Raw genomic sequence first — 218,049 nt, 5'->3', positions numbered from 1 at the left:
AGAAAAGTTTCCAGTGCTGTACGCAAGTAATGCGTCTGTATGACTTCTGTGTTTGTGTCAACTCTGACTGCGATACGTAATGTACATTAAAATAACTTTTAAATCGCACTTGCGACGAAGTGTGTTTTTTTGTTGTTGTATGATCTTTCGGACAAATGATTTCTGCATTAATTATGAATACTGTACGGCCTTTCGTACGCAAAGATACTTACAAGCTACGTGATTGGAACGCCACCACAAGTAGCCTAACGATATGCTACTTATATAAACATGAATATCTTCGCTTGGGAACAAATTTAACATTCAAATCATGTTCGGACGTCTTTTTTGTCTAACGAGAACTGTCTAGTAGATGCAAATGTAACTCGCTTAGCGTACAACTGAGCTCAAACCCGTAGTCGTCGAAACGTGTACGAACACTAGCAAAATAGTATGGCGGATAAAAAACTCACGTTGCTGGCAAGTTTCTCCGTATACGAATGGTCTTAGGCTATCTGAAACGTTGTCTCTAGAAAAATATGGCTTAAGGCGATGCACTACGTAGTAATGCAAAATCATGTGTTTTTGGTTTGAAAATTTGGTCGCCTAGAAATGTTTCAGATGCTTTAATTAAATACTGCGAGTAGAATACATCTTGGCCTTTGAAATAATCGAGTATTTTTTAAGAGAAGTCTTTTTATAAGCCCAGAAAAAAATAATGTAAAGACCTAAGAAAACTGCTTTAAAGTTCAAAATCTCCTACTTACAAACCCATTTTCGGTTATGGTTTTATTGTATAATGTGGCAAATTAAGTTATTTATAAAATGATCGAAAAAATTTTAAATATTTATGCCTGAACATCCACAAAATAAAATGAAAGGCACTTTTTGGCCATGTTTTTTTCTTGCATAAATCAAAACAGGCGGATGGTGTTAAGCGGGAATTTACAACCTTATCGCCATCTACGTAAGGGTTGTTATTGATAGCGGCTCAATTTAAAATATTACACGACGTAGTGCATCGCCTTAACGTATTCGCTACCAAGATCTCTCGTTACCATTAAAATTACATACGTTTGGTTCGCCCACGAGACATTGGCATTGAACCGGTTAATCTGTCGAAGTGTGGTTTTTACCGATTTATGTCGTTCGGTGTCTTTTTGGAGAAATTAATTAAAGAATGTTCAGGGAAGGAAATAGGTATGAGGGGTGGCTAGGATTCCAGGAGTGATGTTTGAATCCATCCCTCCTTCTGCGTAGAGTCGAAAGAGTTCGGCTACCGAGGTTAAGGGGCAGACAAGACCCTTGTTAAGCTTGCCTCGCTTGTATTGTCTGTCGAGGAATCGAAAGCCAACGCAGCAAGTATCTTCCAATTATGTATTATAGATCACACTTTATCGGATAATATATTTCAAACATTTTGATTTCTAGTTGTTAGTTTTCTGGGACATTCTGTCATAGTTTAGTACTCTAATTGTATGTCCATAGTAGTTAGTTAACTCATTGTATTGTGTGTCTTAAGGGGGTATTTCACTATCTCTGATTATGTTCTGACTAAGCACTAATCCGCGGATTAGTCATTTTTTCGTTTTCACTATATCTGAATAACGCTAACGCTCGGGTTAAAGTTTGATTTGACTAATCAGTGCTCGAACTTCACGTTAGGCGCTATTCCTCGAATCAAAGATGGCGTCAAAACATTCCGAGTTTGACAGCTGAGAAGTGAGTCGAATTTTGTTGAATGAATTTGAATGCTTGTATGATCCATCCTGAATTATTTGATTGTGTTCAAAATAAGAAACAATGTATTAATTCGACACGAATCTATCTAAAATGACCTGATAATCAACATAACATAACCAAAAAAATGCACACTTTGCGGTGTGCGGACTGTGACGCATGACAGCCGTGGCAGTAGATGGAGTACCTGAAAACATTTTGCGATGTTGCCAGACTATTTCGAGTGTTATCTATCCGGAAGCTCGAAACAATGGTGAAACGGTCGCCGTTGAATAACGAAGTTATTCTGATCTTTAAAGTCAGCCAACGGATAGCTAGTCAGATATTTAGCCCGACATAGTGAAATACCCCCTTAATCTTACTTTTGATATTGCAATAATAATTATAAACGTATATATAAGTTGAGATGAACATTTGTTACCGTGCGATTAGGTGCTAGGAGGTGGCAACAGTTTTAAATAAAATTAATATTAAAAATACCAGCAAATGTCAATGTTGTCAGTGTTAGCTATAATAAAGCCTTGAGTATTCCTATGCAAAATATTTACATGTGATTTTAGTAAAATGAAAGAATCGTTTAACGCATTTAAGATTTATGTTAAAAAACTAGTGTCTTTTTCGAGCGTCTCCGACTTTTTCCACCATTCACAACTGTATACCACAGTGTTACTGTTAAAAAACTACATTACATCGACTTTAATTCGATTTTCTATCTCAATCCGGTGGTGAGATATTTTGTTAAGTATTCCTCGGGCGTCCCCGATTTCTCCTACCATTCAAACTGCTCTCAAAACACTCCTGACACTAATAAGAACAAACTTTAAAATTTTCAGCAATATCGGTCGTCTGCTTTTCGAGTTTTGCAAGCGCAAATGTACGCAGATTTAAACTGTCTGACAAAAACGGGCTTTCTAAGTTAAATAATGGTGTAGTACTGTTGGATGCGTGAATTTCGGCTTGATTTCCACAATTATTACACTTTATAGTTTTAGAATGGTCTTGTGAATGTTGTCCACGAGACTAAAGCCAGTATAGATCCAAAATCGGAAGACGGATTTATGACGACAAAATTAGCAAGCGGATTCGCCGGTTCCCCGTCAAAAGAGTTCCTCTCAATGCGCTGCTCTGGGCAGTTGAATAAGTAATGGTTCCTGGTTCATTGCCCGATTTCAACTCTCGGGTTTTGTGATTGGATCGCAAGTTTGGCAATCCAGAATCTAAATTCCAGGGTCGCAATGCAATGGTCAATGCATAATTGCTGGAGACGCCACACACCGAAACCATAGATATAAAATACATATAAGAATCCACACACCTTGCTACAAATCCTTTATGTAACATATCTTAAACTGTGTAATAATATTGTAACTCAAATTTGCATAAATGTGGACATACAATAAGTGTATTTTAAACGAATCGAATTGCTTTATGTTGGATTATGTTCACGAAAAAAAGGTTGCTTTATATTTAAGGCGATGCACTACGTCGTGTAATATTTTAAATTGAGCCGATATCAATAACACCCCTTACGTAGATGGCGATAAGATTTAAATTCCCGCTTAACACCATCCGCCTGTTTTGATTTATACAAGAAAAAAACATGGCCAAAAAGTGCCTTTTATTTTATTTTGTGGATGTTCAGGCATAAATATTAAATTTTTTTTCAATCATTTTATAAATAACTTAATTTGCCACATAATACAATAAAATCATAACCGAAAATGGGTTCATAAGTAGGAGATTTTGAACGTTAAAGGGTCAATCCGCACCAAATCATCCAGGCCATGTCACCCACCATCTCAGATTTTGATGAAACTTTAAATTTTTAATCCTTCCATATAGATAAGAAAATATACCAAATTTTACCTTCCTACCTCAACTCGTTTTTTTTTTATGGGCAGTTGAAGTTTGGGCAAAATAAGCGTTTTTACATATTCCGAGCACTCCGGAAGAGCTTGTACCTTCAATTAAAAAAAATTGTATCTTTGTCATTTATAGTGCAAATGCAATGAAAATTTTCAATATTATCAAGAAAACTATGCTGATTGCAGAAAAAAATAAATAAACCCTTTACATTTATCTACTTGACTTTAAAAAATTACCAAAAGTAATTTTTTAAGTAATTTTTGGGACGGAAAAGGTACTTTACAAAAAAGCAATATCTCGGGAAGGTACAGTGTTAATGAAGTAATTTTTTTATTTATTCATATCTACAAATAGCATAGAATCACATACAAAAATAAAATTCATGGCATTTTACTTGCTTCAATAAATAAAATCCATTTTAAACTTTTTTCAAACTTTTTGTAATTTTTTTTTTATTCTTATCTACAATAAACATAGTACAACCTAAAAAAATAAAACTCCTGGTATTTTGTGTGCTTCACAGTGTAGAAACGTTTTTAAAATGAGAAATCTTTATCATACAGAATTGTTCTAGGTTTTTTAAAATCTAGATACTGTATTTGCAAATAAAATTTGGGATGGTATTGCATGTAGTTTAAATGGAGATTCTCCAATGTCAGTTAAAGAAGTGTTGATTTCTTGTAAAAAAATTTCTTTGTTTAAAACATTTTCAACTTCACTTATGTCTTCTTGAAAAGTGTTAAGCTCTTCAATTTCATTGTTAAGGTTTTGGCTCTTACTAATTTTTGCTCTGCATGCATTACAAATTTTTTGTCCAGGGATTGCTTTATTAGTTACTTTTAGAATGGTATTAATGTTCTCTGAAAATTCCAAGGATACTGTTCTTAAAGTTTTTGTAATTTTCCTTTTGTGGCTTTGGAACGGGTCAAAACAAGCTTTTTGAAATGTTTCATATTTATTTAAGTTAAATATTCTGTGGTGCTCACAAATGTTGAAAACCAAGTCTGTAGATACAAAACTTCTTTGTTGAATAAGCTTTTTTTCAAATTCACTTAACAAATCCACACTCGTTAATTTCTCTGACTTAGTATAACTTTTTTTGTGACATTCAGTACCATTATGTTGTCCCACACTACATTTAACTAAACTTGTTTCGATTAGAGACATTTTAACAATGTACACCATAACATGAAACAACTACTGTATTTATATAGATGATCACTGCTTTGAAGCTGAATCAGAACTAAGCATGTCAGAGGAAACAAAGCATGTAGTATCCTGCAAACTTAGTGATGAGGCAGATAGTAATTTTCATGTTCTGTCTTGTTCTTGTTGCAGATACATTATTTCCATGTAGTGACTTGTCTCTAGGACTGTTTCTTTGATATTAGTCCATTCATTCAACCTATATTACTAGCTATATACCTAAACTATAACTTGCCCAATTACAAACTAAAAATAGATATAAAAAAAATCACAAAAAGTTTGAAAAAAGTTTAAAATGGATTTTATTTATTTTTGTATCTAGATTTAAAAAAACCTAGAACAATTCTGTATGATAAAGATTTCTTATTTTAAAAACGTTTCTACACTGTGAAGCACACAAAATACCAGGAGTTTTATTTTTTTAGGTTGTACTATGTTTATTGTAGATAAGAATAAAAAAAAAATTACAAAAAGTTTGAAAAAAGTTTAAAATGGATTTTATTTATTGAAGCAAGTAAAATGCCATGAATTTTATTTTTGTATGTGATTCTATGCTGTTTGTAGATATGAATAAAAAAAAAAATTACTTCATTAACACTGTACCTTCCCGAGATATTGCTTTTTTGTAAAGTACCTTTTCCGTCCCAAAAATTACTTAAAAAATTACTTTTGGTAATTTTTTAAAGTCAAGTAGATAAATGTAAAGGGTTTATTTATTTTTTTCTGCAATCAGCATAGTTTTCTTGATAATATTGAAAATTTTCATTGCATTTGCACTATAAATGACAAAGATACAATTTTTTTTCATTGAAGGTACAAGCTCTTCCGGAGTGCTCGGAATATGTAAAAACGCTTATTTTGCCCAAACTTCAACTGCCCATAAAAAAAAAACGAGTTGAGGTAGGAAGGTAAAATTTGGTATATTTTCTTATCTATATGGAAGGATTAAAAATTTAAAGTTTCATCAAAATCTGAGATGGTGGGTGACAAATCCAAAATTTTCTGGATGATTTGGTGCGGATTGACCCTAAAGCAGTTTTCATAGGCCTTATACATTATTTTTTTCTTGGCTTATAAAAAGACTTATCTAAAAAATACTCGATTATTTCAAAGGCCAAGATGTATTCTATTCGCAGTATTTAATTAAAGCATCTGAAACATTTCTAGGCGACCAAATTTTTTAAACCAAAAACACATGATTTTGAATTACTACGTAGTGCATCGCCTTAACATTTTCTTCTCTCCGTAGGCTGAGATTAGTTGAGATAGTTGCTAGCGTTTGATGACTAGATCTGATAGCCAGGAACTCCTTCAGCATCACACAGTGGCGGTTTTCTCTAAAGTGCGTTTGTGCGGCGAACCCCCATTAAAAAGATGAGAAAATAAAACAAACTTGTTTTATAATAATATAAGCACATTATAGATAGCACGCTATTAAAATTTCGCCTTCAAAACCCGCGCCACCGAAAAATACGATACATATTCCAACTTTGTGCGAGTTGAAATCCGCGCCAAACTCTTCATACAAAATAATTTTAGCCGGTACATACCCTATGACGGTGACATATACAAAATTTGGTCTTTCTTTGCAAAAGTAAGACAAATTGTGTGCGCCGAACACGCGTTATGTTATCACGTGACCTCCGAACATTGACGAATGTAACCGAAGAAACCCGAGAACTTCGCGGTCGACGTTTGACCTTTACGGAAGCAAGTGTTATTTTTTATGTTATATTATGGTATTTAACTTTGTAGTCATTTTTGTACATATTTTTGTTTTCTTGTTTCTGCATTTCTCCAACCGTTTGCTTATGGCATTTGCAAATCTACTACCTATTGAAGTAGACTTAGTAAATTTATTTCGTGCCACCTTTATTTGTTTTTTTTTTAATGTTTTAAATATCTATTATATATTCTACGAAATTATTCTTCTCGAAAAAACAATAATAATTAGCAACATACATTGAGTGCTATAAAAACATTAAACAATTTAATTCCTATAAAACTTTTCTCATTATCTAATATTTGTGTCTAGTGAAGTGATTTAAAAACAATAATATGTAGGTACCCCTCCCACTAACTTTATTTAAGTTGTGTGACTGCTGCCGTATTCGACTATTTGACGAAGGACAACAGTAAGTAAATTTTAATTAGATATGTTTATCTTCTCTTGAATTTCTGAACCCCCTGTTAAAAAGACCACGAACCGCCACTGGCATCACAACATAACCCAATTGAGGATGCCATACTCCCAGTGTCTTTCATTGGAACAGTGAGACCTCTTGTGCAATATTCACATTTAAAAAAAACATGCCCATTATTGAAGTATTCTTAGTGCAGATTGTTTCGAAGAATTTGAACAATTCATCAAATTACAGCATTCATTTTCAAGATCTGTTTTAATTTCAGTTCTGTCAAGAAACTAGCCTATAATGATATAATAACAGAACTTGAATAGGAATTTCACAGAACCCGAAAATTAACGTTGAAATTTGATGAATTGTTCTAATTCTCCAAAACAACCCGTCCTTAATGTGATTAATTTTTGGGTTGTTATGACATTTTGTGCTTCTGACATCTTTAGCCAACATTTCGGACAGCTTTACACTGTTCATCATCAGGGCAGATGAGTAGTAGGTGGTGATGAAGTGTGTTTATAATAATAATTGGATAATTTAGACAATTAGGCTGTAGAATTTAATTTAGTCTTTATCTAATTTTAGTATTTACAAACAGATACAGAAAAACATACTTACCCGGCAGGTTACTTTTACAAAGTTTACGACATTAGTAAAAACACTAGACATTGATTTTAAATTTGCTTTTTTACATTTCTTTTAAAACACTGGAGAATTTTTATGAAATGACCTTAACTCTTGACAGGTCAAGATGCCAAACAAAACTTCTGTAACCAAGTGTAAATATCTTAAATCCTAATTATTAATGGTAACTATGTATTTGCGCAGAAATACGTAAAATACTAAAATGAAATGTCAAGTATTGAAGCTAATGTAAGGAGAATAGTAATTTTGGGTACTACCATAGACATGAATATTAGTAGACCTGCCCTAAGTGATTAAAAGCGTATTATTCCCCACTCCCCATACCGGTTCCATTGGAGCCGGCTGTGCTCGCGTATGGCTTCCCGTGAAATTTGAAAATGTGACGTCATCATTCTTGTGCGAACTATGGTCGAGGCATCATCGGTTCATTTTACGAAATAACACGGCAAAATGTTGACTTGTACTATGAAAACTTGTAAAAATAGATGTGAAAAAGAGAATAAACCCAATTGTCATATTACATTCCATATATAAGCATTATTTTACTTTATTTTAAGCATATTCACATCATATAATATGGATCAGTTGTAGAAACATATACTATCACATCGAGATACGTCTGAACACAAAGCTGGTTGGTTGCTGGGAAGTAAATTATGAACATTTATAAAAGTGTCTTAACTAAATACGTAAACGAAATATTCGACTCTGAAAATAGAAGAAATTTATTTTGCCGAATTTGGCCTTCGCAAATTTGTTCATAACGTGGCGAGTAATTTGCGCTCCCATGTAAAAATGTCTATTCATTCAAAAGCAGATTTTACTTTTAAGAACTAAATGGTGATATTAAAATGCGAGATGCCTATATACTGTCAGATTGATTTATTGACGAATCACAGTCAGCTTTACCCCCTTCGTTCTTCAACAGTTGATTTTACCCCTCATCTTTAATTTCTAGTCTATATATTCATATGTCTGTGGGTACTACCTACTCCCCCACTTGGCTTACAAATTTTTTACACATTTAGTTGTTTACAATGTCGCCGCAGACTGTGAAGTTGAAATGTTTTTGACTTTATGAATATGACTGTCTTAAAAGGTGAGTTTTATGTTTAGCTCTGAATACTGTCGAGTCTGTGATCATTCTCAAATCGTGGGGCAGTCCATTCCAGGCTTTAGATCCTACACTTCGAAAGCATGCTCACCGCTTGTGCTTTGGTTCTTTCAACCTTCTGATAGATATTTCTGAATTGGAATACACATTTCCAATAGGTATGCCGAAGCCATTACGCTAAGTGACTTTAAAACCGCGCAGCGGAGATTAAACTGAATTTTTTCAGGACGTTTGAACCAGAGAAGATTTTTGAGATGCCGATGATTCATAACACAATCTACATCTGAGGATGGACACTGTGACGTTGTCCGAAACGCTCGCTAACGAGGGAGAAAGCGCAACATGGCAAAATATCCCAAAAATTAATCACGATAATATATTTTTCATCATTTTTTTTGTTTGTTTTAATTCTTTTAACGTAGTTTATCGATGAAAATATTTCTGTTCTGAAATTTTGTCTCAAACAATCTTCACTATTGTCTGTGTGAATGAATGAAAACTTGACACAGTTAACTTTGCAGGGCATCACTAGTGTAGATTTAGTTTTTCTTTTATCAACTACGTAGTTAACTGTGTCATTGTTATTCATATGTTTTTTTAACACAATTATATACTTGTAGACTGTTTTGGGAGGTTATTTAAAAAAACTTAAGAATTTTTGAAAATTGGCCATTCACCTGTTGACTGTGGTGATGTTCGTGACCTTGAGAAAAAATGGCATGCCAAAATGTCGTAGATAATTTATTTAAAGCCGTCGGAGAAATTGCATACATCAAATAAAAAGTAATTTTTAAATCAATGTTTAGTGCAAGCGATTTTGTACATAAAGGTTAAAATCGCTTGCAATTATTATATTATTTTTGTATGGGGGACACCGGTGTACCATCCACAGTCGACAGGTTCAAAGGTAGTACGTTGAAGTTTGATTTTTTTAAATGTAAATACATTACAATTAAAGATATATGCAATAGAAGTGTCGTTTAAAGTATTCCCAGAGAGAAGTTGTATGAAAACTAATAAAGATACTAGAATGATGATGCCATGTACGACCTCCCTCTGGGACTACCATATGAGCGTGTCTATACAGGGTGTATCGGCAATAACCCGACAAACTTTAACCAGCTATTCCTTAGCACATTTGGAGTAAAAAATGTTATGGGCACTTTGCTGTCCGGTAGCATTTTTTTTTCAATTAAAAACAAAAACAAAAAAATTTCCACACTACATCACTGTCATTGGCATTGATTTTCGTGTTCAACAGCCGTTATTAGCAAGTATGTCGAAAAGCGTCTTCGCTCTTTCGCACACACTAAATAAAAATGAGACGAATGGTGCCGTGCCATTTCGTTGTGATTGTAAAAGTGCACCAATATAGGTACACACGTGCATTATTCAACGGAATTCGAATAAAATATTGCCAGATGGGTTTTCAAACTTTGACAAAGGATAAAACAGTGGTGACATGTGGTGAAAATATGAATAATAATTTTTTTATTAAAAAAAAACGTTACCGGACAGCAAAGTGCCCATAACATTTTTTACTCAAAATGTGCTAAGGAATAGCTGGTTAAAGTTTGTCGGGTACGTGCCGATACACCCTGTATATAATTATAATATATTTTATCTTATATAACTTAATATAATTTATCTCAGCTTTTCTTTGGACATAGAATCCAATTTAATTTGTCTGAAAATTTTGTATATAAATTGGCAAAATCAGATTTAAATCGATCTTTCGACTCCTAGGCCCCAGATAGGTCAACAAAATTCATTTTCTACTACCGCACTGACAGCCTCCGCCGTTGGGCTACCAATTTAGAGGTTGTGGGTTCAAATCCCGGCGTCCGCAACAAAATTTTAATTTGTATATTTGCTGCACGTTTCAGAGTGATAGATACTTACAGTATCGCCCTGGTGAAGAAACGCCATTCCGAATCAAAACACGGCTTGAAATGTGAATTTAGCCGTGTCTAATGACCAGATATGAATGGTCGCCTTTCTCTTCACGCCCCCACTAATAAGATACCCCAGTTGGGAATGCCATAGTCTCTCTGGCTGACTGTCGGTTGGGACTCTTGCTCAGATTCTTATTTAAGACACAAAGACATGCCCACAAGTCACTTATATAAGTGACTTATGCAGTGGTTGATGGTTTGCAAAGGATTACAATTGGAGAAATGATACGAAGAACTGACTGTGTGGAATGGATGGGTGGTGTAAATAAAAAAAAAAGATTTAGAGTGTCTATAACTGTGTTAACATTAAATTTTATTATTATTATTATTATTAAATTAAGTATTGGAAATAGTATGAAGAGATGAGAGAGGAGAGGTTTGTTTATAAATTCTAGTAAATAAAATAAAAACACTTGATATACATCTTAGTTGAGTTTTGATTGAAAACCATTACTTCCACGTTCCTTACACATATGGTCTCATAGAAATCGTTGTCTGCCTTACTGTCATATACTGAGAAATATGATTTAAACGGTGTGAGAAAGAGAAAACACCATGCTTTATGTTCAAATCTAGAAGTTAACCAAAGAACAATAATGTACATCTTTATAAAACCATTATAGAGCCATTTAAAAAAATATATACACACAAATTCTGACTTGTGATTTTAGCTGTAGTAAGGTATTTATTAATGGTGGGTCACGAAAGGGCTAAATATAAGAAGGAAAAACTGTGCCTTTTTAAGCTATCATACCAACTAACTAACTATCACGCCGTTTCTCCGCAGGGGTAGGCAGAGAGGACGGACCGCCAAACAACTCGGTCACACCACACGCTTCTTGCCTCCTTAACAATCATACATCGTCTCATACATACTCTTCTATTATTCTGACTCTCGACATGGCCCGACTCGAGTATCTGATTCACTTGGTCGTGCCATGTCTTCCTCGACTTCTGCTACCATTCACATTTGATCTCCACATTCCTCACACGATCAAACATGGTTTTACAACACGTACGCCTCAGGGATTTCATTTCAACAGCATTCAGTCTACTTCCATCCTTTCTCTGCCAGTTCCATACATCAGGGTAGGTACCAGCACTCCATTGTGGACTGCCAGCTTGGCTTCTTTGGACAATGTTTAGTTAGCGCCAACTGCGTTCAGTCCTCCATGAATGGAGTTACCTGCATTTCCCCTTGTTTCAATATCTCTGTCAGCCTTTCCATCTCTCGTAAACATTTGTTAAATTAAATGTACCATTCTTGAGAGAAAGTCCAATTATATCCAATTATGTCCTAAATCCTGTATCTAAATTTCGCTAATAAACAATTAGTTAATGTTAATTAAGTGTTAATCTCGAGTGACCTACCAGGTAAGTATTGTACTGTATATTATCTCCATATATAGTTAGTAATAACATAGATGATTGCAGAAATGTATTATATATTTGTACAGCGCCCTTGAGGTGATTTTGCACAAAAATGGCGCTATACTAATCATCCAAATATTATTATTTAGTTAATTCCACATGCAAACTAACTTAACTCGTGTACAGGGGATCAACGCTGCAAGCTACTTCGAGCAGGCTGCATTGAAATCCCCATAGAACAGTCTCAGCATTGCACCTGTGCATTAGATGGCAATCGGCCTCCTTTTCACAGAATCAGGTTTATCTGTCAGTCCCGGTCTTGGAAACCAGATTTATTCCGACTTCTAAGGAATTGGGAACAATGCAGAATGCATAATTTTATCAACGGACGCAACGTAAACTTTTGTGCGTAGCTCTTTATGTGTAAAACTTACAAAAGTAATATTTACACAGCAGATAAAGAAGGATTTCATTCTTGTTTTCATGTAAGAATGAACACAAATCTTGCAGGTGGAAATGAAACCACTTCACGACATCTGATCGAGATCAAACTCATTATTATCAACAAATGCATTCTTTCAACTTTTGGTGGCAATCACGCAGACATGTACGCATTTATTAGAAATGATTGGAGATTAAACCAGTTAATAACCGAAATAAATGTCAGTCCTACCCAATCGGGATTTGACAGAGCTGTCAGCGTTGACTCCACTGTGGAGGATGGTTCAGTCCTCAGGTCAAAAATTGAAAATGGATGTATTGTAGTAAAAAAAGTTTATTTTAAAAAGTGTACAATCAAGGGTAATGGTGTTCCTCAAGGATCTCATTTAAGACCAGTTTTGTTTATACTTTCATCAATGATTGAATATAATTGTAAAGCTGCTCATCTCGGCACAGGCGGAGGAAAAAAAATAATAATAATAAGTGACTAAGGCTGCAGTGTTTGCCTTCACACCAAAAAGGCAATGGAAGCAAAACCAGTTGTACGTTGTTATTTTTTTTTTTTTTTTTTTTTTTTTTTTATTTTAGCGACTATATAAAATAAATGTTACATACAAAATATAATGGAGAAATTAAGTATAAAATATTGTATTTCTTAGTCCTCCTCACTAGGGGGTCCTGTGCCGAGGCGGACTAAAGTTATTTAAATATGGTTTATTTGTCTTCTATGTCGTTTTTAGTGTCTTCTATGTCGTTTTTAGTGTCTTCTATATCGTTTTTAGTGTTTTCATTAGGGTTTTTTCATTGACCTCTTTCAGCCATATTTTTATTAATGATTTGTATTCATTAGGATTTTTTATTAGTTTTATGTCTTGGGGAAGGATGTTATGGAGTTTTGTTGCAAAGTATGTATAGTTTCTTTGTCCGAATGTGGTTTTATATCTTGGAATATTTTTTATATCATTTTTGTTCGATCTAGTGTTATGCATACACAGTCTAGTAGAGGATTTGTTATTTTTGAAGAGCTTCAATAATATATTTTTGGCATATATTTGCTGTACATTTGGTACGTCAAAGGAATTGAATATTTCAATTGAAGGCGTTCTAATTGGTACTTTCAATATGGTCTTTATGATTCCTTTTTGAATCGTATTCAGGTTGTGTAGGTACGTATGTGTAGCAGATCCCCATCCTATGATTCCATATTCAATTCGAGAATGACATAATGCGTAGTAGACCTTTTTCATATCCTTTTTATTTAATACGTTTCTTAGATTTTTAAAGAAATATATAAGGCTTGTGAGTTTTTCCGTAATACCTTTGATGTGTAGGTCCCATCTAAGATTTTCGTCGATTATTACTCCGAGATATTTTATGTTTTGTGTTTTTTCGATGACGGGGCAGTAACATTGTATATTATTTCCATGGCATTCGTGTAGTTTTAGTTCTAGCGATTTTATTGGTTGGCTCCTTGCGTTTATTGAAAATGTTATATATTTTGTTTTGCTTATATTAACGGTAAGCGAGTTGATTTTAAGCCAATTTTGAAGTGCACTAAGCCCCTTTTCAGCCTCATTAAATGTATCCGTCCAATTTTCTTCTTGAAATAATAAAACAGTATCATCAGCAAAACTGATTATATTTCCTTTAATGGTAAGGTTAGTTAAATCGTTGATATAGATAATGAATAGGATCGGTCCCAGTACACTTCCTTGAGGGACGCCATAGTTTAAAGATAGTGGTTTGCTCTTTTGTTTGCCAATTTGTACTTGTTGTTCTCGCCCTGTTATATATGACTTTAATAAGTTCATTGTTGTTTCGGCCATTCCTATTTTTTTTAGCTTAGTTAGTAATATTTTATGGTCTATTGTGTCAAAAGCTTTTTGAAGATCTATGAATAAAGCCAAACACTTTTTCCCTTCATCTATGTTTTTTATGGCTATGCTTGTTAGATTTTCTATGGCATCATTGGTGCTTAGATTTTCCCTAAAGCCATATTGGGATGGTGATAATAATTTGTTTTGTTCAAGAAAATGAACAATAGGCCTCTTGCATCCCATTTTTTTATTTTATTTTCCGGTTTAGGCAAATATTCTAAGACATTCTGTATTTTTTTTTTTTTTTTAATCGTATTTTTGAAACCATGGCGATTTTTTGAAAATTTTAATCCGAAAAATCGGACCATTTTTTCATAAACCGGAAAGACGGAACATAATTTATGGGTGCGAAAACAAAATAATTACATAGCCCAAAAACATTTAAAAAAAAAACGACGCATTTCACACGAATGGCAGAGGAGAATAACGAGGCATACCAAAAATATTACATCTCATAAATATTTTTTTCCTTGAACCTTCTTATTGATCATTAATCCTTATTAATTTATTTAAAGTTTTATTCCAGCAGTACTGGGAGGATATTGCAATCTCAGTCTGCCATATTAAATGAGATGACATATAATATAAATATACTTATACACAATATTATAGGATTGATGAATATATACGATTATAATGTTCAGTCACTTAATCCAAATATTTTACAATAAAACCTAATGTACATAAAATTAAATGAATTAAAGGGGAAGGTTTATCAACAATATGAAATATATAAACAAGTATAAAGAAGGTTCTCATAAAATATATTTAGTTGGTCGAAGTACCTATACAGGGTGTATCGGCACTAACCCGACAAACTTTAACCAGCTATTCCTTAGCACATTTGGAGTAAAAAATGTTATGGGCACTTTGCTGTCCGGTAGCATTTTTTTTTCAATTAAAAACAAAAAAAAATAAAATTTCCACACTACATCACTGTCATTGGCATTGCGTTTCGTGTTAAACAACTGTTATAAGCAAGTATGTCAAAAAGCGTCTTCGCTCTTTCGCACACACTAAATAATAATAGTTAAAAATGAGACGAATGGTGCCGTGCTATTTCGTTGTGACTGTAAACGTGCGCCAATATAGGTACACACGTGCATTATTCAACGGAATTCGAATAAAATATTTGCCAGATGGGTTTTCAAACTTTGTCAAAGGATAAAACAGTGGTGACATGTGGTGAAAATATGAATAATAAAATTTTTATTAAAAAAAAACGTTACCGGACAGCAAAGTGCACATAAGATTTTTTACTCCAAATATGCTAAGGAATAGCTGGTTAAAGTTTGTCGGGTACGTGCCGATACACCCTGTATATTCTATATGTACCAAGGTTGGTTTTTGTTTTTGCAATGAGACTATTTTTAACAGCTGCACATTCTAGTTATATAACATATAACTTGATATTGTACCTCTTGTTTGATACTATCCAAATGTTGCGATTTAAATTATTCTTGTACTCATAAACTCATAATAATATATTATTAAATTTGATTTTGTTAAAATCAGGACCATCACCATTATACTTCTAAGACAGCCGCCACGGAAGGATAATCTGTACGATTTTCACATCATAACATCTGTCACTTCTGAATAATATCTGTCATGTCAAAACGAAGTACTTCCAATTCTAACGCTGCGTTTTGTTACTGTTTTGTTATTTAATTAAACATGGATTCGTGTAGTAACCGTAGGATCCGAGATCGTAAAAATAATTATAAATATTGTATGGTTCCTTTGTGCCCAAATACTTCGGCGACTACTAAGGAAAAAAGATTTTTCGTTGTACCGCGAATTTCAGCAATTAGAAAACAATGGTGTATTGCAATTCATAGGTCCAGTCAATTGGGTGAACTGTCAAATAAAACCGTACGATATGTCTGTGAAGATCATTTTAATGTAAGTATATTTTTTACAATATTATTGTTTGAACACAATATTTAAAAAATACATATTTTTCTTTGTTGCATGCTTCACGAATAGTTTGCTGTACAGTACAGTAGGTTGAGTAGGTGGGTCTATTACCTAGTGACAACAAGCCTACACACATTACAATATTGTTACACTTTTGCAGGCTATTCTCAAATGAAGATACTTATTATATTTGCATTGTTAAGTTTGTATTGAATAAATACAATGTCTCTTGATAAGTTGTATTTTTATTTTCAGTTAAGCGTGGATGCTCGGAAATGGCCCCAACATCTAAGTAAAAGGGTGCTTTTAAAAAAAGGAACCATTCCTCATAAATTTGAATGTCAAATTGGAGCTGATGGGCGAGATCTACTCAATGTGGTGGATCAGCATCCAAGCTCATCTAAAGGCGGTGAAGTGTTTGTTGCAAGTCTCGAGCCAATGTCTCCTTGCCTGTCTGATGTGGATGAGTCTGTGCCACAACAGATCATCAATCAACCTCAAGACTACGTTGAACTGGAAGTGTCGTTTCCTCTCGAGAAGCCTCAATGCTCTGGACTCCAAATACTTCAACAACATGTGGATGGACCACAAGATACATCAAGCTCCGAAGAAAACTTTCACATGTTGATAGTTGAGAACGCAACTGATTCGAAAGCCATTCAATGCAATTTGAAAAAGAAATTCAAAAGTAAATTGACAAATACAGGAAAAGAACACAGTAGGGGTCCAATCGAGTGTTTAACTACTCGTGACGTAAGTACTTCTCCTGTGAAGCATAATAAAAATACCAAGAATGTACAACTAAAGCATGTCACTCTTCAGCCAGACAGTTCTGCCTCGGAATCGGCATCTGGTTCAGAATACTCCCAACAAGCTACGTCAGATTCGTACGTTGATAGTAGTTCAAATAGTGATTTCAAAAGTCTGTCATTGAAATTAACTCTGCAGCATATTGAAAACAAACCAAAGCTGTATTTAGGAATCCTTAAAGATTTTTATTGGATTGTTAAAACCCTAGCACTCCTTGAAAATATAAACATTTTAAATGTTTTAATCGTTTTAAAAAAAATTAAATTAAACTCTAGTTTCAGCATTTTAGGTGATGAATTTGGCCTTTCTGAGGCTCAAGCTTCAAGAATCTTTAAGCAAAGTTTACCGAAGTTATCTCGTCATCTTGCAGAACTGGTATTTTGGCCTAAGTCAGAAGCAATAGAAGCCTTACTACCAATTCCATTCAGAGCAAGATACAAACATGTCGTATCAATCATAGACTGTTTTGAAATTCAGATAGAGAAGCCATCAAATCCACTGCAGCAGGCACTAACTTGGTCAGAATATAAAAAATGCAATACACTCAAGTACCTAATATCAATCACTCCTGATGGCTTTATTAACTTCATTTCAAAGGGCTTTGGTGGACGTACTACAGATATGATGATTGTGGAAAAGTGCGGCTTCTTGGACAACTTGTCTGAAGGCATGTCGGTAATGGCAGATAGAGGTTTTAAGCAACTAGCTACTATTTTAGAAGGCAAACATTGTCAACTTGTGCGTCCACCAAGTGTTGTTACAGGTGTAAATAGCACTAAAAGAGAGGTGAAGTTATCCAAGCAAATAGCAGCCCTGCGTATACACGTTGAACGTGTAATAAGCCGGCTCAGAGAGTATAATATTCTAAAGCCACATTCTTGTATAGACTTCCATTTGACTCAACAAGTTGACCATATTGTTATGATTGCATGTGGACTCATAAATCTACAAAAACCAATAATTTGATCATATTAGTCTTATTAATATTATTAGTCTTTTAGTGTTTTGTGCTCTACGCTAATGTTTAGTTTAAAATGTTATGTGCGCTTCATTATCATATAAACTTTAACTTGAATATAAATATTCATAATATGTACCAGTGTAATTTTGTTTATCCTTCATGTAATGTATATAGAATAAGTCTAAAGTGTATAATATTATGTAATTATAGCGCCAGTATGTGTTTTTTATAAAAACATATGTTGGAGCTTTTACTTAGAGTTTATAGGCAATGAAGCCACCAAAAGGGATAATATCAAATACTGTAGAATAATTTATGTATAACACCTTCAACTTCTTACATTTACCATACATTCTGATTATGCTATACTAGCGCCTCCTAGCCCCGTGACTTCTGTGGGTTGGTTTTTTTTAATGCATGTTATTTGAAATGTTTTCTTTATTTTACGTTAATAAATTATATAAGTCGAAAATAAAATATTTAGTAACCTACATACGACCTTACTGTTCTTATGCTCACACGTAAAAAGAATAGTCCCGAAGAAATGCAACATGCTACACTAGCGCCATCTAGCGGCCAGCGTTACCAGTCAGTGCAAGTACTGACTATAATAATGCTTCCAATATTTTACTGAGAGTGGATTGATTGCTATTCATTCATTACGCCTTACTTTTACATCAAGTTTATATAAATACAGTTGTGTTGTAGCAAAGTGATCATGTTCCACTTTTTAATACATTTCTATTTGTGTTAGAATTTCCACTTTGTAATCATTTTCTTACTTCCAATAATAAATACAAAAAAAATCTATGCGATAATACAATAACATGTGTACGTATTATCAAATAAATACTAGGTATAAATGTAAAAATATGTCTTATGTAAACTTTTTGTTTTTGTTTTTCTGTCACTTTATACAAATACATATTATACTATGGTGGATGGGATGAAAATAATATGATGCTATTGTACATAATCAATATAATCATGTATTATTATGAATAAAGAAGCGAGTGTAGTGCAGTAAATACGTGATTTATTTCAAATAATGTATACCTATACATTTTTTTTAAGTACAGGAAATATAGCTCTGGACCAAAACAGCATGGCTTTATTAATAGCTTCGACACAGAATTCTTCATCGTAATCGATGTGGAAAACATTTATTTTGCCAGATGATTCAAAGTTGGGTTCAGCAACACAAAACACTCCCTTGAATTTGTTCAGTACAAACATTTGTATTTGCATTTGTGCATAATACTTTCTGGCAACAACACCCTCAAAAAAGTAATTTTTCATTGTACTATGTTTGACTGGACACTTGACCTCAACAATATAATCATCAGTGACTGCATCCGGGGAGCCACCGATAATTGGTAATTTGCAACTGATTTTGAAACCACATTCTTTATATTTGTGTCCCAGTTGGTTTGCTAGTACCTTTAACACCAAAGGTTCTAAAAGCCGACCTCGTTGCATAGCCTTTGTGTCTGGAATCTTGGCTGCCCCTAAGATGACTTCAGTCAATGTTCCATCCAATGTTTTGCAGTTAGCTGCCTCGTATAGTTTGGATGCAGTAATTCTGCCATATCGCATTTCGTACCATAACGGGCAGTTAGCCTGCTTTCTTGTTAATGAAAAAACTTCCTCGAAGATATTTGGAGGAATATTTAGATCACATGTAATAAAATTGATGAAATCTGTAGCACTTGTATTGTGCAGGTTTCGTGTTTTCTTAAAAGCAGAAATCATCCTGTGCATGGACAAACAGTCAGTGGGCTTCGGATCCATGTAAAGTTGAGTCAGTTGGCATCGAAGCCCCTCCTTAAGACTCCTTTGGAGTACTGCTGCCAGGAAATCTCCATTACCTTTTTCCACGCTTTTTACTGCGTTCTTGCCAACTTGGGATGCCAGAATGAACTTTTGGGAGGTTCCGACACACGATAACTTTGATTTTCTCCAATAACAGTCGACAGATGTCGACGCTGGTTCTTCACTTCTCCTATGGAGCCATGTTAGAAATGCCAGTGCATGTTTACAGCCACCTGAAAGCAAAATGTTCCAAATATAAATTATTTGTCAACAGGTAGCTGGCAGAGACCCTCGCAATGATTCTGTGTTTGTTACATCACACAAGAGTTTGCTCTTCCCCACATCTCCATAGGGTAGAAGAGTGTAGAGGTTAGAGGAGAGAAACATATTTTACAATATAGCGACATACAGTTCAACTAACCTCTAGAAGCTGCACAGTCTTGACATTCTAAGACTTGTATTTCATCTTCCATCTCATCACACAAAAGTACAACAGAGTATGCTTTTTGGCGGACACGGTGCTCGGGGGTTATTTTTGCTTTCACTGTGCAGATAGGACCTTCTCTTTTTACCTGCACATACCCGATAGCATTATCACCATAACTTTCACGTGCAGACCTTTAAAATATATAATAATAACACGTTGAAAACAAAAGACAGTTGCATATAACTGAATGTTAACAATTGTCTTAATAATAATAATTGATGGAAACATAATATATAAGTACATATTAAATGTTGTCAAAATATATAACATAATATTCGTATATTAGAAGATACAGAAAAAATACTAACCTTTTTGTTTTGACATTTCTAATTTCGCTTCCAATGAAATTCATATTATTACTTAGAAAAGTAGCCATCATAAATGAATCTATGTTCGGCAAATTGTCAGACTGACCCTGAACAAAACCTACTTCAATCATTTCCAAATAATATATGCTTAATTTCTCAACAAAGTTAGCGGACTACAATACAAACAGCCAAACCCCAAACAAGTGTCAATATTCAAATTCACAAGTCGCCGGAAATCAAGGTGTTGCCATATAAAAAAAATAATCAGTGTGGAATTTTACAAAAATTAATTCAATAATATTGGAGACGGAACATTTTCAAGTGGTGACGTCACAAGCCAAAAATAACAGATTTATTTATTTTATTTAAAAAAAACTATACATTTCAAAATTTTTTGAGTAACATTTTCGTAATCTTAGTAGAGAAATCTATCCACTCATTTTTTTCCAAGTCATTAGAAAATCCTTGCAAGTGGCCTATTTGCTTCTTCATTACACTTTCCAAGATTTTTGAAAAGGAGCTTAAGAGACTTATGGGTCGGTAGTTATATATATCCTTTTTGTTACCACTTTTATGTATAGGTATAACTGTTGCTTTTTTAAGGCATGAGGGGAATACATTTGTAGATATAGACAGATTGACCAAGTATGTCAAAGGGAAGGTCAGTTCATTTTGGAGTTGTTTTATTGTTTTATTTGAGATTATATCATTTCCCGATGATTTATTAGCATTGAGGGATACAATTGCGTTTCTGATATCAGTATTGGTTACATTAATTAACTTTAATTTATCTATCTGGTTCATACTTTCCTTTTCTTCTGGTAAAATGCTAGTTTTTGGATGTCTGATTTGCTTTGCCAATTTTGACCCTATATTTGTAAAAAATTCGTTTACGTATTTGAGAATTTTGTCCGGATGCTTTTCGAAAGAGATTTGGGTATTTTCAATTGTTAGTTCATCTATGCTTTTGTTATGGGATGATTTTGCACTTGTAATTTCATTAATGATCTTCCATAATTTGCGTGGGTCATTGTTACATTCGTCTATTTTTTTCTTATAATAATTTTCTTTGACATTGCGTACAACATTTTTGCAAATATTTCTGTATCTTTTATAATATCGTTGTATAAAAATATCACAAGGATTTAATCTAACTTTCCTGTGTAGTTCATCTCTTTTTCTAATGCAATTTATAACGCTTTGGGTTATCCATGGTTTAAGATGTTGATTTTTATGTGAAATCTTTTTTTCTATTGATTTGGTATTTGACATGATGGTATGAGTTATATATTCAATGAATTTACTCCAGGCACTATTTGTATCAAGGTTCTCCAGTAGGTTTATCCAGTTTGTATTTAGTAATTGTTGTTTTACTTCATTCCATATGGTTTCTGTCTTCTGCACGATAATTGGGTAGGGCTGCGATCTTTGTATTTTCTTTTTTGTAATAGATAAAATTGTTGTATAGTGGTCGGTTATAGTAGAGGTGAATATGATAGAGTTGGTTGGTTTAACAGTCTTACTGAATATGTGGTCGATGCAAGATTTGCTGTCATTTGTAACACGCGTAGGTTTATTTATCAAACTTTCAAGTCCGTGGGCGGCCAGTGTTTGCAGATAATCAGTTCTATTTGGATGACCGTTTTCTAGTATGTCAATATTTATATCTCCGATGAGGAAGACATTTTTTTTGTTTTTTAGAAGATTGAGTTCATTAGAAAGCGTTTCAAGAAATTGATTAATATTAGTTGTAGCTGGTGATCGATACAGAGCTAATATAGTGGTTTCATCACCCACTTTGATTTTCAAACAGTTTGCATTTGGGAATTTTATTTCATTGACTTCAGTTTTAGTGTCATCTTTAATGTACACTATCACACCATCATTTTTTGTGTAATTCAAATTGGTTGCATATGAGGTGTAATTATTAATATGCAAGGGTGAATATTTATCCTTTATCCAGCACTCAGTGAGGATAATTATATCAAGATTAATTTTTAGATTCTTAATTAGTATTTGAAGTTCATCGAAGTTTTTGTTGATACTTCGTATATTTTTATTTAATATATTAAAATTGTTTTATTGTGTTATTGTGTTATTAAAATTATTGCATTCGGCTCCTCAATTACATAATGGAATGGGAGTAACCAATAAAAAGCATTAATTCTCCGAAGCCGGTGGTCACCACCAATTTTATTTCTCTTCTTCATCACAAAATAATAATATAATATAGTCCATCCTTATTCACACGTCAACTTCACCGCCGCACAACAGACAACGCGCCAGTCAGTCGGCTGGCGACCGCCTCATCGCCGGCGAATCAAGCAGAATCAATCTACTTCTTGGGTGTGGCAGCCTTGGGCTTGGCGGCTGCTGGCTTGGCAGCTGCTGGCTTGGCGGCTGCGGGCTTGGCTGCTGGCTTGGCTCCGGCTACCTTGGCTGGCTTCGCTACCTTGGCGGGCTTGGCTGCCTTGGCAACCTTGGCTACCTTGGGCTTCTTGACCTTGGTGGCGCGGTGTTTCTTGATGGCGGCTGCGCGACGTTCTCGCAGTTTCTTGGCGCGGACGGCAATGTGGTTTTCAGGGAGCTTGACCTGAGAAAAAATGACAATATTCATTAGTATATTTATACGAAGATAAGTGTTTATTTTGAGGTTATGATTATTTTGTGTGGTGAATCTACCCCCTCCTAGTACTTAACGAGGACGGATCAACTGTCTCCACAGATATAATCTGGCACCGTGTTACTAAACACTGCCCCCCGGACATAATGGTCCGGTGACCAGCCTTTTAGTGCCGTTAACCTGTTGAATGTCGAAGTAGGAAAAGGACATGATTGAATACTCACTCCGTCCTTCTCTGCCTGTCGGATCTGCTTGTCGGCCAGGGTGCGGAGACGCAGAAGGTGCTGGCGACGCTTCAGGACTCCGGCGTACGGGTTGAGGCGGAGCAGGGCGCGCTTGTTGGTGAGCGGGTTGAGCTTGCGAGAGCGTCGCACCACGGCCTTGCGGGGCGCGCGCAGCACGCGGCGGATCTCCTCCGACTTGAGCAGGCGGGACAGGTCAGTGCACGCCATCTTGGGCTGTGGCAGGTTGAATCCCTTCTTCTCCAGGGATGGGGCCTTCCAGGTGCCGAATAGCTTGTCTGTAACATACATCACAACAGTCAGTCAATATCGTCCAATGTGGAGAATTGTTGTAATAAGGGATAAAATGGTTAAAACAAGAGATAATGAGTGGAACATGACTGATAATGCATGAAACAAGATAGAGAACAGTTAAAACAAGACTAGGAATGATTAAAACAAGAGCGGGAATGAATAGAACATGAATGTCAATGAGGATAAACATGAGAGATGGTAATGTGCGGCAGCACGGCCCCGCGCAGATATGATAATCGAGAAGGGAACGCCCTGTGCCGCCGCTGGGGTTTACTCTGGCGCCATTATCAACACTCGACGGACATGTTGTCACTACGTCGCTTGGATAGTTGACGCACTGTTACACTTTATCAACATACACAACAAGAATTAAGAGGCCTGATTTGGCAATTGATGCGGGTCTGTTTGAAAGACTCACCTAGCCTCTTGAAAGCGGACTCGGTCCAGATGATGAAACGGCCGACGTGGCCTCCGGGCGCCAGCTTCATGAGGTTCAGTTTCTCCACGGAGATCAGCTCCATGCCGGGGATGTTGCGGAACGCCTTCACCAAACCCTAATAACAATCACACAAGGATTAGCACAATTGCAGTCTGAGTGCGCTATTATAAACAAACCATATCGGAGCCAGTTGGAGCCAACCAAATGTTGGGAGGTGGAGAGCTTATTATTTAGTGATCAGATCAGAACAGCCGGGTTTTACTAATCTGCCTCTATCCCCACTGTGTTCATTTCGCATAATTTCCTAATATTTTAGTATGTTTATAGCAGTACTCTGCGACAAGATGGCAAAGTGCCAGCGAGACCAAGTGAACAGGGAGTGAAGCGTACGTCAGACAGTGTCAATGTGTGTGAGTAATCAGCGACCTCGGTCTCATAACCCAATGCTCTGTTAGAGAATATCATCATTTGAACACTTCACTCCCAAATAATACCACTCTGAATAAATAATTGCTAATCTAAATTGATGACCTTTCTAATTCCTGACACTTCAATGAAATAATTTCAATATTTGAAAATGTTTTCAATAAATTTCAGCAAGTAAGGAAAAATTGCGCTTACTTTGAGTGCACAAACGCACAAAACACTTCTACTGTTTTATTTATCCAGCACCGCGTTGATTAGTGTATTTATGATCAATATCAATTGTCCAAAATAACTTCAATTTAAGTCATTGATACTGATTATTGCTAATCGATGGTTTACCGAGGCAATTGAGATATCCCATTGACGGGACGAATGATGGGTATTTTAGATTGCGTGCACAGACCCCATACGCAAACATCGTTGAAGCTGCGGAATGACAATCGTTAGTTCAATTGCTCATCTATCAAGCCTTTTGGAGTTTAGTTTCAACGATGAACTTGATTTGTTTTTACATAAAATTGCATTATATCGCGATTATCTGAAGTAAAAACAGAAGCTCTTTAACCGCAGGGGTGGGCAGAGGACGGACCGCCAAACAAACGGTCACACCACACGCTCCTTGCCTCATTCACATTCATACATAGTCTTCAATTAATCTTGACTCTTGATCGTGCTATGTCTTTCTCGGGCGTACTCTACATTTCTGCTACCCAAACCATCAGAGCGTCCCTTTCTTAATCTTACGTTAGCCTTAAATCTCCACATTTCTCACACAATTATACATGGTTTTACCACATGTACGCCTCAGGAATCTCACTCAGTTTACTTTCATCCTTCCTCTGCCAAATCCATGCCTCACTGCCGTACATCAGGGTAGGTACCAGCACTCCATTGTGTACTGCTAGCTTCACTTCTTTGGACAGTTTTTTGTTAGCGCCGACCGCGTCCTGTTTGCACGCTTAAGGTACTGGGTAAGCGGCAAAAATATTGACGGGTCGATTGAAGTTGAGTCAATACGCATTGTCAATAATTGACACAAGAGTCCAGGGACCCAATTTTCATTTCAGTAGATAACTGCTCTCATGCGATAATTATCTACGTTGTCTATGGTTTTTCTATCATCGAGTAATTATCTACTAATTTTCGATAGAAAGCGTATTTTGGAATTTCTAATAGATAATTATCTATTACAAAGCAGTAGATAATTGGACTATTGGTTTTAGTAGTAGTTCAACTGTCAAAAAGTGTTACTTGTACGGTTTGCGTGTGTTGTATTTTTGTTAATTATTATAAAAATGGTGAGTTTTGAAGATTTGACGCACATACAAGCGACCGAAGACATGGAACAGGCCGAATATTTAACTGAAAGGCCACCAAGAAATGATGCATTTAGTCTGAGTAAAAAATAAAAAAATTTCGACTTTCTAAAAAATTGGTGCTCAAGTTAATTGATCTATTGTCGTCTACTTCTTCAACAAACAACAAAGTAAATTGAAAATTGACAATCGTAAACAGATGTATATAGAACAATGTATCAAATCTATGGAGTTAAATACACGGGTAACCATATAAAAAAAATAAAATTGGTACATTTTTATGTTGGTATTAATATCGGTTGTTTTACATTATCTACGACGGTCGAAAATACGCATTTATCGAAACAGTAGATAATTTATCATGCGCGATCCTCGCATGCGAGCAATTGTCTACTGAAATGAAAATTGGGTCCCAGACGCCATTTTGAGTGGGATAAAAGATGTGTAAGCGTCATTGACCGTGTGTGCGGTGGTTTGTTTGGTGCGACTAACCTGGTTGCGATGGTAGACCACGAGGGGGCCCTTGCGCTGGACGCGCCTGCGATTGCGCATCTTTCCCTTACCGGCGCGGAGACGGCGAGACTTGTAGACCTGAATACAAAATACATTATTAATTTTACATATTATTGTTTACACAAAATAGATCCCATACGGTCTCGGAGAAATCGTTCTAGAAAAACAACTTTGTATTCAATCTAGAAGAACTAAAATTTACAACTCTGTGAAATCAAATTTCCCGAATGAAATTTGGAAAAAAAAATATTATAAATAAAAAATGTTCATTTATAAACGTAAACGACAAAAAATGAAATGTGATTTAACATTTTCACGGCCAAAAGTATTTTTGTTATTTGTTTTTGGGGTGTTATGCCGTGTCGCGATAACTCCTTCTTTAGCCAACGTTTCGGACAACATTGGGTAAAGAAGGAGTTAGCGCGCAACACGGCATAACACCCCAAAAACAAATAACAAAAAAAAAAAGACAAAAAAAGAAATTGAAGATAAGAAGTTTATAATAGATTTTCTAACAAAAATGCATTTAAAAAAAAAAAAAATTATGAGCAATTTTAGTTGCGTTTAGAAAATAAAACAAAAAAAATAGGTGGACCATTTGCATTATCTAGGTAGGTAGTACCCAAAATTACTATCCTCCTTAAATTAGCTTAAATACTTGACATATCATTTTAGTATTTTACGTATTTGTGCGCAAATACATTAGTTACCATTAATAATTGGGATTTCTATAGTTTAAAAGCCCATTAGACAGAAAAATGCATGGGGTCATCGGAAGACCCATTCGGTTACAGACGTTTTGTTTGGCATATTGGCCTGGCAAGAGTTAAAAAAAATTATATGTTTATTTCTGTGTATTTACATTCAGAAATAATCATTTTTTTGATTTTATTGCAAAGCTTGAAATACACACAGAATATGAGAGATTATATTATCTGTAGTAGAATAAAAATGAAGTTATAATTATTGTAAGCGAGTGTTTAACCGGTACCGCCAAAGTGGCGATAGCGAACAAAACACCGGCGGTTCAATCTGGCACAGAGCGTTACTCCAGGCACCGCAAGGAGCGCCAGGAGTGGACATTACTTCGTGCGGAGAGCGAAAGCGGGTGGTAAGGGGCGTACCTTTTGGACATCTCCCCAGGCGCGGATGCGGCGGAGGAAGCTGACGGCCTGCTTGGTCTTGGTCAGCTCTTGGACCTTGTCGGAGACCACCAGCGGCAGCTCGGGGATCTGGTCGATAACGTGACCTGGACATGACAAACAAGACAGTCAGTATACAATTTAAGGTTGCCGCAAAAAGTTTGCAAAATAGGCCAAAGGGAACCAGTTTTTAAATGACAATTTTTTAAGATAATATCTATAAATAGTATAAATTGTGCGCTTAGTTCTTCTAAACTACGCAAAAAAATTTGATAGGGTTTTTCACTATCATTTAGAGAATTTCTTCCGGAAAGTTTATGTATATAAAACAGTCATATTATATTCATAGAAATTAGAGAAAAGTCAATGTTTTGTAATCAAGTCGGAAAAAAAATATTTTCGGGAGCTTGCATTACTAAAGCTGGCTAAACCTTATGAGATACATCAAAATAATGTACTAAGGAATTGTATATCTTAAAAAGGCCTACAGAAAAGTCCTTAATGGTATATGTCTATCTCTCAAAGATAGCCCCCAGAAAGGCCGGGTATATGTCAGTTAGTTTTTAAATAAGCTATTAAAGTTTGGGTGATTTATCTCATTTGCAGACAAATCGATTCTCTGTCCGAGTTAAAGGCCAATTCTTGACCAGTTTCAACTGATCACAACTCGATCTAAAGCTTATAAAATGGGCCAAGAATTAGCACTTAACTGGAACCGTTCGGACACCGAAAACATCCCCAACTTAAGATATATACAGAGCAAACCTTTTCACTAAATATAAATGTTCTTGAAAGGGGAGCAAGTTGAGTTTAAAATTAAATTAGTTTTACTGCGAGTAGAGATTATTTATTTGATTGTTATCTAGGGCAGAATATATATATTTATTTCTTTCAAAAACATTACAAAATTACTATTTTTAGGCATTTTTAAAGATATGTGGTATTGCTTATTTTTTATTATTTTTCTTCTGACCAGAAGATGGTTCATTCGGAGCATAACCAAGAGATAGTCGGTAGTAACTTGTGCGAGCTCCAATATTGTTTTGACGTTTGCAATTAACAAGGGAGTGAAGCGTACGTCAGACAGTGTCAATGTGTGTGAGTAATCAGCGACCTCTGCCTCATAACCCAATGCTCTGTTAGAGAATATCATCACATGAACACTTCACTCCCCGCTTGGGTTAGGTAGGGTTGTGCGAGACTGTTAGGCAGTGTTTACCCTTGGCCTGCACGAGAGCGGGCACGCCGGAAGCGGCGAGTGCGGCGGCGAGGGCCCCGCGCCTCTGCTTCAGGTTGATGCGGCGATACCAGCGACGCCACGGCTTGGTGGGGGCGAACATGCGACCACCTCTGCACATGTTACCGAAAGCTCCCTGTCCGGACCTACAAAACAACACATTCTCTCATTAATATTAACAAACAAATCTTTACTTTTTCTTTACAAGGGAACTATCGCGCTTTTACAGAGGGAATTGACAATGTATGCTAGTGTAACATAATACATGGATAATAGCATAACCATATACAAAAAAATAAAAATCAAATCCAAATAACAACACCTGGTATTGTAAATAATGCAAAGTTTCAAATATAAAGTAAGTTTGTACATTCTTATATGCATACAATTATTCATGTTTGTTGCAAACAAGTAACACTGAGAACAGGAAAATAATTTAAACTTGGTGTACATTATGAAAACCAAAAAATATGCTTAAATTGAAGGTTTTCCTATCGTTTCGCTTGAGTAGAATACAAATAAAAAAATAAATTACTCAATAAAAAAATATAAATCCAAACTACTAAAAAAAATTTTTTTTCAGCAGCTGTACAGACTGCGCTTACGATGTGAGAACCCAACATGAGTATCAAAAACTTGCATATCTTTGTTGAAAGGGCTATTGAACAAGATTAAACGTGGATTTATAATAAAAACTGCACTTGCGTCACTTATACGCCTTATTAATTAATATCAGTCCATCCAGAATGCAAAACTTGCATAAAATACTGTGTACCTACTAGCATACTAATACTGCGCATGTAGTGTACAAAGTTCTGCCATTTTCACCAGATGTGACTTTCGATAACATAATATTTGCGAGAACGCATCGGGAGGCTGATAATAATTGTGTGGTGAATCTACCCCCTCCTAGTACTTAACGAGGACGGATCAACTGTCTCCACAGATATAATCTGGCACCGTGTTAATAAACACCGCCCCCCGGACATAATGATCCGGCGACCAGCCTTTTAGTGCCGTTAAACCTAACAATACACACATCATCACATCATTCAACCCTTAAGCGTTCATATTTCGCAGGGTACCATTTCAATGGTAGTGGAGTTCCTCAGGGATCTCAGTTAAGACCATATTATTTATATTTTCACCGATAACTGAGGCGGCATCAGATTAAATTAATAAAGACTATCTTAAACAACCAACGTAAATTATGTAAAAAGTCCGTTCTAAGATTTTGGACACTTTAAAAATTCCCATTGTGGTATTTCATTTCTTTCACAGGAGATGTGTGATAATAATTTTTCATTTTTCCTTTAACCGCTTCTGTGCCAAGAGCGAGTTAACTCGCATTCTTGGCCTGCTGTGCACAGCTACACTTCTACCTACTGGCATTTAAAAGGTTAAGGGAAGCAGACATACGTACATTGTTTGTATAACTATTATTTAGTGTATAAGAGCTGCAGCATTATTGTGATAAAGAATGTATGTTTTATACTTTTTATGCTGTTGTCGTAGGAACTTTAAAAACATGCAAACAATGAAAGTCAACTAAATTTATATGTAATAAAATATTTTGACTTTTCAACTAAACATTCAATGTTTTTTAATCAATTATTTAACATCTGTTTCCGTAAAATCACTTTAATTGGTGATTGATTAGACTAAACTTTTTCAGTAAACCAGCACAATTATTCATCACACAAAAATATTCCAGGCGACTTGACTTGACCATTGTACAGATAAAGAGAGCGCTACCGGTTATTACTCTAGGCATTATGCTAATTGAAGTTTTCATTTACTGTTATAATAGCGATAAAGTGAATTGTACTGACCTGTGGGTACCACCTCCGCGAACCCTGGGAATACGGGCCACAGCGCGACCAGTTCCCCAAGACTCGGCACTGGTCTGGTGACCTGGAATAAAATACACACATTATTACTTATCAACAGAACAATTAACATTTTGTTATAGAGTATTTCATCCGCTCTTTATGTTCTAATCTTAGATACCAGCTTAGAATCTGTAACGAATTAGACCCTAGAAGAGCCAGACAACTATTCAATAAGGACGGTACACTCGCTGAGGGAACTGGTAGGACTACCAACGGGACACTACCACCTCAGGAGACACATGCAGCTGTTGGGAGTAGAAAACACTAATAGATGCAGGAAATATGAAGAGACTTCAATTCCATCATGTTGCCGATGTCGAGAACCCTGATGGAAAAACAAGGTTCAGAGCTACCTGGGGTGGAACCAGGAGACCAGGTGATCTTTATCAAAGGGACCGAGTTACTCCTGGGTGGGTGCTCACGGGAACGATCCATAAACCGTCTCCGCTTCATTAAAATCATAATAGTATCTGAACTTAAATTGGGTTTAATCAGTCTTTCGATAGCTAATCTAAGAGCAAGAGAGAATCGTAATAATAATTTATAGTGTAAGTAATAGAATAATGGATTGAAGTGTGCGTTTACATCAGCATCAGACAGTGTCAATGTGTGTGAGTAATCAGCGACCTCGGCCTCATAACCCAATGCTCTGTTAGAGAATATCATCATAAACTGATGTCCACGCACACATCTAATCCTCAAACTTGTCCAATTATAACAAACAAAGGTGGCTCTCTGATCATTTTTGGAACCACAAGTTCATTCCTGCCGATCTCCCGTTGTATTCCTCCAATTCATTATGTCCGAGGACCACTAACATCCAAAAAGATAGACTTGACACCAAGAGGGTTTGAGAGTTCTTTGAATTAACTTTGAATAGAAGAGCGCACATTGAAATAACCAAACCCTGCACAGAAAAGTAAGGCAACATTGTGGGTTTTATCTGCGCAAAAACGAATGTTCATTTTTAACTGAATCCTAACGTAGCGATGCTAAAAATGAGTGAGGTGGGTAAATCGCATGTGTAGGTCACAATCCTCAGCAATGGGGAAATACACAAGAATGAGTCAAAGACACAAGACTGAGTCGAAGACAGAAGAGTGAGTCAAAGACACAAGAATGAGTTGAAGAAACAACCTGTTCTCATGAAGCCAACATCAACGGTAAACGGATCTTTGGTTATAGGTTTTATGGGTGTTTGAACGTACCGGCCTCCTTGCTGACGCTGTAAGGGTGACGCCTGTTCTTGCCCATGGAGACGTGGACCTGGTTGACGAGGTCTGGCCGGATGGGGGCGCGGAACACGGCGGGCAATAGTACGCCGCCTTCTCCCGCTTCATTCTTCTCATTGTACACCGACACCAATGGTCGGGCTACGGATAAACTCTGAAATCAAAACAGACAGACAGCCATTGAAATAAAATTACAATAATATCACCTTGACTAATTTACGAAATAGGTCAATTCAATTCTTGACAACTCGACACGCTGGTAAATCAATACACCTTTGAAAAGTGATATATAGTCTTTAAAAGCGATGGAAAAAAACCCAGCGTAATGCCTCGTTCAGACGTTTCAGTTTTGATTGATTAACTCTCTACTTTAAAGCATATTGACAAGTGTGAACCATCTTTCGACAAAGTTTTTAGTTAGAAACCTTGTTGAATTTTCACCATTCACAATTTGATAAACTGAAACGTCAGAATGCGGGATTGCCTGTTTAACCTCATTTGTTTTTCATCACTTTTGAAAAGTGTGTCGATTTGTCAATGTTAAGTAGATCAATTGCCAAACTAAAAACAAATTAACAGGTGTCGCACAGAGGGTGAAACGATAGGAAATTAGGGAATAATATGCAATAATTATTTAAACAAACAATTTGTATCATTTTAATAGGAATAACACTATATCAGTTTGTGAAGAAACAAAATAATACATTTTAATTATATTTTGACAAGTTATTCGCGTTCACTTTGAGGCCATCGATGTGACATTTGACAAGTGGCATTATAGATTAAAAAAATAATTTAATAACACCCTAACATAGAATATATTTTATACATTATAGGTTAGGGTTTTGATATATTAGATTCTTAATTTGGGTACAAACTATCCTAACAACGTTTTTGTATTATTTTAAATAATTTGTATGCATTGGGAAGTCTACATTAATTTTTTCTTTTGATATTATTACATTAGAAACGATAAACTTGCGCCTGTAATTAACTGAGATCAGAGGGATTTGAAATAACAGAAGCTACTAAAAACGTGAGCCATCTTCATCAATAATGGGGTTAAATTCACATGCCATATTTGACGGATGCAAGTGAAAGTTTTAGGTTAGGTTTTCAAAACTTTTGTTTAATTTACTAAACGAGGTTAAATAAATGTACGATTGCACCGCCCCACACAAATTATTATTAAATCAGGGGGGAACGCCTAGTGCTATCGCTGGGATTTAATCTAGCGGCATAATCAACACACAAAAGACAAATGTCATTAAATCGTGTGGATAGTTGACGCATGAAATGCAATCGAGATAGAAGTAATCGGGCTTTAAAACGTATGTTAAATCACGCATGCACTGTTTAACTAGGTGTTAGGAAAATAATTTATTAGATTTAGTGTAAATATTTCGTAGAAAACAAAGAAAAGACAAACATATCACTGAAAAACACGTGGATCGAGAAGCCGACATGCTTCCATTTGACACTCACAATATTCCCAAATTAGCTTCGGAAACTGGAGAAAATAAACGTCGCACAATGCACAAATCACTGGCGAAACAATTCAAGTCGTTCAGACTTACCATTTTCGCGATGTGGCGAACTTATATCACATAAAAACACTATTCTCGGCGGAATAGACCATCCGCCATGCCACGGAGAACTAAAAAGGACGGAAGCGGATGGAAGTGAAAACACTGCCAGAACTAAAAAATAAAATATTCAGAGTTCCTAACCATAGCCAACAAAATAAACACAGCATGTCGAGTAGGTACTTTTTTTCTTTCCTGGGGACAATAGTAAGCCACATTATTTTATTAATTTATTGTTATATATACAACATTTTCATTTTGTTATCACTTATACACTAGCTGTAACCCGCCACGCGTTGCTGTTGCTCAGTATGTCTGTGCAACAAAATAAAGAAACAAAAGCGCGTAAAAATTTCAACAGATGGCGCTGATTTTTTTTTTTTAAACACGTTTTTACCTGTCACAGGTGATATAAATAGATGATAGAAAATATTTTATAATAATAAGGATTACATACCTTATTTTATTTTATAATAGTGTATTGGGGAAACAAACAGTTTACAATTTTATATAAATAATTACATTTTACATGTTGCATTAATCAGTGAAGTTTCCACGTAAAATTCGTATGACATACAGGAAAAAAAACATAAAAACATTTTAATGAAAATAACTGAGATATCTTACACACTTTAATGTAAACAACAAACAAACAGAGAACATGATATAGAATATACGAGTGTATAGTGGTAGAATTGTTTTATTTTTAAAACTGCCACCAGTATGCTAGTTTGCAACCATGGACCTAAAAATCCCTGGACAGAGTATTTGTGCGATTTTTTATGAATGGCATTGAAGCCAAATCCAAGTTATGAGTAAATTGCCTGGCAGCCATCTTGTATGACTTCTTTCGAACTTTGTTCACAATGTGGTGCATAATTAATTTTCTTATTAAATATTGTTAATGCAGTTATAACGGCTTATTATTTTTGGGGTATTTGATGAGACTAGGAATGGGACACATCATTTAAAAATTTAAATCTGTAAAATAATGCCCGAATCATAGTCCTTTTTAAAAGTTACGTCCGTTTAGGTCTGAACAACCTTGATGTTGCCATTAAAAATATAATCTATAGAATTGCAGCGCTTTCTTTTATGCTCATTATTTTGGTCAATGGTTATTTTGCTCATTATTTTGGTCAGTGCGCAGATTTAAAACTAAGCCAAATTTAAAAACGGTACTGGTTTTTATTATGCTAGTTGGAATAATGAACTGTTTCTCTTTCATTTTTTTTCGATGAGTAATAATTCAATTTAATTTCTCTTTGTCATGCTGAGTAATCATATAACTACGTCATTAATGAACAGTTAAAGCTCAGGTATGAGCAATAGGGTATTTGCACGAAACGTTTAATGACATAATAAATATTTAAAGTTAACTAACGAACTATCACGCCGTCTCCTGTACAGACCGCCTAACAATTCAGTCTCGGCACACACTCCTTGCCTCATTCACATTCATCTTGACATGGCCCGACTCAAGTATCTGATTAATTTGATCGTGCCATGTCTTTCTCTGACGTCCCCGACTTCTGCTACCATTCACATTTGCGTCAATATTTAAAGTTTATTTCAGTCGTAGGTACGAAAATAGTGTCTATTTTAAACATTTTAATTTCTATTTACTATGTTTTTTACAGGCCATAATTGAAAGGGTCGTGATTGGTTGACGGTGTGTACGGTATTTCGTATTCATACAGGGTAAGCTCTGAGACAAACCTCAAGTGCGCTGTGTTAGGTATTATCGGCATCTTGGCTCTTTAGCTCCTTGTCGCCCTGGCAAGTCAGCGCTGGGAGCTGACAGTGCCAGGGGGGTATAACTCCAATCGAAAATTGGAACCGAAATATTGTGACGTCATATGATTGCCTAACTATATCCACCAATGAAAAACTCTCAAAGTCTATGGAATAAACTTTCAGAGTTTTTCATTGGTGTATAATATAAGAAGTAGACTCCGAATGAGAATTTTTCTGTCCATATATTGGAATATCTATGGTTTTTTAGGACCAATTTGTTTCATGCAAAAAACCCGAAGTTATAATAATAATAATGATTGGATTATTTATATATCGCCGTTTTCGTGAGAAAATCACCTCAAGGGCGCTTAACAACTTAATTTATGCATTGATCACTTAGACTTATTTACTTTTGGTTTATAACTAAGTTTCATAGATAGAGAGAGAAAGCTATAGATAGTGAGTGGTTTATTTATGCCGACTGCTCCAATTGTGCCTGCACAGGGCCGGCCCTGTAGTTTTAGGAAATAAGCAAAATTTTCATCGTCATTGTAAAGACATTGAAAGAGATATATCTTTAAAAATGGACAATTCACAGGCAAAAACAACCCGTACAAATTTCAACAGGCGTAGTGGCATCAGAGCACATTCAGCGCAGCAATTTTGTTCCGGCGGTAATTTGAAATACGGTTTAAGACATTAAAAAATGACTAATTATAAAAAAAACCGCTGCTAAAAAGGTTTCTCTTTCAATAATAAAAAAATTCTTATGATACCTTGTTGGGTAGGAAATGAAAATTATTTCCTCTGTGCATTACAAAAACTCATTCTCTTAAGTTTTTAATCTATTTGTATTCCCTCCGCACAGAATTTCCAAATTTGACGTAACCCGCGAGGGAAGGGTTTCTAAGAGGAGTTTAAAAAAATTAAAATTGCGACTTCTACCCTTCCATGACATCCATAAATTTTATCGGTATATTAAATGATTAGTACATCTAGAATAAAAACATTTATTTTAAAATATCTCTGTTACTTAAGGCCCCGTCGTAAGCGTTCAAAGATGGTTTGAAAAGGCGATATGTAAATACGAATGTTAGAGGAATGACAATTGGCCAGATCTGAAGAGCGGGGTAATTTCTCAACCTTCCCCATTATCATCTTCACCTCCCCATTCTTTTCAGTCATATAATATAACGAGTTTCCGATTAAATATTCTATGGAGGCCAGTATATTTACGCCCGTCAAGTTGCTCTCTGGTAGAAGCCCTGCCATTACCATTACAAACAAATTGTAATTGCATCATTTGACTTATCTTACCAGGGCTCCTAAGAACAACTTAGCGGATGTAAATATCTCACAAACCCAGCTTAAAAATCAATTTCAAATAAAGACATAATACACCGTCGCTGTTTCAGAGTGCCAAAATTTTACCTGTTAAGGCTATTCTATGGCAAAAAAATCATAATTCAGTATATATTTACCCCGCAGCATAAAGAAAAATTAGAACATACATACAGCACTAGATTCACGCGCAATGACGGGTTAATAGTTCCGAAATTTAATAATAAACTAATAAGCAATGTAAGTCTATGAATAAGGTTAAATATATGGTGAAAAATTGGCTATCGGAAAAAAATATTTACTTTAATATGTACGAAAAAATATTGAATCTTTAGATATAAGATGTAAATTATAACTTCTAAAATGTATATGTAACTAAACTTTAAGCACCCGTTGACAAGCCAATTCAATTGGCTTAGCAGGACTTGTTTGTTGATATGTATTAACTATTCATTCAATAAAATAAATAATTAAAAAATTTAAAAAATTGAGTACCGGCCCAAAGTCTGACTGGTTTCGAAGAGTTGGAAGTTTTGCGGTATTTTTGTAGTATTCACAAAAAAATGTACTTACGGAGCGGACACTTTGTTAAAAAAAATTAGCAATGGAGATTTTCTAAGAAATATCTATGGAGGTAAAAATAGAGTTGACAAAAAAATTTTCCACGAATGTTTGAAGACGACCGTGATTATGAATTCAATGTGATTGGGTTATTGTACCCGACCAGTTGTGTGTAATTTTAGCTATTTACATCATCACACCCACTCTGCACTTGCGTTCCTTGGCAAAGATATTATATTTTACAGCGAGCTGGTCGACTCATTACAGCATAATTATACAATGTTTTCATTCTTTCAGCCCCTTGAAAATGACGTACTTATCGAAATGTTACTCAAAATTATTTCATTGAAGACCCTCAGTTGACTTCTCAGTTTTTTTTCCACATAAACGTACTTCATCCACCTCTCTGTATTATTTTTTAATTGCAGCGATATAAATATTCATAACCTAATCAAAGAAATATTACGTAGGTACCTAATAAAATTGTTTTTTAAAGGGAAGATTAAAAAAAAATCACGCTTAAAAATTCATAATAATAACATTTCGAAATACTACGCAAATTAAGGTTAATTTTAACTTAAAAACAGTAAATAATTTACTAATATAATATAAATCTTACAATAAAGGGTAGAATGTAAAAAATGTACTGTTGATCGATTGTTTATTCAAATATATTATTTGAATACTACTTTTACTACATTCAAAACAATGGTTATTTGAATGATTACTTTTAAAGGTTAAGCCACGTTTGTCGTCCTTTCAAAGACACGAAAGTATAGATCTTCTAAACGGTTGATTATTTATAAAAAAAACATCAATCGCTTTGCATTATGAATTGTTTAATATTTTTATTTAATATAAACGCAACAAGTTATAAATTATATTTGTTTATGAATGATTTATTATATGAGTTAATCCTTATTCATTTTACAAATGATTATCATAAAGTAAACATTTTTTGGCACGATAAACAATTTAATCGCACTTCGATTGATAGATTATAGTTTCTTATTTATTACGCATGTCAAAATAATGATAAAGTGCCTACCCCGCAAAAATTATTAAATAATCTACCATTATTTTTATTTATCGACGTAAACAACAGCTTTTCTGTGTTAAAAACCAGGAGATTCGAGACAAACAAATTAGAATAAATAGATTTTTTGTCGAATTGCATAATTTCAGTATCTTTATCAAACTTCCTTTTCCTGAAAAAGTTTCGATTTGTCAAATCGGCAAAAAATGTGGCAAGAGTGTCACAAGGAGATGAGGTGCCGATACTATGGATAAAGTAGCACGCAGCTCTCGCGATTTCTATACAATTTTCAAGGAAACATTTTTGTGGTCACTGTTTTGCTAAACCATAGACAATAATTTAGATTTTTTTTTATTTATTTGTTACCGAAAACATTTTTTGAAAAAAAATTGTGTCCAACAATGAAGGATTCATAGTATATAAGTAATAAGTTACAAATCAATGGACAATATACATCATAATATGCATTTTTAGTTGTAATTTGCAAACTTTCCCCAATAATTAATCTATAAATCTTAGTAATGTTATATACCACTAATTAAAAATCTTTGTGAAAATGGGAAATAGAGATTCTTTAAGTATTATGGTATCATCAGCGAAGTTGTAGGTTGGATAGATTTGTTTGTAAAACGGAACTATTTTTTTTTTTTTATTTTTTTTATTGTGTTTATTTCTTGCTAGAGCAATCCCGATGAGTAACAGAACTCATTTTAGGACAGGAGGAACTTACAATTCATATGTAGGAGGTAGTAGGAACAATTTTACAACGGTATTTTGATATCAAATATAAGTTTCACATTCAATACAGCATAAAAATTAAAAATTAAAATAATGACACGTTAAGTAGAACAAACAACAATAGAAAACAAGTACAGAAAGAAAAAAAAAACATGGATAAGATACAACAAGAAATGACAACACAGTTACATATTTTCATTTTTAAATGTAGTTAAAAAATATTCTTTTAAAGCATTGCTTTGCAATTTTTTATTATGGTGGATGTGTTTGTACATATCTGGAAGTGAATTATATAGTGTATAGGCAATATAGTTCAGTGATTTTAACCCATATTTTGTAGTGTGTGTTTGAGGAATGCGGATTTTATTGTTATTTCGAGTATTGTGGTTGTGGATGTCTTGATTGTAAAGTGGCTTGATGTTGGTGTGAGTTGATTTTTGGGTAATTTGTAGGATGGTGCTTGTGATTTCATATTTAGGAAGGATTGTAATTGGAAGGATACCAGAAACTGAATAGATGTCCCTAACATGAATGTCCCATGGAAGTTCAAACACATTTCTGAGAGCTCGGTTTTGAACCACCTGCAGGTCAGCTATCAATTTCTTTGAGGCAAAACCCCAGATACAGCAGAGATAGGAAAGGTGTGAATGTACCATGGCATAGTATACTGAAGTTAGTAAAGGAATGGGTAGTAATCCTTGAAGCCTATATAGTACACCAGTTATAGGGGTAATTTTCTCTTTTATATGATTTATATGGAGATCCCACGAGAGTTGGGAATCTACGATAAGACCCAAATATTTTGTGTTCATTTTCTTTTCGAGGCAGTTGTCTCCAATTTTAATATCGAGGCTGAAATTTTTCTTGTTACCGAAAAGTATATAATGGGTTTTTTTTACGTTAAGAGTTAGTTTGTTTATTCTCAACCAGTTTGTGAGATGGGAAATATCAGCATTCATCTCCGTTTCAAGCTCCGCTAGGTTGAGTTTATTGTAAAAAATTACCGTATCGTCAGCATAAAGTTGTATAGTTCCTTTAATACCCCACTTTGTTATGTCATTCACGTAGATTAGGAATAGCAACGGTCCAAGAATTGATCCCTGTGGTACTCCACATGTTATTTTACCTAATTCACTCATTTCTCCTCCAAATTCTACTGCCGAAAAGCGATTTGATAAATAAGATCGGAAAAGCTCCAGAGGTGTACCAACAATACCCAAATGCTTCAGTTTTTCGATCAATACTTTATGATCCACCGTGTCAAACGCCTTCTTTAGATCAATAAATATTGCCGCCGTAAAATCACCGTCATCTATATGTTTCTGCAGATTTGATATAAAATCGAAGGCTGCACATTTAGTGTTAGATCGTCGTCTGAAACCATATTGTTTTGACGTGAGAATTTTGTTGTGTTCGAGATATTTCAATAGTCTTTCTTTAATGACACATTCAAAAATTTTAGAGATAGCTGGAAGTATAGAGATTGGACGATAATTTTGGACATTTTTTTTACATTCATCTTTATATACAGGAATAATTTTTGCAATTTTTAGTTTATCTGGAAATATACCCTTTGATAGAGAGAGATTTATTAAGTAAACGAGGTCATCCACCAGTTCACCCTTGCAGTTTTTGAGAAGGAGAGAGGTTACACCATCGGAACCAGCTGCTGCTTTAGACTTAAGGTTAGATATGATCCGTAAGATTTCCTTTTTATTTGTCCTGATCATGTTAAAAGATTGTTTTGCTTGAGGTTCCGTGTAGATCGTATTTACATCAGTTTTTGAGGTTTTTATGACTGATGCTAAACTTTCCCCAACTGAGAGAAAAAATGTGTTAAATGCAGTTGCAATCTCTTTTGGTCCCTTTACTTCTATAGGAATACAATGTTATTATTACTGTCGGATTCAGTGCCCACATTTAAAAGGAGTATCTTGTCAGTAAAATTATCACAGGTGAACTGTTTTTCACGGTAACCAATGTACTAATATATATTTAAAAATAATAATGCCATTGGAAAGTGATTTTAGTTCTAATATATGACTGTAGAGGCGCTAATAAAAATAATGCATGTTTTAGATTGTAGTTTCTATGACAGTTTATCTATAGTACTCGGAGGACTGGTGCAGTGCCTTCTGTATCTTTCGTGGAAAAATCCATTTTTCGGCGTCGACCACATGTGTACTGTTATGCATAATCCCGACTGAGATCGTCTAAAAATGCATTTAAACATCGCACCCGGCGCGAATGTCTCGTGGAAAAACGATGCGCGCATTCCTCGCTAATCAAATCTCCGCCGGAATCTTGCCGCTCCCTCAGACGGCCTTTAAATCCATGTAAATATTGGCGCATGCTCTCGCTGCTCAAAAGTTCCAAGCTGAAACTGAAAACAGAACTGAACCCTGAGAACGACAGTTATTAAACGTGTTTGTGACTATTTACAAGTGATACCAGTTAGTTCTGCGTGTTGTGATACAAGAAATCAACTGCCACTTATGTCAAGCTGGTCAACCATGCTTCCTTGATTCCAATATGGAAGTACGTCGAGCTGATCGCTGAATCGAATCGAATCAATCGATAAATCAATAAATAGACCTTTGATTTAGTAAAGCAGACTCCTCAGATGCCGTTGTCCTAGGACTATGGCCACTGTTGTGTCGGATCAACCAGGTCCTAGTTACGCCAGCGCGGTTCTGAACGCCTCCACCATGGAGACTGTCTCCAGCAACAAGGAGAACTTGCTGGACTGCATCAGCAACAAGGAGAACAAGGCTGAGGAAGAAGAAGCCGAAGGGTTTGTGCCGGTGGTGGCTCACGGGCGCAAGGAGCGCAGGACGGAGAGGAAGAGGTCTCGGTCCAAAGAGCCCAGGGTCAACGGCAGAGCGGAGCGTGAGCAAGTTCACTCCGCTCACGACAGAGAGAAGGGAGCTCCGCAAGTCGCTCCGGAAGAACCCAAGAAGTTTGTCGAAGCGCCTTTACCCAAGGTTAACCCTTGGCAGGTACGTTAACCACCAATTATTATTTATTTTTTAACGTGCACAACTTGCCGTTAGCAATAAGACTGTGGCATTTCTATGTAGGGTTATCTTGTGATGAATTAGATATTTCAAATCTGAATGATCTTTCACCACGGCTTTTCTGAGAGTATCCAACAATCTAGAGCGAGCTGCCAATATACTATCTCTAATATTAATTCATTCAAATTTATTTGTGCGTGCTGAGATTTGAACAATGAAGGTTGTCGAATCAATTCAACACAATCTTTATTTATTTTGAATCAGAGTGTGAACACCGCTTAAGTTTACCAAGTCTTCACAGCAAGTGGGACCATCGCATCTTCGCTTAGGACATGTAGCGAGGCTGAATGGATCGGGGAGGGGAAGGATATGTGGAAAAAGCATTTTAATTCCGTTCTGAGTTCCGTTAAATCGTCGGTTAACGTCTGTTGTAATTTAGAGTTATTATTTTTATGTGACATTCGAGTGAATGATGAAAGAAGTTGTACGTATATAGTTGTTGATACGTATGAAAATTTATGAAGTAAGAAATGTGTGGAGATTCCTTCTCTCTGCCCGCCCTCGTGGAGAAATGTTTAGATTTCAATTTATTTGAATATTGTACAGCAGTTGCAACTGACCGAAGCTGGAAGAACTATGGCATTCTCAATTTGGAGGATGTTGTGAGGCTTTAGGAAGTGGAGAGACGCGAAAGATGAAGGTTTGGATATACCAGGCTATTCAGATCTTGTCACTAAACCCCGTTATCTCTATGAATGGGCTATACTGAGAGTCTATCTACCACTCTGTAACGTGCCACAAATATCCTATGTTTTATTTCAGGAGTCAGGAGATAGACTTGGCACTAACCTCAATCAATTTAGTTTCTTATAATTCATTGACGCCGATGTTGAAATAACCTAGCAGTCCACAATGGGGTGCTGATACCAACTCTGATGTATGGCTGTGAGGCGTAAAACTGGCAGAGGAATGACAAAATTAGACTAAATGCCGTATATATGAGATCTCTGAAAAATGATTAAGATTAAGAAAGGTTCACTTGTTTAGATGTGCGAACCGGATTAACGATGAAAACAGCGTAAGGAGATTAATATAAGTATAATAATACAGCCATCGTATAATCGTCCCCACTATTAAATTCCATGTACCGACTAGGAGCACAAGACAAAATGTAACATTCTTTTGCTATACATACACAAGCAATTATCAGACGCACTCACTAAGCAATGCGATGCATGATCTGGTCAACAAGTTTGAGGGTACTATTGATATATTCACTGTCACCATTTGTAGAATTACGCGTAATCTATACCAGCACTTTGTTGAATCCTACAAATTCTAGTAGCGTTGGTAATGTAGTTTTAGTGATTTGTCTTATATGTAGTATTGTTCTAGTTTCTATATTATTTTATGTTACTGTTACATGTTTTACTTAAATTGTTTTATATTCAGTTTGCTGTTATATTATTATTAATAACAATAGGTTATGTTTGAGACAGTCTACGAATGCAGCAGAGTGTGTTGTAAAGCAGTCTATCAACTCTGCCTACCCCTGTAGGGAAATTGTATGTTTGTTAGTTGGTAATGCATTGATTGTTATATAAAATTGCATAATTTTTCAGTTTCTTACACAACCAAAATATAACAGATCTCTATGGAAAATGTTGACATGTGTCACTCACTATTTGGCTAAAAATGGATCCTACAAAATTCAAACAGATTTTAATTTACAAACACCTTTTTATTAATAATTACAACTTGTTTATTATAAAATTGAAGCTGATTCTATCTTAGTAATTGTAATATTGATGCATTTTTAACCTTGCATCAAGAGAAAATTCAATGTAATGTGAATTACTATACAAGCCAACCAATTAAATGGTTTTAGTTAATTAACCGTCGTGCAACTTCTCTGCAGGGGTAGGCAGAGAGGATAGAACAGCACAAAACTGTCTCAACACACACTTCATTTCTTCATTCAAATTCATAGACCGTTTCATACATACTTGCTTGGCGTAACACTTAATGACCAGTTCAGGTGCGCGGGCTCCGTCGAAGCCAGAATCAAGTTGGCCTCTCGGAAGCTGGGCGTACTATACAGCATCCGCAGGTACAGCAGTTAGTACAAAACTGCTGACTGTATATATTGTAAGATATAATATCTAAATAAGTAAGTTAAATTATGATAAAATTGATGTGATAACTTAGTTTTGCATCCAAACTGTGTATATTTATATACATATCTTTCTCTACCACCTTTCTAGGCTGTCTCCGACTTTTTCTATTATTCACTTTCGTGTTATATTTTCCTGGCGCTCCTTTCTTCCAATTTACATGTCCAATCTATCTAAGCGTCCCTTTCTCTATCTTACTCATCAGTCTTTCCAGAACTTCACATTCAACGGAAGCAATCTTCCGAACAGGCCTTCCATTGATATGCTTGGTGTAACTATAAGTGACCAGCTCAGGTACGGGGGCTCCATCGAAGCCAGAGTAAAGTTGGCCTCTCAGAAGCTGGGCGTACTGTACAGGGCCCGCAGATACTTTAATAGTACACAACTGCTGACCCTGTACAAATCGCAAGTGCGCCCTACTGTCGAATTTGGCAGCCATCTCTGGTCCGGAGCCCCTAAATACCTGAAAAAAACCCTTGAATCTGTGCAAAAACGGGCGGTCCGTTTGATAGATTCCCCAATCTTAACAAACGGACTGCAATCTTTAGAGCACAGGCGTCAGGTAGGTATGCTGTTCTTGTTCTATCGGTATTACAATGGAAGATGCTCTGAGGAACTAGCGTCATTGATCCCTTCGGCACCGGTGCGTAGTCGGGATACACACCATACGCGCGCCCAACATTTGTACACGGTTGACATTTGTCACATGAGAACGGGTCGCTTCTACGATTCGTTCTTAAGTTCAACAGCTCGGCTGTGGAACGAACTGCCGGCCTCTGTGTTTCCTCCCTCCTACAACATGAGACTCTTCAAGACCCATGTTCACTCCTTCCTCTCCACAAAAGGACCCTCCACACAGCATCCCCAAAGATGACATAGGGCCTGAGGGAAATTATTTTCTTCAGGGCCTCCTGTGTGGAGTTAATATAAAAAATAAAAAAAAATACAAACAGCGTATTCAGTCTACTTTAATATTTCCTTTTTGGCCGTGTTTGGTGACCAGGTCTGAATAGCCAGGTATTTCCCCACCATCCTCTTTCCTGTCTCCTTTCACTCCCTACTACCTTCAAACGCACAACATACCGCGATTGGGGTTGCCATAGTCAAAAAATCATCGTTTATCTACAACTAGTGCTACGTTACTGCTAATGTCTTTTTCGGGCATCTCAGACTTCTTCCACCATGCACTGTTGCGCGCCACAATGTCACTGTTAAAAAACTACATTACATCGACTTTAATTCGACTCGGTATCTCATCGCAGTGCTGAGATAATGCGTTATGTATTTCTCGGGCGTCCCCGACTCCTTCTACCTTTCAAACCGCTCTCTAGACACTCCTGGCACTAATAAGAACAAATTTTGAAATTTTCAGCGATATCGTTCGACTACTTTTCGAGTTTTGCGAGTGCAAACATACGAAGGATGTATTTTCATATCGCTCAAGAATTACAGCGATGGGACTTAAATATGGGTAGCCATCGTTAGATGATGTAAGAATGTAAATTAAGCGAGACAGAGTTGTGTGGCAGTCTATCCTATCTGCCTACCCCTGCGGTGAATTTGTGTGACTGTTAGTCAGTCATTTATACATTGTATTACAATACTAGAATTTTGACTTAATTGCATTGATTGATTGTGTGAAATTGCAAAACTGCATCGATGACTGACATTGGAATTTTTCAATCAACACATATTTCGAAGCTGATGTATTAGCGATGCATTAATGATTTTCCTTGTGTGGTAACTGAAACTAGCTTGCAATCATCACATTTCTAAATAACTGACTAATTTTCTCACGAGGTCAAGTGCTAACATAGAAATAATGAATCTGTCAGCAAAATTCGTTGCATAATTATCATTATCAAGTGTTAATTCAAGTTCAAACAATTTTTAAACAGTTGTAAATTTTCTCAATATAATATTGATTTGTTTTCGGTGTAATTATGCCGGGTTGCGCTAACTCCTTCTTTAGCCAACGTTTCGGACAGCATTGCAGTGTCCGTCGTCAGGGCAGATGTGTAATCTAAGGTTGCTGATAAAGTGTGCGCTTATGTATGAAGATGTGATAAGAGCTGACATTTGCGTATAATTTTAAAGTGGTTTTCTGCGTTTATTTCTGGTGTAGCCGTCAATTACCGGACACCAAGCTTAGCTCCATCGTCTCTATTAATATTTACGGGATTTTTGTGACTTTCGATTGCCTCCGTAATCAGCCGTTTTGGGTCTACCCAGGACGAAGTAATGCCCGGTTTCAATCAAATGCTCGGCAATTGCCGATTTGTCAGGGTGGCCGAGTTTACAAGCTCTGAAGTGTTCAGATATCCTTTTGGAGATTGTCCGTTCTGTCTGACCTACATAAACCTTGTCACATCCGGAACAGTAAACTCAATCTGTTTCCAGAGGAAACTTAGTTTCTCTCAATATAGCTTTGGTGAAAATTTACCGTTGATGCGTTGCTTCAAATGGCTTTTGACATGTTTGCTGACTAGTTCTGAATAGCCAGTCTTTCTCTTTCGCTTCTGCTTTCACTCGTCACTTTTTACAACCTGGCAATATTCCCCAAATCGGAGATGCCTTAGTCCCAATGGCTGTGGCAGAAAAGACTTTTGCCGTCGATGAGGGTATTGCAAAAAATCATCATTTGATATATTGGCAGTCCACAACGAAGTTCTGATACCTACCCTAATGTAGGTAAGGCACGGAACTTGCAGAGGAAGTATTAAAGTAGACTGTATGCTGTAGGACAGAGATATCTGAGATGTAATGCAAGCGCAGTGAATAATATTGAGAAAGGTAGTAGGTTTGATGGTTTGGAGTTTGGACTTGTGCAGAGATAAATAATATATATAGTACATTTGTGGCACGTTCCAGAATACCCTGGTGAAAACGTCTTGTGACCCACATCTCCTGGCTTTGGAAAGTTGGAACTCTTGTAATTTATTTCATATTTAATAACTTTGTTCATTCCTCCATTGATGGAGTTCCCTGCATTTCCCCTTGTTTCAATATCTCTGTCAGCCTTCCCATCTCTCTAGAATTCTTCCCAATTACACAATGAATGAAGAATGAAGTGTAAGGAGAATGTATGATGCAAATGTGCATGGTAGCAGAAGTCGGGGACGCCCAACGAAGATATGGCACGATGAATTGAATCAAATGCTTGTATCGGGCCATGTCAGTAGTCAGAAAATGATTATCATTGCCATCTGTTGACAATCTTGCTAAGCGTTGCCCTTTTAAAAAAGGTTTGAGTCTACACTAATAATGAATGCATTATTTTTGTGATGTATGTAGATATTATGGTGAATTCATATTCATTGTTTTCTTATTGTGTATGATGTACATGTGGATGGAACAGGAAGTCTAGGATGCTTTCCGACTAGTAGTAACTACACAGACTTATCCCGGGTTTTAACTTTATTGTAAGTAAGTCTAAAGTCACGGTGTTTGAAAGAGAGAGTGCGAAAACAGTGTGCAATATAGTTGTTGCTGAGGAATACTTGGAGCAGGTGGATGAGTTTGTGTATTTAGGAAGTATGTTCTAGAGAGATGGGAAGGCTGACAGAGATATTGAAACAAGGGGAAATGCAGGGAACTCCATTCATGGAGGACTGAACGCAGTTGGCGCTAACTAAACATTGTCCAAAGAAGCCAAGCTAGCAGTCCACAATGGAGTGCTGGTACCTACCCTGATGTATGGAACTGGCAGAGAAAGGATTAAAGTAGACTGAATGCTGTTGAAATGTGATCCCTGAGGCATATGTGACGTTGATGTGAGCTTAATGAGTAAGATTAAGAAAGAGACGCTTAGATGGTTTGGGCGTGTAGAGCGGATGAACGAAGAAAGGAGAATATATTATGTGGTCAATTTTTTTTTGTTTCTTGTTTGTGACTGAACTAATTGTGTCTAATGGTTTTTTTTTGTTTGTTTGTTGTTATCAGCTTCGCAATAGCAGCGGAGGACCTGCCCCCAGCGCCCCCGCTCCGCAGCACGCACAGCCCCGCGCCCCCCTGCAGCCCCAGCAGCAGGGCAGGGCCAACGGTCAGTACCAACCACCGCAACAAACACCATATGTATTATTGTAACGCAGTCATGTTCTAGTAGCTTTTCACGGCATAAAGTAGTGTTTTAATAAGAGAGATTTAATAATTATTTTTCGAGCCATTCGCAAGCAAACCTAAAGGTTTTAGCTCTGACAGAAGTTCAGAGTATTTCTGCTTTGCAATAAAGTCCAAATAAACGTTTCTAGACGTATCTTCTAGATTTGAATATAAAGCATGGTGAGACAGAACTATTTCTATGAGACCTCTTCTCAAAAGCAACAAATTAGTCTGAGTTAATTCAACTTTACGTTTGATTCAACTTTACGTTTGATTCAACTTTACTTTTGATTCAACTTTACGTTTGATTCAACTTTAGGATTGATTCAATTTTACGTTTGATTTAATTTATGTTTTATTAAAATTTTATAATGCCACATTTTAAATCTTTAGATCGTTAGAAAATTTATCCGTCAACATAAAAATAGAATCATTGTAATTTTTTTCGACAGTAAAAAAACGATGAAAATACATAACCTATTATTGTACACGTTTTACCCAAGTTTAAATATAATTCATTTTTCTCAAAAAAAGGAGACCTCATTCAAAATAATAAAAAAATATTTAAATTATCGACTTTGAGGTATTTTTATAATATCGAAGAATATTCCTAGATGTATTGTACTCACTGCTTATTGTACCCTTATCCTTGCCGTTCTTTTACGACCACTTCTTAATGTGAGTTTCCTTTTGCAGAAGCCAACCAGACCGCTGTGGTCCACCACCGTCCCCCCGTGGAGCCTGTGGTCCACCAGGCGCCCGCCCCCGCGCAGCCCGCTCCCCCCCAGGCCCCTCCCGCGCAGCAGACACAGCCCCCCGCGCAGCAGGCGCACCCCCCTGCGCTCCACCACCAGGGCCACCACCACCTGCACGGGCCCAACAGGCCCACCGTGGTGAGGGCCACCAAACCCAGGATTAATCATAAGGTAGGAAAATAATATACAGTTAATGGAACGATCATTTGGCATTTCATCAAGGATTTCAGTTCACGATATCTACCGGCCTGAAGAAAGTTTATGCATCATGTCAGGATGCGATTGTCGTAGGTCGGTTCTGTCTCCGACTTTGTTTTTGTTGCACATCAATGACCTTTTGACATGTGCACCGATTCATTGTTACGCAGATGACAGTACAGTTCATGATAGCTTTTTGTTTGACAAGCCCCCAAAGGGCACACAAACTCCAACGGCTCGGAGGGCTTTGAAGCAGAGAATGGACGGTTATCTCGAGAGTATTTCCTCCTGGGGTAAAAATAATCTCAAGACCCAATCCTGTCTGATTACGTCTAAAAGGGATCCAAATGATAATCTAGTCTCCTTCAACGGAAGCAATCTTCCGAACAGGCCTTCCATTGATATGCTTGGTGTAACTATAAGTGACCAGCTCAGGTACGGGGGCTCCATCGAAGCCAGAGTAAAGCTGGCCTCTCAGAAGCTGGGCGTACTGTACAGGGCCCGCAGATACTTTAATAGTACACAACTGCTGACCCTGTACAAATCGCAAGTGCGCCCTATTGTCGAATTTGGTAGCCATCTCTGGTCCGGAGCCCCTAAATACCTGAAAAAAACCCTCGACTCTGTGCAGAAACAGGCGGTCCGTTTGATAGATTCCCCAATCTTAACAAGCGGACTGCAATCTTTAGAGCACAGGCGTCGGGTAGGTATGCTGTCCTTGTTCTATCGGTATTGCGATGGAAGATGCTCTGAGGAACTAGCGTCATTGATCCCTTCGGCACCGTGATACACACCCAGCAGTGATGTAGTGGTCAGCCAGTGGCGAAGATCATAGATCTTCCAATGTTCTTCAAGTGAGATGCTCGACACTGGGTGGTGGAGATGAATAGTGGCGAATTCCCTAGGCTGATGATCGGGAGATGAACGGTACGAATTCCTCAAGCCGATGCTTGATACTGTGGCTGGTGGAGATGAACGATGACGAATTCTCCCGGACCAATGTTCGACACCGTGAGTGGTGGAGATTAACAGTGGTAAATTCTCAAGTATGGTTGTGGTACGCGTGGTCTGAGACATATATGTCGGTCTCAAACGGCGGCGCGATGTAGTCCAGTTCGATTGTCGCCAGTCGCAGTTGTAGTTGATTGCGGGTGCTGGACTGTGAGAGGCGCTGCAATTATACAAGCGCACGCCTTGTTCAGCCGCCCGGACAGTTCTAAAAGCTGCGTTCTTGTTGCAAAATCTTGCAGTTTCTAAGCTGCGCTCGTTGCATTGCATGTATCGTGATGCAGCAAAATGATTATTTGAGGAAAGCTCGATCAAAATTTCACTGTAATTCAACAACATTTCGATTATTATTACATCAGGACCCAGTAGGAATATGAGATCTCCACTTGAGGTAAGAGATTTAAAGCTGAATTCAATGTGTGAATTTTGTTATTTCATCTCTTTAATAGATGATTCTTGATCAACATTATAAATGATGTCTGCGTTTGGACAAATTCTTATTTCAACACTTCAAATAGTTTTTATTTTTAGTTTTTTGGCTTGTACAGGTGAATTTGAACAAACATTTTCAAGTCCGACACATATTCACATGTTACGTAGAAACGCACGCAACTGCAAAAAATAAGTGGATAATGTATGCATTGACAATATTAATTTATTATTAATGTATAAAAGAAGAAAAATACATAATTTAAAAGCTTTATAAAAACCATCTTTGAGGAGTTCAATAATAATAATTATTAAATTTTGAACAATCATTAATGTAGGTTAAATGGTTTTTTATCAGTTGTGTAAAATTTAAAACATGTTTTATTAGTAAAATCAAGTGAAAATAAGAGATTGTAGAAATTCTGTACAGTTCTGTAGGCTATCGCTAAATATGTCCAGAATGTTGCGACTTGCAACTGCATTGGATGTTATATAGTAGACATTCGCACAAGAAGTTAGGAGAAGGTTAAATTGGTTCTTTGAAAAGGATAATGGAAAGTTTCGGGATTTCTTGGTCGACGTTAATATTATTATTTTTTAACAAGTTAAAAATATTTTACCAATTAATGAAGATATAATATGTCTCAACGCCATCTAGTGAGAAATTTAGCACTTACAAAGCGTTTCCTACAAAAATAAAGTAGGTGAAAAAATATAATAAGCAGTAATTGTTGATTGAGGTACTTGTACATATTGAATCATTTGGCGGGTTGGAAATAGGCCGACATAGCTCAGTGGTTACAGAGCACCTGACCGGACAACAGAAGGCGCGGGTTCAATTCTTGTAGGCGACATTTATTTTTACTTGGGAGATATTTTCAATTTGTATTAGTATTTCAGGCGACTGATTATTGCTTATAATTATTTGACGTTAATATTGATTTTGATTGTGGCCGGGCGGGAAGATTCGACATGGTTATTTATATTTTTTTTAATTGGGGTGCCGTAGACCGACTGCCTCTGGCAGCTAATTTTGGTTGTCGGTGCATATGTGATGCATATTGAAAAGAATAAATTATATCAGACAAGCAATAAAGCAGGTACAAAAATCATTTTATTAATTAACTAGGTGACATATACCCGGCGTTACTGGGGGTTTTCCTTAGGAGATAGACATATACCATCTAGGACTTTTCTGTAGGCCTTTTTAAGATATACAATTTCATAGTACATATGAGGCCCCTAGAAACAAAGACGGAAGTGTCCACCAAACGTCAAAAATGAGTTGAATATGCAGTTTTATAGAGAAAGGTTCATTCTATCTCGAGAATATATCTGTTTTTAATATAATTGTCATTAAACCATAGTATTTTGGCTTTAAAGTTTTGTTGTTGTAACAAATACGGCAGTGTCCACCTCCTTCCGAAACAAAAGCGGTAGTTTTTCAAATAGCCAATCAGGATCCTTTATTCATAATGGCGGCCGTACTTGAATTCATACAAACTCGTGCGGAAGCGTCAGTGAATCGTGTAGTGAAAAGTTGTTATTTTTTGTGGAAATAACCATTTATTGTTAGTGGACGTCAAATATTCCAAGAATGGAAACTTTCCCCGATATATTGCCACAGGAATCAGTGAGAAAACGTGTCAAACAACCGCATAAATGGAAGGCAAACATCGCCAAGAAAAAAAGGTAAACAGCCATCAAGTTGTAGGCAAATGTCAAAATATGACATTTTTAGATTTATCTGAATTTGTTCACAATTTTTTTTGAAAGGAACTGGATTGAATCGGCTAGGCCAGGGGTTCCAGGTGAATAAAACGACTATTCTTTTAAAAGGAGAAACAAATAATAGATGTGACCTATCAACTTTCCATAATGTCTGCAAGAGGAATTCAACTGCAAATATGATAAATCCCAGTTTAATTGAGGCTAATCAAATTTCGGTTAATCATTTAATATTACGAGATGTTGCAAAACTGCTAAATATCCACTTTGGCGGTGACTGGAGAAATATTCCCGAATTGAATTTCTACTCGAAATTATGTCCAACTACTTCGCTTGTACCTCAAGAAGAAGAAGATGATTATGTTCACATAGAATGTAATGAGGAATCGGCAGAAATCGTGTCAGACTTATTAATGATTTAGTTAATTTTTGTATTATTTTATAATTTAGTTATTTTTTCTTTAAATCTATTTTTACCTTTTATTAAATCTATTTTACCTTTTTTTAAATATATTTTCTGTTATCCAGAATTTATGAAAATTTCTAAGATAGAAGTGACCTATCAACTTTCAATAATATCTTCAAGAGGAACTCAACTGCAACTTTTTCAATAAAAAAATCTTCCTAAAAATATTGTTTTCTTACATTGACTGCAACATCTTTGAAATTGTCATTTACATCAAAACCGGCAGTTTCCAACTGTTTGTGAAACAAAACAGCAAGTGTCCAAGATGGTCAAAATGATTGAAACAAAAACGGAAGTGTCCATCAAAAAAATTATTTTTTTATAGAAACTGGGGCATTTAGATACATAGATGAATTAAAATAGTATTCTTAAACCAGTTTACTATCATATTATTAAAATTTCCTTGCATATTGATGAATAACGGACTGATTAAACGTTTTTTTTAGATTGCCAACAATTTAACAAAGTGGACACTTCCGTTTTTGTTTCTAGGGGCCTCATATGTATCTCATAAGATGTATGATTGGTAATAGTATGGAAGATCTACAGTCTCTCGTGTCTAGGATGAACCAAGTATGTATGAAGAATGAGTTAATGATGAATGTAAGTAAGTCTAAAGTCACGGTGTTTGAAAGAGAGAGTACGGAAACAGTGTGCAATATAGTTGTTGCTGAGGAATACTTGGAGCAGGTGGATGAGTTTGTGTATTTAGGAAGTATGTTCTAGAGAGATGGGAAGGCTGACAGAGATATTGAAACAAGGGGAAATGCAGGGAACTCCATTCATGGTGGACTGAACGCAGTTGGCGCTAACTAAACATTGTCCAAAGAAGCCAAGCTAGCAGTCCACAATGGAGTGCTGGTACCTACCCTGATGTATGGAACTGGCAGAGAAAGGATTAAAGTAGATGTAAGCTTAATGAGTAAGATTAAGAAAGGGACGCTTAGATGGTTTGGGCATGTACAGTGAATGAGCAAAGGAAGTAGTATAAGGAGAATATATGATGCGAATGGTAGCAGAAGTCGGCATGATCAAGTGAATCAGATACTCGAGTCGGGCCATGTCAAGAGTCATAGAGATAATAGAAGAGTATGTATGAGACAATGTATGAATGTGAATGAGGCAAGAAGTGTGTGCCAAGATGGAGTTGTTTGACAGTCCGTCCTCTCTGCCTACCCTTCATTGGTTAGGTATTTATCTCATAAGGTTTAGCCAGCAATTAAAGCAATGTAAGCGCCAAAATTATATTTTTTTTACGACTTGATTACAAAACATGGACTTTTCTCTAATATCTATAAATATAATATGCATGTATTATATATGCAAACCTTCCGGAAGAAATTCTCTAAATGATAGTGAAAACCTTATCAAAATCCGTTGCATAGTTTAGAAGAACTAAGCGCACAAACAGACAGATGCAGATAGCGACTTTATTTTATACTATTTATGCCTTTCAAAAACTAATATTGTCAATTTACTTAGGGCGATGCACTACGTCGTGTAATATTTTAAATTGAGCCGCTATCAATAACACCCCTGACGTAGATGGCGATAAGGTTTAAATTCCCGCTTAACACCATCCGCCTGTTTTGATTTATGCAAGAAAAAAACATGGCCCAAAAGTGCCTTTTATTTTATTTTGTGGATGTTCAGGCATAAATGTTTAATTTTTTTTCGATCATTTTATAAATAACTTAATTTGCCACATTATACAATAAAATCATAACCGAAAATGGGTTCGTAAGTAGGAGATTTTGAACTTTAAAGCAGTTTTCATAGGCCTTATACATTATTTTTTTCTGGGCTTATAAAAAGACTTATCTAAAAAATTCTCGATTATTTCAAAGGCCAAGATGTATTCTACTCGCAGTATTTAATTAAAGCATCTGAAACATTTCTAGGCGACCAAATTTTCAAACCAAAAACACATGATTTTGCATTACTACGTATGGCATCGCCTTAATCTATTAATTGAATTCTAGCAGGGCTTTTACAGACATGATACATTTCGAAATTTTACTCACTAACTAAATAACTAACTTGTAAAATTGTATACGTCTATTTCCTAAGGATAACCCCCTAGCAAGGCCGGGTGCACGTCAGCCAGTCAAAAATAATTTAATAATATCCTGTGATTTTTCAAGGGCCTGCGCCAGTGTTATAGAATAATTTCCAAGCAGATCTAAGTACGATTTGTAGCATTACATAAAATGGCCTTCGAAATTTCATTATAAAAAAATGACATATTTTTTTTATATATTATGTTTAAAAATGAGAAATAATTTTCCACCATTGTGTTATTGTCACAAAGCAACGGATGTCATATCATCAAAATGGTACTCCACTATTCTGTCGCAACATATAATTCCCTCTGATCCGGCCAGTAGCCGATTGGTCCAAGGCTGTAGTATCAATCCATTGATAGACAAGTCCTCCAGCATTGGAAATGGATTTAGTCGCGTTTCGTGACCAGATCTGAATGGCCAGATACTTCCCCACCTTCCTCTACCCCATCTCCTTTCCCTCCCCACTACATTTAGCCTCATAATTGAGGATGCCATGTAACTGGCAATTTGATTGAAATGGCTTTAGTCGTGTTTGGTGACCAGATCTGAATGGTCAGATACTTCCCAACCTTCCTCTACCCCATCTCCTTTCCCTCCCCACTACATTTAGCCTCATAATTGAGGATGCCATGTAACTGGCAATTTGATTGAAATGGCTTTAGCCGTGTTTGGTGACCAGATCTGAATGGTCAGATACTTCCCAACCTTCCTCTACCCCATCTCCTTTCCCTCCCCACTACATTTAGCCTCATAATTGAGGATGCCATGTAACTGGCAATTTGATTGAAATGGCTTTAGTCGTGTTTGGTGACCAGATCTGAATGGCCAGATACTTCCCCACCTTCCTCTACCCCATCTCCTTTCCCTTCCCACTACATTTAGACTCGTAATTGGTTTCACTGGCTCCAGATGGATGGGATTCTTTTGCGTTGTTCACATAAAAATACATTTTTAAAAGTGAAGAGGATGAAGGTAGACTGAATGCTGTATAAATGAGATTTCTAAGACGTGTGTGTGGTAAAGCGTAATGGTTAATGTTAAGAAATCCCTGGACGGAGCATTAATGCGATTTTGTATGAACGCATTGAAGCCAAATCTAATGTGAGGGGAAGTTGCCTGGCAGCCATCTTGTATGACACACTTTTGAAATGATTTGTATTCAAAGTGGTGCATAGTGAACTATTATAATTTAATTTTCGTTTTAATGATGCAGTTATAAACGCTTATGATTTTTTTTTGGGTATTTGATGGGACTAGGAATGGATGTTATTTAAAAATTTAAGTAAGTTTTGGCATTTTTCATACATCTTCCCACTCACCCTGTAGCTTCACATTGTTCTCCTTGAATAGGAGCTGTTTAGGTTCATGTAAGAAAAGGACGCTTAGGATGGTTTGGGCATGTAGAACGTAGAAAGGAGTGTAAGGGGATGCGAAAGTTAAGGATAGAAGAATTTGAAGACGCCTGAGGAAGATTTGCTTCGGTGAACAAAATACTTGAGTCGGATCATGTTAAGAGTCAGATCACCTCAAGTGTCAGATCATGTAAAGATTTAGGTCATGTCAAGAGTCAGATTTTGTCAAAAGTGTGATCATTTCAAGAGTCAGATCAGGTCAGAAATCAAAATATGTCAAGAGTCAGATCATGTCAAGAGTCGGATCATGTCAAGAATCAGAACATGTCAAGAGTAAGATCTTGATAAGAATCAGATCTTGCCAAGAGGCAGATCATGTCGAGAGTCGGATCATGATAAGAGTCAGATCAGGTCAGAAATCAGATCATGTCAAGGGTCAGATCATACCAAGTGTCAGATCATGTCAAGAATCAGATCATGTCAAGGGTCAGATCATACCAAGTGTCAGATCATGTCAAGAATCAGATCATGTCAAGAATCAGATCATACCAAGTGTCAGATCATGTCAAGAATCAGATCATGTCAAGAATCAGATCATGTCAAGGGTCAGATCATACCAAGTGTCAGATCATGTCAAGAATCAGATCATGTCAATAGTCAGATCTTGTCAAGAGTCAGATCATGTCAAGATTCAGATCTTGTCAAGAGTCAGATCATGTCAAGAATCAGATCATGTCGAAAGTCATGTGTCAATAGTCAGATCATGTTAAGAGTCGGATCATGTCAACAGTCAGATCATGTCAAGAATGATATCATGTTAAGAGTCAGATCAGCTCAGAAATCAGATCATGTCAAGAGTCAGAATAGCACAACAGTATGTATTAGAAGATGTATAAATGTGAATGCGGCAAGTTTATAATAATGCCTAGACCGACTAGTTTAGCGGTGCACCCTCTGCCTATCCCCGCGGTGAAACAACGTGACGTGAAGGTTAAATTTGTTGATTTGACAGCAGTTCAAAACAGTTAGGCTTTAACCCTTTTACGACAAAAAATAGTTAAAACTTAAGGTTAGGTTAAGCATAATAATACATTGTTAATTTATTGATAGTTGTGATTGAATAGACTCTGAACGCTGATATTGCAATGTCATGGCGATACTGATAGCAAATTCCACTGGAACAGAATAAATAATTTAGTTAGACACACATCTCATATATGTACATGATCGGATTATTATTACCTTTGCTAATCCGCTAATTAATAATAATAATTACAGTGATGTATCTGTCAGATAATTCCTATACAAGTGTCATCTACGAGTATGTCGATTTTAAACAAATCGATAGTTGTTTAATTAAGCCATTTTTGTCATTAATGTTTGGTTGTCATTAATGCATATTTGAGCCTTTTTGTCTATCGTGCGTATTTAAGCCCTTTTGGTCCATAGTGCATATTTGAGCCTAAAAGTTCGTTAGTACATATTTGAGCCCGTTTAGGCTTTCGTGCATATTTAAGCCCCTTAGGTCCATGGTTAATGGTCGTTATTGCATATTTTATCCTCATTGGTCGTTGGTGTATATTAAATATGAGCCTATTTTGGTCGTTAGTGCATATTTAATCCATAGTTAAGGCGAAGCTTAATGCCAAATCACTGTTTTGATTAATCTTTATAAAGAATTGGTGTACATTATGAGTACCAAAAAATATGCTTTAGATAAATTGAAGGTTTTCCTATCGCTTCGCTTGAGTAGAATACAAATAAAAAAAATAATTGAACGCGTAGAATGAAATGTATGAACGCGTAAAGGAAACAACTTTAAAAAAATACAGTATTACAGCTAATATTATCCGTGACAGTTTCACTTGATTAACTTTTTTGCTTTCTTATAAAATTTTGCTTTAAATCGAACGTTTCTAGAATCGATTTTTTAAGCGATTTGAATGCCTATTGCCTACAATATAAGGTATACCAAGAATATACACATTTTTGGCTTGTAGCTTTCTTTTAATGGTCGTTGGTGCAGATTTTATCCCCTTTGATGTATATTAAATTTGAGACACACACCACCCCTGGCAGTTTTATCTGTTCAGTGCCTTATCGGCTTTCAAATACGTAAATAATAATATCTGTTGCCAGGGAGATTTATTCGTTGCGGAGCTTTATCTCAGCGGCTGATTAAATATTGTTATTATTTATTTATTACGTATATGTACGTACGTATTTTGTTCCGCTAGCTAGATTTTATGTGAGATTCGCATTATTTGAACAACCGAATCGCTTTAAATTAGTAATGCTGAAGTTTCCCCAGCAGCTGCTGGGGAAAAAAAAGGTTGAGGCGATGCCATACGTAGTAATGCAAAATCATGTGTTTTTGGTTTGAAAATTTGGTCGCCTAGAAATGTTTCAGATGCTTTAATTAAATACTGCGAGTAAAATACATCTTGGCCTTTGGAATAATCGAGTATTTTTTTAGATAAGTCTTTTTATAAGCACAGAAAAAAATAATGGAAAGGCCTATGAAAACTGATTTAAAGTTCAAAATCTCCTACTTACGAACCCATTTTCGGTTATGATTTTATTGTATAATGTGGCAAATTAAGTTATTTATAAAATGATCGAAAGAAATATAAATATTTATGCCTGAACATCACAAAATAAAATAAAAGGCACTTTTTGGCCATGTTTTTTTCTTGCATAAATCACAACAGGCGCATGGTGTTAAGCGGGAATTTACCTTATCTCCATCTACGTAAGGGTTGTTATTGATAGCGGCTCAATTTAAAATATTACACGACGTATTGCATCGCCTTAAGAGGAAGCTACAAGCCAGAAATGTGTATATTCTTGGTATACCTTATATTGTAGGTAATAGGCATTTAAATCGTGTCTAGAAACGTTCGATTTCAAGCACAAAGCTGGTTTTTATTTATTTTTTAAATAATTTTATAAGAAAGCAAAAAAGTTAATCAAGTGAAACTGTCACAGATAATCTTAGCTATAATACTGTATTTTTTAAAAGTTGTTTCCTTTACGCGTTCATACATTTCCATTGAAAAATATTGTTTTTAGTAGTTTACATTTATATTTTTTATTGAGTAATTTATTATTTTATTTGTATTCTACTGAAGCGAAACGATAGGAAAACCTTCAATTTATCTAAAGCATATTTTTTGGTTTTCATAATGTACACCAATTCGTTAAGACTAATCAAAAAAGTGATTTAGCATTAAGCTTCGCTTTCAAGTCGTAAAAATATATTTTCTGTCACTAGTAAAAGATAATTTGGAGTACAAAAGGTTAAAATAATGGTATTGATTGAACAGCTGTTGGTATTTTTATCAAGTCTTTTTTACATGGACTGGTATTGGTATATCGTTCGGTTACTGGCGCGTGTAAAACGGTCGCGGCGAGCTGTCATGTGGCAACGGTGTAATTATTCTGACAGTTCTGTAGTCATCACCGAAGATATGAACTGATGGAAGTGCATCCTGGGCGTGTTGGTGTTCCCGGAGTAATCTCAAATTATACTGCTTCAAAATTAACAGATACAATTTTTTTCTGGATATTAGTTTTCATGCAAATCGGTATACATCACATTTCATCTGTTCAGCTTATTTTTTTGCACGAGAACAGGTCGTTTTTACTACTCGTTCTCTGTTCAACATTTGTTTGCGATTGTAATATCATTGATATTAGTATTTATGTCTGTAAATAGTATAAAACATAGTCACTATCCGCGTCTGTCTGTTTGTGCGCTTAGTTCTTCTTAATTATGCAACGGAGTTTGATAGGATTTTCACTGTCATTTAGAGAATTTCTTCCGCAAGGTTTATATGTATGCTAATCTAATCTGTGCATCTAATGCACTGACGCAATGTGGGCATGCTGAGTCTGTTCTGCAAGTATTTTAATGGAGCCTGCTCCTAGGAGTTAGCATCATTGATTCCCGTTGCGACGTGCGCGAAACACGACGGACACGAGCGGCACACCCGTACACAGTACATGTTGGCTTCGTGAAAACTGGCCGCTTCTTCGACTCTTTCGTATGTGGAACCAGCTACCGGCATCTGTTTTTCCTCCTTCGTATAATCCGGGCCTCTTCACGACTCGCATTATTAAATCCCTCACTACAGCCCCTACCTTAACCATCCTCACAACGCTGCCCAACTGGGTGGCGAGATAGCTCCCCTGTCATTACACTGTACAGAAAGGAACACTCTTGTGAGGTGTCACAAAAAAAAATGAGCTCACCCATAGACGGCACTAGATTAGTCTATAAGTTACCCATAGATAGGCAACGATTAGTTTATAATACCTTAGTGTTTATTTATAAGCTAAAAAATAAAATGTTACCTGACTATATGTCAAAGAATGTTAAAATTAATAGTGCAGTTCATTTATATCCTACGAGAAACTGCAACGATTTTAGGCTTCCTAAAACACACTTATCAGAAACACAAAACAATATTTATTATAAAGGTTTTAAAATGTTCAATGAACTCCCGGTAATTGTTAAGGAAGCTAAAAGTCTTGCAGTTTTTCGTGGATTATGTCTCAATGTTGTTAAATCTAAATTTTAGTATGTAAGAAGTAAATAATATTGTAGTAGTCATAGAAAATAATATATTAGGTATAAGATGTAAACTCTTATAACTAAATAAAATATACATAAAAAAAAAAAAAAAAAATAGATGGCAAAAGATTAGTCTATAAGTTACCCACCCATAGATGGCAAAAGATTAGTCTATAAGTTACCCACCCATAGATGGCAAAAGATTAGTCTATAAGTTACCCACCCATAGATGGCAAAAGATTAGTCTATAAGTTACCCACCCATAGATGGCAAAAGATTAGTCTATAAGTTATCCATAGATTGCACTAGATTCGTCTATAAGTTACATATAGATGGCACTAGATTAGTTTATGAGTTACCCATAGATGCCACTAGATTAGTCTAAAGTTACCCATAGATGGCACTCATACATGGCACAGGATTAGTCTAAAGTTACCCATATATGGCACTAGATTAGTCTAAGTTACCCATATATGGCACAGGATTAGTCTGTAAGTTACCCATATATGGCACTAAATTAGTTTATAAGTTACCCATAGATTAGTCTATAAGGTATCCATAGATGGCGTTTAGCTGTCGAGAATAATACGATAGTAAATAACATATGAATAAGAATGAGTTGAATCCGCGACTTTTTGGCCTGTGGCCAAGTACCATTCCGTTCCGCCATTTTGACTATTGTTTTTTTAAATTGCAAATATTTTTTCCCGTCTCACGTGACGGGCCGCACTTTTCCTCCCGCGCACGAGGCCTATTTTTAGTGGGGGGCCATTTTATCATAGGCGAGTTCTGGCCGTTCTACTGTGAACGAATAGATTCAACGATAACTCAACAAACACAATTATTTTTTATTATTTATTTGTTGCTAGAGCAATCCCGATGAGTTACAAAGCTCATTGTAGGACGAGAGGAACTTAAAATACATAGGTTGGAGTTAATAGGTACAATTTAAATTGGTATTTTTATATCAACATTATAATTTTCACATACAAAACAGTACACAAATAGAAAAGGGGAGGTAAAGTAGAACAAACAAGAAGAAACATAAAAGGAAAAAGACAGGGATATACGCATAAGCACAGAGTCAAGGTAGAAATTTAGAAGAAGGTACTTACCCACTAAAACGTTGGTAAAAATAGATTATGCTCGATTACAAATACATGTGATGGAAAAGGAGAGAGAAAGAAACACAACAAAATGTTTAAAAAAATTATTCTTCTAAAGCCTTACTTTGAATTTTTTAATTTTGCTGGCTGTTTTTATACATATCTGGAAGAGTGTTATAGAGTGTGTAGGCAATATAAGTAAGCGATTTTATTCTATATTTCGTAGTGTTTGTTAGAGGAATGCGGATTTTATTGTTATTCCGAGTATTATTGTTGTGGATGTCTTGATTGTAAAATAGCTTGATGTTAGTGTCGGTTGATTGATAATTAAACAGTTTTAAAAAGTGATTTATAGTCATTTAAAGCAATGAAAAAAACTAACATAAACTATCTTATGTTACCTAGTTTTTGTTTAATCACTTTTTAAACGTGTGTTGAATTATCATTTTGATGAGTTGTCACCGAAATTATATATGTATCAAAATGAATGTCTACATCTAACTAACTAACCATCACGCCGTTACCCGCAGGGGTAGGCAGAGAGGACGGACCGCCAAACAACTCGGTCACACCACACTCTCCTTGCCTCATTCACATTCATACATCGTCTCATACATACTCTCATATTATTCTTACATGGCCCGACTCGGGTATCTGATTCACTTGATCGTGTCATGTTTTCCTCGGGCGTACTGCATCTACATCTGATTTTGAAAATAAATCCCGGACAATGTCGGGGATTATCCAGTATGATTTTTATTTATTAAGAAAATTACAAACAAAACTGATAATACGAATAATTATTAAAAAAATAATAAACATTTGAACATTTGAAACATAAATCACAATCAGTTCCGATTTTGAAAATGGAAATTAAAAAATATATCGTTTTTCTGAATACTCGAAAAAAAAACACCCAATATCTTGACAAAGACACTTACATTCAAAAGCAAAAGTTGTAGAGTTCATTTAACCGGTGTTACAGACAGACGGAATCACAACCGAAATTTTACAATAATATTTGCGGCAGGTTCAAACCCCCAATTGGGGATGCCGTAGTCTCACTTGCTCCAGACGGTTGATATATACGCCGGGATTCCGGATTCGTAGTCGACAACCTTTACCCCCTCGACCACAAACAGCTGGTATCCGTATTCAATGTGTTCGCTTTTCGGAACAACTCGTAAAGTTAGGACGGGTTGTTTCGGAGAATCTGAAAAATTCATCAAATTTCAACGTTCATTTTCAAGTTCTGTGAAAGATTTTTTCAAGTTCTGTTTTTATTTCAATTTTGTCAAGCAACTAGCCTACAATGATATAAAAACAGAACTTGACTAAGTCTTTCACAGAACCCGAAAATGAACGTTGAAATTTGATGAATTGTTCAAATTCTCCGAAACAACCCTTCCTTAGAAATATGAACTAAACGGTGTTAGAGAGAGACAACACCAAGCTTTATATTCAAATATAGAAGTTAGTTACATAATAATTCATGTATACCTCTATGAAACCAAAGCCATTTTTAAATGTTTTTAATGTGTGTATTCAAAATTTCAAAAATGATGTGTTTATCTCTAAAAATAGTATACAACAGTCTGTTTGTGCGCTTAGTTCTTCTAAACTACGCAACGGATTTTGATAGGGTTTTCACTATCATTTAGAGAATTTCTTCCGGAAAGTTTATATATATAAAACATGCATTTAATATTTATAGAAAGTAGAGAAAAGTCAATGTTTTGTAATCAATTCGTAAAAAGTAATATTTTCGGGAGCTTGCTTATATTGCAAACGCTGGCTAAACCTTATGAGATACATCAAAATAATGTACTACGGAATTGTATATATTAAAAAGGCTTACAGAAAAGTCTGCGATGATATGTCTATCTCTTAAGGATAATCCCCCAGAAACGCCACCCTCAACATCACATCAGCTAGTTTCTAATAAATAAATTTCATAAAGTGTTTTGTTTTTAAATATTGAAGACAATATTAGTGATTTTTAATAAACGAAAATCTGAAACAGAAAAATCAGAAAAGGAAACGGTCACATCTGGGACACGAACCCAGGACCCTTGTCTTTCCGGGACAATGCTCTACCAACTGCGCTAATGTGACCCTATCCTACTCGGTCACTTTTAACTGTATCATACTTCGAATAAGAACTACCAACATTGTCTTCATTTTCTTCACCGCACATTTTTATTGGCAACTATCTTTATGTATGATCGCAAGATTCAACCCGAACTAAATGCAATCCTAGACAGCGTCTTTTAGATAAACCTATCTTATTGTTTTTATTTTTAATGTGCGACATCTATTGACTTTTTCTACAAGTCTAGAAAATGAATTATTATTTTTCGGAATAACTTTTATTGAGTAAATCCTCAAATTGTAATATTTAAATATTGAAGACAATATTAGTGATTTTTAATAAACGAAAATCTGAAACAGAAAAATCAGAAAAGGAAACGGTCACATCTGTTTTGTTTTTGTTTTCGTATACGTTCAGAAATCTTCCATCAATTTGGATTTTATTGAGGGTTTAATATATGTATTTAAAATGATTTTCCTATCGTGAGAACTCAACAATAGGCAACGTACATGTTATAATAGCAGTCAGCTGGTAATCATATATCTGATCGGGCCCAGTCATTTCAGTTTCGTGGCGTGAACTTAGTTATTATAACATCCAAGTTATTATTCCAGTTCTCGTATTGAGTCGTGTTGTGTTGTGTTTTGATCCCGGTGTTGTGATGTGATAAACATTCGCGCATTGTGTAGAGTTATCTGTTTATGATAATTTTAGCTTGCGACAACCGTGCAGTCGGTATTGCAATATTCGACCGCTGTTTGTTTTGTGTATTGTTGTTTGTAAAAATACTTACATATTTAAAAAAAATAGATGTGTCGTAGGATGTGGTACTTTGTGATCCCAAATCCTGTGGCTAATCGGATCAACAAACACGGCTAAAGCCATTTGAAGCAACGTAAGCACGTAGTCATTTGGGGTATTTATAAAGGTTCTCCCTACTCCCCAAAATGACAATTCAACACACATTTAAAAGGTGATATTAATCAAAAGTGATGAAAGAAAAACTAGGTTAAATAGTTACATATGTAACCTATTAAACCTAGCCTAGTTTTTGTTTCATGACTTTTCATAACTTTATAACACTTTTTTTACACGTGTGTTGAATTGTCATTCGGTCACAATTTTCAAATACGTCTATTTGAATTAATGGATATCTTGGATGTGGAAATTAAGGCATTTCGCGACGTCCGGTCTCGCAGAAACTCGTCATATAGACTTATTTGTCGATGACAATGCATTCTATAAATTTTTGGTGGCAATCACCCACGCACATGCGGACTTATACTCATTTCTTTGAAATTTGATGACATTACGCAGTTACTCAATCGGAATTTGGTTAGAATGTCAGCGCTGTTGACTGCGGTCTCTAAATTAATAAAAATATACTTATTAGAATAAAAAAACACTTAATTTCTTTATATTTAAATTATTTTACGACATTATTGATGATTAATTTACAGAAACCCAATTTTTATTTTATCATTTTGGAATATTTTAAGGTTATTTAGAGAGTTATTATATATATCGACTGTTTCGGAAATGTTATTCAATAGAACCATTCCTCTTGTTTATGCTGTGCTGTGCTAGTACATGTATTCTGCCGTGTGGTATCTTGAATAGGTCGATGTTATTACTGCGGCTGAAGTTTTCTCCGAGAGCAATAATGGGATATAGAATTATACACTATATTAAAATTAAGTTGAAGAAATGAAGAGGATGGTGGGGAAGTATTACCTGGCTATTCAGACCTATCACTAAACACGGTTAAATCCCTTTCAAGCAGCTGTCTCTGTCTATTTTGTTGGAATCTGTCTTCTCAATAACTAACTAACCATCACGCCGTTTCCCCGCAGGGGTAGGCAGACTCGGTCTTGGCACACACTTCTTGCCTCATTCACATTCATACATCGTCTCATACATACTCTTCTATTATTCTGACTCTTGACATGGCCCCACTCGAGTATCTGATTCACTTGATCGTGCCATGTCTTCTTCGGGCGTCCCCGACTTCTGCTACCATTCACATTTACATCATATATCCTCCTTATACTCCTATCTTCACTCATTCACTGTACATGCCCAAATCATCTAAGTGTCCCTTTCTTAATCTTCTGTCTTCTCAATTCTGTGGGTGAATGTAGTTGTGGTCGGTTTGTTGGAATTGTTTCGCCAAATCAAAAATCAACACATTTATTTTCGACTAGGTTCAAAAAATAAACCGAAAAACATGTTTTGTATCAGATTGTATTTTTAGTTTGTTTTGACAATTTGCCAAATGCATAAATGATTGTTATATGTATATGAGCGTATATATAACCAACCCGTTACAAGAGGCCCGTCTAGCGTTTGTGTTTGCATTTTATACAGGTTGTCCGGGGGTAAAGTGCGCTAACTTCTACTTCTAGGTGATTCGATTCTATATGATTTTAGAAGTTTCATAACTTTAAACGAATTTTCAATTTTTAAATGTAGTTTTTAGGTTTAAAAAGAATTGAATTGTTTGTATGGGAAAAATATATAATACTTCTATTTAGTATTTGAAAATAAACATTGGAATTTAGTTATTATTTAAAAAGACCTAACATAACATAACCTAACCTGATCTATGTTAACCGAACTTAACCTAACCTAGCTCAACATAATCTAAACTGAACCTATCCTAACATAATCTAACCTGAACCTATCCTAACCAACTTTTCTTTTAATTGCAGCAGATTTTTGACTTTGTACATTTCGTTTTTTTTCGTTTAAGGCGATGCACTACGTCGTGTAATATTTTAAATTGAGCCGCTATCAATAACAACCCTTACGTAGATGGCGATAAGGTTTAAATTCCCGCTTAACACCATTCGCCTGTTTTGATTTATGCAACAAAAAAACATGGCCAAAAAGTGACTTTTATTTTAATTTGTGGATGTTCAGGCATAAATATTTAATTTTTTTCCGATCATTTTATAAATAACTTAATTTGCCACATTATGCAATAAAATCATAACCGAAAATGGGTTCGTAAGTAGGAGATTTTGAACTTTACAGCAGTTTTCATAGGCCTTTACATTATTTTTTTCTGGGCTTATAAAAAGACTTATCTAAAAAATACTCGATTATTTCAAAGGCCAAGATGTATTCTACTCGCAGTATTTAATTAAAGCATCTGAAACATTTGTAGGCGACCAAATTTTTAAACCAAAAACACATGATTTTGCATTACTACGATAGCATCGCCTTAACAAGTAGGTGTGTGTACTTTAACAGTATGACTTCCAAGCTTTTCTCTGGGCAAACAGGGTGTTGGTGTCACTACCTGCAAACTCTACTTAATGCACCATTTCAATAATATCTTTAAAAGTACGTACCTGTGAATTAGTATCTTTGGTGCTAGCATGATTTAGATAGGATCTGGCTAATATTGATCTAAAAATTCCGGTTTTTCGTTTTGTGAAAAGTAATATATTTTTGTTACACGGGAGGCATAATAATTTCGCCGTTTTTCATGGATTTCATTAGGTTAGGTTGAGTCACACGGTCAATTATTTCGTCTGCTCTTGCTCGGATCTACCTTCGTCTGCTTGTCACTCGCCGTCATAACATAACGAGTCGTCCAGCGGTATCCGCGGGGTTAAGCGGTGAAGAGTGTGTGTGTGACGTGCCATGCTGCAATATGAACAACAACCGACCTTGAACAGATAACCGGCCGATTCTACTTCAATATGAATTATTGTATAAATGTAAAACGTAACTGGACAAATCCAATGTACAGACGACGCGACGTTACGTTAAATAAATAATCTGCTTTTCGCGCGATAAAAACTACAAAGACTTTGAGTTGTATCTTTTTATAATACATATTTTTTTAAATCGCTTCATTATTTTCGCGACGTGAAATAAAATGTGTTTTTTCTTCGAGATTGAAAATTCGATTATAAATGATTTTCGTGATTGAAATTTCGTATATTATAGACGATTTTAGTGATTGAAATTACGCATATTATAGTCGACATTCGTGATATTAATTCCGTAGACTATAACAGATGATTTTCGTATATTATAGACGATTTTCGTGATATTAATTCCGTAGACTATAACGATATTAATTCCGTAGACTATAACAGATGATTTTCATTGTTGAAATTTCGTATATTATACTTGATTCGACTTGTCACTTTATTTTATTATATTATATCTGCCTTATGTCTTTGCTTTCATGTACCTTTTTCTACTCCTGTATTTTTCATTTTACTTTATTCGTGTTATTATTTTGTAATTTTGACGATGTCCGTTAATAAATAAATAAATATTATAGACGATTTTCATGATACTAATTCCGTAGACTATATCAGATTATTTTCCTGATTGAAATTTCGTATATTATAGACGATTTTCGTGATACGAATTCCCTAGACTATAACAGATGATTTTCGTGATTGAAATTTCCTATATTATAGACGATTTTCGTCTTATTAATTCCGTAGACTATAACAGATGAGTTTTGTGATTGAAATTTCGTATATTATAGACAATTTTCGTTATATTAATTCCGTAGAATACATATGATTTTAGTCGATTTTGTAGAAAATGAAACATTATTGTGATTGAAATTTTGTGGAAAATAGACGATTTTTGTGATTTTAATTCCGTAGACTATAACAAACGATTTTCCTGATTCAAATTTTGTAGAATATAGAATATTTTCGTGATTGAAATTTTGTAGTATTATACGATTATCGTGATTTTAATTCCGTAGAGTGCAACAGACGATTTACTTAATTGTAATTTCATATTTTGTTTGTTTATTTATTTATTTTCAATGTTCCTTACTCGACAGTGTTCGCTAAATCATTCATTTTTGGATAGGTTATATTTTTAGGAAATCAAAAATATTGTTTTACGAAATTTGTTATTTTTAATGCAATTAATTATTTCATATTTTTTCTACTTGAGGTATTGTTAAATTAATTAAGCGGAATTGACAAAATTCGGAATCAGTTGAACAGCGAATACAATTTCAGGCAGTGTAATAATAGAGACAGTTGATTGGCTGTATAGATCTAATAGTAAGTACGCCGCGATATTGGTTTCCACTCAAATCTACGTGTCTATTTGAAGGTGTGTGTATTATGTACGCAGCGACGTTTGTGACGCAATAATACGCCAGCTGTTATTAGAAATGTCAGATAGAAACACGTGCTTTGCCGATAGCAAACCTAACCTCACTTTGCCTTGTAGATTTTAACTAACTAACCTAACAATCACGCCGTTTCCGTGCAGGGGTATGCAGAGAGGATAGAACGTCACACGACACTCGTCTAGGCACACCACCCTTGCTTCATTCACATTCATACATGTTTTATTCTACTATTCTAAATCTCCACATCGAATTTATACAGGGTGTATCGGCACGTACCCGACAAACTTTAACCAGCTATTCCTTGGCACATTTGGAGTAAAAAATGTTATGGGCACTTTGCTGTCCGGTAACATTTTTTTTTAATAAAAAATTTATTATTCATATTTTCACCACATGTCACAAATGTTTTATCCTTTGTCAAAGTTTGAAAACCCATCTGGCAATATTTTGTTCGAGTTTCGTTGAATAATGTACGTACGTACCTACGTTGGCGCGCTTTTACAATCACAACGAAATGGCACGGCACCATTCGTCTCATTTTTAACTATTATTATTTAGTGTGTACGAAAGAGCGAGGACACTTTTTGACACACTTGCTAATAACAGCTGTTGAACACGAGAAACAATGCCAATGACAGTGACAGAGTGTGGATTTTTTATTTATTTTTTGTTTTTAATGGAAAAAAAATGTTACCGGAGAGCAAAGTGCCCATAACATTTTTTACTCCAAATGTGCTAAGGAATATCTGGTTAAAGTTTGTCGGGTACGTGCCGATACACCCTGTATAGCGCCGTTTTCGTGAAAAATATCCATAATGATTGATAAATAAAAGAATCTGTAAAAATTTGTTTTATTTTTGTATAGCACAAAAATTGTTTGGCCAAGGAGTCAATCGCGCTACCGACCTTGCCAGATGCTGATCGTATAAAACTGGCATTTATTTCGTATATTGACTGCTGTAATGTAGTCTTGATTTCAGAGAAATGCGCGTATGTCCGCGTGTGTTCACGTGATTGACACCAAAAGTTGATACAATGCATTGTCATCGACAACGAGTATATCTGCCGAGTTTCAGCTCGATCGTATGTCGGGAAGTGGGTTAATTTGCACTTCAAAGCTTTCACTTCATTCATCCAATCGAGAAAACAAAATAGAATAGTCAGCTATGTGAATGATGTTAAATTTCAAGTTACTTTCTTAGTAAAACCTGATTTGGACGAGTTGTTTCGACATATAGAAAGTCAAAGTGATTATTGATTAAATATTGTATAATTTAAATAAACTAATTAAATGAGGATTACATCATTTTAACCTGTCTTGGTACATACTTCTTGCTTCATTCATTCAGTAAAAAATAAACGCCGCCGACAGGAATTGAACCCGCACCTTCTGATGTCTGCTCAGGAGCTCTGGACCACTGAGCTACGTCGGCTTGATTGGCATTGTTGATTGAAGTACAGTGGTACCTTGACATACGAGTTTAATTCGTTCCGCAACCTTGCTTGTATCTTGAATTACTCGTATATCGATGCAGATTTCCCCATACAAAACTATTAGACTACCATTAATCCATTCCAACCCCCAAAATGTCACACCAGTTATTTTTGCTACGTGGTTTTGAATAATAAAATCGTTTTTTTTTTGTTTTTTTTTTCTCCACACAGGAGGCCCTGAAGAAAATAATTTCCCTCAGGGCCTATGTCATCTTTGGGGATGCTGTGTGGAGGGTCTTTTTGTGGAGAGGAAGGAGTGAACATGGGTCTTGAAGAGTCCCATGTTGTAGGAGGGAGGAAACACAGAGGCCGGCAGTTCGTTCCACAGCCGAGCTGTTGAACTTAAGAACGAATCGTAGAAGCGACCCGTTCTCATGTGACAAATGTCAACCGTGTACAAATGTTGGGCGCGCGTTTGGCGTGTATCCCGACTACGCACCGGTGCCGAAGGGATCAATGACGCTAGTTCCTCAGAGCATCTCCCATTGTAATACCGATAGAACAAGGACAGCATACCTACCTGACGCCTGTGCTCTAAAGATTGCAGTCCGTTTGTTAAGATTGGGGAATCTATCAAACGGACCGCCCGTTTTTGCACAGAGTCAAGGGTTTTTTTCAGGTATTTAGGGGCTCCGGATCAGAGATGGCTGCCAAATTCGACAGTAGGGCGCACTTGCGATTTGTACAGGGTCAGCAGTTGTGTACTATTAAAGTATCTGCGGGCCCTGTACAGTACGCCCAGCTTCTGAGAGGCCAGCTTTACTCTGGCTTCGATGGAGCCCCCGTACCTGAGCTGGTCACTTATAGTTACACCAAGCATATTAATGGAAGGCCTGTTCGGAAGATTGCTTCCGTTGAGGGAGGTATTTATAAATGACAAATATTTATTAATGCCTCGTCGATGGAAGTCTGCGGGGTTTGCTTCAGCAAATCTCCGTGGATCGCTCTTGACTTCTCGCAAATGACGACTGCGTCAAGCTATCTCCTTGGAGCTGCTTCTCTGTCACCCACACCATCAGCAGTTTCTCCATATTTTCATGAAGGGAGGTTAGCTTGGAAATTATCGTAAGGCCCTTAGCCGGCGTTACACCCTTTATCGGCTCCTTCTGTTTAAGCACAGTACATATCATGGACGTACTACGCCCATACTGCCTCGACAAGTCAACAACTCCAACACCTTGCTCATGTTTTTTTATAATTTCACGTTTTAATTCAATACTCATCATGGCCGACCTGCTAAACTTAACTCGTATCTCGAATTTCGCTCGTAACTCCAAGCGAAAAATCACTCGCTCGTATCTCGAAAAAACTCGTATGTTGGGGCACTCGTATGTCGAGGTACCACTATACTACTAATTATTTTTTTGGTAAACTAATGTTTAAGAAAAGATTTTTTATGCATTACACAAAGGGTAACAATTATTTTTATAAGCAATAATTATTAGCCTGAAACACTAGCCAAATTGAAAAATCTCCTGATAAAAGATACATGACGCCAACGGGACCGTTCACGTCCCGTTGGCGTCATGTATCTTTTATCAGGAGATTTTTTCAATGTGGATGAGTGTTTCAGGCTAATAATTATTGCTTATAAAAATAACTATACCAGTACATATTGAATTATTTGGCATGTTGGAAATAAGCCGACGTAGCTCGGTGACCAGACATCGGAAGGCGCTGGTTCTCATGGTGAGAGAAGAAAGGATTAACATATCTTTAAATTTAAAACAACTCAATTATTCATTATGAAATCAGACACGAGTGTGTCAGCAAAATGCTGTTATCTTATTAAATAGTAAAAATTTCCCATCTCAAATATCTGATTCACTCGGTCATGCAACGTTTTCTTCCTTGTGCATCGCCGATTTATTCCATTTGCTTTCGTGATATATATTCTCCTTTTACAGTTATGAATATGTTTGATATGTCGAGAGCCAGTGAAACTATGGTATCCAATTTGGGGTATGTTTGAGGTTGAAGGAATCATCCTTCCATTGATACGCTCGGTGTAACTCTAAGTGACCGGTTCAGTGCATGGACTCCATCCATGCCAGAGCCGACTTGGCCTTTTAGAAGCTGGACGTACTCTGCAGGGTCTGCAGTTACTGTAGATGGTATATAGCTGCTAACCATGTGAATACTATAATTTCTATAACCGCTATATCCGATTTTTTGACAAAATGATCTGAGTATGACATCTTGTTCACATTTTTGCGAGCAACAAGAGAAGCCTAAAATTGAGTTTCAAAACCCTCCTTATCACGACCAAAAACCATGTTAAAACTGCGAGTGAGAAACCAAATCCGCTATATCATACAGAAAGTTACTATCAAAATCCGCTATATCGGATTCAACCAATCACAAGCAGTTATTTTGCCAAAATACAATATGGCCGCCGCTCTGACGCCACGCTCGTGTGTCAAAATGATCTACGCGTGTGTTTCTAAACCCGCCATGTCGGCTCAGTTGACTTTCAAAAGCCTCTATATCACGAAGTGAGTATCGAAATCCGCTTTATCCATTTTATTTATTGACATTACTTAATTATTGCTAGACATATATAGAAAAATAAATGCTTTTCGCAATTTTATTACTCCAATTCATTATATAAAAAATTGTAATGCAATTACTTATGTACGCTAGAGATGTGACAGTTTTTTGCGGTTTTCTCCAAATCAATGAACGTTGATATAGCGGGTATAGAAATTACACGACTCGTGTGTAAATTGCAATTGCGCCCCATCGTTCAATTTGGCAGTCGTCTTTGGTCTGGAGTCCCAAAATAATTGAAAAAAACCCTCGATTCTGTGCAGAAACGGTCGGTCCGTTTACCAGATTCCCTTATCTTAACAAATTGATTGCGATATTTAGAGTACAGGCGTTCGGTGGGAATGCTTTCCTTGTTCTACCGGTATGTCAATGTAGATCAGAGGTTCCCAAACTTTTTTGCCCCGTAGACCACTTGCCAAATATTTTTTTATCCGTAGACCCCCTGCCTGCCGACTATTGAATTTTCCTAAAACTATTAACGTCTCATGTGATATCATTTATTTTTTTCATAAAACGATTCCCTTTCCTTGCTTGTCCAACAACGGGGTGGCGGTATAGTTGCTCTGTCTTTACATTGTGCAGACAGGGGCGCCCTTGTGAGGTATTACACCAAATGAAAATGAAGCAGGATAAGCAACGGGAATTTCTTTCTGTAGCTGGCCCTACAGAACTGCCCCTTAAGTTCTTTGTCAGTGTTTATTCCAGTCAGTTCTTCTTGTCGCATGATATCCGATTCTTCAACGTTCCATTTCCATAGTCAAAATGTCCTCAAACTTAGTTTTGAAGTCTATGTGAAGTGCTCTTAAATGTTGAACGTCATTATTACCCTGTACGTTTTTCAAACACAAGTTACTAAGAAAATTCGCGGCTTCCAATGTGCAATGCTTTGCTTTGAATATATTAATTCTGACGAGAAAAGGAACGTAGACTCTATTTATATACCTCAATTAACAACTTTACGAAATATAAAAATATCAAATAAGTAATTTCTCAGTCTATTATATTTGTGTTAGGTCTATTGTGTCATTTACGGAACTCCTAAATGTTGACTTGAGGTAAATGGGGGTCCCCTCGTATGTACCCCCAAATTTTTTTTTTCGCTGACATAGACCCCCAGCATGCCGATATCGACCCCTGGGGGTTGATATAGACCACTTTGGGAACCTCTGATATAGATACTTCGAGGAACTAGCCTCATTGATTCCTTCGGCACTGGCGCACAGTCGAAAAACGTGAAATAAATGGTTTGGAACTTCCACCTCTGCATCCGGAGTTAAGATTAGCGCTCTACTGTTAATATTTTTTATTGTTATTGTAGATAAAACAGCAATAACTCTGTTTAGTACCTTCGTATATAATAAATAACATAATAAAACATTTCAGTGACGTAAAATAAGTCGTATAAATCAATGACATGGTGTGAAAGTGCAAAATGTTTGACTGTATCGCGTGCAGTTGGTGAAACAGTGCAGTTATCGTTGTTGTGGTCTAAAATGTTCTCTGCCTGACCTGGAGGATAACCGCCGAGAGGTCTCCGGTCCTGTGGCCATGGTAACTAAACGTCTATAATTATTTTTGATGATTTATCTTTTCCGTTTATCGCCAATTCTTTTCCGAGTCTGCCCACACAACCGGGGCATTCTACGACCGAGCCGTAAGTTATTGTAGAGGTACGATGCGCCCGTTTCCTTTCCTTTCCCGTAACTCGTGGCTCGGTCATAACGTGACTCCATTATGTGTTTAAGGCGGCGCGAAGCTTTGGGGGAACGCAAATTAAGCAAAAAAGGTGAAAATATTTAATAAAACACAACTCGTTTGAAATAAAGCAAAAATTTCTTGATAAATTCTTCAGTTGCATTGTGATTTTTTTTCATGCCTATAACATATTAAATAATAAACCAAAATGAGTTTTTAATAATTTTCATAGTGTGCGTTGCAATTTTTTTTTATCAAGGTAATTTCATATAATTAACGTTTCGGCATAACAAATGTATAGATATTATCTTCAAAAATAATGTATATATTTTTTTGGAACTTAAAAACTTTTCAACTTGTTATAAATTGGTAGAAATTGGGAATGCGGGGACAAAGGTTGGTTATCAGTTGTGTAGGGTTTAAAACACGTTTATTAGTAAGGCCCAAATTCTTACTTTATATTGTTTACCTTTTATTCAAACTAAGGAATTTTTTTTTTTTTTTTTAATACTTTTTTTATTGTTCTCTGTATGCACTATATTATGTTATATCATAAGGGAGCATTGATAATGAAAAAAATATGACAATTCCTTACTAAATTCATAATTTGACACGCTGCGCCCACAGTTTATTTGAATTTAACATGTTGAAATGTGAGGTTTATTTGAATTAAACATGTCGAAATGTGAGGTTTATTTAAATTTAACACGTCGAAATGTGAGGTTTATTTGAATTTAACATGTCGAAATGTGAGGTTTATTTGAATTTAACATGTCGAAATGTGAGGTTTATTTGAATTTGACATGTCGAAATGTGAGGTTTATTTGAATTTAACATGTTGAAATGTGAGGTTTATTTGAATTTAACGTGTCGAAATGTGAGGTTTATTTGAATTTAACGTGTCGAAATGTGAGGTTTATTTGAATTTAACATGTCGAAATGTGAGGTTTATTTGAATTTAACGTGTCGAAATGTGAGGTTTATTTGAATTTAACATGTCGAAATGTGAGGTTTATTTGAATTTAACATGTTGAAATGTGAGGTTTATTTGAATTAAACATGTCGAAATAAGAAGTTTATTTGAATTTAACATGTCGAAATATGATGTTTATTTGAATTAAATATTTCGAAATGTGAAGTTTATTTTAAAATGTATAGAAATGTGAGTTTTACTTAAATTAAACATCTTGAATTGTGAAGTTTATTTAATTTTGATATGTCGAGTAAAGTTTATTTTAATTTGACATGTCGAAATGTGAGTTTTATTTGAATTTGACATGTCGAAATGTGAGCATTATTTGAATTTAACACATCGAAATGTTAGGTTGAGTTGTGATGGTCGTGTCAAATTGTGAGGTTGATTTGAAGTTAAGTTTGACATGTTAAATTAGAACTAACATCATTAATTAACTGAACCCAATCTCGCAATTAGACATAAAATTAAATTGATGTTTTCCTATCCTGAAATGATTACGAAAACTAACAGAATTGTATGTCTTGTGATTGCAGGCATCAGACTTCACAGACATAGGTGACTGGCCGCAGTTGGGCGGCGCTTCTGGGACTGCGGCGGGACCTCCCGCGCCGGCCTCAGAGGGCCCCCTCGCCCCCGTGGCCCCCGTCCCCGCAGTGCAGGAGAAGCCCCCGGCGCATAGCGGAAGTAACAAGGTAACTACTACACTCATATCAGCATTTTGTCAAGTCATTTTGAAGTATCTTAGTGTTACGAACAACACATTCTTTTGTACATTGGCGCACAAATTCCTCGCCGTCCCCAGCCGTAACTAAAAACACCAGATCTCGTGAAAAGGATTGTACTTGATATGAGATTTTCACGGCCATGTATATAGACGTGATACCGCGTTGTCAACTCCAATCCTCTAAGAGCTGGTATTGCAGTATATTTTAACATGGTTTTCTGCGTTTAGTTTTGGTGTAGCCAAGAACTATTGAGTAAAGCCCGTCGTCTTTATTAATATTATTGGAATATTTATGAATTTCAACCGCCTCAGTAACTAGATGTGCTCTATATGTTTTGGGTCTTCCCAGGAACAAATCCAAAGTAATGTGGTCGGTTTCAATTAAATGCTCGACAATTGCCGATTTGTCAGGGTAGCCGAGTTTACATGCTCGAAAGTCTTATGATATTCTTTTAAGATCGTCCCTTCTAAAAACATATCACTATAACGGGTTGTCACATAAATATTTTGTGACAAGTGTAGTTCTTGCTTAATTGGGGTTATTTTGTCTATGGGTTTTTTTTGAACTTTGGCAATATTTTTTGAGGAAGGAAGGACAGTTTTGTTTATGGTCACTTCCTCCCCGACCTGCTTGGCCCGCGGTTCGGTGATCCAGTCACTCGCCATTTAAGGTGTTTTAATCTGAGTTAATCATGTGAATAGAAGTTATTCTTTTCTATTAAAAAGGGCGCGGGGTGTTTTTCCTTTCACGAATAGTTCGTGTTGGTTATTATTTTTGTGGTGATTATGGAATCCTGCTTTTTATCCAGTGTTGGCCGGTATTATTTATTATACATATTTGTAGTACTCGTGTTTCGGTTGTGAAACCGCAAATGGATTGGTCCTAGCTGTGGCTAGAAGTTGATGGCTGAGTATCCCCGCTTCGCGAAGGAACGGATTGCTGTTCCCGAAGTCTGTAAGACGAGTCTGGTTGGTTACCACGTGCTGCAGACCTGATGTTCCTGCAGGCGCTCGTTGAAGGAGTTGCGCCCTCCTGTTTCCACTAAGAGAAGGATGTCCTGGCTCCGTAAGACGAGTCTGGTTGCCTGCCACGTGCTGCGGACTTGATGATCCCACAAGGCGCGCGTTGAAGGACTTGCGCCATCCCGTCTCCATTAAGTGAAGGATGTCCTGGCATCCGTCACTGGTCCGTTCCCCGTTACCGGAGACAAGTTTTCGTTCGCCACCCGTTGTTATTCCTTCGTTTCTCGACCAAGTAAAGTTAGTTTAGTTTGGTTCAGGAGTCCATCTGGTATGTGCTTGCTTTTATTCCTATTGTTACATGGTTATTATTTGTACTCCTTTGTTGTAACTTTTGATGGTTTCAATATAATTTCTATTAAGTATTTACTCTTATTATTTCTGATTTCCCTCCTTACTTGACAGAGAATTAACCCCACAATCATGAGATTGAGATCTTTGCTCTACCGTTTTTGTAAACATTGGAATGTTCCTACTTTACTTATTCATACCTTACAGGGTTGTACGTATTTACAAAAAAGCGTGATGAAATACGCTTCTAAATTATTTTATTAGTACATATTAAACATAATTTTGGTAAAATTAAAATTTTCAAATCGAACATATTTTTTTTTTTTTTGAAATGGGTCACATAATTACTGATAATGAAAAAAAACACATTTTATTAGACTAATGTTTTATAAACATTAATGTCACCTCATTTTTTGTCATAAAAAACTTGTTGCGGAGGTTGAAAAATTTACTGGGATGAACTAGCTGTGAATAAATTTTAACAATTTTATATGTACCACACAAGTAATTAATCACAACAGAAGCAGTAAAAATTATTCAAGTGATTGCGGCGCGAAATGATTAAGTTATCTTGATTAGTGCGTTTAAAATGTGTAAGAAGTAGACTGACTGTGACATGCGCGTCGCTGTCTTTTATATGGTTCCCCGTTACGCCGAATTTTCTAGCCGTCGCCCAGTACCTGCAGGAACAGTGTGGTAGTTTCTAGTACCGTTCGACTTGACCAGTGAGTAGTAAAGTTCCTTAGCGATCAGTACCTCTCGGCAACGGCCGAAGTGTCCAGTAGGTTTTAGGACGGCCTAGATACTGTAGCACCTTAGCGCTTGGTACTATTTTTTATTTAGCAAATTCACTAACATATCTAATCAGGAAAACCTTCCTTGACCTAGCACCGGACATGATGTTAAAAATATATAAAACATATGTGCGACCTCTCCTGGAATATGCTTTCCAAATATGGAGTCCTTACTTCGCAAAGGATATAAATCTGTTAGAGAGAGTACAGAGACAAAATACCAAGAGCTCTGAAAGATCTACGATACGAAGATAGACTCAAGGAACTAAGATTACCAACCTTACAAGAAAGAAGAGAAAGGGGTGACTTGATCGAGACTTTATCTGGACATTACAGTTGCCTTAGCATCCAACAAATCTAATCGTAGAAAACACTTCCTTGCAAATAGAGTAGTGGATGCTTGGAACAAACTCCCACAACATGTCATTGATGCAACAAATATAAATCAATTCAAAGCTCTATTGGATTCACATTTGGAGAGAAGAAAGGACTTAGTTCAAACTTAAAACAACTCAATTACTGGCAAACTTGTTGTCAAATCAGATATGAGCGCATCAGCAGAATGCTGCCTGCTCTGCACATAATAATAATTTATAGTGCGGAGACGGTTTATCTCCCATTTTACCTCATTCCTTTAACAGTTACCCGGTCCCTTGTTCACCAGGGTTGTCATTGGATATGTGGCTATGTCTTCTGGTTCTACAATGTGTCTTCCCAGGTATCTGAGCCTTGTTCCCAACAGAGCGGAACATTGGCACCAAAGGTGAATTGGAGTCTCTTCATCCTCTTCACATTTCCTGCATCTGTTGGTGTTTTCCACTCCCAACATCTCCATGTGTCTCCTGAGATGGCAGGATCCTGTTAGTAGTCCTACCAGTTCCCTCAGTAGTTGTTGGGTTCGCCTTGGGTCTGGTCCGTTTATGAGTACTTTGGATTGCCTCATTCCGAGTGCCCTTTCCCATTCCTTATGTACTATTTTCATTTCCATGTACTAAATTAGTACCCGGCACCGTCCGATTAGAGTAATGACGTGCATTACAAATTAATTAAAAGAATTTCTAAAATATTTGGTTTCACAGAGGTGGATATTTTGAATTCTTCTGTGGTTAATGTCATTATTCATGAATTGACTAATAATTCTGTGGTAATGTTATTATTCATGAATTGACTAATAATTCTGTGGTAATGTTATTATTCTTCTTTTAATGTATCCACTCTTTGTTCCCCAGGAGAACAGCGTGTCGGCTGGCAATGCCAGACCGCGCCAGCGTTCCCAGGAGAAGCGGGAACGCGTCCGAGAGGAGGGGGGCAAGTCCCGCCACCGCTGGCTGCCGCTGGACATCGACACGGCCGTCAAGCCCCGCGCGCCCAAGCGGGGAGGGGACAGGTCGCCCCCGCCACACCACTCTGGTGAGTACCTTGTTAGCTTACTTACCTTACTGACCATAAGCATCTCTAAAGCAAAGTACTCGTTTCTCTAAAGATTTAACTCGTCAAACATAAATGTTATCCCCACAATTGAACTCCAATCTAATCTTAAAATTGAACTTGTTTCATTGACTTAATTCAAATCAACTTACAATTTAGCTTATCTAACTGAACCTAACCATCTGTACTTGTATTTGAAAGAATGAATTCAAAGTGTCTTAATTTTGAACATTGTAAACTGGAAGCAATCTCACAACTCAATATGTCAGTTCAGCCTAATCCCACAATTTAACATGTCCAATTCAAAGAAAGCTTACAATTTAACATGTGTTGAATTCAAAGCAACCTTAAAATTTAACATGATGAATTCAAAGCAACCTTACAATTTAACATGATGAATTCAAAGCAACCTTACAATTTAACATGTCGAATTCAAAGCAACCTTACAATTTAACATTAAAATCAAAATCTCAGTTTTTCATCTCTAATTCAACTCAATCTCATTATTTCACAAGTCAAAACGAACGCAACAACTGTGCTTTGATTTGAGAGGTAGATATCAACCAATTTAACGATTTGACATGTCAAGTTCAAAGCAACCTCAAGATTTGACATGTCAAATTCAAAGCAACCTAATGGTTTGACATACAAAATTCGTGGCCAAACATTTTGTCATGCGAAATTCAAACTACTTTAAGATTTAACTTGTCAAATAAAGAGGCACTCTGTTTAATATGAAAATAATATGTTCTCATGAGAAGAGAATCGCCTTAAGAGCGCTTTACAACTATCTTTATCTAGCCTACAATTTATCACTTATATCTTATAATTATTAGTGACTTATTAATGAAACTTATAACAAGTGACTTACTGGTAATTAATGTTGATGATCTGACCCGATTATCTCGCCTGTTTCAGATTCTCAGTCCCTAAATGGCGACGATTGGCGCTCGCGAGAGGGCAGCAGCCGCGGCAGCAGATTTCCCCGACAAGGTGAGCCCGTTTTGCATTGCACCGCACTCTCATCACGAGCTACGTACCTCTTAAACATCCATTAAGATCTGGCTCCGTAATATTATTGCTGTTTCTTATCTCAATTTGTTTGCTGGTTTGTCGGCAGGTCGAGGCGGACGTTTCTCGTTCCGCGGAGGCCGCGGCGGAGGTCACCACCACGCGCCGCGCCCCGCCTCTTCGCTGGCCGGCGCGCCGCAGCTGCATCGCCACGATTTCGCCAACCAGGTAAACAAACGCTCAACCTGAATCGCCAGATGCATCTTGTAAAGCAAACAGTGTCTTTCTTATGCTTTTCTAAATTGCCAAAGATAGAAAAAAAAATTTGAAGATTCAAATCAATAAGTGTCAATAGATCCATGGAAAAATAATTATAACTCTGTTTCCCAATGTTTCGACAGTAAATATACAGGGTGTATCGGCACGTACCCGACAAACTTTAACCAGCTATTCCTTAGCATATTTGGAGTAAAAAATCTTATGTGCACTTTGGTGTCCGGTAACGTTTTTTTTTAATAAAAAATTTACTATTCATATTTTCACCACATGTCACCACTGTTTTATCCTTTGTCAAAGTTTGAAAACCCATCTGGCAATATTTTATTCGAATTTCGTTGAATAATGCACGTGTGTAATAATAATAATAATAATAATACTTGGATAACTTGTATAGCGCCGTTTTTGTGCAAAAACACCTCAAGGGCGCTGTACAAAATGATAATACATTTGTACAGTGGTCTATGTTATTACTTAACTATTTATGGAGAAAATATACAGTACAATACTTACCTGGTAGGTCACTTGAGATTAACACTTAATTAATATTATCTAATTGTTTATTGGCGAAATTTAGATACAGGATTTAGGACTTAATTGAAAAATTGAATATAACTGGACTTTCTCTTAGGATTGGTATATTTAATTTAAGGATACGACAGCTTAAAAAGGTAAGTTTTTAATTTAGACCTGAATTCTGTTGGACTTGTTATGGATCTTAGTTCCGGAGGGAGTTTATTCCAAGCCTTCGGCCCAGATACTCCGAAAGCGCGATCACCAAACTTAGTATTTGGCTTGCGCATAGGTTCTATCAGTCTGCCTACAGCTGCTGATGTTGCTGATCTAAGCGTTGACTGCCTCAGACCAGTGTTTTCCGGGAAGCATAGTTCAGAGATGTAGGGTGGGGCCATTTCATTGATGGATTTAAACACCATCCAGCACAGTTTGTTCTGGATTCTTTCAGGGCACTTGAGCCAGTGAAGGTTACGAAGGTGTTCTGAAATGTGCGAATATTTTGGAACCCCGGTTATGAGCCGTGCTGCTGCATTAAACACTGATTGAAGTTTGTCAATTTGATATTTTGGAAGGCTGGCATAAATGCCGTTGCAGTAATCGAGACGTGAGACTATACCTATATTGGCGCACTTTTACAATCACAACGAAATGGCACGGCACCATTCGTCTCATTTTTAACTATTATTATTTAGTGTGTGCAAAAGAGCGAAGACGCTTTTCGACATACTTGCTTATAACAGCTGTTGAACACGAAAAGCAATGCCAATGACAGTGATGTAGTGTGGAAATTTTTAATTTTTTTGTTTTTAATTGAAAAAAAAAATGCTACCGGACAGCAAAGTGCACATAAAACACACTTATCAGAAACACAAAACAATATTTATTATAAAGGTTTTAAAATGTTCAATGAACTCCCGGTAATTGTTAAGGAAGCTAAAAGTCTTGCAGTTTTTCGTGGATTATGTCTCAATGTTGTTAAATCTAAATTTTAGTATGTAAGAAGTAAATAATATTGTAGTAGTCATAGAAAATAATATATTAGGTATAAGATGTAAACTCTTATAACTAAATAAAATATACATAAAAAAAAAAAAAAAAAAAACATAACATTTTTTACTCCAAATGTGCTGAGGAATAGCTGGTTAAAGTTTGTCGGCTTATTGCCGATACACCCTGTATATATTTTTTTTACATTAGTTCCACTAAAATGATTTCGGACGTATGAATACATCCCTCCCGCTGCGGTGCAAGGCATTGGGTTGATAGTTCAGCTGGAGTGGTCAAAGGGTCTCCTTCAACCGGTGGGCAAACGCATCCGTCGTCTAGTCCTGGACGAACCTCACAGGCCGTATTTTACCATCTGAGGTGACCTACGGCTGAGGCGTCGGTTATCCAATGAATGGAGCAATACCCGTCCCCGCCTCACAAATTGAGATTTTTACGATTTAGCACAATAACTGCTCAAGTCGCAATACTGTCCGATTTGTCTGCTATTGTTTTGGATCGTTTTTGTACCTCGCAATGATAAAATTATTGTAAATCCCAATTGAAAAGAACTTCCGTTTTATCCTCAATCTGTATTATTTTTATCGCTGTACGACAATATTCATCTTATTTCATGCCGCTAACATCATTGGTGATCATTTCACCGGTTCAATGCCAAAATGTCATTTCAAGTATACTGCCATATCCACATAGCATCCCCAAAGATGACATGATCTACTGTGTGTAGATCATGTCACTCCAATTGATATTACATACATAATACCGATTTGAAATTAAACTGATGTTGTCTGTTTACGTACAAGATTTTTAGAACGAGTTGTTTCAAATGTAGCATTGTCGTCAAATGGCCATTTCGTTTTTTTGACAGTTGAAAGGTCCCCGTTTAATGCTGTTTCAGCTCTTGAACAAATCGCGATCAACAGAAGGGGAAAACTATGGTTTAGTCAAGTGTCAGCTTATTACAATTTGATAAAAAGCTGAAACACACCTAGAATCCGCGTTAAACCGGAACCCATGTCAAAAAGACAAAATGGCTGTTTGATTGCAATGTTACAAATTCAATGTTAATTTTTGTGTGCTTGTCTGGGGCCTAGGAGTCCGAAAGTTGTTATGTAAATTGGTGTCATCAGTTTTTCTTTCAAATCGGTATAGATTTGACTTTTGAACGATCAAGTTTTGGCATTGTTTCTGTGGATAACTGTTGCTTAGTATTATTATAATAACATGTGGGATGGTTTATCTGGTGGAGGATTCAGTCTAACATAGTTTTACACGATGCTTATTTTTCCACACTGATCAGGTTGTTAAAAGCTGAAACAGGCCAGAAACGGTGTTTATCCAAACCCCGTTTTGAATTTTTTATATTTAAAAGGTTCCCGTTTCTGCGTTTGATCAAATCTTGATCAGTTTTCAAACATAACAGATATATTTTTACGGTGGTTGTAATTGGTCGATCACATTTTGATCAATAGCTGAAACAGACCGAGAATTGGTGTTTACCCTAAACCCTTTTGAATTTTTTCATTTAAAAGGTCCCCGTCAAACGCCGATTCTATTCCTGTTTCAGCGTTTGAATTTGATCAAATCTTGATCAGTTTTCAAGCACAACGGATATATTGTTACGGTGGTTTAATTGGTTGATCACAATTTGATCAAAATCTGAAACAGGCTTAGAATTGGTGTTTTTCCTAAACCCTTTTTTGAATTTTTTACATTTAAAAGGTGCCTGTCAAACGCCGATTCTCTTCCTGTTTCAGCGTTTGATCAAATCTCTATCAGTTTTAAAGCATAACGAATATATTATGGTTGTTATTGGGGTTGATCAAAAGCTGGAACAGGCTTTTTGAATTTTTTTCATTTAAAAAGTCCCTGTTAAATGATGATTCTCTTCCCGTTTCAGCGTTTGATCACATCTTGATCGGTTTTCAAGCATAACGGGTATATTGTTAAGGTGGTTGTTATTGGTCGATCACAATTTGATTAAAAGCTGAAACAGGTCAAGAATCGGTGTTTATCCTAAACCCTTTTTGAATTCTTTTTCCATTTCAGCGTTTGATCAAATCTTGAAAAGTTTTCCAGCATAACAGATATATATTTTCACGGTGGTTGTTATTGGTTGATCACAATTTGATCAAAAGCTGGGACCATCAAAATTTTCGATCATTGCGATTTTGAATTTTTCACATTTAAATGGCCTCTGAAAAACATGGATTTTCGAACTGTCGAGCGTAACAGTCATCAGCTGATCAAATTTTGATCAAAAGCTGAAACGCACCGAGAATCGGCATCAAATGTGACTTGACCTAAAAGCGTCATCTCATTTATGGCTCTGCAAATAAAGATAAATTTTCAACAAATTCTTTAAGAACCTTACTAATAAAATTTAAAAACACGTTTATTAGTAATTCCCTAAGTATTTAAAATATCACTAAGTTAGTACTATGAATTTAATTAATGATTTCAATTCTCTTTTTGTCTTTCCCCCGACCTTCCCTAAAATATAATAAAATATTCCTTACTTAAATAATAATTTTTATTTATGTAATGTAATTTTAATATGATTTTTTTTAACTGTTTTTAATTTGTCGTTTTTTTTTTTATACCATATTTATATTTTTATGTATTTATTACTGTTTTTTTTTTTTTTTTTTTAACAAATTAATTTCCTAAAATTCTCTCATTTCTCAAATTTCTCCATACGAATCAATTTATTTTCTAAAATTCTCTCTTTGAATTAATTTATTCCACTAATTTCTACATGCAAATCAATTTATTTCCTAAAACTCTCTCATTGAATAAAAATCTGTATTTGAATCAATTTATTTCCTAAAATTCTCTCCACTCATCAATTTATTTCCCACGTTGCTCTTTATGAATCAATTTATTTATATATTTCCTCTAAATGAATCAATTTATTTCTTAAAATTCTTCCTGCAAATCAATTTCTTTCCTCATGTGAACAAAATCACATGTAACGCGGCCATGCAAAATCTTGAAAATTTTCTTATCAAAATAAATAAAATTGTCGTCACTTCCGCAACAAATTGTGCGAATTTTTTTGAATTTTATTGCTATTCAACTAATTTCACAACTTCATTACCAATACTATTCAATTTCATGTTTGGCTTCGCGTCTAACCTAACCTAACCCATTTCATTTGATGGCTTGTTTCTTGTCCTGCTTTGTCTAACTTGTCATACCTAACCTTCATTTACATTTTGAATGTGCACACTGTAACCTAACCTAACTAATTATTATGCTTTTTTTTTAATATATATTGTATGTTCATTATAACACATTTTTAATGTCACAACACTCAATATAACGCATTAACTAACAACCTCCCATTCTAACATACACTCTAACTGTTCCCCGTGATCCTTTCCTAATCCCCGTCCAGCCCCCCGCCCGCTGGGACGGGTCCGGTCACCTTCCGCACCCGCACCAGCGCCTAAACGCACCCGCCCCCCCCCCGCAGGCTCGCTACGCCGGTGCCGCCGTGCCGCCCGCCGCGCTGGCCGCCGCGATGACGGCTGCCGGGCCGCCCTTCATGGGCGCCTTCTACTACGGCGCTGCCGCTGCGCCCTACCTCAACCTGGACGCGCACACTCTAAGGGACTACATTAAGAAACAGATGTGAGTGCAAACCGATTTAACTTGATAGAATACATTATGTCGTTCACGTTAACTGTGACCAGCGATGTGCAAAATGGGTACCCAAAACCATTTGAAATGCAAAATGGAAATGGGTCAAAACTTTTCCATTTGAAAATGCAAAATGGTTTTTAGAAAAGCATTTCAAATGCAAAATACATTGAAAATGAAAAATGGTTTCTCAGGTTAAACAATTAAAATAATTATAGAATTTTTAAACAATTTTGTCATTTAATAATGGACATCAATGTAGAACAAACATATTACACGATGGTAAATAGTTGCGCGTGAGGTTTAAAATTGAATAGCCTTAAAATGTGTACCCTTCACCCCCCTTTGCCCCTTGTCCCCTTTCCTTGACCCAGGCCCAAAGACAAGGAGTATTGTTATCGTTGCATTCTTACCGCGAACATTCGTGTCATCTTGAAAAACCCGCATATGTTTGAACTCGGTTGTGACTTTTTCGGAGCACACATCGTCCAGTGAAACGTTTTACCCGCAGCAGTGAATGTCACTGTCTTTTTTGTTTTGTGTTAAGTGAGCGAATGTTAATTGTATGCAAACTGATAAGTGAAAAGAACCAGCGGCTTATGGAGGACGAGACCAGGGTAAGTCTTTGGCCTTTCCCAATCATTTCCTCTTGCAAACACTAAGGCAATTCAATTCGTTTTTTGTTTGTCTTAGTCTATATCGCACCATCGCATCCGCAACCCCCCCGCACAATTGCGAACGGAGGATTTGCGCACAACCATCAAATCCAAAAACACCACGACTACAGATTATGAAACCACAAAAAATTTGCGCGGGACTAATGTTGCCAACGTAAAAACATAGAAACTGCTATCTAACATTTAATATTACAGCGTCATGGCCCCATGTTCAGTATTTGAATCAGTATTTGTTGTAATGGTATCACTCAATTGCCAGGGCTCCTACCAGGGAGCAACTTGACAAATGTAAATTATCTCTCTTAGCGAGGTTGAGGACCGACTGATATTTGGGGCTTATGAAAACAAGATGAGTGGAGATAGTAGGAAGAATGTTGCAAAAAAGCATTTAAAATGGAAAATTCATTGAGAAAAGCATTTAAAATGCAAAATGGTTTTTAGAAAAGCATTTAAAATGCAAAATGGAAAATACCCATTTTGCATTTCCATTTGAAATGGATTTATTTGAAATAAAGCACATCTCTGACTAATAGTTTGCATAATATCGTTCACTCTTGACCTATTTTATTCGTTAGACGCCAGTATTGTGGAAACAATAGGCACGTAGCCAGAAAATGATTTCACTGTCGTTTAAATCTTACACCGTGTGCTGCAGATCAATCGAACTTGTCAGAATGTATCTTGGTGACTACATCGCACATCTTTGTTGCATAAAGGATTTGTAACGAGATGTGTGGATCCTTCTACTTATTTTATATCTATGGTTCAACTCCAGTATTTACGCATTAACCACTGTGCATTGCCACTCCTGCGATTGTATCACTAAAACCTGAGGAGTTCAAATCGCGGCAGAAATTATTCCTTGTTCAGAGCAGTGGAAATCCTGTTGGCTGATGGCCGACGGATCCGTTTCATTTCGTCATCATTAAACTAACTGGAGGCTTATGGGGTATTTCACTATGTCGGGCTAAATATCTGACTAGCTAGCCGTTGGCTGGCTTTAAAGATCAGAATAACTTCGTTATTCAACGGCGACCGTTTCACCATTGTTGCCGAGCTTCCGGATAGATAACACTCGAAATATTCTGGCAACATCGCAAAATGTTTGCAGTTACCCCATCTACTGCCACGCCTGTCATGTTTTGCCGCAATGTCTATGGAATGCTAGCGTCAACGCCAATTGATCTGTGGTCAACGCCGTCATCCAGTTTCCCGCCACAGTCCGCACACCGCAAAGTGTGCATTTTTTTGGTTATGTTATGTTGATTATCAGGTCATTTTAGATAGATTCGTGTCGAATTAATACATTGTTTCTTATTTTGAACACAATCAAATAATTCAGGATGGATCATACAAGCATTCAAATTCATTCGAGCTCTTAAAACTCGCGGCCTTCGCATCGCCGCCCTTTCACCTGCTTCTGTAAATCAAAAACCTCGGTATCCATAATAATTCTCAACAAAATTCGACTCACTTCTCCGCTGTCAAACTCAGAATGTTTTGACGCCATCTTTGATTCGAGGAATAGCGCCTAACGTGAAGTTCGAGCACTGATTAGTCAAATTGAACTTTAACCCGAGCGTTAGCGTTATTCAGATATAGTGAAAATGAAAAAATGACTAATCCGCGGATTAGTGCTTAGTCAGAACATAATCAGAGATAGTGAAATACCCCCTAAATCCGTGTACGAGAAGCAATCGATGAGAATTTTCCAATCCTACACTATGTCTTGGGAACAAGATTGACAAGGCGATTCTAGAATTGATTATTTGTTGCATTTCAAGCCGGTATGAGTTGCTGCCAGCAGCTGTCCTCAACCACGCTGCCATCAGTATCAAATCAGTATTGTAGCGCCCTTCGTGGCAGCAGGACGCGTCCTAACGCTTCCTCCAACCGCTTTGTGTTTTTTTAGTATTTTCAAGGGAAATGAGGCAACATCCCTTTGAAATTATTTTTAAAATCAATCCATCAACATTTGAACTTAAATAAAAATAAACTTAATAATTATTAGAACTTTATAATATGTGATTTGAGTGCAGTGTTTTAAAGTGAATATTCTGAAATTTGCTCAAAAATATCGGACTTTCGAAACGAACGGCGACCGGTAAATGCACTCCAGATGTTTTCAACAAAATTCTCGGAAACTGGGCAAGCTTGGACACTGGCAAGTTTTTTACTAAGCCCAAGGCAATTTATTACCCAACCGTCGCTTTTTATTGCGGACAGAATGCACCACTTCAACAATTACCAGGAACAGGATTACATGGAGATAAATGATGGACTTGCCAAACGTCACAGCGGTGCTGCCAGGGTCTCTTATCTATGTGAGGTGTCAGCGCTTTATTAGCAGCAGACACATACCTGGACGCTGTTGTTGGACGCGGTGGACTCTCTTACTGCAGCAGCTGGTTCAGTTCCTTCACCACTTAGGATTCTTGCTGCAGAGTCTCCATCTTCTATCTTCGTAGAACGTCACAGCGGTGCTGCCAAGGTCTGGTATCTGTGAGAGGATAGTGTGTCAGCGCTTTATTAGCAGCAGACACATACCTGGACGGATGACGAACCTCGTGCTGGCACTGTTGGTGGACGCGGTGGACTCTTTCGCTGCAGCAGCTGGACCAGTTTCTTCACCACCTGGGATTCTTGCTGCAAAGTCTCCATCTTCTATCTTCGTGTCACCTGTTCCTTTACTTCATTTTACTTAACTTAATTAACTTCACTCTATTTTTGTAATATTTATATTTTCTGTAATACCTGCATCAACTGTAAAGCGCCCCTGAGGTGATATCTCACAAAAGCGGCGCTATACAAATTATCCAATAATAAATAAATAAATAAATAAATAAAATTCCATACTTAAGAAAGCCGTCATTTTGTCAACTAGTCTGCGATGCCATTCGACACGTCTTCAAGTCAAAAAACAAAATGTCATAATGCTTGTACGCAATGCTGGTAACTATGATTGATGGCGACACAGATCCCATGATTTTAATAGCTGCTTTGTTTTGACAACCGAGTACACAACATGAGTATCGAACACTTTACCGGTTGTGTAGATTTCGAAACCATATTGACTGAGAAAAAAAATAATTTTTTAACTGCATTACTAATGGTTTTGTTTTGTAAATTCCAGCGAGTACTACTTCTCCGTAGAGAACCTGATGCGTGACTTTTTCTTGCGTCGCAAGATGGACGCTGACGGCACCATACCGGTGACGCTGATCGCCTCGTTCCACCGCGTGCGCGCGCTCACCGCGGACTTGCCGCTGGTGCTGGAGGCTATTCGCGCCTCCGACAAGATAGAACTTATCGGCGGATTCAAGGTATGCAAGATATTGGTGTTTAATTTTACTTTCTCTGTCAGGAATCAGCGGAATTATGCTACTATGAAAAAAAAAAGCAATTGTCTACCAGTCTATTAAAATCTTCGTTATCTCTTTTAACCTGTGGTGTACCAGGAAATTCCTAGCTTAATTTCCAAAAGCTCAAATTCCAAAATCAAACGTCAAGTGTCCACTTAAATTTTTTTTGTGTCGCATTATATAAGTATATGATAACAATTCTTCCAGATTTCGGTAGTTTATACAACTGTTGTTACTAATAATATTATTTTGTACAAGAAACCTGTAAATAAATAATGCTAAAAATTAATTATTCATTATGACGTAAAAATTTTGACATTTCTTACGAAGTTAATTTTCATCACTTTTCTTGGGTGAAATATTATAAAAATTACATCAAAATAATGTAGATGAAACTATCTTTCTGATGACCTCAAATCTATTATTTCCTCAATCAATTTATATCAAAAATAATGAAAGAAGACGCTTTGACACTAAAAACGCGGCAAATATTTCGTTGGCATTCCACAGAAAAATTCTTTGTAAAGAATCTGAAAAGCTAGAAGTCATTCCGGTATTTGCTGCGTAAAGAACGAGAATAGCCCAAGCGATTGTGACCTTGTTTTTCATACAAATTCTTTATACATAAGGGTCAAAATCGCACATAATTTTTTTTTTTTTTTTTAATTCGTAGATAATGTGCTGCACTCACATATGCGGTTCCGGGATACGACGGGTTAATACATTTAATGTTAACCACTCGGAACATTAGAACGTCAAAAGACGTAAATATGATAATAGCGGTCAAGACATTAGTACGTCTTTTCACGTAAACGCGCGAGATTTTACAAAAATCGATTTATTTCCATCACTAGTATACGGATTGCCATGATTTAAAAAACAGAGTATCGATAATGAATAACGCTACGCGTCTGCATTCGAGAATATCTATGGAATTTCGAGGTGCATTATCTAAGTCGATTGGACTTGTCATCTTGTTCGTTCATAATTTATTGCGTTTTTAAATAATTTATTAAAAATATTTTAGTTTGGACGGTTAATATTTTGAGGTGACTAATAGTTTTTAATTATATTTCTTCAATATATAAAGTGTTATTTCTTTATGATACTCAGAAAATAGTACATTTTTCACAGCTTTGAAATAATGGTCAGCGATTTTTACATATTTTTGACGTTTTCAGAAAATGTATATTTAGAAACGCAAATATTTACGTATAACAAAACAATACGATAGTGAATTTCATAATCTTTCCAAAACATTTTTTAGAATGAGGCTACGTTTCCCAAAACGTGAGTTATGAAGCTTTTAACAAAACTCGTGAATAACACAAAAATTTTCGCGTTTTGACAGTTCGCAAAGGAACACAAAGTAAATAAAAGTCCTTTTCTGAGAGGTTAAATCAATATTTTAGGTAATACTAAAATACATATTTATGCATCCATAAAAAATATTTTAAAAATTGTGACGTTTGTACAGAATGGAAAAAATGATTTTTTTTTAGTTTGCTACTAGAATTTCTTTAGGACAGACAAAAAATGCAATACATCACTTGATTCTAACTTCGTTAACCTACGTTCAACATGACATGGTGTACATGGTACATTTACACGTTTAGTGTTAGCTAACATATGTATTATTTTATTAAAAATTATTATTTCTTACCCATAAGTATCATTGAATAGTTGACAGCTATTACAAGTACAATTAATTTTGTGGGTAACAATAAACTCACTACTGAATATTATCATAGACACCTCGTGCTTCCACTTATGACTGGTCTTATACAAGCCTAGTATAAAGTAGTTCTACTCTTGTTACACTGGTATATATTTCTTTTGAATTGTGCATTGTCTTACAGCACTTATATTAATAACTGCATCACTTGCAATAGTGTTTTTGAGTACCTACACATTAATTGTTCTTTAACCTCTCAGACATAGAATTTTATTTATTATGTGTCCCTTTGAGAACTGTCAGAACGATAATTTTTGTGTTATTTACGAGTTTTACTAAAAGCTTCATAACTCACGTTTTGGGAAACGTAGCCTCATTCTAAAAAATGTTTTGGAAAGATTATGAAATCCACTATCGCATTGTGTTGTTATACGTAAATATTTGCGTTTCTAAATATACATTTTATGAAAACGTTAAAAATATGTAAAAATCACTTACCATTATTTCAAAGCCTTGAAAAATGTACTTTTTTCTGAGTAGCATAAAGAAATAACACTTTATATATTGAAGAAATATATTTAAAAACTATTAGTCACCTCAAAATATTAACCGTCCAAACTAAAATATTTTTAATAAATTATTTAGAAACGCATTAAATTATTAACGAACAAGATGACAGTTTCAATCGGCTTAGATAATGCACCTCTACGTTCCATAGATATACTTGAATACAGACGCGTAGCGTTATTCATTATCGATACTCTGTTTTTTAAATCATGGGAATCCGTATACTAGTGATGGAAATAAATCAATTTTTGTAAAATCTCACGCGTTTACGTGAAAAGACGTTCTAATGTCTTGACCGCTATTATCATATTTACGTCTTTTGACGTTCTAATGTTCTGAGTGGTTAATTCATTGCTATTATTATCCTGTTTATCATTGTACGCTTGTAATTTCATTATCACTGTATTGTAAAAGCCATTTTATGGCGTTTGAATAAATAAATAAATCAGGATTGATTACATACATTACATTGAAACGCTTGCAGGTTGGAGTAATTTATTTATTTATTCATTGTATCTTTTTTTACGTTAGAATTTTTATCCTCACTCGGACAAGCCTGTGTGTTGAGGTTAATTGCAAAGCATTATTTCGTACATGTGACATTATTAAACCATAAGAACTAACTTTGTTACAAAATGTCGGGCCCCATGTGAGTCAAAGATAGACTCACAAAATATAATAAAAACTAGAAACACGATGTCCAGTAACATCAAGCTAGCTAACTCATGACCATATCATCTAGAGATTCACCCATCAATCCTCCAAGTAGACCGCTTTCGTCGGCTTTCCGCTGAGATCTAACTCGCACGTTCTCCGCAGGTAGTGCTGTTCCGTTCTGAGCCAAAACGAGCGGCTATACACCCGAAAGAGCTAGGCGATTATTAAGTCAACTCAAGTTGCTACTTACTGATCGAGTCAACATTCGATTCCTGGGGTAGCAATTATAACTGTTGCATCTCTTTGGGAAGTACCGCATGTCTAGCTTTGGACAGCTCGTACAACTAAAGTACCCATATCAAGTTAACTCTTCAAGATAATTTGTTCAGTTTTGTGAACCAACAGTTATCACCCATAGGTAGAGATGGCAAAATTTAGCATTAATTTTCAGATTTTTTAGCATTAAAAATTGGAAATTTTGCGTTTTATAGCATTTTGAGGCATAATTTAGCGTTTTGTAGCAAATTAGAAAAAAATGTATTTCCTGAATGTTTTTAGCGCATATTTTAAGTATTTTTGGTAAAATATATGTTTAACCTTCATTTGCAAGTATTTCCATGTGAAAGATTATAAATAATTAATTTTAATATTAAATTAATAAGGAAGGAAACTCTAAGTACGGGTCGAACACAAACACAACAATTGCAGGTTGCGATTAACATCAATAGGCGTCATTTATTTCGCACAATTTGTGTAATGTCAAAAAGCAATTTTAGCATACAGTACAAAAATATTAAATATTTACACATAAAATAGTAACAAAATTATAAAAAATCGATTTATCGAGATGTAAATATCGATTTTTTGAAATTCTCACATATTATTTTAATACCCGGTATTTTCGAGAAATTCGCGCCTATTTCGCTAAATAGAATAATTTAGCTGAAATACGGCCAAAATCACGTTTTTCGCTTTAATTCGCGAAATAGAAATCACTGGAAACACATTCAAATGCCTTGAAACGCAAAGAAAACTTATAAATGCCCTATTTTCGAAACATAAATATTTTTTCGCGTTTTTAGTTAAAACGAAATTTTGCCATCTCTACCCATAAGGTCAATTTGTTCACTTTTGGAATCGCATAGAAATTGTTGTATCCCCCTTACTGTCATGGTTAAACAATGATCTAAACCAGAGGTTCCCAAACTTATTTGCACCGTAGACCACTTGCCAAATATTGTTTTTTCCGTAGGACCCCCTGCCTGCCGAATATTGAATTTTCCTAAAACTATTAACGTCCCATGTGATAATTATTTCTCTTTTTCGTAAGAAGATTCCCTTCCCTTGCCTGTCCAACAACCGGGTGGCGGTATAGTTGCTCTGTCTTTACATTGTGCAAACAGGGGCGCCCTTGTGAGGTATTACACCAAATGATAATGAAGCAGGATAAGCAACGGGAATTTCTTGCTGCCCTTTTAGTTCTTTGTCAGTGCTTATTCCGATCAGTTCTTCTTGTCACATGATATCCGATTCTTCAACATTGTATTTTCATAATCAAAATGTCCTCAAACTTAGTTTTGAAGTCTGTGTGAAGTGCATTTAAATGTTGAACGTCATTATTACCCTGGTTTTTCAAAAACAAGTTGGGGAACTAGGAAAAATCGCGGCTTCCAATGTGCAATGTTTTGCCTTAATATATTAATTCTGACGAGAAAAGAAACGTAGAATCTATTTATATACCCAATTAACGAAATATAAAAATACAAATATCAAATAAGTAATTTCTCAGTCTATTATATTTGTGTTAGGTCTATTGTGTCATTTAAGGAACTCCTAAATGTTGACTTGAGGTAAATGGAGGTCCGCTTGTATGTACCCCCATTTGAATCTCGTGGACCCCCAAATTTTTTTCTCGCTGACACGGACCCCCAGCAAGCCGATATCGACCCCTGGGGGTCCATATAGACCACTTTGGGAACCTCTGGTCCAAATGATAAATATGTAATTAGGTTCAAATGAACGAGCGGCTAGAGGCGTTGTCCCGGTAATGCAAAGATCCTGTGTTACCTTTGAATTATTCTGTGTCTTGTTCTGTTTCATGTTTAGATTTAATAGTATTAAATTCTTCATTCAAATATTTATTTATTTATTATTTTATTAATTTCTGACTGCAATTTGATAAAAAAAAATTATATGAAAGGACAGAAAGTGGGATGGCTGTAATGTTGTTGTTGTCGTTCCATATTACATGTTTATTATATGTTCAGGTCCGCACCCTCTTCGAGCCGACCAAATGGCCGATCGTGGACACGGGCGATATGCCCCCGGTTGGCGAGGGCCAGCACGCCGGCGAGGAGGGCCCGGCCGTCCCCGCCTCCTCCCAGCCCGCCCCGCCCTCCTCCCCACCGCAGCAGTCCCAGCCGACCCGGGCTGAGGACAGTGTCGCCCCTGTTGCCGCCGTCGCTACCGCTGAGGGAGAGAAGTCCGTCCCTGCCGCGGCGGCTGTTCCCGTAGAAGCGGCATTGCCAGAAGCGCCGCGGATGATGATGCCCATGCAGCCAGTACAAAGGTGTGTAGACTGGTTGATCTAAGTATCGCCGTCTCAGCGTCCCTTTCTTAATCTTACTCATTACGTTTACATCAGCCTTTCTCATACGATCTTACATGGTTTTACCACACATACGCCTCAAGGATTTCATTTCTACAGCATTCAGTCTACTTTAATCCTTTCTCTGCCAGTTCCATACATCAGGGTAGGTACCAGCACTCCATTGCGGACTGCTAGCTTCGCTTCATTGGACAATGTTTAGTTAGCGCCAACTGCGTTCAGTCCTCCATGAATGGAGTTCCCTGCATTTCCCCTTGTTTCAATATCTCTGTCAGCCTTCCCATCTCTCTAGAACATACTTCCTAAATACACAAACTCATCCACCTGCTCCAAGTATTCCTCAGCAACAACTATATTGCACACTGTTTCCGTACTCTCTCTTTCAAACACCATTACTAACAACCTGTCTAAAGTTCCACCAGGGACCTAAAAAACCAAAATTTTGAATTAAAAAATTAATTTCACAGCTGGCCCGTCCAATCCAGGTAGGTATTATTCCCGTGTATATCTGTATGTGAAAAGTTTTTGAGTTATCAGTATTTTGGTACTAAATCACACTGTTTTGTATGAAAAAAGGGCGTTCAGCTGTTCCTCTTAAAATGGACATTAATGTTATTAAAAGTAATATAAATTAAATTGAATTGTAAGTGACCTATTTGTCTGTCTGTTGCAGAGTGATATTGGAGGGAGGCGCTGCACCCCCCGGTGGCCGAGGGGCCCTGCTGGGACTGTTCCCCGTGGCCGTGCGTGCGCTCGGGGGAGCCCCGCCCCCGCTGGCCCCGTTGTCGGGGCCCATGGTGGCCATTCCGCCGCCCCCGCTACCCAGGTAAAGTTTGAAATTAAATAACAATGTGAAACATCTTCCCCGATCATGCACACTGTCAAGTGTCCGAAACGTTGGCTAAAGATGGAGAATGTTCAACACGGCGTAGTAACCCAAAAATTCATCACGAACATGAAATGTTGATTAATATTATTTCATTGATTAATCGTCCCCTCATTTGGGACAATGTTCAAAATGTCTTTTTCAATGCAAAACCATTTCTATAATCAAAATAACTTTCATAGCCATATTCTAAAATCTGTTAATGAAAAAATAAGAAAATACGCAGATTTAGGAAATGAGATAAAAAGAATTTTGCATTCTCAGACTATAAAAATATTACCATTTGTTATTTCGGCTACTGGCATATTATACCTAGCTCTCTCATTCAAAATTTAGGCGTATTAGATCTGTCAAAGAATTTATATATAAAAATGCAAAACTCGGTAATTTTGAATACATGTAGGATAACGAAAGATTTTTTAAATATTTATATTGAGGGGTCAGTAGGATTTATAGGCCCTGTTAGAAGTTCTACCAAGCCGAACCCTCTGATATGAAAATATCTGGAGTCGATGAATTATTTTCCCATTTGATCTCTGGTGAGTTGACGTGTTGTTCTTGTATTGTTTTGTATTTATTATGCTTATATAATGCACTTGCATAATGTTGATTGACTAGATGATCATTTGTGGAAAAGTGTGTGGGCAAACTTAAAAACGGTAATTTAGTATTAGTGGTCATGTTCTTAAAATTATTCCTACAGTGTGCCTTACCCAATACAGATCTAATATTATAACACTAAATACACTGTTTATACAAAGTGATGACAAAACTTAGAATAACAATAACAGCAGGACAGGACAAAACAAGATGATTACAACACAATATAAAACAGGAGGCAGTTTGTGTTCAGAAATGAGAATCTTCTGGGCAGACATTTTAAAAGGTACAATAAGGAGACAACCAAAACCAAACAATTACCGGAAGTTTTAGAAAATGGCTTAAATTATAAAATATTGCAAAGAGTTAATATTTATGAATGGTAAGATTTTTAGCCATCTGTGTTGTACATTTTTACAATCATCTACTAACTTTATATGGAGATAATATATAGTACAATACTTACCTGGTAGGTCACTTGAGATTAACACTTAATTAACATTAACTAATTGTTTATTAGCGAAATTTAGATACGGGATTTAGGACATAATTAGATATAAGTGGACTTTCTCTCAGGAATGGTATATTTAATTTAAGGGTATGACAGCTTAAAGAGGTAAGTTTTTAGTTTAGACCTGAATTCTGTTGGACTTGTTATGGATCTTAGTTCCGGAGGGAGTTTATTCCAAGCCTTCACCAAACTTAGTATTTGTCTTGCGCTTAGGTTCCATCAGTCTGCCTACAGCTGATGATGTTGCTGATCTAAGAGTTGACTGCCTCAGACCAGTGTTTTCCGGGACGCATAGTTCAGAGATGTAGTATAATCTCTAACAAGTTGATCTTTTTTACGAGGCTCAGTATAGTTCGTCACTAACTAAACTAACTTCGCATTACCATGTTCTCAGGTGTCAAAGTTTGCAAAGACCATTTCTCTAATCTATTACTTTTTTTTTGATTTTGTGGTTCAATCTTGTGTTAAGCATTTTAGTGTAACATGTTTTAAAAGAACTATTTAAATAAAACGTCACTCTATCTTGGAATGGAATTATGGAAATGTAGTTGGAACCTTATGCAATGGATTATTATGCCCTAACTGGTTGCATGTGGTTTTATCTGCATGTTTAGGTATGTTGTAAAATGGTATATGTCCTGTTTAAATATGTGTGGGACTACTTTATTTCATCCCACATGTGGCAACACTAACTTAAATTAATCCGCCGCTAGACGCAAGCGGGCACCAGAAGAGAAATCTTCATTCCGGTTTCAACCTTCGATTCTACCGCCACTATCTCTACTTTGTCTACCACAGTCTCCGCGTTCTGTAAAATTGTAAATTCATCCTCACGAATAAATTTAATTAATATTGCAGACACTCATTTTTTAATCTCCCATCTCCTGAACACGATTTACGGTTCCGGCAGCCACCGTAAATTACAAATACACACACAAACACATTACTGCCACATATGTTTAGCTAAAATACTACATACAAGATTCAATCTCAAAATGGGTAAATAAATAGATAATGAGAAATGGTCTTTACTAACTTTGACACTTGCGTTAATAAATAAATAAATAATGTATGTTGGTGTTTCAGGAGGTTCCGCACAGTGGTAAAAGCACCAGTGGACGATCACCTCAATCCCGACGTCCCAGAGTTCGTTCCCACCACGACCGCTGCCACTCCTGACAGCCATTCCGGTAAGCACACTACTTATCACGCCGTTTCTCTGCAAGGGTGTTATGGATATGTGGCCATGTGTTCTGGTTCCAACAGCTGCCGAGGTGGCAGTGTCCTGTTAGTAGTCCTACCAGTTCCCTCAGTGAGTGTAGAGTGTAGTCCATATTGAGCAGTTGCCTGGTTCGCCTAGGATCTGGTCATTCCTCCCAGTGCCGGGATTCGACCCACCTTTCATTCTGTTAGTAGTGCTTCCGGCCTTTCCTTGCTGGTCCATCAGTCCGCTCGTTGCCCTCAATTCCTTCATGTCCTGGTACCCAGATCAGGGTTATTTTATTGATTACATTCCATCACAGCTCTGGAGTCACATCGGTTCCAGTGTCATTACCCTCGGTCTTGGCCTTTAGGGACACTGCTCAAACTTCAGTAGTAGATTCTACATGTTCACTGCACCGGTTTTCTTAACAGACTAAGGTTTCACTTTATTTATTACTGAAGTGTGACAAATAAAAGGTTTTGACATATTTTCCACGGTGAGCTCATTGACTCTAGACCCAAAGGAAGTGCTTTCGAAAACCAGCGTTTACAAATGAAACTTTATTTCAATTACAATACCTGTTTTATGTACAGTAAAACCCCTATTTTACGTTTTTTAAGGGACTGAAAAAAAAATACCTAAACGGAGGGAAAATGTAAATGGGGGTATTGAATTTTTTCGATAGATTCCCGATTTTTAATGATTGTAGCCAACGTAGTTATGGGTATACCCAAATCACGAGCCAGCGAAACACGTGAACCAACGTGTTTATTAACATTTTCAAGAATGTTCCTTTTCTCTCGCACTGACAACGTTTTTCTTTGTTGAGACATAATAATAATATACTTAATGCACTTTAGATTGTAATAAACTTAACGAAAACAAAACAAGAAACGTAAAAACTATGAGATGATCGCGAATAATAAATGTCAGAAAGAAGCGTCACAAATCGAGTTGAAAACCGAATGACAGATGCGTAAATAAACCGAACAAATGATGCTACAGTATTTTACACATGGCTAAAATTCAAAAATGTCGGCCAATCACAGCGTTATGCACCGTACCCCGACCAATCACGGCACGGCCGGCTAAAATTGAAATATGTCGGCCAATCACCGCGTTGCGCGCCGTAAGCCGACCAATTACTGCGAGGCCGTGTCAAGCCCGCGAAACTAACATTTTTGAATATTTTCGACGTAAAAAAAAACGTAAAAAGCGAGTATCAAATGTATTAAAATATATCGGGACTGAAATAATTACGCGTAATTGGCGAGAAAACGTTAAATCTGGGGACGTAAAATTCGGGTTTCACTGTACCATAATCGTCACTTTTACCAATTGGACACATGCCTGGTTTTTGGGCTGGCGGATTATTGGGAGAGTCCTGTAATCTGATTCCTTTTGATAAGCGCCTATAAATGAATACCTTATCTCCATCATCGAGGATTTGTCTCAAGGATCTGTTACATATAAATTATGCAACCATGTAGGGGTTACCTACATGCACGACCTTTGTATTATGGATTGATGATTATCCAATCATTTCGGGTAGAATTTACCTCGCCAGGCTATAAAATACTCGATAAGATTATTTCGGATTATGTTTGTTCTTCCAAAATTACATCTCGTACTGGATTGATCCATCAGCAACACACAAGCCGGCTCGCTTCAGGTCTTGTCTTGTCAAAGAATGACGTTTCGTTTATCTTTCTCACTAACATCTCCATAGATAAACTGGTGATACCAGTTCATAAAAACACAAAGACAATTTACTGCCTGTGCATGTAGGTACCCACCCCTACTTGGTTGCATTATTTATGTTTAACATTTCCCCGCTCGCCACAAGAAAATGAAGCCATAAATTTTCTTAATATCATTGTGTTTTTTTGGTTTACAGACCAGAACGGCCCCGTGCCCGAGGGCGCCGGAGTAACGCGGATGGAAGTGGACGGAGAGAACAAGGAACAACAACAGCTCACAGACATCTGGACCAAGGTATCTAGTCTGGTAACACAATACATGATAACACGAGGCATTAATTACATCTACCAATATTAAACTGCTAGAATTCCACCTTTTTATGATAAACCAATGTTTGTAAGACATTTTTTTTTTTTTTTTTTTTTTTATAGTCGGAGGCGGTTTACTTACGTTCCCCGCGAGCACTTAGGCCATAGGCCCATTGTACTATCTCCCATTTTACCTCATTCCCTTGCCAGTAACCCGGTCCCTTTTATGAAGTTCACCAGGGCTGTCATTGGATATGTGGCGATGTCTTCTGGTTCCACACTGTGTCTTCCCAGGTATCTGAGCCTTATTCCCAGCAGAGCGGGGCATTGGCACCATAGGTGAATTGGAGTCTCTTCCTCCTCTTCACATTTCCTACAGATGTTGGTGTTTTCCACTCCCAACAGTTGCATGTGTCTCCTGAGATGGCAGTGTCCCGTTAATAGTCCTACCAGTTCCCTCAGTGAGTTTCTGTCCATATCGAGTAGTTGCCTGGTTCGGTTAGGGTCCAGTCCGTTTATGAGTACTTTAGATTGCCTCATTCCGGGTGCCTTCTTCCATTCCTTCCAGTGTTGGGATTTGATCCACTTCTTGATATGTAGTTTGGTGTGGCAAGCTGCTACTCCTACGGCCGGCTCAGATCCCACAAGTGGTGCTTTCGCCCCTTTCCTTGCTAGTTCGTCAGCCCGCTCGTTGCCCTCAATACCTTTATGTCCCGGTACCCAGAGCAGGGTTACTTTATTGATGGTCGCCAGTTCTATTAGGATAGTCCTGCATTCCATCACCAGTCTGGAGTCGCATCGGTTACTTTCCAGTGCCATTAAGGCCGCCTGGCTATCAGAACATATGTTTATGTTCTTATTTCTGTACCCGATACTCATATTCTCCTGTGCGCAGACTAAGATGGCTTTCATCTCAGCTTGAAACACAGTGCAGTGCATTCCTAGAGGTATACTGAGTTCCCTCTTAGATCCCTGTAGACAGACCCCGGCCCCTGTTCCTTCCTCCATCTTGGACCCGTCTGTGAACCAGATTAGTTCCTGTTTGGAGTTTGGACCTGGGACCGTGTCCCATTCCTCCCTTGTGGGGTACGTCACTTTAAACAGCTGTCCGAAGAAGTATTCGGCTTGTTTGCCGTCCTGCTTCATCCCAGCCGTCGGACTAATTGCCCTCAGTCTTATTCCTATCTCCGTGTGACTGTTTCTGGGCAACTCTCCTCTCCATTGGCCATTGCAATGTAACCTGTAGGCTGCCACCATCGCCGCCCCCTCTATTTCTATGTTTAGTGGGGGTAGGTTCAGCAGCACTCCCATGGCTAGTATTGGAGTGGTTCTCATGGCTCCTGTGATGCTTCTGCATGCAAGTCCCTGTATGTGATTGAGTGTGACCATCACTGTTTTCAGTGTTGTTCTCCTCCACCAGACCAGGGCTGCGTGCATGATCCTTGGTTTTACAACGGCTGTGTAAAGCCATTGCATCATTTTAGGTTTGAGACCCCACGTTCTGCCGCAGATTCGCCTAGTTGCCCACATCAGAGCACAGGCCTTTCTGCCTACAGTTTCCACCTGGTTTTTCCAGCTCAGTTTGGCATCTATGATGACTCCGAGGTACTTAACCGTGTCAGAGGGTTCTAATTCCTTTCCATAGAAGGTTGGATTGCTCCATCCTTCTAGTTTCCTTTTACGCGTAAAGATTACTAGTTCTGTCTTGTCTGGGTTGACTGACAGTCCTGTTTCTTCACACCATTCTTCCACTGTTGCCAGTGTTGACTGTATAAGGCCTCGGGTTGTGTCTGCATCCCAACACCTTATTATGGTTGCAATGTCATCCGCGTACCCTTGCGTATATAGGCCCCTGTTGTTGAGTTTCCGGATGAGGTTGTCCACCACCAGGCTCCACAGCAAGGGTGATAAGACCCCTCCCTGTGGACACCCTCGTGTCACCAGCACTTTGATGCTTACCTCACCCCTTGTCACCGTAAGTATCCGGCCTGAGAGCATGTTCCTCAGCCACCTTCTGGTGGTTTTGTCGAGTCCATGTCTTTCTGCCGCTTCATCAATGGATTTAATAGTGGTGCAGTTAAATGCTCCCTCTATATCCAGGAATAGCCCTACCGCCAGTTCCCCAGTCGCTTGTGCCTGCTCCAGTTTGTACACCAACCTGTGCAGTGCCGCGTCGACTGACTTACCTGCTTGGTAAGCAAACTGTAACTCGTGGAGGGGCTTCTCTTTCAGTGCCCCGTCCCTTATGTGCCTGTCCATTAGCCTCTCCATTGTCTTCAGAAGAAATGAGGTGAGGCTAATTGGGCGGAATGCACCTGGTTGGTCGTAGTCAGCTCTCCCCGGTTTGGGTATGAACACTACCCTTGTCTTCCGCCATGGTATGGGGATGTATCCGAGGGCACAGCATGCCCTCAGGATCTTCGTCACCGGAAGTAGGATTGTATCTAGGCCCCTCTGTAGAAGTGCCGGAAAGATTCCATCCTCTCCTGCGCTTTTAAAAGGGTCAAACCCTCTGATTGCCCATTTAACTCTGGAGGGAGTAACTATTTTAGCCGCAGTGTCCCAGTCCTTACCTTCCCGTGTAACTCGGGCTGGTGGTGGACCGGTATCATCTGCTTCTAACTTTTTGTAGCCGGGAAAATGTTTCCCCAGCAGTACCTCCAACTCCTCCTCCCAACTGTTGGTATATCCTCCATCAGCTTTTTTGAATGGGCCTTTTGCTGCCCCTGGGTCTTTTGCAAGAATTTTTTGGATTCTTGCAGTCTGTGGGATGGTTTCCACCTCCCCACAGTATTTCTCCCAGGAGCATGTTTTGGCTTTCTGGATTGCCACCTTGTACTCTTTCTGGTATTGCTTGTGGGCATCCCAGTTTCCTGACTTTTTGGCCTTGTTGAAAGCTTGCCTTACTATTTTCCGTAGCTCCTGCAGTCTTCTGCTCCACCACGGTGTTTTGTCCCTGGTACTTGTCTTCAGAGGGCAGCTATTTTCGTATGCCCTTATCATTGAGTCCCTCAGTACTTCTACTGCGTCCTCAATTTCTTCGGGGCAGCCGTATTTAGCTGGGAATCTTGTCATTCCTATATTTAGTTCCTCCGAGTATCTAGTCCAGTCAGTTGCTTTTGGGTTCCTATATGTATCGGTCCCCGTTTTGCTTGTTTCTCCCTCTAGTTTAAATTGTATGTGTCGGTGGTCCGACAGGGATGGTTCGTCCGATACTCTCCATCCTGAGACTCTTAATGTTCCTAGGGTGAGGTCTATCACCTCCTGTCTGTTACTTATAACGAAGGTGGGTTCCCTACCTCTATTAAGAATCTCAAGGTTCACTGTCATCAGGTATTCCAGGAGGTCCTGTCCTCGTTTGTTGATGTCCGTACTCCCCCACACAGTGTGGTGCGAGTTAGCATCTGCTCCGAGTATCAGTTCCCTACCCTTCTCCCTGCAGTCTTGGAGGAGTCTCGTTATTTCCCTTGAGGGTGGTGGTTCCACAGAGTCATAGGGCATGTATGCTGATGCCACAACTACTTCCCTGCTTCTTTGGTCCAGCGTGACCTGTAGCTTCACAGCCACTAAGTCCCTATTGCAGTGTTCGGGTAGCAGTGTGCCAGGTATCCCTCTGATGAGAATACAGGCCCTGGGTCTGTCCCCCGACTCGTTATAATAGATTAGACCTTGGTTCATGTTTAGTCCTCTGACCTTCCCCCTATAAGTCCAGGGTTCTTGGATCAGCGCGACGTCCACACTGTCCCGAGTGACTCTACTGCTAAGCACTGCAGTCGCTGCCGGACTGCGGTGCAAGTTTATTTGAATGAACTGTAAGTTTTTAGCCATTACTGCCTAATCCTTAAGTCATTCCTCCTATTTACGCTCCTCGGTGTTAGGAGAGCGCACCGTGAAAGTGGCCTTCCTTATCCCGACATGCGCCGTCATCCCCATCTCCCTCAGCACCTTCACACTTTCCTCGTCCACATTCATGATCAGGCGATACATGTTCTTATCCCTGATCGAGTCGTGGACGATCCATTTTTTTGTGTGTAGCCGGGGAGTCTGGTTCTCCAGCAGTTGTAGCAACCTATCGGTGCTTACTGCTCCATTTTCGGGGATTACTGCCATAACCTTTACGTACTTTGGCAGTTCCTGCAACCCCACCACCTCCAGGTCGCAGCCCTGCCATTTCCGTATGGTCGGCACCATCTCCCTCAGCCATGTCTCTGACTCCTTGTCGGAGCAGGTCATTTTCAGGACGCCCCTCTGAGTGAAGCATTCGTCGAATCTGGGTTTGAACTGCCCCTTTGGGATGCTCAAAATCAGATCCGCGGCCGCCTCACTCACGAGGGCCTCCTGCTCTTTTGTAAATTCTTCCTCTCTGTTCCTATGTACTACAGCCACTCGAATTTTATTTCCAGCGGCTTCCGCATAGGTAGCAGAGGTGAGAATTCCTCGGGGCTTTTTCCTGGAATTTCCCGGTGAAAGCCCCAAGGGTTTAGGTTCTGGTGAGGTTCTTCTCCTCTTCCCAGCCTTCTTTTCCCCGGGCGTTCCAGGTTGCTCCCGGTTACCTTCTGCGGTCCCCGTTAGCTTCCGGTCTGTCCCTGGTTTGCCTTGCCTGGTTCCGGCCTTCGAGGTCCCTGGTTGTCCCCAGCGGACTTTTACAGTCCCTGGTTGTTCCCGGTTTCCTTCCTGCCGCCCCTGCTTCTCTCTTTTGAGTTTTCTCCTCGCAGCCCCACTGAGTTTCTTCCCACTGATGTGAATTTTCTTCACATCGTCTGACAGGGACTTTACCTTGTCTTCCTCAGCGGTGGTTGTTGGAGTGAGTCTCTTCTTTAAGTCCCCCCCTCTCCGCTGGTTCCCCGAGGGCCCCAGTTGGAGTCGGGGGTTCTTAAAGAAGTTATTTTCCAGGTCCCCTGATGGTCCCTGCATTTCCACGTCTGGATCCCCTGGGGGATCCCGCCGTGTTGCGTCCGTCGGAGGTCCTTCTTTATGGTTCCCAGAGGGCCCCTCAAGGGAAGAGTCCACCAGGGTGGTCCCATCTCTCCTCTCCACTTCCTCTTGGTTCCTCAAAGGCCCCAAGAGGGATGAGTCCACCGAGGCGGCCTCAACTCCTCCTTCCACTCCCCCTAGGTTCCTTAAAGGTCCCTCGTCAGTGTTGTTTTGGTTTTTGTTTTTACAGTCCATATTTGGTCCCACGAGTATCTAGGGAAATAAAAGGTCCACCCCAGCAGAGCCCCGAATGCTGGGGTAAGGTCTGTATACTCCGAGATGCGACCTTGTGTCTCGGAGGAACCGTTCGTGACACTGTTCCCCAGTGTCATTCAGCCCTGAGCACGGTATCTCACACCTTAGCTTGGGATGGCTATTGCAGGTCGTGTTTCCACTCCCTGAGCGATGGGTTCGCCACACTCCCTCGCCACACTCCCTAATCCATGTCTTTGTAAGACATGGATTTTATGCATAGCACAAAGGATAACAAATTGAAAACATCTCCCGAGTTAAAATATTTGCCGCCGACGGGAATTGAACCCGCACCCTCTGATGTCTGGTCAGGTGCTCTGGACCATTGAGCTACGTCGACTTATTCCCAAACCTGCCAAATAATTAACGAATTTCGAATTTCTGTAAATATTTCTTTGACGAAAATTTCGAATTATCGGGGTTTGAATTAACGGTATTCCACTGTAATGAAGGTTTTAATGTATTTGCCCTAGTATGGTTATTTTCCACGTGACAGAAAGTCACTTGTTAAAAAGAAGCGCTGGGAACAGAACTTTTAGAATTGAAGAATACCAAATTCCTAAGATATCAGTCATCAAAATGTTGATGCACTGCAGTTCGAATTGTGAATTGTACTGAATCACACGCTTTGAAAGCTCTTGCAACAGTAGTTGGCTGTTGTGTATTAAAAGTTGTTTGTGTTGTCTCCAGGTGACCAGACGTCCCAAGGGCGGCAGCAAGGAGCGCAGTGCGGAACGCAGCCAGGAGCGCACCGCCCCCGCACCCCCTGGCCCCGACAGCCGCGAGGAACTGGATTTTCAGTTTGACGAGGAGTTGGAGACGGCCCTGCCACCCCCTCGACAGAACACCTTCTCGGAATGGTAATGCACACATAATCATTATATTTATATTGCCCTATTATACAATAACATCTTACAGTGATGTTGATTTCTTCTTTCGTATGGTGGGGGTCTAGGCTCTAGGGTGTTGCCCTGTGGACCTCTTCAATCCCGTCGTGCCGGGGATTCAGTGTAGTGGACATTCATTGACCTCGTGTTCAGTTGTCTTCTCCGCACCGTTTTCACAAATCGCTGACCCTTTAAGGCACCACCAATGCATCTTGTGGGCACAGCAGCTGCGGGAGGATCTTATCCTATTGATGGAGGAGCAGAGTTTAGGAGGCAGTGAGAAGTCAGGCTGTCTCTCGATGGGGTCGTGTACGAGATGGGCATTTCTCAAGTTTTCACCTAGTGGTGGGAATATTCCCGAAATAAGGAATTTTCATCTAAATGGTGAAATAACTGGTGCAGGTAGTTGTACGAAGTTACCGAGGGAACATAACATTAGTAAATCCACAGTATCTGATTTGAGAGGTAAAAAAAAACTGAATACCGCACAAGAGTCTGAACTGCTCCCAACCGTCTGTAGCCAGTGAGACTATGGCATCCCCAATTGGGGTATGTTTGGTACTGTACTGTATTGTATTGATAAATGTCTGTATTCTAGGTCTGACGGAGAGGAATCCGACTGCGACTTCACGGATCGCGACATCAACAAGCTGGTGATCGTGACGCAGACGGGCGCGGCGCGGGGCCCGACGGCGCCCGGCAAGCACGAGGGCCGCGACCGTCATGGCGGCATTCGCTACGAGTCGCGCGTCAAGATCGGCCGCGACCTCGAGCAGGCCATCAGCGACGGCCTGTTCTTCTACGAGGAGGACCTCTGGACCCACACAGACACTGTAAGACACTGCAGCGTTTACTTCACCTAACCTAGCCCAACCCAACCTGACATTACCTAATCTAACTACCCACGAGGCTAACTAAACAACAAGATGATGAACATGGAGTAAGGAAGTAATCAGACTTCCCCTTTAATGTTCTTCAAAGATGTTGATGGTTGGTTTCACTCACAGGAGATATGATTTCACGCACAAGCTTCCATAACATCCAGGTTGGCCACGAAACACACTGAGGGAACTGAATATGTTCACTGCACAGGCCTTCTACCCTGAGTTGATATTAATAACAGCACTGATCACAAATAGATGTTCATCAAACAGGCTCCATCAATAAACTCCTTTGACAGTCACTTTTATTGTTGTAAAATGTCACACAAACACGCGGGTAAAGTCAGATAATGTTAGGTAGTAGGTAAAATAGGATGGGAAAAAGGAAGTTAAAGGAAGATTAATAGTTGCGTCAAGAAGGACGCTATTACAATTTTTTCAGAATAAAGCCACCCTTTGAACCAAGAAATCCTACAAAAGGGATGATTTAAGAAAAAAATAATTAGTAATGTCCTTTTAGGGGTTTTTATGTAGGAAAAGTAAAAATTTATAGTTTTTTTTTTTTCTTTCTTTCTGATCTGCTCCAGTAACAATCATTTGTATTTGTAAATTGAAGATGACCGACTCTGCAGAATTATTTTCCTCCATTTGTATTCTGGGCAATGAGGAGTACATTTGTTGGTTAGTCCCAGAATTTCTATACTGAAATAAATCTCAAATTTTCGTATTATGTAATGGAATCTACGATTACATCGATATTTGGATGTTTCCGTCTTAAAAAAATATCTTAATCCTTGCAAATTCTGCACATAATGCTTCTATTGAAGTCGGGTAAGATTTCTATGTTTATTTTACTGGAATTTCAAAGGAAAGGTGTTCCGGGATACCAGAAACATGAAAATGTTCCCTACCTATGTGTAGAAGAGTCGAGCATGAATGTTGTGTCTGTTTTACCAGTATAGTATAGTGACACATTGTGGAAGTTAATTAATGCTTCCACTACTCTATTTGCAAGGAAGTGTTTCCTAGGATTGGATGCTAAGGGTGTCCATGGAGATTTACAAGTGCGTCGGTGGTGAAGATTCCAACTGTAATCTCAATCATGTCGCCCCTTTCTCTTATTTCTTTTATATTGTCGGTATTTCATACATTCATGCCTTATGGTTTGGCTCGACTGAACATGTTTGTAGTTATCTTGGTGTACAAATAAATAAATCTCTCTCAACTCTGATACAGCGTTTATTGATAAATAAAAAATCGATTTTACAGTCGCAATATTTACGCGTTCACAATTTACAATACTATGGAATGCGGGCGAGACTGGGTCAAATTTTCGTAGCGTGATTGAACGTGGCCGGCGGTGACAGATTGAATACTGACTGCTCGCTGCGTCGGGCTTATTTATACTATACAGCCGGCGGCGACAGTAGGTAGGTGGAATTGTAACTAAATCGGAGCCACTCGCTCAGTCTGGGGCTTTCAGGAACTTTTGGTCGTCAGGAACGCATAGGCGATAGGCTCGAACCTTCTCGCGAGTTGTCGTAATGTGCCAGACCGACTTGCGACGTATTGTCGTAGGTAGGCCGCGTTGTTTATGATTCGAGCTGTCAGTAGTACTCGAAGGTAGGTACTAAGTAGGTCGAGCTGTTTATTACTAATGAGACAATACTGGATCGTTCTCTTCGACGCTACATGTTGACTTGAAAGTATGCTTGTCATTGCGTCCTCATCCTGGAGTAGCTCCATACAAGAAGACATAGATATACCACCACGAATTTTTGTCCAACATTGTGCAAGAATTTCAGTACTTGACTCTTTTTCGCAGCGAGCGCTACGGTACACACATTGAGACATGTTCAAATGAGCGTGAAAAAGAGTAGGTACGAGATGACAATGAATGTGAATGAAGCAATCAGTGCGTGCTGAGACTGAGTTGTGTGATGGTATATGCTCTCTACTTATCCTTGCCGGAATATTCAATGCTTATTTATTAATATTTTCTCATTTTTGTTCCAGGAGAGTGTACGCAGAAGAAGAACGCACACAAACGAAGCGGACAGACGGGACGACGATGACGATGCGCCGTCTGTGCGCGAACAGGAAACACCCCCTCCACCGCCTCCACCATCCTACGTGAGTTTTTCCAAGTGCCGTCGTCCTCCACGCACTGCATACATTATACAACATATAAGTGCCTTTCTAATTGTTTTGAAAGAAAACCATTACAGCCACTGACTTATGTACCTTATGTACTTAGTACCTTTTGGTTCTAACCCATTCAGCACACACGCTCTTTCTCCTAGGTTGCGTATAAACAGGAGGAGAAAACTTCGAGCTGAACCACGAATTACGGAAGAGGAACGAAGCAACCGCCAGTGTCGCGAAACGCTGCTTGTGGTTGCTTCGTTCCTTTCCCATTCGTGGTTCGGCTCGTGGTTTTTTTTTCTACTGTTTATACGCAGCATTATACTGCCGCCTGATAATATATATCGTCATTACATTTGATCAAAATTAAAATTTCATATTGGATCATGTAGCGCTCTCCATCGCATTTCTTGTTTTTTTTCCGACCTACGTATTGCTCGTCGAGTGCCTTATCGCTCCACCTGGAGGCCGTCAAAATTAAGATTTACAATGTCAGGCGAGTTTAAGTGAGACAGAGCGCTGGGCTGTCTGGCAAAATTTGTACATTTGTTTCCATTCATATTTGTATGGAAGACTTTATTCTATAACCCAGAGTAATATGTACAAACCTTCTTACCTTTACTGAATTTAATGAAACGTTATTTCCAAATGATGAAATTCTTTCTTGAGCAGATAAAATCAACAATTTAATCAACCTTTCTGGGGCCTAGGAGTCGAAAATTTGTCATCATGTTCAATGAACAAAATTGCATTCATATCTTCATACGGCTGCAAAACAGTTAGTTGTGCTTATAAAACTTTGGGTGTTTTAATGTTGTTGACTTGATCGTTCCAGTTCAACCGTATGGAAGAACAAGGAGGCGGCAGGAAGGATCCCCGACGCGCCGCACGATTCTACGCTGTCAGCAAAGACCCACACACAGACCTCAGGTAAGAATAATTACTTTCTTTACAACCTTAATAATAGGAATGTATTTAATATGGCTTCCAGAGTGGTAGATGTCACTGTTCCTGTCCATTAGACCGCCATTCAGAATTGAAAAGTCAGTTTTTTTATGGACCTCTTGTATTTGGTAAGTTCGCAGCTGAAAATATCCACCTTGGATAATACGCTATTGTAATTATTGCATAGTCTGTTAAGGCAAGAATTCTGCTTAGAGTTTATTTTGCATTGATCCACCCTGAACAGGACAGAAGAGCGCGTTGAACGCGCAGGTACATTGAATTGAATCTTATTTAGCAACTCTGGGCATTGAATATTATTGTTAACTTATTCAAACAAAAAACGTGGCAGAATGAAACCAACAGAAGCATGCGTTTCATGTAGATAGAATACACAGAGAAGTCTAGGTACCCTACTTAATTTGACTAGCGGAGAGAATACTGTAGTAAGAATTACTTATCTCTGATGATGTATCTCTTGCTTACGATGGTGTATTCTTGGTGACATTGTAGAAGCGGACGCAAGCGCAAGACCCGCCACAGCCTGGACCCCCCCATGGAGCACCACGTTGGGTGGATCATGGACTCGCGCGAGCACCGGCCGCGCACGCACAGCCTCGGCTCCTCGCTGGGCACCTCGCCGGCCGAGTCGCAGGCCGGCAGCTCCTGGGGCAGCACGGGGCGCTCGCTGCCCGCATTCCAGCACCCCAGTCACAGTCTGCTGCGCGAGAACCACTTCACGCAGCAGCTCTATCACAAATACCATTATCGCTGTCTCAAGGGTGAGTTATTACCACACAATTAAAGGTGATTTAGGTATTAGTAATTCGTAAGAAGATTTTATTTTCTCTTTTGTATACCGTCAGATTCATTCACCTTCCCACTTCTCACCACTCGGTTTGTTCCCCTTTTCCTGATGTGCTGGTTTACCAATTTGAATGTCAATAATATAAACCCATGACTAGTGTTCAGTGGTGACCAATAGCGCAGTTGTGGGTTGAATCCGGACCGATGACGATGATGCCAGGTGTACGCGGCGATGACTGCGGTGGAGTGGCCGAAGCGGTATCAGTGAGTCAACACCGGACTCGGGGATGTGTTCAGAGGAGTCCATGGTAATCCGTAGTCCAGGCAGAGCCGGGGCGTAGGTATGGTAGGTCCGTGTAGCGGCGCAGTGGATTGCTGAATTCATGACTGGCGAATTCCTTTCCGCTGTCGCTTATATAGGTGAAAAATGTTCCCGAACATTCTAGTTGCTATGGAAAATATTGCCAAACAAAACTAGGCAACAGCCAAAATTTCCAGAATGTTATGACGGCCTAGGTACACCTTGGCACTTGGCGTAGTGGCGTACCACTATGTTCTTTAATGAGCGTGTTTCGGAAAGGAAAAGCAAATTTTATGTTGGGCGTTACAACTGTACATGGATTTGATTAGAATTTAGAGCGGGAGTATACAGAGAGCGGTCAGAGTTCTGCGTTCTAGTGACCGTTGACCGCTCAAGAGTTCCAAAGCACACAAGCGGCGATCAAATTCTCGCGTTCTAGTTTCGTTTGGGTCTTTGCATATGCAACATGTCACTAGAAAGTTCATCATCCGATGAAGAATTATTGCTCTTGTGGAGCTTAGCAGCTTCTAAAAAGAAAAGGAAGTATTGGGTGCACCCAATCAACACAACGCGAGAAGAACAAGGCGAATTTACGAATAATAAAATTTACTTAATTTAAATTAACTAGTAGCAATTTCAAACCAAGCTTCGGCTTTTTTGTCGCGGTTTTTATAATTTACATCACTTAAATCGTATAATAAACTCCTTTCCCTAACCAATTCAATTAACTTTTCCGTGTTTGTAACCTCAGACATCGCGGCGTTCTCTGCCTCGGCGGGAAAAGAACTCTCAGAACGCGACGTTCCGTTTCGACCGCCGCGGTCTGACTGCCCGCTGTGTGCGTTGTTGTTATAGTATCAGTACATTATAATGAACGTGGAACTCGGAACTCCTGACCGCTCTCTGTGTGCTCCCGCTCTTATCTTCAAATGTACACATATTTAATAATTTTGGACGTGCTAGTGGAAGTGGACTGATCCCCCGTATTGTGGAAAAAGGACATAATTATAAGTTGTTGTGTGTTTTTTTATTTCAGAACGCAAAAGGCTGGGCATCGGCCAGTCGCAGGAGATGAACACCCTCTTCAGGTTCTGGTCTTTCTTCCTCAGAGACAACTTCAACAAGACCATGTACAGCGAATTCAAGTATGTTTCTTTTTGTTTTTTTCCTGGTTAGAGTGTCAATGTTGATTGTCAATGGAACTGGTGTTTCTTCGTTGTTTGGTGGCTTCGGTTCTTGTTTCGGCTCAAACCGAAACTTATTCAATCCTCCGATGAACGACTCGGTCCGGACAGTGGCGGCTCGTGACTTTTGGGTGTACTATAGTGCTTAAATTACAATCCGTGTGGCGCACGGCCAAACTAAAATTACCTGTAAATATTTATACAAAAAATCGAGAATTTTAGCTACAACATCAATAATGCCATTTTTTGTAATATTACATCCAAAAGTCTCGAGCTGCCACTGGGTCTGGCCAGACCTCTTCGATTTCAAAAGGTCTGGCCAGACCCTTTCGATTTTAAAAGGTCTGGCCAGACCTCTTCGATTTTTAAAAGGTCTGGCCAGACCTCTTCGATTTTAAAAGGTCTGGCCAGACCTTTTCGATTTAAAAGTTGTGGTACTTTTTTCTGGCTTTCAAAAACGGTTTCATGACTTCCTTAAAGTCGGTTTGGCATAAGCAAAGGGCGCAGAAACACGTCACACATGTTTGGCCGAAACTCGATTATTAGCATAAACTGGCTGAAACTTCAGTCGGTCTCTACTTCTTTATTGCGTAGCTCTAAATTATTAATTTACCTCGGTTTAAAAATTATTATTATTCCTCTATTGTTTATTTCTAAGAGTTGCATGGTATTGTAGTCTGATGGTCTGTGCGTGTGTTGTAATAGATCCCTGGCCCTGGAGGACGCGGGAGACGGATACCGCTACGGGCTGGAGTGCCTGTTCCGCTTCTTCAGCTACGGCCTGGAGAAGAAGTTCCGCCCGCACCTCTACCAGGACTTCCAGACGGAGACCATCGCCGACTACGAGAAGGGTGAGTTCCCACCAACCAACATACAACCCTCTTTCTTTCATTACTCTGGCAACACCGATTTTAAAACAAATTAAATGTGAGGTTATGATACAAAAAACCTTTTTGCTTATTTATGCAAGTTTCTACAACATGCGTATTTTTATTTTGGATTAGATTAGAAATATTCCCAGATGACATTAATTTTCAAATAGATTGGCTGTTTTTAAATGTGCAGCAAAATAAAATACGGTTTATGAAAGGCTCTCTCTTCGTGCAATTAAAAATAAAAAGTTTTCAAAGACGCTTACCGGTTTTCGTTTCATATAAATATTTGCAAACCTGGACAAATATTTATTAAATGCTAAATGTTATTTCATAGATTTATTTAAAATATTTCAGGAGTGTCTATGGTATACTTTTAAATGCAAATACAAAACATGATCTTCTCTCTTTCTAATACTGTTTAAATCATATATCTTACTGTCTTTGTTTCCAACGTGGGGTAGTTATAAAAATGATATATTATTTGCCATAAATAAATATGCTAATGTGTACGTATGTCGTTGGTTTCAGGTCAACTGTACGGCCTGGAAAAGTTTTGGGCCTTCCAGAAGTACTACAAGCACGCGGCCAGCCTGCAGGTCGAGCCCCGACTCCTCGAGCACCTCAGCAAGTTCAGCACGGTGGAGGACTTCAGGGTTGTGGAGCCGCAGCTGAACGAGCTGCTGGGCCGCGCGCGCAAGGAGGCCGGCCGTCCGCAGCCGCGACGCACGCCCGGCCCGCAGCGCACAAGATCTGTGTCCGAGTCGGATAACGCCGTGCTGCCCGTGTCACACGATAGGTACGTTATACTGATGAATATCAATAGTTGGAGCAGGTGGAAGAGTTTGTGTATTTGGGAAGCATGTTTACCAGAGACAGAAAGAAGGATAAATGGGTTCAGGTTTTTGAATATTTTTTACTAAAAAGTCCCAACGACATGGTGAATTTTATTGGAATTTCAGAATGCTCCCAACATATCTAAAATGTGCCACATATTGCTTATTTTTAGAGTTGTTAAAATTAATACTATTTTAGAAACTAGATTAAATTGTCTTTGATATATTTGCGTTTGAAAAAAACATTGATCTTTTCAAAAAATACATTTTTAATATCAAACAAGAAAATTTTCACGAAACACTTACCAGGACATTTTGACTTGGAACGTCCATAATTTTGAAAGAATTCGATATTTATAAAAAACATATTGCTTTTGTGTGGGTAATGAGTAATAAAACTGTAACTTCATTTTTTATGCCTTTTATACAATAAAAAATATAAATAATTTTTCAACTTTCAACTGTCAATGAAGAATTCCTGCCAATTCGTAATCATGCACTGTGACAATTTAAAAAAAAATTATCCCGTAATAATGTATAAATATTTGATACAAACTGTGAACAATAGTTATTTGTCTTTCCAATGACGAACATATCACATATCTACGCATGTAGCGCCCTTCGTGGCAGCCAGACGCGTCCTTCAACTGCTTTGTGTTTTTTTTTTGTATTTTCAAGGGAAATGAGGCAACATCCCTTATTATTTATTTTATTTTTAAAATCAGTCAATCGACATTTTAAATTAACTGAACAATTAGTAATCAGAACTTTATTGTAATGTGATTAGAGTGCAGTGTGTTAAAAATGAATAATGGAAAATACTGCTAAAAAATATTCGAAATTCGCTGAGGTTGAACTTGGGACGAGGATTGGTAACTGTAGGTACGCCAGATGTTTTCAACGGAATTCTTGGAAACTCTGAAGGCCCTAACAAGTGTTTCGTTAAGCCCAGGGTAATTTATTATCCCTACTGTCGCCTTTTATTGCGGGCACATTGCACCACTAACCCAATCACCAGGAACAAGATTACACGGAGATGAATGATGGACTTGTCGATCGTCACAGCGGTGCTGCCAAGGTCTGTTATCTATGTGAGGATACTGTGTCAGCGCTTAATTAGCAGCAGACACATACCTGGACGGATGACGAACCTCGTGTTGGCACTGTTGGTGGACTCTCTCGCTGCAGCAGCTGGTCCAGTTTCTTCACCACCTAAGATTCTTGCTGCAGAGTCTCCATCTTCTATCTTTGTGTCACCTGTTCCTGTACTATTTTATTTAACTTAATTTCACTTTATTTTTGTAATACCTGCATCAACTGTAAAGGTGATATCTCACAAAAGCGGCGCTATACAAAATTGTCCAATAAATAAATACATAGTATAGAAAAAAATATAAAAAATAATTTTATAATGTATGTTCGCCCCGGTCAGATCTGTCCTCTAGAGGCTCTAATGGAATATGATGTTTGTGGCTAGTAATGTCCTTCCGAGGACTGAATGCGATTGGCACTTGTAAAGAATTGACCAAAGAAGCGACGCTAGCAGTCCACATTACGGAAAAGTGTTGAATATAGCGTTTGAATATTGTCTTGTTGTTTCAGACTGGGCACATCCTGGGGCAGCGGGCCTGCCCAGATCCGGGCCCAGACTCGCGCCCGGGCCGAATCCTTTGGCTCGGGCCTTCGCAAGGAAGCTGAACATGGCACCGGTGAGTTACCATACATTTTTTCATTAATTCAACAATGAAGCTGTAACCCTGACACAAATAATATCCCTCAGTTATGTGGAGTCTTTTTGATGAGAGGAAGGAGTGAATATGGGTTGTCACATGTAATTATGGATAATAATCTTGTTCAAAGATATTGTGGGGTGTGAATTCACCAATAAAAACTCACTTGTTCTCAAATAATACAATATGAAAATTTAATTTGATTGCAGTACAAGAATGTATCTAAAATAATTGCTGTACTAAAGGCAAGTGAGAGAAAATGTAATTCATTACAGATGAATTTCTATTAAAGTACGCAATTTACAGAGGTCGCTCTGCGATCGTAAACTTCATTCGCGTTCTGTCGGTTTCAGTTTGTCTCCGATATTAATCGTCAGGTTCCTCTTGTGTAGGTTTAAACGAACGAAAGTATAAATAGTAGTGGTCCCAAGTGAGATCCTTGTGGAACACTGAAAGGTTGATTTGTCAGATATATGCAATGTTATTAAAGAAAGGTGTGTTTAGAGACCTACATTTTGAACTGTAGAAACGGCAACAATTATTATTATTTTATAGTGATTTATTTTTGAGTTATTATGCCGTGTTGCACATCCTTCTTTAGCCAACGTTTCGGACGGCTGTGAAAATCTCAATATTATACATTACATGGTTTGTAACTGAGTGTTCCAAAGCTATGTATTTCCGTTGGGGTGTTGCAGGTTCAATCCTCTGTTAGCCAAGTCTTCCATAATTGCACAAGTAACACTTACCCACTGCGACAATGACAAGCGGGGCAATATTCCAATATTGTCAGCTTATTCGAAACCCGGGTACGTTTGTCTTTCGATTTAATATAAATAAGATTGTGACCATTTTGTGTGTTCCCCCAGGAGTGTGGAGGCAACAGCAACAGCAGCCATCCACTGACGCGTCCAAGGAGCGAGCACCGGAGCAGCGGGGACAGGGGCCCAAGACAGGCCCGACCGGCCCGCCACGACCTCGCGACGGGGCCAAACCCTCCAAACCGAGGGCGCCCAAGCCAAGGGAGAACAAGGAGACAACAGGTACGCACTTGACTAGCATACGTAAAGCCATTACGAGGAACTGATCACTTATAGTTACACCAAGCAAAACAATGGAAGATTTCAATCCCTTTTGAACATAATCAATCAGATATGATTGGGTCTTTGAAATGTTAAATTCGACAAGGTTATTCTTACCCCAAGAGGTAACCGTCCATTCTCTGCTTCAAAGCCCCAACTGTTGGGGGTATAGTATGCAGGGATAGACGCTTACCTCATCGACCAAGCATACTATTGGGTGTCATGTTGAATAAAATGAAGATGGTTATATTTCACGCAATTTATGTTTATTGAGTTAACGTAACATATTCACACGACACTAAAATCAGAAGATAAATAGGCGAATCACGCACGCTAGCGGCTAGCTCAGACCAGTACCCAACAGGGAATGGCGGCCACAGGAACTTCTACTCAGTAGGTAAGTAGGGCGCTGCTTTCGTCGGGGATACCATAGGAGAAAAATAGTATTCTGTGGCTAGTGAATGCGCGCGTGGTGATTGCCTATAGGGGCTTGTCAAACAAAAAGCTATCATGGAATGTACTGTCGTCCGCGTAGCAGTGAATTGATGCACACGGCAAAATTGATGTGCAACAAAAACTAAGTCGAAGACCGGAGAAAAATTATCGGTCCAATCCTTCCCAATCTCAACGTTTCTGTTATTAACATTATGTAGTTGAATTGGAAGTCCTTTGCCGTCATCTAAACTGCTCAAAGAACTGCATTCAATTCCGCCGTTAATGGAACAAAACCGCATGAAGAATTGTTTCTCTCGAGTCAACTCATTATTTGAACCTTTTCGTCTTTATTGACAAAATTGAGTAATTTTGCCAGCGGCAAATCGTTATTTACAGGAAGCCATATTACCGCAAATAAAATTACAGGTATAGCTGTGATAATTATGTTTTCTATAAGAAGGGATTGCATTGAAAGAATAAAAGAAAGTAAAGTTAACAATATTTATTAATTAATAATTTAGAAACATGAGACTCAATAATTTTTATTAATGGTTATAATAAACTGAAGGCCGTGTGCTAGGTCGAAGATCGCTAGCGACTTGGAATTTAGTTGTAACATTATGAATTACGCAAAAGTGACATAAAATGCCAGGAGATCAACTAACCTGTGATAAAGTATAGGGCGCCATGCGGAGATGATTAATCTCTACAAAATTTAGTAGTAATTTTAAGAAGACAGTGTCCAGTCAAATAAAAGTGAAATTAACTAACGCGACCGCTTCCGTCCGAGATCGCACGTCCAGTCCTTCCAGAATGTCTTCTCCAGCCGCTTGCCTGCTTGAAACTGAAGTTCCCGTTGCAGGCCAAAAACCCATCCTCTCGTGTTCAAGTCTTCTTCTTTTAATTTACGACGCCAGAGCGGCGTTAACAGCATGGTGTTGGTGTCGCCAGCCAGCAGAGATAAACGTAACAGTTCTATCTTGCAGGCGAGGCAAATATAACTGTTACATAGTTGAACTTGTGAGCACTTATGTTAGTTGAACTTCTGTGAGCATTAATTTCCTTATGTTGGATGCATATGTAAACGCTCATGTGAGTAACTCGTTTGCACAGACAGACTGAACAACAGCAACGGGTGGCGGGGCGTAGCTTGTTCTAAATAAATAAATATGATATTTATGGAAAAAGGTCAGCATTTAAAAGCCAATCTATAACTCTCTGGTGTTTGTTTGTGTTTCTAGTGGCAGCGGGAAGTGGCGGTAGTGGCGTAAAGGCGGTTGCGACGCCAGCGCCGGCCGCCAAGGAGGGCGCCAAGTGACTTTGCAGTAAAGCGGACCTACCCTCAACGCATGCATCACGCTTAAAGGTAACAAACACCTATCATTATTATAACACTTATCATTTTCAATCAACAATTACTGCTTATTATGTTTTTTTTACATATTGACTAGTACTAGTACATATTGAATTATTTAGTGTGTTGGAAATAAACCGATGTGGCTCAGTGGTCCAGAGTATCTGACTGGACATCAGAAGGTGCGGGTTCAATTCCCGTCAGCGGCATTTTTACTCAGGCGATATTTTCAATTTATATTGATATTTCAGGTGACTAATTATGGCTTAAAATAATTTGTTATCCTTTGTGCTATGCATAAAACCTTGTCTTATAAACATTAGTTTATCATATAATAAAGTTGTAATGTTTTTTATTCTGTCTGTCTGTTACAGGGCTTGTCAGTAGACACAACGGCCGCTGCAGAAGGCGCCAGGGGAGGCGAGTGGGGGGGGGAGCGGCGTGCTGGCTGCGCAAGCATAACTACACTAATAGCTATATTACACTAGGACATACAGACTGTACATAAATAGTACCTACTCTGATAAGGGACACAATTCCACCCGTTTCACAGCCAATTTCCCCAACAAAAAGTTCACTTTTTATTCCTGAAAATACACCCTTTGTTCAAACTTTTTTGCTTCTGAAATATCACATTCTGAATTTCATATCCAATTCAATATAAACTTTTTATTGAAGAAAATGTAACTTTTTATTGACGAAAATGTAATTTTTTTTTGTCAAGACGCCCCAAATGAGTCCAATGTGTAATCTTTTTCATGCAATAATGTGGTATTTTATTGAAATTATCATCAGAACGACGGCCTTTGTAGTTTAATGGTCCCAGCATTAGACTCCTGGTCTTGGTGCTGCAACGTGGATCGTCAAATATAAATTAGAACAAAATTTGCTATTTGTATATTTTTTTAATATTATACATTGGGTTTTTGCAATGCACTTTTTATTAGTGTAAAAAACTTTTTATTCTCGGTGAAAACGGCGTAATTCGGGTGGAATGTGTCGGCAATGTTTTGCCGATTAAGTCATATAAAAGTTGTTGTGTCGTCTAAAACTATGAATAATTAATAATAATGAATGCCTTTTAGAGTTACGACGATAATTGTTACATTATGTATATTGTGGGAGGCTCTCATCCCAGCGGGATGGACTTATGATAATATATTATTATTATTATTGTTGTTGTTTGGTGAATTCAAGATGGGGAGCACCTTATCAATTTTTGTTCAGAGACAAAAAAAAAAACTTTTTATTCGCTAAACGTAAAAAAAAAAGGTTGAAAAAATGGATTGGTGCCAAAAGTTTTGCGTTTTTATATTTGACGTAATAACACCTTTTTTCATTTTTTTTTTGCATTTTTTTTTTTTTTTTACCGTTCTTGACTTTTTGAAAACAAATGAAATTTGCAGTACTTTTGTAATCTGTGGGTGGAAGAAGAACCTTGGTGAAGATGATATTAATTTTTTTTTGCGGCGCTCGCTGGTTTTTTTGCATAATGATTGTAGAAATAATACATCAAAACTATCTTATAGTCATAACTTTTTTTTTTTTTGTTTAATTATTTGGTTTAAGTTAAATTTTATCAATTTGGGAAAATTAATATTCATATGTTATTATGTTTTTTCAAAATTTGGACCTCTGGCGTCTCTGAAATTTGTTGAACCTCGTTTTCTTAAGTCTTTCGGCTAATGTATATAATACTTTGTTGTGATGAAAAAAATAGCTTTGCAGCTGTCGTAGCGGACTTTTTTTTTTTGAGTTTGACTGTTTTGGACGGCGCCGAACTGTTTTTATAAAATGCACGAGAGTTCGTATGAATATACGCCATAATATTAAAAATGAAGTCATAATGTTGTGTTGCGATGGGTCGCGCCAGGGGACATTTCTATATTGCAGACGGGACGTGTTACTACTGGCAAGTTAATGTTCGACAGGTCGAATTTCAGAAAGTCGTAGTTTGTCGAGTCTACGTTCAGATAGTCAAAGTTCGTTGAAGCAAAGTTCGGCAAGGTGGAGATGGACAAGTCAAATTTGCAAGTCGAAGATCAAGTTCGTCAAGTCAAAGTTCGGCAAAGCCGAGATCAAACTCACGGATATATAAATATATCGTTCTCATTGCAAATTAGACACTTTTGTTTTGAGTGTGAATGTGGACTAAAATAATGCGGGATTAGTTTCACATGGAACTATGTTATACGCGGCGAAATTAACAGTTTTAGATCCCTGCTATTGCAAATCTTAATTTCTGGGGTGCGGCCTCAGGGTGGAGTTTGCCCTGATGATAACTAACCTCTGATAAAAGTAGATCCTACTTCTTGATGCTAAAGTGTAATATACCCTCAGTATCGCCTTGTTAACACTACTTTCACGTAGAAAAATAATAAACGCTTTGTTAATTTAGTGGAATATTTGTATATGCTCTGCCGTATTTGATCAACGACTAGATCCGAACAAAGGTGCTTTCTTTTTTCGTTTTATAAATGAAATAATACAAAGCAATCTCCGCGCCGTAGTGGTGCACAGGCTTGACTTCGGATAGGGAGGTTGCGGGCTCAATTCCCGCCGAAAGAGCACTGAAGCGACACTTCCTAGATAACCTCCGTCTGTTTTTGGAAACATGTCGTCCCTGCGCGCGTGCAGTTTCCCTATTAACAAAATAATAATTTTTCAAGTAAATCATTGGAATTTAAGAATGTCTAGCTAAAAGTAAGGTTAGGTTAGGCTAGGCTAGGTTAGGAAGTTAGGCTATACTGTGTGCTATATAATCTTACGTTAATGATGTGCCCCGGGCGGTCGCTTCGACAAGGCAAGGAAAATGATTTAAAAAATTTGATTAAAAAATCAACCAAACTGATAACACTGCCCTATTTAAAAATAGTCATGTTTTAAAATGTTAACATTTAAGATTTTTTTTTTTGAACCTCACTTTTCTTCGATAAAGTATGCTGATGATTACGGGAATTCCCATTAGTCCTTTTGTAGCTATAGGCGAGTCCAATTTGCCACTTGCATGTTTTAATAGTTTCGTTATGTCGTAGTTCGGTTTGTCGAATGACAGAAAGTTATTTTCTCGGCTTGTCAAAGTTTCAATTAGTTGTATTGTAGGGGTCCGTAGACAATCAATGTGCAATTTACGGATCTTCAAACGACCCGTCACTAATTTAACTGTTTCGAGCATTAGACTCCTGGTCATGGTGCCGCGACACGGATCGTCGAAAAAAAATTAGAACAAATTATCGGACGAATACAGTTATGCTTTCGATAACTCGTGGACGATTGCGATATAATGCAATTATAAGTAAAACAAATCTCATTCCACGATGAAACTGGGCTCGATAGATAATAGAGCAATTGGACGAACGATTCCACCATCAGTCGCAAATGTCAATTGCTTCAATTGACTCTGTTGGTGATCAATTGCATCATTGTGTCAACGTTAAATTCAGCAATTTGTCGTTCGGCAAGTCGCCTTATAAATATATTGTTCTCATTCCAAATTATGCGTTTTTGGTTATAGTAATTTCAGTCTGTCTTCCGCGTTGCGTTGAGAGTGTTACTACGGACTAATAGTGCGCGTGCGAAACGCCGCAGCTGATAGACGAGTGTGTGTATAGATGCCGTGCGACGCGTGTGTAATATTGCAGCCGATGTAAATATTTAGTTATAGGATGGGCCGTCCGGGGTGACGAATGCTCCTGAGAGATATTTTTGTTTTAAATATTATTAATGGAAGCTAAATTTTAGTTTAGTCCGTAAGGTTCACTCTTATAATATAATTCTCTTTAAATTTGTTTTATTTTTAGTAAGAATCACAATGAAATGCAACAGATACCGAGTTTTCCTCTGAAATAGTCAACTCTTATAGTAGAATCTTATAGATATCGGTACTTATAGTTGAAATAGTTGTCTTTGAAGTATTCGACTCTGAAACGGTCGATTTCATGACAATACTTGACTCCGCAGAATAATTAAGCTGATAGAAGTGTCTTATGTAAGTACACTCTTTCTTCTGATGAAATTGATCAAACGTTATCGAATATCGAAATCAATTCTCGAATATCAATTTCATCGGCACGTCCGGGGGGGCCTATAGTCAAGAGATCTTGTGTAAATTGAAGACATCAGTTCCCTTTCGAATGATTTGTATATATGACACTTCTATTATTTTTCTGTTCAGTGTTTGATTGGTTCAAATGGACAGGATTAAATCGCCAACACAACTATTATAAATATACTCTAATAGTTTATCGTTAATTAAAAAAATGAATACTTCATTTAACAAAATGAATTAATTGTATAGTGTAATCGCTTTGCAATGAAATAAACAATGAAAGTTCTAAAAAAATTTGCATTATTAATAATTATTTTGTTATTTTTTTTAGCAATTTTTTTTTTTTTGATTTGTTAATAATTTATCTTGGAATGGTGAAAAGTCGCCCATTTTGTCTCCACGTCGATGTGATGTTTTATAAGATGAAATTAGTGCAATAATTGCTGGTTCAATATTTTCAAGTCATTCATATCTTGTTATAGTTTGTCTGGAACATTAATTTAATCTTACCTCACTGAATTCTCTTTGGGAGTTTGTCCCAGAACTTGTATTTAATCTTGGGACAGTTAATTCCCATTGGGAGTTTGTCCCAGAACATGTATTTAATCTTAGGACAGTGAATTCCTAATGAAAGTTTGTCCCAGAACAAGTATTTAATCTTGGGACAATGAATTCCTGTCAGGAGTTTGTCCCAGAACATTATGTAATCTTGGGACAGTGAATTCGTACTGGGAGCATGTCCCAGAACGTTTAATTGTTCTTGGGGCATTTAATTCCCTTTTGAATTTCCCTCGGAAAATCTGATTAATCCCGGGTCAGTCAATTCCTGTTTGATTTAAGACTGGGATCACAATCGAATTGGGGTTAATCAATTCCTCTTTGATTTAACCCCCGGAACACTGACAATTGATGCTGGATCAGTCAATTCCTTTCTGATTTAACTCCGGAACACTGACAATTGATGCTGGATCAGTCAATTCCTTTCTGATTTAACTCCGGAACACTGACAATTGATGCTGGATCAGTCAATTCCTTTCTGATTTAACTCCGGAACACTGATAATTGATCCGGGATCAGTCAATTCCTTTCTGATTTAACTCCGTAACACTGACAATTGATGCTGGATCAGTCAATTCCTTTCTGATATAACTCCGGAACACTGACAATTAATCCTGGATCAGTCAATTCCTTTCTGATTTAACTCTGGGACAATTACAATTGATCAGTCAGTTTATCCGGACGTTAATCATTGATCTTGAGATAATTTACCTTGCATCACATGACTACGAAATTTTAGATCGCGGGTCGATTGAGGCCTTTCGGGATGTGCGTCGCTTGCTCAAACACTAAGACGTCATACCGCCATTACTGATTCTTTTACGCATAAGTATGTCAAGCAATCGAGCCCATCCAAACCGCGCAAATCTTCCGGTTTGTCCATCACACTAATTCTAGATTGCACGAAAAATGCTAGACTGGTTGTACAAACCCGTTTTACTTAATCGCGAAGCTTACGCAACAAGCGGAGAACCATTCTAGTGTGATTTGTATCAGTGACTAATTCACATATATTTATTGTTGAGTTTAACCTTCTGAACGCCGCTGTTAACGACTGTTGATTCGGTTAGAAATCAGCAGTCAAATAGACCGTATTCACAATTGTTGTTGGAATCTTTTTACGCTGAGTGCATAATAAATCAGCGTAGATTCATTCTTGTATTGACACTTGATACGATAATACGTCACAAACGTCATACAATTTTTTTGAATAATTTAATAAAAAGGTTTTGACAGCAAATCAGGTGATTTATATCACATATTAGATGTTGAAAAAAGTTTTTGGCAGCATTCAAAAGGTTAAAATCATTTAGATTTGTGCGATGACGACATGAAATTTGCAATTTTGGCAGTTTAATGTTATTAATTATAATTGGCTTTTAATTGATAACTGATTTTGTTGTTGTTTTTTTTTTTTTTTTTTTAATATGTTAATAGTTATAATTCTATGGGTTATAAATAGAGATAAATTGATAATTTTGACATTTTTAAGTAATAATATACACTGTACATTGTAATATGATAATTAAGGAGGCGTTAAGACGGATTGAAAAATCCAAATTTAAAAAAAAAACTAAAAAAATCATGTTAATTCCTTTTAGTATTTCATCATTTTATTTGTAACATTTTTCTGTATAAGAGAATAAATTTTTTTCATTGGTTTTTGATATTACGTCTTTTATTTTGTGTTTCGTTTCCCAAACATTAAAAAAATTTTATCAGCCCCATCAGCGACTATGTCATCTTTGGGGATGTTGTGTGGGGGGCAGGCGTGCCAACCGCCAACAAAATTGAACAACATTTTACAGCTCGTCGTATTTCTACATAATATTTTTAGTTATGAAATTGTACACAATCTTTCAAAAATGGTAAAAATAAAAATGAAATCAATCTAAATTTGTTAATTTGTTGCTCACACAAACTTTGGTTACGAACCCAAGCTATTCAGGGTGTATCGGCACGTACCCGACAAAATTTAACCAGCTATTCCTTAGCATATTTGGAGTAAAAAATCTTATGTGCACTTTGCTGTCCGGTAACGTTTTTTTTTAATAAAAAATTTACTATTCATATTTTCACCACTTGTCACCAATGTTTTATCCTTTGTTAAAGTTTGAAAACCCATCTGGCAATATTTTATTCAAATTCCGTTGAATAATGCACGTGTGTACCTATATTGGCGCACTTTTACAATCATAACGAAATGACACGGCACCATTCGTCTCATTTTTAACTATTATTATTTAGTGTGAGCGAAAGAGCGAAGACGCTTTTCGACATATTGCTTGTAACAGCTGTTGAACACGAAAAGCAATGCCAATGACAGTGATGTGGTGTGGAAATTTTTAATTTTTTTTGTTTTTAATTGAAAAAAAAATGTTACCGGACAGCAAAGTGCCCATAAGATTTTTTACTCCAAATGTGCTAAGGAATAGCTGGTTAAAGTTTGTCGGGTACGTGCCGATACATCCTGTATACCATTCCGTGCGATAGAGAACGCCCCGCTTGGGAATGATCATTTGTATGAAGCTCCTAGCAAACATGCAGGTGGCTTGCGGTGCGAAGATGATACGAAGTGAACCGAAAATATCCGAAGATTTCCGAAAAAAGCGCTGCAGCAAAGCAATTATTCTTTACGGACGGATTGACCGAGATAGTAATAATATTTCTATTGTAAAATGCAATCATGAGTCAACGCAATCAGCCTTGGGTTAGCGAACCTATTTTACATTAACGTTATTATTTTTTTCTTCGTTTTACAGTTAACTGTCCCGCAGCCAAGTGGGGAGTAGGTAGCACCCAAAATTACTATCCTCCTTATATTAGCTTAAGGCTTTGCCATACGTAGTAATGCAAAATCATGTGTTTTTGGTTTGAAAATTTGGTCGCCTAGAAATGTTTCAGATGCTTTAATTAAATACTGCGAGTAGAATACATCTTGGCCTTTGAAATAATCGAGTATTTTTTAGATAAGTCTATTTATAAGCCCAGAAAAAAATTATGTATAAGGTCTATGAAAACTGCTTTAAAGTTCAAAATCTCCTACTTACGAACCCATTTTCAGTTATGATTTTATTGCATAATGTGGCAAATTAAGTCATCTATAAAATGATCGAAAAAAATTAAATATTTATGCCTGAACAACCACAAAATAAAATAAAAGGCACTTTTTGGCCATGTTTTTTTCTTGCATAAATCTAAACAGGCGGATGGTGTTAAGCGGGAATTTAAACCTTATCGCCATCTGCGTAAGGGTTGTTATTGATAGCGGCTCAATTTAAAATATTACACCACGTAGTGCATCGCCTTAAATACTTGACATATCATTTTAGTATTTTACATATTCCTGCGTAAATACATAAGTTACCATTAATAATTGGGATTTCTATAGTTTAAAAGCCCATAAGACAGGAAAATTCATGACATGAAGACCTACTTGGTTACAGACGTTTTGTTTGGCATCTTGGCCTGTCAGGAGTTAAAAAGTAACCTTTTTTGGCACTTGTTGCAAACTTCACACTAAAGCGTATTAGCTCAGTAAAAACCTGCGCCGCAAAAAGAAAAGCATTGTGTTATTAGCAGATATCTGTTCTATAGAATTATTCTGGTATATCTTTTATAAAAGAAATGATCTCTATAAATTGGAAAGCTGCCCACACTAATAAATTATAAATATATTTGGGGATCTGGTGAGAAGGCTCGAAATGAAAGATGTTGTAAAGGTCACAGTGTTTTATTGAGTCAGGTTGCCGTATATGAGATGGCTTGAGGACTGATGTTGAAGACTCCGGATGCAGGCGGTGGAGTGCTGGTCAATGTGCGGGTCAGTGAGTCGACGCCGCTGCTGGTAACCGGACTCTTGGACGTATCAGGTACTGGTGAAGAGCGTGGGTCTTCCGGGTGCTCCAGTACTAACAAGGAAGCTGAAAGGTGCTGTGGACCTGGTCGGCCGTTGTGCGGGAGATGGCTTAGACCAGCGAGGATGTAGCGCTGGTCAGATGTTCTGGAACCAGGGCGGTGTGATCCGATGTAGCGCTGGCCAGGAACGATGACCGGGGCCAGGGCGCTGTGATGATCCCGATGGAGTCAAAGAATGAACTGTGCAGAGCCGGGTGTAAGTATTGGAAGGCGCGCAGTTTGTCACTCGCTAGACTGCAAATTGTTGAACGACTGATGACTGACTGCTCGCTGCGTCGGGCCTATTTATATAGCCGGGCCGATGGCACCAGTAGCTGCGCGAGACCGCTGGTAAACTACGGGTCACTCGCTTCAGCGAGATTCGTCTGGTAGTTTCAATGGCACTGGTATTACGCCTAGGCAATAGGCTAGAACCTTCTAGCGAATGTGCGTAATGTGCTAGACCAACTCGCAACATATTGTCGTAGGTATCTCTTATAGTCGGTAGCCCGTAAACAGGTAGGTACGTAGGAACGCTTCGCATTGTCTGGGAGTATTCCTGTTACGATGCTTTTTATATATGCGAGACATTCTAGATGAATCTCGTCGATCGCTACATATATAACGTTTTTGAGGAATCGCTCGGTGAACCACAATACATTTAAGGCACCGACTGCGCCTGGTGGAGGGTATTTTTGGTGAAAAGAACGAGAAGCAATTCTGAAAAGGTATGCGGGGTGGGTAGGAATATGCGTGTCAATCTATCCAAGAGTGACCGACGTATGGATCCATGCCTCCTCCTTGCGGTACAAGGCGATGGGTCGAGAGAATTCAGCTGGAGAGGTCAAAAGGTCTGCCTTAACCGGTCTCTCCCGATCTAGCTAAATAGCAAACAATTGAAAAAGCTTACCTTTAGGCTACAGTGATCCTCAACCAAACTAAATAATATTTTTTAAATCAAAGGGTAAAGGCACCGCCATTATCTTTATTAACCTTTCCCTTACTGTGCTAAAAAAATCCACGCGTTCCGGTGCTTTGTAGTCAATACACATCTCAAAATAAGCGATTTAATATTGGAAAAATATGAATATTCATAGCTAATCGCTTATGTTTATTATTTTTTATATCAAAAGTGATAATAATTGTAATTTTATTGCTGAAAACATGAAAAAACCATCGGCAGATGCTAAACAAACGTGCGAGGAGTCCATATCTAACGACGGCCCGCGACCGACTGGCTGCAGGTGCTGGATGGGCGCTGGACTCACACACACAGCTATGCGGTCGTAGGTATCTATGGTCTAAATACAACTGCGGACGGAAATCCAATACATCACATCAATAGCGTGTCGTTTTCTCGCAAACTCTTCGCGTAGCATTGGCACACGGTTGATTGTATTTGTGTACTTGTTCCCGATTTTTAACAAAACACTTTGATTTTTAAATGAATTTGAAAACTATGTAAAATATTATTTTTTAATTCTGTGCATAAATGTATAACGGAGGAATACCTAAAATCTGAACCCAGAATTTATTATATTTATAGAGTTATTAAAGTTATTAGAAGCAATGTGTAGTAAATACACACCATAGATAAGGAAAGGTTACTGCAGGCTGTACTGTAGGAGATGAACTGACAATTAAAGAGATCTGGGGGCGTACTCTGTATCTTTCGAAACATTCCTCACTCAACGCAGTAACACTTCCCTTACGGTGTTAAAAAATTCCTTGTCCCCCGGTGCAATACACTCGGTAAATATTTATAATATTGTCGATTAATACGATACCATCATAATGATTATGTACTTCAGATTAAAAACTACTAGTACTCGATAGGTAGAAGCTGATATCAGTGCATTATATATCATAGTCATCATAGGTACTATGTAAAACTTTATCGGACTGTCAAGCAGTGTCGCACATTATTATTATACACGCGATTCTCTCGGTAGATTTACGTAATTTACTACTTTTGTTTCCTTTTCATATTATAATAGTATATATTTTATTCCTTTCATTTTCTAATAGTATATACCTTTCTAATATCTTTTATTTTATTTTTTACAAACTCTTAATGCCTTTTAGACATTTTATAAGCACTTCATTCTTTCTTATACTACTTTAGTGTATATTATTACATATAATTTCTTACTTTGACTTATTACTATACTACAGATTGCTACTTATATTATATTTATATCTCTTTGTTTTTTCATACTTTTAACCTTACTTACTATTATTGTTGCATTCCATAGACATATGAATATTAGTAGACCTGCCCTAAGTGATTAAAAGCGTATTATCCCCACTCCCCATACCGGTTCCATTGAGCCGGCTGGGCTCGCGTACGGCCTCAAGTGATATTTGAAAACGTGACGTCATCATTCTTGTGCGAACTATGGTCGAGGCATCATCGGTTCATTTTACGAAATAACACGGCAAAATGCTTGCTTGTGATATGAAAACTTGTAAAAATAGATGTGAAAAAGAGAATAAACCCAATTGTCGTATTACATTCCATAAGTAAGCATTATTTTACTTTATTTTAAGCTTATTCACACCGTATTATATGGATCAGTTTTAGAAACATATACTATCACATCACAATGTAGCGATTCTCAAGTGTGCTCATCGTTGTTTACTGGGGTAAGTAAATTATGAAACATTTGTAAGAGTGTCTTAACTAAATACTCTGAAACTAACTACGACTCTGCAAACAGAAGAAATTTACTTTGCCGAATTTGGACTTCGCAAATTAGTTCATAACGTGGCGAGTAATTTGCGCTCTCATGTAGAAATGTCTATTCATTCAAAAGCAGATTTTACTTTTAAGAACTAAATGGTGATATTATAATGCGAGATGCCTATTTACTGTCAGATTGATTTATTGACGAATCACAGTCAGCTTAACCCCCTTCGTTCTTCAACAGTTGATTTTACCCCTCGCCATTATCTTCTCGTCTATTAATTCCTATGTCTGTGTTGCATTCCTTATGTTGCTGTACTATTCTCTGTTAAATTAGTATGTGAATGGCACATGTTGTGCCGTATATGTGAAATAAATAAATATATTGTAATTATTTAATACAACACATAAATGTATTGAGGAAGGATACCTAAAATTTGAACTCAGTGTTTAGTATATTTAGAGAGATATTTTTTTAAATAGAGACGATGTTCGCTCATTTGAAAGCACCGGCAAGGAAAGGTTAAACCACGAACTTACTGGTTTGTTAACCCGAAAGATACAGAGTAGGCTTCCAGTTTTAGAACTTTGCACTGGGTTAGTAGTATGTATAGGTTAGTAGCAGGAATTAGTACTAAACCCAGAGCAAAGCTCGAAATCTTTCAGTTCGTCTTCTACAGCCTGTATTAAAGATGGCGGTGATTGAGCCATGTATTTTTGTTTTAAATCCAGAACAGGCAACTTTGACAAATTATTTTTTGTCCTATCTACTGAGTAAATGATTATAAAAATAAATAAAATGAACTATTTACAATAATACATATATTTCAAAATATCTTTTGAGGATCGAGCCTAAACAGGGGTAAACCATTATCACCAATGAAAAACTCTGAAAGTCTATGAAATAAACTTTCAGAGTTTTTCATTGGTCTATAGCAGATGTTCCCAAAGTGGTCTATATGGACCCCCAGGGGTCGATATCGGCTTGCTGGGGTCTATGTCAGCGAGAAAAAAATGTGGGGGTCCACGAGATTCAAATGGTGGTACATACACATACAAGCGGACCCCCATTTACCTCAACTCAATATTTAGGAGTTCCTTAAATGACACAATATTCAATGATAATGATATTTGTATTTTTATATTTCGTAAAGTTGTTAATTGAGGTATATAAATAGAGTCTACGTTCCTTTTCTCGTCAGAATTAATATATTCAAGCAAAACATTGCACATTGGAAGCCGCGAATTTTCCTAGTTCCCCAACTTGTTTTTGAAAAACGTCCAGGGTAATAATGACGTTCAACATTTAAATGCACTTCTCACAGACTTCAAAACTAAGTTTGAGGACATTTTGACTATGGAAATGCAACGTTAAAGAATCGGATATCATGTGACAAGAAGAACTGACCGGAATATAAGCACTTACAAAGAACTTAAGGGGCAGTTCTGTATGGCCAGCTACAGAAAGAAATTCCCGTTGCTTATCCTGCTTCATTTTCATTTGGTGTAATACCTCACAAGGGCGTCCCTGTCTGCACAGTGTAAAGACAGAGGAACTATACCGCCACCCGGTTGTTGGACAGGCAAGGGAAGGGAATCTTTTTACTAAAAAAATAAATGATATCACATGGGACGTTAATAGTTTTAGGAAAATTCAATGTTCGACAGGCAGGGGGTCTACGGAAAAAACGTTTTTTGGCAAGTGGTCTACGGGGTAAAATTTTGGGAACTTCTGGTCTATAGTATAATAAGTAGGCTCTGAATGAGAATTGTACCGTCTATATTTTGGCATATCTATGCTTTTTTAGGACCAATATTTTTCATACAAATAGTCCGAAGATATCGATTGTGATGAGTGGTTTATTTATGCTGCCAAAATTCAGAGGAATTTGACTACGTCCGCACGTGATTGCCGTCAAATTAATAATGTACAATACGTCTACCTGAAAAAACGCTTTTTAAATATATTTTTTTGAATTTCACTAGCGGAAATTAGCCCACTTCCTGATTGAGCTGAAACTCTGCAGGTAGACGCGTTGTTCATTACAATGCATTCTGTCAACTTTTGGTGGCATTCATGCACACATGTTTTAAAAAACATTTAAGAGGAAGCTACAAGCTGAAAATCTGTACATTCTTGGTATACCTTATATCGTAGGTAATAGGCATTAAAATCGCTTGACAAACAGAGTCTAGAAACGTTCGATTTCAAGCAAAAAACTGGCTTTTATTTATTTTGTAAATAATTTTATAAGAAAGCAAAAAAGTTAATCAAGTGAAACTGTCACAGATAATCTTATCTATAATACTGTATTTTTTTAAAGTTTTTTCCTTTACGCGTTCATACATTTCTATTGAAAATAAATACATTTTTTAGTAGTTTGCATTTATATTTTTTATTGAGTAATTTATTATTTTATTTGTATTCTACTCAAGCGAAGCGATGGAAAAATCTTCAATTTATCTAAAGCATATTTTTTGGTATTCATAATGTACACCAATTCGTTATAAAGATTAATCAAAATAGTGATTTGGCGTTAAGCTTCGCCTTAAGCAGTTAAGAGCCAGTCCCTGGGGAAGAAGGTTCAATCCTCAGCCAATCTATATAAATACAAATGATCTTTTGTTCAAAATCTTTAATCTCTTAAAATTCATCACCGATTGCTTTGAAATTTTGACACATCGTTGCATTAGAATACGCGTGTGTTTTTGTTTACACATTAATTGTTCTTTAATTTATTACTAGTATTATTATCCTGTTTACCACTGTAGGTTTGTAATTCGATTATCACTGTATTTTAAAAGCCATTGGATCAATAACATCGGAGCAACTTCCATTGTAATAGCTGTACAACAAGGACAGCTTACCTACCTACCTGTGATCTAAAGATTGCAAATCCTCTTGTAAAGATAGCAGAATGTATCACGGTTCTTTTCAAGTATTTTGGGATTAGAGGTGACTGCCAATTTCAACAGTTGTACAATATCTGCAAGCCCTGTACAGTAATAACTTGACTGTAGCTTCCATGGAGCCCTAGTGAAGAAAATATTAATTTTATTGGCCTTTTTAAGGCCCAGGAGTCGATGGGCGTTGTGTAAATTTGCGACAACAGTTTTCCTGCTTATTTTTCGCTCTTTCTGATAATTTTAACGTGTAAATAAAATGTGGCTTCAGTACAAAGATCTTGGAATAACCATACAAAAGATTCAAAGACCTCTTGACCTTTCTTCTGTAGATATTATTTAATCAAATAATAAAAAGATCGTCAACTCTGCAACTTGAAACACCAGTGTTGTAATCTCATAGGAAATATTGCTAAATCTGGGGAATTTTCCCTATATATTGGGAAAATATTTAAATTTATGTAATTTATTTTAATTTTTTATGTTAACCTCACAAGAGCGCCCCTCTCTGTACAATGTGAAGGTAGTGAAGCTTTGTCGCCACCCGGTTGGGCAGAGTTGTGAGGCGGGTTAAGTGGAAGCTACAAGCCAAAAATGTGTATATTCTTGGTATACCTTATATTGTAGGTAATAGGCATCAAAATCGTTTGACAAACGGAGTCTAGAAACGTTCGATTTTAAGCACAAAACTGATTTTTATTTATTTTGTAAATATTTTTGCAATAAAGTTAATCAAGTGAATCTTAGTTATAATACTATTTTTTTAAGTTGTTTCCTTTATGCGTTCATACATCACTATTGAAAAAAATATTTTTTTTAGTAGTTTACATTTATATTTTGTATTGAGTAATTTATGTTTTTATTTGTATTCTACTCAAACGAAACGATAGGAAAACCTTCAATTTATCTAAAGCATATTTTTTGGTATTCATAATGTACACCAATTCATTATAAAGATTAATCAAAATAGTGATTTGGCATTAAGCTTAGGTAGGGCCGTAGGAAAGTATTTATTAATGTGGGTCATAAAGAGGCTCGGATTATATGAAGGAGGCAAAACAGATGCCGGTAACTTGTTCCACATACGGAGTCATCTTACACAAAAACGAGTCGAAAAAGCGACCCGCTCATCTGTGAACAAGTGTTCCGCACTTGTACCGGGGATCATTGCTGCTAGCTTCTTAGAGCAAGCTCCATTAAAATACCTGTAGATCAGACTCAGCATGCCCACTTTGCGTCTGTGCATTAGAAATGGAAATCGGTCGATTAATAATGGATTGTCAATCAGACGGACCGCAGTCTTTTGCACAGAATCAAGTATTGTAGGGCTTCAGCCCAGAGGTGACACCCGAATTCAATTGATTTGTATGAGGTTAGCAACTTAATTAATTACAGGTTTAAACCTAAAATTTTACATTAAAATAAAAAGTCATTTATGGCACTATAAAAGTCGACTAAAAAAATAATACTTCATTAGGATTGTGTGTATTGATGCCTATATGTATAATACACATTTCCCACAGTTATGTTCTTGCCAAACTTCACTAAAAAACAGCCTTCGAATCGGTGTCGATGGGGTCCACGACGATAGCCGTTCGGAGCACTCTCCATTGAAATAACCACAGAAGAGATATACTGATAGAAGTGCGTTGTGTGCGTGTACAAGTGTTGAAGGTAAGCCTAATTTTGTAGGCTTGCCTGGGGCCTAGGAGCCGAAAGATCTCACGTGAACTAGCGACATCATTTTTCGTTCAAATCGGCATAGATCACATTTAGAGGTTGTTTATAGGGATTACGAGTATAACATCATTGTTCTATATTTATTTATATACATATACGCCTAAAAAGGCTTTTACATAGAAGTGATACATGATGCAGTGTACATAGGAGAATATGTATTATACAGGAGATATTGCCAGATAATAGACGTAATCCATTTTAAAGAAGGTACAAAATACACACTTGTAAAATTGTGATTACAAGTATAATGAGAAAATATGAAGCAATATTAGTAAAACGTAAGAGTAACACAAAGTAAAAAAGAAACTACACTACATATAAGACAGAACATTAAAACTAATTTACCAACGCTACTCTAATTTGTAGGATTCAACAAAGTGTTGGTATAGATTATGCTTAATTCTATATATGGAGTCAATAAATAAATCAATAGCACCCCCATACTTGTTGCCCAGATCATCTTATTGGTCAGTGAGTGTGTCTGATAGTTGGTCGAGTATGTATTACAGAAGAATGTTATATTTTGTCTTGTATTCCTAGTCGGCACATGTAGTTTAATAGTGGAAAGGATGGAAGGACTATCAATTAAGTTGTTAATGACTCTGTGTAACACAACCAGGTCTGAAATAATTCTCCTGTCAGACAGTGTTATTAGATGCAATTGATTCATCAAACTGACATAATTAATGTAATCAATAGGAATTCCGAGTATTGTAATATATATAGATATTGTAACTTTTTCTTATGTGTCCCGTCTGGAGCCAGTGAGACTATGGAATCCCAATGGGGGAATGTTGTGAGGTTGAAGGTAGTCGGGAAGGGAAGGATAAGAGGAAGGTGGGGGAGTACCTTGCTATTTAGATCTGGTCATAAATAAGCCATTTCAAGCAATGTTTCAATTCTGAATGGTTTGTCTCACACCAGGGCGATACTGAGAGTATTATCAACGATGAAACGTTCCGCAAATATACTATGTATTATTTTAAATTAATAAATTGTGAAATAACACAAATTAATCAAACAAAATTTACTTGCGCACGCCAGGATTTGAAACCGCAACCTCCGGCTTACTAGTCGAGAGCCTTAAGGCGAAGCTTAAGGCGATGCCATACGTAGTAATGCAAAATCATGTGTTTTTGTTTTGAATGTTTGGTCGCCTAGAAATGTTTCAGATGCTTTAATTAAATACTGCGAGTAGAATACATCTTGGCCTTTGAAATAATCGAGTATTTTTTAGATAAGTCTTTTTATAAGCCCAGAAAAAAATAATGTATAGGCCTGTGAAAATTGCTTTAAAGTTCAAAATCTCCTACTTACGAATCCATTTTCGGTTATGGTTTTATTGTATAATGTCGCAAATTAAGTTATTTATAAATTGATCTGAAAAAAATTAAATATTTATGCCCGAACATCCACAGAATATAATAAAAAGGCACTTTTTGGCCATGTTTTTTGCTTGCATAAATCAAAACAGGCGGATGGTGTTAAGCGTGAATTTAAACCTTATCGCCATCTACGTAAGGGTTGTTATTGATAGCGGCTCAATTTAAAATATTACACGACGTAGTGCATCGCCTTAATGCTAAATCACTATTTTGATTAATCTTTATAACGAATTGGTGTACATTATGAATACCAAAAAATATGCTTTATATAAATTAAAGGTTTTCCTATCGCTTCGCTTGAGTAGAATACAAATAAAATAATAAATTACTCAATAAAAAATATAAATATAAAGTACTAATTTTTTTTTCAATAGAAATGTATGAACGCGTAAAGAAAACAACTTAAAAAAATACAGTATTATAGCTAAGATTATCTGTGACAGTTTCACTTGATTAACTTTTTTGCTTTTTTATAAAATTATTTACACAATAAATAAAAGCCAGTTTTTTGCTTGAAATCGAAGATTTCTAGACTCCGTTTGTCTTGCGATTTTAATGCCTATTACCTACAATACAAGGTATACCAAGAATATACACATTTTTGGCTTTTAGCTTCAGAGTTGTCAGAAGTGACATCTATATAATGTATATAAAAACACACGCGTATTCGAATGCAACGTTCTGTTTGTCTGAATTATCAACAAACCAGTTCCAACTTTGAACCAGATTTAACGCAAGACTTGTATTATAATTATGTGTATTATAAAATTACTATTTTTGATTGTTACATATGTACAAATCCTAACACTGTCAAATATAATTTATGTATTTATAAAGACTTTTCGCTGAATAACAAATTTTATTACTCTAGTCTAAATTACTCTAAAGGGTAAAAAATATTTTTGCAATGGAAACACAATACAATAAATTATTTCTCAGTAAATATTCAATATCATTCAGACGTTGTCTCAATCCGTTTATCAATTTTATTAAATTGTAACATAATTTTTAAGAAATATATAAAAATGAATTATTTTTATGATAAAATGATTTTCTTTCTGTGTATAAATATATACAAAGTGTTTTTAATATTATTGATGGTTGCGCTAGCTTGTGGTATTCGACAGATCGAAGAAGGTATGTTCATTTTATTATTAACTAGATGACGTGTACCCGGCGTTTCTGTGGGTTATCCTTAAGAGATAGACATATACTATCTGAGAATTTTTTGTAGGCCTTTTTAGGATGTACAATTCCGTAGTACATTATTTTGATGTATCTCATAAGGTTTAGACAGCGTTAGCAATGTAAGCGCCAAAAATATTTTTTTACGACTTGATTACAAAACATCGACTTTTCTCTACTTTCTATAAACATAATATGCATGTTTTATATATATAAACCTTCAAAAAGAAATTCTCTAAATGATAGTGAAAATCCTATCAAAATCCGTTGCGTAGTTTAGAAGAACTAAGCGCCCAAACAGACAGACGCGGATAGTGAATTTAGAGACTTGTGGACCTCGAAATACTTGACTATCGGGAGTCTTTGACTTCTTCTAAACTCCTGGCATTAATAAGAACAAACGAAATATTTTTCAGCGATATCGGTTGACTGCTTTTCGTGTTTTGCAAGTGCAAACATGCCCAGGCTGATTTTTTTAATGTATTAGGCTGTTTACAGTAGATGTTGGTTTCATGAGAACGGGTGGTTTCTGCAGTAGTTTTTGTGTAAGTCAGCTCGTATGTGGAACGAGTTCCCGGTATCTGTTTTCCTCCTTCATTTAATCCGGGCCTCTTCAAGACTCCAACGGGGTGGAGACATAGTTCCCTTGTCTTCACACTGTACAGCGGTGCTTTTGTTTTTGTAACATAAAATTAAAATATACGCAGGAAAGATAGACTGGCGAATGGCACATGGTTATTCGCGGTCTTGGTCCTTGCTTCGTTCACATTCATACACCGTTCCATACACCCCCTGTTATTCTGTGTCTTGACATAGCCCGACTCATATATTTAGTTCACTTGATCATGTCATGTTGTTTTTCCCGCGTTGTGCCGCTTTTTCTACACTTTCGCTTCATATTACGTATGTCAAAGGGTAAAGCTCTCGACTACGAATTTACAGAGAGCCTGTATTATGTATTACTGCCTTACTGACATAATTTTTCTTTCACTATATAATAACAGTAAAGAATACAAAACACTTTTCTTGAACATTATTTGTTAAATTCAATTTTGTCCAACATTTAAAGGCTCTAGAGTAGTCTTGCGACAAGAACCCCAACATAGAACATTATATACAAGCATTGATTGAACAAGCGCATAGTATACAGTTTTTAATGTCTAATAATATATTTCCTAGAGTCTTGAAGATGTAAGCTAGATTTCTTACTTTGTTTGTTAATATAATAATAATAATTTATTCCAGAATGTGGGGAGGTTAGTGCAATCCCACACGTCCCATATAGATATACATTTTGTTGTATAATAGATATAATAAATGAACAAATAAGGACAACTATGCAGGGTGTGGTCTTGAGTGCGCTTGGGCCCAGCGCTCACTCAGGAGTGGCGCTTGGTGCTGGTAGGCTGCGGTCACCAACGTGTTGGCGGAGGCCATTAGCCGCATCCTGGCTCCAGTGACCTGGTGTCTCATCAGGTCGGCAAATCCATTCAGTCCTAGTTCCGTGAACATTGTCGATGCGCTGCTGTATCTTCGGTATCCAAATATGATTCTACAGGCGTCATTATATTGAATTCGGAGTCGTTCCATCGAGCAAGTTCGGTAGTGACACCATGTCTCACACGTATACAGGCCAGTACAGAATGCGTTGAATAGTTATTTTTTAACGGTATTGCTTCATTTGCAAAATGTGCGGGCAATCATATTAGACACTATGGTTAGGCTTCTCCTTTGTCGTTCGATATCGCCATCGTCCGATAGGTCTTCATTAATAATGTGCCCCAAGTATTTCACGTTCGAACATGTATTTATTTTTGCCTCGTTAAGGTATACGGGGAGCATCTTACTTGTATCTTGACTTTTTTCCATCGTAGAAAGCAATCAATTCCGTCTTCTTCGGGTTGTACATCATATTATGCTGTTTTCCATATTCTTTACAAGTGTTTAGGAGTAATCTTAATCCCTTGATCGACGGAGCTAGGAGGATCATGTCGTCCGCGTAGCTTATATGATTCATACATATACTGTTAACACGACAGCCCGCTCTGATGTCCAGGCGACTTGACAACTCGTCCATGTATACATTAAATAGAATGGGGGACATACACCCTCCTTGCCTTACTCCTGACCGCAAATATATCGGCTGAGAGTATGTACTTGCCCACCGTACAACATTTTCCTGCTGGGAGTGCCATCCGGATAGTGTGTTTATAAATAAGACAGGTATATTCCTAGCTTTCAATTTGTCCCATAATGTTTTATGACAGACCCTGTCGAAGGCTTTACTTAGGTCTAAGAAGCACCCGTATACGGTAGTTTTTCGTTTCTTGTAAAATTCTATTATTTGCTTTGTAGTAATGCCATATTAGTGGATAATCTACATTTAAATCCCATCTCATTATCTTTAGGCATTAGTTTATCATGTATCTCATTTAAATTACCCTTTCAAATAATCTTGCAGTTATAGTTGCTAAAGATATTGGCTGGTAATTGCTGGAGTTAGTCATGTCAGGCTGTCCCGATTTCAGGATTGGAGTTATAATCGTTTTCGTCATTGCGCCCTGTAGAAGGATGTGTTTAAGTATCGCGTTGAACAGTATGTTTAGTAGTTTGGGTATGTATCTACCTCCGTATTTTATATGTTCAATACTTAGGTTATCATGTCCCGGAGACTTACCAGCCTTAGTGCCTGTTATGGCCTTCATTATACTACTTTCCGAGAGGTAAACGTTTTGTACATCATATTCCGTAATATCAGGGACAGACGGTATTTCATTCTTCTAAAAGTATTAGCAATTTCCTCCGTGTTTGTGGACCCATCAATTTGGCTGCCGATTCGATTTTTAGGTTTGATTAGGTTATTGCTTTTCTTCCAGAATTGGGCAAACTGCTTTGTATCAATTGATTTTACAATATCATCCATTTTTGTTTGTTCAGAAGAGCTTTGGCAGTGTTTAAGAGCTATTTTGAACTCCTTCCTTTTTCGTTTTCTGGTCTCCCATTTTTATTCTACCCCATCAACGCCGATCTGGAATTTTCGTAGTGATTCCACCCAGCAATGTCACGATGTGTTTTTGGTTTACTTTGATCGCTCTCCCGATGAAATACGGTATTGGCAGCCCTACTTAAGGCTTCAACGATGTCTGTGTATATATGTTCCGTGCTTTGTATATGGTCGCATCTGTCACATATAGAATCCGAATTACAAATGGATTCGGAGTGTCTTTGATAGATTACACTAAGTAATGCTTCTGCTACACACGTATATTCACTGATTTTCTTATTATTCTTCTCCATATTATATTATTAGGCTGTTGTGGAATATTAAAAATAGTTTCAGGTAATTTTTCAGCAGCGATTACGCAAGATTTATTTTTTATTTATTTATTTATCTATATAAAGTTTTTTATAAGTGGTTTTTCGATGCCTGTCTCACTAGGGTAAACCTGTGTCGAGACAGACATAGAGTACATCGATATATATACATATAGTTAAGTGAATATCAATAAGGGTAAATACAAAATATAAAAATAATTTCAATACATGTCGGCCTGTGATCGGACCAGTCGGTATCATAGTGTATTTTTATACTATCTATTTTGTTCTTAAGACTATTAGTCCATATACAGTGATCGAGCCAGGAAGTGGTATTGTGTGCATCGCTAATATATGTATATGTGTCATTCGGTAGTCTTTCAATATCGATACAATTGTAGTTATTTTCGGTGTAGAAATGAGAGAGTTCTTTCCCGAATATGGAGGATAGGTGAGCGTTGAAATCTCCCATAACAATGGTTTCGGAGTGTTCGTATATAAAATATAAAAACATGATTGTTTCATTTTATATTTCTCCCAATTATTAAGCCAAGATATTTGATATTGTCTACTCTTTCCAAAGGTTAACAATTACACTTCTGCATACAACAATGTATTGTTAAGGAAAAGTCCAAAGATGGCTGATTTACAGAGGAAATTCTAAATGTAATATATATTCATGTTTAAGGTTAACAGGTTATGTTTCATCTCATGTATCACCAGCTAATACCAAAACAATGTCATTTGCAAATAAAACTGAAGTATCAGAAAAAGGCCCTGTAATAATCGTTCAAAGATGGTTTTAAAGGGATATAAGGTGAAAATATTTGATAAAAAACGACTCGTTTGAAATAGAGCAAAAATCTCTCTTTAAATGCTTGAGTTGCATTTAAAGATACACTGTGAATTGTTTCATGCCTATAACATATTAAATAACATAAAAAAAACCTGATTTTTATAATTTTCGGACCTTATTCTGCGATTTTTTCTATGGAGGGAATTTCATATAATTAACGTTTCGGCATTACAAATGTATATATATTATCTTCAAAAATAACATATATTTTTTTGTAACTTAAAAACTTAAAGAGTTAACGAGAAACTTGTTATAAATCTGTAGAAATTGAGTATGCGGGGGCTTAATATATTACAAACATAAAATTGGACCTAGAACACTACCCTGAGGAACACCATATAAAGTTGATTTATTTTTTCAATTATTTACTAGCTGACGTTTACCCGGTGTTGCTAGGGGTTATCCTTAAGAGATAGACATATACCATCAAGGACTTTTCTGTAGGCCTTTTTAAGATATACAATTCCGTAGTACATTATTTTGATGTATCTCATAAGGTTTAGACAGCGTTAGCAATGTAAGCGTCCGAAAGTATTTTTTTACGACTTGATTACAAAACATCGACTTCTCTCTACTTTCTATAAATGTAACATGCATTTATTTTATATGTCAACCTTCTAGAAGAAATTCTCTAAATGATCGTGAAAATCCTATCAAAATCCGTTGCGTAGTTTAGAAGAACTAAGCGCACAAACCGACAGACGCGGATAGCGACTTTATTTTATACTACTTAGATATTATGGTTTCACTAAATCAGTTCCAATGTTGAAAATTTCATACATTCGCACAAGGAATCATGTTGACAAAATAAAAGTAAGTACCTATATGGAATTGAGAAATAGATAAATATATAGAATTACTATAATTCATTATCCTCGTTCTTATCAACTCAACTTGCCACTTGAACAAATAAAGTCATAAATGATTGTAAATTTGTTTGTTTTATATTCATATCATGACATCATTTTTTACATCACTTAAGAGGAAGATACAAGCCAAAAATGTGTATATTCTTGGTATACCTTATATAGTAGGTAATAGGCATTCAAATCGTGTCTAGAAACGTTCGATTTCAAGCACAAAACTGGTTTTTATTTATTTTCTAAATAATTTTATAAGAAAGCAAAAAAGTAAATCAAGTGAAACTGTCACAGATAATCTTAGCTATAATACTGTATTTTTTTTAAGTTGTTTGCCTTACGCGTTCATACATTTCTATTGAAAAAATGTTTTTTTTAGTAGTTTACATTTATATTTTTATTGAGTAATTTATTATTTTATTTATATTCTACTCAAGCGAAGCGATAGGAAAAACTACAATGTATCTGAAGCATATTTTTTGGTATTCATAATGTACACCAATTCGTTATAAAGATTAATGAAAATAGTGATTTAGCATTAAGCTTCGCCTTAAGTATTTTTTGTCGACAAACAAAAAATTCATCTATGAACGAATTTAAATTATCAATTTATGTACGTATTGTAACTGTGACGGCCTCTGTAGTCGAGGTGTAAGACAGGCAAGCCGGAGGTAGCGGGTTCAAATCCCGGCGAACGCAATTTATTGTATTAAATAAATTTGTCTTATTTTATTAAATTTCCAAGATGTCAAATATCCCGAGAAAACGGCTTTTGACGTTCGAACCCAAATGTGTGTTTTTTTGCAGATATTGTTGTTGATTCCACTTCATACCTATATTAAATAATATGCTAAAAAATGTTCTTACAGAATATGCCAACACCAACAGAACAACATGAGAGTTGTACTTCTGAGTTGATATAAAGATGAAACCTCTGCATAACTCTTACATCCTCTGTGAAACAAAATGGCGCTGTTATGTCGATACAATTTGATGACAGTGTTACTTTTGAAGTTCTTTGAATGATCAGGACCTAACAATGTTATTGTTTTTAGGTGAGGAGTGTTTTCGCGAGGCAACAGGAGATAAGGGTATCTGCACGAGGCTGTCGGAATGCCCTATAGCTCTGGCGGCGGTCAAGTACAACATTAATCCACAGGTACGCAACAAACATAAGACCAAAAAAATCCAATCATAGAAACAAACAATCATAGAAACAAACAATCATAGAAACAAACAATCATAGAAACAAACAATCATAGAAACTAACAATCATAGAAACTAACAATTATAGAAACCAACAATCATAGAAACAAACAATCATAGAAACCAACAATCATAGAAACAAACAATCATAGAAACAAACAATCATAGAAACAAGCAATCATAAAACCAATCAATCATAGAAATCAACAATCATAGAAACAAACAATCATAGAAATAAACCACTATAGAAATAACCCTCATATAAACCAACAATCATGGAAACCAACAATCATCGAAACCAACAATCATATAAACAAACAATCATAGAAACAAACAATCATAGAAACAAACAATCATAGAAACAAGCAATCATAAAACCAATCAATCATAGAAATCAACAATCATAGAAACAAACAATCATAGAAATAAACCACTATAGAAATAACCCTCATATAAACCAACAATCATATAAACTAACAATCATAGAAACAAACAATCATAGAAACCAATAATCATAGAAACAAACAATCATAGAAATAAACCATCATAGAAACCAACAATCATGGAAACCAACAATCATCGAAACCAACAATCATATAAACAAACAATCATAGAAACAAACAATCATAGAAACTAACAATCATAGAAACTAACAATTATAGAAACCAACAATCATAGAAACAAACAATCATAGAAACCAATAATCATTGAAACAAACAATCATAGAAATAAACCATCATAGAAACCAACAATCATAGAAACCAACGATCATAGAAACCAACAATCATAGAAACAAACTATCATAGAGATAAACCATCAAAGAAATAAACCATCATAGAAACCAACAATCATAGAAACCAACAACCATAGAAACAAACGGTCATAGAAGCAAACAATCATAGAAACCAACAATCATAGAAACCAACAATCATAGAAATAAACCATCATAGAAACCAACAATCATAAAAACCAACAATCATAGAAACCAACAATCATAGTGACAAACAATCACAGAAACACGCAGGGCCGGCCCATCATCTTTGAGGATGCTGTGCGGGTGGATTTTTTAGGGAAAGGGAGGAGATGAAGGTCTGGGAAGGACACAGGTGTGAGGAATGATGGAGGGATCGAAGTTAACAAATCCGGCCCGCCACGCAGTAAGTGGGGAGATGCATCCGCAGCCAAGACCCACACAAACCTCACCCCATGAACCCCATGGGTTCCATGATAACTCAACACAGTGACAATTCAACACACTTTTAAAAACTTATATAAAGTCATTAGAAAATATGAAAAAAAAAATTAAACTAACCTAACCTACCCTACTTAACCCAGTTAATGGAAAGTTATGAAACAAAAACTTTATTTCATAACTTTCCATGACTTATACTATAAAGTCATGGAAAGTTATGAAACAAAAACTTTATTAACTGGGTTAAGTAGGTTAGGTTAGGTTAGTTTAATTAGTTAGTTAGTTAGTTTGTTTCATAACTTTCCATGACTTTATAGTATAACTTATTTTTTAAAGATGTAATGAGTTATCATTGTGATGATTTATCCGGTCACCGAATGCTTGCACAGTCACTTGGGGTGACCTATAACCATAACCTATAAATGGTTGCCGGGGCAGCGGTACACAAATTGAGATTATTATTATTAGGTGTTAGGTTAGGTTAGGTTCCTTGGCCAATTTGCGTAGAAAATAATATAAACTTAACAAGGTTGGCTCGGTTAGAAGGCCGTGACGCATGACGTGGCGTTGGAGTTCATAATGCTTGAACACTACAGTAAAACAGTATCGCTTTACTAAACAAAGTGTTTTAAATTTTACACAACCGTTAAATAGCCATTAGCGTAGGAATGCTTGTTTATCAGTTGTATAAAATTGTTTATCGGTGTAGTATAATGATTGCATATGTATGAACCAGCCATTTTGTAAACTGTTATAATATACAGGGTTTTCCAATAAGATGTGTTATTTTGAATAGCCCGCTATTTCGGTAGATGTTACTTTTGAAGCTGTCATTTTTTAACATTTGACAAGTAGAAACTACGCCATTAATAAAAATGGAACGATACACGCTTCAACAACGCATTGAAATTATTAAAATTCACTTGAGTTAATCAAATGCCAATCATCTTGAGTGATGAGGCCCATTTTCACTTTGGTAGCTTCGTTAACAAGCAAAATTGTCGCATCTGGAGCTCGGAAAACCCAAGAGTTATTGTTGAAAAGCCTCTCTATCTTCAACGTGTGACTGTTTGGTGCGGTTTATGGTCCGGCGGAGTCGTTGGACCTTACTTTTTTGAAAATGAGGCTGGAGCAACAGTTACGGTGAATGGATTGCGCTATCGAGAGATGATTAATGATTTTTTATGGCCGGAATTGGATGGTATTGTTCTGGACAACGTTTACTTTCAACAAGACGGCGCTACGTGCCACACAAGCAACGAAACCATTGATCTTTTACGATTGAATATCAAAATAACACCTCTTATTGGAAAACCTGTATATAATGTCATGTTATGTTCCAGCTGTGCGGTCTTACTGGAATACATACCATCGTGTGCTGCTTCCAATCCGCCAATACTGAGGAGTCATCTTCTTCTTCTAAACCAAAAGAAACATCTACAACACAGACAAGTATGCAAACTTGCTCTGACAAAGTTCCTACAGGCGGAACTATTGGTTAGTCAAATATTGGTTTATTATATTTAATTATTGAAGACAATATTAGCGATTCCTAAAACAGAAAAAAACATACGGTCACATCTAGGATTTGAACCCAGTACAAGAGTAAGCTACAAGCCTAAAATGTGTATATTCTTGGTATTCCTTATATTGTAGGTAATAGGCATTCAAATTGCTTTACAAACGGAGTCTAGAAACGTTCGATTTCAAGTACAAAACTGGTTTTTATTTATTTTCTAAATAATTTTATAAGAAAACAAAAAAGTTAATCAAGTGAAACTGTCACAGAAAATCTTAGCGTTTATACGCGTTTTCACTTTACGCGTTCATACATTTCTATTGAAAATATATTTTTTTTAGTAGTTTAAATTTATATTTTTATTGAGTAAAAACAAGCTAAACGATAGGAAAACTTTCAATTTATCTAAAGCATATTTTTTGGTATTCATAATGTACACCAATTTGTTAAAAAGATTAATCAGAATAGTGATTTAGCATTAAGAGAATCCAGAAGATCTATTACAGACGACCAAGCCCTTTGTCAATACGATACTATTGGAATATTTCTGAACGCATCCGAAAACTAAAAACTGTTTTTGAAAGACGATGATGAAGTACCTACGCTTTTAAATTTTATTATTAAATTATTAAGTTATTCAAAAAAATAAAATAAAAATAGTTTTGTTTTATTAATTTTGCTTTAAGACCGATTGTAGACATGACAAAATCAACTATTTTCGACACACACGAACTCTGTTGTTCATTTCCAAAACAATATTTTTTCTAACTAGAATTTATTTTAAAAACGTTTGCCTGAAAACAGTAAGATGGCGGTAATGTAAATCTTCGTTATAAAAGTTATGAATTTCAGTTACCAGATGGCACTATTTTTTTTGTATTATTTATTTAATTAGTTTATACTACGTTAGAATATAAACGAATATATACAAGGTAACATTTAATTTAATTGTATGTATTTTAATATTTTTACAGAAAGCCTGACATTTCATTTTATATTATTATTATTTCTTCATATATCTTTAGTCCTGATTTTCCATATTATGACATGTATGATGATGTATGTGCCAATTTCTTAATTATGTATATCTCTATTAAAAACATTTTGGCATTTGGTTTTACATAGTATTTTTATAGTGAATAGCTCACAAGAGTCCCAACTGCTCCGGTCTGGAGCCAGTGAGACTATGGCATCCCCAATTGGGGTATGTTGTTTGGCTGAAGGTAAGTGGGTAAGGGAAGGAGATGGGGAAGAGGAAGGTGGGGAAGTACCTGGCCATTTAGATCTAGTCACTAAACACGGCTAAAGCCATTTGGAGAAACGTTTCAATTCTGAATGGTGGTCTTACACCAAGGCGATACTGGGAGTATCTTCCACTCTGGAACGTGCCGCATATATAGTATTTATTATTTTAATTAATCAATTGTGAAATAACACAAATCAATCAAATAAAATTTATTTGCGTACACAGGGTTCGAATCACAGGGTTTAAACAGATAGCACTGTTTAAAAAAATGTTAGTAATGTTTGTCCAACAGATGGCGCTGTATTTAATAAAAAGCTTTGTTCAGACTTTAGCCAAGAATCAAACCAACGAAAATGCCACATGTATCTGTATTGAGTAATTGAAATATCCGACAGATGTCTCCCCTAAGGGCAATAATTGTGATTATATATACCAATACATTCAAATGAATTAGTTTATAAATAGGTTTGCAAGCCCATTTTCTTCCTCTTCTCTCTCTAAATAACGGATCAATAACAACCATGAAATAATTAAGGAATTCGAGGGTCGTTGTTTTTTGTTACCAGTGATGTGTGTTTTTAAAGAATAAAACTTATCAATTATATTTCTTGGTATCATTAATTTAACGAGGCCATTACTGTAACAAGCTTGTTTCAGATAAGACTACTTTTGAACACAAAACATTTCGTTTATTTTATGTGACGTGGGTATGTATTGTAATGTGATGTGACGTTTTGCAGGGGCGCCTTGCGTTAGAAAGAACGGACAGGCAGGGAAGTGTACCCACATCTCTAAATGCGACTCGACTTTGAAAGCCCTGAAAAAAGGAATCCCCACAGAGGTAATTAAACCCGAACTCCTCTATCCTTATCATTACTCTAATTTAAGTAGCGGTGTTCAAACCAATCCTACATCGGCCTAAGTAGTAGTCGTAACTCCTTCAAACAAGCTTTCCATTCAAATGCTTGGTGTAACTCGTGACCAGCTCATTGAAGGTACACCCACCCTGTCCCACCCCGGTATAGGTGACTTATGGTCACCCCTTCGGAGCTCTCGCATGAATCTATTTTTTTTGAATAAACATCTCTACAATTTATATAAATGAAGCTAGGCCTTCAATGTCCCCGCATACGGTGTTATGAAGCGGTATGCAAGCGCTTACAAGTACTAAACTAAGGACAACACAGAAAAATAAACAACAAAACAATCAAGTTCAAGTGTCAGGCAGATAGTTAGTGGAGGGGACCCACACTCCAGTACCTGTAAACACATAAAAGTAAAGAAAACAATAGAGTGACGGGGGAGTTTCGCCGAACCACGACTGGCAGTCCTGTTGAGAAATTGGTGGTGGTTGGGGCGACTGGTGCAGGTCAGGACTTCCACACCCCTTAGCCGACCACCCGGTGGTGCCCTGAAGATAAGTATTGGAAAAAGAGGGATAAAACCCTAAAGAACCTAGGGGAAAGAAGCGTCAGGAGGTCGGAGGCAGGGTGGAGGTTACCCCAGCCCGCACAGTCACCCCTCTGACCACCAACGCTCATCAGGGGTGGCGCAGGTGATTGGCGGAGTCCCCCGGTAAGAAAGAATAATAAGAAGCTCCAGTCGTGCACTCGTGACCAGCTCAGTCACAGGGGCTCCATCCAAGTCAAGTTAGCCTTGCAGAAGCTCAGGCTGTCTGTGGGAGCGTAGGCTCGGATCCTACCGGCTGCGCCAACTGTAGTAATTATGTGTCGTGGCCGACTAATTCAGTAGTATAATGTAAGGTTGTTGTTATGAATCTGAGACAGGAGAGAAACAATGGACAACTTACGTACTATTTATACTCCCATTCATCTGTTGAGTATATGAAAAAACATCAAATACAGGGTTTTCCAATAAGAGGTGTTATTTTGAATAGCCCGCTATTTCGGTAGATGTTACGTTTGAAGCTGTCATTTTTTAACATTTGACAAGTAGAAACTACGCCATTTATAAAAATGGAACGATACACGCTTCAACAACGCATTGAAATTATTAAAATTCACTTGAGTGAATCAAATGCAAATCATCTTGAGTGATGAGGCCCATTTATACCTCGGTGGCTTCGTCAACAAGCAAAATTGTCGCAACTGGGGCTCGGAAAACCCAAGAGTTATTGTGGAAAAGCCTCTCTATCCTCAACATATGACTGTTTGGTGCGGTTTATGTTCCGGCGGAGTCATTGGACCTTACTTTTTCGAAAATGAGGCTGGAGCAACAGTTACGGTAAATGGATCGCTATCGAGAGATGATTTATGATTTTTTATGGCCGGAATTGGATGGTATTGATCTAGACAACGTTTGCTTTCAACAAGACGGCGCTACGTGCCACACAAGCAACGAAACCATTGATCTTTTACGATTGAATATCAAAATAACACCTCTTATTGGAAAATCCTGTATTATGTGACGAACGATTTCAAAAGAGCATTTGAAACGATAGAAAGGAAAAAAACTTTTGGAAAAATTAGAAGATATAGCCTTTCCGAAGTAGCTCTAAATCTTTTCAAAGAATATTTCCACGAAAGAAAACAGGTAAAAAAAGTTGAAAGCTCAGAATCAGAACCAATATAAAACAACCTCGGTGTTCCGCAAGGGTCGGTATTAGGTCCAATTCTATTCATTATTTACATAAATTATATAATTAAAGCCATGAAACATTGCAAAATTAGATTATTTGCTGACGGTACATAAATCTATATATCATGTGAAGAGTACATAGATACAATCAACAAATTAAATAAAGACTAAATGTAAACAAAACAAAATATATTGAAATAGGCAACAAAACGCATAACACAGAATTAAAATTGACAATTAATGATGAAAAAATTGAAAAAGTAAACCAAATCAAGTACCTGAGTGTAATACTCGATTCAAAAACTCACTTTCACAGCAAATTTTGAATATGTGCTAAAGAAGTTATCAAAAAATGTCAATTTTCTTAGACGATTAAGAAATAAACTAAATGGAAACATTACAGAGCTCATTTATAAAACTATAGTTGCTCCACATTTAGATATTTGGCCAATGAAGGAAATTTGAACAAACTTGATGTTATACAGAATAGAGCTATGAGATGTATACTGGGAAAAGGTAAAGATGCAAGCATTAATCAAATGAGAGCAGCTAAATTGGATTCCAATAAAAAAGAGACAAATTATTTTTCATATTTTCACCACATGTCACCATAGTTTTATCCTTTGTCAAAGTTTGAAAACCCATCTGGCAATATTTTATTCGAGTTTCGTTGAATAATGTACCTACATTGGCACGCTTTTACAATCACAACGAAATGGCATGGCACCATTCGTCTCATTTTTATCTGTTATTATTTAGTGTGTATGAAAGAGCGAAGACGATTTTTGACACATTTGCTAATGAGAGCTGTTGAGCACGAGAAACAATGCCAATGACAGTTATGGCGTGTGGATTTTTAAAATTATTTTTTTGTTTTTAATTGGACAGCAAAGTGCCCATAACATTTTTTACTCCAAATGTGCTAAGGAATATCTGGTTGAAGTTTGTCGGGTACGTGCCGATACTCCCTGTATATGGTGGTTTGAAAAGTTTCCGACCTAACAATGAAACAAGTTTTTTTTATTTATTTTTCTACATAGTATCCTTGTAACTCTACACACTTCTCCCAGCGATGCTCCCATCTCTCTAACCCATCCAAATAGTACTCGGCGTTTATCTCTGCAAAATAATTGTTCACAAAGGTGATTGCCTCCTCATTTGACGAAAATCTCTGTCTTCCGAGCGCAGTTTTTTTGATTAAGAAACAAAAAGAAGTCGCTTGGGGCTAGATCTGGTGAGTAAGGGGGGTGGTCAAGCAGTTCAAACCGTAATTCATGGCAACCGCTGAGGTGTGAGACGGCGCGTTGTCTTGGTGAAACAGGATTTTCTTTTTCTGTAAATGTGGCCGTTTTCCGCAATTTCTGCCTTCAGCTTGTCAAGTAATGATGCGTAGTAAGCTCCTGTTATATTTTTTTCTTTTTGAAGAAAATCAATTAAGATAACTCCATGACTATCCCAAAAAACATTCGCCATCACTTTCCCAAACGAGAAAACAGTTTTTGCATTTTTTGGAGCCGGCTCCCCTTTGTTTTTTCCCCCACTGTTTTATTTATTTATATATATATACACGGTGTCCGGAAACTCGTAGTACAAGCGGGAAACTGGAGAATCTACACCACATGGGGAACCCAAAAAAACATAAAGTTTTTTGATTTCAGCATTTTCAAAAAAAAAAAAAAAAAAACCAAAAAAAATATATTTTTTGGCTATTTTAGGGTTAAAGTTTTTTCTGGTGTTTAGGGTTGAATAACAGATGTTTTAACCCTGCAGAGCAGAAATATTTTATGATTACACCGGGTTAAATGAAGGGTGATTTCAAAATAATGCTTCAAATCCGAGTTTCTTCATTTGTTTTACTTTCAAATAGTTTTAATTAGTTGGGTACTTTGATCTTCAGTAATAATTTATAAGAATTTGATTAAAAAAAAAAAAAAAAAAAATCAACTTCAAACTCGATTTACTCGATAACGAAAGCTCAAATAATAAAAAAATATACTACAAAATCGACTCCAAATGTGATGTAGATTCACCAGTTTCCCGCTTGTACTACGAGTTTCCGGACACCCTGTATATACGCCTAAAAAGACTTTTACATAGAAGTGATACATGATGCAGAGTACATAGGAGAATTATACAGGAGATATTGACAGTAAATAGATGTAATCCATTTTAAAGAAGGTACAAAATACACACTTGTAAAATTGTGATTACAAGTATAATGAGAAAATATTAAAAAATATGAAGCAATACTAGTAAAACGTAAGAGTAACATAAAGTAAAAAAGAAATTACAACAACACTACATATAAGACAAATCATTAAAACTAATTTACCAACGCTACTCTAATTTGTAGGATTCAACAAAGTATTGGTGTAGATTATGCTTAATTCTATATATGGAGTCAATAATAATAATTCAGTGCCGGCAACCCGGGCGTTTATTTATTATTAGTTATGTACATACATGATTTTTCTCCTTACCCTCCTCACTAGACAAAGTCTGTTCTGAGGCTGGTAACTAACAATTTCTAATTACATAAAAACAAATAAGTGGTTAAAAAAGAAAAAAAAAGAAATATAAATATTATAGTAAAAATAATAATAATAAAATAAGAGGAAAATCAGAAATTAGAAACAGAGTAGAAAAAAGAAAATATATAATTTTAGATATTAAGAATATTACTTATCTCTCTTCTTTCTTTGACATTCAACCAGTTTAAAAATCTTTTGAATACCCAATTCAAATTATTAGATGCGACGTAGGTCTTTGTTTGGGCTACAAACTTATTGAATATATGTGGTGCCAAGTAAGATTCATGTTTTTTGGCAAAATTTGATTTGATATATGGTACTTGTAATTGATTGTGTGTGTTTGCTCTTGTGTTTTGCGAGTGAGTTATGAAGTGTGGTGATATTTTTATGCAGTTTTTGTAGATGATCTTCTTTATGAATAGTTTATTTATGTCTAATAGGTTATTGTTGATCATTTGCTGTTCTGTCGGATGTTGATAAGGCTTTCTGAACATAATTCTGATTATTGTTTTATGATTAATTTTAAGTGATTTGAGATGAGTCTCTGCTGCCACCCCTATAATAAATAAATCAATAGCACCCCCATACTTGTTGCCCAGATCATCCTATTGGTCAGTGAGTGTGTCTGATAGTTGGTCGAGTATGTATTACAGAAGAATGTTATATTTTGTCTTGTATTCCTAGTCGGCACATGTAGTTTAATAGTGGCAAGGATGGCAGGACTATCAATTAAGTTGTTAATTCTCCTGTCAGACAGTGTTATTAGATGCAATACTGACTGTATTTTTGTTTTGGGCGTATAATGGTGTATCCAAGTTTCATCTACAGTAATTAATCGGCGCCAAAACTCGGATTTATTGCTCCTAAACTGCGCCAACAGAGCGCTCAAAATGTTCATTAGAACACGTTTTTGGTCTAACGCGAGCAAACGCGGCAACCAACGCGCGGACAGCTTTCTCATGTCTAAATCTTGATTTAATATGTGACAGACATGTTCTTTGGACATTTTCATAACCTCTGCTATCTCTCTCATTTTAATTCGGCGGTCGTCTAACACTATTTGGTGAAGTTTAGCAATGTTATCGTCAGTAGTTGCAATTTTTGGACGTCCCGAATGTTCATCGTCTCCCAAGCTCTCACGGCCACGTTTAAATTCAGCTGCCCAAAATTTCACTGTGGTAAATGATGGTGCAAAGTCCCCATACACAGAGTCCAACTCATCTTTGATTTGCGTAGGCGTATTGCCTTTCAAAAACAAAAAAATAATAACAGCTTGATCCTCAATTTTTCCATTTTCACAAAAACACACACATCGACTCACTCAAACGACTGTCATCTAAAAACTGCCGAAACTTTGGTGAGTAACTGTCAAAAGATGCACAGCTATATTCACTAGCTTTTATTGACGAGTACCGCCATCTTTGCGTTGAGTTCGGAAACTTTTCAGACCACCCTCGTATATATGGCTTGATTACTTCGCTGTTAGTTTCGTAAATATATATATCTTATCTTATGCAACCTTTTTTTTTTCTTTCAGCCATGCTTCATGATAAAAACTGTCCAAGTTGTTTGCTGTATACCTTAACCTACACTGCACTACTTGCTTCATTTACGTTCATACGTACGCATCTGTAATACAGCCATTTGACTGAAATATGCTATGATTCACTCGATCCTGCTACATCTTCCTGATACAAACGTCTCTGACTTCTCTGTGATTCACTTACTTGTCATGATAATGTATTATCGCAACATTTTTTCTTCGTACGTCCGTTCTACATGTACAAACATCTTAGCTTCCTGTTCTTATGCCGGGTTCACACGAGGACAGGACAATACTGCCTTGTCCCTGCCCCGGACCCTTCGTCCTGGTGTGAACAGTACTTTGTAGGACAGGACAATGAACCGAGACATTGTTGTATGTCTAATTGTCCTGCTCTGTGCCGTTGGTTAGACAAAGACCTGTCTACAAAACTTCTTGCAAATTATTTTGACAAAATATAAGGAATAACAAATTGCATATTTCAATCTTAAATAAAGAAGTTGTGATAACAAATACATTGATTTATTATCCCATATAATTATAATATGAAAATATTTATCCAGGACACTATCTACGTTACAAAAAAGAGCTTTGTAATCATTCTAAAAAAGCAGTCACTTTGTGGTTTGACATGTTAATTGAAATAAAACAATAACTTTATTTTAATTTTTTAATACCGACCGGTTACGCTTAACACAAGCATCTTCAGGGTATAAAATTAAACTGTTTAATCATTATTTAATATACTAATTAGTTTAATGTTATACCCTGAAGCTGCTTGTGATATGCGAAACCGGTCGGTATCAAAAAACATTAAATAAATAAATCCTGGTTACAAACAAAGTTATTGTTTTATTTCAAGAGAAAAATTAGTTGAAAGATAATATTTAACCAGTACCCAAAGTTACTGGAGACTTTTCTATAATTTCTATAAATATATTACGCATGTATTATATGTATATGTAAACCTTCCGGAAGAAATTCTCTAAATTATAGTGAAAATCCTATCAAAATCCTATCAAAATCCGTTTAGAAGAACTAAGCGCACAAAAAGATTAGCCTGTATTATTCCAATTTAACAACAACAAAAAAGTCGTGAATATGTAACGTAAGTTAAGGTTAAAAAGTTAGGACGGTCAAGAAGCCTCGAGGGGCCTATGTCATCTTTGGGAATGCTGTATAGAAGGTGTTGGTAGGAAAGGAAGGATATGAGGGAAGGAATAAGGTACAAGGGTTTGGTAGGAATCTGGGGGTTAGTGAGTCCCTTCGACGCAAGGCGATGGGTCGAGAGAGTCCTGACGAATTGGTCAAACAGTCTTCCGGTCCGACCTGGTGGGCAGACTCTTCCGCCGCCAAAAGCCGGACAAATCTCACCCAACCATGAACCTTGGCACCTGGTTACGCAATAAATGGTTCATTCATTCATTCATTCATTCACTATACAATGTTTTTTTAATTTTTTTCATTGTATCTGTAATGGGAACCCACTAAGGAGTGCCAGTGTGTAAGTAATATAACAAAAGTCAGTAATGGGAACCCACTAAGGAGTGCCAGTGTGTAAGTAATATAACAAAAGTCAGTAATGGGAACCCACTAAGGAGTGCCAGTGTGTAAGTAATATAACAAAAGTCAGTAATGGGAACCCACTAAGGAGTGCCAGTGTGTAAGTAATATAACAAAAGTCAGTAATGGGAACCCACTAAGGAGTGCCAGTGTGTAAGTAATATAACAAAAGTCAGTAATGGGAACCCACTAAGGAGTGCCAGTGTGTAAGTAATATAACAAAAGTCAGTAATGGGAACCCACTAAGGAGTGCCAGTGTGTAAGTAATATAACAAAAGTCAGTAATGGGAACCCACTAAGGAGTGCCAGTGTGTAAGTAATATAACAAAAGTCAGTAATGGGAACCCACTAAGGAGTGCCAGTGTGTAAGTAATATAACAAAAGTCAGTAATGGGAACCCACTAAGGAGTGCCAGTGTGTAAGTAATATAACAAAAGTCAGTAATGGGAACCCACTAAGGAGTGCCAGTGTGTAAGTAATATAACAAAAGTCAGTAATGGGAACCCACTAAGGAGTGCCAGTGTGTAAGTAATATAACAAAAGTCAGTAATGGGAACCCACTAAGGAGTGCCAGTGTGTAAGTAATATAACAAAAGTCAGTAATGGGAACCCACTAAGGAGTGCCAGTGTGTAAGTAATATAACAAAAGTCAGTAATGGGAACCCACTAAGGAGTGCCAGTGTGTAAGTAATATAACAAAAGTCAGTAATGGGAACCCACTAAGGAGTGCCAGTGTGTAAGTAATATAACAAAAGTCAGTAATGGGAACCCACTAAGGAGTGCCAGTGTGTAAGTAATATAACAAAAGTCAGTAATGGGAACCCACTAAGGAGTGCCAGTGTGTAAGTAATATAACAAAAGTCAGTAATGGGAACCCACTAAGGAGTGCCAGTGTGTAAGTAATATAACAAAAGTCAGTAATGGGAACCCACTAAGGAGTGCCAGTGTGTAAGTAATATAACAAAAGTCAGTAATGGGAACCCACTAAGGAGTGCCAGTGTGTAAGTAATATAACAAAAGTCAGTAATGGGAACCCACTAAGGAGTGCCAGTGTGTAAGTAATATAACAAAAGTCAGTAATGGGAACCCACTAAGGAGTGCCAGTGTGTAAGTAATATAACAAAAGTCAGTAATGGGAACCCACTAAGGAGTGCCAGTGTGTAAGTAATATAACAAAAGTCAGTAATGGGAACCCACTAAGGAGTGCCAGTGTGTAAGTAATATAACAAAAGTCAGTAATGGGAACCCACTAAGGAGTGCCAGTGTGTAAGTAATATAACAAAAGTCAGTAATGGGAACCCACTAAGGAGTGCCAGTGTGTAAGTAATATAACAAAAGTCAGTAATGGGAACCCACTAAGGAGTGCCAGTGTGTAAGTAATATAACAAAAGTCAGTAATGGGAACCCACTAAGGAGTGCCAGTGTGTAAGTAATATAACAAAAGTCAGTAATGGGAACCCACTAAGGAGTGCCAGTGTGTAAGTAATATAACAAAAGTCAGTAATGGGAACCCACTAAGGAGTGCCAGTGTGTAAGTAATATAACAAAAGTCAGTAATGGGAACCCACTAAGGAGTGCCAGTGTGTAAGTAATATAACAAAACTCAGTAATGGGAACCCACTAAGGAGTGCCAGTGTGTAAGTAATATAACAAAACTCAGTAATGGGAACCCACTAAGGAGTGCCAGTGTGTAAGTAATATAACAAAAGTCAGTAATGGGAACCCACTAAGGAGTGCCAGTGTGTAAGTAATTAACCCTCTTCTTGGCACCGATAGAATTAAGCATCACAAAAAATATTTTTTTACATATTTGAAGTCTGTTAGGCTTCAAATTCACAAAAACAAATGAAAAATATTTTTATTGTTTTTTATATAGTTTATTTGGAGTTGTATCCTATAGGATACATTGCCAGGTTGTTACAAATCAAAATTTAAAAAAAATTACTATGGAAAATGAAAAATTATGTCTTAAAAGCTAATTAAAACTATTATTTTGTGTGATATGATAGGAAGCAATTTCTCTTATCAGTAAAACAAAGCCTTAGGCCACATTTTATGCAAAATACAGACGTTTGTCCAGAATTGCATAGTCGGCATCTTCCTTTTTCTTTATGTTCCGGAAAATGTCCGGAAAAAAAAATAAAAAAGTTATCAAACCGGACTTCTCATCATCCGGCCTGGCTTTTACCGGATTCTTTATTTTGTTTGGTGGCGTTGTGATGTTTCCGATAGGACGGCCACGTATTTTGTTTTTGTAAAGCAGACCATTTGCAATTTTTAGACGAAAATCCTTCAAACATATTATTTTTTTGCTTCCTTCTTTTTGTAGGGCCACTTCACGCCGGTAAAGTAGCCATGCGTTGTTGATAGATATATCGAGTAATTGAGAAAATATCGCCATATACCAACGATGTGTGCGAAAAGTGCATCGGTACAAAGCTATCAGCATATCGGCTAAGTCGACACCACCCATATGGGCATTGTACTGCTTTATTATTTCGGGGCAGGTGACGTCAATTTTTTTTTGTCCTGTTTTGCTACATCTTTGTATTGTAGATAATAGGTGTGAGTCTACAAATGAACTTCCAATAATGACAGCACGATTGTCAAACCAAGTGACTGCAGCCCACAGACATATGAATATTCATATGTCTATGCTGCAGCCAATTTTTTCTTCTCATCCGTCATTTGATGAAAAGCTCCTCTTCCAAGTCTCTTGAGTTGTTTATCAGGTTTAAGTTTACATCCTCGTAATCGATTTCGCCGCATGGTGCCCAGACCTAAAATTCCGTACCCATGACGAAGATGATGCAGAAGTTCAAAAGAGGTAAAAAAATTGTCAAAATATATAACAGAGCATGCCGCATTGGGAATAGACTTACTGAGAGTCAGAACGACTTTCGCCCCCATTCCAAGATTTTCTTCGTAGTTTGAAAATTCACAACCATGAAATGTTGCCTCTCCACCATACATCAAGAAGTCATATACTATGCCCGAAACCCCCGATCGGACAAACATTTTAAAGCCCCATTTTTTTAGGTTTGCTCTTTATATATTGTCGCCGGGAACCTGCTCTTGTTCCTTTGAATGGTATCATCATTTCGTCGACAGAATTTTTTATCTCTTTTTCTTTTTTTAAACTATTCTGCTTTACCAGTTCAAAAAGAGGCATTATTTTAAAATAAACATCCCCATCAACATCCTCATTGTCAACAAAATGAAGATATCTTCTGATGGACTGGTATCTTTTGAGTGGCATGATACTTGCCACTTGCTCAATTCGCATTTTTTCAGACCAATAATCAGTGTATGCTGGTAGTTTTATTAGGCCCATTAAAATTTCAATGGCCAGAAAGTCACATATCTCACTGTAGGAAGTATCAATGCATTTGCTTGATGATTGTGTGGAATACAAATTGGTGTTACAAACTAGGGCGATTTTATCTTCTCTGGAGTTGTAAAATGATTGTCACATATGTCTACTTTTGACATAAAATCTTTCTCTTTCCAATCAAAGTTCATTTTTTCTTAGGATTAACATGTCGACGTGTACGTAGTTCAGCGCTTGAGGTGTTTGCGGAAAGATCAGCAACATGAGCCATTGGTTCATTATCTTCCTCCAATGTATCATGAACAATTCCAAAGTTTGATGAGCGCACTGCAGATGAATCATCTTGTAGTTCATCATCTTCGTCACTTTCAATATCAGAATCTGCTCCCGATATTGGTATTATAGTCAGCATTTCTTCAATTTCGCGAGGCTATGGAAAAATGAAAAAATCATAATATATAGATTTCAAAGGGGTTTACTACATAATACAATAAACAATAAATACTTGACATTGTACATAAGATAATATAAACTCTTAATAACTTGGCATTGTATCTCAGGGGATACACATTCAATCAAATGTAATTCACTGCAGACTTGGCGGTGTATATCATAGGATACACACCATTTTGGAATGCAATATAAACAAGATTTGTCACATATGTTACTCAGTATATATTTTTTATTATTCTCTGAACCCTTATCAACACGAATTCATTCCTAAAATAACTAAATATCTAATAATGCAAGTAATAAATAAAGATAACTTACAGACAAATTAGTTGTGCGTCTTCTGTTGGCAGCCATCTTGCAGCGGTATGAGTTTGAACTGTCACTGTTCTTCTTAATTAAACATTAGATGGCTCTAGTGGCACTAATTATCAAGTTGAGAACATGTTAAAGCAGATTTCATTAAAATCTGTTTTACTCATGTACCAGTTTAAGTGGGAAAAAAATATGAAAACTGTGTATACTATAGGATACATTGCCAAGAAGAGGGTTAATGCGAACCCACTAAGGAGTGCATGTGTATAAGTAATATAACAAAAGTAATTAAGGGCCAGCTTTCCGCGTAAAGAATTTAGATTTGGGCAACGCCCACAAAATAGACAATATTTAGTGTTAAAAGAATCCGACAGAGGTGTCTGAATTCGTATTAGGAATAATTTTGGGGATTATTTGATAATTTAAATAACGAAATTAAATTACCGACATCTATTGCAATTTTAGAAAAACAGAACCATTTTCCACGAGTATTTGCTCGGTGCTAACTGAACGAAAGTCGAAATGAAGATGGTTCTCAAAATATGGGTTTTATTACGGATTTAATTAATTATTTTTTTTTTTTAATTTTACAAAAAACATTTACGAAAGTTATTTGTATAGGTATACAAATTACTTTACTTTACTAAAATTAATAAATATATTTTTACATCAATAAGGTTTTTCTTATATGGTTATCTTTATAGGGTGTCCGGGGGTAAAGTGCTCAAACTTCAGGAGGTTATTCTAAATGCTAGAAGAAGTAAAAAAGAAATGGAAATTATTCGAATTTCCAAATTTTTTTCACAAAAATTTATTTTCCGTAGAAGAAATTGTTTTTTTTTCTATACAAAAAATTAAACTTTTTTACTCGAAAACTATCTTAAAACGTTGGAATTCCAAAAAAAGTTTTCTTTCTTTTTTACTTGTACTATCAATTAGAATCACCTCCCGAAGTTTGTGCACTTTACCCCCGACATCTTGTATAATATGCGCAATATAATATTTATACACGTGTAATATCTACTTTTGTACATTTATATCAATTATATACACGTTTACATTTTTATGCTCATCAAATTTATTATATTATAAAGATAGATAGAAAGATCCTTAGTGCTTCCCGAGGACTTACAAATCAGAAGACTTTTTTGTAATTATTTATTTATTCATTTAAACAATTCAATAATTATAAAGAGTAATAAAACATTTAAGCAACATAAAATTACATTCTCAAATGTGAAAGGGGCTCTATTTATTTACATTTTTATGAAATTACTACTTTTAATAGTTTAAGCTTTCAGTGAACTTTCAATTTTATTTTTAACTTCTCTAAATATTATTTGTTTAAATTGTCAAATATAATTTAATCACAAACACAAGATTCACTCAAAATGAAAGATTGGTGGTTCCGAAATGTTCCCATAAATACGGTGAAAGAACCCTAAACTATAAACTTATTACCCTAAACATGCTTCGAGCGAAATGCGGATCTGGAAACCTTATCGTCAATCTGAGCATAACATATCATGAACGTCAATATAGCAACAGCCTTTGTTCTGCTGCAGTTTCATTAAATGCCGAGAGATCCGTTTACAGTCTCCAAAAAGCAATACTGGGGCACAACCCTAGAAGCAAAGCTAAATGATTGGAATACAGAAAGATAAAAACACACCATTGTCAAAAATATCTTGGCCGTAAATGATTAAATAAAATTAGATTTATTCAGGAAGGCAAGCATTACGGTGATCGATGTTAAAAATCTAACATAGCCCTAGAATAACTCCAGTATCTTTAAGAAACCTTTCTAAAAAAACTTTCCATGACAGTTAGATATACCACTCTACAACAAGACCGCGTACGGTAAAACTGTAAAAAAAATAAAGTAATAAATAACAAAATAAATATTTCACAACACAATAATTGTTGGCCGAACGACATATTCGTAAACAGGGAATTTTTATCTAAATTCTGACATCGATTTCATTCGTGTGGCCGATGAGATATTTTGCCGCATCTGGAGGATACCTACAATGTCATTTGTTAGGTACTTCTCCCCACACAAAAGTTGGCCGAACGATTTTTTTTTTCATAACAAATTTGCAATCAACTTTTACTGTTAGTTTTGGTAATGTGGCACGTCGGATATTTTCATCCCAAAAAAAATGACAGCGGAAGTCGTCGCTTTCCAGGACTCCTCGGGGGCCGAAATCTGGATGAATGCGTTTTTTTAACTAATCTTATTTGGGGTTAAAGCCCAGTACTAATTTGGTTCATGTGGCCTATGAGATGGGAGTTTTACGGTCATCGCTTGGACTATAACAAAGATATTAGAAGAACGAGATGTGCTATGCGCAGTTCGTACTGAGTGGAATTGTTTTGCCCAGTGTCGCCGGTTTTGTTCACCAATACTACTGCACACCTTCGCTTGCGCTAAGGTATCCGCACTAATACATAGAACAGATTTCTGTGCGTACACGTCCCGATACCGTTCAAAGTACCCTAATTAGGTAGTACTCCGGCTACGGTCCGGCGGCCAACATAGCATATCTCGTTCTTCTAATATCTTTGGACTATAAGGAGTGCCAGTGTGTAAGTAATATAACAAAAATATTAATAAAAAAAATTAAATAAAATACTAAAAAATAACATTAAGCAAGTTGTAATATAAATTTTTAAGTTACAGTTTAATAAACTTTAACAGCCTCAATAATAAAAATAATATAATAAAATATATAATGTTTTTAAAGCAAACATGCTTATGTTATGCCTTTAAAATATTTCTTTACATATAAAAATCTAGTTTGCGTACGTTTGCGCTCGCAAAACTCGTAAAGTAGTCGACAAGATGGTAGAAATAGTCGGGGGTGTCCGAGGAGTATTTAACGCAATGAGATACTGTGCCGAATTAATGTGGACATAATATGTCCACATTAATTATATTATATTATTATATTATAATCACAGGCTTATCGAATGCATTCTTTAACGCTCAAAATACGCTTTTGTTATGAATGATAATCAAATCATACATTTACTCTTGGCCTTGGATAAACAAGCATAGAGAGAGGGAGAGAGAGAGAGCGTTCGCCTGACCGAACGAGATAGTTCCCGACAGAGCGATAGAAATAAATTTCAGGGATTTTCAACCGCCCAGTGGAATTATAATTTTTTTTTTGTTTATTAAAGAGATATGTAAATACAAATGTTAGAGGGAGCGCGCTTATATTAAAAAAAAACGATAATAATTAGGCAAAAATGGTGAAAATATTTAATAAAAGACGAATCGTTTGAAATACAGTAAAAAAATTATCATTGCATTTAAAGATACACTGTGAATTTTTGCATGCCTATGACATATTAAGGCGAAGCTTAATGCTAAATCACTATTTTGATTAATCTTTATAACGAATTGGTGAAGGTACATTATGAATAACAAAAAATATGCTTTAGATAAATCAAAGGTGTTCCTATCGTTTCGCTTGAGTAGAATACAAATTAAACAAAAAAAATAGTAAATAAAAAATTTAAATGTAAGCTACTAAAAAAGATATTTTTTCAATAGAAATGTATGAACGCGTAAAGGAAAAACTTAAAAAAAAATACAATATTATAGCCAAGATTATCTGTGACAGTTTCACTTGATTAACTTTTTTACTTTCTTATAAAATAATTAAGAAAATTAATAAAAACCAGTTTTGTGCTTCAAATTAAACGTTCCTTGCCTCTTACCTCTTAAATAACAGAACAAAACGTGTTTTTAATAATTTTCGGAGCTTACTTAATTATTTCATTTCAAATTATTGACGTTTAGGCATAAAAACATATATTTTTAACTCATAGAAAAATATATTTTATACATACGGAATTTCACACTAATGGGACTTACCTAATGGGGGTGTGTACTGAAGGTAGGGAGACGAGGAAGAGCAAGGTTAGAATTATAGAAGTGTGTTTTGGACGTGTCGTGTGCCATAAATAAATCCATTATTTTTACTTACCTTGGGAATAGAAAAAATCATTATTAAATGTACAGTGTTAAATAAAAATCATTAATAATAATAATAATAATATTGGACAATTTTTATAGCGCCGCTTTTGTGAGTTATCACCTCAGGGGCGCTTTACAGTTGATGCAGGTATTACAAAAAATATAAATATTACTAAAATAGAATAAAGTTAAGTAAAGTAAAATGAAGAACAGGAACAGGTGACATGAAGATAGAAGATGGAGACTCTGCAGCAAGAATCCTAGGTGGTGAAGAAACTGGACCAACTACTGCAGCAAGAGAGTCCACCAACAGTGCCAACACGAGGTTCGTCATCCGTCCAGGTATGTGTTTGCTGCTAATAAAGCTCTGACACGATATCCTCACATAGATAACAGACCTTGGCAGCACCGCTGTGACGTTCGATGAAGATAGAAGATGGAGACTCTGCAGCAAGAATCCTAGTTGGTGAAGAAACTGGACCAGCTGCTACAGCGAGAGAGTCCAACGCGTCCACTAACAGTGCCAGCACGAGGTTCAAAGATATAGTAATAAAAAAACGTTCATTAAATATATGATATATACAGTATTAAAGAAACTTTGTAAGTAAATATCATTAAAGATACAGTAATAAAGGAACGTTATTTAATAAACATCATAAAAGATACAGTATTAAAGAAACGATGTTAAATAAACATTAAAAAAAAATTAGGAAACACTACGCGATACTCCAAAAATCGAATCAAAATGCTATTTCTTTTTTTCATTTTAACGCGACCCGCAAATTGAAGACACCTGAGAAACCGGTTGGCAATGTTGGCATTAGCGAAAAAATTATTAAACAGTGATGAAGTGCCCAAAATTTTTATTTCCCTAAATTTCACACTAAAATTTCCCTAGATTACAGAATGTACATTTGGAATTGTGTGGGGAATTCCTCACTCATTGCTGGATTCCCCACAACGTTTTTTAGAATTCGTCGGAGGGGGGGATTGCTAGAGAATTTGAGAAGAATAATTCCTGACAAAATATTTTTGAATAAATTTGAAAAATGATTTGATTCCCCACAATAATTTTTCAAATCTATGTGGTGGGATGATTTATTCCCCACATTATTTTCGTGTCAACTGATGCGTTTCGGATAAAAGTCCGCAGATGAACATATCAAATTTTTACCTAGAATATTCGAAATTTCACCACATCTGCCCTAAATTTGTCGAAATAATCAAAATTTACCTAGTTTTTGTGTTTTTATTTCCCTAGATCTCGGGAATTTTCCCTAGGCATAAATAATACAAGATGAACACGGGAGACTTTAGACTTTATTTTAATTTTACATCAGCCGCGGAACGGAAGCGGGCGGGCGTGTGTGCTGTGTTATTCGTTTAACGTCTGTTATTATTAGTCATTTTTACTGTTTGTTAAAGAACAACAAGCTTGCTTGTTGTAAGTTATAATGTTAAAAAGACAGAATCAATGTTACAGTGTTTAAAAATAGTGGAAAAGTTGTACATCGGTGTGTCTTAGAAAAAGGTAAAAATCATTCATTATTATTTGTTATTTTATTAGCAAAATCAGAAGATAATAATTTGGCTAATCTCTCTAATAAATCGTCTGTCATATAATGTAGTTTTTCTAAAGTAACAATGTGGTGTACAGTAATATAACTTAATTGTAGAAATAGTCGAATTGTCTGTGGCAAAATGTAGTGTACAAGAAAGATGTGTACGAAGATTGTATGATGTGGAAGAGAATGGTAGGAGTAGTCGGGGACGCTCGAGGAAGGCATGGCACGATCAAGTCAAAACTTTACTCAAAACAACGCCGGGTTGTCAGCAGAGATGTGCAAAATGGGTACCCAAAACCATTTGAAATGCAAAATGGAAATGGGTCAAAACTTTTCCATTTGAAAATGTAAAATGCAAAATGGGTTTTAGAAAAGCATTTCAAATGCAAAATGCAAAATACCTATTTTCAAAATGCATTGAAAATGCAAAATGGTTTCTCAGGTCAAACAATTAAAATAATTATAGAATTTTTAAACAATTTTGTCATTTAATAATGGACATCAATGTAAAACAAACACATGATGGTAAATCCAAAAACACCACGACTACAGATTATGAAACCACAAAAAATTTGCGCGGGACTAATGTTGCCAACGTAAAAACATAGAAACTGCTATCTAACATTTAATATTACAGCGTTATGGCCCCATGTTCAGTACCTATTTGAATCAGTATTTTTTGTAATGGTATCACTCAATTGCCAGGGCTCCTACCAGGGAGCAACTTGACAAATGTAAATTATCTCTCATAGCGAGGTTGAGGACCGACTGATATTTGGGGCTTATGAAAACAAGATGAGTGGAGATAGTAGGAAGAATGTTGCAAAAAAGCATTTAAAATGGAAAATGCATTGAGAAAAGCATTTAAAATGCAAAATGCAAAATGGTTTTTAGAAAAGCATTTAAAATGCAAAATGGAAAATACCCATTTTGCATTTCCATTTGAAATGGATTTATTTGAAATAAAGCACATCTCTGGTTGTCAGGTAGTAATTTTATAAAAATGACGACATTCTTTCTTATTACGTAATATTTTAAATAATATTTTAAAGGAGATGTGGAAGTACTGGTCGCATTTTTAAATGTATTTTTTTTTTGTTTTTGTTTTCGTGAATGATTGGAAATCTTCCTGACTACCGATCGAGCAGTTGTTAGAAACGGGAATTTAAGCCACTTCCTGATAAAGTGTTGGTAAATTCCTAATAATATCGGAACACGTGTTCATCCTCCTTCGATTTAAGACGAGATGCAAAATGTTAGGACTCCTACGAACACGTGTACGGACATCGTGACAAAACATTGGTATTTAATTTAAGTTTATCAGGATTCCTAATCGATTCATTCGTTAATGGCCTACAATCCCGTTTTTAACAGGAATACGATCAATTTTATGAGATTTTAAATAAATTAGCAATATTTTCTGAAATCGGATAACATTCAGCAGTAGATACGACCCAAATTGTCGGTTATCTCTTGTAAATTTAATTGTTATTAATCTCATATTGTTCAATGATACACTAATCTTTATAAGACAAGGTTTTTATGCATAGCACAAAGGATAGCAAATTATTTGCATAGAATAAATAATATTTGACAAGTCAAAAGATTTCACCCACAAATGTAGATATAATACAGGGTTTTCCAATAAGAGGTGTTATTTTGATATTCAATCGTAAAAGATCAATGGTTTCGTTGCTTGTGTGGCACGTAGCGCCGTCTTGTTGAAAGTAAACGATGTCCAGATCAATACCATCCAATTCCGGCCATAAAAAATCATTAATCATCTCTCGATAGCGCAATCCATTCACCGTAACTGTTGCTCCAGCCTCATTTTCGAAAAAGTAAGGTCCAATGACTCCGCCGGACCATAAACCGCACCAAACAGTCACACGTTGAGGATAGAGAGGCTTTTCAACAATAACTCTTGGGTTTTCCGAGCCCCATATGCGACAATTTTGCTTGTTGACGGAGCCACCGAGGTGGAAATGGGCCTCATCACTCAAGATGATTTGCATTTGATTCACTCAGGTGAATTTTAATAATTTCAATGCGTTGTTGAAGCGTGTATCGTTCCATTTTTATGAATGGCGTAGTTTCTACTTGTCAAATGTCAAAAAATGACAGCTTCAAAAGTAACATCTACCAAAATAGCGGGCTGTTCAAAATAACACCTCTTATTGGAAAATCCTGTATATCTCTACGCCATCTAGTGGGAAATTCAGCACTAACAAAGCCTTTCCTACAAAAATAAATTCGGTTGTTTACAGGTGAAAAAATATAATAAGTAGTAATTGTCGATTGAAGTACTAGTACATATTGAATTATTTGGCGGGTTTGGAATAAGCCGAAATAGCTTAGTGGTTACAGAGCACCTGACCGGACATCAGAGGGTGCGGGTTCAATTCCTGCGGGGAGAAAATTAAATTTGTGTGGATATTTCAGACGAGTAATTAATGCTTGTTGAATTAAAATACATATCCTCGAATACAATAGTTAAATACTGTGTCTAAATATGCACGTGTTAGTCATATGACTTATCTTTGAGTACCATCAAGTGATATAAATATATATAATATTTATAGCGCTTATTTGCTTGGATTATTCTAGCACTGTAAGCATCATGTTTCTAGAAATATCAATAAAAAACCTTTCAATATATCGGATTTATTGATAACTAGCTGACATTTACCCGGCGTTACTGGGGTATATCCTTAGGAAATAGACATATACCGCCAAAGACTTTTTTGTAGGCCTGTTCAATATATACAATTCCGCAGTACATCATTTTGATGTATCTCATAAGGTTTAGCCAGCGTAAGCAATGTAAGTGCCCGAAAATATATTTTTACGACTTGATTATAAAAAACTATTTATGGTAACTTATAATCGTTCAGGAAAAAAAGCAGATGGCCAAAGAACAAAAAAAACAGTTGATATACTGATATACCTGGTAAAATTTTCTCGTTTGCCGACAATATCGCAATAACAGTTCAAGGAAAGAGAAAGAGAAGTTAGACCTAAGAATTATAGTTATGATAAAATTGTTTTTATAACAGTCAAAATCAGCTCCTAAAACTGAAAAAATCCGACAATTTGCACAAGCTTTGAAGAGATCAAGCGAGGATCTATTTACATATAGACAGAATTTTACATTTTTAAATATGAATGCAAATCTTGGATGCAGATATTAACCCACTTCTCGACATCCGATCGAGCTGAAGCTCGGCAGATACACGCGTTGTTTATGGACAATGCATTATTTTGAGCAATCACAAAATTTGTGTTAATCACATACACGTTTCTCTGGTCAACAAACACGATGGCTAATGCCATTTCAAGCAACTTATAGATGAAGCAACAGGCCGTTACTGAGAGTATCTTTCACTTTTGGCTTTTGTGTAGATACTTACAGGCGTTTATTGATGATAATGAGATGGAGATATAATCTAATATAATATAATCTAGTTTAAAACAAAATCGCTATCCGCGTCTGTCTATTTGTGCGCTTAGTTCTTCTAAACTACGCAACGGAGTTTGATAGGGTTTTCACTATTATTTACAGAATTTTTTCCGGAAGGTTTACGTATATGATACATGCGTATTGTATTTATAGAAAGTAGAGAAAAGTCAATGTTTTGTAATCAAGTCGTAAAAAAATATTTTTGGCGCTTACATTGCTCTCGCTGTCTAAACCTTATGAGATACATCAAAATAATTTACTATGGAATTGTATATCTTAAAAAGGTCTACAGAAAAGTCCTTAATGGTATATGTCTATCTCCTTAGGATAACCCCTAGCAACGCCGGGTAAACGTCAGCTAGTAAATAAATCAATTTTATATGGTGTTCCTCAGGGTAGTGTTCTAGGTACAATTTTATTTTTGTTATCATAATAATTTACTTTGAATAATTTGAAAAAGGCCTACAAAAAGTCCGCGACTGTATCTCCTAAGGATTACTCCCAGTAACGACGGGTACATTTTTTTTTATATTAACTCCACACAGGAGGCCCTGAAGAAAATAATTTCCCTCAGGGCCTATGTCATCTTTGGGGATGCTGTGTGGAGGGTCTTTTTGTGGAGAGGAAGGAGTGAACATGGGTCTTGAAGAGTCCCATGTTGTAGGAGGGAGGAAACACAGAGGCCAGCAGTTCGTTCCACAGCCGAGCTGTTGAACTTAAGAACGAATCGTAGAAGCGACCCGTTCTCATGTGACAAGTGTCAACCGTGTACAAATGTTGGGCACGCGTTTGGCGTGTATCCCGACTACGCACCGGTGCCGAAGGGATCAATGACGCTAGTTCCTCAGAGCATCTTCCATTGTAATACCGATAGAACAAGGACAGCATACCTACCTGACGCCTGTGCTCTAAAGATTGCAGTCCGTTTGTTAAGATTGGGGAATCTATCAAACGGACCGCCCGTTTCTGCACAGAGTCAAGGGTTTTTTTCAGGTATTTAGGGGCTCCGGACCAGAGATGGCTGCCAAATTAGACAGTAGGGCGCACTTGCGATTTGTACAGGGTCAGCAGTTGTGTACTATTAAAGTATCTGCGGGCCCTGTACAGTACGCCCAGCTTCTGAGAGGCCAGCTTTACTCTGGCTTCGATGGAGCCCCCATACCTGAGCTGGTCACTTATAGTTACACCAAGCATATCAATGGAAGGCCTGTTCGGAAGATTGCTTCCGTTGAAGGAGACTAGATTATCATTTAGATCCCTTTTAGACGTAATCAGACAGGATTGGGTCTTTGAAACATTAAATTCGACGAGATTACTTTTACCCCAAGAGGAAATACTCTCGAGATAACCGTCCATTCTCTGCTTCAAAGCCCTCCGAGCCGTTGGAGTTTGTGTGCCCTTTGGGGGCTTGTCAAACAAAAAGCTATCATGAACTGTACTGTCATCCGCGTAACAATGAATCGGTGCACATGTCAAAAGGTCATTGATGTGCAACAAAAACAAAGTCGGAGACAAAACCGATCCCTGTGGGACGCCAGCATTTATAGAGTGTGAGGATGAGGTGAAACCGTCAGCAACTGCCTGAATCGACCTATCCCTTAAAAAGTCAGCAATCCACGTACACAGGGATGCGGGAAGTCCGTAAGAAGGCAATTTGTTGACAAGTCCTCGGTGCCAGACCCGGTCAAAGGCCTTGGATATGTCTAGTGCGACCGTTTGGGTCTCACCGTGACGTTCCAGGCACCGCCCCCAAACATGCGACACATACGCGAGAAGATCACCGCACGAGCGGTTCCGCCGGAATCCGTATTGACGGTCGTTGATAATTTTGTTCTTCTCGAGGTATGTGAGCAGTTTGTCGTTGATCACACGTTCCATCACTTTGGACAGAACTGATGTGATCGCTATGGGGCGGTAGTTGGCCGGGTTGGAGCGGTCACCTTTCTTGGGAATAGGGTGAATGACCGCTTTTTTCCAACCAGAGGGCACAGTGCCACACTTCAGGGACATTTTGAAGAGCTTTGTCAAAACTGGAACTATTTCCGCAGCACACCTCTGCAGTACCAGGGCAGGTATTCCATCAGGTCCACTAGCTTTGTTAACATCGAGCCCCCGTATAACGTGGAGTACATCCCGATGCCGGATCCTCAGCTTTTTCATATAGAAGCCGCAGTGAGGAACCGACGGCGGAACAGCACCTCCGTCATCGAGGGTCGAGTTTTCCGCAAACATTTTCCCTAATAAGTTAGCCTTTTCGGTGGCGGTGTTTGCTAGTGAGCCGTCAGGTCTGGTAAGAGGTGGCAAACTGGGTTTGCAAAAATTCCGACCTATTGAGCCCGCAAGGGACCAGAATGCTCTGCTGCCATGCGGGCAGGCAGCCAGCTTTTTGCTGATCTGCAGGTCGTGTTCAAATTTTGACCTATTAATGATTCTCTTGCATTCCTTTGCCGATTTGTTGTATGCTGATCTGCTTTCGGGCGTTCGAGATGTGTTGTAGGCTCGGTAAGCCGCGTTTTTTCGTCGAACTGCTTCGGAGCATTGTCGACTGAACCACGGCTTTGAGCCCACACCAGTTTCTTTAGTAGTCGATTGTATGAAGCCATCCATCGCCGATTTGATGACTTCACCAATCTCCTGGGCACATCTTGAAGGGTCCGAAGTCCGAAAACAAACAGCTGACCACGGAAAAGCGTTGAAATGGGCCCGCATACCGAACCAATCTGCTGACCTATAGTGCCACACTTTTCTCCTCAGCCTCTCATTGGTTGGTCTGAGGCTAACGGGGATTGATGTCGTCACTAGGCAGTGGTCAGATGATCCCAGAGGCGCTGTGACGTCAATCTTATAACCGTGTGGCACAGTAGTTAAGAATAGGTCTAACAGATTGGAACGGTGAGTCTGGACATCAGGAACCCTTGTAGGCTCCTGAACCAGTTGCTCTAATCCGTAGCAAATGGCAAAGGATTCCGCCTGTCGGCCAGCCGAGTCCGTTGGGCCAGAGAACTTCAACCATGGTTCGTTATGAACATTGAAGTCCCCCAGAACAATAAACTCGGCCGAAGGGTAGCGGGGCAAGAGATCATCAATAGTATCTCTTAAATGTTTGAAGAGCTCGGAAGTGTCTGATTCGCTATGGTTCGGGGAGCGGTATAGACATGCGTAGAATCTTGCCGTACTGGCAAGATTGACGCGCACCCACATTACGTCAAATCTGGAGTTTTCCAGACTCAATAGTCGTACACAGTTGACGTCAGCTCGACTATAGAGGCAGACTCCTCCTTTGAATCGGAACTTGCTTGCAAGGGTAAAGCCCGGGCAGTCCAGATAGGAGGAGTCTGGCGGCTCGGCTATCTGAGTTTCGGAAAGGAAAAGAAGGTTGGGACGTTGGGACAAAAGATGGTGATGAACTGAATTTAAATTAGTGTGCAGACCGCGAATGTTGGCAAAATTTACCAACAGTTTTGGCCCGCACCGGGGACGCCTGCTACTCGCCGCTGTAATGATGTTAAGTTTGTTTGTATGTATATTCATGATTTTAATTTTGTTTTTCTTTTTTAAGGGTATGAAGTGAAAGGAAGGTCTGGAATGGAAAGGTATGAGGGGTGGGTAGGAATATGGGGTTCAGGCTGTCCAGGAGTGATGAGCGTTTGGTTCCAGCCCACCCACTGCGGTGCTAGGCGATAGGCTGGGAGAGTCCGGCTGGAGAGGGCATCCAATGCGCCCCAAACGCTGCTGCTGGGTCCCCTCCGGTCACGAACCGGCACAACAGCAGTGGCGGGGTTTTTTCACTCGCTGATGGGGCAGCCCACCCTTAGTCGTGAGCCTGAGGGTCGGGCCCCTGTACTATCGAGCGGCCCGGACAGCGGTAACCGGTTGTAAAGGGTCTCCCTCAACCAGCATCTCCCAACCGGCCCGCCACGCAGAAGGTGGGCCGACGCACCCGCCACCAAGACCTGGGCAAACCTTAACCCATGAACCCGGGCACCCCTGCTAAGTCACCAAACGTAGCGAACCACTTGGGGTGACCTGTGGCAGAGGTGTTGGTCATCCAATAAATGGTTCCCAGGGCGGCGGTACCCATTCCCGCCTACCAAATTATGACATGTCAGCAAACATGTCAGCAAAGTGTAAATAACACAATATCATCTCTAAAGAGAGATCCTACAGAAGAAGCATTGAAACAAGAGTTCACTTTCGTTTAGTTTTGGGTAAACTAGTCGAATTCCGCTGCATTCCAAGCCTCTTGAAAAAACAACTGATTTCATCTCATGAGGTTTAGTCAGCGTCAAGAATGTAAGCGAACGAAAATAATTTTTTAACGACTCGCTTACAAAACATCGACTTTTCTCTACTTTCTATAAATATAATATGAATGTATTATATATATAAACCTTCCGGAAGAAATTCTCTAAATGATAGTGAAAACCCTATCAAAATCCGTTGCGTAGTTTAGAAGAACTAAGCGCACAAACAGACAGACTTTTATTTATAGTATGCAGATATTCAATATATTAACTATTATAATTTGTGTTGCTTTTTCTCAGTTTTAAACCATTAATAACGTCATCTGATAGTATTATTGTCCCACGATTGACATTGACGATGTAGGCCCTCTGATTGGTCAAATTAAAATTGTCTGTTTCGGGTAATATGAATATTAAGACACGATTCCATACTAAAATAGGATCGCCTCATAATAATACGAGATTTCTTCAAAAGCATCGTTTCTGCTCATATAATTTTAATGGTTACAGCTTATAGGAAGAAACGAGATTATTTCCTGCTTATAATTTTTTAATTGACTTTTACCGCGTGAATTTAATAAATTTTTTATTTAATATAATTTTCACCATCAAGCCAAAAATGTGTATATTCTTGGTATAGCTTATATCGTAGGTAATAGGCATTAAAATCGCTTGACAAACGGAGTCTAGAAACGTTCGATTTCTAGCAAAACACTGATTTTTATTATTTTTGTGAATAATTTTATAAGAAAGCCAAAAAGTTAATCAAGTGAAACTGTCACAGATAATCTTAGCTATAATACTGTATTTTTTTTAAATTTGTTTCCTTTACGCGTTCATACATTTCTATTGAAAAAAAATAATTTTTTAGTAGTTTGCATTTATATTTTTTATTGAGTAATTTTTTTTATTTTATTTGTATTCTACTCAAGCGAAATGATAGGAAAACCTTCAATTTATCTAAAGCATATTTTTTGGTATTCATAATGTACACCAATTCGTTATAAAGATTAATCAAAATAGTGATTTAGCATTAAGCTTCGCCAATGTTTTGTTTGGACGGAGGTCATTTCTAAACGTGACAGTCTCAATATATCGGGACGGATGGCAATCTTACTGATACGACACAATGTTGTACTATAAATAAGTATTTGTTTGTGAGTGTTGTTGGTAGAGGATTATTAACCAAGTTACAAACGCGATAAGAATTATAATGTTGTCGACAATAGGCATAATAATACAATCTTTTATCTGGCAGTCTGGTTTGTTTGCGCTCGCAAAACTCGAAAAGTACTCCTCTGATATAACTGAAAATTTCAAAGTTTATTCTTATTAGTGCTAGGAGTGTTTAGAGAGTGGTTTAAATGGTATAAGAAGTTAGGGACAGTCGCATAAGGTTTAAATTCCCGCTCAACACCATCCGCCTGTTTTGATTTTTGCAAGAAAAAAACATGGCCAAAAAGTGCATTTTATTTTATTTTGTGGATGTTCAGGCATAAATATATATATATATTTTTTATCATTTTATAAATAACTTAATTTGCCACATTATATAATAAAATCTAAACCGAAAATGGGTTCGTAAGTAGGAGATTATTAACTTTAAAGCAGTTTTCATAGGCCTTATACATAATTTTTTTCTGGGCTTATAAAAAGACTTATCTAAAAAATACTCGATTATTTCAAAGGCCAAGATGTATTCTATTTGCAGTATTTAATTAAAGCATCTGAAACATTTCTAGGCGACCAAATTTTCAAACCAAAAACACATGATTTTGCATTACTACGTATGGCATCGCCTTGTCGATGTAACATTGTGGCATAATGGTGAATGGTGGACAGAGGCGGATTTGCAGTCTTGGCCGCCCTAGGCCCTAAGGCCCCAGACCATGTAGCCGCCCCTTTCTCAGTACCCATCATATTGACCAGAGTATCCAAACTTTTCAGTAAGTTCCTAGGGTCAAAACCGTTGTAATTTTCCTGCCATTATCATTCATGGTTCATGGAGTGAGATTTGTCCAGGTGTTGGCGGCGGATACGTCTGCCCACCTGCTGCGTGGCGGGCCGGATCGAGAGAGACTGGGTGAGGGAGGCCTTTTGACCTTTCCAGCCGGACTATCTTGACCCATCGCCTTGCACCGCAGTTGGAGGGATGTATTCATACGTATGTCACTCCTGGACACACTAATCCCCAGATTCCTACCCACCCCTCATACATTTTCCTTTTCAGAACTTCCTATCCTTCCCTTCCTTAAAAAGTCCCTTCACACAGCATCACCTAAGATGACATAGGTCGTGAGGGAAAATATTTTCCTCAAAGCCTCCTGTGTGGAATTAATGTAAAAAAATACGCTTGCTAAATTCGCTAGTTCGATTACTGTATAATTGTCGATTGTCGCAGGCCGGATTGATGACATTGGCGGGCCGTTGTTTGGAGACCCCTGATATAGACTATAGACTACATAATGAATTTACTTTATTGACAACTTTTATCGAAATCGATTCAGAAATTTAGTTAACTATAATAGCTGCTAGTTTGTAATACTTTCTAAGGTTTCAAGGATTTGAATAAAACATTTATAACAGTTCTCATACGTGTACATAGCGTACATTCCAAATTGGAAAGTATGAAATACGCCATCCCACGCATATTATAGCTCTGTGTGTGAACACGCTATTATGCATAACAATACCTAACGCGGTTCAGTCACTAGCGCAACCACAGACATAGGAATTAATAGACGAGAAGATAATGGCGAGGGGTAAAATCAACTGTTGAAGAACGAAGGGAGTAAGGCTGACTGTGATTCGTCAATAAATCAATCTGACAGTAAATAGGCATCTCGCATTATAATATCACCATTTAGTTCTTAAAAGTAAAATCTGCTTTTGAATGAATAGACATTTCTACATGAGAGCGCAAATTACTCGCCACGTTATGAACTAATTTGCGAAGTCCAAATTCGGCAAAGTAAGGCAGCTTCTATTTTCAGAGTCGTAGTTAGTTTCAGAGTATTTAGTTAAGACACTTTTACAAATGTCTCATAATTTACTTACCCCAGTAAACAACGATGAGCACACTTGAGAATCGCTACATTGTGATGTGATAGTATATGTTTCTAAAACTGATCCATATAATACGGTGTGAATAAGCTTAAAATAAAGTAAAATAATGCTTACTTATGGAATGTAATACGACAATTGGGTTTATTCTCTTTTTCACATCTATTTTTACAAGTTTTCATATCACAAGTCAACATTTTGCCGTGTTATTTCGTAAAATGAACCGATGATGCCTCGACCATAGTTCGCACAAGAATGATGACGTCACGTTTTCAAATTTCACTTGAGGCCATATGCGAGCCCAGCCGGCTCAATGGAACCGGTATGGGGAGTGGGGATAATACGCTTTTAATCACTTAGGGCAGGTCTACTAATATTCATATGTCTATGAGCGCAACTGAATCACGGTAGGGATTGGAAATACGCGAGCGGGCGAGCGACGAAGCATGATAGGTGTGGCGAGGGCGGCTGCGGGGCGTGGGGGCGCGCTGTGTGCTGTGTGTGAACACGCTCTTGCATATCGCTATTTCGTACGTAGAATATTTAGGTATTTAGGAAGTCATTTCTTGTTATCATCTGTGACTTTTTTGTCACGATTGGCCGCCCCTAATATCTGGCCGCCCTAGGCCCGGGCCTACTAGATATTATAAATAAAAATAGTTGCGGTTCGTTCCAGAGTGGCAAATACTCTCAGTATCGCCCCGGAGTAAGACCACCATTCTGAAATGGCTTTGGCCGTGTTTGTTGACCAGATCTGAATAGCCAGGTACTCCCTCATCTCCTTACCTCCTTGGCCTCACCGCTTGACCACGGAGGCCGTCAATCATGGGCTACACTTAATTCCTTGTATATGTATATAAAACTATATCAATTATAAAGTTATTTGATTGTATTAATTAATCAGTACATATAGGTACCTACCTATCTGATGTGTACCGGGCGTTGATGGGGTTTTTTAATATTTTAGAAATTTTGAATTGTAATTGTAATTATTTGTTTCACTCGATCGTGCCATGTCTTTTATCATGTCATTCTCGACTTCTAACATTCATCTTTATTCGTTCAAAACGCCTCAAAAATGAGTACAAAATGGTAAAAACAACAAATATGTATTTGATTCATGTCCTCCTCATGCGTCACCGACTTTTTTCCCATTCACTTCGTGTAGTATCATGAAATTGTTGTTACTGTTAAAAAAAACTACATTACATCGACTTTAATTCGAATCATTCCAATCCTCGGGCATCCCCGACTTATTCTACCACTCAAATTAGTCTCTAAACACGACTGACACTTATAAGAACAATCTTTGAAATTTGCAGCTAAATCGGTCCAGTAGTTTTTGACACAAACAAAGATATAGATTATAGGTTCCTCAACAGTGCTAGCATATTCAACATCGACTTGGTATAATCATTTAATTTAATTGCCTTCAGCGGTCGAAATAAATAACCTTGAAACCACGTGACACATTGCGTATGTGTCACATAAAAGGAACAAAGCAACCGCAAATGGCGCGAAATGCCGGTTAAAGTTGCTTCCTTCCTTTCCTGTAATTCGTGGCTTGGTTCGTATGTAATATATACGTCCCATTACATATACTATGTCAGTATATTTACTATACTATAGTAGATATACTATGCTAGTGATGCACACCCGACGGCACACGAGCCTATTTCAAACAAACAATCATTTTCGACCTGTTCAATTTGCAATGTTTTCTGTGTATTTCAAATGCGATATACACATACTATTTCTTAATTTTCCGTATAAACAATTACTGTTTTCGAAACTAGATAAAATTATATTTCCGGTGTACGCATTTAAAATAAACATTACTGTTTCTAAATAATAAAATTTTAATATCAAACGTGAAAAATGCTGTCAATATTTTATTCAAATCATAGAAAAATTGAGAGAACTTAATATTTTGAAAACACATTAGTGTTGTTTTGGGAATTTGTAAGAAAAATGTAACTTCACATTTATCTCGTTCATATAATTTATTTATTTATTAATTTTTAGGAAATCGACTTCACTTTGTACATAAGTATTATATAGCCTAATTAAAACCAATTATGGATTTCCTCCTTGTGACTTTACCTCTACTGAGACAGCATAGTGAGGAATAAGTCATTTAAATTTGTAAGAAATTAATATGAAATCAAAAATTTATACAAAACAAAAGATTATATAAAATTAAATATTTAGAAAATAAAACATTTATAGCCATGGAGAGAGTTTGTAGATATAAATCAAATCATAATAGAAATATATACAATAGAGACATAAAATTGGTCACAAACTATCAGAGAAATATTATTTTATGGATCTCTTGTATTTGGTAAGTTCGCAATTGGAAATATCAACCTTGGATAATACGCTATTGTAATTATTGCATAGTCTGTTCAGGCAGGAATTCTGCTTAGAGTTCGTTTTGCACTGATAGTAAAAAAATAAGAAATAATGTTTGAGGTTGAATCCATTTTTACTATTACCCATTTTGGCTATTTTAAGGGTTTTTATTAATGGATTCCAGTACAAACAATTATTGAGGCAAACTAGAAAGAATTATTATTTCTCTTTAAAAAAATGAAGTATTTCCCTATGATAATACTTTTATACAATATGGACGCCCGGTCATATTTGACCCTCAAACGCTGGAGGAGTTACATATAAATATTGACATATTAAAGTTTGTTAAATCGGCCCTCCGGCAAAAAAAGGTTGTATATCACTGTAAAGTCCGAGAATTCGTTAATAGATTTTTTATCTCTTATTTATTTGAGAACTGAACTCGGTTTGCGTTAATAAAAACAAAACCAGAGAAGCGAAGCTAGCAGTCAACAATGGAGTTGTGGTACCTACCCTGATGCATGGCAGTGAGGCATGGAAGGGTGAAAGTATGCCAAATGCTGTAGAAAAGAGATCCCTGAGGCGTATGTGTAATCCTTAAGGCCAGCTTCCACTATTTTCGTAATAATTTACTTGTTTTGCGCAAAATGATATTTTTGTAAATTGGATCGTTTTGCCAGATAATGTGTTTATACAAAGTGTCTGGGGGTAAAATGCGCTAAAGTTGGTAGTAAAAAAGATAAATAACTTTTTCTATATTTCGTATATTAGCATTACTGTGACTGATGGAAATCGGAATTCAGGCATTTGATATGGAATTTTGAAAAAAGTTATTTATATTTTTGAATTCTAGCATCACGCAAAATCACCTCCCGGAGTTAGCGTACTTTACCCCCGGACACCCTGTATTTATTATGCAATATTTCCTTGTCAAGCAAATAAAATATATTTGAGTACGTTAGGAGTTAGGTTAGGTTAGATTTAGTATTTTTTTTAATATTAGCATTTAACTTTTAGACATGTTTAAAAAATGATTACCATGTTTAAAGTTAACAAATCTGGGGAAACTACGAAAGGTAGATTAGAGACAGACAGACGTAGATAGCGAATTTATTTTATACTACAGGGTTTTCCAATAAGAGGTGTTATTTTGAATAGCCCGCTATTTCGGTAGATGTTACTTTTGAAGCTGTCATTTTTTGACATTTGACAAGTAGAAACTACGCCATTAATAAAAATGGAACGATACACGCTTCAACAACGCATTGAAATTATTAAAATTCACTTGAGTGAATCAAATGCAAATCATCTTGAGTGATGAGGCCCATTTCCACCTCGGTGGCTTCGTCAACAAGCAAAATTGTCGCATTTGGGGCTCGGAAAACCCAAGAATTATTGTTGAAAAGCCTCTCTATCCTCAACGTGTGACTGTTTGGTGCGGTTTATGATCCGGCGGAGTCATTGGACCTAACTTTTTCAAAAATGAGGCTGGAGCAACAGTTACGGTGAATGGATTGCGCTATCGAGAGATGATTAATGATTTTTTATGGCCGGAATTGGATGGTATCGATCTGGACAACGTTTACTTTCAACAAGACGGCGCTACGTGCCACACAAGCAACGGAACCATTGATCTTTTACGATTGAATATCAAAATAACACCTCTTATTGGAAAACCCTGTATATACTAGTATGTTATTGTTTAACTTGATTTTGCCATGTCTTCCTTGGGCGCCCCCGATTTCTTCTATCATTCATGCCACTCTCTAAACACTCCTGACACTAATAAGAACAAATTTTGAAATTTTCAGTGAAATCGGTCCAATAGTTAGTTTCTGAGTCTAAAGGGGACAAACAAACTAACTTTAATTTTTATATATATGGAAGACTAACTGAAGTACCCGGCGTTGCCCGGCTTTACAGAGAGTTTTTCAAAATTCAATGTAGTATATACCTTTCTCTTGTTCTGATGGTCAAGTGTGCGAAATTTCATCAGTATCGTAATAAAACTGTAGATTTGTATATAAATCGAATCCACACTGCCACTCTTCATTATACAGGGTGTCCACTTTACTCCCGGATACCCTGTATAAATATATATATATACAGGGTGTATCGGCATGTACCCGACAAACTTTAACCAGCACATTTAGCACATGAGTAAAACACACCTTAGCACATTTGGAGTAAAAAATGTTATGGGCACTTTGCTGTCCGGTAACATTTTTTTTTAATAAAAAATTTATTAATCATATTTTCACCACATGTCATCAATGTTTTATCCTTTTTCAAAGTTTGAAAACCCGTCTGGCAATATTTTGTTCGAGTTTCGTTGAATAATGTACGTACGTACCTACGTTGGCGCGCTTTTACAATCAAAACGAAATGGCACGACACCATTCGTCTCATTTTTAACTATTATTATTTAGTGTGTACGAAAGAGCGAGGACACTTTTTGACACACTTGCTAATAACAGCTGTTGAACACGAGAAACAATGCAAATGACAGTGACGGAGTGTGGATTTTTTTATTTATTTTTTGTTTTTAATGGAAAAAAATGTTACCGGACAGCAAAGTGCCCATAACATTTTTTACTCCAAATGTGCTGAGGAATAGCTGGTTAAAGTTTGTCGGGTAATTCCGATACACCCTGTATAGTAGCTGAAGTACCCTACTGTAAACGGTGACCTTCTTTTCAGTATCGGAATAAAACTGTAGATTTGTATAAATATCAAACCAACAGACACTCTCTTTTATATAAATAGATTGTACCTAACTGAAATGTATTTAAATAACGTATAATTATAAAGCAGAATTCCTTTGTTGATACAAATTACCTGTAAATTGTGCGCAAATATCTAACTTATTTTTTTACTTGTTTCCAGATATTCAGTTTTCTCGGCAAACTTCCAGAGGACGAGCGCCACTTACAGTAAACTATTACATAGAATTAATGCAAACATATTCACTTGGAAGAAATCAAAATGACTGACAAAATGGATCATCGTAGAGATTCTTCTGGATCTGAAGAAGATAGAATTACATCGCTTAACTATGAACTATTTACGGTTTTACGACAAAAGAATCGTGAAGAAATCACTGTCGCCGGCTTAAAGAAATGTCTGCTAGGAGGAGCAGAAGTCAACACCCAAAACAGGAAAGGAAACACCATTCTGCATCTCGCAGCAAAAAAAAAATACCAGCGGGTTGCGAGATATCTTTTATCGGTTAACGGAATTAGAAAAGATATTAGGAACCGCAAGGGTTTCACTGCCGAAGACCTTGCAGAGCCGGGCTTTCTCGAACAATCAATTCGCAATACAGATGTGCGGATTGATATGGTTCAAAATGAATGCGGTATCAATATTGATAAAGACTTCAAACAATCACTTTCTACAGATTTGATAGTTGATAAAGATTTAGACCTCAGCAATAAGGCGTTTGCTATCTTGCTGAGAGCGTGCAACAACTACTCCCGAAGCAGAGCCAAAACATTGGAACTCAAACCCTTTCCTGCTAATAAAATAATGGCACTGTTCGCTCTTTTAGTTTACCGCGAAAAAGGAAATCAAAGCCATGAGGAGTATGAAAAATCTTTGAAATTGCCAGAAGGATGGATACTTTTAACCACGGCCAGTAACACCAGCAAGCGGAACGGATATTTCGGAGCTGCCTTTTTAAACGCCACTCTCCAGCTAGTGGTGGTGGCTCACCGGGGAACAGTTCCGCTGAGCCCCGGTTCGTGGTTGACTAATCTATTCGGAATCTACTGGAACAAGATTGCTCCTAGTGTGAATTCAGCTGTCACATTCACCGCCATTATCTGCAAAGCGTTGAGCGAAGCCAACAGATTGAACTACAGACGTTTCCAACTTTCTCTGACGGGCCATTCGATGGGTGGCTGGCTCGCAAACGTCTCCGCGTTCTTCGCCAAACACCTCCATAAAGACGGTGAGCGTTTCGTTAAGTTAAAAAATAGCCAAGAAGGTTTCCTTGCTCACACGGTAGTATTCGATAACCCCGGCTGCAAGGAGATGATGACCAAATTGACGGAAAGTGCGGATTTTCGGTATGACAGATCAATCGTGCTGGATCGCTTGGACATAACCTGTTACTTGTCCGCCCCCAATAGGATCAACGGATGCAACCTGCATCTGGGCGCCATCTATCGCGTCATCACCGACCTTAAAGACATGAACTACTGGCAGAGGGAAACTCCGCTCTATAACTTGGCAGTGCACGATATGGAGAAAATACTGAATGCTTTCGAAGGGACTCCGACCATCGAGCAGGTCGCTAACTGGCCACGCTCGGGTGTGCTGAGGCAGGGACGAGAGCATGCTGAGTTCTTCCGTAGAGCCAAACCCAGGAACAACTACCACCCGCAATCGGAGGAAAGTGGCTATTACATCACCATACCCCTCGACAGCGAGGAATGCAACCTGCGGATCTTCTCCCAGCAAGAGCAGAGCTTCCTGGAAACTTGGTCAGTGCTGCTAGAATCTAAATTGACTCTAGACCACCTAGAAAAACTGGCCAAAGAATTTGGTTTCAAACAGTGGAACGATCTAATGCCCCCATTTACTATCGACAAAGAGAAGAGCACCTTGAGGTGTGGAGATAAAAAGTCCTTGGACATAGTCATCAGGCATTGCAAGCAGCTGATTCGTTGGTTTCTCGAAGATGTGAATGAAACCACAAAGGCGCAGGTGGCGGAAGTACCCACCGTTGTCGAGACCATCTTCCGGGGACACTCGCAGAGCTACCTCATCTCCTTGCCCAAGAGCCAGGTGGACTTCAAAGACAGCGTTGAGCTGAAGCTGTTCCTGACTTCCCGCTCCCAGCGCATCCTCTTCATACAGGCCGAGGATAGCGAGTTCCAAGTCACCAAACTTCACAACATCTTCAAACAGATCAAGGATGACAAGAAAAACCAGAGCGATTGGGATCTTCAAAGGTATTTAAAGGAAAGGTGCCAGACATTCCTGGAATGGAGACAGTTGCAAGAACTGGCCAAACTAGTGAACATTGAAAGTATCCTGAAATCCGACACATCCTTCGATAATCTGCTGGTTATAGAATACAAATCCGAAGGTGACTCAGAGATCAGCGACTCTGATCGCGAATTTCTCGATTCTGTGTTTAAGAAATTGGAACAGACAGACAGTAAAAAAATCGTATTGATCTCGCCACATACAATAAAATTGCCCGATAGAATAGCCACTGAACACCCCGCGGATGCCGTGAAAATCACTGACCTCACGATGGAAGCGCAGAAGACATTGTTGGCGAAGATGGCTATCTCCCTGCAAGGGACCGAGATTAGTTTGGCAGAGATAGTAGGCATCCAAAACTTTGACAACGAGTCTTCCATCGCAACCTTCAATAGATTGATAGGCTCTGACGAACTTAAGCAGTTCATCACGGACACAAGCACCGTGCTACATTTGGGCAAAGAACTCCCTACTTTATCCGATCTAGAAGTAGTCTACACCACTCCCGTAAACAAGGTTACCAGTCTCCAGCAACTGCACATGCATTTCTCCAACTTGGACGAAAGTGTTTCTAGGCATCCGTATTTCGTCATCAGCGGAGTCAGTAACGAGAGCCGGGCCTCCGAACCAGGCTGGAGAGAGGTTTTGGACGCGGGAAGAAGTAAGGTTGAGATAAAATGGATCCCGACATATTCAGAAGACGGGGAGCAATTGTTCAAGGAGCTGGTTCACCAGTTTCCCCACCACGTGGTCAACTGGCTCCACAGCACTGCTGGACATCTCCGCTGGCAGCAGATCTACGACCCGGGCTTCTATATCCAGAGGCATTTTATTAAAAGGGTGATCATTGACACCACGAAGATCTCAAAGATGAAGAACAGCAACGATCTGCATGTGTTCCAATATTCGAAAAACAAGGAATCGCTGATGTTATCACTCAACATAAAGAATGACAAAGATTTCTTTAAGAATTATATAATATCGTCCAACGATCAATATGACACTATCACTAAGGATAATTATGGCAAAAACATCCACTTTTTTACAGTTGAGGAAAAAGATAAGGGTTGTATCGTGTGGCGGCAATCGGTAGGGTCTCTGGACGGTCTCAGACTTTGCTTGAAGCACGATGAGACGCAAGCCATAGGTGAAGAGCTTCTGTGTGACGGCAGCAGCAAGCTGGTGATCCTGGCGGACGAGCCCGGCATGGGCAAGTCCACTAGCCTCACCAGAGTGTCCGGTCTCATCAAGTCCTCCTGGATCATACGAATAGATTTCAAGCACTTCCAACAACCTATCAGCAATCTTCCTTACGACATCACCATCCGGGACGCTGTTGACTTCCTGTTAACTGAGAGAACTAACTGCGATGGCGCTGAACGAAATTTGCTGCAGTATTGCCTCCAGACTGACACCTCGAAACAAGTTTACATCTTATTCGACGGATTTGATGAAATTCAAGAAATCCACTCCGGAGAGATTATCAAAAAATGTGCTCAAGAAAAGGTAGTTAGACTTTTGAGGTTCTTGAAAAATAACACAAAGGCGAACCTTTTAGTGACTACTAGGAAATATCCCAGCCACGTGCTGGAAAACGAGCTATCGGTGTTCGTGACCAAGTTCAAGAAGGTGGACATTGAGCAGCAGAAGGCGTTTCTTGTAAAGTTCTGGCAGTGCCATCTGGCCTTAGAACCGGGCGCTGCTGGAGAGCGCGACAACATGCTGCAAGAGTTCGCAAACAGCTGGCAACAGAAGGCCGCAAACATCCTGGGTGAGGACATCGCCAGCTTCATGGGCATCCCGCTGCAGATGCGTATGATGGCCGAGGTGTCTCTCAAGCAGATTCGGCTGTGCATAGAGAGCACCAACCTCAGAGACATGGAACTTCCCTTCAACAACGTGTTTGAACTTTACTCGATTTTCATCAATGCCAAGTACGACATCTATTTAAAAGACAAGTCCGGTTTCTCGGTCGGGCTGAACAAAGTGAACAGAGGATGGTTCGAGCGCGAGTTGACCAAGAAGCACCGCGCGCTCGCATTCCGGCAGCTCTTCCCGGATCTGGCCACACACTTCCTGGGAACCGAGCTGACCGATGAAGAGATCGTTGAGTTGAACAGAGTGGGGCTGATTCAGTCCGGCAGTGATGGGACAGTCGAGTTCACTCACAGAACCTTCGCTGAATACTTCACGGCGGAGCTGCTGGTTCACTGGTTGGGCAAGCCCCGCGGTCGCCACCACCACTACCCGTCCACGGAGGAAATTCTCTTGTTCAGACTTCTCTTGGAAGAGGACTGCAAGGTCTGCCGACAGTTTGTCGATGACCACCTGAGAAGGTCTTCTCCTGCCCTGTGGAACAATCGCTCGCAAGTCGTACGCTTATGGGGAGAAAAGAATAAGCAGTTTTTCAACCCCCAATATCAGACAGCTTTGCACATCGCAGTCAAAGAAAAGAGAGATTCCATTGTCAGTTACTTGCTTGGCAGCTTTGAGCAAAGCCCTTCAGTCAAGGATTACGTCTCCTTCGTGACTGCCCACGATATCAGCGGCGACACCGCGTTGGCCCTTGCAGCCAAGAACAAATCAAATATATCCATCAAAAAATTGTTAATGCACGTGAATAATGATTTACAAAAAACCATAATTATTTCAACAGTTTTCAAATCTCTTAAAAATTATGACGATCCGTGTACGCACATCGACGATATTATCCAATTCACGTTGGTAACAAACGGCTGCTGGAAACTTGAGCCAAGTTTTGTGCAAAAAAGATGGAATTTGATAAAGTCAATCCTCGGCGCTGCTAAAAGCGATATATCGACTCTTCAAGAAGTATTGAACAAAGTGGAAGACCCTGCAGATTTACACCTCCTACTGGCTGCAACTGATCTCAAGGGGGACACAGCTTTGCACATAGCGACTAAATCTGCACAGTTCGACATAATACAATATCTGCTGCAAAAGCACGCAGATGTAGACACAATCGATCGCAAAGCCATGACCCCACTCTTACACGCAGCAAACTTGGAAATCGTTAAGTTTCTCATTTCTCGTGATGCGGACATCATGCATTGTGACTTTTTCAACATGACAGCTCTAGCATGGGCCGCCAAGAGAGGATATTGTGACATTGTCGAGCATCTGTACAATCTGCGGCCTGACTTGTTAAACATCTCGGACGTTAACCGAATCACGCCAATGCAGCACGCTGCCAAGGAGGGTCACAAAGACGTGGTAGACTTCTTGTTGAAGAAGGGTGCAGATATTAACGAACAGGACAAGTTCGGGATGAGTGCCTTGTCATGGGCGGCTCGTGGGAAGAGACTGACCGTGTTAAGGTTCCTCTTGGAGAAGAAAGCGGACATTAACCAAAGGGACCGCTATGAAATGAGCGCATTGCAGATCGCCATAAAAGCGAGCAGTTGGAAGGTACGCATCATTTTTTTTAGATATCATCATGCATGATAGGATTTTTGTTTCAGACTGATTGGGTTCTTTTCATATTTCCACGGCAACGGAACTGCGACGGCAACAGCAACAGTTTAATTTCTTTAACACGAGTGAGGGAGATGTATGATAATGAGTACATTTCTCTTTTGAGGGAAGCAGACAATTCAACACACCTTTGAAAAGCGATTCAAAGTCATTAAAATTGATGAAACAAAAACTAGGTTAAGTAACTATTAAAGTTTTTGTTTAATTACTTTTCATGACTTTATAAGAGTGTATTGAATGGTAATTTTGATAAGTTATCTTGTCACTAATATCTAAAATTTTTTAAATTTTGATTTATGTTTCTGTAGGGATTGTAGGCTGTTTTTTCAAAACTACTTCAATAATTAGTATACAAACCACTATTACGGGGCTTACAATTTTTCATACGCACCTCCCCGTTAAAAAATAAGTACAGGGTTATCCAATAAGAGGTGTTATTTTGATATTCAATCGTAAAAGATCAATGGATTTGTTGCTTGTGTGGCACGTAGGGTCGTCTTGTTGAAAGTAAACCTTGTTCAGATCAATACCATCCAATTCCGGTCACGAAAAATCATTAATCATCTCTCGATAGCGCAATCCATTCACCGTAACTGTTGCTCCAGCCTCATTTTCAAAAAAGTAAGGTCCAATGACTCCGCCGAACCATAAACCGCACCAAACAGTCACACGTTGAGGATAGAGAGGCTTTTCAACAAAAATTCTTGAGTTTTCCGAGCCCCAGATGCGACAATTATGCTTGTTGACGAAGCCACCGAGGTGGAAATGGGACTCATCACTCAAGATGATTTGCATTTGATTAACTCAAGTGAATTTTAATAATTTCAATGCGTTGTTGAAGCGTGTATCGTTCCATTTTTATTAATGGCGTAGTTTCTACTTGTCACATGTCAAAGAATGACAGCTTCAAACGAACTGCGCTCGCCAGATTTTTTTATTGATTTATTTTTTATTATAGTTATTCTTGTTTTATTTTTTTGAATATGGTTAATTTTTTTTACATTTTTATAGCTTCTGTTTTGTTTCTTTTTTTTGAACTGGTCAATTTTAAATTATGTTAACTCTTAATAAAAAATAAAATAACCTGATGTTTTTAGTTTCATTTTTATTAAAAAAAAAACCCGAGTATTAAGTGGTTAAAACTTTTTTTAAATTAATTATTTTAAAGTCTAACCATTGTCAATCAGTTTCAATTTCTATTCCCGATCCTTCAGTAGAATCATATGAGTTATTTACTAAAGAATTGGGAAGGTTTTGATCATATATAATATTGTCTTTCAATCATGTCATCCAATATTCAGCAAGGTTATATCGCGCATTGCACAGTTTAAATTCCCGTTGGGTCGTGGCCGCCTGCTACTGGTTGTCCAGCGGATTCAGTCAATCCCTTCTTTACCGGCCGATACGCACGGCAGCTGGAGAAGTTTCCCTGTTGGCCGACAGAGTGCTCCTCTGACTAAACCACCTGAACTAAACGACTAGCACCAATATGCAGCTAATCCTATATAAATAAAAATGTAAATGTTCCTTTGTTCAAAATCTTAAATCTCCGAAAGTACTTCACAGATTGCTTTGAAATTTTGCCACAACGTTGCATTCGAATGCGCGTGTGTTTTTATATACCTATATTATATACAGGGTGTATCGGCACTAACCCGACAAACTTTAACCAGCTATTCCTTAGCATATTTGGAGTAAAAAATGTTATGTGCACTTTGCTGTCCGGTAGCATTTTTTTTTCAATTAAAAACAAAAAAATTAAAAATTTCCACACTCCATCACTGTCATTGGCATTGCTTTTCATGTTCAACAGCTGTTATAAGCAAGTATGTCGAAAAGCGTCTTCGCTCTTTCGCACACACTAAATAATAATAGTTAAAAATGAGACAAATGGTGCCGTGCCATTTCGTTGTGATTGTAAAAGTGCGCCAATATAGGTACACACGTACATTATTTAACGGAATTCGAATAAAATATTGCCAGATGGGTTTTCAAACTTTGACAAAGGATAAAACAGTGGTGACATGTGGTGAAAATATGAATAGTAAATTTTTTATTAAAAAAAAACGTTACCGGACAGCAAAGTGCACATAAGATTTTTTACTACAAATATGCTAAGGAATAGCTGGTTAAAGTTTGTCGGGTACGTGCCGATACACCCTGTAGATGTCATCTGTGACATTCAATCTATTACATCATCTGTTTTAATTATTTTTCAGGAAGCTAAATATCTGGTGGAACAAGGAGCGGAACTCAACTCAGCCGATTGGAACGGGGTGACGGCTTTACAAAGGGCCACCAGAGCTGGTAAATGGGAGCTGGTCAAACAACTGCTGGACCGCGGAGCCGACGTCATGGCTCCTAACAGCGGCAAATGTATCCTCCACTACGCCATACAAGCTAACAAAACAGACATAGTGAAACAGCTGATAATGAAAGGAGCTGACATTGGTCAATTGGACGATAGCCGGAAAGAGAAACTTGTAAAAATGAAAATTTCTAACTAACCATCACGCCGTTTCTCCGTAAGGGTAGGCAGAGAGGACGGACCGCCAAACAGCTCGGTCACACCACACACTCCTTGCCTCATTCACATTCATACATCGTCTCATACATACTCTTCTATTATTCTGTTTCTTGACATGGCCCGACTCGAGTATCTGATTCACTTGATCGTGCCATGTCTTCTGCTATATATATCCTCCTTACACTCTTATCTTCGCTCATTCGCTCTACATGCCCAAACCATCTAAGCGTCCCTTTCTTAATCTTATTCATTACGCTTACATCAGCCTTGCACTCTTTGCGGATCTCCACATTTCTCACACGATCATACATGGTTTTACCACACATTCGTCTCAGGGATTTCATTTCTACAGCATTCAGTCTACTTTCATCCTTTCTCTGCCAGTTCCATCCATCAGGGTAGGTACCAGCACTCCATTGTGGACTGCTAGCTTGGCTTCTTTGGACAGTGTTTAGTTAGCGCCAACTGCGTTCAGTCCTCCATGAATGGAGTTCCCTGCATTTCCCCTTGTTTCAATATCTCTGTCAGCCTTCCCATCTCTCTAGAACATACTTCCTAAATACACAAACTCATCCACCTGCTCCAAGTATTCCTCAGCAACAACTATATTGCACACTGTTTTCGTACTCTCTCTTTCAAACACCGTGACTTTAGACTTACTTACATTCATCATTAACTCATTCTTCATACATACTTCGCTCATCAAAATTTCATGAAAATTTCAAAGACTTAAAACCCATTGGACTGGTAATCTTAAGGATAAATAATTGTTCTTAAGGATATAATTAAAAGCATTCTTAATCTGCTCTTTCATTGACAGCGCTAATTTAATTATTAAAATGTATGTTTATTTGTTTGTCTCGTACGCGTACCTATAACGTTCATCCGATTGCGATGAAACTTTCAAAGCTTGTTCTTATCGGTGCAGTCAAATTAAATTCGACATAATGTAGTTTTTTAACAGTAACAATGTGGATTTTATGATACTCCCGAGGAAGATACGGCACGATCAAGTGAAGCAGATACTTGAGTCAGGTCATGTCAAGAGTCAGAATAATAGAAGAGTATGTATGAGACGATGTATGATTGTGATTGAGGCAACGAGTGTGTACCGAGACCGAGTTGTTTGGCGGTCCATCCTCTCTGCCTACCTCTGTGACAGATAAACATATACCGTCTCAGACTTTTCTGTAGGCCATTTTAAGATATACAATTCCGTAGTACATTATTATGATGTATATCATAAGGTTTAGCCAGCGTTTGCAAAGTAAGCGCCCGAAAATATTTTTTTTACGACTTAAACATAAAATTTTCTCTACTTTCTACATATATAATATGCATGTTTTATATATATAAACCTTCCGGAAGAAATTCTCTAAATGATAGTGAAAACCCTATCAAAATCTGTTGTGTAGTTTAGAAGAACTAAGCGCACAAACAGACATACACGAAAAAGCGACTTTAATTTATACTATTTATGTTTTCTTCTTCAATTCCATTAATTTATTAATTTTGCTACTTAGTGATAAGGAATTGTCCTTAGCATAGTGTATTTTTATTTCTTTTATTGTTTTTCATTGTCAAAGACTTTAATTTTAAGGACAATTCCTTATGCCATCTTGGGTAAACCTTGTACGCTATTGACGCGGTGCTAATTTCTAACAGTATATTCTTAGAAATCAAAAGAGATAAAAAGAAGGATGTAGCGCAAAATGGCATAATACCCCAAAAACAAATCACTATAATACTTTTGGCTGTGAAAATCTGAAATCATACCGAACATTTACATTTTTATTTATAAAGATAGATAAATATATGATATCACAAAAATTTAAATTACTGATAATGAAAAAAAAAAACTAATTGATATGCGAATATGTACTGGCCAATTTTAGGACATCAGATTATGCTAAGACTTTTAAAGATAACGTTGGATTATAGAGGTTGTCGGCGCATTACTGATCATTGTAGATAGAAATAATTGATCTTATGAAAATACTACCGTTCTTATAAGCAAGTAATGTAATTTTTTAATATTGCTAAGTTAGTCTCATAAACAATATTTTAATTTTAAAAGTGATAAAAACTAGGTGCCAAAAATATGAAATCTTTAAAATATTAAATCTAAACATGAAACAGAACAAGATACAGAATAATTCAAAGGTAACACAGGATCTTTGCATTATCGGGACAACGCCTCTAGCCGCTCGTTCATTTGAATCTAATTACATATTTATCATTTAGACCAGAGGTTCCCAAAGTGGTCTATATGGACCCCCAGGGGTCGATATCTGCTTGCTGGGGGTCCGTGTCAACGAGAAAAAAATTTGGGGGTCCACGAGATTCAAATGGGGGTACATACGAGCCGTACCCCATTTACCTCAACTCAACATTTAGGAGTTCCGTAAATAACACAATACACCTAACACATATAACACAGTTTACGTAATAGACTGAGAAATTACATTTTTGATATTTATATTTCGTTAAGTTGTTTATTGAGGTATATAAACAGAGTCATACGTTCCTTTTCTCGTCAGAATTAATATATTGAAGCAAAACATTGCACATCGGAAGCCGCGAATTTTCCTAGTTCCCCAACTTGTTTTTAAAAAAAATTCCAGGGTAATACTGACGTTCAACATTTAAATGTACTTCACACAGACTTCAAAACTAAATTTGAGGACATTTTAATTATGAAAATGCAATGTTGAAGAATTTGATATCATATGACAAGAAGAACTGATCGGAATAAGCACTAACAAAGAACTAAAGGGGCAACAAGAAATTCCCGTTGCTTATCCTGCTTCATTTTCATTTGGTGTAATACCTCACAAGGGCGCCCCTGTCTGCACAATGTAAAGACAGAGGAACTATACCGCCACCCGGTTGTTGGAAATGCAAGGAAAGGGAATCTTTAGGAAAATTCAATATTCGGCAGGCAGCTACGGAAAAAAAAAATGGCAAGTGGTCTACGGGGAAAAAAGTTTGGGAACCTCTGGTTTAGACTTTTAGAAAATATTAATAGCTGTATTTATCTGAGACACTATCTAGGTAAGGTTTGGTTGGTTAGAGGCGTGGATTTATCCCAGTAAGTCAAAGATCCCTGTTTCATGTTTATAATTATCAGTATTACATTCTTCTTCAGTGATATATATCCTTCTAAAGTTAAAATTAAATATTATATTGGGTTCCATGATATTCCATCAAAATGACAATTAAACCCACCTTTACAATAGTTAACTATTTAACCTAGTTTTTGTAACATTACTTTTCATGACTTTATATCGCTTTTTGTAGGTGTGTTGAACTGTCATTTTGATCACAATTTTTTTTATTCGACTTTATGTCCGGGTTAAATCTTCCCACAGGAAAAAACTAAACCCTTCCACACACTTTTCCACAAATAATCATCTAGTCAATTCACATTATGAAAGTACATTATATAAGCGTAATAAATACAAGAACAACACGTCAACTCACCAGAGATCAAACGGGAAAATAATTCACCGACTCCAGATATTTTCATATCAGAGGGTTCGGCTCGGTAGAACTTCTAACAGGGCCTATAAATCCTACTGATCCCACAATTTAAATATTTAAAAAATCTTTCGTTATCCTACATGTATTTAAAATGACTGATTTTTGCATTTTTATATATAAATTTTTTGATAGATCTAATACGCCTAAATTTTGAATGAGAGAGCTAGGTATAATGCCAGTAGCCGAAATAACAAATGGTTATTTTAATATTAAATTTATCAGTGAAAGTCATTATCTAGTTTTAGTTTCAAAAGTGTAACTTATGGTGCTTAGTTCATTAGCAAAATGATTTATATTCTTATCTAGTCTTTGCATATTTCTGTTTAATAAATCTGAATGTCAAGAACTGAATCAATATAATATATATAAGAGTATATCTGTATTGCATATCTCAAACTGTTATCCTAGATTTTCTAAAAGAAATATTTTTGTTACCTAGTATTGTTAATTAGACATAAAATAAACATGATTTTTACCATGAAAACAAATTATTTTCTTCTTTTGGTGGATGATATTCTTGATAGTGCACCTTTCACTCGCAATAACACAATTGCTGATAAATAGAAGTTCACAAAATGACACATGCAGTTACGGAGGTTCCATCGAAGCCAGAGTCAAGTCTTCGCAAATTCTACAGGGTCCACAGGAATCAGCCATATCTGATCGGGAAATCCAAAATTCTTGAAAAAACCCTTGGACTTCCTGATGTTTGATACATTCGCCTATCTTAACAAACAGATTGCAAGATGGGAATAATAATACTTGGATTACTTGTATAGCGCCGTTTTTGTGCAAAAACACCTCAAGGGCGCTGTATAAACTTATAATACATTTCTACAGTGATCTATGTTATTAATTAACTATTTATGGAGATAATATACAGTACAATACTTACCTGGTAGGTCACTTGAGATTAATACTTAATTAATATTATCTAATTGTTTATTGGCGAAATTTAGATACAGGATTTAGGACATATTGGATATAAATGGACTCTCTCAGGAATGGTATATTTAATTTAAGGGTATGACAGCTTAAAAAGGTAAGTTTTTAGTTTAGACCTGAATTCTGTTGGACTTGTTATGGATCTTAGTTCCGGAGGGAGTTTATTCCAAGCCTTTACCAAACTTAGTATTTGTCTTGCGCTTAGGTTCCATCAGTCTGCCTACAGCTGATGATGTTGCTGATCTAAGAGTTGACTGCCTCAGACCAGTGTTTTCCGGGACGCATAGTTCAGAGATGTAGGGTGGGGCCATTTCATTGATGGATTTAAACACCATCCAGCACAGTTTGTACTGGATTCTTTCAGGGCACTTGAGCCAGTGAAGGTTACGAAGGTGTTCTGAAATGTGCGAATATTTTGAAATCACGGTTATGAGCCGTGCTGCTGCATTAAACACTGATTGAAGTTTGTGGGAATGATGTCACAACATGATGAACATTATTCACAGGAGATCGGGTCGTTTGTAAGACTCGCACTTGAGTTGAACAGCTCAGTTGTGGATCGATTTATCGATCTCTGTGTTTACTCCTTCCTCTCCTCAAAAAGCCCCTCCATACAGCTTCTCCAAAGATAACATCGGTCCCAAGGGAAATTATTATTCCTAGAGCCTCCTAAGTGGAATTAACTTTAAAAAAATGCTACATTTTGTATAAAGGTAACAAAATGTTGTGTTTTGTGAAATTGTCGTTCGCCATTGGATGCGACACTATCAAGTACAGAAACATTTGCGTTCTAACACAAATAGACAACTTACGTACTTACGCAATGGTATTTTTATTTTATTTATTTATTTAACGCCCAGAGGGCTTTTACATGGTTGGTCACAGATTATGAATATTAATAGACGAGAAGTTAAGGGGCGAGGGGTTAAATCAAGAGTTGCGGGACGCAGAGAAGAAAGCTGACTGTGATTCGTCAATAAATCAATCTGACAGTAAATAGGCATCTCGCATTATGATATCACCATTTAGTTCTTAAAAGTAAAATCTGCTTTTGAATGAATAGACATTTTTACATGGGAGCGCAAATTACTCGCCACGTTATGAACAAATTTGCTAAGTCCAAATTCGGCAAAAAAATTTCTTCTATTTTCAGAGTCGAATATTTTGTTTCCTTATTGAGTCAAGACACTTTTACAAATGTTCATAATTTACTTACCCCAGTAAACAGCGACAAACACACTTGGCAATGGCCTAAGGATAGTATATGTTTCTAAAACTGATCCATATTATACGATGTGTTTAAGCTTAAAACAAATTAAAATAATGCTTACCTATGGAATGTAATACGACAATTGGGTTTATTCTCTTTTTCACTTCTATTTTTACAAGTTTTCATATCGCAAGCCACCATTTCGCTGTGTTATTTCGTAAAATGAACCGATGATGCCTCGACCATAGTTCGCACAAGAATGATGACGTCACGTTTTCTAAATTCACGGGAGGCCATACGCGAGCCCAGCCGGCTCCAATGGAACCGGTATGGGGAATGGGGAATAATACGCTTTTAATCACTTAGGGCAGGTCTACTAATATTCATATGTCTATGTGGTTGGTAGTAAAATTTTAATTTGACAGATACTTTAAAACATAAAAAATAAGAATAAAATTACATTTGATAAAAGCTATGCAACAAGTCATACAAACACAAGAAACAAAAACAGAAAATTACAGCTATTTGTAGGTTTACATGATGTGTTTAGGAGTATTGTTGAAATAAATGTTTTAAATGATCCACAAAAGGTTGGTATTGAATATGTCAACATCACCCAAGTAATGATTTCCCATGGTGTGAAGTCGTTGTATCGGAGAGTGGGCAATGTAGTTACGCTTATGTGTGCTGCTGTAGAATATTGTATTTTGTCGTGTTGTTACTGTGGGTGTATGTATGTTTATACAGGAGTTCACAACAGTCGAATATAGAGTTAAGTATTTTGAATAAGAACGTTAAATCGTTTATTTTACATCTATCTTCTAATGTATGTATTTTTAGAGTATTTATACATGGCTTTATCATGACTAGATGTATTACGCGTCCCTGGATACGTTTTGGACAAGAGTCCAAACTATAGCATTCCCAATTGGGGTACGTTGCGAGGCTGAAGTTGTTGGGAAGGAGAAGGAGATGAGTAGAGGAAGGTAACAAAAAACATTGACGTAGATAACACCAATGCCTAAAATGGTCCACACAAATAAACATACTTAAAGACATAGTGAGACAACTAGCATGCATATTCAGATATTTAAGACATATACCAAATAAAGATTTACTCAGAATGACGTACTTTGCATTCTGCCAATCAATAATACAATATGGCATTATAGGTTGGGGTGGAACGTATAAAAAACACGATCAATCGCTTTACACAGCACCAACATTAATATTATTAACAATTATACTTTAAATGTACATATTCATCAGAAATTCTGTTTAAAGAAAGTATCAGAAATATAAAAAACAATGCCCTTTTTCGGGGCTTTTACATGAGAATATTAAGAAATACACATTATTTATTGTACATAACTGAATTGCTTCATTAACAACATTTTATATTTGTTTAAAGACAAATTGAAGATGTCCACTGACTTGGTATAATTGTTTCCCTCCATTAGTATTCTGGGCAACGAGGAATACATATGGTAGTTAGTCCCAGAATTTCTGCACTGAAATAAATCCTGACTTGTAGTATTACGTTGTGGAATTATCAATTCTAGCAATACTGGACTATCAACTAAATAATTTAGAATTTTATATAGAAATACCAAGTCTGTGAAAATTCTTTTGTCTGACAATTTGAGCATATTCATATAATTTAACAGAGTGTTGTAGTTCAAAATAATTGCTGGAAAACATTGTTTAATACTATTTAGAGATACAATTGTATTGTCACGATTACGAATTTACTAAAAGTTTATCAGGAAACGGCCTGTAATCCCGTTTTTAATTCATTAAGATCTGGGATGTTCCCGAACGTTCCAGAATATTCCCGAACATTACTCTCGAATGTTCTGAACTGTTCTAGAAATGTCTAGAAGGCGAAACTTCCAGCCCTTATATATTCAAAAGCACGCCCTTCAGGTAAAAACGTGAACCTTCTTAATGGATGGGAGATAGAGGGCTACCACACCATATAACTCCATTGATATTACCAGGACTCGTTTCTGACTTTTAGCGGCACATACATTGTGTCTATTTTTGGGGTATAATGTCGTGTTGCACTATCTCCTTCTTTAGCTAACGTTTCGGACAGCATCACGATGTCCATCACCAGGACACATCATTACACAACTGCCCTGATGGAGGATACTGTAATCCCTTTGGCACCGGTGCACAGTCAGGAAACACGCCAAACGCGTGCCCAACATTTATAAACATTAGTCACACGAGAACGGGGCGTTTCAAAAATTATGTTTACTCCTTTCCTATCCTCAAAAAAACCCTCAACAGAACATTCTCAAAGATGACATAGGCGCTGAAGGAAGTTAATTTTACCAAAATATCTATCCTACATTATAATTGTTTCAAAGTAATGGGCATACTGTTAAAAAGTTTGGTTGCGTAGTATTGAAAGTGTCTTTGTCCGTGTGTGGTGTGTGTTATCGGAATGTTCAGTGTTTTATTTGTTGAGGACTTGGTCCTCTCGTATGATCGTTGCGAAATATGGGGTCAGAGCATTCAACGCGTTGGGTCCACATTTTTGGAATGACTTGCCATTAACATTAACATTAACAAAAATCATACGAGAGGGTTCAACCAGTCCATCAGTCTGATAAATCCATAAGAAAATAACATAGATTGCGTATTTGTAGGATTTCTGTTGAATTACAAATAGATTGCGTATCTGTAAGATTTCTGACGAATAACAAAATTAAACGCAAATCATTACTATTTATGGTATTATTCAAATATATATATTTGATATTGTTTTGGTGTTGTCATCGTCAATATTATTATTAGTATAAAGGTAATAACACACTGCGTAGACGTACGCGATACATGCATTACTACGTACACACTAGTTCTACGCACTCAACGCGTTTGACCACGTTACAAGTAGTGTTTCACTTATCGACAGACGCATTTCGTAGCTTTTTTAAATCTTATGATTCAGAGAATGAATTTGAGAACGTTTTACCTAGTTTATTATTTTGTTAAGCCAACTGTTAAAACAAGCAATCATAGATATACCAAATATAACAGTAAATGCATAGTAAATATCACTTATCAGTGGAGGTTCTTATCTTAGGTCAATTGGTGTTTGACCCCCCAAAATTATATTAACAAATGGTCTTATTCTTAATTTATTTGAAATGTACCGCGAAACAGCAGAGCTGCGAGCGGCGGCGGCGAGTGACGAGCAGTGACATCTGTTGTCTCTAATAGAAGCTTTCATTCACAAGTCCACACGATTTGCTGGGTCAATTTAAAGAAAGTCCCCATTGGCATATTCTGTCCCTATGCGCGCCATAGAATAAAGGAGATGGCACTATGTCTTTCGTTGAAGTAAAAAATAGGTCCCGAAGAAAGCTTAAGGACCCTTAGGTCATGGCCGTGAGGGAGATAGTATGATGAATATTATATGTTTTAAAGAGATGATGACATAAACATACGTCAGTTTTTCATTTTACACGCTTTTCGCGTGTGGAACATTGGTTATTTTTCAATTGCTTCGCACCCAGTATCTTTGAAACTCTTATTTTATTTACGTTAATGTTGTGCACAACTACATTAAAACGTTATCTCTTAAAAATAATGTGCTGTAAGTGTTGGATTGTGTAGTTATTTCCAATTTACTATGTTAACAAAATATGTATTTAGAGTTGCGGACTTTGGAATTGATTGCTTCTGCCACTCATAGATGTAAAATCAACGCGTGAGGCCAGTATATTTACACTGGACATCTGGACAGCCCAGGGTATAGTTTTTTCCAATCCAGGCCGCTTGAGTATCGTCGAAGGTACAAACTTACATACGCCAAAATCAAAAGTCATTGACATCAAAGATTCAAAGGGTGGATGACTTCGTTGAGAATAGAGGCACAAATCGGCGCAGCGATGAAAGCGTTGCGTGTGACAAGTGTGTTTGCAAAGCATCTATCTCCATAGATAATGTATCGATTGTAATTAGTCCAGATATCTTAAGAGGAAGCTACAAGCCAAAATTGTGTATATTCTTGGTATACCTTATATTGTAGGTAATAGGCATTAAAATCATGTCTAGAAACGTTCGATTTCAAGCACAAAACTGCTTTTTTTATTTATTTTCTAAATAATTTTATAAGAAAGCAAAGAAGTTGACCAAGTGAATCTGTCACAGAAAATCTTAGCTATAATATTGTATTTTTCAAAATTTGTTTCCTTTACGCTTTCATACATTTCTATTGAAAAAAAATATTTTTTAGTAGTTTACATTTATATTTTTTATTCAGTTAGTTATTATTTTATTTGTATTCTACTCAAACGAAACGATAGGAAAACCTTCAATTTATCTAAAGCATATTTTTTGGTATTCATAATGTACACCAATACGTTATAAAGATTAATCAAAATAGTGATTTGGCATAATTTAATAATTTCAGTTTTTGCAAATGCAGCAATACCGTTAAAAAAATACTGTTCAACGCATTCTGTACTGGCCTGTATACGTGTGAGACATAGTGTCACTACCGAACTTGCTCGATGGAACGACTCCGAATTCAATATAATGACGCCTGTAGAATCATATTTGGATACCGAAGATACAGCAGCGCATCGACAATGTTCACGGAACTAGGACTGAATGGATTTGCCGACCTGATGAGACACCAGGTCACTGGAGCCAGGATGCGGCTAATGGCCTCCGCCAACACGTTGGTGACCGCAGCCTACCAGCACCAAGCGCCACTCCTGAGTGAGCGCTGGGCCCAAGCGCACTCAAGACCACACCCTGCATAGTTGTCCTTATTTGTTCATTTATTATATCTATTATACAACAAAATGTATATCTATATGGGACGTGTGGGATTGCACTAACCTCCCCACATCCTGGAATAAAAATTATTATTATTAATCTTCGTCTTAATGCGTGGCTTACGTGGCGTACGTCGACCCAGTGTGTTTCTGCCTTTAATTCGTTATCTGCTTTTCCAGATTGCAACACGGTTGAAAATATCGCATTCCAATACAATAATAAATCATTGTTTACAAATTTAACCAGAAATCTATCGCAGATAATCTCGTCAGTACAATAACATTGAGGTCGTATTTAAATTATGTGTAATGACCGATTGTGACAAGTTTATTATAAAAACAAATAATATGATTGTGTGTATCTTTTAATAGATTATCAATGTGGTACAAACAATGATCATCATATATCAAGGACCTTGGGGTAACACTGGATGTTAAATTAAACTTTATCCAACACACTGATGACATCATTAACAAAGCCAATAAAATGCTGGGATTTATAATTCGCATAGCAAAACCCTTCCACAACATAAACACTCTATATTCCCTTTACACCTCATATATTCGCCCGCACCTGGAACACTGTACACCGATCTGGACTCCTTTATACAAGCCCATATCGAAAGAATTCAAAAAAATAATTAAACACATAAATTATAAACTAAACTTACACTTCTCAAATTATACCGAATCCATTAAATTTCATAATTTTAACTTCCTCCAAACACGATGTCTAATTTTTGATCAAATCTTATTATTTAAAATCCTAAATAATGGTCTGGACTCACCAGAACTTACCAATTTAATAAATCTTCATATTCCGTCTAGATCAACCCGACAATCTGATTTATTTTATCTACCCTCTTGTAGAACAAATATTCGAAAAAATTCCCCAATTCCTCGTATATGTGCACAATATAATACAAAATTTTACAGCATTGACATTTTTGGTAATAACCTAAAGAAATATCGATATGAAGTAATGCGTACGATCGATTATTAATATGAGAGTATGGAATGTATCGGGAGCATCTCCTATCCTCTTCCTATTTTCCTCTTCCTCTCCTCTTCCTATAACCCTAAATTAAAACTTCATTTCCAATTAGCATGAGAAACTTCTGTGGCTTGACTTCAGTTAACTTGTATATTTATCATTAGGTATATATTATGTAAAAGCTGTTTGTTTCTTACAAATAAATAAATTACCAACGGGCGCCGACTTAGCAAATCGCAAATAATATCTAACACATCGCCCTCGTGTGTTTTACTAGCCCCAAGCACCGTTCAAACATAGAAATAGGCGAGTGTAAGGGAGGCCGAGCGCTTGGCTACTGGGCTAAATGAAACATTTGTTTACATTCAAATTTGTATGGAAGTCACTACTAGTTGTCTTCTTTTTTCTATGATTAAAAATAAACAAAAAATTTGCACTAAATTGGGTACATGTGTTTTTTCTGGTGAACGGATAACTCATCAAAATTACAATTCAACACAAACATAAAAAGTGTTACAAAGTTATGAAACAAAAACTAGGTTAAATAGGTTACATATGTAACGATGTCTTTTGATGACTTTTTTATCACCTTTTAAAGGTGTGTTGAATTGTCATTTTGAGGAGTTATCATAACCATTTTTTTCTAAAATCAAAAAAAATTAAAAAAAATTGTAGAAAAACATAAAAAACACACTAAAAGGACAACATATCAAAGTACACCCTAAAATGACAACATAGCAAAATACACACTAAAATGACAACATAGCAAAATACACACTAAAATGACATCATATCAAAATACACACTAAAAGGACAACATATCTAAGTACACACTAAAAGGAAAACATATAATAGTACACACTAAAAGGACAACATATCAAAATACAGATTAAAATTACAACATATCAAAATACAGACTAAAAGGACAACATATCTAAATACACACCAAAATGTCAACATATCTAAATACACACTAAAATGGCAACATATCTAAATACACACTAAAAGAAAAACATTTCAAATCTACACTAAAAGGACAACATATCAACATACACACTAAAATGATAACGTATCAAAATATGAACTAACAATGTCAAAATACAATGTTGAAATGATTTCCCCAAGGGGCTTTTAAAAATAAAAATGGACCTAAATGAAATCCTTCAATTACGCCTCCAGAATCTATGAATTGATATGAGGTGTTTTGGTACAATCTACTTTCATCTACTTCCATCCTTACTCTGCCAGTGCCATCAGGGTAGGTATCAACACTCAATTATGGATTACTAGCTTTGCCCTTTGGACAATTTGTTACCGCCAATCGTATTCAGTTCATTAATGTAATTCGTTTGACATTGAGTGCTTTTAATGCATTGTTTCAATTTATTTTTACGATAACTTGCTGTTTCAATCAACCAAAGCAGTAAACAAAATTTACGTTAATTGTTCTACGCATTCCAAAGTTTTTTTTACAGAGGACTATGTATACTTCTCGGAAAGTGTTTTAGATAAGATAAAGAATGGGGCACTTAAATCAGTCTGCATTCCTGCAGGATAACACAGGTATTCAATCATTTACCAATCTTGGTGATTGTATTATGCACTAAGTTGGTTTTCAATTTTGTTACACAAAACCAGTTTTTGGTATTTTTTTAGTAATTCAGATAATATTAACAATTCTACAAATTTCTAACTTAATTTTCAAATTCTGTGAATGTTTTTTTCAGGTTCTGTTATTATTACATTTCTGTCAAGTAATTGTCCTATAATGATGTAATAACAGAACTTGAAAAGGACTTTCACTGAACACGAAAATGAACGTTGAAATTTGATGAATTGTTCAAATTCTTGGCCAATAATTCGGTAAGTCAAGAAAAAATAAGTATAAGCCTATAAAAAACGGTTTTTAATTTCAAAATCTCCTACATAAGTACCTTTTGAACCCATTTTCAGTTATGGTTTTTTTTTAATAATGTCGAAAATTAAGTTATTTAGTAAATTATCTTAAAATATTTAAATATTTGTGAAACAAACATCGCAAAATAAAAGAAAACATACTTTTTGATGATGTTTTTTTCTTGCATAAATACAAATTATGCCTCTACATAAGAAGTGTTATTAAATGTTACACGACATGGTGCATAGTCTTGAATACGCATTGTTAAAAATGTTATTCTGAACTGGTAACCAAACACGGCTAAAGTCATTTCAATCATTTGAGAGGAGGGTATTTGTACTGCGGTCCCGGGAACCATTTAATAATAATAATTGGATGACTTGTATAGCGCCGTTTTTGTGCAAAATCACCTCAAGGGGGCTGTACAAATTTATAATACATTTCTACAATGATCTATGTTATTACTAACTATTTATGGAGATAATATACAGTACAATACTTACCTGGTAGGTCACTTGAGATTAACACTTAATTAACATTAAATAATTGTTTATTAGCGAAATTTAGATACAGGATTTAGGACATAATTGGATATAACTGGACTTTCTCTCTGGAATGGTATATTTAATTTAAGGATATGACAGCTTAAAAAGGTAAATTTTTAGTTTAGACCTGAATTCTGTTGGACTTGTTATGGATCTTAGTTCCGGAGGGAGTTTATTCCAAGCCTTCGGCCCAGATACTCCGAAAGCGCGATCACCAAACTTAGTATTTGGCTTGCGCTTAGGTTCCATCAGTCTGCCTACAGCTGATGATGTTGCTGATCTAAGAGTTGACTGCCTCAGACCAGTGTTTTCCGGGACGCATAGTTCAGAGATGTAGGGTGGTGCTATTACATTGATGGATTTAAACACCATCCAGCACAGTTTGTACTGGATTCTTTCAGGGCACTTGAGCCAGTGAAGGTTACGAAGGTGTTCTGAAATGTGCGAATATTTAGAAACCCCGGTTATGAGCCGTGCTGCTGCATTAAGCACTGATTGATAACCAACACCTCTGTCATAGGTCACTGCAAGTGGTTCGCTTGGTGATTTAGCAGGGGAGCCCTAATTCATGATGTGAGGTTTGTTTAGGTCTGCCCAACATCTGCGTGGGACTGGTTGAGAGAGAACTTTTGACCTTTACTACAGGGTGATGGATGTCACTCGTGGACACACTGATGTCAGAATTCCTATGCTCCCCTCATACCATTTGAATTCTCAGAACTTTAATTCCTTCCTTTTCCTTAAAAAAGATCCACCACACAGCATCCCCGTGAAGGCCTTTTGTGTGGAGCTAATAATGGTAAAAAAAAGCAATGTCCCAACCACAGACATAAGAATATATAGACTAGAAATTAAAGGTGAGGGGTAAAATCAACTATTGAAGAACGAAGGGGGTAAAGCTGACTGTGATTCGTCAATAAATCAATCTGACAGTAAATAGGCATCTCGCATTATAATATCACCATTTACTTCTTAAAAGTAAAATCTGCTTTTGAATGAATAGACATTTTTACATGGGAGCGCAAATTACTCGCCACGTTATGAACTAATTTGCGAAGTCCAAATTTGGCAAAGTAAATTTCTTCTAATAACTTTTTTTTCTTATTTCTTATTTTTATGTAATAACTTTTAAAAGTTATATTAACTAATACTTATATTATACTAATACTTCTAAACGAAACATGAAACAGAAAAAAATAATACAAAAATATTAAAAATAAAGCAGTCCACAACGGTGTGCTGATACCTACCCTTACGGAATGATGAAAGTAGATTGAATGCTGTAAAAATGAGATCCTTAAGGCGTATGTATAAAAAGCAAGGCTTATCCATAACGAGTAAGATTAAGAGAGAGACGATTAGATGGTTTGGGCATGTAGAGCGATTGAGCGAAGAAAGGATTCTAATGAGAACCTAACCTAGTTATTTGGTTATCTGCCTACCCCTGCGGGGAAACTGCGTGACGGTTAGTTCGTTAGATGATAATACGATTCCGAGTTAAAACCGTTACCTATTTATTTTTCTGTGTCTTGTTCTATTTCATGTTTCGTTTATATAGATTAGTATTATAAAATATCAAATACACACTGAATAATATACCAATAGACGTACTATGTTAAGGGCGTGTGCGTGTGCCAGTAGTACCTACGCTCAATTATTCCTTTAGAATAAGTAATATATTATCATTTGTAAGTTAATTCCTTTTAATAATACATATATTTTAATTTAACCTTTGTTTTCGGTAATGAATTAATATAAATTTTGAAAGCTGAAATTAACTAACTTCCCGACATCCGATCGAGTTGAAACTTGGCAGAAAGATTTGTTGTTGATGACAGCACATTCTATCAAATTTTGGTGGCAATCGCGTACTCACAAGTGGAAATATACGCATTTCTATGAAAGCATGACATAACAGTAGTTAATATATGAAATAACTGTCGATCGTACCCGATCGGCATTTGGAGAGGTTGGTAGAGGTGTCGACTTAAGTTTTAAAACTATTATCTTACAGTCTCATCTTGGATATGTTCCCTTTCAGCGTCCATTCCATCCCCTCCGGTTCCATCCCCTCTGCCCACTCACGCCTCCGCCCCCACTTTAACACTTAGTAATAATATTATGATGTTCAACCATTGTTTTGTAATGTCAAGTTAGTATATTTTGCCATGAGGAAGGAACGGTTGTTCCGAAATAATCACTAAATCTCTAACTAATCACTAAATAGACGCTATCCGCGTCTGTACGTTTGTGCGCTTAGTTCTTCTAAGCTACGCAACAGATTTTGATAGCGTTTTCATTATCATTTAGAAAATTTCTTCCGGAAGGTTTACATATATAATACATGCATATTATATTCATACGAAGCAGAGAAAAGTCGATCAACGCCGGCAACACGTCAACTAGTTAATAGTATAAAATAAATTCGCTATTTGTGTCCGTTTGTTTGTGCGCTTAGTTCTTCTAAACTACGCAACAGATTTTGATAGCGTTTTCACTATAATTTAGAAAATTTCTTCCGGAAGGTTTACATATATAATACATGCACATTATATTTATACAAAGCAGAGAAAAGACGATCAACGCCGGGTAAATGTCAGTCAGTTTATTTACGAGTATAACCAGCTGACTTACAGTTTGTTTTGTAGTGCACAAACTGGGTGTAGTTTTTACGGTGGAAATAATTTTATACTAAAGGATTGAAAATTGTACTTTTTATAAGTTTATTGATTCACATCATGTCACGTCTTTCTGTTACTCATACCACATTGTTACTATTAAAATACTCAGAGATGTGCTTTATTTCAAATAAATCCATTTCAAATGGAAATGCAAAATGCAAAATGGGTATTTTCCATTTTGCATTTTAAATGCTTTTCTAAAAACCATTTTGCATTTTGCATTTTAAATGCATTTCTAAATGCATTTTCCATTTTAAATGCTTTTTTGCAACATTCTTCCTACTATCTCCACTCATCTTTTTTTCATAACCCCCAAATATCAGTCGGTCCTCAACCTCGCTATGAGAGATAATTTACATTTGTCAAGTTGCTCCCTGGTAGGAGCCCTGGCAATTGAGTGATACCATTACAAAAAATACTGATTCAAATACTGAACATGACGCTGTAATATTAAATGTTAGATAGCAGTTTCTATGTTTTTACGTTGGCAACATTACTCCCGCGCAAATTTTTTGTGGTTTCATAATCTGTTGTCGTGGTGTTTTTGGATTTACCATCATGTAATATGTTTGTTCTACATTGATTTCCATTATTAAATGACAAAATTGTTTAAAAAATCTATAATTATTTTAATTGTTTGACCTGAGAAACCATTTTGCATTTTCAATGCATTTTGAAAATAGGTATTTTGCATTTTGCATTTGAAATGCTTTTCTAAAAACCATTTTGCATTATGCATTTTCAAATGGAAAAATTTTGACCCACTTCCATTTTGCATTTCAAATGGTTTTGGGTACCCATTTTGCACATCTCTGATAATACTACAGTATATCGAGTTTAATTCGACGCCGTATTTCATTCCAGTGCATTCCTCGGGAACCACCATTCTCCTTCTACCATTAAAACCACTCTCTAAACACTCCAGACACTAATAAGAACAATCTTTGAACTTTTCAGTGATATCGGTCCAGCAGTTTTTGAGTCTATATGGTACAAACAAAGATACATTAATTTTAAACCACAATATATTCAAAAGTTCCCATATTTGGATTGCTGTACAGGTTAGCTAACGGGGTCAGTTTGGCTTTGTCGTACCAGTCCGAGGTCATCCTTGACTCTTTATTGACGACATAAAAATGCAGATTACGAATTTTCGTCTTCACCTTGCTCAGCTGAGGTGAGTATAAATTTCTACAATGTCGAAATACGATTCGACATTGATTTCAAAATAAACAACATTTCGTAAGTTCCGCGTACAAACGGCAGAATTAAATTTCAGTCTCATAATTTCAAAAAATAATACTGTTTTTGTACGTTTAAGCGAAGCTTAATGCTAAATCATTATTTTGATTAATCTTTATAACGAATTGATGTACATTATGAATACCAAAAGATATGCTTTAGATAAATTGAAGGTTTTCCTATCGTTTCGCTTGAGGAGAATACAAATAAAAAAATAAATTACTCAATAAAAAATATAAATGTAAACTACTAAAAAAATATTGTTTCAATAGAAATGTATGAACGCGTAAAGAAAACAACTTTTAAAAATACAGTATTATAGCTAAGATTATCTGTGACAGTTTCACTTGATTAATTTTTTTGCTTTCTTATAAAATTATTTAGAAAATAAATAAAAAACAGTTTTGTGCTTGAAATCGAACGTTTCTAGACACGATTTGAATGCCTATTACCTACAATATAAGGTATACCAAGAATATACACATTTTTGGCTTGTAGCTACCTCTTAACATACTTGGTTGTTCTTCTTTAGAAAAACGTAGGAAGGACTATGATTAACTCACCTACTTTGTTACAACTCATCCCTTTCAATATCCCTTCCTGAAGACTCAGAAATAATGATTTGCTTTTCCTCAATCAACGCTACAGAATTATGGATACCATTCACTAAGGTCCGAAATGTCCAGACTTGTCAACTCAAGTCAGGACCTTGAATTCGTTGGTTTTGTCAAGCAATATTTTGTATCGATGTTGCCAAATTCGTAAACTCCATTAAAACCTTGTCCCTGTATTGACTTGATACTATCTTTCTTGTTTGTAAGTCCTATTTTTGTCATAGCTGTAATTTTTTTAATTATCCTGTATTGTATCATTTCTCCTTCGTGTAATTGATTCACTGAGTGTACGGAGGCATCATAAGGATGCACTATTCCTGTATAAAGTAGTTAACAATAATATTCAATGCCCAGAGTTGCTAAACAATATTCCATTCAATGTACCTGCGCGTTCAACACTCTCTTCTGTCCTGTTCAGGGTTGATCAAAGCAAAACGAACTCTAAGCAGAATTCTTGCCTGAACAGACTATGCAATAATTACAATAGCGTATTATCTAAGGTTGATATTTTCAGTTGCGAACTTACCAAATACAAGAGGTCCATACAAGAATATTTCTCTGATGGTTTGTGAATAATGTTTATGTCTCTATTGTTTATATCTCTATTGTGATTTGATTTATATCTACAACCTCTCTCCATGGCTATAAATTGTTTTGTAAATATTTCGTTTCATATAATCTTTTGTTTTGTATATTTTTTTAATTAATATTCCTTTCTCACAAATTTAAATTATGCTGTCTCAGTTAAAGTCACAAGGAGAAAATCCATAATTGGTTTTATTTTACTAAATAACACTTATGTACAAACTGATTAAATGTAAACTGTCGATTTCCCAAAAATGAATAAATAAGTAATATGTAATGTGTTGTAATTGGCCAAGGTCCGTTAGTAAATAAATAAATAAATAAGTATTAATTATCATAGATTATCTATAAACATTTATAGTATACGGATAACTGTTTAAAAAGTGATGTAAAGTCATGAAAAGTGATTAAATATTCGAAATTCGCTGAAGTTGAACTTGACACGAGAATCGGTAACTGTAGGTACACGCCAAATGTTTTCAACGGAATTCTTGGAAACTTTGAAGGCCCTAACAAGTGCCCAGGGTAATTTATTATCCCGACCGTCGCCTTTTATTGCGGACACATTGTGACGCGTGACGCGTGACGCGGTGCACTCTCTCGCTGCAGCAGCTGGTCCAGTTTCCTCCCTACCTAGGATTCTTGATGCAAAGTCTCCATCTTCGTATCACCTGTTTCTGTACTTCATCACCTGTTCCTGTACTCCATTTTATGTAACTTAATTTCAATTTATTTTTGTAATAATTGTATTTTTTGTAATACCTTCATCAACTGTAAAGCGCCCCTGAGGTGATATCTTACAAAAGCGGCGCGCTATACAAATTGTCCAATAAATAAATAAACAAAAACTAGGTTACGTATGTTAGGTTAATTTTTCATCGCTTTTAATGACTAAATATCACTTCTTAGGTGTGTTGAACTGGCATTGTGTTGAGTTGATCATGGAACCGGTTTAAAACAACATTGTTTTTTGTTATTTTTTTCTAATACACTGACTTCACGTATTATGGAAGTCATTTAATACAAATGTCCCACCCTCTCCCAGGTCACCCCAAGTGCTCATGAGTTCTGGGAGTGAGGTTTTAGCTGCGTGAGATTTACCGGTTGAAGGAGACCCTCTGACCTCTCCAGCCGGACTCTTTCCAGACCAAACGACTTGCAACGCAGTGGGAGAGATGGATGCATACGTCTGACACTCCTAGATACATTTACCACATGTGTTCACATCGTGGCAGATGTCTGATGATGGACAGATGTTAGCTATAGAAGTAGGTAGTACAACACGGTATAATAACCCAAAAAATAAATCGCTAACCCCAATTTTTATTGGCCTATATTTCACAATATAAAACACAATTAATTAAAATGGCTCCCATCCCCGCCAGAAATTTTCTAGAAATATATATATTATTTTTGGTTCTGTATTTTGACTTCAAATCAAAAATGAAGTCTTGTACGATGGCCTCTTAAATCAGAACGATTGATTTTTAAAATAAAACACATTTCAACCACAACAAATTAAAAACAAAAATATGTTTTGGGTTATGACGTCATCTCTCGACGATAACAGCACAACAGCTGTGCTGTTGACCAAAATGACCTTGTGTCGAATATTTAATGTTTTACTGCGCTCCTCTCAAGGTGAAACGAGGGCCGTTCGGAAAGTAACCACAGTTTGGATTTTAATAGTAAAATAAATAAAAACGGTATAGATACAAATATTATGCTTGTATTTACAGTTAAATTTCATAATTTTTTTACGATATATCAATAATTCAACCAATTGTAGAATGTTACATATAAGATTTGTAACAAGGTGTGTGTGACAAATAATTATAAGCAATAATTAGTCATCCGAAATACCAATACAAATTGAAAACATCTCCCGAGTAAAAATAAAAGTGGGAGATGTTTTCAATTTGTATTGGTCAGGTGCTCTGTATCCACTGAGCTATGTCAGCTTATTTCCAACCCGCCAAATAATTCAATATGTACTAGTACTTCAATCAACAATTACTGCTTATTATATTTTTTTCACCTGTAAACTGTAAACAACCAACTTTATTTTTGTAGGAAAGGCTTTGTTAGTGCTAAATTTCTCACTAGATGGCGTCGAGAGACATATTATATCTTCATTTATTGGTGAAATATTTTTTGACTTGTCAAATATTATTATTTTTAATGATAAACTAACATAAAGGATAACAAATAATTATAAGCAATAATTAGTCATCCGAAATACCAATACAAATGAAAACATCTCCCACATTTATTTTTACTCGGGAGATGTTTTCAATTTTTTGTATTGGTATTTCGGATGACTAATTATTGCTTATAATTAATTATTTGTTATCCTTTATGCTATGCATAAAACTTTGTCTTATAAACGTTAGTTAAATAATTAAAAAATAATAAGGTGTGTGTGCATCACTTTACTGACATCGCATCTATGGTCTTGGTGTGTGAGACCTTTAAGTACCTACACATTGTCATTTTGCTATTGGTCAAAATTGACAGCCCTGGAATTATGACTTGGAGAGTTGCCAAACCTGAGGGAGCAAGGATCTGTGATTTGCATTGGAAGCAGTCGCCATTCTTTGATCACCAGCCCATAGCAGCTTGCATTCCTCTTGGCTGAGGTTCGATGAACATATTCGCCACTCCTGAATGAGCATCAGCTTTGCATATGGAAACGAATGTCATCTGCTGATCCTCATTGGTTAAGAGGGACTCTTTTGAAGACCAGCAGCATGAGGCTGTTTTGCATTGGACTACAGGATTATTTTTTGTATAAATTATAAACTGGGAAGTGCTCTGAAGAACCGGAATCTACTATTTCGCATCAAGAACGAACTGGTATCACACCTTCATTTTACTTATGCAAGCCCTTTGCCAGACAGATTATATAGTAGGCTGCCAATTAATTTCTTTTTTATTATGTCTTTTTTGTGGTAATACAATTTCAGTATCCTTAAATATGTTTTTTTTTATTACTAGATAATAAAACATCCTTACTTTTATTTGTTGCCATTTAATCCCACGGTAACAATATTACATAGACACAGTATGCATATTTATGGGCACTAAATACGCAAGCATAAACTGACAATACAAATAATGTTACAAAATCATCGCCAATCATGTGAACAATAACAATTGTTACAAGGTACTAAATTTTCAAGATAAAAGAACCCATCTTTACAAGATTTATTTAACGTTATATCAATAATTTAACCAATTATAGATGTATTTTACCTTATACCAATAACTCTAGATAGTATTTAAATCTAGTTGTTAACCACAGAATAATTAAAATGTGCACCTTTTCAAAATGAAACCAAAAAGAGAGAATTGTGAACTTGCGAAAAACATTATTCAATAGACTTTTTATATTTATTCCGTTTATTATTTATCGCCAAACGGTGGTTAATTTCTGAACGGCCCTCGTCCATACTAGGTACTTATTACTATCATAATGTAACGTAATAAATGCAAGTAAACAAATGGTAGAATATTGCCTGAAATGTATTTAATGTTTCGCAATAGATACGTTCGTCGTTTCCTTGGACTTTCAACACTCATACTAACAACATGTATGTAGGTTTTATTACACTGGTTCACGGAGATTGGAGAATATGGGATTTATCGAAGGACGTGGTAGCATTTTCCAAGCTGCGGTCTGCAGACTGGAATCGAAATTACTATGACTGTTGATCCCCCGACAGTTGGCCCCCCGGACACATGATTCTCCGTCTAGGGACTTTTAGATTACTTTTAGATTAATCGAAATGACTATGACTGTTAATCCCCGAATGTTAACCCCCCCGGAAACATGAATCTCCGTCTAAGGACTTTTAGATTCATGTGTCCGGGGGACCAAGGGGATCAACAGTCACGGAATCGAAATGACTATGACTGTTGATCCCCCAGAAGTCGGCCCCCCGGACACATGAATCTCCATCCAGGGACTTTTAGATTCATGTGACCAGGTGGCCAACTGTCGGGGGATCAGAAGTCATGGAATCGAAATGACCATGACTGTTAATCCCCGACTGTTAACCCCCCCCCCCCCCCGGACACATGAATCTACGTCTAAGGACTTTTATATTCTAGTGTCCGGGGGGACAACTGTCGGGGGATCAACTAGCATGGAATCGAAATGACTATGACTGTTGATCCCCCAGAAGTCGGCCCCCCCGATCACATGAATCTCCATCCAGGGACTTTTAGATTCGTATGTCCGGGGGGCCAAATGTCGGGGGATCATCAGTCATGGAATCGAAATGACCATGACTATTAATCCCCGACTGTTAACCCCCCGGACTTTCATATTCTAGTGTCCGGGGGGGCAACTGTCGGGGGATCAACAGTCATGGAATCAAGATGACTATGACTTTTGATCCCCCAAAATTTGCCCCCCCGAACACATGAATCTCCGCTCAAGGACTTTTAGATTCATGTGTCCGGGGGGCCAAAATTCATTTTGATTCCATGACTGTTGATCCCCGGAAAGTTGTCCCCCCCGGACACATGGATATAAAATTTCCTGGAAGGAGATTCATGTAGTCGGGGGGAGGGGCAACTGTCGGGGTATCAACAGTCATGAAAACGAAGTAATTATGACTGTTGATCCCCCGACAGTTGGCTCCCCGGACATGGGAATCTAAAAGTCCTTGGACAGAGCTATTCGAAGAAAAGATGAATGAATTTTTTTTATTTTTTTTTTTATTTTAGCGACTATATAAAATAATTGTTACATACAAAATATAATGGTGAAATTAAGTATAAAATATTGTAATTCTTAGTCCTCCTCACTAGGGGGTCCTGTGCCGAGGCGGACTAAAGTTATATAAATATGGTTTATTTGTCTTCTATGTCGTTTTTAGTGTCTTCTATGTCGTTTTTAGTGTCTTCTATATCGTTTTTAGTGTTTTCATTAGGGTTTTTTCATTGACCTCTTTCAGCCATATTTTTATTAATGATTTGTATTCATTAGGATTTTTTATTAGTTTTATGTCTTGGGGAAGGATGTTATGGAGTTTTGTTGCAAAGTATGTATAGTTTCTTTGTCCGAATGTGGTTTTATAACTTGGAATATTTTTTATATCATTTTTGTTCGATCTAGTGTTATGCATACACAGTCTAGTAGAGGATTTGTTATTTTTGAAGAGCTTCAATAATATATTTTTGGCATATATTTGCTGTACATTTGGTACGTCAAAGGAATTGAATATTTCAATTGAAGGCGTTCTAATTGGTACTTTCAATATGGTCTTTATGATTCCTTTTTGAATCGTATTCAGGTTGTGTAGGTACGTATGTGTAGCAGATCCCCATCCTATGATTCCATATTCAATTCGAGAATGACATAATGCGTAGTAGACCTTTTTCATATCCTTTTTATTTAATACGTTTCTTAGATTTTTAAAGAAATATATAAGGCTTGTGAGTTTTTCCGTAATACCTTTGATGTGTAGGTCCCATCTAAGATTTTCGTCGATTATTACTCCGAGATATTTTATGTTTTGTGTTTTTTCGATGACGGGGCAGTAACATTGTATATTATTTCCATGGCATTCGTGTAGTTTTAGTTCTAGTGATTTTATTGGTTAGCTCCTTGCGTTTATTGAAAATGTTATATATTTGGTTTTGCTTATACACGGTGTCCGGAAACTCGTAGTACAAGCGGGAAACTGGAGAATCTACACCACATGGGGAACCCAAAAAAACATAAAGTTTTTTGATTTGAGCATTTTCAAAAAAAAAAAAAAAAAAACCAAAAAAAAATATTTTTCAGCTATTTTAGGGTTAAAGTTTTTTCTGGTGTTTAGGGTTGAATAACAGATGTTTTAACCCTGCAGAGCAGAAATATTTTATGATTACACCGGGTTAAATGAAGGGAGATTTCAAAATAATGCTTCAAATCCGAGTTTCTTCATTTGTTTTACTTTCAAATAGTTTTAATTAGTTGGGTACTTAGATCTTCAGTAATAATTTATAAGAATTTGATTAAAAAAAAAAAAAAAAAAAAAAAAAAAAATCAACTTCAAACTCGATTTACTCGATAACGAAAGCTCAAATAAAAAAAATATATACTACAAAATCGACTCCAAATGTGATGTAGATTCACCAGTTTCCCGCTTGTACTACGAGTTTCCGGACACCCTGTATTAAGGGTAAGCGAGTTGATTTTAAGCCAATTTTGAAGTGCACTAAGCCCCTTTTCAGCCTCATTAAATGTATCCGTCCAATTTTCTTCTTGAAATAATAAAACAGTATCATCAGCAAAACTGATTATGTTTCCTTTAATGGTAAGGTTAGTTAAATCGTTGATATAGATAATGAATAGGATCGGTCCCAGTACACTTCCTTGAGGGACGCCATAGTTTAAAGATAGTAGTTTGCTCTTTTGTTTGCCAATTTGTACTTGTTGTTCTCGCCCTGTTATATTTATATGACTCTAATAAGTTCATTGTTGTTTCGGCCATTCCTATTTTTTTTAGCTTAGTTAGTAATATTTTATGGTCTATTGTGTCAAAAGCTTTTTGAAGATCTATGAATAAAGCCAAACACTTTTTCCCTTCATCTATGTTTTTTATGGCTATGCTTGTTAGATTTTCTATGGCATCATTGGTGCTTAGATTTTCCCTAAAGCCATATTGGGATGGTGATAATAATTTGTTTTGTTCAAGAAAATGAACAATTTGCTTCTTCATTACAGTTTCCAAGATTTTTGAAAAGGAGCTTAAGAGACTTATGGGTCGGTAGTCGGTAGTTATATATATCATTTTTGTTACCACTTTTATGTATAGGTATAACTGTTGCTTTTTTAAGGCATGAGGGGAATACATTTGTAGATATAGACAGATTGACCAAGTATGTCAAAGGGAAGGTCAGTTCATTTTGGAGTTGTTTTATTGTTTTATTTGAGATTATATCATTTCCCGATGATTTATTAACATTGAGGGATACAATTGCGTTTCTGATTTCAGTATTGGTTACATTAGTTAACTTTAATTTATCTATCTGATTCATACTTTCCTTTTCTTCTGGTAAAATGCTAGTTTTTGGATGTCTGATTTGCTTTGCCAATTTTGACCCTATATTTGTAAAAAATTCGTTTACGTATTCGAGAATTTTGTCCGGATGTTTTTCGAAAGAGATTTGGGTATTTTCAATTGTTAGTTCATCTATGCTTTTGATATGGGATAATTTTGCACTTGTAATTTCATTAATGATCTTCCATAATTTGCGTGGGTCATTGTTACATTCGTCTATTTTTTTCTTATAATAATTTTCTTTGACATTGCGTACAACATTTTTGCAAATATTTCTGTATCTTTTATAATATCGTTGTATAAAAATATCACAAGGATTTAAACTAACTTTCCTGTGTAGTTCATCTCTTTTTCTAATGCAATTTATAACGCTTTGGGTTATCCATGGTTTAAGATGTTGATTTTTATGTGAAATCTTTTTTTCTATTGATTTGGTATTTGACATGATGGTATGAGTTATATATTCAATGAATTTACTCCAGGCACTATTTGTATCAAGGTTCTCCAGTAGGTTTATCCAGTTTGTATTTAGTAATTGTTGTTTTACTTCATTCCATATGGTTTCTGTCTTCTGCACGATAATTGGGTAGGGCTGCGATCTTTGTATTTTCTTTTTTGTAATAGATAAAATTGTTGTATAGTGGTCGGTTATAGTAGAGGTGAATATGATAGAGTTGGTTGGTTTAACAGTCTTACTGAATATGTGGTCGATGCAAGATTTGCTGTCATTTGTTACACGCGTAGGTTTATTTATCAAACTTTCAAGTCCGTGGGCGGCCAGTGTTTGCAGATAATCAGTTCTATTTGGATGACCGTTTTCTAGTATGTCAATATTTATATCTCCGATGAGGAAGACATTTTTTTTGTTTTTTAGAAGATTGAGTTCATTAGAAAGCGTTTCAAGAAACTGATTAATATTAGTTGTAGCTGGTGATCGATACAGAGCTAATATAGTGGTTTCATCACCCACTTTGATTTTCAAACAGTTTGCATTTGGGAATTTTATTTCATTGATTCAGTTTTAGTGTCATCTTTAATGTACACTATCACACCATAATTTTTTGTGTAATTCAAATTGGTTGCATATGAGGTGTAATTATTAATATGTAAGGGTGAATATTTATCCTTTATCCAGCACTCAGTGAGGATAATTATATCAAGATTAATTTTTAGATTCTTAATTAGTATTTGAAGTTCATCGAAGTTTTTGTTGATACTTCGTATATTTTTATTTAATATATTAAAATTGTTTTTAAGAGTTAGCAGTTCATCTGG

At 36.9% G+C, this 218,049-nt stretch overlaps 5 protein-coding genes across 6 annotated transcripts; 4 read left to right on the top strand and 1 right to left on the bottom strand.

Annotated features, from left to right (window-relative positions):
* The first annotated feature begins 16,690 nt into the window (after positions 1-16,690).
* On the top strand, positions 16,691-18,028 carry LOC149415745 (uncharacterized). Its single transcript, XM_089641663.1, has 2 exons — positions 16,691-16,940; positions 17,433-18,028. Exons 1-2 carry the CDS (start codon positions 16,691-16,693, stop codon positions 18,026-18,028), a joined length of 846 nt encoding a protein of 281 aa, XP_089497789.1.
* A 4,766-nt stretch (positions 18,029-22,794) lies between these two features.
* RpL4 (ribosomal protein L4) lies at positions 22,795-33,698 on the bottom strand. The gene is made up of 9 exons (XM_089641479.1): positions 33,564-33,698; positions 31,963-32,140; positions 30,695-30,776; positions 28,845-29,008; positions 27,608-27,732; positions 26,463-26,561; positions 24,208-24,343; positions 23,478-23,773; positions 22,795-23,223 (listed from the first exon to the last, which is right to left on the bottom strand). The coding sequence occupies exons 1-9, from the start codon at positions 33,564-33,566 to the stop codon at positions 22,966-22,968; spliced, it is 1,341 nt and encodes a 446-aa protein (XP_089497605.1). The 5' UTR covers positions 33,567-33,698; the 3' UTR covers positions 22,795-22,965.
* Positions 33,699-41,149: 7,451 nt separating this feature from the next.
* LOC149415743 (la-related protein 1-like) lies at positions 41,150-126,298 on the top strand. 2 transcript variants are annotated; one of them, XM_089641476.1, is made up of 25 exons: positions 41,150-41,984; positions 48,119-48,218; positions 48,974-49,203; positions 76,430-76,588; positions 79,955-80,135; positions 81,072-81,146; positions 81,274-81,392; positions 86,440-86,597; positions 90,417-90,606; positions 95,812-96,113; positions 96,826-96,978; positions 99,236-99,339; positions 101,251-101,348; positions 107,279-107,448; positions 108,074-108,308; positions 110,373-110,489; positions 111,337-111,431; positions 111,957-112,225; positions 113,588-113,696; positions 114,441-114,586; positions 115,139-115,406; positions 117,046-117,152; positions 118,043-118,216; positions 119,932-120,056; positions 120,419-126,298. In XM_089641476.1, exons 1-24 carry the CDS (start codon positions 41,628-41,630, stop codon positions 120,006-120,008), a joined length of 3,993 nt encoding a protein of 1,330 aa, XP_089497602.1. In that variant the 5' UTR covers positions 41,150-41,627; the 3' UTR covers positions 120,009-120,056; positions 120,419-126,298. The 2 variants fall into 2 exon arrangements, with proteins under 2 accessions (XP_089497602.1, XP_089497603.1); XM_089641477.1 differs by lacking the exons at positions 41,150-41,984; positions 48,119-48,218; positions 48,974-49,203 and adding exons at positions 64,496-64,788; positions 74,544-74,776.
* Positions 126,299-138,205: 11,907 nt separating this feature from the next.
* LOC149415742 (uncharacterized) lies at positions 138,206-155,826 on the top strand. The gene is made up of 5 exons (XM_089641786.1): positions 138,206-138,399; positions 144,534-144,637; positions 147,220-147,373; positions 149,382-149,482; positions 155,308-155,826. Exons 1-5 carry the CDS (start codon positions 138,288-138,290, stop codon positions 155,353-155,355), a joined length of 519 nt encoding a protein of 172 aa, XP_089497912.1. The 5' UTR covers positions 138,206-138,287; the 3' UTR covers positions 155,356-155,826.
* Positions 155,827-166,319: 10,493 nt separating this feature from the next.
* LOC149415741 (uncharacterized) lies at positions 166,320-191,967 on the top strand. The gene is made up of 3 exons (XM_089641475.1): positions 166,320-166,491; positions 182,534-188,071; positions 190,357-191,967. The coding sequence occupies exons 2-3, from the start codon at positions 182,633-182,635 to the stop codon at positions 190,642-190,644; spliced, it is 5,727 nt and encodes a 1,908-aa protein (XP_089497601.1). The 5' UTR covers positions 166,320-166,491; positions 182,534-182,632; the 3' UTR covers positions 190,645-191,967.
* The last annotated feature ends 26,082 nt before the right edge of the window (positions 191,968-218,049 follow it).

Source organism: Hesperophylax consimilis, chromosome 17, assembly GCF_061612785.1.
Source record: "Hesperophylax consimilis isolate HC1 chromosome 17, BYU_Hcon_1.0, whole genome shotgun sequence".
Classification (NCBI taxonomy): Eukaryota; Metazoa; Arthropoda; class Insecta; order Trichoptera; family Limnephilidae; genus Hesperophylax; species Hesperophylax consimilis.
Note: the sequence above shows the minus strand (reverse complement) of the source record. Positions and strands in the feature narration are given on the sequence as shown.

What these genes read in the sequence shown, in the direction of transcription:
- LOC149415745 (XM_089641663.1), top strand. Translation starts at nt 16,691, where the DNA reads ATGTCTCCTTGCCTGTCTGATGTGGATGAGTCTGTGCCACAACAGATC. An exon ending in TTTGAAAAAGAAATTCAAAA is followed by an intron (nt 16,941 to 17,432) that starts GTAAATTGACAA and finishes GTCATCTTGCAG; the next exon opens with AACTGGTATTTTGGCCTAAG.
- RpL4 (XM_089641479.1), bottom strand. An exon ending in CGCTCTCGTGCAGGCCAAGG is followed by an intron (nt 27,733 to 28,844) that starts GTAAACACTGCC and finishes TGTCATGTCCAG; the next exon opens with GTCACGTTATCGACCAGATC. An exon ending in GACAGGCAGAGAAGGACGGA is followed by an intron (nt 23,224 to 23,477) that starts GTGAGTATTCAA and finishes ATTTTTTCTCAG; the next exon opens with GTCAAGCTCCCTGAAAACCA.
- LOC149415743 (XM_089641476.1), top strand. Translation starts at nt 41,628, where the DNA reads ATGGCCACTGTTGTGTCGGATCAACCAGGTCCTAGTTACGCCAGCGCG. An exon ending in GGAAGCTGAACATGGCACCG is followed by an intron (nt 117,153 to 118,042) that starts GTGAGTTACCAT and finishes GTGTTCCCCCAG; the next exon opens with GAGTGTGGAGGCAACAGCAA. An exon ending in GGAGAACAAGGAGACAACAG is followed by an intron (nt 118,217 to 119,931) that starts GTACGCACTTGA and finishes TTGTGTTTCTAG; the next exon opens with TGGCAGCGGGAAGTGGCGGT.
- LOC149415742 (XM_089641786.1), top strand. Translation starts at nt 138,288, where the DNA reads ATGAATTATTTTTATGATAAAATGATTTTCTTTCTGTGTATAAATATA. An exon ending in TCCTACAGGCGGAACTATTG is followed by an intron (nt 147,374 to 149,381) that starts GTTAGTCAAATA and finishes GACGTTTTGCAG; the next exon opens with GGGCGCCTTGCGTTAGAAAG. An exon ending in AAAAAGGAATCCCCACAGAG is followed by an intron (nt 149,483 to 155,307) that starts GTAATTAAACCC and finishes TTTTTCTTTCAG; the next exon opens with CCATGCTTCATGATAAAAAC.
- LOC149415741 (XM_089641475.1), top strand. Translation starts at nt 182,633, where the DNA reads ATGACTGACAAAATGGATCATCGTAGAGATTCTTCTGGATCTGAAGAA. An exon ending in TAAAAGCGAGCAGTTGGAAG is followed by an intron (nt 188,072 to 190,356) that starts GTACGCATCATT and finishes ATTATTTTTCAG; the next exon opens with GAAGCTAAATATCTGGTGGA.